The 288,358-nt window shown below is 40.0% G+C and overlaps 12 protein-coding genes and 1 non-coding gene across 21 annotated transcripts in view; 4 read left to right on the top strand and 9 right to left on the bottom strand.

Moving 5' to 3' along the window:
- Nucleotides 1-8,936: 8,936 nt before the first annotated feature.
- Nucleotides 8,937-30,622, bottom strand: epas1a (endothelial PAS domain protein 1a). Of its 2 annotated transcripts, none has more exons than XM_047376945.1 (9): nt 30,419-30,622; nt 29,230-29,396; nt 28,546-28,775; nt 28,383-28,467; nt 27,081-27,178; nt 26,838-27,001; nt 10,643-10,749; nt 10,002-10,170; nt 8,937-9,180 (listed from the first exon to the last, which is right to left on the bottom strand). In XM_047376945.1, the coding sequence occupies exons 1-9, from the start codon at nt 30,442-30,444 to the stop codon at nt 9,117-9,119; spliced, it is 1,110 nt and encodes a 369-aa protein (XP_047232901.1). In that variant the 5' UTR covers nt 30,445-30,622; the 3' UTR covers nt 8,937-9,116. The 2 variants fall into 2 exon arrangements, with proteins under 2 accessions (XP_047232901.1, XP_047232900.1); XM_047376944.1 differs by having other exon boundaries at nt 28,546-28,781; nt 30,419-30,621.
- A 135-nt stretch (nt 30,623-30,757) lies between these two features.
- prkcea (protein kinase C, epsilon a) lies at nt 30,758-88,524 on the bottom strand. 2 transcript variants are annotated; one of them, XM_047376942.1, is made up of 15 exons: nt 87,481-88,523; nt 57,552-57,615; nt 46,432-46,597; nt 46,289-46,323; nt 44,354-44,442; nt 43,215-43,344; nt 41,348-41,490; nt 39,471-39,573; nt 38,363-38,556; nt 37,147-37,320; nt 36,909-37,063; nt 36,497-36,635; nt 35,317-35,505; nt 35,000-35,146; nt 30,758-33,326 (listed from the first exon to the last, which is right to left on the bottom strand). In XM_047376942.1, the coding sequence occupies exons 1-15, from the start codon at nt 87,823-87,825 to the stop codon at nt 33,177-33,179; spliced, it is 2,223 nt and encodes a 740-aa protein (XP_047232898.1). In that variant the 5' UTR covers nt 87,826-88,523; the 3' UTR covers nt 30,758-33,176. The 2 variants fall into 2 exon arrangements, with proteins under 2 accessions (XP_047232898.1, XP_047232899.1); XM_047376943.1 differs by lacking the exons at nt 30,758-33,326; nt 35,000-35,146 and having other exon boundaries at nt 35,460-36,163; nt 87,481-88,524.
- A 4,838-nt stretch (nt 88,525-93,362) lies between these two features.
- six3b (SIX homeobox 3b) lies at nt 93,363-95,734 on the bottom strand. Its single transcript, XM_047377645.1, has 2 exons — nt 94,360-95,734; nt 93,363-93,987 (listed from the first exon to the last, which is right to left on the bottom strand). Exons 1-2 carry the CDS (start codon nt 95,052-95,054, stop codon nt 93,849-93,851), a joined length of 834 nt encoding a protein of 277 aa, XP_047233601.1. The 5' UTR covers nt 95,055-95,734; the 3' UTR covers nt 93,363-93,848.
- A 12,282-nt stretch (nt 95,735-108,016) lies between these two features.
- On the bottom strand, nt 108,017-137,994 carry ppm1bb (protein phosphatase, Mg2+/Mn2+ dependent, 1Bb). 2 transcript variants are annotated; one of them, XM_047376988.1, is made up of 6 exons: nt 137,589-137,991; nt 120,486-121,331; nt 117,820-117,937; nt 117,480-117,591; nt 116,214-116,271; nt 108,017-109,205 (listed from the first exon to the last, which is right to left on the bottom strand). In XM_047376988.1, exons 2-6 carry the CDS (start codon nt 121,317-121,319, stop codon nt 109,176-109,178), a joined length of 1,152 nt encoding a protein of 383 aa, XP_047232944.1. In that variant the 5' UTR covers nt 121,320-121,331; nt 137,589-137,991; the 3' UTR covers nt 108,017-109,175. The 2 variants fall into 2 exon arrangements, with proteins under 2 accessions (XP_047232944.1, XP_047232943.1); XM_047376987.1 differs by lacking the exon at nt 108,017-109,205 and adding an exon at nt 110,572-112,583 and having other exon boundaries at nt 137,589-137,994.
- Nucleotides 137,995-143,749: 5,755 nt separating this feature from the next.
- On the bottom strand, nt 143,750-143,843 carry trnai-uau. Its single transcript has 2 exons — nt 143,806-143,843; nt 143,750-143,785 (listed from the first exon to the last, which is right to left on the bottom strand). It is a non-coding gene; the product is annotated as a tRNA-Ile (tRNA).
- Nucleotides 143,844-145,698: 1,855 nt separating this feature from the next.
- On the bottom strand, nt 145,699-178,326 carry mta3 (metastasis associated 1 family, member 3). 5 transcript variants are annotated; one of them, XM_047376830.1, is made up of 20 exons: nt 178,025-178,324; nt 175,311-175,378; nt 173,639-173,732; nt 171,887-172,013; nt 171,649-171,712; nt 167,373-167,490; nt 167,127-167,229; nt 166,662-166,761; nt 166,038-166,226; nt 165,440-165,514; nt 164,163-164,221; nt 163,932-164,050; nt 161,704-161,861; nt 160,213-160,435; nt 157,830-157,922; nt 157,553-157,711; nt 157,055-157,086; nt 156,869-156,984; nt 148,670-148,687; nt 147,992-148,192 (listed from the first exon to the last, which is right to left on the bottom strand). In XM_047376830.1, the coding sequence occupies exons 1-19, from the start codon at nt 178,050-178,052 to the stop codon at nt 148,684-148,686; spliced, it is 1,929 nt and encodes a 642-aa protein (XP_047232786.1). In that variant the 5' UTR covers nt 178,053-178,324; the 3' UTR covers nt 147,992-148,192; nt 148,670-148,683. The 5 variants fall into 5 exon arrangements, with proteins under 5 accessions (XP_047232784.1, XP_047232786.1, XP_047232787.1 ...); XM_047376831.1 differs by having other exon boundaries at nt 156,859-156,984; XM_047376828.1 differs by lacking the exon at nt 148,670-148,687 and having other exon boundaries at nt 145,699-148,192; nt 178,025-178,326.
- A 5,753-nt stretch (nt 178,327-184,079) lies between these two features.
- Nucleotides 184,080-191,888, top strand: kcng3 (potassium voltage-gated channel, subfamily G, member 3). Its single transcript, XM_047376165.1, has 2 exons — nt 184,080-184,894; nt 190,491-191,888. The coding sequence occupies exons 1-2, from the start codon at nt 184,275-184,277 to the stop codon at nt 191,134-191,136; spliced, it is 1,266 nt and encodes a 421-aa protein (XP_047232121.1). The 5' UTR covers nt 184,080-184,274; the 3' UTR covers nt 191,137-191,888.
- Nucleotides 191,889-200,390: 8,502 nt separating this feature from the next.
- LOC124875321 (cytochrome c oxidase subunit 7A-related protein, mitochondrial) lies at nt 200,391-207,841 on the top strand. The gene is made up of 3 exons (XM_047377412.1): nt 200,391-200,550; nt 205,994-206,128; nt 207,246-207,841. The coding sequence occupies exons 1-3, from the start codon at nt 200,479-200,481 to the stop codon at nt 207,381-207,383; spliced, it is 345 nt and encodes a 114-aa protein (XP_047233368.1). The 5' UTR covers nt 200,391-200,478; the 3' UTR covers nt 207,384-207,841.
- A 19,070-nt stretch (nt 207,842-226,911) lies between these two features.
- Nucleotides 226,912-230,790, bottom strand: pigf (phosphatidylinositol glycan anchor biosynthesis, class F). The gene is made up of 5 exons (XM_047377929.1): nt 230,218-230,790; nt 229,130-229,221; nt 228,731-228,847; nt 228,530-228,638; nt 226,912-227,208 (listed from the first exon to the last, which is right to left on the bottom strand). Exons 1-5 carry the CDS (start codon nt 230,443-230,445, stop codon nt 227,095-227,097), a joined length of 660 nt encoding a protein of 219 aa, XP_047233885.1. The 5' UTR covers nt 230,446-230,790; the 3' UTR covers nt 226,912-227,094.
- A 149-nt stretch (nt 230,791-230,939) lies between these two features.
- On the top strand, nt 230,940-241,951 carry cript (cysteine-rich PDZ-binding protein). The gene is made up of 5 exons (XM_047377930.1): nt 230,940-231,086; nt 231,265-231,330; nt 232,934-232,988; nt 233,093-233,196; nt 241,615-241,951. The coding sequence occupies exons 1-5, from the start codon at nt 231,071-231,073 to the stop codon at nt 241,677-241,679; spliced, it is 306 nt and encodes a 101-aa protein (XP_047233886.1). The 5' UTR covers nt 230,940-231,070; the 3' UTR covers nt 241,680-241,951.
- Nucleotides 241,952-245,751: 3,800 nt separating this feature from the next.
- Nucleotides 245,752-249,358, bottom strand: gch2 (GTP cyclohydrolase 2). Its single transcript, XM_047376082.1, has 6 exons — nt 248,970-249,358; nt 247,859-247,968; nt 247,705-247,760; nt 247,183-247,214; nt 246,658-246,742; nt 245,752-246,422 (listed from the first exon to the last, which is right to left on the bottom strand). The coding sequence occupies exons 1-6, from the start codon at nt 249,265-249,267 to the stop codon at nt 246,293-246,295; spliced, it is 711 nt and encodes a 236-aa protein (XP_047232038.1). The 5' UTR covers nt 249,268-249,358; the 3' UTR covers nt 245,752-246,292.
- Nucleotides 249,359-254,365: 5,007 nt separating this feature from the next.
- On the top strand, nt 254,366-277,724 carry msh2 (mutS homolog 2 (E. coli)). The gene is made up of 16 exons (XM_047375993.1): nt 254,366-254,622; nt 255,459-255,607; nt 265,602-265,886; nt 266,159-266,305; nt 267,689-267,838; nt 270,002-270,135; nt 271,080-271,279; nt 271,357-271,466; nt 271,559-271,682; nt 272,676-272,826; nt 272,925-273,022; nt 273,345-273,590; nt 274,290-274,494; nt 274,575-274,822; nt 276,120-276,295; nt 277,421-277,724. The coding sequence occupies exons 1-16, from the start codon at nt 254,409-254,411 to the stop codon at nt 277,595-277,597; spliced, it is 2,814 nt and encodes a 937-aa protein (XP_047231949.1). The 5' UTR covers nt 254,366-254,408; the 3' UTR covers nt 277,598-277,724.
- A 7,371-nt stretch (nt 277,725-285,095) lies between these two features.
- fbxo11b (F-box protein 11b) overlaps nt 285,096-288,358 on the bottom strand; it is a 21,216-nt gene continuing 17,953 nt past the window's right edge. For both annotated transcript variants that reach the window (XM_047377743.1, XM_047377742.1), the window contains exons 16-22: nt 288,291-288,358; nt 288,073-288,216; nt 287,789-287,899; nt 287,594-287,701; nt 287,398-287,506; nt 287,213-287,311; nt 285,096-286,433 (exon numbers count right to left, since the gene is read on the bottom strand). The exon at nt 288,291-288,358 is cut by the window's right edge and continues 9 nt beyond it. In XM_047377743.1, coding sequence (XP_047233699.1) covers nt 286,304-286,433; nt 287,213-287,311; nt 287,398-287,506; nt 287,594-287,701; nt 287,789-287,899; nt 288,073-288,216; nt 288,291-288,358 — 769 coding nt within the window. In that variant the 3' untranslated portion in view covers nt 285,096-286,303. The remainder of the gene's footprint in view (nt 286,434-287,212; nt 287,312-287,397; nt 287,507-287,593; nt 287,702-287,788; nt 287,900-288,072; nt 288,217-288,290) is intronic.

A 288,358-nucleotide genomic window follows, 5' to 3' on the forward strand; every position in this document is an offset into this window, starting at 1 on the left:
GTTTAGTAGCAGGGCCTCGGCCACGGCCGGTGTTGAATGGAGAAGATGTCAGAGCCATTTGGGTCCCGATTTTAAGAGCTCCTTTCATGTCATCAGAATGCAGTAAAGCAAAAAGCTTTACTGGATTGGGTGTGTCCTCGTGCTTTGGGACTTTGGATGTCTGTGGCTTGGATCTCCTTCATGTTTGTCTCAGGTCATAGGGGGTGCAGGTCTGTGGCTATTGAATAATTTTATGGAGAAACCTTATATACATCAGCTCTCACACATAAACCCACCCAGGTGTTTAGATTAAGGTGTTAACAGATACACAGATGTACTCTAAATTGAGCTGCAGTTGTCACTGAATACATCTTGCATTCATTAGTACCATGTACTTTCCAGTAACGTTGTTGCATATGCGTCTTTTAGGGTGTTATCGTGTATTCTCTTTATCTTTCTTTCTCTCCTCTATTATTTTCTCCTCTCTTTTACCTTTTTGCCCCAACTCTCTCTCTCTTGCTTCTTTTTTTCCTGTTTTGTTTCTGTCTCTTTGTCTATTGTATTTGAAATAATCCCAAAGCAGTTTCTAATAACTTTATATATATATATCAAGTGAAGCATTATAGTATTACCTGTAATGCTCCACTTGTTAAAGTAAATCTGTTGGGCTTCTTCTTCATTTCTGAGTGCTACTCTACCAGACAGGACATGTGAAAAAAAAAAACAACCACTCCATCTTCAACTCAAGGTTTTGTGTCAAAATTTACAGATTTTTGGAACAATTCATAATTCCACCCTTAGGTGGAAGAAACCTAAAACTCTTAGCTTGTAAGAACCCCCAGTTACCTCAAACTTAATCTTTCATTGTAGGTGGATTTGTTATGTCTTTCTTGGGATAAATTCTTTCTGGATAGGGGGAAGCTGAGACAACAGTCACAACAGTCCACAGCATAAAACGTTAAAATGTCCAACAAATAGCATGTTGTGATTATGAATATGAATATATTATTTAATATTAATACTTTAATATTTTATTAAATAACATTTTGGTCTGTTAAGGGTTGTCCTGTGAATACCAGCCCAATGAGGCAATGGTATTAGGACAAAATTGAAAGGGATGAGCCAAGCTCTGGCATTATTGAACAGCAAAACTCTGTACACAAAAATGAATTCACAGAATTTCTTAAAAACAACAAGAATTTATTAACAAAAATAAGTCAACTCAAAGTCAGACATATTATAATCAACAAACATTTACTATGCTATTTACTATTACTAAAACAACCCAACTAAACTACCAAGCAAAATGAAAGAATAAGGAAGACTTATGGGCTATGTACAATATAAACAAGTGAATCAAAGATGGTTAATAACCATGACCAAAAGAGTGATGCAACATTACCATGCAATGTTTATGTTTGAGAACCAAGGATTATCTTGAAGAATCTGGAAATTAAGTTAAGTTAGTCTTGGAACCAACTTAGGCAATAATTGGTATACCTTCAAACAACCATTCACAATGCAAGATCAAATAAAACATTATTTTAATAAAATAACATTTTAAAGATTGTTTTGCTGAATAAATCCAACCTTCTGGATGATTAATTCTCAGCTGTGTTTAATTAGCTGCCGTTATTTATTAAAATAAGATTTAAAGAAATATTATTAAGGAAATATTAAAATGATATTTAAAGAGATATTATTTTGAATAAGAACCAAATCTTTCTGGATACATGGGTCTTAATGGTGTTTAATTAGTTATCACCTTTAGTAAAATAATATTTAAGAAAATATTTCTTCCTAGATTGGAAACTAACAACCTTTCTGGGTAAATGATCTTCAGCTGACTCAAAGTGGGCAAGCACGTGTTCTCAGCTGTTAGCGGTTGGAGCTAACAAAGGAAGCTTACATCGTGTTACCAGAATCAAACACATACCTTTAAAATACCACTAGTGAAAGGGTTGAAATGCATAACCGTGGACGCCGCATTATGGCTGATCTTCTGTGTTCAAAAACCACCCTTTAAATAAAGTTTGTCTTAACTTTAAAAACACAACACAGAACACATCTTTAGCTGAGTGCTAGTCTGTTAGCACTTACTGTAGCTGAGTTTCTAAGCACAAACAAACGTAATTAAACGAACATTATTTAGATTATTTAACTCTAAACTAATCTTCTATGTCCAAACACTACTTCTTACGTGAACCATGCTGAGAAGAAGTTGTCCTGGGCGTTGAGGGAAACAAGGGTTAGCTTGCAGCCTCTGTAGTTGTGGAGAAGGTTCTTTAGCTAGCCCAGCCAAACGACAAAGGCACATTCAGCTCCTTGAGTGACCGCAATGCGGCAGGGTAGCTCTCGCTACCTGGACGTGGACGCAGGTAGAGGTGCGATGCAGTCCCGGCCTCCTTTTCCAGGCTGTGGGGGAAATCCGCTTCAATTAGGGCTGCTTCTGGAGGCCTCAGAAGAAAAGTCAAGTCACGCTTGTCTCATTACACCCTTTACATGAATGAATGCCGGATACTCGAACAGCAAACCGTTACTTAAAATTGTTGCATGTGACCGTATGAGACTCCTAGATCCAGTTTGAAGAGTTATGTCTGCTTGCCAGCAAGAGATATATGTGCTGTTTGGTGCATCTCCTGTCCGGTTCACGTCTGGAATCTGCATGGAAATAGACCTGTTTGTTAGAACGCGGGGTTTTTATTCAAACAGTGACATCGACGGGGGAATATGCTCTCCTTCTGTTCCTGGCTGTGCTGGAAGTTTGTTACTGTGATTTATTTTGAAAATTCCAAAAAAGATCAAACTGGCCTTTAAATGTTGTAACCCATGGCTGGACCCAACAAGCATAATTAGCATGGAGGAAAAAGAACATTTAAAAATGTACAAACATTTGTCACAACATCAGGATCCAATCATGTTCACATACATTCTTCTGAATCACAACCCTTCTTGCTCAGTTATTCATCCACTGATCCTCAGGGCTTCCTGTAGTACAACTTATCTCTCTTTCTTAAATATTTATTGAGGTAAACAGACAAAATGCTAAATTAATTTTTATGTCAGAATCAGCTTTATTGCCAAGTTCGTACATTCAAACAAGGAATTTGACTCCGGTACACTTTGCTCTTTTGTTCTGTTTTTGCATTGCAGAATATACAAATTTACAATGTACAATATACACATATATAATAAAAAGGTGCATTTGCAACATCTGTATGCTGTTCTTTTGTACTCTATTAAATGTTCAACAGAGAAACAGCCTGGGGGAAGAAACTGTCTCTGTGGCGGCTGGTTTTAGTAAACAGTGCTCTGTAGCGGCGGCCTGAAGGTAAAGCTCTGAACAGTTTATGTGCAGGGTGTGTGGGGTCTGCAGAGATTTTAGCAGCTCTTTTCCTGACCCTAGACCTGTGTAAGTCCTGGATGGAGGGAAGGTCAGCTCTGATTATTCTCTCTGCAGTCCTGATTATTCGTTGCAGTCTGGACCTGTCCTGTTTTGTGGATGAGCCAAACCACACTGAGATGGATGAAGATAGGACAGACTGAATGATGGCAGTGTAGAAGATGACCAGCAGCTCCTGTGGAAGGTTGTACTTCTTGAGTTGCCTCAGGAAGTACAGTCTCTGCTGGGCCTTCTTTCGAACATTGTCTATGTGTGAAGACCATCTCAGGTCCTCAGAGATGGTGGTTCCTAAGAACCTGAAGTGGTCCACGGCCGATACGGTGTTGTTGAGGATGGTGAGGGGGGTGAATGGGGGTGGTGTTCTCTGAAAGTCCACCGCCATTTCCACAGTCTTGAGTGGGTTCAGTTCAAGGTAGTTCTGACCGCACCAGTGTACCAGCCGATCCACCTGCTGTCTGTATGCAGACTCATCACCGTCCTGGATCAGTCCAATGACAGTGGTGTCATCTGCAAACTTAAGGAGTTTCACGACGAGTCTGCTGAGGTGCAGTCATTTGTGTACAGGGAGAAGAGGAGTGGGGATAGAACCCTGGGGGCACCAGTACTTATTGATCTGGATTGGGAGAAGATGCTCCCCAGACTCACCTGCTGCTGTCGGTCCGTCAGGAAGCTGTATCTTATATCGTTATGTTTGCAGAGTGGAACCCTGTAACGTCTACCAGATGTTAATAAAACATATTCAGGGTTTAAAACGTGTGTGGTATCCAACATCATGTTATCTGCTTGCCAATGATTTTACCTGTGGTCTTAACCAGTCTTGACATGAGATTTGGTATTAACTGTTAAATTTGCAAACCAGCTGTTTCTATCATCAAACAATGGATTCTATTGTTGCTTTGTAAAAAATTTCCTTGATGTCTTTAGAGACCCTTAACAACGCCTGATGTAATGAAGGCACTGATGAATCTGCACACAAACATTTGCAAAATTTATTTTCCAACTTAAGTTACTGTCCATGTGAACACCTAAATATTTGAATGAAACGACCCGTTTAATGTTTTGATCATGTATCATTGTATCATTACACAGACTCCCACAAGGATCTGAAAGATTTTAGCCAGGCCTGGCTATTTCCTTGGAAAGACAAACGTCTGTCTAGCAACCCTACTACTCATTCTAGACATATGGAAAATACAAGGGGACTGTTGTACCATCTAATGTCCTCTTGGCAGCTTCTGCAGCTACTTTCAATCTTGCCTTTACAAGGACTGTGGAAAAATGTCTGGTTGTAGTGTCACGTTTGTCCAACATTTTCTCCAGTTATTGATGACTGTTCATTATGCCATGGCCCATCTGCACACTGGCTTTAGCAAAGGTGAAAAAGTGTGTAAGTAGAACATCTAAAATTATTTATGCTCATGGAGATTTAATATAACTGATGGTAAGTATGAACTCAGAAAGACTCTGATTGCTGAAAATGAACTAAAGGTGCTTAAGCAAACAGGTTAAGGATTTGCACAAATATGCAACTGATGCAACCAGGTTTTTTGACCTTTTTAATATTTTACAAGGTGCTCCTGCAATGTAAAAAAAGAAATCCTAGTAAAATAATTTCAACCAGTCAGAACACCAATCTCCACAGCAGCACACTCCTTGGTTGTACTAGTTTTAATCTTATCAGTCTCTTCCTCTCTCTGTTTTTCTCACACTGACACTTTGATTTATCAGGGTTCAAATTAAAGAGTGAATACAGTCCTCTCATTGGCTGACAAGTTGACAACCCACTGTCACGCTCCTCTGATTGGATGGTGGGAATCAGCTTCAAACAGGTGATGGGTTATGTGAACGATAAAGCAACTGCCTGCTCAGCTGAAAACCATTAATGTTTAAAGTGGAACAGAAAGTGTCTTCTGTTTGCTTAATGGTGGCATTTGTGTCAGAATCTGCTCACATTAGCACTTTATTCTTTCAGTTTTACATCCTAAAGCGGTCACAGTAACCACTGTTTCCTTTAAAAATGTACCTTCCCTGTCTGTTATACACACTTTAATTGTGCTCATCAAGCCTTATCACGCACAAAACCTTCACTAGTCAGTATAGATTTTTAGTAACTTAATAAAAAGCCAACTGAGTTTTGAGAAGATCATTTAAAAGCACAGAAATAATTCAACTGCAGAATAAAATGTAGATCAGATTAAACTCCTATAGGTTCTTCCTAACAAGTAACACCAAGTCCTAAATGATGCTTTACCACAATTTTAGTGCAAAGCCTTTAAAGAATTCAAGGACTCAACTGTTGACTATAAACTTCTTGTAGGACCCAGTAATTCATACTCACCACATTTATTTCAGATTTCTTTAAAAAGTAGGCCACATGTTTAATTTTATGCCTTTAAGTTGTATTATTACCCGCTAAGGGACAGATGCCAAAGGGCAGTAAGATTACCATCACACATCTCTTTATTAATGTGCGATAGTATTCTGTCAATAATTATGTAGATGATAAATCATTTATGTCTACAAAAAACATACAAAAAAACTGCTAAATTTAGCTAAAAACACTAATATTTATACAGGTTCACCTCAATAAATTCAGTTATCATCAATCATTGAAAGGTTATTTTACTCCAGTGATTAAATTCAAAAACTCATATCACATAGATTTATGTGTAATTATTACAAACATAGTTATACATGTTGTTACAAGATTTATTTCTGTTAAGTTTGATGAGTATAGCTTACAGCTCAAGAAAACATAAAACTCCAGACCAATGAAACCAAGGGTTGTGATGGTATGGCCACATTATTGCCTACACAACTGTGGTGAAGGCGGGGAAAACTGCTTACTTGACTGTAGTCCTGCAGACAGTCACTGACACCATCCACGAAGAAAGTAAGCCATAAAAGGTCATTGCTAAAGAAGCCGGATGTTTAATGAGTATTGTATCCAAGCGTGTTAATGGAAGGTTGAGTGGAAGGAAAAAGTGTTTGGAAAAAGTTGCACAAGCAATATATAGAATTAAATAATTAAAAATAATTGTTGATTCATTATTCTTTTGAACCTCTCTGTGGGTCATAAAAAACCTCTTCATAAATGCTTGACAATGCTGAATCTTACACAGATTGCTGTTTTCAGTAGCTCCAGCTAACCACTAGGTGGAGCTAGATCATTACAGTGCTGATGCCTAACAAACTGAATGTAGGGAGAAAAACTTTGATTCCAGTGATGCACTTCAGTGGTTATACTACAATATGCTACCAAACTGAAGCAAAATTATATATTTATATGGATTTTTTTATAAAGCAGCAATTCAAGACAACGTCATCTAAAGGCACTTTACAACACAATTGTATTGAATAATCAGTAATATCGAATCCAATTAAGTTAAATATTTTTTAAAGAAGCCTGGCTGATTGCATCAAATTAATAACTGCTAGTCCCATTGCAAAGAGTGAGTATTCCTGTAGGAAATTCAGTTTCAATTATTAAAGCACTAATCTGGCTCATTGAAAGATGTTATCAGTTTATATTACAATTTGTTGTAACTCCTTGAACACCCCTGAAGAGGGAGCTGTTTGTAAATCCCAGTAAAGATTTTTCCAAGGCATCTGATCATCATTTAACGTGTTCCTATTTTGCACATGTAAAACACAGACCGCCCCTTTGCCATTAAAGGCTAACATCCCTGCTTAGCCCTCTAGCACCCTCTTCTGGGGATTCCTAGCTTCCACCCCCAATGACTATTATGAGATGAAACTGCACTCATACATGAACAGAAATAATACGACAATAGTATTTGCTTTGATCTAAATTATTCAGTTGTGTTTGTGGATGTTTTGGGTCGTTGTCTTGCTGCAAGGTGAACCTCCACCTCAGTTTTTCTTCCAGGATTGCTCTCCATCCATCTTCGCATCAATTCTGAATTCTTGGTGTTACTTTTCTGCCAAACATAGAGTTTTGCATGTAAGCTAGAACATTTCATTTCAGTCTGATGTGAATAGAGCCCCCTCTGTGTTCCCTACATGTATAATAGAAAACCACAGGAGACATCTGACTGTTTTGGCCTTTTTCAACAATACTCCTGTCAACAGATTCTCCCTCTTGAGCTGTGGATCTCTGCAGCTCCTCCTGAGTTACCATGGGCTTCTTGGCAGAAAGGCCATGTCTTGGTAGACTTGGAGCTGTGGCATATTGTTTCCGTTTTCAGATGATTGATTGAAAAAACTCCCCCTGACCTGTCTGCTGTGTTCCCGGGTCTTCATGATGCTGTTTGTTCACTAATGTTCTCCAACAAATCTCTGGGGCCTTCAAAGAACAGCTGGATTTATGCTGAACTTAAATTAAACAGACTCACTTTGCTTATGAATTAGGTGCACAGGAGTTTATTTAAGGGTATCAGTGTAAAAGGGGGAACACTTCAGATTAATATTTGGCAACATTTTAAAAACATTTTCTTTTCCTTTCACACCAGATTTACCATTTTGTGATTATTACATGAAAAGCATAGTAAAATACATGGAGGCAGGTTGTAACATGACAAAAATTGAAAAAGTTCAAGAGTCTTAATAGTTTTTGCTAATGTATTGCTAAGACTGTTAAGTCATCCCTGCTTTAATGTAAAGCACTGCTTAAGATTTCAAATGATAAGCATATTCATTTATAAATTAAATCTGTAAAACAAAGCTAAAATAAAATAAATAAATGAAGTTAAATAAATTGGAAATCTTAAGGATTTCTGATTTCTTTCTGCTTTACAGCATAGTCACAGAAACATTTAACAGACTCTTTAACCTTATTTACATAAGAGACTTTTGTCTTTCAACCACTTTTGGCTCAGTTACATTTTACCTTGATCTAAAAATACCTGCTGATCAGAATGTCTGTGTTTACTGAAGAGCTGTTGGCGAGGCTCAGTGAGGTGGTGAGGAGAAAATATATGTTTATACTGAAGTCACCTGAACAAACTCATATCAGTCGAGATGACATAATTTTATTTTATTGATAAATATCTTAATGCATTTGTTTCTAATTCTATTTCCTCCCGTTTTTTTTACATTTCAGGTCTCACCACTGCAGCCGGTTACACTGAAACTCAGCGTGTGCACATGTGTGCATTCAGAGGTCGTGAGGTAAAAAGTTCACAAAGTTCCCATGAGAACTTTCCTGTCGACTGTCTCTATTCAGGAAGCTGTGGCTTTGACTTGCATCTACTCACATCTCCTCATCAGCAGAGTGCGTATCTGCCTGTACGCGCCCTGCATGCACCCCACGTGTCAGGTGGCCCAGAAGTCAACCCCACAGGAAGCATGGTCAGACCCAGGGAGGTCAAGGAGAAGTCAAACGGCCTGTTTTTGTCAACACCTTTTAACTGCTAACTCCGCCCCGCAAACTGCCTGACAACCACAGTCTGCACTGAGAAGCTTCCAGTTTTCTCTTAGAAAGACAGAAGTCATGCGGCATTGACAATTATGAAACTACAAGACAAAAGTGAGAAGTTGAAGGGTTATCTGCCTGAACTGAACTTCGTATTACAAGAAGTTTCTGGAGGCAATATGCGTCATAAATTTGCATCTTTATCATAATATAGTGAGGAGACGCAGAAGAACAAAGCACATATCTTTTTGAAAGTTAAAGTTCTAATTTATTCAATATAAGATTAAGGGAAAAAAATATAAATTTTCAGAAAAGCAATTAGAGTTTCGGTCCCCGTAGATTTTTCTTGAAACTCTGATTTCATCTCAAATATCTCTGGAAAGTCTGGTCCAAAGAGAGCTGCAGAGACGGCTCCTCCACTCCACTGTGACACACACACACAGAACATTAATAAAGGCTCATTTCAGTTTTTCAAAATAAAAGTGCTTCTCAGTACCTGGGAATATCATTGAAAAAGTTTTTTTTTTTATCTTCACAATCATAAGAAACACTGCTGACTTCAATTCACAAATGGACTCTAAGCCACAAAAGGTCATTGCAAACCAAGTTAATAGAAAGTTGAGTGGAAGGAAAAAAATGCAGCAACCAACCAACAGGTAGATTGGAGCAAAGTCATATTTTAAGATAAAAGTTAACTTTGCATTTCATTTGGAAATCAAAGGTCCCACAGTCTGGAGAAAGAGCGGAGGGACATCGAATCCATGTTGCTTCAGGTCCAGTGTGACTTTTCCAAAGTCAGTGATGATTTGGGGAGCCTTGTCATATGCTGGTGTTTGCTTCCATTAAGCCCCAGCAGAGGTACAGGCTGTTCTCTTGCATGGCCTACTGCACTGATGCAGGAATGCAAAGGGAGTCCCGGCCAAGTACTGAGTGTATCAGAGAACAATACATGTTTCACATTGTCCACAGCCCAAGATTTCAGTTTCATTGTCCAACCCCTGTACTTTATATTGCATGGACATACTTTCACGTTGCCTGTATACCTTTTTCCACCACACCTTTATTTTCCACTCAACTTACGGTAATTCAAATCACTGTATTAAATAAACTTTCTACTTATAGTAAATTTATTCGGATGCGCGTAAAATTCTAGCGCAGAAGGGTATGTATCACACCAGTGTTTGTGACAGAAATCCCAGCATCAGATATCAAATTTGATCAGTTTTATGTTTTACATACACACACCTGAGGACGTAGGTGACACTAAGGATGCAGAGCGGCTGACTGGGGTTGGGTCTGGATCTGGACGGCTGGATGCCTGGGATGACGGCACTGTGACTCTCCACCCAGACATAACCTCCGCTTCTCACCAGCATCCTGTACTGACCGCTGACGGACTGACTCTTCAGACACACTGCAGGAACAGATGAGATCTTCACAAGGGTTTAACTGAGTGTTTGTGTGTGTGTGTGTGTGTGTGTGTGTGTGTTCCTGTCTTGGCATCACAGTGAAAACCATTTTCCCGATTTCACCATCAAATTGAGGACCGTTTGTACCAAAGTGAGGACATTTTGCTGGTCCTCACGACCTATTTTGCTAACGGTTAGGTTTAGGACTAAGATGTGAATTGAGTTTAGGTTAAGGTTAGGGTTAGGCATGCACTGGTAATGGTTAGGTTTAGGGTTATTGTCAGGGTTAGGGCATAGAAAGGGTTGAAAATGACTAAAAATCAATGGAAGTCAATGGGAGTCAACACATGGTCCTCACTACATATAGCAAAACAAGAGTGTGTGTGTGTGTGTGTGTGTGTGTGTGTGTGTGTGTGTGTGTGTGTGTGTGTGTGTGTGTGTGTGTGTGTGTGTGTGTGTGTGGGCGTCAACGCTTACAGTTTAGGTGGTTTTTATTCAGGCAGTTTGTGTCCATCGTGTGACAAAGATCGTAGATGGATCGTCCCAGTAGTTCTTCTGGCCTGTAGCCCAGAAGAGAAGTCACTCTGCAAAAACACAAACACACAACATGAATTTATTTAGCAAAACAGCAACTTTCAGAAATGCATATATCACATTTAGCTTTTTAAAGAGAACTTTAGAATGAGATGTCACAACCTAAGCAGCTGAGTTGCTTTTTCCAAATCTTCATTTCAAACATCAGTCAGTCAGTCATTTTCTACCACTTATTCCAGAGTGGGTCACAGGGGAGCTGGTGCCTATCTCCAGCAGTCTATGGGCAAGAGGCAGGGTACATCCTGGACAGGTCGCCAGTCCATCACAGGGCAACACACAAACAACCATGCACACACTCATTCATACACCTAAGGGCAATTTAGAGTTACCAATTAACCTAGCAGGCATGTCTTTGGACTGTGGGAGGAAGCCAGAGTACCCAGTGAGAACCCACACATGCACAGGGAGAACATGCAAACTCCATGCAGAAAGACCCCAGGCCAGGAATCGAACCCAGGACCTTCTTGCTGCAAGGCAACAGTGCTACCAACTGCACCACCGTGCAGCCTACCATTTCAAACATATAAAGCTCAAATGTTTTAGAAATCTTGCAAATTCAAAAATAATCTCCATTTTTGTTGAATAAAACTGGAAACCCTGCTTGTATTTGCAAAACTAAAACTAATACTACTACTTTGCATTACAACATGAGCAGATTCAGCTTCTAAAAGCTATATTAACCTTTTCAACAGATCTCTTAAGTTTGGCTTGAAACTTCTAACATCTGCAACAACTTGACTGATTTGATCCAGTAAGAAACAACTAAGATAACATGGGCATATATGAAATAATTTTACTTCCTTTTTTAAACAATTTCATGAACAGCACTGAGTAATAAGTGATGTTCTGTTTAATTACACAAGAATAATGACAGGCAAATCTACCATCTCTCTGCAAAGATAAAATGATCGAGTGGTTATAACTGAATTTTTATCTGTCTCCAAAACAAAATGTTTATTCAGACTACTTCCAAGTTGCTACATTTTCTTTAAGTGTTTTGCATAAAGGCTACCTCAATGTATATTTATTTAATTTATTTGTATATACTAATAATTACAGAACCTTGTTAATTTTGTAACATTTTTAACAGATTCCAATGTTAAAAACACAAACCTTTCAGTATTTTATGACAGACCAGCATAAATAAGTGCATACGTAAGATAGAGACAAATGATGCATGGCTTTCATGCATTTGTTTTAACAAATAAAAACTGAGTGTTAGCGACTGTCAAACAAAGTCGCTGAGCAGCTGAATAGGGGAATCCTTGTTGACGCGCCAGCTTATCAAAACGCAATAAAATATGCATTTAAGATGATTTTATTTTGTCGACATTGTCAATATCCAAGGTAGAACAGTACCCAAAGCTGCATAAAAATGGATCCGTAGGATTAAACGGTGATTAAGGAAAAAAAACATATTAGCTTAAGGTGGTCAGCAAAAAAGGTAGACCTCCCCCATCACCCACTCACTAAAATCACCCAAGCTGCAACAGGTGATTTACAATCACTAATAGCACCACGTGATCCCACGCTACGCCTATCCACAACATTCCCGCCCCTAATTATTACATCATTACACAGTAATAATTACTCATACAACACCACCACCCAAGATATACACTACATTGAAACACACATTGAGACAACATATTCAAATAGTCCATGAAGGTAATTTTCAAAAAGTCAAACAGTCATTATCTCCCTTTTTTCCCTTCTGACACAGGTTATGAAGGATTCTTTTAGCTACGAAAATGACAGGAGCTAAGAATCCCAAGGGGTCATAGAAGGTGTTAACAGTGGAAAGGATCCCTCTTCGGGTCAATGGTCTGTTTGGGATGGATATGCAGAACTTAAACGCATCTGACTGTACACACCACCATACTCCCAATGCTTGTTCAACAGGCAAGATGTCACGATCCAGATCTAGGGTTTTGACCTCTTTAGCTCTTTCCTCCTCAGGTATTACTGCCAAGACACTGTGGCTATTACTTATCCACTTTGTTAAGTGGAAGCCGCCTTTCGCGCAGATGAGTCTGAGGTGTGAGTAAAGAGATATGGCTTCCTCTTCAGTGCCTATTGAGGCAAAACAATCATCCACATAGAAACCATATAGAATGGTATCAATCACCTGCTGGCTGAAATCTGCTTTGTTGTCTTCTGCACATTTCCGCAGGGCATAGTTAGCATAACTCGGAGATGATGTTGCTCCAAATAGATGGACGCCCATGCGGTACTCCTGCATGCCCTGATTGAAGTCACCATCAGGCCACCAGAAAAATCTCAATATGTCAGCATCTTCCTCTGGCACATGCACCTGATGGAACATGGCTTCCGTCAGACATCAAAACAACAGGCTCTTTTCTGAACCTAGTCAAAGGCTATTTGTTAAATCAGGACCACTCAGGAGTTGTGCATTGAGAGAAATGCCCTGGAATGATGCAGCACAGTCGAAGACGACCCGAATCTTTCCCTTGATAGGATGGTACACCCCATGGTGAGGGATATACCAAACCTTTCCATCACTGCGCTCCAAATCTGTGGTTGGCACTCTTTTTGCATAACCTTTGGATAGAAGATCTTTCATGAAGGCAATGTAGTCTTTGTGGAAGTCTTTATCTCTGATAAACCTTTTCTTTAAACTTAAAGCACGTTGTTCAGCAATTGTGCGGTTATCAGGCATTCTTATGTCTCGATCTCTCAAAGGCAAGGCAATGTTGTAGTGTCCATTACGCAAGGTTACTGTCTTACTGGCCAACTCTAGAAACTTGGAGTCTTCCTTTGACAGCCCCATCTGCTCATTGTGGCTGCTCCTGCCAATCAAAAGCTCCACCTGCGCCTTGATCTCTGGCAAATGAACGCACTTCAAGTGTGGCCAGATATCCAGGTCTTGGTGCTTTGGGATATTACTCAGGTCCACAGGCATTTTGTGCTGAGTAAAGAGGTCAGGCATGTCATAATACATGTCGCTGTCCAATCCAGCAATTTCAAGTTCAGGTACAATGAAGCTGTCCACAACTTTCTCTTGTCCCATGGTGCGCAAGAGAATCTTTGTTTTTCTCCCAGTGAGATTCAGCTTATCCAAAAGACCCACTATACAAAAGGATGCTGAACTCCCTTGGTCCAAAAAGGCATAAGTTTCCAGTGTCCATTGACCTTTCTTTGCTTTCACCTTAACTGGCACAATGGCAAGCTTGCAGTCCTGTGCACCGGCCCCAGTAAGACCACTAGTCTGAACTGTGTCAGGAGAGTTCACTGCTTCAGCATCAAGTTGAACTTCATTCTTCTTCTTGTTGTGAATATGGAGTATGCTTGCATGTCTGAAACCACAGATTTTACATGAAAGGCGTTTTCTGCATTTTTTGCTGATATGCCCTGTACACAAGCAACCAAAACAGATGCCATTTCTCCTAAGAAATGAAATCTTCTCATTATGAGGTTTCTTTTCAAGAAAAGAGCATAACTCCAGTTTGTGTCCACCCTTGCAAAGCAAACAAATCTTCACATCAGTCTGATGGTCTTGAGACGGATTATTTCTCTAAACAGCAGAGGTAGTGATGCCAAAGCTATTTCCTGTGGTTCTTAAAAAACGTTTCCCTCCATCTGTGCTCCTGGCTGATGAATTTATTAATGGAACATCACTTACGTTTCCAAAGACAGGATCTGTAGTAATTTTGACTTGACGCTCAATAAAGAAAACAATGTCAATAAATGTTGCTCTTCGACGCTGCTTCTCCTGGATGTCACATGCTACAGTTCGCCATTTATCTTTTAATTTATATGGCAATCTTTTAATCACAGCAAGCATATTAGCAGGTGTGTTTAATTCAGAAAGATCATAAACGTCCTCCATCACATTACAACACCCACGTAAAAACAAACAGTATGCCAGAAGGGCTTTTCCATCTTCTAATTTAATCAATGGCCATGAATAAACTTTATTCAGGTAAGCAGATGCAATAACATGTCCATTTCCAAAATGCTCATACAGCATAGTCTTTGCTTTCGCATATCCACCACCATCAGACATATGTTGACAGCTTTTGACAAGTTCATTGGGCTGCCCCTGGTGTACGGTACAAGGTAATGCAGGCAATCATCAGGCTCACCAGTCTTTGATTCAATGACCTGTTCAAATGAGCGCATAAAGGCCAGAAAATGAAGCGGATCGCCATCAAAAGGTTGAATTTCTCTTTTGGGTAGCGAAGAGAGACTTTGTTGACGAACCAACATGCAAGTTAATTCATTTTGTTTCTCCATAATGGATAACAGATTTTTGTTGGTTGCTGATTGAGCAGCTTGTTGCCGAGGCATATTTGATATTGTTCTGCTTATAGGATGAGAAGGTCCAAGAAGAGAAGGTGCAAACCTTTCCTTTGTCACCTTTTGTTGCACTGTTTTTATTTGAAGCTCTGCCTTTTCATTAACTATATTTCTCTTTGTCTATGGGACAAAAGTATTAGCATTAAGAGTTTCAACAGTATTTCCTTTTGTTTTAAAATAGGATTCCATACCATTGGATTTCCATGAAGCTGAGCTTTGCACTGCAGATCCAGTTTTCAGCACATTTACTTTTGCAGCAATTGCAGCTATTTCTGCTTGAAGTTGAAGCTGTTCTTTCCTTTTCCTTAGTTGCTCCTCCTGTTCTTCAATAGCATGTTTTTCTTTGAGCATATTTTGACGTGTTAGCAAGGCAGCCATTTCAGCTTCTAACCTGAGACGTACAGATGAAGTTGATGATACTTTGGAGTTTGACTTGCTTCCTTGATTTGAAAAACTGTCAGATGGCAACACATCATCTTGAATGTCATGCTGGAGATTGGCAGATAACTGAGGCTCCATTTGTTCTTGAACCTCCACTTCTTCTCCTAGTGGAGTTAACTGTGACCGTAACATGTCAGAGGATGGTCTGCTTGAGCATTTATTTGTTCCAGAAAGCCATATTTCAACATCCTCAATAAACCCTTTGTTGTATTTAATGATACTTGAAAAGCATGTATTTTGTTTATCTTCCTCATCCAGCAAAATTACAAGGCAGCAAAGATTCATGCAATACAATGGCATCTTTAAACAGGTGTGTTAACTCGTCCAGCGCAGTGATTTTACTTGTGAATAATTTTTATCATCTTGCAATAGCTCTTTAAAAGACAATATTACACTTTTCATTTTCTTTACACACTTTTTCCGCTCTGTTTGGATAGTTTCAATTTTATTTAGGAGAGCTGCTTTCTCATTGAGAACAATTGTTCTTTTATCCTTTTCAGGTTTCTCAACAACAGATACAGCAGATGATCCACTGATTTTAATCCAAAATAAACTAAACTTCCAGGCAACAACTCCTTAAACTTTATCGAACGCACGCAGAGCCACAACACACACTGGCACACCAAAAATCCCGCAACCGCAGTCCCATGGCAAAACGTAGCGGGGGGGCGTGTCACAACAACAGCTTCGCGTGGCAGAATCAAACTGCGATTAAAAGAGCAGCACAAAAACATTCAAGTTACATACCACTGTCGTCTTCTACGTCTCTGTCAAGCGATCCTCTTTTATAGTTGTAGTGGCGGTAGTGTGTGGGCTTGCGTTGGCGTTCCAGCTGTGTGAAAAACTCCGTTGTCGTTCTTTTTTTTGCTGACAAATGTTAGCGACTGTCAAACAAAGTCGCTGAGCAGCTGAATAGGGGAATCCTTGTTGACGCGCCAGCTTATCAAAACACAATCCAAGATGCAGTTAAGATGATTTTATTTTGTCGACATTGTCAATATCCAAGGTAGAACAGTACCCAAAGTTGCATAAAAATGGATCCGTAGGATTAAACGGTGATTAAGGACAAAAAACATATTAGCTTAAGGCGTCAGCAAAAAAGGTAGACCTCCCCCATCACCCACTCACTAAAATCACCCAAGCTGCAACAGGTGATTTACAATCACTAATAGCACCACGTGATTCCACGCTACGCCTATCCACAACACTGAGGTATTGTTGATTTCATTCAACAGTGGCTTTTGTGGACTATTAAGTCGTCCTGTTAACATATTCTCCCACTTGAGCTGTGGATCTCTGCAGCGTCCTCAGAGAAACCATGGATCTAACTGCCGGTGGGGCAGCCATTTCTTGGTAGGTTCTCTATGAGATGTTCAAAGCTTGGGATATTGTTTTAAAGCCTAACTCTGCTTTAAACTTCTCCATATCTTTCTTCCTGACCTATCTGCCGTGCATCATGAAGACCATGAAACACAGAAAAGGAAGCAGCAGCCTCTGAGGCCTTCATAGATCAGCAACTGGTTGCACTGGATTTTATGTAGGGGTATCATATTAAAATGGTTTGAACACATATGCACATCACAATTTGTTAAAACATTACAATAATTTGTCAGAGTCTGGTTGTCTCCATGGCTGCTGCTTCCTTTTTCCACCTCTAGGGGCCGCGGAGCTGGAGGACCGAAGGTTTGACAGGTGTTCTTCATTGACTCATCAGTTCAGAGGACTATATGAGGGCGGCTCACCTGCACTTCTGCACCTGAGTGTTTTTGCTCTTTGTGGTAGTACTCCCTGGCCATATACCTTGTATCTTGTGATTGTTTTATGAGGATTTTTACTAACAGTGTGTTTACCTTGTCTTAGGCACCTCAGCGGGCTGCCCTGGATACCTCTCTGTCTGGTTAAGCGAACCCTGTCCACCCTCCTACGGTTCCTACTGGATCATCAAGAAGCCCCAATGGAATCAGCACTACCTCACTGTCCCAGACTCGCAACCATCTCCCCCCTGGTGGATCGCCCCACCCGAATAGTAAATCTAACCACAGAATTAGCAAGTCTGTATCTCGATCTGAACTCACCTTTTTGTTTTCCCTTCCAGTCAAACGGCCTTCCTGGAAACTTTGCTCCTTGTACATTTCACAAATTGTTAATAAATTCTTTAAACGTTTCTCTTTGAGTGTTCTCTGCATGTGGGTCAAATCGGCCTTAAAAACGATGACAGAACACTCAGGCGCCAGCCGTACCCAGCAGAGGCCCTCCGGAGAACCGTTTCCGAACACAACCATTTAATCCAAGCTCATGGTTGGACCCTCCGCTCCCTCCTGGATCAACAGAGACAGGTCAGTCAACAGCTAGAGCAGAAGACAGCCTTAATGAAGCACTCTCTCATTGTAGTCCCGCCACACCTCCAGGTGGCGCTACCGGTCCTCCAGTAACACAGCAAATCCCTCATAGTCGTGATGTAACTTCCCCCAGCCCTGAGAAGTTCTCTGGAGAGGTTGGGAGTTGTCGAGGTTTTTTATTACAGTGCACCCTGGGGTTCAATAGGTCCCCTCAATCTTTTCCCCACGATGACGTCAAGATTTCCTATGTGTTAGGTTTACTGACCGGTAGAGCACTTCGATGGGCGGAGGCAAAGTTTGCTGATTTAAACCAGTTTGGCTGTACCTATGCAGACTTCATTTAAGACTTTAAACTAATATTTGACATTGATATGGATCAGTTAAGCGTAGCTCGGCGTCTGCGGGCGCTCAAACAACATAACCGACCCTTAAGAGAGTTTATCATAGATTTTCACACTTTGGCCGTAGCTTCAGGCTGGAACTCCAGCGCATTGAAATCAGTATTTTTTCAAACTTTAGATGAGACTTTAAAGGATGAGCTCACTTTATTAGATGAACCTGAGGATTTAGACGAGTACATTGCCCTGGTTGTCAGGTTAGACATCAGGATGAGGGAGAGGAGACGTATCCGCTCAGAGCGTACCGTTACTACAGTACACCTCGCCTCCTCTTCCCACCCGCAGGCTCAGCTGTCTCCGAGTCAAGCCGAACCCATGCAGCTGGGAAGGGCGCGGCTTAGGGAGGATGAGCAACAGCGACGCAGAGAGGCCGGCTAGTGTTTTTATTGTGGTTCTCCTGAACATTTAGTAACCGGATGCCCGGTTCGGCCAAAAGGGCGGGTCCGCCGGTTATAGTGGGGCATCCGGTGGACCAAAAGCCCGGTTTGCTCCCACGTTTTACGCTGCCAGCCACACTAGTAGAAAACCAACACACAATCTCTTTAACTGCTCTTTTAGATTCTGGGTGTGAGTTGAGTCTAATAGACCAGGATCTTGTGAAACAAAATCAGATTAAGACCGAATTACTGCCCATGCCACGTCAGGTTCTGGCTCTAGATGGTATAACACTTCATTGCATATCCCTCAGAACCGTGCCGTTAGAATTAGTTCTGTCAGGTAATCACAGAGAACACATTTCACTTTTTGTTTTTCCTCATTTCCCAGACTTCGCTGGTTATGGGTTTTCCCTGGTTACAGGCTCATAACTCCCATTTAAACTGGTGAGAATTAAGAATTGAATCCTGGTCTACACGGTGCTTGTCGTCCTGTTTGTAGTCAGCTGTATCACCTAGAACCCTTAAGAAGGGAGAGGAGGTCGAACCACCTGATCTTACCCAAGTGCCAGATGAGCCAGATGAATACCATGACTTGGGTTCAGTATTTAGTAAATCACGGGCCCTCTCTCTCCCTGCACACCGTCCATATGACTGCACCATTGACCTGTTACCGGGGGCTTCGTTACCTACTAGCTGGTTATATAAGATCTCACGGCCAGAAAGAGAGACAATGGAGAATTATATAGCCGAATCACTTGCAGCAGGCATTATCCAGCCATCCTCGTCTCCCCTCGGGGCGGGGTTTTTCTTTGTTGGCAAAAAGGACGGTTCCCTACATCCTTGTATAGATTACAGGGGGCTAAATGCTATCACTGTTAAAAACAAGTACCCTTTACTGCTACTTTCATCTGCTTTTGAACCAGTACATGGTGCCACTATGTTCTCAAAACTAGACCTTAGAAATGCCTATCATTTAGTTCGGATCCGCCAGAGGGATGAGTGGAAGACGGCATTCAAGACCCTGCTGGGACATTTTGAGTATCTTGTCATGCCTTTTGGACTACGCAATGCTCCTGCCGTTTTTCAGGCCCTCGTCAATGATGTTTTACGGGACTTCCTGAATTGATTTGTTTTTTGTTTATTTAGATGACATCCTGATCTATTCTAAGACTCTTGCAGAACACTGCTGACATGTCCATCTGGTCTTGCAACGCCTGTTGGAGAACCAACTATATGTCAAAGCTGAGAAGTGCAAGTTTCATCGGTCATCCATCAGCTTCTTGAGCTACATCCTCGAGGGTGGACAGGTTCGTGCTAATCCAGACAAGGTCGGGGCTGTGGAAGACTGGCTTACACCTACCACTCGGAAACAACAAGGAGGTTTATTCAGGACTACAGCCGCACAGCCAGCCCTCTGACCGCCCTGACGTCCACAAAGGTTCCCTTCACCTGGACCCCGGAGGCTGAGGCCGCCTTCTCCACTTTAAAGAGCAGGTTCACCTGGGCTCCTGTACTCTTCCACCCGGATTCAGCCAAGTATTTCATTTTGGAGATCAACGCATCAGACTCTGGAGTAGGTGCGGTACTGTCTCAGCGCCATGGCTGTGATAAGAAGCTTCACCCCTGCGCATTTTTCTCACGCTGTCTGTCGGCGGTGGAGAGGAATTATGATGTCAGAGACAGGGAGTTGTTGGCCATCAAGCTGGCTTTGGAGGAGTGGCGGCACTGGCTGGAGGGTGCCGAGCAGCCGGTGTTAGTTTGGACAGACCACAAGAACCTGTCTTACATCCAAGCCGTTAAGCGGTTAAATCCCCGTCAGTCACGTTGGTCACTTTTCTGTTCCCGCTTTAATCTTTTGATCTCTTATAGACCTGGAACCAAGAATACCAAGCCTGATGCCCTGTCCCGACAATTCAATCCAGATGATTCAGAGAAGCTGGCTGCACCCATACTGCCACCCTGCTGCACCATAGGGGTCGTGACCTGGGAGATTGAGGACTGTGTGCGACATGCTATCCTCGCTGACCCGGGTCCTGGAACGGGGCCACCTAACCGCATGTTCGTCCCTGCGCAGTACGGTCCCGACTTATAACCTGGTTTCACACTTCAAAGTTTGCCGTCCATCCAGGAGCCAGTCAGACCATCGCCTCGATTACCACACGCTTCTGGTGGCCCACGCTGCACAAGGATGTTAAGGACTACGTCTCTGCTTGTTCAGTCTGTGCCCGAAATAAGACTTCTAATTGTCCGCCTGTGGGTCTCCTACAACCACTCAGTATTCCTCACCGACCTTGGTCCCACATCGCTGTGGATTTCGTCACTAGCCTCCCTACCTCGCAGGGTATGACTATTATAGACAGGTTTTGTAAAGCATGCCATCTTGTTCCTCTCAAGAAGTTGCCCTTCAGACTGCCAAGCTCCTGGTTAAGCATGTGTTCCGGCTCCATGGTATTCCCCAAGATGTTCTATCCGACCGCGGCCCCCAATTCACCGCCCGAGTCTGGAAGGAGTTCTGCACAGCCCTGGGAGCTAAGGTTTCGCTGACGTCCGGTCACCACCCACAGACCAGTGGTCAGGTAGAGAGGCTCAACCAGGAGCTAGAGGTTGCTCTCCGCTGTGAGACCTCATCCAGTCCCACCGAATGGAGCACCTACTGTACCTCCCTTGGGTCGAATAGTCACACAACTCTCACGTGTCGGCTGCTACTGGTTTCTCTCCATTCAAGGTCTCGCTGGGGTATCAGCCACACCTTTTCCCGTCCGATGAGAAGACCGCAGCAACGTCAGTCCAGCAGCACATCCAGAGAAGTAAGCGCATCTGGTCCGCTGCCTCCAGGGCTCTCCATCAGACCGCAGCCCAGAACAAACGCTATGCGGACAGACGACGCATCCCCACTCCAGCCTACTGCCCGGGTCAGCAGGTTTGTTTGTCCACACAGGACGTTCCACTCAAGTCCCTATCCAAAAAACTGTCTCCCAGGTTCATCGGCCCGTACACTATTCAGTCTCTCATCAACCCTGCCTCTGTTCGCCTTCGTTTGCCTGCCAGTCTCCATATCCACCCTGTTTTTCATGTCTCTCAATTTAAACCCGTCCAATCTAGCATGCTCTGCCCTCTGGCCGAGCCCCCTCCTCCCGCCCGGGATGTCCAACGCCATCCCGCCTTCTCGGTTCGCCGGATCGTGGCCTCCCGTCGGAGAGGCAGGGGATGGCAGTACCTTATCGATTGGGCAGGTTACGGCCCGGAATAGCATTCCTGTTTCATTCAGTCTGGACCCCACTCTCATCCAAGACTTCTGGGTGGCGGCAGTTGAGGGGGAGGTAGTGTCAGAGTCTGGTTGTCTCCATGCCTGCTACTTCCCTTTTCCACCTCTAGGGGCCGCGGAGCTGGAGGACCGAAGGTATGACAGGTGTTCTTCATTGACTCATCAGTTCAGAGGACTATATGAGGGCGGCTCACCTGCACTTCTGCACCTGAGTGTTTTTGCCCTTCGTGGTAGTACTCCCTGGCCATATACCTTGTTGGAGATCTCAAGAAAACCTCTGATCACAGTCTGGACTCATTCGATGCAGCGGGCCGCCCTGGATACCTCTCTGTCTGGTTAAGCAAACCCTGTCCACCCTCCTACGGTTCCTCCTGGATCATCAAGAAGCCCCAATGGAATCAGCACTACCTCACTGTCCCAGACACGCAACCATCTCCCCCCTGGTGGATCGCCCCACCCGAATAGTAAGCCTAACCACAGAATTAGCAAGTCTGTATCCCGATCTGAACTCGCCTTGTTGTTTTCCCTTCCAGTCAGATGGCCTTCCTGGAAACTTTGCTCCTTGAACATTTCACAAATTGTTAATAAATTCTTTAAACATTTCTCTGTCAGAGTGTTCTCTGCATGTGGGTCAAATCTGCCTTAAAAACGATGACATAATTGTCCTTCCATTTCCCAATTAGGCCCCACTTTTTGTTTGTCTATCATATAAAAACCCCATAAAACACACTGAATTTTGTTGTGGTAATGTGACAAATATTTCTGCAGGTTACACTACGTCAAAACATCAAATTTCTATTTATACTGTTATTGACTGGTTAAGAATTTCAGTGTTTTGCACATGCTCACTTTGCTTTGTGGCCTAGGAATGACAACAAAAGCTCTGGTGTTTTTTTTTTTTTTAGGTTTTATTCTAAATCATCTAATTTTCTGCTTACTTTGTTGCTCACTAACTCTGATCATGTGCTGCAAAGACCAGTTTGTGGTTTCTTTACCGGAGTTTCAAGACAAAGATTATAATAAAAACATTATTAAAAGTTTCTGTTTCAACTTAAAGTATCTGGAGTGACTGGAGTTTTCTGTATGGTTGCACCATGTTTAGTATATGTCACATAAAGTAATGCTTCAGTCTCCTACCTGTTGCTGCTTGCTGGAGGGAAATTGTTCTTAATTTACTTCCTTTTCTAACAGAAACACAAAACTGGATGTCTGGGAAAATGTTTTCGTTACTCTGGTGATTCATTGCGCTCTGTAAAATGTTTCCCCAGTTATGCATTTCAAAAGCAGTTGATTTGTGCTATTCAGTCAAACTCTACTTCCACATTTTGATAAGCTGAAAAGGAAAGCGACAGTGTCAAAAAGTGATACTCATTACCCAAAACTGATACCGATTACCCCCAGAGTGATATATTTCAAGAATTTTTTTATGTTAATTTTGAGAATTATAGCTTATAGCTAATCAAAACCCACAATTTTGTAACTCAAAGAAATTGAATATCATATAGGAAAAATAAAAAGGGATTTTTATGGCCTACACAATTATCGGATAGACTGCTGATCAGACAGTTGTGCAGCTCACAGTCACTGTCACCCTACACCAGACGTCTGTAATCTTTTAAATCCAAAGAGCCTTTTTGCCTTCAGTCCAGCTAAATAAAACTTGTTTAGAGCCGTTACATGACCTTTTGGAGTGTTGATTTGTGGAAATTCATGTAAAAAACCATAATTTTAAACTTAATGATAGCAAAAATGTATTTAAATAAATATTGCTGGTACTTTTAGTTTCATTCTGTTGTGGAAATTCAATTTAATTATTCCATGAAAAACTGAAAATCTCCTTAAATCTGCATTTGTTATTATATCCATATTTACAATTATTAGTATTTTTCTGCACGGTGCGGGGCTGCAGGGTGGCGCAGTTGGTAGAAAGAAGGTCCTGGGTTCAACTCCCGGCCAGGGGTCTTTCTTACATGTTCTCCCTGTGCATGTGTGGGTTCTCTTTCTCCCACAGCCAAAAATATGACTGTTAGGTTAAGTGGTTTCTCTAAATTGCCCTTAGGTGTGAATGAGTTTGTGCGTAGTTGTTTGTCCTGTGTGCGTTTGTGTTCCCTGCAACTCACTATGGAAGAAGCATGTTAAGTTGAGTTAAACTCCATCACTGCAGACAAAGTGTCTGCATAGCGCAGCATGAGATTAAGTGACGTTATTATCAGGTGATCGTTGCAACATTTCCGTTGGATTCTGTTAATGCAGAAAAAAGGTTTCAAACAAAGGAAAGGTATAATTAATTCAATCAATTATGAAGACTAGTTTAACAGGGAGTCTTGGTTTTTTAAAAAGAAGCTATAATATGGTTGCAGACTGTTGTAGGACCCAGAAGCAGCCTGACAAGTTTTGGTGACGTTAGGACCTATCATCCTATTTAAAGAAAGTTTTAGAAAAACAGAAGTATTAAAATATAGCGATACAAAACTAAATGGGTAAATGTGGAAGTAATTACCATTATAAATATGGACATAAAAAGTGTAAATACAGAAATAGACAGAGACAGCATAGAAGAGATAGAACTCACTACTAAAATATGAGCTATATGCAGTGTGGCCTCCTCCTTTAAAACCTCAAGTTCAGCATTTGGGCAGTTTACCTTCCTAACCACTTTGAAACCAGATGTTACCACGAAGAGGTGGGTCTGACTCAGAAACACAAAAAAAGCTAAATGCATTCCCAAAGGGCAAACTCTATCACAACCACCCCTTGCAACAATGTATTTGATTTATTTAAATCTTAAAGGCACAAATGAGGCCGTATTTCGGAGAATGTAAAACCTGTGCAGTAACAAATTTAAAATAAGTCACTTTTTAAATAATCCAGGGTACAATGATCAAATGGTAAATGGACTGAAATTATATAGCACTTTTCTAGTCTTACCGACCACTCAAAGCACTTCACACTAGAGCCAATCACACACATTCATACGCGATAGACACATTGGTAGGTTGAGGTTAAGTGCCTTGCCCAGAGGAACATAGACATGTGGCAGGAGGAAGCTGGAATTAATCCCACAACTTTCGGATATCATAACCATCCGAAACCAAAGACGCAACAAAAATTGTTTTAAATACACAAAAACTCAAATGCCAATTTTGTGTGGCTGTTAGATTCATACTACTTTCTGTAAAACTCTCCTTCTGCTGTGATTTCCTGTTTTCTGTGGGCAATATTTTCTCAGTAGTGACACCTGCTGTCTAAGAGTGAAATAAAGGGAGCGGGGTGAGGTATAAACAACCGCTCCACCACAGCGATGCCGTCAAAACGGAATATATTCTGCCGTCAATCTGTCTATTTTACAGACGGTTAAAATCATCTCGAACTGCCTTTTATAATACAACCGATACAAATGACTAGCGCTAGGACTTGGAAACATTATTTTTAAGGATTAATTACAAATAAACAAGGTGTTAAAAATAATGCATTTAGCAGGAACTTTCCCAATTTCTTTCAGACTGGTAACACTGATGCAGACACTCAAGTCCAGTAGATGGTAAATGGACTGACTGAACTTATATAGCGCTTTTCCAGTCATACAGACCACTCAAAGCGCTTTACACTAGAGCCACATTCACCCAATGGCACTCACTAACGCTCACACATTCATACACCGATATGCAGATCGGTAGGCAACTTGAGGTTAAGTGCCTTGCCCAGGGGCACATTGACCTATGGCAGGAAGAAGCTGGAATCGAACCCACAACCTTCTGATTGCAAGACGACTACTCTTCCTACTGAGCCCTAGATGGCAGTATTGGACCTGAAGTGTGTTTAACAACCTGCACTTTAAGCAACAAAGATGTTGCTGCAAGCAAGAACACCAGAGCTAATGCTAACTAAAATAGTGATACTAGAGTTTCAGAGCAGGACAGATGATTTAAGTTCACTTATTTGTCTATTTAGTAATTCAGCTGTCAACCAAAATTTAACTGAACACAAAAACTTTACGTAGTGTCAAATATTGTGTTTTGTTAGAAATGCGATTATTTGAGATTAATTTCAGAACCTGACATTTATTACAATAATTCCTTTAATCGTGTCGTACCACTACAAACTTTGTGAAACAGGCAAAAATCACAAAAATCCTATGTTGCCTGCAACCATTACCTTCACAATCTATCATTAAAGCACACGTTTGTACGGAGAAGAGGAGAAAACTGATCTCTGTATTTGACAATAAACATAAAAAGATCAGTTATCAGAGGAGGTGAAACACACCACACAAGAACAAGCAGAAGCAGAGCTGACTGAATATTGTAGAGAGGCTGTTCTACAGGTGCGCCCCACCTATAAAAATGTTGTAGTGATCCCGGATCATAACGGTGTTGTTACAAACTTTTTTGTTAAAGTTTTCATCAATTTATTAGTCAATCCATTCACATTTCATACCAATGGAATATTAATTATCCAGTGAACCTTTATTCTAAGGATTTAAAGTAAAACGATATTAGAAACTATTAAAATGTCTAAGAATTCCCTTATGCATTAATAATACAATGTCACAAGTTTGTCTGGGCAGATTGTAAAACAGTACATCACATCATTTGGAAAGTCTTGAGGGTGTGAAAAATGGATGCAGTCCATATCTAATGCCTCACTTCCTCTTTTTTTCTTTTAAATAAAACACCATTTTCTCTGCTTTAATTTTGAATCCTCTGTTTTAATTATTTTGTTTTATTGTTTTTAGGGGGGCGAGGGGGGTTAAATTTCAGGGTGTCTGAGAATTTATAAGAAATGATGTTGTGATTTTCTGTAAAACTTGAAACATGGGCCTCAATGTAATTGTCTCACATCTAGGCTTTTAGGCTTGACCTTTAAATATTACTCAAACTTGCAGAAACCTTGTCAAGACTTGAAATACAAGATGTCAAACAGGCTGAGTTTATGCACCTTTGGTCGCAGTAGGTGAACCTCATGTCCATGCCATGCTGGCTGGTGAAGGTATGCTTGCTGAGGAGTGTGTGAGAGAGCGGCAGAGGTCTGCAGGTCAGCAGCAGGCAGGACACTGATGAAGAGGCCGCGCACAGCTTCACTCTGCCCTGACAGTGGAGCACCTAAAGTCACAGAGAGCAGAATTATAACAGTGTCAGAAACCGACGTTCAAGGTCTGAAGTTTTACTGTTTCCCACCAACCTTCCAGGTGGTCGACTTGAGGTTGCCGATTCTCCCTCTGTGAGTCAGAGCGCTTTTTATTCTCATAACAAAGTCCCTCTTCTGACTCCAACCAAGTTCTTCAGAGAAACAAATACAGGTAGGTCTCAGTCAAGTGTCAGCAACTCAAGTTAAAAAGTGAAACTCGTATATTATACAGATTCTTTGCACACAGAAGGATATATTTCAAGCATTTATTTATGGCAGTGTTGATGATTATAGTTTACAGCTTATGAAAATTGATTTGGAAAAGTTAGAATATCCTGCAAGACCAAACAAAACATTTAATTATGAAATGTTTAATTATGGCCTAAGCAATCATTGAAAGACTGCTAAACAGTTGTTCTGCATAAAGTCACCAACAGCTGTTAGAGTGTGCATAGAGTGTGATACTTAAGCATATTAATGGAAAGTTTAGTGTAAGGAAAAAACTGCAATAGAAAGAGGTCCACAAGTAACACCTCATCAGTGAAACATACCTCTCGCCTTTACGATAAGTTTGGTGGTCAATCGATCGCAGTGACACCGTGGTCAATAAATTGGCATTTTTGGCAGTGTGGGCAGGTGCCACACTGCCAAAAGTGATTTCAATTTCCTGCTGGAAAATGAAATCACCCTCTCCATAAAGCCTGTCAGCAAACAGAAGCATGAAGTGCTTCAAATGTCTTGGTAGATGACTGTATTGACTGAGGACTTCTGAGTGGACCAACAGATGACATGGCACCCCAAATCATTACTCACTGTGTAAACCTAACATAGGACCTGAAACAACTTGGATTCTGTGCCCTTCCACTCTCCCTGAAAACTCTGAGACGGCAACAACCCACTGACCTAACACCAGAGAATGCTACAAGTTGCAACCCATGTCATGGATACGTGTGTGTGGCTGTAGAAGCTCTGACTACAGATGCAGTTAAGGCTGCAGTGTGCCTTTTTCTACTGCATTTGTTTCTTTCACTAAACTTTCCATTAACTCTGTGAAAGGCCAGTTTCTTTGTGGAGGGGGCCAGTGAATGTTAGTTGTCATGGCAACAGTCTTTTACATAATTGTGTAGGTCATAACACAGAATTTCTGTATTAAAATCCTTTTTATCAGCTTTGTTTTAAATCTTTTTGTAGAAACTGGATTTTGGGTTTTCATTAGATTTAAGCCATAATCATGCAATTTCATTTACACTTGAGATCAGTGACTGAAATAAACTTTGAACAATATTTTTATTTATTGAGGTGCACCTGTAATTTATTAGGTGTCAATAACAAATCACTAAAATCGTACACACCAACCTGCAGTCAGACGTAGATTATGTCTGATTTCCTCATGATCACACGGGTGAGTATACTCAAAGATGTTGTGACCCATCAGCTCAGTCTGCCAGGAAACAAAGAGCTATTTAACCCTTACACCCCAATGCATCGATGCTGTAAAACATCTCATCTGTAGATTCACCTGGCTCAAGCCCATGTACTTGCTGACGTTGTCCGATAAGAAGATCATGTCTCCCGTGGTGGACAGGACCATGAGAAATCCCTCCAGGATCTTCAGGTACATGTTGGTTTCATCCAAAGGAGTGAATTCTTCCATCTCTTTCACTAACTCAAAGTGACCTCCCACTCCCACTTCTACTCCATGGTGATGTCTCACGGTGTATTCGAGCTCTGCGTTTGGTCCAGTAGTTTCTGTTTCTAACACAGAATCAGAAATTCTTTTGTGGGTTTTTTAGAAAGCTGTGTTTGTGTGAACTAAGCAAAAACAGCTGAACAAAGGATGTTGTGTATTTTTGTAATGTTCACATAACAACTGTTCCAGGTGTGAAATAGAACTTCCTCTGTCTGACACCTAAGAGATTTTCTTTATCGCTTTTTCTAGTGGAAAGATTACAGAAGCGCACAGATAGTTACACAGGATATATCCTGTGTTTGTATTTGTGTGGTCAGAGGCTCATTCGAAGTAAACAGTATTTTGAACAAAAGTTTTGCACGAGTTGATTGTCAAAGAATATTTGCTCCTTCTTTTTTAAAATAAATAAAGAGTTGAGTATTTGTGTATGCATATGTTTCCTCCAATACTGATGCACATAGTACGCTACATGATGCTAGATGGGGGTCAAAGAAGGGCAATGACTGTTTTCACCTTTGAGAAGTGCCTGCATGCGTATGTAGCTCAGGGTGAGGCGGATGATGGAGGGTTTGTCCAGGTGGGCTCTGATGGAGGGCTGAAGCGGCAGGAGGCGGGATAGATCCCCAAACACGTCGGACTCCACTCGCCGCCTCCGTCGGGCCGCCTCACGGCTGATCGCTCTGCAGATGGCCGTGATCAGGGGGAGAAAACAGGATGAATGAGTACTTAAATCAAAAAAATCTGGAAGATTTACTTAATCAGATTTCATACTGTCATTAAGAAATCATTATTATTGTTAGTATTGTTATTGTTAATAATAATAGTGATAATAATATGGTAGGGGATTTCAGGTAGACGTGAAAAGCTATGAAAAGTAAAATTACTAGATGCATAAAATTTGAATTAAAGCTACAACTGCATAAAATAATTCCAAATATCTAAATAAAAATAAGAAAAACAATAACTTGAGCAAATTCTAATTAAAAAAAGAAAAAAATATTTTAAACAAATTCATAATCAAAATAATAATAAATGACTTAATTAATTAAATATAAATTCATAAAATAGTTTTAAACACAATTTTACAAAAACATGAAAAAAGAGAAATTAGGAAAACAGAGTGATAGGAAAGGGCAATAATACTAAACAAATCAATGAAAACTTTTAAAATACATAAAAAAATAATAACTAAAAATCGATTAAAAAGACTCATAAAAAAAAGTTTAAAACTAATTGTAATAATATACGTGAACTATATTTTACATGACTGAAACTGAGGTCATGTAATAGTATAATAGTAAAGACGATACACTTTGGACACAAACACTCTTATGTTAATGCTCAGTGTTTGTATAATGTCAAATTTGCCTCTTTCTGCAGATTAAACACATAATTAAACCACAACGCTAAGCAAAAACACTAGAAATGCCTGATTAAAAAATAAAAGATATTTGAGCTTGATGACACTGTGGCTTTTTGACCTAATCTGAAAAACAATTGCAAAGGATTTCTCAATATGTGAGGAAGCAAATAACACTTCTCTTTTATCCAATTTCAGGCTATTCTCTTATTTTTGCTCACCTATCCTTGCTTTGACTTACTTTACATATTTTTTTTTTTTATAATTTTCTGTGATATTTACAATATTGTGGCTGCCAAATTAACCTCAATTAAAAAAACAGCCACAAAATGAAAGGTTTACCTTCTCTTCTCCTTGTCGGCCGTCATTGCGTCCTGTGGAGCTCTCTAACTGGCGGCATCGTGGGAGGTTATTGATAATGATGCCGTCAGAGGTTCCTCTGCAGCACAGATGAATTGGACTGACGCCAGTGAGTGTAACCTCTCCCCTTCTGCATGCAAATAATCATGCAGTCCTCCAAATACTGAGAGATGTGATAGGCCAGCTGGCCAGGAAAAGCATCATGTTATTCCCTCCTTCCGCTCCTCCCTTTTTGATCTTCAACCAACCTTTTCAGCATCCCACAGTTTTGTCTCCAAAGTGCAATGACACAAAGAAAAAAAAAGACAGAGGCGTCTGGGATGGATGTAGACAGCTCAGTGTTTTATTGGAATCAGACCAGACGGGGACTAGCCCGGCTGTTGCACTACATTTTTGGCACAGAGTAAAAGATAAGAGTGACCAGGAACAGCCGTACCCCTGGGTGCACAAAGCGTCACTACACACTGACTCTACTGCACAGACAAGCAAACCGGCCCGTCTTCAGATCACTGTACAAGACATGAGACAAACCGTCCCTCTTTATGTGTGCATGTGTGGTTCAGAGAAAGAGAGAGATACAGCAAAGGGAGGGGGGGCAAAGGAGAGAGTCAGTGAGTAAGTGAGAGGTAATTTAGCTGCTGGTTCACCAAGTTTCCTTACAACCGGCTGAAACAGACCTATAATGGAATAGTTATAGTTTTACACATAAAGGTTCTTATCTTCCAGATACACTTTACAATAATAATAATAATAATAATTAATGTAACAATAAAAAAGAGAGAGCAATAAGAAAGAAGAGCCATTTTGAAAAAATAAAGCAAGAGTGAGAGCAGTTTTTTGGCTCAGAGGGACAGAGAAGCAAGGAAAAGAGGAATTGCTGAAAAGTAAGGTGGGTGAAACATTGGTGGTTGCTATAGATACAGGAATGCAGAAAACAAAAAGTTGCACACAACATGGAGGAGACTAAAGTTCTCACATTCATGCGCACAAACATGTACATTCACAATACTTGGAAAAAAACCAAAAAAAGAAATGGGCCAACCCATTCACACCGGCCGGCAGACAGATGAAACAGCTGGACACCGGAGTTTTTCACTGCTACACGGGCCGCCTGTAACTCTCTGCTCCACATAATTAGTTCAATAGCCTGTAACATTCACTGTACATACAGAGCCTTGAAAAAGCATTCATGCCCATTTTGATTCCACATCTTGTCATATCTTCACAACAGCAATTTTCAAAGTATTTCAAAGGGATTTTATGTGATGGATCAACACAAAGTAGAATCACTGTGAAGTGGAAGGAAATTATTTATCATTCTCAAAATAAAAGTTTGCAAATTAGTAATTCGAGTCCACCTATGTGAACTTTAACCTCACTGTTCAATGCCCCACAAATCTGGTCTTTGTGGCAGAGTGGCAAGACAGCATCTCCATCATGAAACATGGTGTTGGTAGCTGCCGGTTTGCTTTCCTTTAGCAGGGACAAAAATCAGTTCAAAACTGAAATGTTTTTTCGCTATTTGTGGCGAAAGACTTATACTCTAAGTCACCCTAAACACACCATCCCCACAGTGAAACTTGATAATGGCAACATCATGCTTCGTGGATGAAAAACAGTGTTATCCTGGAAGAAAACTGTTTTGAGGCTGCAAAAGAATTTACACAGGGGTGGGGGTTCTCTTCCAGCAGCAAGAAGACCCTAAAAATACAGCCTGAGCTATAATGAGATTGTTTAAATCAAATCTTATTCATGTCTTCAAATGGCCCAGTTAAAGTACAAACCTAAAACCAATTGAGAATCTATTGTAAGACTTAAAAATTAAGGTTCATTCCAATATGACTGAGCTTGAGTTGTTTTGCAAAGAAGAATGGGCAAAATTGTCAGCCTCTCGTGCAAAACAGATAGAGACACACCCCAAGTTACCTGCAGCTGTAAATGCATAGAAAGGTGCTATCGACTTAGGGATGCTGAATGCAAACGCACAAAGAAATTGGATGAAAATCATTTATCAATTTCCTTCCACTTACCAAAGAAGCGCTTACTACGTATTGGTCTATCACACAAAATCCCCAATAAACTACATCAAAGTTTGTGGTTGTCACCTAAAAACTGTGAATACTTTTGCAAGGCACTGTACAGAGGACGAGAGGACAGAGAGTGTGATAGTCAACGCAATTTCACCCAAAATCTAACAGAACAATACATTTTTAAAGAAAAAAACAAACAAACAATAAAATATTTAGATAGTCATGGTATTGCACAAAAGGGTGTTTGGCCCTAAATGGTCCACGATAAGGACAGTAATAACACAGGAAGGGTGCTTGTCCATGCGCAACGACGCCCCCTTTACTAGCAGACGATACTGACACGATACAGCCACTCGACACAGGCTATGTACAAGCCTTCGCACCGCCGCTCCGTGTGTGTGTGTGTGCATGTGTGTGTGATTCGGTGCTGGTTAGAGAAGCGGTGTGAGTGTATCCATCTGTCTAAACAGTGAGCAAAGTGACAACGTGTATTTGTGTGAGAGCGGTGTGTGTGTGTGTTCATATTTATTTTCATAGTCATATTCATAATAAAACCCAGGCAACAAGAACGACACAATGCAAGGAAATAATGCTCCAAACGTAACAACCAAGAGCTTCAAAAGGAAAAGATTGACCGAGAGAGTGTGTGTTCTGGTTCTGCTGAGTGTAAGCATGCCAGGTGTTAGTGTTGTCTGATAGGTGTGTGTGTGTTAGGTCTGCGTCTCCTCGGGGGCGCAGTAGGAGAACTCCTTGAACTCCTCCTGGTTGATCTGTCGGATGATGGCCTCATCGGTGGGCGTCAGCACAGGTTCCTCCTTAGTGAAGTCCTGGTCAAAGTTATTCACATCTCTCTTGGTTTTCTGCACACACACACACACACAAACACACAGAAACAAGTGAGTCACTTTGACTCTTAACAACATTCAAAGCAAGAAACTTTACTATAATTTGATAATTAACAAATTACATCACACCAACACCTTCAGATCAAAAAGGCTACCTCCACTTTCTAAGTCACTGCTCCTGTACAGATAATTCCTAATTTGTAACTTATTGTAAGTTAAAACCAGTACCTCTCTGATTACTCTGATCTGTTCTAATTAATAGTAGTAGGAGAACACAGCACCCTGCACAATTATTGGTATAGATGTGTGAAAAACAAAACAAAACCTGGTTGATATGGAGACTTGCAGTCTTGGTATTTCAATCAGTTAATAATGGTCTGCATTGTAATAAGGTTCCCCCAAGGCACCTTTAGATGAGAAACAGGCCCACAGCACCACAGATCCTCCACCATATCTAACAGTGGGAATGAGGTGCTTTATTCACAAATACATCCCACTGTTTGATGCGAAACCCGCCTTGAATGATTGTGCTGAAAAGAAAAATCTTATTCTTATTTTTATCTGATCAAATCACACATTTACAACTTTACAGCTTTTGGTAAATATGATTTATAGTTGCGACAGAAAGAGTTTTTCCTGAAATCGCTCTCCAACTGTTATTTTGGTGTCGCCATTTTCTGACTTGCCACACATCTGCCCTATTTGAATTGCATGTTCTCTTGTCTTTCTGATTTTGAAGAGTGGCTAAGAGGAATATGGTACCAAAGCATTAAGCTTATAACATTAGCACTGGCAGGAGATAATTGCTGATTGTTCTTGCTCCTGTACCTGTATTGTGATACATTTGAATTTTTTCTGTGTGTTTGTCGCCCCCTCCTGGGCCTTCGTTGGTTGGGAGCTGGTGGGGTTTGGTTATTCTTTTAAATTGTTTTATATATTGTCTGATAGCATTTACTAAGCACATTATTTTACCTTGTTATGCAATTGGAAGGTATAATTTAATGCTTCCAAAGCTCAAACTTTTCGAATTTTTACCTTTAAACCATATTAGGGAATTTGAGTACAACAGTAAGCATTTACCTAAGGGGGTTTTATTAAATGTATATTCCAACAATCATAAAACAATATAGTCCTGAAGTTGGCTTCTGATTATGCCGTGAGGTAAAGGGAAAATTCAAGCCTTATTTTAGACCTGGACCAAGTTTTAAGAGGTCTACACTACAGGCCAAAGGAGAAACGAAAATGACATTTTCTGATTTCTTAAGATTTCTGAAAGTTCTCTTCCAAAAAAGTTTCATCAAAATATACATACACATGTCAGAGGTACTTCATTTTTCATCAATTCAAGTTTTTATGTTTTAGATATTGCGCAAGAATAACAGTCTGAAAACTAATCCATACTCAGGTTTCTGTTTTTCTATATTTATCCAGACCTGGAAAATCAAGAATGTTTCAGAACCCTTTTTTCAGGATTTTTTTTAGAGCCACAAAGTTAACATTCAACCCAAATGCCATGGTGACTGTATTTGAGAGACTGTTTCTGCAGTTTTTTTCTCCACAGACTGTTTACCAGCAGGTACAACTGATCAACACTATTGTTACGTCAGTCCTGTTTTAATTTAAGTCAAAAACCTGTGAGATTACAAAGTTAAAATGAATTTGTTTTTTTTAGGGTGTGAGTTTCTTACAATCCGGGGCTTGAACGGCGGTTTCACTTTTCTCTGCTCCAGCAGAACCCAGTCGATTTCCCTGAAGAAGGGGTGGGTCTTGATGGCATCCTCGCAGCCCTGGGTCACCACACAGCCCAGACGCTTGGCTGGGTTTTTTGTCATGAACTAAAAACAAAGCAGGATGATGACCAACAGATAAGATTGACATGTTCAACACACGGTCGTCCACATAAGCTTGGTGGATGGATGGATGATGGATAGATGGATGGATGATGGATGGATTGATGATGGATGGATGGATGGATGGACGATCATAAGAGTTGGATGAAATGTACCGCTCGAAGAATGGACACTGCCTCCTTGCTGAGCCACACGGGATAGAGGACGTCATCATGGAGAATTGACTCAAACAAGTCGTCTTCATTATCGGCCTCGAACGGCGGCTGCCCGGCCATCATCTCGTACATCAGCACCCCCAAAGCCCACCAGTCCACGGAGGCTCCGTACTCAAGCTCCTGCAGTATCTGAAAGCAACAGAACGACACATTTCAACAAGAAGGACAGATACCCAGAGCATAAATTGCTCATCTGACCTCCTGTAGCACTAGTCTACTGGTGGAAAAGTCATAAGTTAGAAACAATTTCTAAATATTAATATTACTAAATACACAGAACTTTAATATTACCATGTTTGAAAGATTTAAACATCTATTCAAGTTATGCTTTAATTTTTGTTTTTACTTTAAGTTTTTCTATCATTTTAGAAAGATTTTGCATTTCCAGCTTTTCTAGAAATTAGGCGGACAGCAAACAAAAGTTAGGAACATCTACAACATTTATATAAATGACAATTAACTGCATTTTAAAAAGGCCAAGCCAACAATAGAGAAAAACAATCTAAACATGGCCACAAAGAGGGACTCCTTAGTCTCAAATCTTTTGCTGCCTCTAACAAATTTTGTTCCAGGAATGCCCTATATTTAGATCCATCGATCTTCACATGAACAACTCTTACCTGCTTCCTCGTCCCTGCCTGAGAACACCTTGTTTATCATTGCGGATGGGGATCCACCTGAGCTGTGGATCCTTGCAGCTCCTCCAGAGTAACATGGGCCTCTTGTAACATGGACTATTCTCCTGGCCTGTCAGCTTAGGTCGAACTGATTCCATTTTCAGATAATACTGAACAGCACACAGTGAGATGTGTAAAACTTGGGATTCGGTTTATAATTCGGAGGAAAACGTTTTTCTTTAGTTGCCAACATAGATTTTCTGATTTGTTTTTGGTGAAAACGATGCCTCACTTTTATTCAATTAAATCGAAATTCAATTAAAATACTTTATTAATACCAAAGAAAAACTAAATAATAATAATAATTATTATTATTATTAATAGGAACCCATGGAGGATTGTTGCTGTTGTTTTGAAGCAAAAGGCTTTTTATTTTATGCTAAGTTCTCTGAACAACTTTGACTATTTAAGTCGGAGACTCTTGCTGACAGACGTTGGCTCACCTCAGGGGCAATGTAGTCAGGTGTACCGCAGAAGGTGGTGGTGGTCACTCCGTTCATGATGCCCTCCTTGCACATACCGAAGTCTGCCAGCTTACAGTGTCCCTCCGCATCTAAGAGGATGTTATCCAACTTCAGGTCCCTGTGAGAGCAGGGTGCAGATAGAGGGGGGAGGGTCAGTGCCATCTGCTTCCCCCAGTGGTTTAAATCAGTCAGGGAAGTCATTGAACAAATAACCTTAGCAAGCACCATGTAGTGGGAATGTCTGCTAAAATCACTTTTAAAATATGTTTTGCTCAAAATTCTAAAAGTTTAGGTTAAGTTTGCCTATAATACTATTGGATGATCAGTTAGCTCTAAGGTACAGACAAAGTCTTGCTTGGCTGAAAACAAAAAAGGCTTCAGAGGTATTTACCTGTAGATGACTCCATTCCGATGCAAAAACATTAAAGCCGATGTGACTTCGGCAGCATAAAAACGGGAGCGAGGCTCATCAAACTTCCTGGATCTCTGAATCTGGAACATCAGGTCTCCTCCGTTCACATACTCCATCACAAAGAATAAACGGTCCTGGACGAGACAGAGAGGCAGAAGCATGAGACAAAGACAAGCTGATGAATCATCAAAGCTTCGTGCTTTCGTTGTGCTCCTACCCGTGTCTGGAAGCAGCAGTAGAGCTGGGTGAGGTAGGGGTGGCGGCGGGCGAGGGCCAGGATGCGCTTCTCTGTCATGGTGCAGTCCACGTCGTCATCCTGAAGAATTACGTCTTTCTTCAAAACTTTGACGGCATAAACCTCGTCTGTCCCCTTCAGCTCCGCCAACATCACCTGGTTACAGCATAAAAAAAAAATCATGGTTTAAAAAAACCCAAAGCTGCTGCCACAAATATAATTTGTCAAAAAAATGACATTACATCCCATCAGGAAATATTTGGGTTAAAGTAAGAAACAAATAATTTTACTAAAAAACGAAGTTTTCTAACACAAACTTTCCTAACAAGTATGACTTGTTTGGAAGAGTTTCCAGGAGAAAGCCTTTCCTCTCTAAAAAAAACAATGACAGCATGACTTCCAAATGAACCAATGACACCAAAGTGGAGACATACTAAACAGCTCTGTGTTTGGGAGCAAAGCAGACACAGCATATCAACACCAACTCCCCATGCCAACCATAAAGCATGGTGGTGGAGGGGAGATGATTTGGGCTTGTTTTGCAGCCACTGCACCTGGGCATCTTGTAGTCAATGAATCAACCATGAAGTCCTCTGTACACAAAGGTACTCTAGAGTCAAATGTAATGTCATGGTTATTTGGACACACACGGGCGCCTTCCGGCTTTCTATACTACTTTGTATATGTATTTACAGGCGGGGACTGTGCGGATCAACCACCACATGCAGCTGCAGCCAATTTTCTGCCAATGTGTGAAGGTAGCATGTGCGGTGACATGTCTGCATACTGTTCTGTACATCTGAATTGTTTTTTGCGCTGCAAGCTTCAGGATTTCTCCGTTCTCCAGGTTTTAGAATGAAAGCTGCACACTATTTTTAAGGCCCTGGTTTTAGGGCTGGTGCTGGTCATTTTTTTACCCTAGCACCTACATAATCTCAAAACACATTTGCAGGCTAGGTGGCTAACACACTGAGCTAACAGATTGCTAAAACCTCAGAACCAAAGGGGAATGCCAATATCCGATGGATTAGATACTACATGCAACCACAGTCAGACCTCATGATTTACAGTGCAGAGTTTAAAGGATACCTAAAGAAAAGATTCAGCTGCTGTTATCAATTCAAAAATATGTTTTATTAAAGCATAATGAGCGGTAAACAAACAAGCAACCCCCTCAAACACCTCCACACTGTCGTACCTTGCCAAAGCTGCCTTTGCCGAGGACTTTGATAAAGTTAAAGTCCTTCAGGGTCCTCCTCTGGCCCTGTCCGTTCTCCCTGGCCGCCGAGGAAGAGGACGAGGAGGAGTTGGTGGAGGAGGAGGAAGATGAGTATTGGGGTCCCTGCTGGTCGGGCGACAGCGCGTCCTGCAGGCGTTCTAGCTCTGCCAAGCCTGTGTGTGTCACCGGAAAAACAGATCAGACATAAGTAATAAAAAGAAACACCTTACTTTCTTATTTAAGTTAAATGCTATTTATCATTTTTTGGAGTTCACAGAATGTAAAAATTAATGACAAACATCCCAATATAACGTGACAATCTGATAGTGGTACAAAAACGGATACCCTCAAATTTAAGTGCAAGAGTATATATATAAAAAAATAATATATATATATATATATATGCTGTTATTTTTCTTTTTGAATCACTTCATGCTTTCCTCCATAAACAATAACTAATAATACCTACTATGAGAAAAATAGTTATAATGATAATAATATATATAATAATGTAATAATGCCAGGATTATTATTATCAATAGTAATAATTATGACTGCCATTCCCATTATCATTATTATTGTGGTTATTACTAATATTATTAATATTAGTAGTAGTTTTGTTAATATTATTATTATTAATAATAATAATAATGTAATTCTTATTTTCACAGTTATTATTATTACTGGAGGAAAGGATATAAGGGGTTAAAGGGAGAAAAACGTTAACTTTTTGGCTCATGAATAAAAAAATTAAATTAAGAAAACAAGACTAAGAGAAACAAAGAGAAAGTTAACTTTCGACTTCTCAGCTTGCAAAGTGTGATAATGACTAACTGTGACAACCAAATGGTGGTGGGCGGTACGAGATAACTTACGTCTAGGCTCTGAATCTACAGAAACGCATCTTTCTTCTTATTTCTTAACAGGAGCCACAATATTTTTACTGGAATCAGATGAGTACCTCTTACTGGTTTAATTAGCGAGTTAAAAACTGTGTTTTGTTAACACAGCCTATCCTAAAACGGTTTTATTACGTCGGCTTGCTTGTATTTCTCAACAGTTTGTGTGTGTGTGTACAAAGTGTTACCCTGCTGTGAGGGGGAGGTGGGGACAGCTGGCTGGCTGAAGCTGTTCTCCTCCGTCTGAGAGAGCTCAGGAGGAGACTGCGGAGGGTCCTGCCCTGGAGTCAACTGGAAACACAGAGAGACAACATGGTCACCCCTTTTGACCATCGCTTTCTGTATATTTTTCTAAATCATGAGTCGCAATTGTTGCCTTATCAACACAACCACATGACGAAGAAAAAAAACAGTCCGTACTTCTTTATTTAAACTATCCCATATCCCTTTCTGCTTCTCTCTATAACAGTCTCAATCAGGTCTGGCATCGTACGTCACCTCAGACAGACTGGAGGTAGAACAGATGGGAACATACATTTTCAAGACAAGTCTTACCAAAGTCTCTCAACTGGACTGGGAACATTTTTAAAAACGCTATATAATTTTCTCACAACTCCGCAATCATTGACTACTTTGTTTTGGTTTATCACATAAAATCTTAGGAAAATACATATGGATGGGATCTGACATATTTAGAAAGAAATCAAGGAGTATGAATACTTTTGGGAGAAACTGTAAATGGGAGGTTTCTGTGTTTCAACAATCAGTGGGATCCATATTTTATACATCTTAGAGTTTAAACATATTAAATGTTAAAACATTAAATGTTTCATACTATCAACCAAACCTTAATATCTGACAGCAGTTTTGAAATAATGATTTTATTTATTAAGAGAATAAAGCTACCTTAACCAACCAGGTAGTATGTAACAAAGAAATTGGCAAAGGGAGCAAATATTTGTTTATCCCATCAGTTTTATGTTTTTTAAACTTCAATATATAACTGTGTATCGTGGTAGTACTTCCTGCTGTAAAAACTGACTGGGGACTAAATAAAGTGCCTTTTATCTTATTTGGGGTCAGATTAGATACTAGACTAGAATACCATTGTCTTGCTGCATAACCAAAATGTGCTTGAGCTTAAGGTCACAAACTGATGGCTGGACATTTTCCTTCACGATTTTCTGGTAAAGAGCAAAATTTGTGGCTCCATCAATTACAGCAAGTCGATCAGGTCCTGAAGAAGCAAAGCAGCCGCAGATAATCACACTACTACCACAAAGTATGACTGTAGGTGTGCTGTTCTTTCACATAACTTCCAAAAAGTTACATTTTTGTCTTATCAGTCAACATGATGTTTTCCCAAATGTCTTGGGAACCATGAAGATGTTTTTTTGGGAAATATGAGACAGGCCTTTGTGTTCTTTTTTGTAATTTCTGAGTTCTTGAACCTGTCCATGGATGCTAAATTTGCTGCAGTCTCTCAATTATTGTTAAATCAAGAACACTGACTTTGTACTTCAGTGAATTAGATGTTGTTTTGGGTACTTTCCAGACTGGTAGATCTAAATTAATTCTTACCTATCCTTGGATTTCTTGAGATTGGGGCATGATGTGTTTTGTTTTGAGCTCTTTTTCTCTACTTCATGTTGTCTATTCAAGGGACTGTATGTGTCAACAGGTCCTCCAGTAATCAGGTCTGTGTGAGGCTAAGGAAACTGAACTCAGGAATCCAAAAATGTGGTTGATCACTTTGAATTTATGACTTAAAAATAGTTTTTTCACATAGGGCCAGGTTGGGCTAGATACATAAAATCATTCTTTGAAAACCACATTTTGCATTTACTGGAATTAAAATTTGTTTGATGATATGAAACATTTAACTGTGGTAAAAAGCAAAAGCAGAACTGGAAATAGGAAAAACATTCATATTGTTTTTTAAGGACAGCCAACTGGTTTAAACAATGACCTTGGTAGGTAGTTGATCTGCTTTTAGAAAATGGTTTTAGGTGGTGGATCATTTCTACGTGTGATGGGCTCCTTGCGACACACTGAGTCTGGTTACCTTCCTCCTGCGCTGTGCTGTGTTGGAGATTTTGTCAGGTGTGACTCCCAGGTCAGACAGCACCTTGGCGATTCCTCGGGCGTCCACGCCACAATTAGGAGCTACATTGGTCTCACAGCGCCTGTGCACATTCATCTTACACACTGCGAAAACAACAGGGGGAGATGAAAGGAATCAGGCTTGGCCTATTGGACAAAAGGCTTCGTGGCTCAAATAATGGACTTGTGCCGACTGTGTGGTACGAACGGAGCTCAGAGGTGGGACAGACAGACAGACAAAAGCAGGTGCCCATCAGGATGCCACGGACAGTAAAACACTGTATGTGCATGTAAAATATTGTACTTTTATAAACTGAAAAACATCTTTAAATGTTAATTCATTATAATCACAAAACCTACAGATTTAGGAACTAATATTTTCAGAGCGCATCACAAAATACACAAAGAAAACACACAGATAACATGTAGACATGACTCAGTGATGTTATTAGTATGGCTAAGAGGTATATCTGAAATCGCCAACTCAAACAGCAGGTAGTCTTTTTAGAAATGTCCATTAGCTCTGCAACAAGCATCAACATCATGTCCCACCAAATGTGTGACGTGAACAGATGTAAGACTTTTCTCATACATTTTAGAGTGACAGCATCACAAAACGATTATTGACACTCAGACAATAAAACTCTCAGCAAATATTGTGTCATATCTTATTTTAATCGCATGCTCGCCAAAAATAAATATTTACCTGTCACATTTTAGAGGTGCTAGATGAGGTCCTTCCTCCATTCATCACACAACAGAATAAATGAAACCCATCTGTCCAGCACAGTATTGCGCAATTAATTTCCTTAATTCCCACTGAAAGTTACTGGTCTCCATAAACCTCAGTGTGGAGAGCACCTGTAGAGTTATTTCTTTGCAGCATCACATTTTCTCCTTTAAATGCAATCCTGGACTTTGGTATAACTGAGTCATGTCACAAAGGACAAAATCGACTTAATAGGCAGGTACCTTATAACAAAAACAGTTTGATCCAGGAAATTCTCACCTCTGGTGCACAATTACACACATAGAGACCTGTAGCCACAAACTGGTCTTGATCTTGTGGTATTTAATGTGGTATTTAATTTCTACTTGGATGGTCAACAATTAATCGCACACGCAGTCCAGAAGAAATTCTGAGCTCAGTCACTGCTGTCTCAAAATGTTTCCCATTCCAGAAATTCAAATATTTTTTTTAGTTTCCTCTATCTTATCCAAGAAGTATGCAAATATACAAATTTGTTAATATCTCCTTTAGACTCCCTTGATATTTAGGGTACTGCATCTTCAGAAGTTTACATAGTCTGTGATACATTTCTGCAATCAGCTTCTCTAATCTTCAAAGTAAATTGTTGAAGAAAATCATTAATTAAAAATAACCCACCAAAAACATACCAGCTGAAATCCTGCGCCGCTAAACAGAATTCAGTGCAAGTGTGGACTATCAGTTCACTGAAACTCCTTGAATTTCTCTGCTGCACAACAAGACTGAAGTACAAGATCTGAGACTAGACATGGGATTTGAGTATGTTCTATGCACACATCTAAAATGATGCATCCTGAAATCAGCAAAATATGACCCAACGGTGGTTTACTGCTGTACGTGTATTTGATAAATCAGGACCATTGTGTTAAAGAAGAAATCTCATACTACAAACGAATTTCTCAAATAATTTATCATTCATTTGAAATGTAAAATGTACTTACTGCAAAATCTGGAATAAAAATGTTGATTTGATCTTCGCTTTTGTTCTAAAACATTTATTTAGACTTTTATTGAGAGGTGCTGCCTTGGACTGTAAATTCCCAGCTGAACCCAAACTCACCTTTACACTGAAGGCCCTGCCTCATGAGGCCCCACAGCAGAGAGCCACAGTGGTCGCAGAAGGTAGGCACCTTGTAGTTGTGGATACTGAACTTGTGGGGCATGTTAACACTGAACCGCTGTGAACCCACCTGCAGAGGGAGACACACCCACACGAAACCACAAGACAAGGATTAGACTGAGGAAGGGCGCACATGTTTGAGGTTGTTTTTTATGTCAAGTAACAAACTCTGAGTGCATATTTTCTTCAGACCGCATGGAGCAGAAACAGGGAAATGATGTTGCTGTTGATTAGGACAAAACTGATCTTTACACAAACACATCTATCAGCACAAATACAGTTGAAACCAGATATTTAGAAACACTGAATAGAAAAATATAAACCTTTTTCACCCTGTTGGCATTAAATCTGCTAAATGTTTTTTGTTAGGATCACAAAAATAATTTCTATTTGTTAAATCCTAGAATAATGAGACAGAGAAAGATCTCTATTACTTTCTTCATGTCTTGGATTTGTAAGCTTCCGGTTGGTTATTTCACAACATTTTAGTCAAATGGAGGCACAACTGTGGATGTATTTTAAGGCATGCCAGCAAAAACATTTTGTGTGTGACATTGTGGCATTTAGGAAGGAGACGGGTTCTGTGTCGCAGAAATAAACATGTTTTGGTTGGAAAAATTGTGAAATTAAGTCCAGACAAAAAACAAGTCCTATACTGACTTGGGCAGAAAGGAAAAAGCCATTACTTCATAGCAGTATATAAAAAAATTATAATTTGAAAATGTGCTCAGTTTTTTGGAGACACGTCCATTGCTTTAATGAAAGTAACTTGAAGTGTTTGGCCAAAAAGGGGAATCTTGCAACATTGAGAACAACATCCCAGCTGTGAAGTACCTGAGTGGCAATAAATAGCATCACAATTAAACAAAGTCAAGTCATACAGTGATTCTGCTAAATACTACAGAAATTATAGAGCTGTGGTATAAATAATTGTGGTGATCCTAAGAGATCTGAAACAGTAAAAGTTTAGTCTGAAAAATGTCAGACAGTCAGGAAGAAAATATGTTTACTGTGCTTGTAGGTCTCTGGTTTTAACTCCATATGTGTGTGTGTGTGTGTGTGTGTGTGCACCTATTTACCTCCTCAGCTGTGTCTTCCTGCTTCTTCATCCCAGCACACTTGGTGATGATAAGCTCATGGCAGCGCTTGTGGACAACGCAGGTACACACTGAAAGCACCAATGCATTGAAATCACACCTGTGCTGTTACAAATAAAGCTTGGCAGCTCCTGCTTCATTAGAAAATAGAAAAGAGTTTAAAGAACGCATATCTCTATTATTATTAATGGTAAATGCTGTGCTAACTAGCTCCAATCTAAATTGAACAGCTGGGTAAGGATGGCTGATTTTGAATTGAAATGACAAAACAAATATGTCTTAAAGATCTAAATTCTTCAAAATAATGTGGGTTTATGGCCATATCCTGAAGTATGGCAAAGTTACAGCTTTTTGTACCGGAAAATAAAGTTTGACTGAAGATAGAACTGAGTGAAGAAAAGGAGACTGACTTATGCTTGCTTATTTTCTACCCTAATTCATTAGAATCCTATTTTTTGGACCACAAACATCCTGAACACCTTCATGTATGTACAATTAAATCACTTCACATGTTTGAGATTTAGAGCTATTTTGAAAACTCAAAATATCATTAAAAATCCGACAAGGACCGATCATTACTGAAACTCATCCCATTCCTTCTGTTTAAAATGTTTTCTATTTTTATTAGATGCTATAGAAAGTGCCGGAGTGACCGCAGTTTTCTCTGGCTCTATATAAATGTGTAGCGCTGCAGCAGTCCTACTTGTTCAGATGCACTGCCGGTCAGCTGGCTGAAAGAAATTTGGGAGTTTGGAAATATTTCCAGTTGTAAAAAACATGGATAGTTAGTCTATTAAAACTAAAGAAGCACCACCCAACACTCTCACTAACGTAATGCTTTTTTACAAGGTGCAAGCTACAAGCAGCCTGTCTGTTAAGCACCCAACTGTAGGCTCGACCCAAGAAAATGGTTAACTAGTTATAACATTTCATATGATTCACAAAAATCAGACCTAAATACAAGGTACATATCTGTGATTTAACACACAATTACCAACACTGGTAATATATTTTTATTATATAGTTTTCTTATTATAATTGATATTATTATTATTATTATTAAGCATCTGTATACACAGTTTGTTTATCAGCCACATCAAAAAGAGATATGCCAACAAACTGTCTAGTTTTCTGCCAACGCTTGTATATATCTATTTTATCTATTGTAATTTAGCTAACATATCCAATTTTAAAGAATAATTCCCTGTTTTTGGATAATTTTTCTCATATACTTAGTGGAATGGAGCAGTTCCAAACACTGACCTTCCCTGCAGAGGCAAACCAACTGATTTGCAGAAAGGGCTTTATAGAGCTAATGGGGGCTGGTTTGTTAAGATAATCAAGATTCCACCAGGCTGCTCAGATACCAAAACCAGACTTTATTTGTTTAACTTGTAAAAAGTACTTTAATTAAAACATAGTAAGCAGTCTAAGAAGAAAGTCATTTACGTTATCAGTGAGTAGATGTGCCATCCATGAAGCCCAGATTGAATTACTGATGAGGGCATTTAAACCTCATTGAATGCTAAATTACCTCAGTGCTGGGGTTTCTAATTCCCACATAATTCTTGGGGGATTTGGTGACTCTGGTGTGTCAGGTTCAACTCTTCACTGGTACGAATTTCCACTAACAAACTATTACATTTTCTGGTTGCACACTGGGTGTTTCACCATCTTCATGTGCACTAAAAACCTCCATTAAATGTACAAGCTGTTTTGCAGAATAGTCCTGCTCTGCATTTTTTAAAGTATTAAATCTTGTTCTGAATGATGGTAATACTGATAATGAGTGGCTCTGCATGTTGGCAAATCACATTCATCACTCAGCAACATGTCTCTCATGTTCTCCAGCTTCAATAATAAATTAAGTGCTTTGTTACATGAGAAATTTGGACAGGGCTGCAGAAAGGTACTCACCCTGACACTGGTATCCCTGCTTTCCCAGCACACCCCTATCAGATCACACACAAGAGGAGTCAGTATTACCAGCCAGGCTGGTTTAATGAAACTCAACTTCTCATGCAAATGAGGTGGAACAGGTGTGTTTATGTGTTGCCTACCAGATAAAATCTCTGCAATGTGAGCAGTAGGTCGGCTGTCTCAGGTAGGTAGCCATAAATTTGTGTCCGTTGACTTGGTGGACACGTCTTCGGACGGCTCCTTGCCTCCGGCGAGGACCGATCCTCTCGCGGAACACCCTCTCCTCATTCTCGTTGGTTCCCGAGGCTGTTGATCAAAACATACAAATCTGCATTTAAAATATTTTGTCATCAACTCCAAACAGTAAACGTGTTACAAGGCAGATAATAAATTGCAAAATAGAAAGTAAGATGTAAACTACAGGTCCAACTCAAGTCTTGAGTCTGTTCTTCTTGTGACGTAAGTACGACTTGAGTCTAAAATATGATATACAGGGGTTGGACAATGAAACTGAAACACCTGTCATTTTAGTGTGGGAGGTTTCATGGCTAAATTGGACCAGCCTGGTAGCCAGTCTTCATTGATTGCACATTGCACCAGTAAGAGCAGAGTGTGAAGGTTCAATTAGCAGGGAAAGAGCACAGTTTTGCTCAAAATATTGAAATGCACACAACATTATGGGTGACATACCAGAGTTCAAAAGAGGACAAATTGTTGGTGCATGTCTTGCTGGCGCATCTGTGACCAAGACAGCAAGTCTTTGTGATGTATCAAGAGCCACGGTATCCAGGGTAATGTCAGCATACCACCAAGAAGGACGAACCACATCCAACAGGATTAACTGTGGACGCAAGAGGAAGCTGTCTGAAAGGGATGTTCGGGTGCTAACCTGGATTGTATCCAAAAAACATAAAACCACGGCTGCCCAAATCACGGCAGAATTAAATGTGCACCTCAACTCTCCTGTTTCCACCAGAACTGTCCGTCAGGAGCTCCACAGGGTCAATATACACGGCCGGGCTGCTATAGCCAAACCTTTGGTCACTCATGCCAATGCCAAACGTCGGTTTCAATGGTGCAAGGAGCACAAATCTTGGGCTGTGGACAATGTGAAACATGTATTGTTCTCTGATGAGTCCACCTTTACCCTTTTCCCCACATCCGGGAGAGTTACGGTGTGGAAAAGCCCCAAAGAAACATACCACCCAGACTGTTGCATGCCCAGAGTGAAGCATGGGGGTGGATCAGTGATGGTTTGGGCTGCCATATCATGGCATTCCCTTGGCCCAATATTTGTGCTAGATGGACACGTCACTGTGTTAATCCTTTGTTTGGTTCGTATTACATGTTCATCCGCTAGGGGCACTGTGGGGGGTTGTGGGGAGGGTGTGAAGGTGGAGCTACTGGAGGTAGCGGTGTCGGAGTTGTTCTGGAGGAATGCTCATGGCGGAATAAAGTTACGAAAGGATAAACAAGTTGTTTTCTTTGACTAACATTGGTAGCAGAGGATGGTTAGTAACTACAGAGTTCCGCCAACATTTGAAGAAGGAAAGCCTTACGAAAGCTGGAAGAATGAACATTTGGACGAGAGTTACGGATTTGGAAAAAAAAGAAACAAGCGCTGGCAGTCGCCCTGGCGCTGTCTGGAAGAGCGCGGGACACGGCGATGGAAATTCCGGTAGACGACCTAAATAAAGACACTGGAATGATTATATTGTTCGCCAAACTAGATGACTTGTTCCTGAAAGAGGAAAAGGACAGGATCTACGAGGCGTACTCGGATTTTGATCGAATCATAAAAGAAGTTATCATGTCGATGGCGGACTATATTATTGATTTCGAGCAGCGTTACTCGCACATGAAAAAATACAACATGGAGCTACCTGACGGAGTTTTGGCTTTTAAGCTTTTGGACACTGCATGTTTGGACATGATGGACAGACAGCTGGCTTTAACGGCATGCTCAGATGTAACATTTGCTTCTATAAAGTCCGCTTTGAAGAGAATATTTGGCAAAAAAAGAGAGCAGAGAGCGGCAGCAGAAGGCATTAGACAGGAGTCCGTGTTTGCAACGGAGCAATGGCGGCAAAAAGGCAAGTACTGGCGGCAAAGTCCCCATCAGAAAACTCCACAGCCCAACACACCGCAGCCCGGTACAAACCCGCTGGATAAGTACGGACGACGGTCGAAATGTGCAGTGTGCCAAAGTACTTTTCACTGGGTTAAAAACTGTCCGCACAAAGCTGATAGTGTTAAAATTGCTGATGATACAAAAGACGTGGAAGAGTGCAATTTAACTCTGTACACCAAAGAATCACCAACAGATGCCGAAATATTCATGACAGAATGTTTTGGCTCGGCAATAATTGACACTGCTTGCACTAGGACAGTTTGTGGACAAGAGTGGCTGGACAACTACAGTACTGTATTACAAAAGAAAAGTGTGAAGAGTATGAAAGAGACAGAAATACAGAGTCACAGGCCCTTCAAGTTTGGAGATGGAAAAATCGTCTACTCCATAAAAAAGGTAAAGATACCTGCTAAAATTGGCAACACAAAGTGTAATATAGAAACTGAAGTAGTACCATCTGACATCCCGCTGCTTCTGAGTAAAACCTCATTAAAAAGGGCAGGGACCGTTTTGGACATGGAAAGGGACAGTGCAGTGATGTTCAACCAGCCTGTCAAACTGGACTTTACTAGCTCAGGTCATTACTGCGTGAACATTGTGGACAGTGAAAATAGAAATGTTATTCACTCTGATAAGCTATTAGAAGCTACTGAGGAGGAAATACTGACTATAACAGACAAGATGAACACAAATAAAAAGATGAAAGTTCTGGAGAAACTTCATAAACAGTTTGGACACGCCTCTGCTGATAAAATACAGAGACTTTTGACTGGTTCTGGTAACAAGGACACAGAATACAACAGCCTACTGAAAAAGGTTGTGAACCAGTGTGATGTGTGTCAAAGATATTGTAAGACCAAACCAAAACCTGCTGTCGGCTTACCATTGGCATCTACATACAATGAAACAGTTGCTGTAGATCTGCACGAACTTGAACCTGGGGTTTGGTACCTACACATTATTGACCAGTTCACCCGTTTCAGTGCTGGTAGTGTCTTAACCACAAAGAAGTCTTCAGAAATAGTCAAATGTTTTATCCATGATTGGATCAGTGTACATGGCCCACCACAAAAGTTGTTCAGTGACAATGGTGGTGAATTTAATAACGAGGAAGTGAGAGACATGGCCGAGAACTTTAATATTGAAGTTAAGACAACACCTGCTTACAGTCCGTGGAGCAATGGACTGTTAGAGCGCCATAATCAAACTCTGACAGAGATCCTACTGAAAGTCAAAGCAAGTACTGGATGTGACTGGAGCATTGCCATGGACTGGGCCCTTATGGCAAAGAACTCTATGCAGAGTGTCCATGGATACAGCCCACATCAGCTGGTGTTTGGGCAGAATCCCAATCTACCCTCTGTATTAATAGACAAAGCTCCAGCTCTAGAGGGCACCACCAAGAGCGAATGGATTGCCAAGCATATTTCAGCCCTGCATGCTGCAAGAAAGGCTTTTACAGAAGCGGAATGTTCAGAAAGGATACGCAGAGCACTAAAGAAGCAGCTGCGACCCATAGACGAGCGATATGAAACTGGAGACAAAGTATTTTACAAAGGAGTGGATTGTCCAGAATGGAAAGGACCAGGAGTGGTGATTGGTCAAGATGGTGCAGTCGTTTTTGTAAGACACGGAGGCACCTGTGTCAGAGTGCATCAACTCAGATTGAGAAAAGTTACTCACGAGAATGAAGAACCTTAAATTGCCTGCAATGAGGAGAACATTCAAGGACAACATACAGTGGACATCATTCAAGAGAATGTAGGAGAAGAGACTATTGCAGTAAATCCTGAGAATCATCCTTTGCCTGCTCCTGTAAATGCAGAGGCAGAGAGATAGCACACTGGGAACACCATCATAAAGACAGGTCAAATTGTGACATTCAGAAATGCAGAGGGTGTCTCACGAAAAGCTAAAGTGTTGGGGCGTGCCGGCAAAGCAACTGGGAAATACAAGAACTGGTTTAACTTGGAGCTGTTGGAGCCAGCAGAAGTGGCTAGCAACAGTGAATCAGCTGATATGTCACAGTTGGAGGATTTTCAAGTCCAGGCAGATGCTGAGGATATGGATACACACGAGGATGTTTTTGTGAGTAACGACATGTCGTTTGATGAAGCAAAGAAAAATGAAATAATAAGCTGGAAACAACACCAAGTGTTTGAAGAAATTGAGGACAAAGGACAAAAGTGTGTCTCCACTTGTTGGGTGTGCACTCTGAAAGAAACTGAAAATGGTATAATACCTAAAGCAAGACTTGTTGCACGAGGATTTGAGGAGCTACAAGTTTCTGACATACAAAAGGACTCTCCAACCTGTGCCTCAGAGTCACTGAGACTCCTAGTGGCAGTTATATGTCAAAAACATTGGGAACTTCACTCTATGGACATTAAATCTGCCTTTTTACAAGGAATGCAACTGTCCAGAGACATTTTTATCAAACCTCCTCCAGAGGCCAAGAGCACAGGTGTGCTTTGGAAACTAAAAAAATGTGTGTATGGTTTAGCTGATGCTTCACTGTATTGGTATAACAGGGTAAAAAGCATCATGATTGAAGCAGGAGGCATTATGTCTAAGGTTGATCCTGCAGTTTTCTATTGGCTGGATGAGCTAAAAAATGTAACTGGTGTACTTGCTTGTCATGTTGATGATTTTATATGGGGTGGATCACACATGTTTTCAGAGTCAGTCATACCTCACCTGAGGTCAAAGTTTAATGTCGGTCGTGAAGCACATAATAGCTTTTCCTATGTGGGGGTAGATCTTGTCACTGAAGGTAAGAAGGTACAAATACACCAAGAAACATACATTCAGCACTTGGAGTCCATACACCTCTCACCCTCACGAGCAGCAGAGTCAGCTTCACCTCTCACCGAAAAGGAGACAGAGCAGCTCAGATCTAAGATAGGCCAACTTCTGTGGGTGGCGAGACAGAGCAGGCCTGATGTCATGTTTGATGCTAGTAATTTAGCATCCCGTCTCAAACATGCTACAGTACAGACCATTAATGAAGCAAACAGAGTTGTGTGTAAGCTCAAGGCCAAGTCAGTTGAATTGAATTTTCAACATATTGGGGAAGACAGTAACTTAAAGATGGTTACATTTACTGGTGCATCTTTTGGAAATCTTTCAGATGGGGGCACTCAAGGCGGGCACTTCATTGTTTTGATGGGTGACAATGGGCAGTTCTCTCCCATTTCATGGCAGTCAAAGAGAATTAAGAGAATTGTCAGAAGCACTCTGGCAGGTGAAACACTTGCTATGTCTGAGGGGATTGATAATGCCATTTTTCTTTCCACACTCTTTTCTGAACTCAGTACTGGTAGTACTGCATGTCCTCCACCTATAATCTGTGTGACTGATAATTTCTCTCTTGTTGATGCACTTAAGTCAACTAAGTCTGTTGCAGAGAAAAGGTTACGGCTGGAAATCAGTTCAATTAAAGAGCTGATTCAAACTAAGAGAGTTCATCAAGTGTTGTGGTCTCAAACAAAAGACCAACTTGCAGACTGCTTAACAAAGAAGGGAGCATCCACAACCTCACTTCTTAAGGCTCTTTATGAAGGCCTTTGGAAAATTCCACAAATTTCACATTCTATCAGGTTGAAACTGTTCTAACAAAGATCTTTAACGGCTGTGTTTTCTCATGAGTCTTAAAAATGTATGTATCTTTGTTTTTGTTTTTTTTTTGTTTTTTTAGAAAAGGTGGGAGATTGTTAATCCTTTGTTTGGTTCGTATTACTTGTTCATCCGCTAGGGGCACTGTGGGGGGTTGTGGGGAGGGTGTGAAGGTGGAGCTACTGGAGGTAGCGGTGTCGGAGTTGTTCTGGAGGAATGCTCATGGCGGAATAAAGTTACGAAAGGATAAACAAGTTGTTTTCTTTGACTAACAACTGCCAAGGACTACTGAACCATTCTTGAGGACCATGTGCATCCAGTGGTTCAAACATTGTATCCTGAAGGCGGTGCCGTGTATCAGGATGACAATGCACCAATACACACATCAAGACTGGTGAAAGATTGGTTTGATGAACATGAAAGTGAAGTTGAACATCTCCCATGGCCTGCACAGTCACCAGATCTAAATATTATTGAGCCACTTTGGGGTGTTTTGGAGGAGCGAGTCAGGAAACGTTTTCCTCCACCAGTATCACGTAGTGACCTGGCCACTATCCTGCAAGAAGAATGGCTTAAAATCCCTCTGACCACCGTGCAGGACTTGTATATGTCATTCCCAAGACAAATTAACGCTAATATTGGCTGCAAAAGGAGGCCCTACACCATACTAATAAATTATTGTGGTCTAAAACCAGGTGTTTCAGTTTCATGGTCCAACCCCTGTAGCTTAGTTGCAAAAACAAAGAGTTGAGACATTATTAAGTTGAGTCTGAAGTCTTTTTTTTTTGCAATATAAGTGCGACTCAAACTCTCAATCTTGAGTCCCAATCTCTGATTCAGCCAGAAACTTTCTTCCATCCGTTCTTTTTATTCTTAGTACAACAGTTTGTACAAATAGGGATTCTGCATTATGTTCCTCAGGACCTTTAATCGCTCAACGGCTTCTCATCCTCCTCAACCCTTCCTCCCCCTACCAAAAAACACCCCACACCTACCGGAGGCCTATGCATATATACGTGTGCAAAGCTATTTATACTGCCGTGTGTGGGCACAAAAACGAAGGACAGCATTTTAAAATACTCCTCCTCGATGAACACCATCCAACCAGTCCTCTTTATTTCCTCTCTGCATCCCCCCAAAAGATAAATGCTTTTCAAGAGTAACCTTAAGACAAGAGAACCACCTCCATTCTAACTCCCACACACACTGCTTCCCTCGGCGCTCCTGTCCTAGTTAGCCTTTCTTTCACTCCCCTAGCATCTCTCTCCAGGGTGTGCTGTAGATGTGGTTACTGCTGAACTTCTTCAGAGTTTGATTACAGACAGGATGTCTAGGGACTTTGTGCATGTGGATTTGTGTGTGTAAAAATGTTTTCAAGTATCTGTATGTGATGCATATTGGCTGGAGGGGAACAGCAGCTAAATAGACTTACGGAAATCATTTTGCTTTACATAATACATCATCCATCTGTCTTGGACACACACACACAGAGTAGTAAAGGAGAAGAGGCCTAACAACTGCTAAGAGTTATTGTCTTGGAGACAGACCCGAAGAACGACCATCTGGGTGATGGCCGCCAAATAAACAGACACACGCATGTTCAAATATAACAAAAACATGCAAGTAGCTGACAGCAAAATCAAAGCAGTGGCTTGATAGAAACAAAATGGATTTTCAAAGGACAATGAAGTTTCAGTAAAGCCTGTGATGCGATTGTCCAATATTATCTGTATTCCCTGAGTACCGCATAAACCTCATTACATGAAAAGAAAATATGTGCCACAAGACCTAATAATACGGCACAATATTTCCCCTCCTTAAGTGAAATTCATCTCAGAAAGCATGTAACCTCAAGAGGGCAACTTGAGGTTAAGTGCCTTGCCCCTGTGGCAGGAGGAAGCTTGAATCAAACCCACAACCTTCGGATTGCAAGGCGACTACTCTCCCCACTGAGCCACAGTCGCCTCACCTGGCCTCTAAGATTGAGACTCTGGTTTTGAAGAAAGAAAGGGAATTTTTCTGGCTTTGCCAAGTTATATTGATGTTGTCCTGAAAAACTGCTCGTCAGGCTTGATGACAATCAGTCAATCTTATTTGATGGCGAGCTTTTCATACACAAAGTGTGACAATTCTTCGACTCACTAACTGTTGGGTGCTAAAATTGTAGCTGCTTGGTAGCATCCCAGATGATTTAGGATGATCAAACCTGAACTGATAAATCTACAACCAGAGATCATGTAAAACTCAACTTCACAGTACTGGCACTTTTTTTTATTTTAGAAAAGTCAAAAGTGAACATTTTCAATGCTTTTTTGGCATTACGACCAGCTTAGATATTGGCACACACACATATATATTGTGCACTGATTACAGATTCAGTCAAACACAATTTGTGAATTATGAAATCTGTACTCTATACATGCAAACATAAAAGTGGGGATTCTTCAGTATTGTGTATTCTATTGTTACATCCCTGCTCTATAAGCAGCCAAACAATAGCATCCAATGTAATGCAGTGCCATAAAATGTTTCAAAAGACAGCTTTCAGATTGAGAATTTAATTATATCAACACAGATCTTTAAAGACAATGGATTCTTCTATTTAGAATATAAATAACTACACTATAAACCTTAGCAGGCAGAAAGATGGCCACCTAATCTACACACAAACCTGATTAAACAAAAGAATTGAAGGTTTCTGTAGTACAGAAGTACTACCTTGTAATACACTACCCAAAAGGATTTTTCTATCCTTTTGAGTCCAGGTATATTGTGTTTGTTCCATTTCTACAATGGTTTACTAACCATCCCAGGCAATTAGTGTTTTCCTGTCAAATTCAAATAATTAACTGTAGCATTTGCAGAAGTAATCTCTCTGAATATACTCAATTTAGGTGATATAATAAGTGTGTGCATCTTGGGAACAACAGATGTAGAAAGATGGAGAGAAGAGGGGAGGAAAAAGAAGAAAGAAGTAGAGAAACATGTCCATCCAGTTTCTAAAGCTGTAGAGAACAGATTGCACCAGGGGAAAAAAATAAATCTGCTAAAAATACCACCTCTTCCTCTACTTCTCACCGTCCGTTTCTGCAACCATTACTCCTTTCCATCCTTTCCACCGGAACACACACACTCAGACACACACACCATTTGTTTTTATCAGCATGCATTAACATGACGAGCTCCTAAGCCAGCTGAACTGAAGAGAGAAAGTTCAGGAGTGGGCGGAGAGTGGGTTGTGAGGTCACCGCAGAGTGGCCAATCATCCACGAGGAGGCCAAGACATGGACGCCAGTGTCTGCTGCTGCTCCTGCTGTGTGTGTGTGTGAGTGTGCTAATGCCTGGTTCAATATCACCTACTATTTTAAGAATATGCTCGCTTTCTCGTCCCCTCTCTTTGTCTGTTTTTGAACAGATATATTCTGTGCAGCAATTTACCAGGCCTCTCTGCTGCACTCTCCTCTGCTCAGGTTATCCAAGCACCATCACAAAAAACTCACAGACGCTTAGTGCAAGGCAGAGAACTGTTTCTATTTATAACCAGGTGCAAGGATGCACGTGTGAGGGCCAAAACTGCTCTTATCGGGTGGCATGTGACCAAGGGAATTTGTGTGGACCGAGAGAGGCCTTCTGGATGTTTACATGTTTATTTACTGCAAACATGAGATGGAAAAAGAAGGAATAATAAGGATGGATTAGGGAATGTTGGAGCTCTTTAGGAGTGCAGGCCATTATTAAAGGACGCCCTGCAACAAGCTGAAAAGTATCCTCATTGAGGATGTTTGTTAAGTTTGTATTATCCAACCACTTGGTGGCAGCCAAAACAAGCCATGGACATGAAAGCGACCTTGCCTCACTACCCAATTCGGAGTTAAAGTACAACCTGTATTAATTTTGAGTTTCTCTTTGCCACTCTTCAAAATAGGAAAGACAAAAGATTATGGCATTGAAATGAGGCAGATGTGTGCTGATCATCGCAAGCAGATAAATAAATACTTGAAATTGCTTGCCCATATCGACAGTCAGAGCAACAGTACCAAAGTTTAAACCTACTGGAACTGTGACAAACAATGCTGGAGGCGGACGTTTGTCTTGGTGCAAACACAGTGGGGAGGATGGTAAAAGAGGTAAAAAAATCTCTAAAGCATCTTGGTATCACCAAGTCTCCTTAACAACTATTATGCTCTATTTATTATTGTTTAAGGAGTATAAAAGAAAAAAACTATTTTCTGTCCTACAAACATAAACATTCCAATACACCACAGGGATTTTAACCAGGATATGTGTGCCCTTGTCAAATAAGGCTAAGATGACGTTTTCAAAAGGCAGTTGATGAAAATATAGTAACTGCAGTTGCAGATGCCAATGACTGTGGCACTGGTGATTTTAATGAAAACATTATTGTAAGATTTTTTCCACTATGTATAAAATAAAGGCTGGATTTTTATGAGATTACGCCATAATAAAGATTAGTGTATTTTATGGCTTTTTTACATATCTTCACCAGATATATCAAAAAGCAATTGATGAGCAGACAAAACCAGCGCTAGAAGTAATTCAAACTAATTTAAAACTAATTATTAACTTTATATGATTCAGTACTAACTGACAGCTTTATTATCTATACAGTAGACAAGTTACCACATAAGGGTAGATTTCAGCACAGCTATATGTTATCTTTGTCTAAATATTTATAGCATATCCACATGCATAAAATTTACACCTAGCATCATTCATTCTTACGTAAAAAAAATATACGGTGTAAATAAAAATACTTTTTTTAGAATAATTGATCACATGGGACAAATTTTGTTTGCTATGCTGATAATACTGATGATACTACAGACTGCAGTGGATCAAAGAGTTTAAAACTCTTTTTCTAACATATTTAGCTTTGAATGAGCAAGCACCATCTAATCTTTATGAACTAATAGTAATGTACATTCCCAAGAGAGCACCTGTCTAGGAATCTTGAGGGAAAAATAAGGGAATGGATTTGGGCTCCCAGCTGGAGCTTGGCTGGCTTCACAATGTCCTGGTAAACTAAGGGAAGTTTTTAGGCTACAATTAGATTTCTGTATGTGTGTAATATGTTTATTGTGTTTGAGAGGGAAAAAAGGCAGTAGTAAGGGCTTCCAGCTGGGGAGAAGCACACACACATCCAAATTGCACAGATGCTTTGCTGTGCAACTTATTAGGGGACTGAGGGACGTTTTAGATTTTTTAGGCTGAGTTGATATTTTACATATAAGCACATTGTTTTTATTCTGCTTGGGGGGAAATGAGGCACTGAATTAAAATGACATGTCAAAGAATCCAGATTTTTTTAAGACTAAATAACCACAATAACATGCAAAATGATAACAGAAGTAAAACACATGCAGCCTATCCTTTTCCAATTAATTCCACACTGCTGGTATAACTCCTATCAAGAAACACAGCTTTGAGAATACATGACTTTCTGGTATTATTGTTTGTTTGCAACAGTAAAATGTCGCATTGCTATGATCTTACCCTCAGTGGTGGATCCAGACAGATCAATGACCACGTAGACCTTCCCCTCTGGCTCCAAGTCGATCTGCAGAAAGACAAAGACGGGGAGAAAGCAAAAGTAAGTCAGAGGGAGAAAAATGCCACTGAACAGCGAGTGCAGCAGAAGGGGCTGGCCTCCAGCACAAACAAACACACCAACCCACACATAAGAGGTCATTATCTTCTCTAGAATTACACTTCTCACCAGCACTAGTATCATTATCACCATTAGCAACATTGTCTTTATAACTGTTATTCCAGCATCATTATGGACCTCATTTACCGCTGCTATTGAATGCAAATCTGTATGTGATATGCTAACTAGATTCTGTGAACTTTTTATTCACACCTTGTGTTTAAAAGCTCTCCCATTAACTCCACTCTGCCCTTTGGTAAAAAGAGCTGTCAAGTTCCAAAGCAGACATGATGTAGTTGAATTAACTGAGCCATTCCCACACCTAATCTGCAGCAGTTAGTCAGATAAAGCGGCTGATCATCTGAATATACAGGGGTTGGACAATGAAACTGAAACACCTGGTTTTAGACCACAATAATTTATTAGTATGGTGTAGGTCTTCCTTTTGCGGCCAATACAACGTCCATTCGTCTTGGGAATGACATATACAAGTCCTGCACAGTGGTCAGAGGGATTTTAAGCCATTCTTCTTGCGGATAGTGGCCAGGTCACTACATGATACTGGTGGAGGAAAACGTTTCCTGACTCGCTCTTCCAAAACACCCCAAAGTGGCTCAATAATATTTAGATCTGGTGACTGTGCAGGCCATGGGAGATGTTCAACTTCACTTTCATGTTCATCAAACCAATCTTTCACCAGTCTTGCAGTGTGTATTGGTGCGTTGTCATCCTGATACACGGCACCGCCTTCAGGATACAATGTTTGAACCATTGGATGCACATGGTCATCAAGAATGGTTCGGTAGTCCTTGGCAGTGACGCGCCCATCTAGCACAAGTATTGGGCCAAGGGAATGCCATGATATGGCAGCCCAAACCATCACTGATCCAACCCCTGCTTCACTCTGGGCATCCAACAGTCTGGGTGGTACGCTTCTTTGGGGCTTCTCCACACCGTAACTCTCCCGGATGTGGGGAAAACAGTAAAGGTGGACTCATCAGAGAACAATACATGTTTCACATTGTCCACAGCCCAAGATTTGCGCTCCTTGCACCATTGAAACCGACGTTTGGCATTGGCATGAGTGACCAAAGGTTTGGCTATAGCAGCCCGGCCGTGTATATTGACCCTGTGGAGCTCCCGACGGACAGTTCTGGTGGAAACAGGAGAGTTGAGATGCACATTTAATTCTGTCGTGATTTGGACAGTCGTGGTTTTATGTTTTTTGGATACAATCCGGGTTAGCACCCGAACATCACTTTCAGACAGCTTCCTCTTGCGTCCACAGTTAATCCTGTTGGATGTGGTTCGTCCTTCTTGGTGGTATGCTGACATTACCCTGGATACCGTGGCTCTTGATACATCACAAAGACTTGCTGTCTTGGTCACAGATGCGCCAGCAAGACGTGCACCAACAATTTGTCCTCTTTTGAACTCTGGTATGTCACCCATAATGTTGTGTGCATTTCAATATTTTGAGCAAAACTGTGCTCTTTCCCTGCTAATTGAACCTTCACACTCTGCTCTTACTGGTGCAATGTGCAATCAATGAAGACTGGCTACCAGGCTGGTCCAATTTAGCCATGAAACCTCCCACACTAAAATGACAGGTGTTTCAGTTTCATTGTCCAACCCCTGTACATAGAAATACATAAAGCGTTTACTAATTCCCTGTAACAACACACAGCATTTCAACCTTTCTGTGCATCTCCCTTAGTGGAGGCATAACAGCGGTGGGTTAACTTTATTCATATGATGTCTTAGTCGTTGCAAAAATTACACAAAGGCAGGAAGAAGGTGTTTAACTCAAGTGCTTTGTGAGAAGCGGTTATAGTCTCGATATCAATGAAAGTATAGTAAACTTCACTTCAAAATAAATTATTTAAGAAAGAGCAACCACTTATCAACACTTTTTGTTTCACAACAGTTGTGTAGACAAAGGATGTGACAACAAAGATATTAGTTATATAAAAGTTAATTACCTGTATTAAAACAATGTAAATGTATTCATTCACATTGCGAAATTGGCCTAAAGGAGTAGCGGTTGGTCGGACACTCAAATATCGATCTCTGTTCTGTCAGTGAACACACTACACTACATGGCTGCTTGAATAAAACTCATCAGAGAGGAAGGTGTAACTAAGGGAGGAAGGACTAAGTTTTTTTCCTGAGTGTTAAACAGTGTTGAGACCCCAGCCATGAAGTGAAACATGGATTAACATGGACTCTGAAACGTTACACAAATTCCTGTATAAACCTCTGCACCTTTCCACATCATATTAACCTATTCCTAACACAGCCCAGGAAGACGAGGAGTCAGAGCTGGAATCTCTGACCCAAAAGCACGTTCCCCCTCTCTGCTCGGTCTCGTTCCAGGCTGCGGACAGCGGCTAATGGAGGTAGCAGACCACGGGTCAGCTGAAGGCCTTAAAAGAATCTTTGGATCCAAAAGTGACTACAATCACACCGATCGTAGGCAATAAAGTTAAGTATCGATTTGCTGTTCGACTACCTGGCATTCACTCATAAAAAGAGAGTAAAAAGACAAGCGTGGCTTGACCTTTCTTCTGAGGCCTCCAGAAGCAGCCCTAATTGAAGCGGATATTCTCCCATGGCCTGGAGAAGAAGGCATCGGGACCACAGCATTGCACGCCTTCCATGTTCCAAGTTCAGTCCACATGTGGATGACCAGGACGGACAACTTCTTCAGCATGGTTCACATAAGAGGGGGTGTTTGGGCAGAGAAGATTAGTTTAGAATGAAATTATCTAAATAATGTTTGTTTAATGACGTTTGGGTTTTGTTTGTGTTGAGAAAACTCAGCTAAGTGCCAGCAGACTAGCTGTTCAGCTAATTATGTATTCTGTGTTGGGTTTTTAAAGTTAAGACAATTTTATTTAAAGGGTGGTTTTTAAACACAGATTGGCCATAAAGCACCATCAGTGCTTATGCCTCTTGATCCCTTAATTGATACTATTTTAAAGGTATATGTGTGACTTTAAAGGACAGGTAGCAAGCTATAGGTTTCCTATTAGCTCCAATCACTAACAGTTATGGTAACACGTGACTCGCCGCCATCTTATGAGCCCATAGGCTTTGTCAACACCAAATTAAGGATCATTTATCCAGAAAGGATGTTAGTCTCCAATATAGGAAAATAATATTTCCCTAAAAGTTAAGTTTTGTTCAACTTAATATTTCCTTAAATATTATTTTAATATTTCCTAAATAATATTTCCTTAAATATTATTTATTTAAATAAAGGCAGCTAATTAAACACCATTGAGAATTAGTCACCCAGAAGGTTGGTTTCATTGACCAAATCATTCTTTAAAATATTATTTTATTAAAATAATGTTTTATGTGATCTTGCATTGTGAATGGTGGTTTGAAGGTATGCCAATTATTGCCCAAGTTAGTTCGAGGACTAACTTCACTTCATTTCCAGATTCTTCAAGATAATCCTTGGGTCTCAAACATGAATAACATTGCATGGTAATGTTGCATCACTTTATTAGTCATGGTTTTCAACCATCTTTGATTAAATTGTTCACATTGTATATAGTTCGTCTTCTTTATTCTTTCATTTTGCTTGGTAGTTTAGTTGGATTGTTCTAGTATAGTAAAGAGTTTGTTGATTGATATATGTTTGACTTTGAGTTGACTTATTTTTGTTAATAAATTCTTGTATTTTAAGAAATTGTGTGAATTTATTCCATGTGTGTGAGTTTTGCTGTTCAGTAATGCCAGAGCTCGTTTCACCCTTTTCATTATTGCCCTTAATACCACCACCTTATTGGGCTGGTATTCACAGGACAACACTTAACAGACTAAATCATTAAGTCTACCATTAAACATGCTGGATTTGGAAATGATGGCAACATTTCAGAAATATCTGAGTTAAAGTGATAGTTCTATTTTTTATGAAGTTCTTATCAAAAGCTAACCAATGTAGACAGACGTCATATTGGAGTTGGGTTTTAGAACTGTGAAGAAGTCCTTAGAGCGGTGAAAGGCTAATATCAAGTTTGATGCCGTTTGTTTCAATACACAAAGATACATTGGCGGAGGCTGCCGGATGTATAAGCCCACATGATCAGCTGACGGTAAATTCGACGGGATAATTTACAAACAAATACAAGACCTGGAAAAGCACAGGAATCTATCATCTCTAATGCCTCTGCACAGCTGATAGCCTGATACAAAATGCAAAAAATTACTCCAATCTTGGTGGAATTAGAGCAAACTGATAAATCAGCAGCCTCATTGAAGGTAACTGCCTTGTAACACAGACAGCTGAGTAATCTGCAAGTTAATGGTGTTTTTTGAAATTAGAAACTTTTAATATCTGCAAATATATTGTTGTATTTCATGGATAAGAACATTTTCAGTTTGATTTGTTTTAAATTGCTAAGATCAGCTAAAACTGCAGAACAAGCATAATAGTTGTTATCCTCCCACCTCTCTGAGGATTTCTTTACTTTTCTACAAACTCATTAAGATATGGCATCTGTTTACTACACCTAGGGGAACTATTACTGATAATAAATTCCCAGAAAAATTGCTTCAAATAACCAGAAATATCCCTTAAAGGCAAAGGACTAAATTCTCTGCAGAATATATAAAGATTGCACCGATAGTGCTAATCGCTAATATAAGATGCTCATAACAGTTTTAACTGGAAACGCCATACATATTTTTTCTTTGTTTCAAACTAATAGCAAAACTCTGCTTTACATTGACTTTACAGTGAATCACTGCAAATAAATCCAAAAAAATTAAATGTTAAATAGACAATCTGCAAACACACATGGAACATACACTGCAGTTACACAAGCCACATGCAATGTACATGCAATTACAGAGATTAGCGAGTGTAACAGAGCGCTAAAGGGGCAGACGACTCAGGAAGGAGAGAGCACAGGAGAGAGTGAGAAAGAGAGGCTTAAATCCTTCGTTAAGCTCTGGGACAGCATGCAGATCCTCTTATGCAACAGTGAGACTGACACACACATAGGCAGCAACACACACATTCACTTCCATCAGGCAGTACAGAACATGAGAAACAAAGAACACAAACAAATGCTAAATAAACTTTTATACCCCTTTCTTAATACAGGCATATTACCTGCAACTTATTCAGGAAATATGCACTATCAAATGCCAATTTACAAAATATACAAAATATTAATAAAATTTAAAAACATCATGTGCTTTTATGTGAAATGTCTTCAAACTGTATTTTATGTAAAGGAATGGCTCTCAAACTCAAACTAAATATACGGCTTGTCCTTACAAATGATGTAAGGACCAGCATTCAAAAATCCTTTGTTGTAAGTATAACACAGGACAGCATGGGATTTGTGACCTATAAATGCCTCTGGATTCTTGATGTCTACCCTTGAAAATGATGTGCTAATCCCCAAATGTAACCCCTTGCATAACAGCGCATCTCAGCGGGGATTTTAGCAGAAAGATGGACTCAGACTGATTTTGAACAGAGTGCAGCAAATGGACAGCACCATTATCGATTTAGTGCTCGGCTCCCCGAGGGAGCACGGCAGCCGAAAGCTGCCCATCATCAGTGCGAGGCCCACTTGAGTCATGTGTTGCCTTGAAGAGTGTTTTCTTCCATAACAGGAGGTTTATTGTGATGTTTTCCTGATAGAAACGTTTTATATATTATTTCTCTATTTGAAAAAGAAATTTACCAACCTCTTCAAAAGAATTAAATCTTAATTAAAGTTTGTTATTACTAAAATGGTGTCAGTTGTTCTAAATCTGAATCCAGGCAGGTCTTCCATCATACTTATTTTCCTATAAGTACTTGAACTGGATGCAAGTTAATGCCTAGACTTCAATCAGTTCTTAAGAGTTTGGACTGCCAAAGAACCAGGACCCAACCCAAAAACAGTTTAAATCAGGGATTAAATTACTGGGAACTCCAAAAGACTGGAATCTTGTAGCTGGAATGGAAGTTTAAAAATAGAGAAGGTATTAAAACGCCTAGTGTTCAATATTTTCTATTTTTCTTTTTAATAAAACAGAGAATCACCATCTATCTATCTATCTATCTATCTATCTATCTATCTATCTATCTATCTATCTATCTATCTATCTATCTATCTATCTATCTATCTATCTATCTATCTATCTATCTATCTATCTATCTATCTATCTATCTATCTATCTATCTATCTATCTATCTATCTATCTATCTATCTATCTATCTAACTATCTATCTTTTGCACTAAAACACAAAAGGTGTGTAGAAATCGTGTCAGTGTAGTCGAGTTATTGAAGCTAAAGGCAATGAGGCCATACTAATGTAAAGACTGACACAATGCCAAAAAGGACATTGCAAATATTGCCTGTAAATATTGCCCAGAGTGCTTCTAATAGAGATGCATTCACAGACTTTGTCAGAAGGAACATTTGTAAATGTGTTTTTTTTTACTTGCTGTTGTTTTGGAAAAAAATAAAAATGAATGTGCTGGTTTATAAACTGAACGTGGCAACAGTATAATTACAGCAACATTTGAATATTGTGGCTGCTAATACTCTAGCTACAAGCAAAAGAATACAGGTCCTTCTCAAAATATTAGCATATTGTGATAAAGTTCATTATTTTCCATAATGTCATGATGGAAATTTAACATTCATATATTTTAGATTCATTGCACACTAACTGAAATATTTCAGGTCTTTTATTGTGTTAATACGGATGATTTTGGCATACAGCTCATGAAAACCCAAAATTCCTATCTCACAAAATTAGCATGTCATTAAAAGGGTCTCTAAACGAGCTATGAACCTAATCATCTGAATCAACGAGTTAACTCTAAACACCTGCAAAAGATTCCTGAGGCCTTTAAAACTCCCAACCTGGTTCATTACTCAAAACCCCAATCATGGGTAAGACTGCCGACCTGACTGCTGTCCAGAAGGCCACTATTGACACCCTCAAGCAAGAGGGTAAGACACAGAAAGAAATTTCTGAACGAATAGGCTGTTCCCAGAGTGCTGTATCAAGCCACCTCAGTGGGAAGTCTGTGGGAAGGAAAAAGTGTGGCAGAAAACGCTGCACAACGAGAAGAGGTGACCGGACCCTGAGGAAGATTGTGGAGAAGGACCGATTCCAGACCTTGGGAGACCTGCGGAAGCAGTGGACTGAGTCTGGAGTAGAAACATCCAGAGCCACCGTGCACAGGCGTGTGCAGGAAATGGGCTACAGGTGCCGCATTCCCCAGGTCAAGCCACTTTTGAACCAGAAACAGCGGCAGAAGCGCCTGACCTGGGCTACAGAGAAGCAGCACTGGACTGTTGCTCAGTGGTCCAAAGTACTTTTTTCGGATGAAAGCAAATTCTGCATGTCATTCGGAAATCAAGGAGTCTGGAGGAAGACTGGGGAGAAGGAAATGCCAGAAGTCCAGTGTCAAGTACCCACAATCAGTGATGGTCTGGGGTGCCGTGTCAGCTGCTGGTGTTGGTCCACTGTGTTTTATCAAGGGCAGGGTCAATGCAGCTTGCTATCAGGAGATTTTGGAGCACTTCATGCTTCCATCTGCTGAAAAGCTTTATGGAGATGAAGATTTCATTTTTCAGCACGACCTGGCACCTGCTCACAGCGCCAAAACCACTGGTAAATGGTTTACTGACCATGGTATCACTGTGCTCAATTGGCCCGTCAACTCTCCTGACCTGAACCCCATAGAGAATCTGTGGGATTTTGTGAAGAGAACGTTGAGAGACTCAAGACCCAACACTCTGGATGAGCTAAAGGCCGCTATCGAAGCATCCTGGGCCTCCATAAGACCTCAGCAGTGCCACAGGCTGATTGCCTCCATGCCACGCCGCATTGAAGCAGTCATTTCTGCAAAAGGATTCCCGACCAAGTATTGAGTGTATAACTGTACATGATTATTTGAAGGTTGACGTTTTTTGTATTAAAAACACTTTTCTTTTTTTGGTCGGATGAAATATGCTAATTTTGTGAGATAGGAATTTTGGGTTTTCATGAGCTGTATGCCACAATCATCCGTATTAAGACAATAAAAGACCTGAAATATTTCAGTTAGTGTGCAATGAATCTAAAATATATGAGTGTTAAATTTTCATCATGACATTATGGAAAATAATGAACTTTATTACAATATGCTAATATTTTGAGAAGGACCAGTAAATCCTGGAAAACACTCAGGCTCCTTTATTACACAAATCCATATACACTGGGCTTCCAACAAAAACAGGGCTCTCAGCTGGGGAGCAGTGCACACACACCCAAATTATACCAAAGCTCATCTTTGCTGCTTGCTGAGAGACCAAAGGAAGCTGTGATGTTTTTCAGGGTGCAGTTTTAATGCAAACGGGACATTTGTCAATAAAAGCCCAACTAAAAAAGAGTTAATGTATATAATTATAAAGCAGACTGTGCTTCACCGAATCACAAAATAACTGAATAACAAAATCAGGATTTTAATATTGTGCAAACACGCTTCATGGCATGCACAGTTGGGTACAGCACACACAATTCAACCTTCTACTCCTTTATTTCTGGGATTGCTCAGCTCACCTTTTTCTGGTTGGGGTGTCATAAACCAAGTCATGCTAAAATGTCCCCGAAGCAGTTTACTGCGGATAAAGCAAACACAAAGCATGTGCAGTGTTTTCAATCATTGCTTAAGCAGGTAACAGTAACTAGGACACCTGAGCCTTAATTGCAGGAACAATAAGTTGGAACCGAAGCACATACCACATAACGCCTGTAATGAGTGATTCATCTAGAGGATTTACCAGGGCGTATAGCAATTAAGAAATAAAACAGATGAAAAAAAAAAATCAAGATGTGATTTTATGTCGTTTAGGCAAGTTCTTTATTCTCCGGCTTACTGCTAAGCAGTCACTAGGACAACCACCAGGACTAAAGATGCTCTGATCAGTTATTTTGCTGACTTGCGACCCACATTTTTTGTAAAGCTTAATATTTTTTTAGCTTTTCCGTTGTGAGCGTTCATTTTATGTACTATGAGCAAAAGTGACATCACATTGTGCGTAAGAGAACAATCACTGTAAACGGGATCTGGCATTGATTAAAAACATAATCAAGATAATTACATGGTTGAAATTTTAAAACCTGCATGATGCGGTAATATTGGTGAATGTTGCAATAACAATATGACATCTAGTGTTTAGGCCTTAAAACACCTTGCCACCTCTATACGTTCTAAAACAATTTTAATGGTGCATTAAACAACAAGTGTTACCACATATAGTACAACACAGAGAGCCTTAATGGATGGTATTTAAATAATTAGCCTACATTTATGGCAATTCAAACAGTTCTTTGCGATATGCATACTGTGTACAGTGATACTGTGTTGATAAATTAGTGACATATTGTGCAGACCTAATCCAGAGGTGAGCACCGAAACCTGACCTGACTCAACTTTAAGAAAAGCGACACTATTAAAGAAAACTGAACACATTCTGAAATGCATAAAATCAAAAGCTGCAACCCAAACTTCAAAAGTCATAGACCATGTGTCACTGCATCTTCTTCAACTCAATTATTGCACCAGGAACAAAACTACTTTGTACTGCTGTGTTTGAATTCATTTAAATTCAATTCAATTCAGTTTTATTTATATAGCGCCAATTCACAACTCGTGTCGTCTCAAGGCACTTCACAAAGGGCTTGGAAAGGTGCAGGGTTGTTGGGGAGGTCAGATTAAACTACTGAGTGTAAGAGTTTGGCCATTTTAGAATGGGCTATGTGTAGGGGCACTAAGTAAAATAATAAACTGATAAAGTTTGTCCATCTAGAGCTCACTAGTGACCATTGTTATACTAAAAACCACAAGGATGTGGTTACCTCTCTCTGTCAGACTGATTATAACCATTGGAAAAGAGAAGGGGTCGCAGAAGTAGCAGAAATGGAGGGTGTGTTTGCACCTCAACCATAACTGAGCCGGTTTAGGCTAAACCTGACTCGCCCAGCAGGGAGGGAGGAAGTAAAAAATAATTGGAGAGTGTTGTTTCCTGTTGCATTGTGTGAAAGGTTTAAAATGGGCTAAGTCAATTCAAACGAATCATACAGATTTCAAGTCAGGTACATACATTCCGATTAATCCTAATCATTGAACAGTACAGTCAGATTCAGTTATTTATTCAGATTGGATAAAAGGTCTTCCTAATCAAGGAAACCCAGCAGATTGCATCCAGTCAGTGACTTGTAGCATTCACTCCTCCTGAATGAGCATGTAGAGACAGTGGATAGTCACTGGAGTTGACTTTGCAGCAATCCCTCATACTGAGCATCCATGTAGCGACAGTGGAGAAGAAACCTCCAGCAGAACCAGGCTCAGTGTGAGAGGCCATCTGCCACAACTGATTGGGGGTTTGAGAGAACAGAGCAGAGACGCAAAAAGAACACAGAAGCACTGATCCAGGAGTCCTTTCTATGGGAAGGAAAAGTAAATGTTAATGGATGTAGCTCCTTTAGTGGTTTCATCTAAGAAGAAAAAACAGATAAACTTTGAGCCAGTTTTCAAATTTAGAATATGAGAGAGAGCACATATAGTTAGTCACAGCAAAAGCTCAGTCAGTAGCTATGTCTAGGAGAAAATAGGGTGAAACACTGAAGGCCAGGGCCAAGTGTATCATCGGTTAAATATATGTGATATTAGCAAAAATTCTAATATCACTGAATAAGGAAGAGAGGTGAGAGTGATGTTTTCTATTTTCTGTTAATTACAAAAGTCTAGATTAGAAACTTTAAATATATGGTTTAACGAGTTTTTTTTTCTTCACACAAACTCAACGTAGCTGTCATGGGTTCGACTATCGACCCAGGTGACCTTTGCTGCATGTCATCACCCTCTCTCCACCCTTTCTTGTCTGTTTACTGTCAAAACAACTGAGGAAAATAAAGGCCTCTAGTACTACAAAAAAAAAAAGGAATTCCACCCATGGTGTGTAAGAGCTAAAGAAGAGCTAACCATGACATTTATTAAGGTAATGCTGTTTTAAAACAACAGTTGGGAAGCTATGTTGTTGCCGACTGCAGATTTGAAATGTGTGTCAATGCCATGTAAAAATTGGCTATTTTTACTGAATCGTCAGACTCTCCATTCCTAGAGTAGTAATGTAATTTTCTACATTTATAATTAACTTGCCTTAAACATTCCATTTAGGCTGTATTCATTTGGATTGGAGAATAAACTAATTTTTGCTGAAGAGAATCTTTTTTTATTTTCTTAGTTGACCAAACTAGAGAAAACTTGAGTTATTCATTAGTTTTCAGTAACTGATTAACCATTTTAGCACCAATAAAATTCCAGGCACCATGGTGGAAGATGGCATCCACCTCAGCGCCATGTTAAATGGATTGTAGCGTGACTTAGATTTAACCGGCTGTGTGTGTTCAGACACATGCATTCAGTGAGGTTCCCCGCCCTGACAACAAAAAGATGGGAGGAGGGAGAGCAGAAGAATCTAGTTCACCTCATTAATCTTGTTAGACCAATTAGGACACTGATACGAGCAGGGAGATTTCACAAACTCTTAAACACACACAGAGAGAAGGATGTGTGTGAGATCTTTTAATGTTCTAGGCTTCCTACGCATTTTACATGTCAAAATCCGATATTCTTCTAAACTTACATTTCCAGTTCTTAGCCCTTTAATATTTTTGTAGTAAAAAAAAACTGAGTATCACTGTACTCGCCCAGTGCAGATCTGCTCCTGTGCTGTGCTTAAATTTCCTTTTTATTTTTTTTTAAACATGTCCTAACGCAGCATTTCAGGCATACCATTTGGAGCAGATGGTGTCCTACATGTGCCAGGGCAGTTTTGCTCTACAAAAAGGATACCTCAAGACAGTATCCTAATTGGGTGAATAACTTTATTCATTGCGGATTCAATTTAGCATCAGAGTAGGCAGGCCACATTGATGTTATCATAACTTGTGCTTGTAGGACCTTCAACCATTTTAAGTAATTGTGTTGGTACGTGGGTGTGAGTATGTACGTGTGTTTGTGTTGAGTGGATGTGTGTGAGTGCGCGTTTGTCATATGGAAGTGTACATTTGTGAGTGTAGCAGGAACGATAGAGGGACTGCAATTCACAGCACCTAAGAGCAGCAGGTAGACCCGGCTCTGTAAGGCCGCAGACATAAAGCATCAGCCCAGGGCAGCCATACACCCAGCACAGAAGTAGGTCGCCAGCTAGGCAAAGGAGTAGCAGGGCACCGAGTCCCCCAACCCAGCCACACCGCCACCCCCAGTCACGCAGGCCTAGCCCGGGAACTGGTCCCCCTGGCAGCAAAACCGCCCGGCACCAAGCAGGAGAGAACCCCCAGGGCCCCCAACACATTGGGCAGGCACCAGTTTACCGCAGCAGTCGTAATCCGGATCCAGAGGGACCAAGGTAGGAGGCGTACATTATGTTTCACCCTAGGGGCCAGGTCCCGAGAGGTCTAGAGGGAGGGATACCCACCAGAGCCCAGCGCAGCACTTAACCAGCCCAACACACCTCCAGCGGGCCATTGGCCACCAGACAGGGGCCCACCAGTCCGGGACGTGGCCTGAGCACCCACATAAACAACATACCACCAAGGCTGACGGCCCCCTGCTGGACCCCCCATGACGCTGTCAGAGACCCGCAGGCCACCCCCACACCCCCAATCCCCTCCGAACCGGCACAGGCTCCATGCTACAGCACGGTGGGGTAGTTCTTAGCACTGCTGCTTTGAATCCAGCCAGGGGTCTTTATGCATGGAGTTTGCATGTTCTCCCTGTGCATGCGGGGGTTCTCTCCGGGTACTCCGACCTCCTCCCACAGTCCAAAAACTTGACGGTTAGGTTAATTGCTCTATCTAAATTGTCCTTAGGTATGAGTGTGTGCATGGTTGTTTGTCCTGTATGTCTGTGTTGCCCTGTGATGGACTGGCAACCTGTCCATGGTATACCCTGCTTCTTGCCACTAGAGATGGGAACCAGCCAGCCCGTGACACTGCAATGGCAAGCGGATGTAGACAATGGCTGGATGGATAAAGTGTGGAAATATAAATACTTTTCAAAACTTATCCATCCCTAGAAAATACTTCAATCAAATCCCATACTACTTCAAATTTTTCTAAACTGTCTACAAACACTTGTTTCCAGCTAATTTAAAAAAGACTTCAGAGCGAGGTTAACACATACAAGCCAAACTCTGTTCTGTTCATTCAATCTGCTTGCTCTCACATATGACTGAGATAATAAAAACACACAGAAGCCATATGCAGCAGTACAAAGAAGCACTAAAGCAGGCAGACAGGGCACTCAAAGCTTGTATTATATCAATACTGTGTGGCTAACCCCCACCCACTCTCAGTCCACCAAGCTCACTATCACCGTCCAACCAGACAGCACTCTCTGTCTCTCTCAGGAGCATTTAGTCTCTGTGGCAACCTCCCACATCCATCTGTCAAATGACAAATTTGGGCTTTGAGAGATCTCCGGCACTTTCACACGACCGACGTGTGTGCGTTTGTCCTTCTTTCTGTCGGGCAGCAACTCAAACGCACACAGGAGGCTCATGCTGAGTGAGACTGTGTGACAGTCATGCATCTTTAATGTAACACCACAGACAGCTAATAAAGTAAGAAGAGCTGGAGCTTTGTGCTGGTGGGGGGGACAAAGGGCGAGGATAAAGCTTGTCACCTGTCACAAGACATGGCTTCAACACCGATGTGAAGTTGAACACCTGGCACTAAATTTATACCACAAACAGCCAATAACTGTTAAATGGAAGGAAAAGCATACATGATTTTAAACACCAGTACCCTGGTTCAAATCCCAAAGCCTGCCACTCTGGGTCCCTGACCAAGTCCCTTAGCTCCAAATGCTCCTCGGGCGCCACACAAAGGCAGCCCACTGCTTCCTAAGGGATGGGTTAAATGCAGAGGACAATTTCTCCATTGTGAGATCAATAAAGTCTAATTAAAATTTTTACTTTTTACAAATAAAAATTTGAAAAGCGTCATGTAAATATGTATTCAGACACCTTTACTTTGTTACTAACACGGCTTATCACCCTACTCACACCATTCTCACAGTGAAACATGGTGGCGACAGCATCCTGCTGTGGGGATGCCTTTCATCTGCAGGGACAGGGAAGCTGGTCGGAGTTCATGGGAAGATGGATGGAGTTAAATGCAGGGTTATCCTGTGGGTAAATCTGTTAGAGGCTGCAAAGAACTTGAGGCTGGGGTGGAGGTCCAACTTCCAGCAGGACAACCCAAACATACAACCGAAGTAGAGGTCATGAATCAAAAACTTTACTTGAGATCCTGTTCATTCATTAATTCATTCATTATGCACAAATATTTTAAAAAGATTTTTAAAAATATTCCCATAAATACATAAAAATAATACATGATGTATTCTTAAATGACTTTGTAGTATTCTCGACCAATAAGTAAAGTCACAAACATCTTCCACTGTCTTTTTTTGGGTCAGAAAGTTTGAGAAGTACTGGGATGGCTCAACCACAGTCCAGACCTAAATCCAATGTACAATCTGTGGCAACATTTGGAGATAATCTAGTCTGTTGTAAAGAGTGTGAGCTATTTTGCCATCATCTACTTGGGGAGCAGCATCAGAGGCAGGTATCTGCTCTTAAATCTCTGGAGATGATTGTCCAGAGAAGGATTTTTTACAACATGAAGAACCTGACAGACAACCCTGAGCATCCTGTTCCTAAGTCTGTAGTACAACAGCATGTCTTCAGTCACAGGCTTCTTCAGATCCACTTCAAGAGATCCTTCCTGTAGACAGTCATCACTATCTATGACTCTTTAAACAAACTTGGATAATATGAGTTACAACATTTTAAGTTCCCCTTGGCGTTAATTAAGCATTTATTAATTGAACTGAATTGAAACCTAATGTTCACAGAAGCTCTGAATGAGCTTGAGCTATTTTGCAAAGTTGGACAGAAATCTTGGTGTCTAGATGTGCAGAACTGGTGAGACATACTTTAAAGGTTGGCAGCTGTTATTGCAGGCAAAGATAGTTATACAAAGCATCAATTCAGGGAGGGGGCTAAATACAAATGCACGCGACACTTCTCAGATTTTTCTTTGGAAAACCATTAATTGCACAATACTTTGTTTGGGTTTCTCAGATAAAATCCCAATCAAATTTAAGTTTGCCGTCGTAACGTAATAAATTGTGAAAAGGTATGTTGCAAGACATCGTAGATTAAAAAAAATGGCTTTTCCAATTACATCATTAAAGCCTGTTAAGTAGTCTTAAGATCACAAACAGTGCAAATGAGCGTGTGATATCCAGATGGACTGGCAGACGGTCTGATGAGCAGCCTCTGAAGATCCGACAGTCACTGCCATCAAATGAACACAGCCTTCATAAGGATTCAAGTTGCATAACGGAGCCTTGGCTGGGTCAGCGTAATCGGTGGAAATGATCTAATCTGATAATAGATATAATTCTGTAAATTATTTCCTAGTATTTTTAAACAAAGTGTACCCCTTTATTTTCAGTCCACACTCAATCCAGCATGTGTCTACCATGACGGTCTGATCATCTTGTGTGATGAAAACATCGAACAAAGAGGCAACTGTTTGGTGCCGAGGTCTTTAAAACCAGCACCATAGATATCAGCTGGGTGAACTTTCAACTGGTACGATTTCTCGACCTCAAATTTCCAATAGAATATGAGATGTGCAATAAAATGTTCATTTTGAAATATTGTAAGATGGGACACAACAAGCAGCAAATCCATGATGTATTTGTTTCTAACTTCCGGCTTACTGAGTTAAAGAAGTGACTGATGTGCCCATTTACTTTCTATTGTTTTCTATTAAAAACGGTGGCTATTAAAAAGAAAGGTTTGTAACATTACAACAGTTTAGCATTTCAATTATATTTTTATTCAACTTTGAGATAAACTAATTTAAGCAGTGTTAGGGTGTGGCCTTTGTAGAAAGCATATGACAATATTACTCCTGTAAGATAGGAATTTTAAAGGAGACTGTTATTGAGATGCACCGATCAGGCTTTTACTTGTCGATACCAATTTCTGATTTTCTTTGAGGTCTGATCAAATTATTCTAATTTTCTTTCTGGGAACAATAACACATTTAAACTCATAAACCAAAAAGAATGAATTGCAAGATTATGATACCTATCTCACAAAATTAGCATATTTCATCCGACCAATAAAAGAAAAGTGTTTTTAATACAAAACACGTCAACCTTCAAATAATCATGTACAGTTATGCACTCAATACTTGGTTGGGAATCCTTTTGCAGAAATGACTGCTTCAATGCGGCATGGCATGGAGGCAATCAGCCTGTGGCACTGCTGAGGTCTTATGGAGGCCCAGGATGCTTCGATAGCGGCCTTTAGCTCATCCAGAGTGTTGGGTCTTGAGTCTCTCAATGTTCTCTTCACAATATCCCACAGATTCTCTATGGGGTTCAGGTCAGGAGAGTTGGCAGGCCAATTGAGCACAGTGATACCATGGTCAGTAAACCATTTACCAGTGGTTTTGGCACTGTGAGCAGGTGCCAGGTCGTGCTGAAAAATGAAATCTTCATCTCCATAAACCTTTTCAGCAGATGGAAGCATGAAGTGCTCCAAAATCTCCTGATAGCTAGCTGCATTGACCCTGCCCTTGATAAAACACAGTGGACCAACACCAGCAGCTGACACGGCACCCCAGACCATCACTGACTGTGGGTACTTGACACTGGACTTCTGGCATTTTGGCATTTCCTTCTCCCCAGTCTTCCTCCAGACTCCTTGATTTCCGAATGACATGCAGAATTTGCTTTCATCCGAAAAAAGTACTTTGGACCACTGAGCAACAGTCCAGTGCTGCTTCTCTGTAGCCCAGGTCAGGCACTTCTGCCGCTGTTTCTGGTTCAAAAGTGGCTTGACCTGGGGAATGCGGCACCTGTAGCCCATTTCCTGCACACGCCTGTGCACGGTGGCTCTGGATGTTTCTACTCCAGACTCAGTCCACTGCTTCCGCAGGTCTCCTAAGGTCTGGAATCGGCCCTTCTCCACAATCTTCCTCAGGGTCCGGTCACCTCTTCTCGTTGTGCAGCGTTTTCTGCCACACTTTTTCCTTCCCACAGACGTCCCACTGAGGTGCCTTGATACAGCACTCTGGGAACAGCCTATTCGTTCAGAAATTTCTTTCTGTGTCTTACCCTCTTGCTTGAGGGTGTCAATAGTGGCCTTCTGGACAGCAGTCAGGTCGGCAGTCTTACCCATGATTGGGGTTTTGAGTGATGAACCAGGCTGGGAGTTTTAAAGGCCTCAGGAATCTTTTGCAGGTGTTTAGAGTTAACTCGTTGATTCAGATGATTAGGTTCATAGCTCGTTTAGAGACCCTTTTAATGATATGCTAATTTTGTGAGATAGGAATTTTGGGTTTTCATGAGCTGTATGCCAAAATCATCCGTATTAACACAATAAAATACTTGAAATATTTCAGTTAGTGTGCAATGAATCTAAAATATATGAATGTTAAATTTTCATCATGACATTATGGAAAATAATGAACTTTATCACAATTTGCTAATATTTTGAGAAGGACCTGTACAGCCCTTTCAGCTTTATCAGATTTTTATTAAACTAAAAACAAAAGGCATTCTTATGTTTCTTGATAAGTTCACAGACTAGAGTTTTTAGTTTTGATGCATCTGTATCTTCCAGTATTTGACTTCATGATCACTGGTCTGAGCTGATCAAGAGATTTCCATCACCTGACCGGTGCAGTACTAGTTTCAACTGTATGTTTATAGCCCAGATACAACACCTGGAGTTCTCCTATTTTAGTATTTTTATGGATTTTACAAAGTAATCTAAAGTGATTAATAGGTTTTGCATGTGATTTTCTAATGACCTTAAGAATGGCCTTCCTGAAAGAAATAATTTTTTTCTACAATGCAACAAAATAACTATAGAGATTTGTTTATCTGAAGTCTTGTGGCCTAGACTTAAGCACGGGGATCTATCCTAGTCCAGGAGGAAAGGGGACCAAAGGTATTGCTTTCACCTGCTGACCCCGGGCTCTCATATTTCATCCGATTCCTTACCTTTCACTGAGACCACGCATTAAACACCCTGCAGCGTGCATACACATGGGCACTGAGTGATGACCTGCTTTGGTATCAGTGAACAGAGCAGTGTGCTTGATTTTTGTGTGCATGTGTGAGTCCATTGTGAGCGGGACAACAGTACATCTTAAACCCAGCCTGTCCTACTTAACCAGTAGGTCAACAATCGGCGTGGCTTATGACGTCACTGTCCGGCAACATGCCATGTCGAGGGAATGGAGTCTTTGGGTCAGGAATGAAACTGAGTTAGGATGAAAAGACATCTGGTGTGCAAGTAAAAACAATGAGAACAAGAAGAGGTAACAAGGACATCATGCTGTCCCCTATACACAAGTATTCTGTTGTTACTAATTTGTCATTTTAATTCTACCTTAACCAACACAGGATTTAGCAAGATGTTAGTATGAATTTCGCAAATGTTTTTAATGAAATTCTCTCCTTGTAGTACTTCACGATTTGGGAGAGGAATGTTCATGTTGCAAAGCAGCTAAAACTTTAGGTTCCTCTATTTTTGCCTCAGGCTGTATTATATATTGTGTATACAAAATAGCCACCAGTGTTCTTACAGTAATTTTTTTTATCATTTAGAGTAATGTTTGTCACAAGAAGGCACCAATCAGAATTTTATAGGCAACTTCCAATCTCCGACCTTTGTGGTTTGTTGATACCGATGTTTTTTTTCAGATTGTAGTTATAAGATATAAAAACATCATAAAAAATAGATTTTTACCATCATTTTGAAACAACGACCAAATAATTACAGTGTTATCGTTTTAAACCGTCTTTTATTAGCAACTAGAATGGCTAAAGTGGCTAACATTACTACAACAGAAGTCTCTGTGTGTATTCCCCCAAGAATCCTTACTTTAACCTTGAGATTTGTAAAAAGCTGACAAGATCTCCAAATCCAGTATATTTCACGACCGTTTTGAAGGTTAAAAGGATAATACAGAGAACCTTAGCTGTAGTCCGTTCATCTCCCTGCTATGCACTGAGGTCTTGCTCTCTCTCATTCTCTTGCTGCCTGAACGAGCTATAGACATGTCTCAAAATGTCATCAAAAATGTTGTTTACTGGGCACAGTGATGGCGCAGGGGTAAAGCATGCGACCCATGTATGGAGGCTGCAGTCTTCGACGCAGCCGTCCCGTGTTCGAGTACCAGCCTGTTGACCTTTGCTGCATATCTTCCCCACTCTCTCCACCCCATTTCCTGTTGTTCAACTTACAACATAAAGGCCCCTAGAGCCACAAAAAAACGTTGTTTACTTTGAAATAGGTTCATAAATCTCAGGGTTTTCTCTGACTTTATTCTAAACACCTCACTGATAGTGAAGATATCTAACTTTCAGTCCTCTTCATACAGTAACAAATTCCACACCAATGAGGGTTGTTACCGCAACCTGGTTGCACCAATTGGTCACCGGTTAGTACCGGTCAAGCTAAAAAAAAATCTGTCAATTCTAGTCACAAGCCGCATTTATGGTGCATCTTAATGCAAGACAGTTATTATGGTGCACACAACATGGTTACTATTAATAATAGCTAACTCGACTCAAACTTCACTATAATTATGTAGGTTTAAGGTTTTTTTTTCCATTCAGTAACAGCATCCACAACGAAGAGTGTTGTTTAGGCACAACATAGTAGTATGGTGCATTCACTGATTGTCCAGTTACTGGTCAGGGGAAGTCCAATCGGATAACCAGCCAATTCTGGTCACCAGCTGATTTCTCTGTGCATCTCTACTTAAAACTAATACATTTAATTAAAAAATTATAAAAATCCAATGTACTATTGGTCAAAAATGATTAAAAAAGTGCAGAATTTTATAAGAAATTCTGTCAATAAAGAAAGGTATTAAATAGACATAACCATTCAAGGATTATGCACTAATCTAAAAGGGTATAATTTCATTTAATGTAATGTAAACTAAGCAGCAGCACGTTTTAAGCAGGTAACAGTACAGACAAAACGTAATTTTGTTTAATAGGTTTTCATTCATAAACATGGAAATTAACTTGGCTAGGGCATTTAAAGTATGGTCACTGGTTTTCTAACTTTTGTTGATGAGCATGTGACATGTGCTAGTGAAAAATATCAAACTACAACTGGCTAAAGTTGGACCTAGCCCTGCAAGGTAGTGTTCCATAGACTGGTCATCCTGTCTCAAAACCCTATAAGCTTTTAGCAGCCTTTACATGTAAACAGAGCCTTATTCAACACCTCATCTCCAGCTTCATTTACTTCATCACTGCCTTTCCTTTGTGGTCCCAGTTTAATCCATCTTCCTTTCATCATCGTTCTCTTCCTCTAGATCCCTTTCCTACTTCTTTTAACACTACGTAGAACTGTTTTAATGACATGATTTAAATTGGTAAGACATTTACAATCCCAATCAGTAAAGAAAGTCTTAAAGGTTAGTACAAGTAAAACACATAAAATAGAGAAAATATGCTGCTGGTTGTTTGATGGAGGTAGTAGTTTTGAATCCAACTGATTATGAAGTAATTACAAGATTATTGTCATTTATGAAGGAAAACATTTCCCAAGAATTCTTCTAAATTTCATTAAACTCAAAAAAGTGCATTACGTTGTTGGTTTATAGACCAAAAACCTAGGTAGTTCTTAGATGTGATGCATTTAATGAATAAGGGGCAACAAATCTGATTTTTAAGTATATGACCTGCGAACTACTGTTCTGGCCGACTGATTGGTGCACCCCTCTCAATAAGGATGTAACTGCTGATAATACATTGTAAACAAAATAGAATATAGAATAAAACTTTTAAAACTTTGTCTAACACAAAATTCTAGAAAATTATATGTAAACGTACTCTGCTGCAAAAGAAAATCCTTAAAAAATCCTAGCATGATTTCAGTATGGACCCCATCCGACCATTTTCAGACTACAATGTTAAAAATAATAGGCTAGGTTATGATTTTAGAGAGTTCATGAAAATTCCCTTTCAGTTCTGAGCATGCCAAGAAAATCTGAGATCATGGTGGTTTACTAAAGTCGTGTTGGGTATGGTGTGAAAGTGCAAGGTAGAAGCAGTGATAGCTTATCCTTGTGATAGCTTTCCATGGCACTGTGAAAAAGGCAGAAACACCCTCAAATATTCTCAGTTAGAGTGAGGAGCGGCTTATATGGAGTCATAAATTCAACAACCTGCTCTGTAATCCCTTTTGCCTAACCCCTCTCTACTAAAATGGATTGTTTTCAAAATCTGTTTTTGCACAGCATGTTGACATGTTACCCAGTTATGCCTCAACTCGACAACAACTCGGCATTTATCATGACTCTACATGCATTACTGGCTTTAGACCAGGGCAGCCATACTAAAATAACAGGCAAAAAAGTCCATAGAGGACATTTGAAGTTACAGTGGTGTAAATACCCAGATAAAACATATCTGAATCTGTCTGCTTCCAATTATGCAAGATTGTAGACAGCATAGTTTAGATGTATTTAGATGTGTACCCCATTTGCATCTTGCAGGTTACCGAAGGAAAATTTCCTTAAGGTGTAGCCATGAGGGTTGGAGAAACCCTTAAAAAGTGTTTCTAACTTTTATTCTGACGCCTTAAAGAACCATAACCAGTTCTACCTTTTGCCATCTGTCCTGAAACTCCCACCAACTGTCACCCAACCATCCCCTCTCTTTGGTGTGTCGGTGGGTGAGAGCCTGTTACCATGGTGATGGCCTGTTGCTGTCGCCATGGGTACGGGCTCCACCGAGCATCTCAATTACTGAGTGGGACAATTAATAAGCATCAAAGCCTGGTTAATAATTCACCAGCGACTCAAAGCAGGTCCATGGGAGACGGAGAAGTAGCGGGAGACAAAAGAGAACAAGAAGAGACAGGAGAGACTGGAGGGAGATGACAAGACAAGGCAGAAAGTGAGAAAAAAACAAATCAGTGGGGTTTGAGCTTGGGCTTCAGTAGTCATGTGAAGAGCAGGAAACAAACCATGTAATGGGACACTGGACATCGATAGACTATTTTTTTTGTCTGTTAGAGGTTGGCCAGACTTTGTCTTTATTTAGCCCATAAAAACATGTTGAAATTTTTAAGCTTACAGGTCCCATCCACATTTAACCTGAACAAGTACGTTTAAAGTCCAGCTTCAATAGCCCGATTGACCAGTTCTAACTGCCTTTCGACTACTTTATGTAGACATCTCTTCACCTTTTACTTTTCAGTCACATATTCTTGTTTACACAGAAGGCAGTGTCCCCTTTTTCATGCTTACTCAATGAAAATGTCCTCGGGAGGGGATAGGGTAAAATTCTAAATCATTAGTTTCACTGTTTACTAGTGATGTCTGACTCTTGAGTGAGAATTTACAGAAATAGACTGGAAGCACCTTTATAGGTTGACCTTTTTAGTGTTAAGTAGATCCCCTTATTGCCTAAGGAACTGGAGAACAGTGAACTCACTGTCATGTTGAAGAAACCAGCTCATGATGATTTGTGCTTTGTGACATCTTGCAATATCCTGCTGGGAGAATGCATCAAAAGATGGGGGCACTATGGTTATAAAGGTAGACTGTTGGGTTTAAAAGAAAACATTAGGTACTAAGGGGCCCAAAAAGTACCAAGAAAATATGGCCCATTCCATTACACTAACACCACCAGCCCCTACCATTAAAACAAGGTAGAATGGATGCATGTTCTCATGTTGTTCAAGCCAAGATCTGATCCTACCATATGAATACCAGAGCTGCAATCAAGACTCATCGGACCAGGCAATGTTTTTCCAATCTGCGATTGTCAGACTTTGGTAAACCTGCGTGAAGTTCCTGTTCTTAGCTGATACAAGTGGTACCCAGGGTGGTCTGTTGATGCTGTAGCTAAAACTACTTCGAGGTTCCACATTTTGAATCTTCAAAAATGGTATTCGGCACAAACTGATTGTAACCTGATTATTGGAGTTGCCTTTGTTATCTTAAACCAGATTGTGCCTTGTTCTTTGACAACAACCCATTACTTCCAGCTGCAGTTCACCAATCAATCACCAATAATCACGCCCCATTTAAAGTCAATGGAATTTCCTTTCTTCCTCAATATGATGTCCTCTTCACCACATTAAGATGCCTTAAAGCAATGAATTACACCTGTGCAATTGGCAGATTCCCCATTTGTGTTAAACTGGTGTACCTAACATAAAAACATAAAAATTAGGTAAAAACAACCCAAAACAGTGCCTCGGTCCAGCTATTCTAGTGCAGTGATTTTCTATCTATTTAAAGGGTCAACTGTAGTGCAAGTGCTTTTGATTTTTTTGAGTGAATGCGAAAGCACTATATATACGCGTCACCGCCTGCCTGATACTCAACCAGACTCCAAACTACCATTTGCTCAGCCGTGACATTATTTGCTGACTGTACTCCAGTGTTGTGAGCATATACATAAAGTGATGACCCAACCCAAGGTGATATCAGCTAATATATTCCGACCCAACTGACGTATCAGTCAGTCTATTTACAACTGAACAAGGAAATTAAAATGCATTCTCAGTTGGAGGAGACACTAAGTGATGAGTCTGCAGTTTGCAGTACTGTTTTCAGTTACTATTTAATAGTAGAGATCTGTGCAGCAAAATCGGCTAATTTTCAGCTTGTTCGGCAACATCTGCTGAGTAGAAATACAATCTTTTAGTGTTCTCTGTACATTTAGAGTTTATTTCTGTTTGTCCTGTTATTTTTTATTTATTTATTTTTTAACCATGTCCTGTGCAGCAGAGTAGCGCTCAGAATTGTTGTCTGAGTGCCAAGAAGACGCCCAGATTTACTTTCACAAGTGGAGCATTACAACTAACGCTTTAAAGCTCTGCTTAATATTTATAAACAAAACTTTATTAGAAACTGCTTTGGGATTATTTGAGTAATTACGGGCACGGAGACAGAAACAAAAAGGAAAAAAAAAAAAGAAGCACGAAAGAGAGAGAAGTGGGGCAAAAAGGAAAAGGGGAGAGAGGGAGAAAAGAATGGAGGAGAGAAAGAAGGATGAAGAGAATACAAGATAACACCCTGTTGTTCTATTAGACATTTTCCCTAGGTTTTCTTGTTCAGCTCCATTCAGGTTTATTAGACCCCCCTCCCAGCCACAGTCCATTTGCAATCAACTAGATTCTACTCACCTGCGCTACCTCGTTCTCTCCATTGCCTGAATCTGTTCCACCTTCTTCATAAGCTCTCTGTTTGTCATCACAGGATTCTCTGTACTGTTCCATAACCATGTCAATGTCTGATTTTATCCATGCTCCATGCCTCATTCTTCTGACATCTGCCTTGTAAGTTTTTGTCATTTTTTATTACACTTTTCAACTCACCGTGCTGCTCCTGCCTGCCTGTCTGCGTGTGACTCCAACTCCAAGAACCTCAACTTGACTGGAGAAATATTTCTGGATGCAAAGAACACGGAGGGTCATGGAGTGGAAACTAAAGCAGCTGCACTCATTAACTGACTCTTATTAGGGGAACACTGGTTTAAAATCACAGTTGGCATGCTATGAGAAGCATGTCTGTTAAACAGCAGAGTGCAGGCTAGCCGAGCAGACAGTTAGACAACTAGTTAACCAACTAATGTCAGCTTCGTAAGCTCCCAGTGTTACTCTATAAAGACTAGAACGACAAAAAGGTTCAGCAGGTGTTTATTGTAATTTTTCTTAAATTATCTTTAAGTTATCTTTTCTTGTACAAATAAATGAAAGTTTCAAATATTATAGACTAGTCAATTAGAACTGTAATAACTGTTCACATTGTAGCAGCAATATGGATAATAGCTGCTTTTTGGTTTTAAATAAAAGCCATTAGATCACCTTGTTTTAAAATGATCATTTACCATTTTAAAATTATGTATAAATAACTGAAAGCATGGCACTTGTAATCAATGTCATCATACCATGAGTATCTCATATGGGTACATGCCTAAAAAGTACAGGATCGAGTAGATGCAACCTTTCAGAGCCATTGCAGAGCCAGAGAATCCTTCAGTCCTTAAATGATTTAATTTTGCAATAATTTAATTACAGAAAAGGCTGCTCTGTTTTTGGCACCAATGTTTGAACATTTAAAAAGAAACGCTTGACTGAACTGACTCAGACAGACTATTAAACATCTCCATCATGTTCCTCATTGAGACCTTCCCATCCCCACTTGGAGAGTGAAGAGTGAAAGAAGGTAAGAGCATTAGGAGGAAGTAGATAAAAGAGGATTCGCAGGCACACAAAAGTGGCAGGAAGGAGGAAGATGGTGGTTAGAAGAGGAGAGGAGATAAGTGTAAGATGAGAAGGAATATTTCCTGTTGGGGGGGTAAGGATGACAGAGGAACGATAGGCACGAGTGGTGAGTAATGGAGTAATGCAGGAAGGAGGAGGGAAAGGAGGTTGGTGCGACTGCGTCGCTCTGAGGCAGATGTATTGAAGCGCTGGCTGGCAGATCAATAAGATGTGCTCAATCAACAGAGTGATCTATCCGCTCTGACCTAACTTTAGATGGCTGGGAGTTGAGATGCGTGAGTATGAGTGCACCTATTTATATATATGCTTACGTATGCTGATATAATAACCGGTTACTTAATTTTTCCTAACGAACTGTCCCATTCAGGTGGGCATGCTGCCTCTAGAAGCATTAAACAGAAATGACAAGAACGATTTAATATTACCGCGTTATAAAAAAGGCTTACTAAAGACACATTTCATGATTGTCATAGTTAATCTGTCTGAAAGCAGTATCCATCTGTATAAAACTCTGACATTTAGTCTTATCCTTCCACAAAAATTGCATTCTAGATAAAATAACTCATTATTTATTGGTAAAGCTAAAATAAATAGGCAGCATTTGTTATCCAAGAGCAGATTTTACTACCTCTGCAATACGACAGGCTGCATAGTGGTGCCTTGCGCCAAGAAAAGTCCTGGGTTTGAATCCCTGTTCAAGCCCCCTGTGGATATTTTCCCTGTGCGTGCATGGGTTCTCCAGCTTGACAGTCCAAAAACATGACTGTTAGATAAATTGATCTCTCAAAACTGCTTGTATGAGTGTGTGTATGTGTTGCCTTGCCTTGCATGGGCTAGCAACACATCCATAGTGTAACATGCCACTCGCATAATGACCGCTTGAGATAGACAGAAGCAGGCCTGCACGGACGACCGGGAATAAAAAAGAAAAACAGCTGGAAGATTCATGAGTAGAAAACAACTTACACATTATAAGAACTTGCTTATCACATACTGACACTTGCTAGAGCTACTAGCGTACTAGAGCCATACCTGGCACAGTTACAACTGCTGGTCTCCGCACGGTTTATCCGGACCCTGGAGTGGTACGCTTGCAGTGTGAATAGGTGGCGGGGCAGCGTACCAAAAGCAGGAAAAGAGAATGTAACGTAAGAGCAGCGCATTTAAGTAGAATAAGAAGTAGAGGAAAGACAAAGTAAGAGTGCAAATCTGAAGACAAACGTTTGAAAATGTTTCGTGGGGCTACATGGAGTAGTGAAGTGGTGCAGGCGCACAACTACATTTGAAACCCAAGAGACTGACTTTCTTCTTCATGCTTTTTTTCTTGTTGATCAGCGCAATACTGCCCCCAAAACAATCTGTTGCAATGGCTTGACTTTGTTTGGTTCGGTTTAAAAAATCTCTATGTGAAACCAAACCAGACCAACTTAAGGTGTAAATTCCTGGACCGGACCAGCAGTGTGAATGGGCCCTTAATGTTTGTGTTGGATCATTGTATTGTTGGAACATCCAACTCTATCAAAGTTTAAGCTGCTTCCCCAAATTATCACCTCACATGAAAGAGAATGTGTTATGTTGTTCAAGAACACCCCAAGAACCAAAGCTGAAGCCTATTATGAATTGGTGGTGGCAGCATCATGCTGAGGGTTTGTTTTGCTGCCTTTTCAGCCTGAACATATAAATATGTTGTAGTCACCTACAATTACATTGACTACTAAAAGTTTTTACCTTATTTTCCTTAGACTCTTGCTCCATTCTGCACTACAATCGTATGCTCATTTCTTCAGGAGCAGATTAGAAAGCTGGTGGTTACATGTGGCGTTGGTGCTTCTAAATGTGCAATGTATTTTTGTTGCTCATGTTGGCCAACTGGGAGAACAGTAGGGGTAGGGTGGTGGTGCAAGTGTTTTTTGACTGGTTTTGTCTTTTTGAGCCAACTAAGCCAACTAAGCAACATCTGAAGAACACTATACAGTTGGTTCAAATAACAGCAGTCCAACTATAGACTAACCAGATCAGTCAGTGTTTTTGGCAGAAATCATATTACCACATGGCAAATAATTTATTGGTAGGTGTAGTAGAGTTATAGAAAACCAACTGGAGCAACATTCATTATATTCATGCTCCTGAATATGTGTAGCTGAATAATTGATTGAAAGAGGTGTGTTCAAAATAATAGCAGTGTGGAGTTCAATTACTGGGGTCATTGAAGTATGTGACCTGTGAAGGTCACGTTCTTCAGTCAGGTGGCCCTCATTTAAGGATGATGCCAGCACATATTGTAGATGCATTTCTCTCTGAGAACCAGGCAAAAATGGGTCGTCCCAGGCATTGTTTAGAAGAAGATTGATATGAGAGGGGAAATCATATAAAGAAGTGCAGAAAAGGATAGCCTGCTTGGCTAAAATAATCCCTAAAGCTCTATAATGGAAAGCAAAACCACAGAGACGTGGAAGAAAACGAAAGACTACCATTTAAATGGATGGAAGAAAATCCAGAATGGCACAGGCTCAGCCAATGATCAGCTCCAGGGAGATAAGAGAAGGTTAGAAGTTAACGATGAGTACTGTGACAATTAGAACACGTCTGTGTGAAACTAATCTATCAGCAAGAAACACCTACGAAGTCCACCGTTCAAGAAAGTGGTGCTGAAGAGGATACAATTTGCCAAAGAACACATCTATAGGCCTAAAGAGAAATGGAGAAAAATTTTGGGGACTGATGAAACTAAGATTGGTCTTTTGGGTCCATGGAGCGCAGAACGTTTGTCAGATGACCCCCAAAGACTGAAATGAAGCCATAGTACATTGTGAAGACAGTAAAGCATGGTGGTTCAGGCATTTTGAGATTGGGATGTTTTTCTTACTATGGTCTCTGGCCTACTTATCGCATACAAGGGCTCATGGATAAGTTTGCATCAAAATACTACGTCATGTTGCCTTATGCCGAAGAGGAAATGCCCTAGAAATGGGTGTTTCAACAAGACAATGACCTCAAACACACCAGTGAGTCATGGAGTGGCCAGCCCAAACCCTGGACCTTCATCCAATTAAAAACTTGTAGGGTGACATCAAAAATGCCGTTTCCAAAGCAAAACGATAGGAATTGTAGAATATTGTCAGACCATTCTAGGCTGGGATACCTGTTCACAGATACCAGAAGTTGGTCGACTCCATGCAACACTTCGGTTAGTATGAAACTAAATATTAGCTACGTGGCTCACAAGGATAGTCTAAAGATTTTTCAGGTTATACAGTAAATATTTGAGTTTGAAAAGACAATTGCAGACACTGCTATTTTGTTCAACAGTCCAATGTCAATTTTTCTCCGTGATTTGAGTGAGTTTTACTCAAGTTTTTAAACACACGCCTATTATTTTGAACACAACTGTGTACCGTGTTAAACAGAAGGTCAAGTGAAAGAAAGATGTTTAACAGTGTGATGATAGAGAACGTGGGCCTTAAAGAAATAGATAGACAAGTACTTTACCAAGAATTTTCACGGCACAACCACAAACTTTTATTATTAAGCATCATTTCTGGACTTTATGTGACAGGCCAACACAAAGCAGTGCACAATGACGAAGTAAAAGGGAAATGATACATGGGTTAAAAAAAACTTTTACAAATTAAAATCCAAAATGTGTGGCCTGAGCTTGAATACGGCCTCCCAAGTACATATTTTCTGAATAACTTTTGGAGCAATTTTCTGTAGCTCCCATAGGGTTACCACGAGGCCTTTAGGTTGCTTTTCTGATTAATGCTCTCCTTGCATGCCTAGGCAGTTACGGTGGGCCTTGGTACGTTTGCAGTTGTGCCATAATGTTTACATTTTCAGATGATGGATTGAACTATTTTCTGCGAGATGTTCAAAGTTTGGGATATTGTTTTATACCCTAATCCTGCTAAGTATATATTATACACAAATAGACTCTGAATACAAAAGCACGTCAGAGATTTTAGATCATTTGTGAAAATTGAAATTTAAAAATCTCTATCATTTTTTTAATATAATCCTCTTACTCGGTTTTATAAAGTGTATTAACAACAATGGATGGATGGAAGGAAAACCATCACAGCTGGTGGGTGTGATCTTTTAGTCAAAGGGAAAATAAACAGTTGCCCTATGCATTGTGACCCAAAGCATGCATTTATTGAAAAATAGGTGCAGTTGAAGGTATTTTCCACTTCTTGACACAATGCATCAAAACACTATGCAAATAATGCAGGTGCTGTTGTAGTTTGTTTTGTTGCAAACCATGATGTTCGTTTTTGGGTTATTTTTTTGTTAAATCTCCTGCACAGGGTGATCCTCCTCATGCAAATCTATGGCATTCATGCCACACACACACACACACACACACACACACACACACACACATGCATCTGCACATACCCAGTCTTCATAGTGCCGAGTCCCGTTCTGCAGCAGGTCCTCCAGCTGGATGGTACAGTTGGCCACGAAGTCATCATACCCAATGGGTGCATCGTGGAACACCGACAGCTCCAGGCTGCGTCCCTCTCGGACCTCGGTGCAGAACTCCTGGTGCCAGGCCGGACTGTTGGTCTTGGTTCTGGTGGCGGTCTGGCCCAGTCGGGTCTGGTCCAGGTTCAAGGCCAGGTATGGATCCAACAGGAAGGAGCCACTCTTCCCCACGGCGTGACGCAATGCCCACGGGGTGGGTTTCAGGTCCACTGCTTCACACACCCGAACCTTCAGCAGGCCGTTGAAGACGGGCATGGTTGCAGAAAGGATGAGGGTGTGTGTGCTTGTGTGTGTTTAGGTCTGGCTCTTCCCGCTCCTGTACACTGAATGTTTCCTTTCAATGAGCGGGATCACTGCACAGTCCTGCTACATCCCATAATGCCGCTGGATCCTTCAGTCTAACACAGCCATGTCAGAACACCGTGATACCCGCAATAACGGAGCACCAACAGGCTGTAAACACGCAGTTATTACCGCACACTCACTTCTCTTCGAGTCTGATCACTCTCTCACCAGAGTGGCTGTTTGTTTATGCTCGATCCCAAAATTCCCGTTTCCGCGGAAACAGGCCGGGGTATGAACGCCAGTGAGCGGAGGAAACGCGGTGTAACTGTCCTCACACGGAGCTCCGCGGCAGTCCTGTGAGTCTCCGCCGGGTCAGGGTGGGAGAGTGCGAGGGCAGCCGCGCCTAGCCATCCGGGATTGGTGCTCCGCTTCCAGCCCCGCCGCGGCAAGCTCGCTCGGTCCTTCTCTGAGGTAATCTCCTGGCTTCAGTCTCTCTCCACCGCGGGTATTTGCGTGTACTCTGTGAAGAAGAGTGTCTTTTAATCCTCTCTATGCGGTGGTTTTTTGGGTTCGGGAGCACCTCAGACACATCACGGAGCTCCGCTCCCGATCCGTTTTTTTTCCTCCTTTCAGTCCCTGCGCGCGACCCTTGCTTCCCGTCCCCCTCTCTCTCCCAATCCGTGAGCGTGTATGGCAAGCTGACTTGTCATTTAATATAAAATAAGGTGGAAAAAACACGTAGATTCGGAAAGAACAAAAACTACTCTTTTAAGTCCGTATTTTAGGATGCCTGGGCATCTCAATAATTTTTTATGTTTTAGAAAAGTTAATTTATTTCATCAATTAAAAAAATATAAAAACACATTTACAGAGCTGCAAAAAAGTATTTGGCTCCTTTAAGATTTCTTGTTTTTGTTTTTTTGATGCACTTAAATGAGTCAGATCATCAAACAAATGGAAATATCAGTCAAGGATAATCTGAGTTAATGCAAAAATAAATGTAACAATATATTAATGCAATTGAATCAATAATTTCTAGTGATTAACTCAATATTTGGAAAGCTGAGTTCAATTTCACTAGCCACAGCGAGGCTTGATCATTACCAGGCCTGTTTAATAAAGACATCTGTTAAATAGTACCTATCTAACAACACAATGTTAAAAGACACATGTTAAAATAGTTTGCTTATCTTGATCAAGCCCATGGTGACAGTAGTGAGGAACAACCCAGGTTAAACGGCAAAGAAACCAGGTTTAATATGAGTGGCCATGTGCTGCAATTAGAATGGGGAGAGAGAGGAAGAAAGCACTCAGTTAAATAATATAAAGTGACATGAAATATTCAAGAAAATCAATAAACTAAGGAATCTGGATGAAAACACAGTGTCCATAGTTGGATCTGAATTCTATACAAATGTTCTATTTCATGCTTGTATTGAGCCATGGACAGATTTTGATGTTACTGAGCAGTTTGGATATTAATGTGATATTTATGCATATACTGAGAAGGAACTTAAACTGCATAGGTATGTACAGGAGGAAGCATGAGTCATTAATCACCTGGATGGGCATGGGAAGCTCTATATGAATGCAAACTACACCACCTGAACTGCAATTGAAACGGAACCCATACAGTGTTGAGCAAAGACAAAATTGGCCTAAAATTAGCCCAAGTTAATTTGGCAGGTCGACAAACTAAAGCGATTTGGAATATGTATAAATGTAGCAATTAATGGTTTTTTAGAGCGTGAAATGTTTTATGTTCCATCAATAAGAACAAAACATTTTGTTCTAACAATGTCTTTTTGACGTTTGCACAATAAATTATCATGTTACAATACAATATAAACACTATTGTAGTAATGTAAAATACTTGTGATATAACTTTATACATAATTGTAATAACATGATAGTATATTGTAGAAACATGAAAAATATATTATCACAATAAAGTTTTCATATTATTATGTAATCTAGCTCTTCTTTTGGTTGGGTCTCTACAGTCATGTATTATTTGACAATATGATTGCATTGTACTGAAATAAACTGGACTGATCTGAATAGAATCTGGACAAAATTGGATTGCATTCAGTCATTTTCAACCGCTTATTCCATAGTGGGTCGCGGGGAAGCTGGTGCCTATCTCCAGCAGTCTATGGGCGAGAGGCGGGGTACACCCTGGACAGTCCGTCGCAGGGCAACACACAAACAACCATGCACACATTCATTCATACACCTAAGGGCAATTTAGAGAGACCAATTAACCTAACAGGCATGTCTTTGGACTGTGGGAGGAAGCCGGAGTACCCGACGAGAACCCACGCATGCACGGGGAGAACATGCAAACTCCATGCAGAAAGACCCCTGCCCAGGAATCGAACCCAGGACCTTCTTTCTGCAAGGCAACAGTGCTACCAACTGCACCACCGTGCAGCCCTGGATTGCATTTCATTAAACATAAATCGGACCTGTTTGTCTTTTAAAGTGTCTTGAGGTGACCATTGCTCCATAAAAGGATAGACAGGAAGCCACTCTGGACATGTGAAATATTCTCTTTTAATCAAAATAAACTCGATTACAGTATTTCTGACATGTTTTATTAGTAGGGATTTAATTTTAGGTATACGTATAAGATTGTCCAATTTTGAATAAATCCTAACATTTTGTCCAGGAAGAATGCTGGTTTTAGTTTCTGAAAAGGAACTCGGAGGCGAGAACGTAGTTTGAATAAATGTTCCCACAGCTTGCCATAAATGAACTGCAGGAAATGCGCAAAACGCGTCACACGCGCTTACGGACTCGCGTGTGTGCGCTTGCGCGCCCGTGTATGTATTCATTTGGAAGAGGCGTTCAGAGGGGATGGAATTCACCCTCAGGCGTCGAGCGTGTGTGCGCATCCGCGTGTGTGCGCATCCGCGTGTGTGCGCATCCGCGTGTGTGTTTGTGTGAGCGCGCGTGCCATTGCCAGACAGCCGACAGAGCCAGTCAATCAGTCCGTCCTTATGCATGGTCACAGACAGCCTCACACACACACACACACAGAGAGAGAGAGAGAAAACGCGTCACGCAACACCCACAAGTCTATCTATCTATCTGGAAGTAGGATTTGGTCGCTAATAAAGATAACCTGAGTAAATACAAACTCCAGTTTTCAATTGGTGATTGAAATAAAACTGGACATTTTTGTATTTATCAAATAAATACATGTGCTATAATTATTTAAATCTGTCATTAATAAAGTACCCGGTAAGAAAATTATGCCTGAAATTCTTAAATTTGAATTTTAAGTTATCAACTGTTAAAACCATGTATTTACTTATTTCCTGGTTCCTGTTCTGTGTGGCACAGTCAAATAATCTGATCTGTCCCTGAATTAACTACACTCTAACATCTGATTGGTTGACTTATACAGTTAGTCCACTTCAGACCAGGTATACCAGTACTAGATCTGCCCTTTTACTCTCATGGGTAGGGCTCACTGAAAAAGATACCCTGTGCGTTGTAGCATGTGACCATGAAATATTACATTAATACTGAAACTGTTACATATAGCTTTAGTGAATGAAATACATATATTTATAACAGACTAAACATAAACACATGTGATAAAATGTCCTCATATTCATCTGAAACTTCAACTAATTAATGGCACATTTAAAAACTCATGAAAGAATTCTTTCGTAAATTGAATTGTGGAATACAACTTTGGAAAAGGTGGAGGCACATTTACGACTTAAGAAACATTTATAAATAAGTTTATGCGTAAATTAGTAAAAACAAAGCAAATTTGAAAAACTTCATCTTACCAATTTCTCCCTAAACTGTATAAAAAGAGTATCTATAACAGGAAAATACGCCATTCTTTATATTCTTAGCATAATTTTAAATTTCCTGTTAATTTTTTTTAACTACGTTAATATTTTTGATAATCATTTAATCAGCATAGAATTTGAGACTGTGGGTCCAATCACCATGTCTTCCCTCAAAACAGCAGCACTAGGCCTAACCCAGGCCTAGTCTGCTACGCCACCTGGTGGCTAGCAGGTCGTATCGCGGGAATGATGACGCAAGCAATCTGTGACATCACTGAATATTGTGTTCAGGTGCTCCTCGGACATCAGAGAGAAATCCACACGCTCTTCTGCAAAACTTTAGTATCTTTTCTGAGTATGGATTTAAGAGAGGTTAGAACGAGGTTACATTTTTTTTTATTCATTTATTTGCGTATTTACTTATTTCTGTTTATGTTGTTTTTTTGTCCTTCTCAGAGCACCACCTCTGAATGTCTGTAAGCCATTACTGACTCCATATTATAATTCCTGATATTGTCTTCTGGATTTGGTGTACCATAGCAAAAACAAAAAACCTTCCATATTAGTTTGATAGAAAAACTATATCTGGTTGTTATTATAGTAAGTATTTTTTCACTTACCACTGGGTGGCGCTGCCTTGTATCCTTACAGGATTTGGGATTTTTTAAAGCAGATTGGAAATCTAGAAACAAATCAACTCTTAATCACCAGAACTGTTTAGTTCAATCATTTTATTTGGTATGTCATATAAATATATATAAAATAAATATGCATATGGGCCTTTTTTTATTTATTGGTTTGATGGATTTTCAGACTTTCATTAATTATCTCAATAGTTTGTATGCTGGAAATTACAGAATCGGAAATGATGAAATATCAATTTGCTGGTAATTTACAAGAAAAGCTGAGAGAAAGCAGGAAGCAATATCTAAAAAATTTTTTAAGAACTGATTTATTTAATCAACCACAAAAGTAGCTAAGAATAGTTCTGAGATATTTCCCAATTTCAACTACAATTAACTAACAAGTGAAATTTAGAAAATCCACAATTTAATCAATTTCCAGTGTGCTACTATCAACAATTTTATAAAATTATATGAACTATAATGGTGTTTTGCATCATCTATGTGTTGCTGTGTTGAAAAAATATATATTTTTGCACTCATACAGTCGTCAGAAAACCTTTTTTTTAACATAATATTTTGACAAGCTTTAAAAGGCGTTGAATTAACTGAAGGATTCACTTTCTAACTTTTGATTGTTTTATGCTGTTTCATATATGATGGATTTTAGGTCGTCTCTTATATGTTTGTACTCCTTGTGTTTTCTTGTAGTTTTTTTACTTGGAAAAAAACCCCCAAAACTAAAAGCTGAACCCTAAAAAAATGAACAGGTGCTCATTTAAAAATGATCGTTGCTTTTCAAAAAATAAACCACAGCTTTAATTTAAAAGAAAAAGTTAGCCGAAATTTGTTAGCTTTCAGTTAAGGAGGATAATTTCTCTTACTTTGTTGTAGGTATCTGCAAATAAAATGAGATTTCTAACTTGGCCTCCATCGAGTTTTAAACTTCATTCCAGGATGTAGAACCAACCAATTTCTGCAGTTATTTGACTCATATATAACAATATTTAAGTGTAAAATGTCTTTAGTAATTATATTTTAAAAACACATAACAAATGAAGTCAAATGACCATTTTAAATTAAATAATTTTATTTATATAAAATATCAAAAACATTTTGTCAGCATCAAATTGAACATGGAGTAGGCTCTGGCAGAACTTCACACAAACTACACTGAGCACCTTAAATAGAGCTGAGCTAAAGGCAAAGAGGAAAACCAAGTTTATGAACAAAGTACAAACAAGCAGACAAGGAGGTAGGATTTTGTTATTGATGGTTGATTGCCTACAGCAGTCCATTCAGTGTGGTCCAGTCTGTCTCTAAAAACTAGTTTCATTCAGGAAATGACACAAAATGAGAGATTGGCTCCCCAGCAGGTTTCAGCCCAAAAAGATCCAGCTCCAAATGGGGTCCAGCAGGGGTTTTCTGCACATTGCTGCTTTAATTTGAATTGTCAGATGATCAATCATTATCACTGGATGTGGTTGGAAAAAACAACAAGGTGGTCAAAAGTCATAAGCTATTTTCCTTGGAAAGAACAATCAATCAGAAAACAGTGTCAGACATCCAGGTCTGAGTCACTGTCCGTCACTGAGAGGAAAGTTTCTCCATCTGCCCGCTCTGCACTCCCGTCTAGACTGCAGTGTGCTCTGCTCAGTGGACGTGAACCATCTGTGCAGACGCGGTGGTGCTGCAACCTGACGAAAAGACACAGTCATGAGATAATGAGAGGGATTCATGAGAAAATAAAATTATATAAAAATTCACAGTTTCAATACCTTAACCTTAAAAATAAGACAGCAACACAAGGGTAACAAATAACTTGTCTAATCTCTTTTTGTGTCTCATTTTTCCAGCAATTCATGCAGGTTCAAGTAGAATAGCTGTGCGCTATTACGCACGAATGGCACCTTTACGCACCACTTTGGACAGTTTGAATAACTGCTTAAATTGGAAAAAAGTGAACTTCAGAGCTGCAGTGATTTCTAAATGATTTGTAGATATTTGCAGGATGCTGAGCAAGGCTCATCTGGTCTTAATGGTTGGCTTATCTCAACTAAGCCACCAACCTGTTTTTAGCCGCCGCCGCACGATCCCTCTGTCTCCTATTTTTGAACCAGTTCCCAACCTGGGTCGGTGTCAGCCCAGTGGCATGCGCCAGCTCACGTTTCTTCCCCGGGTTAGGGTAGGGGTCTTGCAGGTACCACTCTCTCAGCAGCCCCCGGGTGCGCTCCTTAAAGCAATGCGTCTTCTGCTCTCCGTCCCAGATGGTTCTCGGTAACGGGAACTTCTTCCTGACACGGTACTTGTCCACGGGTCCCAGCGGCCTCCCCCGGAGCTTCTCCGCCTCTCGATAATGAGCCTCCAGCCACATGGCCTGCAGCTTCCCGTGCGAGGTGCGCGTAAAACGGTGCGTCTCCAGAATGCGGTACAGCTCGCGGAAGCTCCCCGTGTGGAAGGCCACCACGGCGCGTGCTCGCCGCACGGACTCGTGCTCCGAGATGGAGTCCCGGCCGTCAGCGGTGACCGGCAGTGACCAGAGGAAGCGGGCCAGCCGCTCGATATCCCCGGTCTCTTCCAATGTTTCGCACACGCTGGCGATCTGCGAGGCGGAGAAGCAGAGTCCCGGGAGAGTTAATGGAGGGGCGGCCGCCGGGGGGTCCTCTGGGGACCGAGAGAGAGGTAGGTGAAGGGGCCCATCGGCAAAGTGGGGCAGGAGGAGGCGGGAGGCTGATAAAAAATCAAGCGGAGATCTGAAAACCATCTGGATTTTAAAGTGACTCAAATAAAAATAAAAAAATAAATAAAAAAACTCTGGGAGGATTTCAGAAACAGACTGACAGAAATCTGCTGAAGTGTGACTATTTAGCTCACCTAGGAGTCAGGGAGGGACCCTGGATCTGATTTCTGATTGGACGCAATAAGCTGATGGGGGATTGTCATGACACTGCTATCAGTGAAACGCAGAGGATTTACCTCGCTCGTTATGCAAAGGCTGGGCACATGAAGGCTCATTGAGGATAAATATTTATCTTTTTCTTTTTAAAAATCTAACAATTTTCCCTTAAATATCTAAAGATTCTTTCCTGCACAATAAAAGCACAGAAAGATAAACTACCACCCAAGATAGAGATCAAACCAACTGTATACATAAAACACACACAGGCTCGTGTATTTGCTAATGTTTTTTAGATTTTATGCATGTAGCTTACAGCAAATGAGGATCCAAAATTAATTTTTCTCTGAAAATTAAGACATTACAAAAGACCAATAAAAAAGGCTTCCTAATTTGTAAATGTTGGCCTATGTTCATGTAGTGTACAGCAAATGCATTCCTTTTATTACTGGCATCAATGCAGCATGCCAAGGAGACGGTCAGCCTGTAGCCTTACAGAGGTGCTTTAATACCTAAGGTTATCTCTGCTTGTGCATCTTTGCCTACTTTTTTTCTTCCACTCAACTTTCAGTTTATATGAATGCAGCACTTTGTGACCAACCAGCTTCTTTAACAATGACATTTTGTGACCCCATATTTTGTAAAATTTGTCACTCTATTTCTGAGTGACATTTTTTCAAGACGAAGAAGACTTGATGTTGTTTTTCTGTGGGAATGCATATGCAAACACGAAGCAAAGAACTGCCACTTCAGCTCCTTTACTTTGGCAAAGTTCAGTTTTGAATGAAACCTATGAGGAGAAAAGCTCCAGATAGCATTAATTATTTTAAGCAAACTTCAGATGACAAGATTTAGAGACCAAAAAGTAAATTTATTACACAGTTGCCCTTAATTCTATTTAAGGGGTGTCAAGACAACTAAAATCATGGCAGAATTTTCAGATATTTGTGTCAGTAAAACATTTTTCTCAATGAGAAAATGGCCAAAATAACATCTTAGAGACTTCAAAAATGGATGATTAACACAAAGTAAAAGGTTATTTAACAAAAAAACTGAACTGATGTGAATTACGACTGCTCCTATCAACCAAATCTCATCACCTTTCTAGGCCTTCCAGTAAGCTGCTTGCATCATTAATATGGTGGCTGGCACCGGTGTGATCAGGAATCTCATCCAGGCCTGAAAGCGTATGTTTCTCTAAGAGTTCTGCCATCACTCTAATCACTTTCTAATCACTTTCCTATTCTCTAATATCCATAAATTTGGGGGATTCAAGGATTAGTATCGGGGATATGCAGCCTGGTAACACCAGTGTAATATAACGTAGCACATTCAATCGACATTAACATTTTGTTGCTTTGGAGTGCGGCGCCCAACACACTGTTCAAATCAGGACATGCTTTATACATAGACAAAAAGTTACATATCGGGTTAATGCAGCATTTCACAATGTGAATTGAAAAAAATCACCTGAATGAAAGAAAATCAACTGTCTGTGTGTGTAATTTAAATGAGTTCATCAAGCATAATACAGCAAAAACCCTCTTTTAAAAACCCAATCTGATCCACTGCTGTCACACACACACACACATGCACACACACTCATATTCAATGTCAAAAAGGGGGTCACCCCAGGGGTTAATGCCAATTTTTCCCCCCAGACAGATGTGCCTCTTTAGTGGATTGAGCTGGCGTGTGCCATTTTTTCCACCCTGGATTAATTAGAACAAGTGACATTTACAACAATAAAAACAATACTCGGACAAAACAAGATCTGCACAGTGGTGCAGTTGGTAGCACTGTTGCCTTGCAGCAAGAAATTTTGGGTTTGCATTTAGATGTTTCTGCATTGGGTTAGCCTGCTATCCCGGTGCTTGTGTGGGTTCTCACTGGGAACTCCATCTTCCTCCCACAATCCAAAATTATGACTGTTAGGTTAATTGTTACTCTAAATTTCACTTAAATATTAGTGGGCATGGTTGTTTTTCCTGTGCTTCCCTGTGATGGACTGAACTGTCCAGGTGTAGTATGGATGTTAATTACTCTCCAAAAATTACTTTTTCTTTGTACATTGTAAGTTTCTGTATCCTATATCTCTCCCTTGTCTTGTGTCATGATGTATGTTTGGATGGGTTGTACTGGAATTCTAATTTCCCCTCGGGGATCAATAAAGTATCTTTGAATTGAATTGATATAACTAATAAGCTAGAAGACAGCTGAACTAATGAGGCAGCCCCATCCATTGACTATAACACATACGATTTGGTCTTTCTTGGGTTTTAAAAGGATTCAAGTCTAATCTTGAGTATGACTTGCCTGAGCCAGTGCTGGCCACTTGGTCACCAATGGCATTGAAAAATCCCCGCCAGCCAGTGTCCTGAGTCTCCATGGTAACCAATTGTTGTGCTAGCTGATGAGTGGCAGTGGTTCGCACTAATTCTACGACTTAGTTCACATATACACCACAGATCCAGGATTTATGTTTCGTAGCAAAACCACATGATTCTATGACCATGATTATTGCTTGACTGCTAATAAACTGTATTAAAAGGTGCTTTATTAGATGAGCATTTATTGACCTTGATTCTTATGAGTTCACTGAATGGATTATTCCATATCTGAAGAGTTCACTCAATAGAAACAGTTTTACACATGGTAAGATTCAAAGTCATCAAGTTTAACATTAAACAAGTTCGTATGCGGAAAAAAAGTGAATAAAGGTTTTTAATGATTGCTGTTGAATCACCATATTGAATATAAGTAAACCATTTTACAGTGGACCAGAGTCTCTTTCTTCTTTGACCTCTTGAGGTAAGCAAGACCTGCAGTGTTTTAGATATTGTTCTTGGTTGTATGTGATCTCCTTGTTGGGGTGTTGATGTCCCATTGGAGTAATTTTGGTAGGCCAGCCACTTCTGTGAAGGTTTATAACAGTTTCTTTATGTGTGATAACTATGGTTGTTCATTGGAGTCCCAGACTAATAGCTGTCAGTTATTTTGTTTCTATTTTTATTTTTCTAAACTTCAGCAAGATTTTTTTTTTTCTAGATCTTTTAGCCGACTTTATGCTGTCTGACAGGTTCTGCTGTAGTTAAATGTTTGCTAATTTCTGGAGGTGAAGCGGTAATCAGGGCTGGGTGTGGCTAGTGAAATTGATCTATAAAGGGGCAAATACTTTCTCACAATGCTGTAAATCCTGAGAAATGTAGAGAAATCTACTTTACATTTTTTGCTAAATGCTATGCTATGTTAGTTTAACATAGCATAGCACCACTACAACTACTTATTTGCATCTTTCCTGTACAGGCCATAAATTAAAAGAAACTGGCTGGATTTTGTTTCTACAGACGTTTGATGGATTAGTTCTCTTTGCTTTTCTCTGCAGTGGTATGCACATTGCGTCACTCAGTCTGCACTACTCAAAGAAAAATAAAAGCATGTATCTCTGACTATTGTAGCCTAAAAATTGGGAAAACTCACACTGCTCAGTGATCCTCCAGGCTGAAAAGACATTCATGTAATGAAAGGAGAATGGACATACCAAACATACTTGAGGAAAGTGTGCATGTTGTGGTGACTATAGAGGTGTTTTAATGGCTATCGTTAATTCAGACACTTCTTTATTTAGCACTGAGGTAGAGGAGGGAACACGGGTGAGTGACACTTCCAGAACGACTGGATGAGAGACAACGTGAATCTCCTTATCCTTTGTAAACAAAAGCCCAGGTCCTAATTAACCTCACCGCTGACCCCCACAACTTAATACTAACCTCTTAAGCCCTGAAACTTTAACCCCTTTACCAGTCTCTTGGAAAAGACCATCCACCACCATCCCACACACTAACTCCCTTCTGAAAGCCTCCTTCTCGTTAAGCCCCTAATCACTTCCTGAGTCTTTGTTGTGCTTCTGTGTTCTTGTAGGGTTGCCAGTGAATTTGGTGGATAATGACACCCAAATAAAGGAGAGACAAGGTTAAAATTAGGGGCTGAAATTAAAGATGGAAGGATGGACCAAACTAATACTAAGAACTCAAGTTTTGCAGAAAAGCCCGCTGAGGGATGCTCTACACCATCACCTAGTGTGTGGTCAATGTATGACCGCGTCCTGACCTTTTTCAAAGAGAGCCCAGGATGACAGGTACTCAAGTAACTGTACCTGAGTGACTAATCCCACCGTCTGATTGGTTTGTAACCCAATACACCAACCCAAGATAATCCTGCTGTTTTACCGCTATAGTTCACGTTTATGAGTGCTGGCACATCTTGAGAGGTCACAAAGATCTTGTTAGGTTTGTGAAACACAAACACACACAGATGCTCACGAATATGTAACCAGATGGGTGGCACAAAACACAATAATGCCATAATTTGACTAATAATCACTCAGACGTGTGACTGATTTAAGAATATAGAGCAGCAGTGGCAGATGTAAAGGCTCTAATAACATAATTATGGTGTGTTTTGTTAGTGTCACCTCTCCACTCAAAAAGGGTCTTTTAATGAATAGCCTGGGTGAGATAAACAGGGTAGCCAGCTGATAAATAAACAGCAAAAATAAACAGCTGGAGCTTCAGCAAACAGCTGTCTGTCAGGTTTTTCTGAGGGGGCGATGCGTGGTCCTGCAGATTTAATAAGTGGACCCACAGCTAATACATTAACACCCTGCGGTTGGACATGTCCGGCTCTATGGGTGAAGGAATGAAGCCACAGTGGAGGAGATGAAGAGGGAAAAGATTCAAACTCTATTTTTTTCTAAATCTGGATATATCGCTGTTAGAAATTTTGATGTAAGCTGAAATTTCAAAGTTGTCACAAAGATAGAGGTTCTGGTTCTCCTCTTAATTTGACCTCTTTAATTTTTTTTTCTTCCTACCATTAAAGAGATCTAGCAACCTTTACAGAGTTAAATCAGCTCATTAAGGATTGTGTAAATCATATAAATGCAAAAGTTAGTTCTCTGGTAATAGGTTAAGAAGAAAAGCCTTCTCAAACCACCAATAAAGAAAATCAGCGAGTTAAAACATTATTTTAAACTGCAAAATATTCACAAGCAATGAGGTTCCCTCAATACTCTCATAATAAAGTGAAAAAAGTAAATGGCATTTTTTAAAGCAACATTTTTCTTTTCATCAGTGAAGCAGCTTGAAATGTTAAAGGGGGCATTGTCACACTCATCAGGTGTTGCATTAATCAGAAAACAGCAGTGAACTGGGTTTTTTCCACCACTGGATGCTTTAATTATGAAAAGGAATAGTAGAAGGTAGAATTTGTTTCACCATTTGAAGGAATGCAGTGCTAAATGAAGAGAAGGGTCACTTACCTTAGTCCGGCCATAAACAGTACCTTTAAATTATTAAACCTTTCTTTATACTGGTAGTCTCACTGAGACATGAGTTGTCATTTAAAAGAGAGACCTGTTAACGAAAAAAATCTAAAAAATGTGTCATGCATTTGTATTAAACCCCCAAGTCAAACCTTTTTGTATAATTACAACCTGCAAGTCTTCTGGGGCATCTCTCTACCAGATTTGAACAACTACAGACTGATTTTTGTGCCCGTTGTTTTTTGTAAAACGCTCAAGTTCAGTCAGATTGGATAGACGGTGCCTGTGAAGATCACTTTTTAAGTCTTTCCACAGATTGTCAATAACATCTAGATCTAGACTTTGACTGGGCCATTCTGATACATAAACCGGCTTTGATCTAAACCACAGCATTATAACTCTGGCTCTATGTTCACTGTCTCCTCCTGGAAGATAAATCTCCACCAACTCTCTCACAGCCTCAAATAGCCCCTAATTGAGGTACTGTACAGTATTTAGCTCCATCCATCTTCATGTTGACTTTCACCAGCTTCCCTGTAGCTTCTGAAGAAACGCATCTGCACGGCATCTTACCCCCACCAATATTTGGATTTTATTTAATGCACAAATGGATGCCACACTTTTTGTGGCATGCATGCATACAGTATATAGACTAACTTTGTCTAACACATAAAATCCTAATAAAAAAAAAAAACCAAACATTGTGGTTGTATTGTGACAAAATGTGAAAAAATTCAAAAGCTAAGAATACTTTTGCTTGTAGGTATGGGTGCAGGTTTAGGGTGTACCATGATACCATGATTTTTACCTTTAAACTTAATTTGCTTTGAATAACTAGAATGAAACGCTTATATTGGTTAGTCTGTGACACCTATTTGGAACAAATGCACCACAATGTTTAATGTTTTTGCATGTTAAGCAGTTTGAAACCATCGGGTATGAGTGTTATGAATTCACTAAATATGCAAACATAAACAAACAGTGGTATGGAAACTCAGATTGCAACATATTCATAGTCACAAAAATGGAGAAATACTGTCATGTCTTAACAATGTAAAGTACAAAACTGGCATGAGCTCAGGTGACAAAAGCCTTCGAAAAATAAGAACTTGATGTCAGCAAACATTGAAAAGTTGTCTTCATTTAAACTGTGGTAAACGGATGTTTTTACAAATAAATGCTTTTCTTTCTATTTCTATTTCTAACATTAGAAAAAAGGAAAAGTGTCAAACAGTTAAGGGTGGATGAAAGAAAATGAATCTGTGGAGAGAGAGTTTTAAAGGACAAGTATAGTAAAGAAGAGTTTGGGGAAGGGACATAGACAAGGCCGGGGGAGGGGGCAACTCCTGCCGTGTGTGGTGTGGTTAGGGGTAATCTGCTCTAATCTCCTGGATGTTAACCTATTTGAGCAGCAAGAGCCAGATTATCCCTCTAACAATGGCCGATCGCTCATCTGCTAAATTACTCCACTCAAAAATCATATGTTCGGACACACAAACATGACTGGGACTCACACACGAACAGACACAGATTTCAGAGTGTCTCACAGAATTAGATTTCACAAAGTGCTCTACTTTAACATCTCATTTGGTAAATTATGTTCTAAATTCACAAAACATGATACCTTTGCAGAATTACACATTCCCAGTTCCTCTCACGCAAGGTTAAAGCCACCAGTGCAAAAGGTTTTGCAGTGAAAAGACTTGAGTGGGCGGGAGTGGACAAGCGAAGGGAAAAGAGATAAAGAGAAAGAACGAGGAGATAGAAAAACACCATTTGCATCTTTTTGCCTGTTCATAAAGCGATTCGGGTTACTCGGCTGGCACAAGTTGCTCAGCTTGTCAGGGTCAACTGGGTCAGGAGATATTGAAATGAAAAACCAATTGGACTGAATATCTTTAGTGGAAAGTGGGCTGTAAACACAATAGTTATACAAAAGTAGAAAATAAATATATAAAAGCCAAAAGTCGGGAATATAAATCACGTTCTAGGTAAATATGTTTGGTAAACTCACAATCTGAGGTGGCTGCAACTTAATAAATGGTGCAGGTGAAAGGTTTTGGACGAATTACTTTCTAAAAGCTTAGGTGAAACAAAATACAGCAAGAAAAGTATACCATAAAAAAAATTGTGTGCATTTTCTATGTACATGTTGCTGTTTTATTCATTTCCTCTTATATAACACTTAAAAATATTTAATATTAGTATTCTAAATATGCAGTGCTTCTATTTTATTTTTACCAATATTTAGCTGTGTCCTGTCCAAAGCATTAGTGTAAAAAGTGCTAAAGGAAGCTAAAATAACTATGCATAAGCTGCAGTATAAATTATGATGCAAGAAAAAAAAATACAGAAATGACAGAAAAGAATAACAATGTGACCATATTTCTGCTGACATAAGCTAGTGTTAGGACTGTAGCACAGCTAGCTGCAACATGAAGTCAGAAAAGTGGCATTTTAAATCTTCAGTGAATCATTGTTTCACAGACTTTTTTATTATCAATTTCTTAAAGAGTAACATTTTAAATCTTTCATGAGTGGCTGCTTCGCAATTTATGAGATCGTTATCCATGTATGCATTTTTGATATGTAGAAAAAATTAAGCAGATAAAAATTGGATAAGTAAAAACACCACAGTTACATAAATGTAATCCTTAGCACTGCTGTCTAGCTAGCTTTTTTTACAGGTTAGAAAAGGTGTTTTAAAAAGGTTCCATTTTTCATTTAGTTTTGATTTACAGATTTTTGTGTGGTACCACTTTTGGCAAGACGATCTTGGAGAAATAAAAATAAAATAGCTAAATAAAATCTACTAGCATAATGCTGCAGCACAGCCAAATGCTAAAGGAATTAGAAAAGCATTAAAAATATAAATTTTTACCATCTGGTAGTCAGTTACGCAAATGGGTTTTGCAGAAATTAAAATATCATGGCTACATAAAAACTAGCATTAACAAGGAAGTAAAGTAACAGTTAAACATTTATAGAACTATTCATGGATTTAAACATTTACCATTTCTCCAATGCAATAAGACTATGAACCTATAGCACTCAACATGTTTAGAGAAAGTACTCAAGAAGAAATGGGTATAACTCTCATGTCTTCACCTGAATTACTGTTTTCTACCAAACTCCAGACAAGATGTATTCTAAGATAACTTTAGAACAGGAATTTGTTCTAAATATATATGTTTATCCTCAGTTTTATCAGTTTACCTATTTGATCAATAAAAAAACATTGATGTCTAAACAACCTTAAAGGCTTCACTCAGGGGGATAATTTAATAATCACGAAAACAGATTCTGTATTAAGTCATGACAGTTGTCAGCATAAGTCCTTGCAGTGATAATTTACTGTAAAATGTCTAGTTTTCAATTCAGTGCCTCCAAATGGTTCAAGGATAAAGAGTTTTAATTATAGTTTTCCCCCAGCCACCATGTGTATAGATTTCTTTTTGTTAATTTTTGAATCTTTTAATGAGATTATGTAACTTAGATGATGAGAACTGAATCCCGAGTCCCCTCCACTATTTACTTGTTTAAAAAAAAATGTTTCTTTCCAGATCTAAATTACTGATCTGGAATCATTTTGTGTTTCTTTTGTCAGCTATAAGTGGACATTTATACATGAAACATGAAGATTTCTTAGGTTAACATTTAAACTACTAAATTTGAGGTAAATAAGTGGGTAAGTGTTTAATTTCAGTACTTCATTGTTATTATTCGCTTGTCTTAAAATTATGTTTAACTTCTCACATATTAAGTAATCATCTGTGTCTCTGTAAACAAAAAGCCTAAAATATATTCATATTTAGGCCAAATCAAGACGGAGCTGCGTAACACAACTTAGTAAGTCATTCAGGTGAGACTTTTTTTTATTATTGTTGCACAACACATTTGTGTTTATAGGCACCAGCTTCTTGTTACATCTGATAAAATCTATTTTGTATTTTAATTCTGCAGCACAAACCATGCTAAATCTTTCTGTACTATTGTGTAGCACTAGTTGAACATTTATTTGATAAAAAGGCACAGGTAGATGGTAATAGAAGTAGAATATACTGTATATTCTAATCATAGCAACTCATCTCATGTCTGTTGTGGTGGAATTAGATCGTCATCCATGCTGGCATGTCTACAGGAAATACTGTCATCTGTTAAGGGAGAGTAGATCTGTGCCTCTTAAATACATCTTGTTTTCCCATGTAGTTCTGTTGGAAAACAAATTAAAGTGAAAGAGATTAAAGATGAACAAAACCTAAACACACTTTTACCAGGTCAGGGCCAGTGTATTGTTTTGTTACAAGCGGGGGCTTAAAGGCGGCTCAGCAGGCACACTTTGTGCCCCCATCCACTATCACACTATCATCAAATTAAATTTACCCGTCATAATATATTTGGATTGCTCATTCTCACTTTAACACACACACACTGCATAATCCAACACCAGATTGAGAACACCTTTAAGATACGATGTGATTATGACTAGGGATTAGGATCAAATTATGACAGAGTGACAGATTAGACATAATATGTGTTTATGTGTGGGTGGAGCCACACACAGAAGTCGGAGCTTAAGTTTTCTGATCAGAGCAAAATCACCTGTAAAGTTCTTTGTCCCAAAGATGTCTCAGTAAACAGTATTTTAGTCATGTTTATGACAGAAACAATAAATTATGTCTGGCTGACAATCTGAAACAAAATTGTGAAATAAACTGCATGAAAAATAGCAAAGAGGCACATAAAAAGTATAAAGTACTTTTGAAAATGTTAAAGCAGCTAGTTTTCAGTGATTTTAAGTCTTCTGTCCTGAAGCTTGGATGTCTGCCCTGTATGTTTCACTTTTACAACAGTCCTACTTTGGATCAAAAACAAATTTTAGGAGCAGCTTGTGTTAAATTACCTTCTTGAAGGAGAATCCTTAACATCGATTCAACTCACAGCTCTCTTGTTGGTTCCAGCTTTTTTTTTTTCTTCACACAGATATTACAAGAATACAAATTATTCCTACAGTGCCATGAAAATGTATTACAGATTTATTACCATTTTTGCTCTGAAATTCCTCTGTAGGAATTTTGGCTCACTTTGAGAATTATTTTAACTCGACCTCATCCAACAGTTTTCCAGCAAGGACAGTTTGTTTAAGTTTATGCCGCAGCATCTCAATCAGATGTGAGTTTAAACTTTGACTAGGTCACCTAAAGCTTTCATTTAGTGTTGTTTTAGGCATTCGGATATGGATTTACTGTTTTTTGGATCACTCTTCTGCTCCAAAAAGAGGCTCATCACTGCTACATTTTTGTCCGTCCCATGTTATGGTGTTGTGACACATGCTACTACCTGCTCTGGATCCCATTTATCATATAGCTATACGTTTTAAAACACTCACGCTATGGCCTGTTATTTGCTTCTGTTGGATGGCCTGATTTGTGTACTCTCAGATTGAAGTGACGGTTAAATTTTTATCTACAAGACTATTGTGGACCATGTACCTTCATATCGCCAGACCAACATTCATTAGAAACATATCAGATGGTTACAGTCTTCATTTGCCTGATGTCCTCTTATTGTCAAGTACTTTAAGTACATGAGAAATTTGGAAAAAAGGCATTTGAATACAAAGCGCCAAATGCCCGGAAGTGTTTACAAAAGACCTGAAAATTGGGGTCTCTTTAAACATCTTCAAAAAGCTGGAAATTCAGATTTTAGATGTTTTATATATTTTGATTTTAATCAAAATGTTGACTAGTATGTGTACTCTGATTATAGTTTTATTTCTACTTCTCTTTCTGCTGGCAACACCTCTCATGGAAATTTGATTTTTAATGTCAATAAGCTTTTTCCTGGTTAATGCTAAATAAAAAAAAATAAAATATAAAATTCCTTTGAGGTCCCGAGCTGATAACCAAATATTTCTTCTCACAATTTTCTACTGTGGAGCAGAATTAATGGCTTCATCAATTTGAGCAACTCATCCAGGTGAAGCAGCAGGGTAGCCCCAGACTACTAGAATAATTCACCAAAAGTGGTGGGGATTATCCAGATATTTTTATTTGGCAAATGTAAGATGAGCTTTTATGTTTTTTTAGGGTTCGTATTGGTTTTAGCCTCGGAAAACTGTCATGGATCACATTCTTGGCCAGTCTTTTTCTTTACCTCAGACAAATAATGCCATCAAAACTTTTGATGTCAATCTGAGATTCTTTTTTACCTCCTGGATGAATTATCAATGTACTCCAAATGATTTAGCTATATAGAAGCTAGCATTAGCATATCAGCATAGCAAGTATTTATTCATACTTTCACCTGACAGCTTATTTGAACTGCATTGCCAGAAAATAAACCATTTAGGCCAGTAAGTAGCACTGCAGCACAGCTACCTGCTACAGTATGTTAGAAAAGTAAGTTTTAAACTTCCTGAAGTCATTACTTCATATGTTGTTGAACTTAAAATGACCCATTTTTTGATTTTAGCCATTTGGTAACTATTTAGGAAGATAAATGTTTAAATAAACAGACAGTTGCATAAAAGCTAGAATTAGCATGCCTGCAGGGCCAACTTGAAGGAGTTTTATAATCCCTCCAGATGTTCACACTGCCAGCTCACCTGCTGCGGCTACATTTCCAATCAACCAACTGTTTTGGCAGATAATTATTGTAAAAATTAAAATAACAGTTGCATAAAAGCTGATGGTAGCAGTGCAGCATAACTACTCCAAACACGAAGTTCAAAAAGTAGGTTTAAGGTATGCAAGAGTTAGCATTTTAAAATAATCAGTTTACATATTTTGCAGAAAAGCCAACTTGGAGTTTTATAATCCTTTCTATTGTTTAAAGTGACAGATCTGTTGGGAACATGTTTCCTGTAAATGAAACCGCTTCAACATCTGTAAAAGCTCTGGAAGCCGTCTTAACAGCAGACTCTTTTGCATAATCTGACACATGTTTAATTAGAAATGCATTAAATGAAGTACCAACACCTGCTTTCATGACCAAGGTTTCACTGTGCTTGATTGGTCTGACCTCAACCCCACAGAGAACCTATGGAGTATGAAATCAAGAGAAAGATGTAGATGAAATGAAGGTCAAGCAACCTGGGCTTCCTTAACACCTCAGCAATGCCACAAGTTTATTGCCTTCATGCCACGCAGCAATGATATGGTAATTAATGCAAAGGTATCCCTAACCATTAGTATTGAGTGTAAATATTGTACATTACAAGGCAATATATCTCCTCTAACTTGTTTTTCAAAACACTTTTTCCTTCCACTAAGTTTCTCAGAATACAGAATAACAATTCTGTATTAAAATTTAGTTTTGTCAAATGTTCTTATATAATATTCTAATATTACAAGAAACTGAATTTTGGGTTTTCATTGGCTGTGATCAACATTAACAGAAATAAAGGCTTGACATGTATGCAAAAAATCCACATATAGGTTCATATTCAGATTCACTTGTACATTCACCAAACCTTCTTGCATTCAAATACACAATAACCGCTGCGTTCTTGGCAGGTATTTTATTTCATATATAGACGCTTTTCTGTAATCAAATGTGAGTGCAATCAAACAACAGCAATACAAACATTACCAATGCAGTCTGAGAACCAAGAACAGGGTTAAAACTGGAAGTTCACTCACTCTACACAGCGAGCAACTAGTAACCTCATGGGCAACATTTAAAAAAAGAAAGCCTTTTCCTCTGTCAGGACAGTCTGCTGCGCCTCAGACGATGTCGAGGAAGTCCCACCAGTGTTACAACAACCGCCCTTTTTCTCCCCCGCCATCATCGCAAAGACGTGGGTCCAACTTCCACTCGGGCCTTTCAGCAACCCCCATTTCCTACTCCCCTCACCCATCATGATTATCGTCAACTTGTCCTAATTGGATCAACAAAAATAAAATCCGAATCATTTCTCACGCAGCCAATTAGAGTCCAGAGCGCTTCCAGGTTCAGTCAGCCTTTTACCACTGGCTGTTCGCTGAGGATGATTAGAAAACCACATAGCTGTACATGTAGAACCCAAGTCCTCATGCAGTGCCCTGCGATTGTGGCACGTCATTTATACTTGCACAAGTAGAAGTGAGCGGGTGGGTGTATGGTTGGTGTGTGTAAGAGAGAGAGAGTGTGTTTGTTTTTAATAGAGGGAAGAAGCAAGGGTGTTAAGAGCACAAAAAAATCTTTATCCGTCATGTGTGTCCTCTTGGCCCTCAGTTAAACACTTTCACATACCCTCTCTGTCAAACACACGCTCACAGAAAACATGCGCACAATAGGTCCTCATACCATTGTGTTCAACATTCAAGAAAAGAAAACAAAAAAAATTCCAACGGTAAAAATCAGTTTCTACCGTCAAAACGCTTCAGCTTGTAAAATCTATACAATTTTTTTTTTTTTTTTTTTTGAAGAGTGATTCGGCTTTTCCTCCAGGGGTTTCAAGCAGTTATGCGTGTGTTCAGGTGTAGTCTTTGTCCCGCTTCTGCGAAAAAACACACACACACACACACACACACAAATGCACGACCAACACATACACACTCACACATTCCAGCACACTGCATGTCCTCTTTTTAGTGGAGAAAGACACGGCGCAATGGAGAGACGACCCTCCTCCTGGTGGATGCTCGGATCACCGGGAAGAGCCGGGGAAGGTGCTGACGCGGCTAAAAGGGGTCGTCAAGGTCAACGCCGCTCTGGGTTTGGACCAAAAAGAGAAAAGACACATGGAGAAAGATGAGTGTTAGGTTTGTTACTGCAGTAATGAGTTATTATTCCACGAGTCTAAACTCAACTGATTTTTTTCTACTTCATATTTGGTGTTTAACCCCAAACCCAGCCTGTACACAACTACTAGAACCTCAGATGACTCACCTCGCTGAGAATCAGAACTGTCAGACTGGGGGGAAAAAAAGGGTGGGACCGGAGAAAACTGAAATTTGGAGTAATAGTGAGGCAGTACCTGCAAGTTTTACGCTCAAGATACTAGCCACGGATCGGCTACCATCATCAGGCTACAGCAAAGTATAAAAAAGTTACGGTTTAAAGTCTTTTAAACGACATACCAGAGAAAGCACCAAAATGAGCAGAGTTTCCTCCGGGTATATGGATCAGATTAACACAAAGCTGCCCCTCTTCCATCTATCGCTGCACACTGCAGGCCAGTAGGCTGAAAGAGGGCTACTACATTTTTAAAGACAAAATGGCTTTGTTGGTAATATTTTCATATGCGGAAAACACAGAGACCTGCTTAAAATCCTTTTACTTAATAGGATGCTAGAGAAAGCGTCTAAGTGACCAGAGTTTCCAATGGTTGTAAGGAGCATAGATTAATGCAGCATTGCCAGTTTTCTGTTGATGGGCTCAGACTGAAGAAAGGGAATTTTTAATTCCAGTTTACTATATGCATAAAAACTAAGATCTCCCACCACTTTTGCCCCCAAATGCATCAACCAACAGCATGTATTTTGATGGGTTCAAATGAAGGTTGGAGACATGAGCTTTGATGCTTAAATGGGGACAACCTTATTAATGCTAAATGTGTTGAATTAAAAGCTACGACCCTCATCGATAAAAAATAAAATCAAAATTCATCAAAATCAGTAGATCAGACCTCAAAGAACACCAGAAATCAGTTCATCTCAATGGAGAACATTATTAGAAACAGAACTAGTTAGAGAATTAGATCAGTTTTAAAGCATTAGGAATAATTCTTGCTTTTCTGTTGTAAAAAAAAAAGCGATTACACCAATTCATTCTTTTGTTATACAATGAGAATCTCCTACTGGCCCGTACCAACTAGAAACACACACACAACATACATTCAAAACCCATTACACTGCACAAGGAATCTTAAAAACACAACTAAAATAGTGAAGAAAAGGCCCTGTATTAAACACCATGTTATTTCCATCATATTTCTGTGACTTAGTTAAATCCAAATAGCTGAATTAGTCATCATTCAGCATAAGGTGACTGGTCTGACACTGGGCCACACAACAAAACAGATACAATCATCCTATTGATACAAACACCCCTTTAAAATTAAATAATATAGAACACTGCATTTTGGATCTTTTTATTTGATATTTTTGTCACTCTTGCAGGACTCATTTGGTCCTACATACAAACAACTGATTTATATACACACACATACAGACAGTTTTAGCATAGATCTTGCCTCAGATTGCTAAGTGCTTTTGATGTTGAGCGGATAATTGCAGTGTGTGCATTACCAAACAAACAATACTATCTCACCAGCTGCATTTAAAGAAGAGTAAACAGTGTAGATGAAGCGTCCCGTGCTGAAGAGTTATACTAGTGAAAGGCGTGAAATGAAATATGCCTGTTTAAAGAGTTATAAGGTACTGCATGCTTGTCATTATCCTGCAGGGACTGAAGAGTGCCTTCATAGCTATCTTTTACGTGAATATGTTTACATGTCAACATAATAAACCACATCAGCAGAGGGGGATTATATACATTTGATGTTAAAGATATGCACAACTGCATGTTTAATGTTAGCATAGACTAGAACATTAAGTGGATGCAGTCCTGACCAGATTCATTAACCCGCCTTGGCAAAGATGTGTAAAAAACCCATAAAAGTTAAAGCAGCAAAATCTCACACTGAAAAATCAAACAAAAACTCAAATGAGAGTATATATATTCATTTGCGTGTTATTTTCTTTTTCTTTTTACACTTGATCAGAGTACCTAGGGACTTCTTAAAAATAATGCATGACTTTCTGTTCCACTAGGGTATAAATATGACGTAACACATTCTAGTTTCTATTAACAATTTATTCATTCATTTATCTGGTCTTTCATCAGAATAATGATCCAAATCAAAACAGACATAGCTCAACAGATACAAAACCTACAAGACCTATATGTCTTCCCACACCGAATAAATGTTAATTCAAAGATTGTACTTTTCAAAAATATTTTTAATGAGATTGTGCTACTGCAATAAAATATGAACTTTTAACATCTTTACCAGGGGTGCCAATAAACACGGAGGGTGTTGCATGTTTAACAAGAAACCATTCAGAACATGTTTAGTGAGTTGCGAACCATGTAGTTTGGAATAAGTGCTCTGAAGCTTCACTGTGCTTTGATTGGAAGGCTGATGAAGGCAGCTCAGGGACTTAACGCGACTGATAGCGTTCTCAATCTACAAACAGGTGAAACATCTGCACAAAGATGTTTTATTTTCTACAAAAGACTTGTTCCAACGCTCTGAACTATCTTTATCTCACTTATTCATTTTTATTTTCTGGTGGGCAGAGACAAACTACGTGTTCTGAGTCAATACATGGTGTAAGGGCAGGAGACAGTGCAGCATTCTGCACAGCTGCACTTCAGTTCATCCAATATAGGCAGGTGATGGGTGAGGTTACAGGGTGGGAGGAGGAGGGAGGAAGGAATGGGAGGAAGATAATAAGCCCGAAACACATATTAGGAAGTTTCACCAACCATTTCTGCAAGATACCAACACACAACTGGTTTCTACTGGAAACATATGTTCTCAAAAGAAATCCAAGCCAAGGTGGGGGAACAAAAAAGGAAATGAAAAGTCTTCTTTAAATAGAAACAGATTTTGAATACACAGAAAGGCTACTTTTATTTTATTATGATCATTAACAAATAATTTAATTATTAAGAAAATTAACAAAATCAATGGCCAATCTGCATAGTCAAGTTCTGTGACTGGGGAAAGAGGAGTGAGGTCATCCCTGGAGGAGGGTGGATGATAGGCTGCGCGCTCAGTCAGAGGAGACATCAGACTTTGGGGCATCTTGGCTGGCCTCCATGTCCACAGCGGCAGGCGAGGGCGGGGGTGAGGCGGTCTGCTCCTCTTCGTCATCATCAGAGGTCCTCCTGATCTCCCCGGCAAACTCGACAGTGCCCTCCCCTTGCAGATGGTAGGTGGCCAGAGACTCCTCCAGCACTGAGCGATACTGCCCCCGGTGGTGCAGACGGAACTGCCGCAGAGCCTCCATCAGATGAGCTGCAGTGCCGACACCTCCCTCCTCACTCTCCTCCTCATCCTCCTCCTCCTCTCCTACCCCCTGAGGTGACACGCCAGGGTCAGACACTGCAGACAGCCTCCATGTTCAAACACATCAGAGCATACATCCAACAAGCAGGCACACAATTTCTGGATCACTAACGCACAAAGATTTATCGCACCGAGGTGTTAAACTTTAATAGACATTCTTGGACAGGCCCTGTCACAACAACACCAAGTGATTTGCTCTGTGTTGCGTAATAGATTAGAGGAAAAGTAAAAGCTATAACTGAACTGGTGCTGATTTAACAGTCAGAAGTGAGCAGTTTGTACATGTACTTTTCAGAATGAAGACGAGCCATTGCTGTAGTGAATTTCTGAGCAATGACTGAAACGTTGCATCTAAATATAATTAAAAAGTTCATTTATTTTAGTAATTCATTTAAAAAAGTAAAATAAAAAATTGTATATAAATTTGTGACACACAAAGTGATTTATCGCAAGTGTTCATTAAGAAGCTGTCTGTTCACAGAGCGCTGTAATGGAGGATTTTACCAGAAGGTTCAGAGGAAGGAAAAACTGTGGTAGAAAAATGTGCACAAGCAACAGGATTGTGAAGTATTCGAGTCTAGAGGAAGAGTGGAGAGACACAGAAGATGTTTGAAGTCCAGTATAACGTTTTCACAGCTGGTGAGGATTTGGGGAGCCATGTCATCCGCTGCTGTTGGTCTGCTGTGTTTCATCAAAGCCCAAACGTCAGTGCAGGCATCTACCGGGAAACTTTAGAGAAGTTGATTCTTCTCTCTGCTGACAAGCTTAATAAAGATTCGGATTTTGTTCTCTAGCAGGGTTCCAACAGGCCCACACCGTCAAAAATACCAATACCCGCTTTAATGACTATGGTACCATTGTGCTTGATTGGCCTGCAAACATGTCTAAACTCCACAGATAATCTATGGGGCAAAAGAAAGACGAGACATTCGTGCAGTGAATTATGCAAAATGAGCCAAGACCAAACACTGACCCCGTATACTGTACCGTTCTAAAACATACTTGAAGCTTGTGCATCTTTTCCCAAAACACTTTATCCTCCACTAAACTTTCCATTAATATAGAGGCATTGAAAAAGCTATTGCTGGGCCAGTACCACAGAAAGTATTATTGGACCCGTGCTTGTGTGTTTTTTCTTCTGTTTCGGTCTTGCCCCTTCAACCCCTAGTCAATCCCTGCAAATGGCCGCTCATACCGAGCCTGGTTCTATTGGAGATTTCTTCCAGTTAGAATGGAGTGTTTCTTTTCTACTGTTACCAAATGATTGCTCACAATGAGGGATTGCTGCAAAGAAAATGACTCAACACTATTGGCCAGGCTTCCTAAGACAGATAGATTTTTACCAACATTTGATTTGAATTTGGATGCAAATTGAAATATCTGACTTATATTTTTGTACTAAATTAGAATGAATATGATTGATATGAATTAAATTTGAACCAAAGTGCATTCCATATAATTGGATACAAATTATTATCAAACATTGTTTTTAAACCAAAGCTAATAAAAAAAACAACAACTGAATTCTACAAAACTATTTTCAACATGGTGGTAAAAAAAAAGAAATCATAAATGTGAGTTACTCGGGGAATATGCTTTCAACACAGCCCACCGATGAGTGATATTTAATTTTTGAGAAGTGCATTGCTGCTCTGGAACCCCAAACTAACATCAAAAACCAGCTGAGAGGAAACACTGTGCCAATATGACAACTAGTGGCCTACTAGGGTGTGCAATCTACACAACATAGTAGGAAATTTTCCATCACCTCAAGAAGTTGGTTATTTTCACCAGACAAATTAACAGTGTATGCTGATAAATACATAAATAAAACTAACTGAATGAAGTATGGTTATTACCAATACATTTTTTTAAATATCAAACATATTTTCAGCTGTGTTGGGTGGGTTTCTAAATGTGCCCAGATTACTGGAAACTAGCGGTGTAATGGTACACTGGTTTGGTACGTACTTCGTCTTTAAAGTCATGGTGTTTCGGTTCACTTCAATCAGGAGAAAAAAATAAAAAAGTGGCCACTATAAAATAGGGGTCCACCGATAGATCAACCTGCCAATCAATCGCCGCCGATTTCCTTAATTTTGGGAGATCGGTGATCGGCCGATAATTACATGTGTAACCGATCATTTCCACGGATCTCAACTAACCTCTTATGCAAGTTTTGTTCCTTTTTAAAATATGAAAAATGAAAGACTAAAGGAACTGCAATATTCTAAACATTTCATTTATATGTGAGAGCACTGCCTGAATGTGAAGAAGTTTGTATTGTTTCAGGGGTATTGTCCAATGTTTTTCAGTAAAATAAGATTGGAACTTTGAAGGTGTATTGTGACAGTGTCAGTTATCAAAAAATTGGTATCGGCCAAAATCGGAATCGGCAGCTCAGGCTTTTTAAAGATCGTAATTGGCCAAAAAACTGCAATCGGTGCACCCCCGCTATAAAACTGACTGGAGATTTGGTACCATTTTGTTTTATTAATTGGATGAACTATACAACAATAAAACCACTTAAAAATATTAAAGTTGCTGTTTTTAATAAGACTGTACAGACAGAGAATTAAAAAAAGGTATAAATGAATTTGGAGTTGTTTTGATATTTAAACAGTCCAGTATAGGGAATGTCTTTGAATGCACCATAGAAGCGCAGCAGTTGGGAAATCCCAGCTAGTCAGAGAGACAGTCAGGACAGTACCAGCATGTTGTTGCATCTCATATGCTGTGCAGCGTTTTGGACTGGTTGAATGCTCCAGGCAGATGGATTTGTACTTTGGCTGATTTTTCTCTAGTACTGGTGAGGTTTACATTCAGCTTGATGTTGTTTCAGGTGAGTAATTCATTTAGTTGAAGAGTGAACTACTTGTACCTTCTTACTGTTGAAAGAGACTGAAAGTTTTAGTTTGGTCCACCTTGTTTTACTTCACTGTAGCTGCATGAAAAAAATGAACGTTTCCAAATAGTCTGATGATAGCTGGGAGTCTTCTCTGTTTTGTTTTGGTGTCACTTTTTAAAGTTGCCCTACATAACATTGCATTTCTCCACATAAACATTCTGCATGTGTTTGGCTATAAAACAAGGCTGTCTATGTTGGGTACATGTTGCCACCGAACCGACAGGACTGTACCTCTATTTTCGGTTGGAATACAAGTACCGTTACACCCCTAATAGAAGCAGTTTCAGTTTAAAATACTATGAATGTTTTGTGCTTGGGTTTGTGGATCAAAAACACAAAAAGGAAAAGTTAGAGTTCTTTACGACACTGATCAGCTTATAGCTAACTGTAAATAAAAAAAGCATCGTGTTTTACCAGATTTAGTCAGCTGATTAAACTCTGCTGCTTTTACAAAACCAGGATCACAAACATGAAACTCTCTGAGATGTGAAGTTTAAAGGATATGCATTCACTGCTGGGACGAGTGGTTAACAAATAACTTGGTGCACGTCTCGTTTCAATGTTCAACATAAAAACGAGACAGGTAATTTGATTTCATTCATCCTCATTCATATGACCTCACAAACATACAGTACATACTCAGACATAAATAACTGCTTTTGTTTGTATGTGTATGAGATCATGTTTGGAGGGTGTGGAGCTGGGAGGTAATTTAGAGAACATTAAACTCACCCCTTCTTCTTCTCTGTGAGGGTTCAGCTTGTTATACACAGCCTCGATAACACTGCGTCTGAAAACAAGTACACACACATTGGTCCTTGGGAAGAACATCTCCCAACATAATGCAGTCTCTGTTCATTTGTCACTAATGTGTATTGATTCAGAGTTTAATGGAAGTAAAACTCTTAGTTGATAATGCACGCATAAAGACATTGCAGCATCTTTTTTGGCCCATGTTCTGATGATTATCTGGCTGTCAGTTGGTTCTGATTAGAATATGAAACACCGTTTTATCTGTAAATCTGCTCTTCACTTTATAGGTAAATCATCTTCTGAAAACAGTGAAATGTGTCAAAGAAACGTGGAACAATAAATTGTTAAGTGGACGATAAAGAATACACAGTCTTGGAAAAAATGTTTTTTTAACCATCCACCTAAAATAGGGAGGTGGGGCAAGAAGATTATTGAATCAGAAAAAAACAGCCAGGAGGGCCATAGAGGAGTTGCAGAGATCCAAAGCTCAGGTGGGAAAATCCATTTAAAACATTTGAAAGAAGATACTCTAAAACATTTAGTGTGGAAGACAACAAACACCCCGCAAACACCATACTCATGGAATTACATTATACCTCTTCAAGTTTCTGCACTACCTAGTACTGTACTATCATAAAAAATCCTAGGAAAACATGAAAGGTTTGTGTATGCGTTTGTGTGTAATATACACTACACTGGATTACACCACCAATCAATGAATCTCAGTCAATCACTTCTATGGCTGCAGGTGTATCAAGTTTTTCTGTAACTGTAAAGTTTGTCACAAAATAGTTCATATTTACAGATATGTCAATCAGAAATCAATCATTTCAAATGCTGAAAAGTACCAATTTTGATTAAGTGCAAATTAATTTAATAGATTTCTTTAAAAAAACACTTTTCTCTAATTGTTGATTGCTTGCTGCCTCTTTGGTTAGCATCGAACAGAAAACTAAACTAGTAAAATGGGTGTCATGCAAATCAATGGGCTGTGGAGAAGTATCATAGTGGTTATTTCTATAAATGTCTATAAGATATATTCATAGTTGAATATTAGCACAAGTATATTGATATTTGTTAACTGGTATTTTGAAAAAACATCAAAAAAATGTATTGTTTATTCATTAGGATGTCATCAATTAGAAGACAAGTTTCTAACTAACCAAAGCATAAAACAAGGACAGTCAAGGTTGCTTCTGTTGCTATGTTGCATGTGTCTAAAAGATGCAGTTTAGTTATACTTACTTGCTGGCCAGGCCTCCACCAGGCGGAAGGTTAGGGATGTTTTCTGAGGCAATAACCCTTAGGACAGACACCAGGTCAGGGACTCCTTCCTCCCCATAGTTTTCCAGAAGCTCTACAAGCAACAGAAACAGAGTGGACACGGTAAGGCTTTGTGTTGTGGCAATATTACTGGGGTCATGTTGCACAGTGATTTTGCCCCCAACATTTCTCTATGAAGACTCAATCAAAAAAACAGGAAGGGTGCTTGCTGTTGTGTCAGCAACAATTAGCAAGCAGGTTTGTAATGTATAATAATGTGTGTATCTGCGGATGTGTGTTTGAGCCTGTTCAAAATGCTGACCCTCGACACGCGTTTCTAGATATTTATCCAATTCCTCTTCTTTTTTCATTGCCTCTTCTGAGATCTTGGGAGCTCCGGGCAAACACACCAACACCACGCTCATGTTGTCTCTGCTTCCCTGTAGAAACAAGGTACAGACAGAGAGAAGACATCTCAGCTTCAAGAAAATAACCCAGAACCCATGAATGTTTGGCAGCTAACATGAGACAAAAATTTATCGACGATTCCTCGCTACTCAGTTTAAGATACCAGTTAATCCAGTTTGCAATTATGGTTTGGATTTTTTCACAGGTTATAAAAGCAACATGAAAGATATGCTTTTCAATGAGCTGTTTTGCAATGTTACTCTTGTTTTATCTTGCCTTACAAACCCAACATAGCGTTCTTCTTAACAGTGGCATGCAGTGGCTACCCCTCCCTAAAAGCCTATATTTAATCCGTGCCAGGCTGTGGCATGTTTTGAGTGCTACAACTAAAATTACATGCAAAATAAAGTTGGCTATTCAGCTGTTTGCAAGCGCTATGATTTACTGTAATAAGCATTATGAATGACCACAGTTGCATCATATTTTTTAAGGATTGGGTACGTTTATTTTAATATTGAGCGAAACAATCAAGATTTGTCTACGTGAACATGCTGCAGATGGTTATACATCACATCCATTGACCTAATGTAACACACTGCAATGGCAGGAGGAACACGACCCTTAGCAAGCAAACAAGAGAGGCGCCGATCCATCGCCTACTGCTCAAGACTGATTTCTGGTTTTCTTTAAGGTCTGACCTTTACATTTCCCTAGGACCTTAACAGATAAACATTATTTGTGCAAACTTTGTTTTAATTAAGCAATAAAGGGTACTAGCTTTGAATCCAACAGAAAACAAAGGGGCTAAATGAATATTCCCATTTTTGCAGATGAGTTTAGAGAATAAAGAAAAGTGGGAATTTTTATAAAGGTCTATTAAAGCACTTTTTACCAATCTTTAAAAAGCCTGACCAGCTGATTCCAATTTTGGCCGATACCAATTTGTTTTTGTAACTGACACTGTCAGGTGTTAAAAGGTCAAACTACACCTTAAAGTTCCAATCTTATTTTATTAAAAAACACTGAACAATACCCATAAAGCAATGCAAACCTGTTTTAACTGCAGATGAGGTAGTGCTCTCAAATATAAAAGTTTAGAGCGTTGCAACCAAACTAAACTTGCACAATAGGTTATACAAATCGATAAGATTGGCGGATAAGATTGGTTTCACATGTAAGTATCTGCCAATCACCAATCTTTCCGATGTTAAGGAAATCAGGGCCGATTAATCTGTGCAACCCTATTTATTACCATCCCTGTTTATTCTTATTTGGATGTTTTTGTTTCCCATCTTCTAGGGAGTTTTTATTTAATTTTTCTGTGAAAAGGAGACTAGAAAAATTATTTTCTTTTAAATGCTGCTCTTATGTCTTTATATTACAGTTCTTGAAGATAAACAAGAATCGAAATGTCAAAACTTTACAAAAACTAGAGATCGGATACCCTTAACAACGTTACAAAGAAATAGTATATACATTTTGATATTTTGTTTGGATGTGGACCATTTATTTATTTTTTCCCTTTAAATGTCCATTGTTTTAAAAAGAGAAGTTCTAAATCTATAATTCTTAAAAACCAATTAAGCAAATCAAGATAACTAATACACATTTACATGTTTTTAGCTGCTAACAAGCTAACTGTTCAGTCTCTGGATGCTGAATGAAATTGGACATCTTTTTTAAGGCACACAGTGACAGAAGATGGAGCCCGATGCTTTAAAAAAACAATAAAGAGTAAACTTCTCGCCGCACTGAAGGACTCCGTGTGGTCACAGTCTGTAGGTGTCCAGTTTCACATACCTGACAAAAGGTAGCAACAGCAGAGCAGATTTATGCCTGTGTGGCTGTTACTTGAGATAACCCATCCACTAAGGTAAAAATAACTCGTCTGCTGTACACTTGCTGGTTCTTTGAGGGCCCAGGACACAAACCAAAAGACATGTGGACAACCAAAGTCCAAGATGTGGACGGGTGAATAGCTTCACAGGGATATAAGAGTTATGACCGGAGGTACCAGTGGACATAGATATTTTAAGCACTAATGCGGGTGATTTCAAGAAGAATATAACGAAGTATTACATTCCCATCTTTGAACAATAACTCCAATCCCTTAGGAGGTAAGCTTATATGGAAACTTGTAAAAACCTTTTTCTTAATAAAAATTTTCATTTTCAGACACTGTGACTTGGAAAATTATATATTCCTTTTGATCTTTTTCACATTGCAGCCCCAAACTTTCATGTATTTTATTGGATTTAATATGCAAGACCAACAGAGAGCAGTGTGTAGTGGAGTGGAAGGAAAATGATGAATAGTTTTCAGTTTTTCGAAAATCTGTACCACAGTCAACACTATGTAGATCTGCCTTTCGCTGCAGTTAATAGCGCAAGTCTTTGGGTATGTCTCTACTAGCTTTTCTCTGCATCTTTGTGTTGGTCTATCACATAAAATCTCAAGAAAATACATTGTAGTGTGGTTGTGATGTGAAAAAATGTTCAACATGGAATGAATACCTTTACAGAGCACTGCATACAAAATAAACATATACTAAGATTAATGGAAGTGTTAAATACAGCTTACCTTATGAAGACAGGTGTCCACCACTGAGTTACAGATCTTTTCCAGATCTTCACAAACCAATAGTCGTGATCGTACAAACTCACACAGCTCTTCATTGGACATGACATCCCAGATTCCATCACACGCCAGAACCACAAACTCGTCTCCTTCAGCCGCCCGCTCTAGCACACAGACCTCAGGCTCTGGGCTCACCAACTGCTCTGTGGGGCCCTTACCATCCACACATTTGTAGTCGTAGTCCCCGAGAGCTCGCGACACAGCCAGGGAGCCATTTACCCTCTGAATCATGACTGAACCACCAGCATTCTGGATGCGCTCCTTTTCACGGGGGTTGCAGGGCTTGTGGTCCTGAGTCGAGAAGCCCACCTTTTCGTCTCGACACAGCACGGCCCGCGAGTCGCCGCAGTTAATGAAATAGAGGTGAGTGGGGCTAAGCAACACGCACACGGCTGTCGACCCACTGCGGTCCAGGCCCTGCCGCAGGTCGGAGAAGTTGCGCATGTACTCGTCAATGTTCAGAAAGCCCGAGCGGATTCCGTCCTTCACGCCCTCCACAGAGCCCGGCCCCGAACCAAACTCAGCACCTCCTCCTGACAAGATGTGTTCAAGCAGGTGCCCAGAACAGTAGTTGGCGACCCGTGACCCAGCGTGACCATCATAGACAGCAAAGAAAGACCAGTCGGTGAGTCCATGGGGAAGGCCCACCACCGCCGTGTGGGCGTCCTCCATTTCAACCCGCCAGCCCTGCATGGAGCTCAGGCCGTAGCGTAGCCCATTTCCATGGCCGTGGGCGCTGTGTTTCTCTGTCTTCGGCTTGTCCAGGAACGCTCCCATCTCTGCCTACAACTGGAGATCAAACAAAAAGCAGAAAAAAGGTGACCAAAACGTTTATACAATCAAAAACAAAGAAATTATTTCTTAAAATCGAAGTCATGCACAGAGAAAGAGTGAATGGTTTAGTGGATAGAACAAAAACAAATAGAATACAATATAAGTTTATTGTCCCTCAGTGGTGAAATTCAGGTACTTCTGTCAATAAGAGTTTATTGCATTTTAAAGCCAAATTTTACTCCTAACTGCAAAGTTCACGAAATGACAAACAGTAGCTAAGCATATAATATAGCCAAAATATCACTTCTACTTCACTGTAAGCTCACGCAACCTTTCATACTGCATGTGCATATGGTTTGTTTTCATAAGAGATGAATCAGTCCTGTCTACACACAATGAATACCTAATTCCTAATACAGTAAATAAGTCAAAATTCACACTAAAGATGCTTGGTCCCAAAACCAGGAAACACAAGCAAACTTTTGGCCTGGATTTCCTATGGGACCATGATTGGAATATTTACCTATTAGTCATTTATTGGTGGTTAAATAGGAAGAATATGGGCTAATCACTTCAACTACAAGCCATCTAGGTTTTACTTTGCATAATTGTGTTCAGTTGTGATTGGAAATATTTCTATTCTAAGATACATTTAATCACTTAATGATTTCCCAACATATACAAAGTTAGAGCATAGAATTAGGCATGGCCTGTTTACCACAATCGAGGTATACCACGATTTTAAATGTTCTAAATTCAAAACCTCTCAAATGTTCCATCCTGTTTTTCCTGTGTTTTAAAGTCCATTTAATGCCAGAGAAAGCTCTGGAGTGAATAGAGATCATTCGGCTGTTTATAGCAGTGTTGCTATGTGCTCATCCTTTTCTTACACTGCAGTCACTTCTTGTCTAAGAACAAAAAGTGGGCTGTTTAAAAGTCATACCCATGGAAACAAAATGAGCATCATCTCTTGTTGTTAAGGCTTTTTTCTTTAAAGTATTTTCAGCTGACATGCTAGGTGACTGTTCAGCAGCAGAGTGCAGGCTAGCCAGCCCATCCAACAGTCCAGCTAACCACCTAAAGCCAGCTTGTTAGACTCCTAGTTTTACTCTATAAAAAGCATAAAGACAAGAAGTGAAAATCCTCTGAACACTCGTTGTTTTTGTTTTGAAAGGACAGCAAGATGGTCGATACCGCCAACAACAATACATATTTCTGTATAGATTTTACTACACAATGATTGGCCTAACTATAATTACGAGTTAAAATAGCAATAGTATTCAAAATTTAAAGAACAAAATACAACCATAAGGAATATAGCTATCCTCTAAATGCAGCAGATCTATGTCAGGGTACGATGCAAGTTTTCTTTATACAGCTGAAATTTTTGAATAAAAGTGGACAACATCATCAAGTAGATCTGTGCTTTACTGATTTTTGTGGATCATTCATATCCCCCATACTGCTGCCTTCACATTAATAAATGATGTCACATAAACATGTAGAAATCTTTCTGCACTAAACCTTTAAACTTACAAAATGCTTAAAATGATGCATACTTCAGGCATTTTTGCCCTTTAAAGTATGCCTGGTAAGGAAATTATTTCTGCATTAATTAAAATATTGTTTAGAAGTGGCTTTCCCAGCTTATTGAAGAACATACCAAAGTTCATTTTGGATCCTGACAACCTTGTGTCCTGTTTTCTGTCAAAATGATTGCACTTCTGCTTTTACAGGGTGGATTTCTGGACTCGGGGGGGAAAGCAGATTCATGACTGGAAATGTTTCCGTTGTGTGTTATACTGTCAGGTATGTGTTTTATATCATCATCTCGATGAGGAAAAAAAAAAAAGGACTTTCAACATACTTTTTGAGCCTTTACCTGAGACTACATGAGGGGTTTTAGAGGGGTAAAGAGTGGCTCAAGACTTTTGCACAGTAGTGTACAAAAACATGAACAAACAATTACCATATTGCACTGTTAATTAACCGCTAATGAGTTTTGTGATCATTTTTTAAGTTAACAACATAAAATGAGTGCCTGTAGTGAACTGGTGCACTTTAATAGACCTTTATAAACCTGGTGAGTGTTTGAGGCCAGCATGAAAACAAAGTCTTGTGGTGTATGTGTTTAGGAGGCATTCAGACCAAACTGAGGAAATGAGGATTCACTACTTTGATAACCCTGTTGCTTCAAGGCTTCATTAAACAAAGAGAGCACCTCAGACTTTAGAAAAATCTCTATTTAAATCCTGTCAGACTTCTGGTAGTTTTAGGTCATTGCCTCTGCATGAACAGGAAGTAAAGCTAAATCTAACAAGTTCAGACTGAATAACACATTTAAGCATCTGAAGATTAATAAGGGTACAAAAAATTTGCTCTACAAACAATCTGAAGGAAGGTGCATTTGTTTTTAATCTGTGGATTCAAACCTTTGCTTAAGAACACTGCAGTATGAAAAACGTTATTCAAGGTCCAACTTCATGCAGGACAACTGAGCACAGAAAACCAAGGCTGACTCAATGCACATTTTTTCCAATACTGATTCTTAACCTAAAGCCCATACTTTCCTTATTTTTAAACAGTACAGCATTTCAAATAGCTCTGCAGTAACCAAACAGTAACCAAAGCATCTTTCTATATTACTGCCATACTGAAACTGCACCCCGAGTCTACTCGAGTAAAAAGACGACAGTTAAATGGATTTACACAAAAATGTAAACTAGAAAAGAAGGAGGTGGAGGAACCATCATAGGAAGAAACCCCCCTCCATGGGATGTACCACTGATAGCTGAAGTGGCTAAAATGACCAGATCCGACCAATGGCTAGAGAGGGCATTTCTGAAGGACAGCAAAGAAGAACTGATCATGGCAGCGCAGGAATGGGCCTTGAGCACCAGAGAAACAAAGACCCAGATCTACCACACCAGGGAAGATCCCAGTTACAGGCTGTGCAACGAGGCCCCAGACACAACCCAGCGACTCACAGCAGGGTTTAAGATACTGGCAGGAAAGGAATACATGGAACGCCATGACCAAGTAGCTGGTATAGTGTACAGAAACATCTGTGCGGAAGTTGGACTGAAACTCCGGAAATCAAAGTGGGAATCACCTCCCAAGGTGGTGAAAAATAACAGAGCAAAGATCCTGTGGAACTTCTAGATACAAACGATCAAAAAGGTAATGGCCAAGCAGCCGGACATTGTGATCATTGATAAGCAGCAGAGGACAGCCGTTGTGATTAATGTGGCCATCCCGAACGTCAGGAAACAGGAACACGAGAAGCTGGAGAAATACAAAGGGCTCGGAGAAGAACTAGAAAGGGCATGGCAGAAGCTGGCAACAGTATTGCCCGTGGTCATTGGAGCACTCGGGACAATGACCCCCACACTAGGGAGTGGCTCGACATGCACCAATCTATCCAGAAATAATGACAAGTCTGTCAGTTCATCAACCAAAAGCCTCCAATCTGATTTACTTCTTTTGAGCACAATAAAATCCTGATAAAAGGTTGAGGCCATTATGCTTCCATGCATGAATGAGGATAACCTTCTAATTCCCTTTTTATCTGTTTGATTCAAAACTTCTTCCGCTATTAAAGAAGCTGCAGTACATTTTTTACCCTCCATGAATTTGGAAATTGCCTCAGTCTGTACAGACACTTTAATGAACAATGCTGTTGAGGCTGTCTTAAAACAGACAGAGGTGTACACAGAACCACGAAAAACACCTTTATCTGAAACCAGCCTGAGATCAGATTGAGCCATTTATAATATAAAACCACGAGTACGAGTAAAACACAAGGCAAAGAGGTTTTCAAAACCCTTTGAAGTGGAATTTACTGGGGAATTTAGAGGGATCAAAATAACCAATGACCCGATGGCCTGAGGCCAATAAAAAAGCCTGCTGGTCAAGTTGTTGGGCCAGCTGCAGGTCTGTTAGGGGTTCAAAGTAGAAGAAGTGGTGAATGTACTCAGGGCAACTACCTTGATATTAAATGGCTGCATATAGAATTAGCAATGATGACGAACCAGTTAAAGGTCATAATTTATCGCATTGAAAATCGTCAGATTCTGTTCATCAGCCAGTTGCTCTGTGAATCTTTAATTTTGTTATTTGGTGAGGTTTACAAGGACCTGTAACAAGTTGGCACTAGAATCCGTCCTAGAGCACATTCGGTGGTGTTCTGGGAACCTGCATTCTGCGTTACTTTAAAAGTCTGAATGCAAAGCTTTTTGGGGTTCACTCAAGAACCTGCGGACCTGATAGGACTCTCCACAAGCACCATAGTTACCTGGACGTTTCAAAGAAAAAAAATAATTAAATCTGATTTTTGTCCTGCCTATAACTAATAAAAGTTAATCGAGAAAAAATTTACAGATTCCGATTTGTGGCAAACTGACTGGAGCATCTCTAAATGATCCAATACAATTTTAAAATTAATGCATGATTAGGTTTTTAAAATAATCAAATAGGAAATTATGTTTTGGGTACTTCATAGAAGAAGTTAAAATTCTTAGATTGCTTGCTTGGAAATACTAAGACCAGGAAACATACAAAAAAGCTATAATAATGAAACCGCCATGATGAGACACTGATTTTTCACAGAGCTTCACTTCCCACATTAGCATGAACGCGCCATGACAAGCAAGTGCCCAAAAAAGGCCGTTATATGCAGGGAGTGACTCCGGCTGCTTTCTAAGGAAGGTGTTTGTGTGTGTTTTGTCTCTGCGCATGTGTGCACCGTCATGGTGTGCAAGAAAAAGATGCTCTATAAATACGCCAGGTCGGTTTAGATTTCGTGACCAGCGTGAGAAAGCAGGGATGGGCCATGCATACTTCTTCCGTCTTCCTGCCACACCATTATGCCAGAAAAGTAATCTCAGGCTCGTCGCTTGATTTTGCCCCATGTTTCTAGCGTCATTTAATTTAATGTGGCGCAGTGTTCACGTGCGTTTATGAGAGAAAGACAATTCTGTAACATTGACCAGCTGTGATTCTCTCTAAAAATAAAACAAACACACTGCAACTGCCTAGCAACCGCTCACCCTACAGTGCAAACATCCAGTCTGAGCTTCATTCAGCAACACCCCCTCCCCACCCCTCTTTCTCCCAAAGTCTCTCTCTCTCACACAGTCTTAAAAAGAGGCACACACACTCAGCTGCTGGTTAGCTAGAGGAACGGGTAGTTACATCATCCATCCATCAAAGCAGTTGCAGCAGCCAGAAACAGAAAGGTGTCAGGTCAGGCAGACGGCTGAAGGCATAGAGATACTGTGAGATTTTTACTGGCTGCCTATATTACAGTACACTGAGGGGAAATCATGTACGAAAACATATTCAAAACAAAAACCCCAGAAACCACCCCATCAGAACACCATAGAAAAAACGAGGAAGGCTCAGTAACTGCTGTCCCCAGTGTTGTAACCGCAGGCCGAAACCAACACCAACGAGCAAAACTCGTCTGCCAAAAAAAATAAGAAAAAAAAGGCTGCATTTCAAGAGGGAAGCGGAACGTCAGAGATTACATAATACGGCAGGGAGTCCAAATGCTGCTCAGAAAACCCAGCAGTCGCACAAACCTAGCTAAAGAGATCCTGAAAGAGAAGGCTGAACTACAGTCATCTACACATTGACAGAGTACAGTCAGTAATCTGATATTTAAAGCAAACTAATGCCAAATAATAACAATGCAATCACAATTAACTTGTTACTTTACGTTTTCCAACAGTTTGGGTTATTGGGTAACTTTTTATACAACGGGCTAATGACAAAAAACAAGGTCATAAGATAGATTTGTTGGGCAATTTATAGGCAGACTTTAAAAAGTCCATCTATAAAAGACCGTGGAAGTTTCATATTCTTATTTTTATTCAAAATGAAGACCAATGGTAATTTAAAATAAAACTTAAAGGCCTGCTTCCATTTGCAGGAATCTGGGCTAAAATCCACTGGTAACCAATATTACGACAAAAGCAAAAAAGAAAACGTCAATGGAGTTTTGTGGTCGATTACTGATCTCTGTTTTTTGTACAGCTTTTACCCACCAGTACTAGAACTATACTACAAGAAGGTAAAAGAACAGCATTTAGTATGTTTTTTCTAGCCTTCCTGTCTTGTTTTTAGGCTGTAATGTAAGGCATTAGCACAGTCAACGTGGCTAGCATTAATAAAAAAGCTGTTTCTTTTTGTATTCCTCGAAAGATTTAGGTCCTGATACAGATTGTCTAAGCGCTGCAAACTTTTCCAAGTCTGACATGCTTCACGACAGGCAAAAATGGAAGGCTTAAATGGATAAAACTGAACATTAAAGTCTTGTTCGCGCTCATAGCATGAATGAACTGCAGAAAAATACAGTTTCCTTTTAAAAGCTTTAAAGAACCACAATGATCCCAAACAAAGTCACATTTTAGTCTTTACTCATTAACAGCTATCACATTGAAGAGTGTGAGGGCAACTGCTACCAGCTTGACCTGGTAGCAGGGGGCAGAAAGAAAAAGCTGGTCGCTGGAGGACCAAAGAAAGTAGTGAATGTGTTTTTCAGGCCACAGCTTGAATAGATAATTTATTGTTCTGACATTCAGCAATGAGCCCCGGCATTACATCTACTGATGAGGAGGAGCAGGAGGAAGAGCAAGAAGAAGCAATGAGGTTGTGGGTTCAGAAAAGCCGCAGTTGGGACAGTTTTAGATACTTGAAAAATAACTTCTTCCCTGTTGACCTTTGAGTAGCCAGTGAGTAAGAGAGTAATAAAAAAACAACCTTAAGCTCCAGAGTTTCAGGAAGATCAGCCCACAGACATTTAGGATTTTGAGTGGTTAATTCTACCTGTCTGGGTCGTCACAGATTGCTGCTCCAAAGTAAAAAACCTTGTCAACCTGGAAAGACTGACAGGCTCTGTGCCACTCTGTGTGAAGCACAGCTCAGCATGTTTCAGGCCAGATATGGCATCAAAAAACAAATGCATGAAAGGGAGTTTGGACCTCGAAGGCCATAATGTTTGTGCACCAAAACACAAAAAGTGTTTTTTGAAGCAGCTGAGCACTTTGTTTAACTGCTTGACTTACTTGATTTTCAGCATTTCTGAACCCAGATCCTCACAACACACTGCTCTGCATGCTTTGGGGGTTTCTCTGCTTTTCGCACACCTGAGGTAAAATGATGGGTGCTTCTGCAGAGTAGTTGTACTGTCTACAAATATCTCCTGGGTTTTCCTCTTAATTTTATTTAGGGGTATCAGAGAAACAAAAGCTGAAGGAGCACCCTTTTCAAATTTTTTTATGTAAAAACAGTCTTAGCGCAACTTTGTGTTAATTTACTACATAATAACCCAGAAAAGTGCATTAACGTTTGTGGTTGCAATGTGACAAATTGGATTGTAAATACTGGAGGAGGCACATATCTGACACATGCAGGGCCAGGGTGGGAAAACAAAGCATCAAAGAAATGTTCTTACCAGTAAAGTAGATTAAACTCAATGTTTTATACATACACATCTTTCAACATGCACCCATTAACAACTCTAGCCATTTCCTTTTAGCAAAATACTAAAATTACTTTATTTATTTTTCTCTCTTCTTGTCCAGTACACATGACAGGCTATATAGCATGATAAATGTGGCATTTAGGCTTTACATACAACATTTTGACTAAAATATCTTAATAAAAATGCAAGATAAATTCAACATACTCATGTGGTATTCCTATATGTTTACCTAGTGAAAATGACCCATGTGAAGGCAGCATTAAACTAACAACCCTTGAGAAGCTTGTGGGATGTTGAGAGGGAGCAACAGAGGATCCTCAGAGTCACATTTCATCACAGCGTCCGAAGCCGCCCCATGAACACAACATCTCGTTATGATGTTCTGTTTGGTTGTGACATACTGAGAGCTGACTGTACTTTGAAGCAGGAAATGTTGTGTGACTGGTCCTTCGTTTTACAGCCACACATTTCTCTTACATATATTGAAACACCAGAATGTACTTTCACATGTTGGACTCTGCCTATTTTTTTTCAACCTTGTTCGACATTACAAACAAAGGATCCTGTTGGACTAAGTCCTCAATTTTGGATGTTACAAACAAAAACATTCAGTGTTGATTTTTACAAATACAAAACCATACCTTTATCTCCCAGTATGAGACAGAGGTAGGGGCAAGTGGATGCTTTGAACCTTGCAGGATTTATTATCTTTAATATAATCTTAAAGATCACAGTAATCCAACTGTTACCCGCCATAAATTCTATTTTTACGAGCCAAACACTGAAATATACAGAAAAAAACAACTTTAATTAGTTAATATGTAAACTCACCTATAAAAATATATTTATATGAAAGAAGGTTACATTAGTTACTTGATATAATTCAGACAGGCATACCAACCTAATCTCGAATAATAGTATCTTTTTTCTATAATAAAAAAAAAAGACTATGGCCATCAGCGTTCATAACAACTAAATAATGTCGTACAACTGAATTTGTGTAAGTGTAGGACCCTTCTTTTAGCCAGTTGACCAGCAATGCACAGTAACAGGTAGGAAAGTTGTATGGGTGTGCCAAAAAAAAACAACAAATCGATTTACATAACAATCGCGATTCCCATTTACTACGATTCAAAATCGATATAAAATATCCTAAAACCGATTTTAAAAAATTTTAAAAATCCGCTGGCTGTTGGCCTCCATTTTGTAATTACGCGGGACGTCCTGATGAAACCACACAGTCGGTTCTGGAACGTATACAGGTCCTTCTCAAAATATTAGCATATTGTGATAAAGTTAATTATTTTCCATAATGTCATGATGACAATTTAACATTCATATATTTTAGATTCATTGCACACTAACTGAAATATTTCAGGTCTTTTATTGTCTTAATACGGATGATTTTGGCATACAGCTCATGAAAACCCAAAATTCCTATCTCACAAAATTAGCATATCATTAAAAGGGTCTCTAAACGAGCTATGAACCTAATCATCTGAATCAACGAGTTAACTCTAAACACCTGCAAAAGATTCCTGAGGCCTTTAAAACTCCCAGCCTGGTTCATCACTCAAAACCCCAATCATGGGTAAGACTGCCGACCTGACTGCTGTCCAGAAGGCCACTATTGACACCCTCAAGCAAGAGGGTAAGACACAGAAAGACATTTCTGAACGAATAGGCTGTTCCCAGAGTGCTGTATCAAGGCACCTCAGTGGGAAGTCTGTGGGAAGGAAAAAGTGTGGCAGAAAACCCTGCACAATGAGAAGAGGTGACCGGACCCTGAGGAAGATTGTGGAGAAGGGCCAATTCCAGACCTTGAGGGACTTGCAGAAGCAGTGGACTGAGTCTGGAGTAGAAACATCCAGAGCCACCGTGCACAGGCGTTTGCAGGAAATGGGCTACAGGTGCCTCATTCCCCAGGTCAAGCCACTTTTGAACCAGAAACAGCGGCAGAAGCGCCTGACCTGGTCTACAGAGAAGCAGCACTGGACTGTTGCTCAGTGGTCCAAAGTACTTTTTTCGGATGAAAGCAAATTCTGCATGTCATTCGGAAATCAAGGTGCCAGAGTCTGGAGGAAGACTGGGGAGAAGGAAATGCCACAATGCCAGAAGTCCAGTGTCAAGTACCCACAGTCAGTGATGGTCCGGGGTGCCGTGTCAGCTGCTGGTGTTGGTCCACTGTGCTCAATTGGCCTGCCAACTCTCCTGACCTAAACCCCATAGAGAATCTGTGGGATATTGTGAAGAGAACGTTGAGAGACTCAAGACCCAACACTCTGGATGAGCTAAAGGCCGCTATCGAAGCATCCTGGGCCTCCATAAGACCTCAGCAGTGCCACAGGCTGATTGCCTCCATGCCACGCCGCATTGAAGCAGTCATTTCTGCAAAAGGATTCCCGACCAAGTATTGAGTGCATAACTGTACATGATTATTTGAAAGTTGACATTTTTTGTATTAAAAACACTTTTCTTTTATTGGTCGAATGAAATATGCTAATTTTGTGAGATAGGAATTTTGGGTTTTCATGAGCTGTATGCCAAAATCATCTGTATTAAGACAATAAAAGACCTGAAATATTTCAGTTAGTGTGCAATGAATCTAAAATATATGAATGTTAAATTTTCATCATGACATTATGGAAAATAATGAACTTTATCACAATATGCTAATATTTTGAGAAGGACCTGTACATGCGTGGAAAGCACCAAAACAAAGAGGAAAGTACAAAAATGGAGGACAGAGAGATTCAACCTGCCCGTCTTCATTGAAGCCAAAAATTTGTAATCATTTTGGTTTCAACCCAAATGCCCGGGAAGATGTCTTAACAAAACTTCATGGTTTGCAAGGTTTGCAAAATGAAGATTGAGCACTTCAGATACACCACAAATGAGCAATCTCACAATACCAGGTATCACCCAGAGTAAGAGGATACGGAGCAGAGTCAGCCACCAACAGTAGACCAACGCACACAGCAGTGTTTCACCAAACTTTGTCAAATATGAGCTGGCAAAAAAACTCCCAAAAAAAACAGGTCTATCGCTTGCTTCAGCACCAAAGACTTACAGCCTTACAGTGTGGTGGAACACGAGGGGTTCATCTGTCTGCTGCAGACAGTGGAGCCAAGGTGGTCTTTAGCTAACTACTTAGAGTAGCAGTTGTGGTCCACACACTGTTTTTGGAAAAAGCAATTTCCTTAGAATTTAAAAGGCAGCATATATTATATTATCACAATAGATGCCAGAACATAAAATAAAAACAATCAAGCTACATTAGTCCACACTAAACTTTTGCTTGCAAATAAATAAAAAAAATTGATCTCTTTCCCATAGGTGAACATATCATATCAAGTGCAAACAGATTACTAAAACCTCTGTACTCTTCAATGTGGAAGTTGTTACTGTTTTTTTTGTATCAGTGAACTACTTAAAAAATGAAAATGAAGCACAGATGTCAAAAGGTATTATGAAGCTATAAGGAAACTGCCTTTTCTATGGCCTGGAGACACATCTGCAGATCATTCAGACCGCAAGTGTGACCAATAGAGAGCAAAACTTTCAGCAAATAACCGGAAGCCATTCTCAAATTGTTTCATTTTCAGAGAAAACATGCACCACTGTCATGTAAACGACCAACAGAAACGCAACTAAATTCTCAGTTTCCACCAGAAATCATTGTTGTCTAAATAGGGTCCTAGAAATGGGTTTCAAAGGAGAGAAAAAGGAGACAGCCATAAAAGAGCTGATGTCGGGGAAAAAATGGACAAGAATCAGACATCAACCATAACAGCAGTCACTCTGTACGACTGTCTTTGGTTGGGTGAGAGGTGAATCAGTGGTCGCTGCATCTGTCACACTGAATGACCACAGACTACCTACCGATTTAAGATTACAACCAGTGATTTTCTTTTTATGACCAACAGTGTCAACCAGGCTTTAGTAACGCACTAACCGCTAACATACGATGCTAAAAACAGTTCAGCTCCATAGTCATTGGGTTTTAAAGTAGTAAAGCCCTGTTTTACAGAAACTCCTCTCACATCAAGTATCAGGCAACCTCTGATCTTTTTATAACAAACCAATGACTGCTCATGGTAGGAGGGCAAGAGCAAATACTTAGAATACTTTTCTAATATCTTCTTTTGTTATGGTTCTTCAACAGAAATCAGCAGCTCGAAGCTCTACAAAAACTGGACATCAGATCCAAAATTCTGATCGGTGCATCTCTACCAAAAGTACAATCTGTAAAGACTTGTTAAAACTTAAATGAGCCACATTTGACTTCAATAAGCCTTAATGATCGATGAACACCACAGACTCTATTCGGAACCAGTAACTAATCTTATCTGAATGTAAAATCACCCCGCTGTGGAAAATCCCAGAAGAAATGTAAGATTTGATTATGGGTGATGACATAATGGTAGCAGTAATAAATAGATATGGATCAAGAAAAATACTCAGCAAAAAAAAGATTCCCTTTTAAAAATGACACAACAGTGTGCTATGTGAGCAAACTAACCCTAAAGAACAGGCAGAAGTACTTTGGAACCAAAACAAGGAATCTAAATGACATTTATAAAGTAAAGATACCATGAGATGGAAAAAAAAAAAAAACAATAAATATTTGGAAACATAAAAGAAAACATCCCTGCATGACAATGCAAACCCATTTGCACCCTTGACAGAAACCAGTTAAAACGGTGACAGGGCCATGCTGTTGTCAGCCTTGCATACAATGAAGCACTGAAATCCTGCAACGGTGCCTTTACTTAATTACATTACATAGGTAATGTAATTATTGAGGCAGGATGGAAGTTTGAACCATTTGACATTTAGGTGACATTTCAGAGGGATGTCAGTTTAGTTGCGCGAGTAAAAACAAGCCGATATATTTTATTAAAAGTTTTACAAGTAGCGGGAACCATAACAGAGCTTCAACAATACCTGATGTAGCAGTTTACACATATTTTATTCACTTGGCTTAAACTCAACACTTTCTACGGAGCATAAACAAGACAAATTGTACTCCAAATATGAATCAATTCAGCCTAATTCAGTTGAATGGCCAAAAAGTCAATGTACTTAAATACTTCTCAAAATAATCTTTTCAAGCATTATTAAAAAGCTACAAACAAACCTGAACTAACACAGAAAGGCTTGTCATATTAGCTTTTTTTAAGTTAATAAGATCATGAGCTATCTACTTATATCTGATAACCAGGACACAGGTCCGACACAAAGTGATGTCATGCACCTGTTCACCTTAACAGCAACTTGATATATTAGAGAAGGTGAGCAGGGTGGCTGCATTTCAGCACCTCACAATACAAAATTGATGATGACATACGTCATTGACCTTAGCCTTGATGATCCACTGCTGCAATTTAGACTGGTGATATGAAATAGCTTACAGATCCAAGATCAGTTGAGGGAAACAAAAGAAGACAACAAAACAGTCCTTTGCAAACTTGGCACTCTAAAAATTCTATTTTTCAGTAAAGTTTTCATTTGTCAGTGAATTAGCAGACGCTGATGAAAGGTTGACATTTATTTTTAAACTCAGAATTGCATTAAGTGTCTGAACATTTCTGTTACATCAGAAATATTTTCAACTTGTCTAAGCATACTCTGAATAACTCATAAAATCCTTTGGGATCCCTCACACATTCTTTTCTATGAATCAGAGAAGTTAAGTTTAAGACGATGATACAGAAGGTACAGGTATAAAGCCAATTGGTTCAAGCTTTAATTTTTTCCCCCAACTTCACTTTAAAAAGTCAACCTTTAGACTGAAAATATATACTACAATATTTTATTTTCCGTTATAGTTTAATTTTATACTCTTGTTAAAGGAAAACTAGAGAAGGGACAAAGCATGAACGCATAAAATGAGGTGTGCTTTGAGGCATCAGAGCCATTAACTTGGAACAGCTTAGATGTTACCTGCAGAAAATGCTTCTTTCTACCATTCAGAAGAAGCATTATTCACAAATGCAAGTATACATGCAGCATTTCAACCACAAATCAGAGGCTGCTACAGTTTTGTTGGCCTGAAACCAGCTAGCAGTGCTTAAAGCTAGCATACCTCTGCCCAGACAATAAAGCAGAAGATCTTTTGCCAAACCTATAACCTGATGCTGTGGTGAATGTTTGATTTAAAACCCCATGCAGTATTGGGCTTAGTGATGACTACCACCACCCATCAGCCAGAACAAGTTAGTTACCATGGAGACTGAATACAGGCTGCAGAGGAGACATTGCTAACCAAGAAGTCAGAATGATTTCTTACCCTACACCCCTGCTAACTGTGGCCTTATGAGATGTGACAGATGCAGTATGATCTTCTAAAATTTGAAAGAATACTCTACTTCATTGACATCATCCAGACAACAGCTACTTGATTTGACTGATTTGAATATGGATAATCCCCATGTTATAAATAATATCAACTAGGAGATCCATGTAAGACTTTAAGACTGTATGTCTGCACCTAACTTGGGTTATAACAAGAAATGAACTCAACAGCTTATTCAGTCTTCATGACGCCTAGGCAAAGTCAGAAATGCTTAAGTAGCTATTTCTTTATTTCACGTAGAGCTATGTTAATCATATTACATTAGACAGTATTACTATGTATGTCTGCAGCTGCTGTTTATGTTTCAAGCACTTTTCTGGTAATTTCACTACGGACTGCACCATCGCCTTAAAAAACAAACTTCGGATATTGAAGGTTGCAGTTTTGAGAATTTCTGATCAAGTAAAAGTAAATATATCCAAAATATTATTCTTTACTCTATCCATTTAGTGACATAGCCAAGAATTACTGATAAAGTTTTGGTCCAACAAAACTGTGTCTGACCTTAAAACAAGTGGGTTTTTATAAACCAGATAGTCTGTAAGGTAATGTCATCAAGAACCTATTTGTTAAAAATCAACCGAACCTATATATGAGCACATGCCTCAGCCCGAGCAAGGTCTAGATTCAATCAAAAAGGGGAAATAGTTTTATCTCAAATTAAGAATTTAACTATAATTGTTCACTTGAAAAGGGATTTAACCTGAATGTCTTTGGTTTAAAGGCAAAATATTCTGTTACTGAAACTCTTAAAATGGTGGAAATCTCATATTTTACAGTGACAAATGTGAAAAAGCTGAAAAAAAAGTGTTAGATGTTAATTAACTGATACCTATAATAATTTATTCAACTTTAAGGCAGAACACTAATCAAAAATATTTTTTGCACATCTGTTACATGGCACATTTTAAAAAAAATGTTTCTAAAAGGCAATGTTTTGTGATCTTGGATCCCCGTTTTTTTAAAGGTTTCAGAGTAAACATGAAAGACATTAATTACCCCAGACTAGTCTTAATTTGTAACCTACACACATGAAAGGTCATTTTAAAACTTCAGATTAAATAATTAGTTTTGAAATTTTTGCAAAATTCATACCATTATGTATATCACTACTCATTGCTGCACTGCCTTTTGATTAAACTTCTATTTGATAAAGCTTCTTATTTGCTACTGTGAGTTTTAGTTCTACAACTTCTGCTCTAATTATAACATAAAGTACATAGTATACCATTCATTATCTGTTTTTTTAATACCTGTTAGCAACAGTCGAGACTTATTATTGCAGTTTTGGTCGTAGAAAACCTTCTTTGATTTACCTGAACATAAAAACAAATTTTAATTCAACAAAATACATCAGTTCGTTAGGTGAACACATGCTTAATTAGCCAGAGCAAGGTCTCAATTCCATCAAATATGGGAAAAAAATTTATTTTATGTATCATTTAAAAACAAATGCAAGGTAAAGGCATTTTATTTGGATGCAGAATTTTGTTCGTTGCTTTTTTTAAATGGTTGGAAATTCATATTGTACAGTAACAAATATGACCTTTGGCAGAATAAAGCAACTATTACAAGTTCATTAGGTGATATTTGTTCTTCACACTAAACATTCAAATATTGTTTCTCGAATGTTTCAGAGCAATATTGAAACAATTGGAAAACAAGAAGTTTTTTGGGTGAGAATTTTTTTAAAGTTTCAATGTAAATTGATTGACTTAAATAACTGCAGAGTTTAAATTACTAATGTTGCAACTGATCTTGGTCGTTTTATCGTTTCAAGGTTGTTTCGACATACAACTCCTGAACATTTTGCAAACGTACCAAGGAGGTGCAATATGTTATCAAAGCTATACTAAATTAGATAAACGACATATCTTCGTTGCCATCTCTGCAGAACATATACAACAATACAAAATGGGAATATTTTTATAAGGAGTTTGCAAAATGATGTACGGCAACAAATAACATTAGACTGCAAAGCAAACGTCACATGCCCATAATGAGACACTCAAATGAGTCCGCTAACTTGTCATTAGCTTGTTACAACCAGATTAGTTCAACTGGGACCAGACTAAATACTTACTTTGTTTCACTTTGTTGTGAATGGCTCAATATTCTTGCCAGGTTTATTAACAATAGCCAAGTCACTCTGAAGGGAAGCTGTTTAGTCAGGTTTTATTTAGGAAGTAGTGTACATGTAAGCTAACATTTATGCAAAACACGGTTTATTTAGCAATACCCAAATAGATAAAAGAATTTGGCGTTTCTGTGCTAAATATCAATCCGCTGAACTCCCCTCTACTCCACGCTGCTCCCTTTGCTCACAGGCCTACTTTGCTGGTGTGTTAATGTGAGCTAACGTTAGCTAGCATGCTAATGTTAGCTTCTCTTTGGGTTGTCAAACTCGAGCTAATGACATGCTACTTACCTTTTTTCCTGCCGCTGTGCGATTGAAGTTCCAATGCCGACTACCTGGCTCCGCTTCTAGGTGAAGATATGTCGTTAGCCAAGCTACCCGTAGAGGCGATGTTAGCCAGCTAGCTGAATTAACGTTTCCTTATTTAACAAAAATAAATCGAGATTGGCCTCAGTTGAGCGGCGGTAATTCGTTTCTCGGCGGTTCCCTGCTTGGACAGCGTTGATTTTTACGCATGTTGGACGTCAGCTCCTGTCTCTCATAACAAGTAAAGACAAAACGCGATTATCCCAAAACAAAATGTGGAACCTCAGAGTTAGTCTTAATATTATACAACACTAACAGATCTAGCACTTTCTTCCATTGAAAGGCCAGAGCTATCCTTCGACTTTGGGTGCTGAACAAGAGGAGGTGCTATTTTTGGCATCTCCCCTGTGGTTGGTTGAAACTACTGGGCAAAACAAAATTTGATTGGTTGAATCTTATGTCAATTAGTTCTGCCCCTAGTCATTACGCATTTTCATTGGTCTATTACAAACTTCTTATATACTATAGAAACGCGAGATGCGCTCGTAACATTTTCTGGCGTATGCCGGTGTATCATTAAACAGGCGGAGTAATAGTAGCTTTCTACACGGAGGCCGAAGTCGATTAACCTCATCCAGTTTGCCACAATAAAAGCGTGTATGTAACGCACGATAGGAGCTTTTAGAACAAAATTCGATTGTTTTTGTGTTTGAAAGCTGTTACAGAGAAAGCTGATACGTCCTGAAATAGATAACGAACGTCCCATCACTTATAGGCAGCATGTATTGTATAGGGGGTTTCAAAGGGAGTGTTCAACAGGACAAATCTTTACCCAACGCCCAGTGGTAATGGTATTTCAATGGTTTGAGAAATCATAAACTGTGTTTTTAAGAGTGTGTTGTAAGTCCTGAATTATCGTATCCACGTTTACCCACAATGCATAATGGGCTTTTCATGCTTGTCTGTGTCTAAGATGGTCATAAAAAAAAAAAAAAAAAAAAACACCTGAAAATGTTCTGTTTGTGCTTTATTTAAAAACAATAAATTAGGGCTTCTCAAACCTTGTGCTCTTACAGGAGAAATAAGTGACACTTTATGCCTGGAATTGTTTCTTTTGACTTCATGCAGCTCTGTTTTTAAAAAGCATAATTAGCACTTTGATGTTACAAGAAATTTGAACTTAAACTTAATTTAAGTTTGTTAATGTCAAAGCTTAAAACATATATGTGTTTTTCAGATACACAAATAAACAGAATTCAAAGTGTCACAAAACACAAAACAAGTGAAGAAAAGCTTACAGACACCTATAGACTGTTATAATACAGAATATTATAGTATAAAAATACCTGGCTGGCTTCAATGACCTGCCTAAAACTTGGAACCTATGGAAATATATATTTTTTTCAAATATTTGTTTTTCTGAATTTCACATTTTACAAATAAACATATTTCTTTACCTTTAAAAAATAGAAAATGTTGCTCAAAATTATTGGAATTTTTAAAAGCTTAAATGTCAGTTATCCATAAGCATTTTTGAAATAAATAAATGTAAAAAAAAATCTTTAATGAAATAAAACTTTATATAAATAAAACAAATGGTCTGCAATAATACTGCAATTTTGATCTACTTAAATCACTTACCAGCTACTGATGTTTTCTCCCCTGAAGTTTCTGGGCAGTCTTTTCTACTCCAACAAATTAACTGGGGTTTAGAAAGCTGATGAAACGCTTTACCTAAAAAAGGGTATATTTATCTTTTATTTCTAGAGTGCCTTACTTTACACATAAAGCTACAAAACTTCTTCAATAAACACTCATCTCATTTCTCCTAAGGATCTTTGAGGAAAAAGTGGCTAATGGTAGCTTGGTTAATCTTAGTTTTGATAAGACTCATTGACAATTTATTTATATGTTTTTGTTGTGGTTCCAATTAATCATTTTCAACAAAACCTACAGAAACAGTTGCTCTCCTGCTTTATAAATTAAGTTCTTTGCTTAGAACATCTTAATTATTAATGACTGGTGTTTGTAAAATTAAAATGCAATATTGCAATATTTTATCAATGTACAAGATGCAAGGCATATAATATAATCAACAAAAATGCTTATCAAGACCATGCAATGAAATCCTTGCTTTGCTTGTTTCTCTTTAAACAAACTAAATTCACTAAACCGCAGTGCAAACTTAAATATGACCGTACATGTACAAAATGAGGTGGTTTGGGAGGTATCATGTGCTTCTGTACCTTCTAATTACGCATTGGTAAAGGACATACAGGATGAAGGAAATGTTTTATAGTTAAGAAGTATTTAAAGAAAATGTAATTAAGGTTGGTTTCTGGTCTTCAACTCCTAACTCCTAACTGCTTTGAGCAGCGTACTTTTCAAGCATGAGATTGTCTCAGGTAAGAAGAAGTAAGCCACCATTGTGATGGTGAAAATCACAAACCAAACCTGAAGTTACTTTGATAAGTCACTGATCCTGCTTTGAGTAACTGATAACTAGGAATTTAACAAAATAAGGACAAAGTTCATGGTGGGTTACAAGCAAGACTGTATAAAGCAAAGCGTTTATTCTAAATATGACTTTAATACATATAATGATCAATAACATACGTTTTCTCACATCCATGGCTGTGTAAAAGATTTCTTCTGTTTTTGCTGTTTTGTGTCAGTTAAATGTTTCAGATTATCAAGCTAATTTTAACATCAGACCAAGACAACCTGAGTAAATACAAATAACAGTTTACAAATATCAATTTAATGTATTAAGTGAAAAATGTATCGAAAACAAGCTGGCCCTATGTAAAAAAGTAACTGCCCCCTAAATGTGATAACTCTTTATGCCACCCTTGATGCCAAAAACCACTAACTGGAATGAGTTTTTTGTATGTCTGTGGAGAAATATTTTTGCCTACTTTTCTTTGCAGAATTGTTTTAATTAAGCCACATTGGAGGGCTTTCAAGAATGAACACCTTATTTGAAGTCATGCAAGAGCAACTGAATTGGATTTAGCTCCAGACTTTGAGTAAGCCACAGCAAAATCTGTCTTCTGGCTTTATTTAGCCATTCAGAGGTGAACTTACATTCTCCTTCCGGATTTTATGCTGGAGAGCAAAACTAATGGCTTCATCAACAGCAAGTCGTCCAGGTTATGAAGAAGCACAGCAGCCTCAGACCATTTTTAAATTACAACTTTACTGTAGATGTAACAGGAAGGTCAATTTTTGTCTCAACAGTCTGCAGAATATTTCCCCAAACATTTTGGAACCATTAAGATGTTTATTTCTGCTTGCTGAATCTTGAACACTGATGGGTTTGGGTGTGGCTCCCGCAAGAAATGCAAAACATCAAAATAAATAAAGTTTTTTTTTGTGGTATAATCATGGCACAGTGGAAAAAAAGAACAGTTGAAATATATAATTTGTTTCATTATATCACTGAAATAAAGAGTATGAAGCTGATTTTAAGTTTTCTAAAATATTCTGCGCTTTCAGATCAGATATTATAAGCAGATCTGATCAAATGAACTCATGCCTTTCGCCTCCAGTGAGGTGGCCTTTATCACTGACAGTTTCCAGAATTTAAAGATCACATATATTTCATTAGTGTGAGCGACTTGCAGAAATACAGGCTGGGCTGAATAAAACTGGGTTGTGGAGATTAAACTATAATATGAGTGCATGTATAAAAATGTTTTGTAATAGCGCCTCAGTGAAACCGTGTTGTGTGGCCAAAGCGGGGCTTATCCGTTGTCATTTTGTGCTTCTCCCTCAGGATTAGACTTGTGTCTTATTAATGAAAAACTCATCAGATATCAGAACAGCTCCCTGGGGAACCAGCCGGGGTTATGAGACACATGTTAGATAAAGTCTTTGAGCAGGTTTGTGTGTGTATAAGCAGAGGAGAGTGGTATTTAATTTTCCAAGATGAAGGATTATCACCGGCAGAATTTGATCACTCTGGCTCTGATCTCAGGATGTTCAATCGCAGCTTATCCCAAATATTAAACTCTCCATCTTTTGTCCCCTTTTCAATTCCAGACACACAAACATATTTCCGCAGATGCTTACGCTGCTCCAATTACTGAGCTTCTCATTGAGTAAAGTGGCCCGTTGAGCCTAACGTCAGGATATGTGTTGTGTGATTGTTCAGCCACCTGGTGACCTCTCAGGATCTGGTTGGGGCAAAGGGGGGAGGGTGTTTTACAGAGGCGGCTAAGAAGAGTAAGTTAAAAAAAAAAAACAACACAGTTAACTCTAATCCAGAACACCAACAAGTGGCACACACACATAAAATCGGATGCTTACATGGATCTGGGTGAGCTTAAACACACCAAAACACACCCAACCTGCTGCTAAATGGTCTGTGATTGTGTCTCAAACCAGAAGGAGAGGGACGTACCAGGCCCTGATCTGCACTCTCATTTTCTGCACCCAGGACAACTGGGTCACATCATTACGGCAATCTTCTGCTTGTTCATTCCCAGCTTTAGGGGGGCTTAAGGGTGCACACAGACACACAGACCAGACCCTGATGTGTGCTTAGCAACTGACAGCCGTGAGTAGTTCAATGAAAGACCATCTTTAAGGAAGATTAAGATGATTGGTAGTGTCTTTGGTGAGCCAGATTTAGAGGATGTGGTGAAAGAAATGAGCAGTCCTCAAAGATTTGGGATGCTTTGGAGAAGCTTTGTGAAATATTGAACAAAACACCATCTGGATTAACAAAAGTAACTCAGATTAAATGGGTGTGCGGAAACTTATGTAGGTTGGATTGTAAGTGTTGATTTTAGCCATGTACTTAGGTTTTCAGATTTTGGTTTCTTTAAAAGCAGAAAAGCATTCCATGGAGTTATACCGTTCTCTAGTGGTTGTTTCATGTCACTGGTGTCATTTCTGAGTAGCAGTTCCGACTGAGAATCAACAGGGGGCGCTACTAAGTCGTTACATCAAATAGATAGAGGAAGAAAGGCTGTAAAGTTGTTTTTGGTCATTTCCAAACAAAAATACAAAATGATGTAGACTTGAGTCATTATCAACTTGACAGTATTTGCCAATATAAATTTTAATACACAATGAACCAACTGCAGTTGCATTTAGTTGTTATTTCATTACAATACACCCACCTTGTTGCTAAGTGCTCCCTGATTGTCTCACGCCGGAAAGAGTAGGAAGTACCAGGTCCTCATCTGCACTCTCAGTACAGTCTTTTGGAGTATGTCTCTAGAGAATGAATTTTAATTGGATTTAGGTCTGAACTTTGACTGGGCCTTTCTAACATACAGCTCTGGCTGTATGCGTAGGGCTTTTGTCCTGTTGGAAGGTGGACCTCCACCCCAGTCTTAAGTTTTTTTGGCCTCTAACAGGTTTTCTTGCAGGACTACCCAGTATTTAGCTTCATCTATTTTCCCTTCAACTCTGATCAACTTCCTCGACTCTGCAGAAGAAAAAGCACCATCATTTTTGATGGTGGGAATGGTGTGGACAGGGTGAGGTGCAGTGTTAGTTTTCTGCCAAACATAGCCACAAGCATTTAGGCCAAAAAGTTTAATCATCAGACTAATCAGACAAGAATGTCCTTTTCCAACAGTTTTGCTGCATCTGCAAATTTATGACTTGCTTTCAACAATGCCTTTCTACTTGCCACACCTCCATAAAGGCCAGATTTAAAGAGTGCACGACTAATATTTCTCCTATTAAGAAGTTCTACTATCTTCTATGGATTTACAGCTCCTCCAGAGTTACCACGAGTCTCTTGGGTTTCAATAAAACGTGGAAAAATTCGCAAGGTGTCGTGAGGTCTGCTCAGGACTGTTTTGTATGTCAATAGCTCTAGTTTAAAATTAAACCAAATCTAACTTTAAGAAGAACTGTGACTTCTACTCTCCGTTTTGCTTGCCAGTGAGGGCAGAAATTAAAATGTTTGGAAAGGATCCTGTATTGATTTTGTTTATTTGTTTGCTCATATCTGTGTTTAATTATGTATAAATTATATTAATATTACTTACTACCTCTTTATTTCGTTTTTGCTCAATAAAACTAAACAGGAGTACCCTGAGGGAGCACATATTTTGTGAGTGTCAGATACTATTATTTCCTCCTGATGTATTTATGTAACATGGAAGAGTTAAGGTTAAAAACTCTGCTCCAGGTGAGGCTCGAACTCACAACCTCGGCATTGCTCAGCTGCATACTGTCATATAAGTACCGCGCGCTAACCGTTTGCGCCACTGGAGCTTCAGCCATTTATGACCGGAAATTGGCTTTAAGAAATATCCATGACGACATAACTGTACATCCGATACAGCTTTACATAGTTTTCCCATCAGTTGGCTCGGGTTGGTAACTCAGACTATGTAAGGTTGGGGTTCCTGGGGGTCACACAGAGTTCAGCGGGGTATCCTCACAGTTGACCCTGCTGCTGCCTTCGGGGACCGCCTAAAAAGGTCCTCGAATTTAACTAACACAAGAGAAAGGGCGTTTATGTCTGCCAGGCTTTACCGGAAATGGAGTTCTGCTGCTTTGCGCAGTATTTCAGCGATACGTAATAACTGCTTAAACGATTCCAGCCATTTTGTCTTGCTAATCTTTTTTAGTCTTTTGGTACAAAGAAAAATAAATACAGATGGTTGGTTTCTAACTGAAACGAGAAAGGCTTCTCTTTCGGAAAAACTTAATAATAATAAAAAAAAAATGAATACTGTCCTCATTCACATTTCTTAAAAAATAGCAATTATTTATACACTTTTCAATAATCAGTGGAAAACTCTTTGGTCCATATTGGCATGACAGAATCAGACAGTTGCTGCAGATTTTTTTAGCTACATCATACAGAGGTCTATTTCTTTTAGCTCCTGGCCACTAGCCTGGACGAGGACCCACATTTATCTCATCATCTAAGTGAGAAAGATGCAGGGATGTAAAAAAAAAAAAAACAAAGAGTGACATCTCAGGATCACCAAGTCACCATAAGAAATGATTAAGCAGCTAATTAATGGTTGTTTGCTTCACGCTACTGGGATTTTAACTGGAACCGTGCAATTGTCAGATTGGACAGAGATTGAGGTTTTATTTAAGAAACACTCCAGAGGGGGTTGGAGTGAAACAAATGATATATATAATGACTTACAAATATATTCATACCCCTTGGAGCTTTTCACAATGTCCATCCCTTCATAACTAAGAGGTACCCATCCTCTAAAGGTTCCTTCTAGCGAGTATAAAACACCACGACACAGAGCTAAAATCATCTCAAACTGGTATCTTGAATATGACACGGTCACTGCACTCTTGTGGCCTACAGATCTCAGTCTGGAGAGCATATAGAGAATGGTGAAACGGGACATTTGTAAAAACAGGAAGTTATAGATTAGTAACTAGAAGTCCCCATACACTCTGATCAACATAAAAATGTTTACCTAAATAAAGTCTTTAATAACATTCATTTCAAAATGATTGTTCTGAGTACCAATAATTTTGCCACTGGTGATTTTGCTTACATGTATGGGATTTTCCCCCTTCGATGTATCCAAACTAAAGTTTGTAATTTTAAATTATCTCACTCTCATAAAAGAATACATTTTAAGGCTTTTAACACACCCTTACCCTCCTTTAAGTGTGGAGGGTGCTGCATTAAAAAATGTCTTTTGTTTTTACAGAGCATATAGTAGAAAGATTGCTGCATGTACTCCTTCTGTGTTTCAACATGTATAAATACAACACCTAAGGTATAAAGCTGCAAATAAACCCAAAACAGCGTCACAGAAAGTGTGCAGACACTTTGTATGCATGTCCAGAACCATGCAGAGACTGAGGCAGCTCCAGGCAAGCTGTAAGCAAGAATTATTTGTATTCTGCAAATACTCAGCCTTCCTCATCGCTGTGTCAAATTGCCATATTTTGTGGGGGCATTTTTACAATGTCCTCTCACACACAGACAAGCCACAGTGTACATCAAGCCCCCCAACCCTGATCTGTCACACTTCCCCTGGAGAGCAGCAATGAATACAGCCTACAGAGATGTAGAGTAGGTGGCTGGCAAACAGGGAAAGATGTCACAGTGATTCAGAAAATGGACACCAAAACCTGGCAATGTTGTGTTTTTTCCGTTTTATTATTCTCAGCATATTCATAATTCAACACATGACAGACAGGAAACACTAACAGAAACATTCTGAATGAAGAGAAGAAATTATGCGACCCATCGGTCGAAGTCATGCCAGTTTTAAAACTCAGAATAGACACACCTGAAGGCTGAACAGGTGGACCGACAACTTTACGAGGCAATGTTGCAACATAGTAAAACCTGACTGTTTGCTTGTAGGAAAGAAAAAACCAGAGCAGAGAAGAGCTCCTGATAAAGCAGCAAATGTTTTTTTTTTTGCCTCTAAAAGTTGCAGGTACAGTGTATTTCAAAAGTATTCCTCTTCAACGTTTTCACATTGCCTCGCCACTACAACAAACTTTATTGCATTTTATGTGCATTTTTTATGATTGACCAACAAAAAGTAGTGCAGAATTGTAAAGTGGAAGGAAAATTACCCAGGGTTTTCTAATTTTTTAGCAAATAAAAATCTGAAAAATGTGGCATGCATATGAATTCAGACCCTTTTAAATCTGATACCCCTAAATAAAATCCAGTGCAACCAATTGCCTTCAGAAGAAATGGCCAACCGAAACCAACTTGCCTGGCAAGAACAGTGGCCAGTACCAACAGTGGCCTGTGGTATCTCTGGAGGAGCTTCAGAGATCCACAGCTCAAGTCAGACAAGCAAACATGTGGAAGAGCGTCAGATGAGACAAAAACTAACACTGCATCCACACAGGGACACATGGTGGTGGCATAATCATGCTGTGGGGCCACATTTCTTCAGCAAGGGCAGGGAAACAAATTGAGAGAGTTAAATACAGGGGTGAATTTTACTCTGTGGAAACCTTTTAAGAATCACTTTCTTTCCGATTTACAATTATGTACTTTGTGTTGGTCTATCACAGAAATTCCAAATGAAATACATTGAAGTTTCTGATTTTAACATGACAAAGTGAGAGGAGGTTCAAGGGCTTTGATTACTTTTGCAAGGCACTGCAAGTTATAGCCTTGAGGGCAATTGTGGGAAGTCTGTGCCCTTTTTGATGCAAATGAGGTGCTTCAGTATCCATGTTAGGGATAGCCACCCATAGAAATCGGATGAGAAGAATTTACAGTTTTGTAATGAGATATACAATTTACTATACACTGGTTTCTGTGAGAGGCTGGTCCCAACACTGCTATTGTTTTATTGGATTTACTTTGATCGTTCTACAACACCGCTCCCGGTTTATTTAAACTTCAAGGTGAGCATAAGCAACTGAACCCAATTTGAAGCAGCCAGTTCTTAAAAAGCTGCTTTAAACTCAGCGTGGTCCAGTTTCATTATTTTGTTTAATGTCATCTCTGAACATTGGTCTCTTTTTAAAAGACTCCTTGTGAGGACAATCCCCAGGAAATCCCTTCCCAAGCACATCTTTATCCGCCCATCCCTCTCCCAAAATAACTTTATACAAGATGATGAAACTTCACAAGAATTCACCATGAAAACAAAAGATCACACGGAGTCGTGTCATTATGTCCAGCCATTAAAAATAGGAACAGCACACAGATCCCCTTATATTACTGGGATAAACACACTCTCAAGTCACACACTCACATGCACTCATATACAGCACACAGGTGCATCTCAATAAAACAGAATATTATAAAAGGTAATTGATTTCAATGAATCAACTCCAAAAGTAAGTAATATCAAATAGATCAATTACACAAAGAGACATATTTCCAGCAGTTCTTTCTGTTAATTTTAATGACTATGACTTTCAGCTTTCTCATTGTTTTCCTCCACTCAACCTTCCATTAATATGATTGGTTATAGCACTTACACTTTCTTTTTTGCAAAACTCACATTTAATGAGAAAATTAACATTTCGCCACTATCATCAAAATTAACAGCAGTTCACAGAATGATGTCAGCAAGCATATTATCTGAAAGTTGAGTGGAAGGAAAAGGGCTGATAGCTGTAAGCCATTTTCCTGAAAATGAACAGAAAAAATGCTTTAAATATATCACTGTGTGTAATGAATCTATCAAATATATTCACTTTTTGAATTGAATTATTGTAATTCTAACTTATTGAGTTGCACCTGTATAAACATATAGGAACAAATTCCTAATGGGGTCAAAGACAGGAAGCAGTTTGTAGTCAGGTTTGTTTCTCTATTGCATCAAGGCTCATGAACACATCCCTCTGTTGCCAAACAGTGTGTTTAATCATTGTGAGGAGTTATAACAGCGTTTAAAGTCTCCGAAGAACTGAGGATGTATTTAAAGAACAGGTATGCAGGTGCAGTGTGGAGGTCAGAGAGTCCGAGTTTTATTGATTAGTCGTGGATGACGATGGGACCCCGCATCCTCAAGCTGGGGTGGGGGTGCGGAGGAGCCAGAACCAGCCCCTGCGGGGGGCAATGGGAGACTCTACGTAGGGTGATTTGCTCGCAGGGCTGTCGACAGGCATGCCTTAACTGGGAGCGGGACAGCAGCCGTCGGGCCCTCCTGGAAGGAAGGAAAAGAGAGGACGTGTGAGTTGGGTGGGCAAGTTAAAAAAAAAAAAAATACTGTTAAAATATCTGAATGATCAGGTTTATTTATTTTCATTTTTTTTATTTTACTACATTTATCTAAAAGTAGTTATGCATTTTGAAGCAAATTAGGGTTAATGTACAGTCATGCAGCCATATTCAGTAAATTCTAATATGTTCGGATGAAGTTCATTTGTCAGATTAAAAGTACAACTTTTAGGCCAATTTTAAAAATACTTTTTATTAAGCCCAGATTTCTGTATTTAAAATGGTTTTTATTGGTTTGATGTAATATTTTAATCTCATATGCTGATGTGTTCACTTAGTGAAGTGGGTTACTGAATTAAATGAACTTTTCAACAATATTCAAATATAAAACAACAATATATATATATATATCAAATGTATTAAACATGATTGTATAAATAAAGTATCAAATTAGAGGCGGGACCTTATTGATCCAAATCATCTGCAGCAATATTGAGAAAAAATACAATTAAATATGAGGATAAATAAACCCCTGTTTAAATTCTATTTATTTACACAAAATTCAAGTTCTCTAAAGAGAAGTCTGTGTGTGGTGGGGGGGATGGATGGATGGATGGATGGATAACAGAGGGACTGATGACTAGATGGATGGATGGATAACAGAGGGACTGTTGACTAGATGGATGGATGGATAACAGAGGGACTGATGACTAGATGGATGGATGGATAACAGAGGGACTGATGACTAGATGGATGGATGGATGGATGGATAACAGAGGGACTGATGGACAGATGACTAGATGGATGGATGGATGGATAACAGAGGGACTGATGGACAGATGACTAGATGGATGGATGGATGGATAACAGAGGGACTGATGGACAGATGACTAGATGGATGGATGGATGGATAACAGAGGGACTGATGACTAGATGGATGGATGGATGGATGGATAACAGAGGGACAGATGACTAGATGGATGGATGGATGGATAACAGAGGGACAGATGACTAGATGGATGGATGGATAACAGAGGGACAGATGACTAGATGGATGGATGGATGGATAACAGAGGGACTGATGACTAGATGGATGGATGGATAACAGAGGGACAGATGACTAGATGGATGGATGGATAACAGAGGGACTGATGACTAGATGGATGGATGGATGGATGGATAACAGAGGGACAGATGACTAGATGGATGGATGGATGGATAACAGAGGGACTGATGACTAGATGGATGGATGGATAACAGAGGGACTGATGACTAGATGGATGGATGGATAACAGAGGGACAGATGACTAGATGGATGGATGGATGGATAACAGAGGGACTGATGACTAGATGGATGGATGGATAACAGAGGGACTGATGACTAGATGGATGGATGGATAACAGAGGGACAGATGACTAGATGGATGGATGGATGGATAACAGAGGGACAGATGACTAGATGGATGGATGGATAACAGGGACAGATGACTAGATGGATGGATGGACGGATGACTAGATGGATGGATGGACGGATGACTAGATGGATGGATGACTAGATGGATGGATGACTAGATGGATGGATGGATGGATAACAGAGGGACTGATGACTAGATGGATGGATGGATAACAGAGGGACTGATGGACAGATGACTAGATGGATAGATGGACGGATGACTAGATGGATGGATGGACGGATGACTAGATGGATGGATGACTAGATGGATGGATGACTAGATGGATGGATGGATGGATAACAGAGGGACTGATGGACAGATGACTAGATGGATGGATGGATGGATGACTAGATGGATGGATGACTAGATGGATGGATGGACAGATGACTAGATTGATGGATGGATGGATGACTAGATGGATGGGTGGATGGATGACTAGATGGATGGATGGACAGATGACTAGATGGATGGATGGATGGATGGATGACTAGATGGATGGGTGGATGGATGACTAGATGGATGGATGGACAGATGACTAGATGGATGGATGGATGGATGACTAGATGGATGGATGGATGGATGACTAGATGGATGGATGGACAGATGACTAGATGGATGGATGGATGGATGACTAGATGGATGGGTGGACTAAAATAGGACTCATTTAACTGTGCTCACACATATTTTAAACATTTCTCATATTTCCAGGCGCAGTCATTGTTCACATGTAGCTTCAATAAATCAATAACTTCTCTAACAACACAAGTGATGCTTTCTTCAATCCATCACACCCCATGAGAAGAATTTCTGCAGATTCTTCTGCTTTTTAAAGAGCCATTTTCTCCTGTATGTGGATTTGTATTTTTATCTTGTGGTTCACAGATGGAGACAAAACATATTTCTAAGGATAAGGCAACATTTTCAAGTTTTATTGTATAAATCCTTTTATTGAAAAGGTCATTTTGATGGCTTAAAACTGCAGCTCTCATGTAGGACACAAGGAGGATTAACGTGAGCTGAGCATGAAGAACAGAAACAGAAAAATACAAAATAAGTGAGAGGAACTTCTCAGCAGGATTTTCAGGCTTGTAAAGGAACACTGATGTAATTTCCAGCCTGCTGTAGCCTTCATGCTGTGATACCAAGAAGCTCTTAGCAGCCCACAGCGACCCACTGCACAAAACCCAAGAAGATCAAGGGGCACGCTGCAGGCCGCAGTGCTAATGGGGTTCGATTGGAGACAAATGCAAGGTACATGACCACAATGTACAGGTGATAATTCATGGCTTCCTGCAGGTCGTTTAGGATTTAAAGCTCTTTAAATCCTCTTATTTCTTCCCTCGATAGATGCAGCCTCCCACAGCATCACTGTGAGTAGGAAACAGGGTCCTGCTGCTGATAAAATGAGCACATTACATTATGAGGAAGCATTTACAAGAGGAGCTAGCATGCGTCTGAATATGCATGCAACAACCATGCATCTCCACACAGATCCTTCAAGTGCACTACTCTCGCAAATTAATGATTGTGGTTCTTTCTTTGCATTTTAATAACACACGGCTACTGAGGGGTTGTGTTGTATTTTAGTGTTGCAGCCCGTTGAAAAGAAGCAAGGATTTTGTGTTTTGTTGATTTTCAGCCATTAAGGGGGACTCCAAAGGTAAAGGAGATAAATTAAAAGGATAATCACAGCAGTAAATCTGATACACACTGACCTGAAACTATTTATTTTTTTTACTAATCATTGAACATTTCACATGCTATATATTTTTATATCCTCCCAGCTTAGTCACATTCATTCTCAGTGAAGTATGATGTGTAATGACATTAAGCTTATCCCAGCTCAGAAATAAGTAGTACAAAAGGCTCAGTTTAGTTTGAAATATGACTCAACATACATTTTAAATTAAGATTTTGCATTGATAAAAATGTCCTCTGTGACCCCACAGGCCAGCAAAAGTATTCATACCATTTAAACCTTTTTATATTGTATCACATTCCAACTAAAAACATCAATGTATTTTATTGGGATTTTATACACTAGACCAACAAAAAGTAGCGCATAATTAGAAAGCGGAACAAAAATGATACATTATTTTCTAATTATTTTACAAAGAAGATCTAAAAAGTGTTTCATGGATTTATATTAAGCCCCCTCGAGTCACTACTTTGTAGAACTACTTTTTGCTGCAATAACAGTTGCAGATCTTTTGGGGTATATCCCTTTCAACTTTAATAACGGGTGACTGAATATTTTACCCATTCTTCTTTGCAAAATAGCTCAACCTCAGTCGATTGGATGAAGAGCGTCTGTGAACATTTATTTTCAAGTCTTGTCACAGATTTAGGTCAGGACTTTGACTAGGCTACTGTACATCTCAAGTCTTTAGCAGCCCCAAACAGATCTTCTTCCAGTATTGTCATGTTTAAAGCTCTATCCATCTTCCCAGGTGCCTTGTTACTGCTGAGGCAAATGCTACGTTCTATTAACTGCAGATCGATGGGATGTTGGCGTTTACATCATCTACAAGTTCTAGCGTTCCGGTTTCCTGCTTGTTTTCGTTGGTATTGCTAGCAACTGTAACAGCAGTCTTACAACAATAACAATAAACACTGTTCTACGCGGTTTTTTGTACATATAAACAGTGTTGAAACATTTTGTCTTATAAACATTGTAAAGTAGCTTGTGTACGACTGACTAAATGTTACATAAATAATAAAGAACTGCTAAAAAGAAAGTAAAGTTTTACTATTATTGATGTGAGTGGCAGCCATCTTGAATGCGGAAGTCGGGTATTGGTGTGTTGCCCCGACTTTCCGACTTGTAATTCCAACGTTCGGGGGCATTTCAGTTGTAGTTTCCTAGTCGGAGGTCAGAAATTCCGATTTTCGAGTACAAATGGAACGCAGCAAAAGCATCCCCCAGCATGACGCTGCCACCACCATAGGGGCACTATAGGGGCAGTGAGTTCACATAGCGTTTTACGTCTAGGCCATAATTACAATCTCTCCACAACTTTCTCCCTAAACCTGCCTGCTTTGTTCCTCAGTCTGCTTGATGCTGTGTGTTCACCAATGTTGTCTAACAAACCTCTGAAGCCTTCAAAGAACTGCTGGATTCCTACTGGGATTAAATTACAAACAGGCTGACGTCTGAAGGCAGTTGGTTCCACTAGATTTTATTTAGGAGTTTTAGAGTAAAGGGGGTAAATACATATGCATTTTATTTGTAAAACAAATGTTGAAAATCATGCATCCTTTCCATCCACTTGACAATTATACACTACTTTGTGTTGGTCTGCCACATAAAGTCTCAATAAAATACATTTAGGTTTGTGGTTTTAACAGGACAAAATGTGGAAAATGTTTGCATGGCGCTGAATCTCACATATTTCCAACATGAATCAATAAATATAAAATAGATTTTTATCTGTGTTAACTAAACTTTGAGTGAGCTCCTACTACGTGTATCCTTGCATAACACTGTCTAACTCTTATACTTTTGATTTAATAGGAGAACCAGGCTATAAAGAGGAAATCAACTGTATTTTATGGTCAAATGTAAACTATGTGTCATAAAATGTCTGTGTTCTTATCTTTTATGCTTCTTTTTCTTCATTACTGATGAAATAACTTTCATGCTCTTAAATGGTTTGAATTGTTTTACAGTCTCTCACACAGCTCAGTTTCTGTATGCACATCGTCTTCCCCTTCACTGAATAAATGGGAGAAATCGGCAATCATTTTCTCTCTGCCCCACGACACAGTGTGTGCTTCATCATGCTGAGAGAGGAGGGAAAAAGAGCTATGGGTGTAGAGAGAAAGCAGCTTCCAATCATCCTTCATCAGCATCAGAGCAGATCTTTTATTCAGGAAGGCATTAATTGTTACACTGGGAGGCTGAATGACAGGGTAATATAACGAGCTTTACAGGCTCTGAGATTGATGCTGTCTCTGTCACACATCAGCACGCAGTGAGTGAGTGATCCATGCGAGTGCAGCAACGGTTAATGCGGTAATGATATTTCCACGCAGGGCCCCGGCCGGTGCCTGGCTCCATCTGCACCCAGTTAGCTGCTCTAATTTTAGGCGAGGCGGTTTGAAAGTGGGCGGCTGTGGGAGCCGGGTGCCGTGGCTCATTTAGGCACAGGCCTAATGGGGCAACATCTTTCTTTGGCACATACAGGAGCCAAAAACTGATTAGTTGCAGGCACACACACAAGGACAAATCATGTGCTTGAAGAGAATAGAAATGCATGTTTCCTCGACGTCAGATTCAATCCTGTTTATATCAAAAAGGGTTCTGAGGTCCAAAGTTTGCAAAGAAAAATAAAGAAAAAAAGAGACTCTAGGTTAGGCACCAGTCAAACAACCCTCCTATAATCAGTAAATTCTGATTATTCTTATTATGGATGATAATAATAATGTTGTAATCATTTTTCAGATTTTTTTCTTTTACCTTAGGATGTTTTCCTTTACATCGCAACAGTTGAAAAAAAACATAGAAAATTAATAAATTAATACATAAAAACAGAAAATGACACAGAAAAATTTAAATATATAAAACGAGTTATATTTTTTCAAATGTTTTTTTCTTTTTTTTTTTACACAGTCTTAACATCCAATAATAACAAAGGAAAAAAAAAAGTATAAAATAATAAAAGAGCAAATTATATTAAAAACAGGATGTTAAAAAGGAAAAGTCAACAGATATAGATAATTGTATTTATTTATTTATTCATTTTCTATCCATTTTCTCTAAGGTTCTTTCACAATGTGATGTCAATGGATTTACCATAATAAATAAATAAATAAATAAATAAATAAATAAATCCCACTGGATAGTGTGTTCATCATTTGTATAGCCACTTCCTGTTTTCACAATGGGCCATTTATTTTACTTAACGCCCACACATGACCTGGAGAAGCCAGGATACCCAAAAAGAGCACCAAAGTGAGACAATAACAAGCACTCTGCAGCACTTACAAATGTCTTGCCTTTTAAAGAAAAATAGACTCTTCCTCCAACCTCCACTTTCTTTCTTGCTTGGTCGCCTTTTTAAATAAACATAATCTGAGATTAAAGCTCAAACATATTGCTGGTTTACCAGGATTTAATTCAGTTTGACAAATTTAAAAACACCCCTCATGCCCTGCAGGAGGATCTTTTACACTGCACTGAAACGCATCGCGCTGCTCTGGACTAAAAGCTAATGTCACACCCTCACAATGACATGCGGCCGCTCAGCAGCTGCAGTGATGTTGATGCTGATGTTGTGCTAATGGCCTGAAATGGTGCTCATTTTCCTTCTCCTAAGTGGTTGAAGTGGACATTTTGAGGGCAGAAGAAAATGGAAAGTGATGCGTATTGAATGAAATCAGTGGCAGACATCTACTGGCTCACAAGTAAACATTTCCATTGTTCGCCGATATCACGTGAAAGGGAGAAGCTGAGATGTTGAGGAGATCATGGGATTAAAAATATCTGCCTTGTGTTCTAGACTTAGAAAAGGCACTTAGTTGCCTAAACAGGATCTAAAGTGTCCAAAATAGTTCCAAGAAGAGTTTTTGTACATTAGCAGGATGGAATACCAAAAAACATGTTCAGATGTGATATCTGACTTTGCTGAAAATAAAACGATGTGACTCAGTAGCTGTTTCTGCAAACTTGCATGGCTGACCAGCATCTCCCCAGATATAATGTCCCGCAAATCCCAGGATATGTAATTCTGAAAGAAACATCTAAATTTTCAAGGTAAAAATGTTTCCTGCAGGTGTTTTTTTTCCTCCTAAGGTTAGCATGATGACCTTTATGACCCCTACTGGTGACACCTAGCAGTCAAGTTTATATGCTTCAAACCAGTGAAAGCAAAGGTTTCAAGTTTGGACTTTTGTTTCAGATTGTTCAGATTGTTTTTTAATGGGTTTGTTGTAAAGATTGACTGGGGGAAAGTTTTAATTCTTTTTTAATTCAACAAAGTGTCAAATGTTTGCCATCTTAACGTTTGCTTACACAAGATGTCAGAACCTCCATCCAAATATGTCAGGAATCATCCGCCATTTTAAACGTTAATACAGTCCCCACAAGTAAAGGGTCCAGTGCCTTGGAAACATATTCATATCCATTAGACTTTTCACATTTTGTCACATTAAAACCGCAAACTTTATTAATTGTGTGTGATAGAGCAACACAAAGTAGAGGAATGGACTATGATGTAGGGCTGCAAGACAGAAAATCCAAAACTTTGTAGGAGAATAGGAATGAAAATACCTGATGAAACCAAACTTTAATTTTTGAGCCAAAAACAGCCAAGTGTGGCAGAAAAAACAACTCTGAGTATCATCAAAAGAACACCATCCTCATGGTAAAACATGGTGGTGGCAGCATCATGGTCTGGGACCAGATTTCTTCACAAAACCGAGATTCAGGTCAAACGCCAGTCAGTTTTGACCAAAACCCTCCAGATAAAGAAGGGTTTCTTCATCACAGTGAGCCCAAGTATTCATTTAAATCAACATGAAAAGAATAATAAATATGTACATTTTGGAGTCCAGAACTAAACTCAACAGAACATCTGTGAGGTCACCTGAAAAGGGCTTTGGACAAGAGATGTCCTCAGCATAGGACAGAAGAACTTTTCAAGGTACAGTGGGCAAATATTACCAAGTCAAGATGTGGGATCCTGAATAGGAGTTGTTCATTGAAGTAGATCATCTGTTATTTTTAAATAAACAGGTGCTTCATCATATAAGTATTGGTTTGTAGGTGTGCACAGTTATGCATTTAGGTTATTGCAGCGTTTTAGGTTTGATATTTTTTCCTCAAATATGCGAGTGATTCTGTTGAATTCTGTGTCACAAATAAAGGTAGAAAAATGTTGAAAATATAAAAGTTTGTTCACTCTTTAGAGCCACTTTGTGTCGGTCAAAAACATAAAACCCCAGTTTGTGGCTGAAACAAAATCACAAACATACAGGGGTATGAATACTTTTGCGAGGCTCTACAATCCAGTAGGACATTTTCTCTTAGAGTCTTATTTCACCCTCTGAAAAATCACAGACTCGATCCTTTTCTGACGAAACGTATCTGTTTCTATTCTGCTCTGTCCTTCTTTCCCTTCACACACACACACACACACACACACACACACACACACACACACAGAATAAAGTCAATCATGTGTCAATAAAGGGTCACCTTTGCTTACCTGGTCTCCCGGGTGACAAGGAAGAAGCTGTCGTCAGGGGCATCGATCCAGTTGGGGCGTCTCTTGCGAATCATTACTCCTCCTCTGGTGTTTCCGCTGCTGCTGCGGCCGTTGTGCTGCACAAGAGATGGGTTCATAGTTTTATTACAAGCAGGGATGAGGATATAGAAAAAGTTGTTCACTTACCATGAGAGGTCCTCCTGTTGAGCCAGGGTTTTCTGCAAATAAACAAGAAATAATAGCTGCGATCACAGTTATACATACATTCATCACGGGCATAAATCACGTTAGTCTTGGCTTTGTGTGAATTTATTCTTTTTCCCATGCTGGAATACAACAGATGCCGTTAGTGATATTTGAAGAACTGCAGATTTACAGAAGTGAAAAGCTTTTTTTAGACTAATGTTTCCTTTTTCCAAGTCTTGTAGGACATAATCTTTTTAATATTAGGGAAAAACAAGCCTTTAACTTTAATAAAGTGAACCAAATGGCTGATTGGTTTTCTTCAAAATTAGCTGAGATGATGGAGCATGAATGAAAATAGGGGTTTCAGGCTCTGCTTTGATCAAGAGAAAAATACTATTTGGTAGCAAAAGTTAAATTGTTCTATAAAGCATAAAGAAAGGGATTTCCCCCTCATTTTCTGAGCTCAGACATCTTGAAGAAAACCATCCTCCAATGTACCTGAGCGCCTCTCCGGGTCAGCCCTGCTGTGGTGGTAGCTGCGTTTTCCCAGCATGCCGTGGGGGCCGTGGGGGAGAGAGGAGAGGAGGCGGCGAGGCGGAGGTGTCTGCAGGCCCGGGGTGCGGTGGGAGCGAGGGGCGTGAGCCATGGGACGGGATTCTGGAAGAGACACCACACACTGGAGCTGCATAAACTGGCTCGTTCAGACCATCTAAATAATTGATGCTCAGACGCAGAATTCAGGTCGGAATATAATCTGATTTTTCTGTGCATTTACCTAGAAACTGCAGAACACTGGTCAGAGTGCTCCTCTGGGCCGCTCTGGTTTTGGGTAGCCGGGTCCCCTGCCCTTCTGACACCCTTAACATGTCTAAACCAAACACACAGATATGTATATATACACACAGATCTTTGTACAAGTTATTCTCTCTTCTCCTGTTTACTGAGATCTGTCCCTTAATTTCACCAGTGTTTATGAAAATGGCCTCTTCCGATGTAAGTGATCACAGGATGCAGGGGTTGAAGTATTTATGACTCTTAGGGACACATGATTAAAAAAAAACAAAATGGACATCTGGATCCATGCATGTACATGCACTCAACAAAAATACGTCTTTTACGACATGTACATCGAAAGGCGAGGGAATCACAAGGGAAAAAGGCTCTGAATATTGAGTGCATGCTAGGGGAGGATGGTTGGTGTGTGTTCCTCTAACTGTGGTGGAGCTGATGGACACATAACAGACACATGAAGCACAAGGACTCAGAAGAAATGCTTTCAAGACTGACTTTATTGGAGATGTATCCTCACATTCACACAATAATGAAAAGGGGGGGGGGGGGGGGGGATCAAGAGGTAGAAAATGAGCTGAGAATATTGCAACAGTTGTTAGAAAATGAAGGATGAGGAGGAAGAAAAGAACGAGCCTGAATGTTTCCAGGATTCACAAGACGGAGGAGGCTTCAGATGAATATTGCATGATCTGAATACAGGAAATGAGCCGAGTGAAGGGGAACGGTGAGGGTCCGTCCTACAGCGGGGGACCTGGCCAGGGTGAGATGGGTGATGCAGCAGAAGTACATGTACCACACCCTGCAGAAGTATTCATACCCCTTTAAACTGTCCTGCTACATTACAAAAACAGATTTGAATGAATTTTATGTCATAGATTAACAGATAGTAGCACTTATCTGTAAAGTGGAAGGAAAATAAACCATGCTTTAAAAAAAATAAAGAAATCATGGCTTGCATTTATGTTTGGCACCCTTTTAATTTGATACCCATACATAAAATATTGAAAAGTCACCTTATGAGTAAACAGAGGCCACTTCTGTGTGATTTAACCTCAGTATAATACCAGGACAACTATCAGATTTAACCTTTATGAAAGAAAACCATTGTTGAAAGGCACAAGCCATGTAGGGGACAATGCATACATGTAGAAGAATGTACTCTGGTCAGATGAGACAAACATTTAACTTATTAGCAAAAATTCAGAACATCTGTGGTGAAAACACACCACCTCCCCATAGGGAAACATGGGGGTGGCAGCATCATGCTGTGGGGACGCTTTTCCCCAGCAGGAAAAAGAAAGCTGGTCAAACTTGAAGGGGACTTCATAGAGCTGAATACAGGGAAGTCAGGAAAGAAACCCGTGTGAGGCTGCAAAAGACATCACCTTCTATCAGGACATCAAACCCTAAACATACAGCTAGAGCTACAATGGGATGAACATGATGCTCAGGTCAGAAATCAGTGTATTCTGGCCCACATGCAACCATAAACAAACTATTCCCATAGTGAACATGGTAGAGGCAGCATCATGCTTTGAGGGATGTTTTCTTCAACAGGCAAAGGGAAGCTGGTTAAAGTTGATAAGGAGATGGATGGAGCGAAACACTGGGCAATCCTGCACGAAGAGTCCAGAAGTCATAAATCCTTTCAGATAAAATCTCAAAACAAAGCACTAATTGTGCTTGTATGCTAATAAAAATGTGAAACAGCACAAGAGGTATGAATACTTTTCTGTATTATTTGTAGTCCGTTGTCCCAAGATGGAGATGCATGAGCAAATAAAATAAAATGGTGGAGCTGAGGTTCAGTATTTACAGCCAACATGTACGTTTGAGTCATAGCAGCGCAGACGGTGCCATGCAAAATAGAGCTTCTTACTAAAATACATTTTCTCTACATGTAACTCCTGCAAATATACGGCTCAGACAATAATACAACCCCCGATGGAAGTTATTATAACATGGTTGTTGCCTACATGAGGAATTTCTGTTTTTGTGTACATAATTTGCAGGTGTGGGCGTGTAAAATGCACATTTTAACCACTAAATCTGTGTGCAACTCCATTAAAAATTAAAGCAACAGGAAATAAAGAAAAGAAAAATACGAATTAAAATATGATCAAAACTCAGTTATGAGGACAGGCAGTCTTTATTGGAAACGAGGGGTGGGAGAATACAAAAACAAAATAATAATAACAATAATAATAAAAACAGAATGAGACAAACGAGGGCAGCAATGGGGGTGGATGGTGGGGAGGTTGGGGTGAGGAGAGAAGAGGAAGGGTGGTGTGTGTGTGCGTGTAGATGAGTGTGTATTTGTGGGTGGGCATGTGGCAGAAGTTAGGAGGAATTGAAAGAGCTCTTACACTCTGCCTTTATGGCCCCACAGTTAATGGGGACAAAGGGCCGGCGCGCAGCACGGCGCAGCCTGATGATGTCCCGGCACATGTGCCGGGCCAGTTTGGTGAGGCGGGTGGCCTGCAGCAGAAAAGCCTGCTTGGTCTTCATGGAGGACTTGGGGCTGCCGCTGTTCCTCATCGGTACCATGTGGTTGGACTGGCGGGGAACGTGACTCCTGGAGCGAGACTCCTGGATTTGAAAGACAGGACAGGCAAAGAGGAAAGAAACGGTCAAACTTCTAATGGAACATATTGTTATTTTCTGGGGTCACTTGTTTCAAAACTCCTGTAAGTTGGTCAAAAGGCTTAAAAAGTAGAGGAATATACATTTACACAAATTTTAAAAAGACAGACTGGAATTGAAATAAATTAAGACTGCTTTGTCAATTTCTTTTAGAAACACTAATTCCAGGGTTCCTACACACCCTCCAAGACAACAGTCCATACTTTTCCCAGACTCAGATTTCCAAGTACAAGTGGATGAATGGAGAAGAGGATGAAAACATTTCTATGTGGATCTTTTATTTTAAAACCAGCATTAAAACAACATTGTTTTAGAATTGCAGCTGTTTATCATTTAATGCGACTGGGAATAAATACTCTAATAGCTGTTTCCGTACTTATTCAGAACTGGGAAATAGTTACATTTTATTTCAATTCAATTCAGTTTTATTTATACAGCTCCAATTCACAACACATGACGTCTCAAGGCACTTTACAAACTCAATTCAATCAAATCCCACAGATTTCAAGTCAGGTAAATCCTTTCCAATTAATGCAAACTATCAAACAGTGGAGTCTGATTTAGTTTTATTATTCAAATTGGTAAAAGTTTTTCTATCTAATCTACATTTCACAATGTTCAAACTTCTGTGTAGGAACCCCGAGATTCTGTTGATCACTGTGGAAGCAGCGAACTGCGCTGGTCTTCAGTCATAGTATCAGAATCGACCATCATGTTGTTTCATCAGCCTAGAACTGTAACATCCATGAAGGGCGGGTTACACCATGGGTTCTGTATGAGACCGTATGCTATAGGTGCACAAGAGCAGGTCTAACTAGTGACATTAGATTTCTTACATTATGTCGACCTTCATTTGCTTTTCATTTACTTCATGCTGCTAAAGCTACAGTCATAGTGGCTGATTGTCCTGTTAGGCTCTTTTCTTTCTTTTATGTTACAAACGACCAGCTTCCACCATTGTAAAAGGCCTAGAGAAACTGCGTGAACCTATGAGCAGCCAATATTTGAAGTGCGGTATGCTGTTAGCTCACTGAATAATTGATGTCAACTGAAGATATCACAGACATACTGTGCATTTCACACAATTGAATGATTTCTGCTTTTTCTAAATGAGTTTGGTTAAACCATTTTGCTTTGCTTCAATTCTTCATGTAAGTCATGTTCTTCTAACCAACCAGGCTTTATTAAACTCATTTCATTCGTCTTAAGCTCACATTGCTTGCAGGACTCGGGGAGGTCCTCTCCTCTGGGGCCTCGGCTCTGCTCGGCATCTTCAGACCGCCGTACTTCTTCCAGTACATCCAGCAGGAAACACACAGGCGGCACTGCATATTGGGAGGTCCCCACGAGTACCACTGGGCCGACTGCATGGCTGGTAAGGCACAGAATGCAGTAACTTTTGTTAGAGGAGCCAACGGGTCTCAAGACACTCAGAAAAATCAACCTCTTTTCCAGCTCTGTCCACAGTGCCCTAATTCAGTCAATATTTATTATCCAGGGGGACTCGTGCAGCTCAACTGTAATCGTCTACACACACGTAAACAAACATCTGAAACTGTTCCCACAGCTGTCAGAACAAAAGATTTGAGGAGGCAACAGGGTTTGGTATTGTTTAGTTTTAGCTGGTTTTAGGTAAGACTGCATCTAATACCATAAGCAGCAGCTTTTCTGTCCAGTTCTAATCACTCCTGTGTCCATTCATTTTACTATAATATAGCAGTTTGATCTAAATAAATCAGAGCATCATCATCTAAAAGTTAATTTGTGTCAATTGAGTTTTAAAACTTTATTTAGATTCATCACACAGATTGATATTTCAAGCATTTATTTGTTTCTTTTGATAATTATGGCTCACAGCTACCAGACTTTATCCTTCCTGTCAACTTTCCATTAATATGTTTGAATACAGCACTACATGAACAGCTGTCAATTGTAATGATTAAGGCTTGCACTTAATAAAAACCCCAAATTCTGTTTCAGATATTACGTAAAACAAAACAAAAATAATAATATAGAAATGCTATGACCATGTAATGACCTACACAATCACGAGCAAGGCTGCTGACTTTTCCACCAGAAAGTCATTGACACCAACCCCACAAGGAGGACGAGACACAAAAGGTCTTAGCTACAGGAGCTGGATATTCAAAGAGTGCTGTGTCTAAACATATTAACAAAAAGTTAGGTGGAGGGAAAAAAGCATAGTAGAAGAAGGTGCAGAGGATTGTCTATTTAAGAGTTTATTAATGAGAAATAGGAAAAAGATTTTTTTTCCCTTTAAGCTGGTGGGAATTTTATCAAGCTATAATAAAAAGTCAAGAGTAGATGTTCTAAAAGTTGAACACATGTTAAAACAAAGACAATTAAAGGTTTTGACCCAGATGGGCTTATCCAGCAGCACCTGGACCTAAGGTGAGATGGACAACGATCTTAAAATATTTAACTAGGTGCAGAACTCAGGACGTGTTCAGATGTGGCACCGCTAACCTTCTTGGACCATCTAATTGCATGTAGACTGCAAAACGCACAGACGTAAACACAGGAATGGAAACATATTCAGTCCTCACCATGCAGGCCACATCTAGAAGGGGGTCTTGGATGCTCTGATCAGCATTTATTTAAAAGTAGGATCTAAACAGATCTTGCCACATTAAAACAATGTCACTTCTCAAAGATGCCTGCATTGTCACGCGCTGCAGTTTGGGACTTCGTCTAGTTAAGAATCATGGGTCAAAGATATCAAGACGAGTGTTTTTATGTTTGAGGCTCTTATTTTGAAATAGGAAAGGAAGTATCATTTAAATCGCCCTGTCAGCAGACAATGACAATGAAATCCTCATCTGTTTCTTAGCTCCCTATTAGCACTACATTAAAGGGCTATTTCAACTTTTTATTTTTTTTTAAGAATCTGGACCAAACCAAAACCTAATAAATTGACACAAAACGGAGATTATTTAAAACCAAGTTTGAGACTTTTACCTTTATACTATTGGTGAAAAGATCAAAATGTAGCATTTCCAATACTTCCTTGTATTAGGACCACCTTAGAATTAGAGAAGAATAAAGTACAATATATAGACTAGTCCAGTCTGGACAGAACTATTCTTTATTCACTACAGTTTCTTGACTAAATAGTCAAGAAACTTAAGAAACCTTTAATCTTTATATAAAAATGAAAAATCTTAATTTTCCCCAAAATGTTGCTAAAATCTTGTCTCATTCTCATGAACCCAATATTGTATAAAGCCTTGACTTGTGAGCTGGATCGCTCATTACATTTCTATTAAGCGGTGTTTCCATTTCTTTTTAATGCTAGACCCTCCATCAGTGATTCCATCATACAGCAGAAAAATGATTCACCATAAACATGCTTGCTTGCCGTTTTCTTTTCAATCTGGTTTCCTCACAGTGCTACGAAGTGGCTTGCACAAACTAAACTTACTGTAGCAGCTCTCGCAGGCTCTGCCTCCTCCCGCTGCATGGAAAGCCCCGGGGCCCGCTCCGTTCACAGTCGCCATCTTGCCGTTGGTCATCGAGATCTGGTTGGGGTTGGGTTTGTTGCTGTCGGGATAAATAGTGATGTAAAAAAAAAGCTGTACTTTAAGGAACATAAAAAATATCAACGTTATTTAATTTTACATTTGAATTCGTGGTATAAAGCAAGGAAACTCACTATGTGGGGATATAAACCTGCTTCAGCTTGCTTTCTGCCTCAGCTGCCTTCAGTCTCTTCTGCTCATGGAGAAATAAAGTGAATTTATTCAACAGCCGATTAAAACATCAATTCATTCTATTAGACACTTTCAACAGAAACCTATACATTTATTTTAAATTCGGCAGGTAGATCTTATACGAATATCATACATCTGTTTCTTAGTCCCTTCGAGATGCTTAACGTTAATAAATCTCAGATGTGTGTTTCAGGGCTGGCGTCATTATTTCCAAAACATCAGAAAATGTACATAAAAAGCAGGAGCTTAGTAGGACTGTAAATTTTATGAAAAATCAAAAATGAAGTCAATAAATACGAATATATACCAATAAACAAATATCCACAAAATAAAGGATGTTTTGTGTCTTTTAAAAAACAGAAAAAAAAAAAAAAAAAAACAAACAAGTAAGGTAAATATTTTCCCAGACTTTTCAGGCCTTTCAAGGTTGTGTTGGAACCCTGTCTAATTTAACATGGTGTAGAGTGCAAAACAGCAAGATTTTAATCTGTGGGTTCTGGTTCAGTGCCTCAAAACCCAAAATCTGTGGAAAATTTAAATTAATTTAAATTTAAACTGTGTTTTTGAAAAGTTATTTTATAAAAAAACAAGACAAATCTTGGACAATAAAACATAACATAAAACATTCAGATTTTTCAGGACTGCATAGAACCTCGGGTTTTATATCCATAGTGTCTTCCCAGTGGCTGTCTGAAGCCTTAATATGCTGGGCATAAACAGTCTGTCTGCCCTACAGACTTTCAAATCCGATTTTACAGGCTTGTGACGTTAAATAAAAGTCAGAATTTAGTTTGAAAAGTTAGAACTGAACTTTTCAAAGTTCAACTCCGATCAATAATCCCTCACTGGAGGTGCTAAACTACATTTGGGGACTTACAGTGAGAGGTTTGGCTCACTGAGGTAAAGTAAAGTAGAAAAGACAGCAAGTATTCATGTTAAGACCTTCAGATGGCACTAACAGTTTGGCTGCAGGAAGAAGTTCTGTTTTGAATTCATTATAAGTTGCTTTAAAAGGTTCCGTGTGGAGCTTTTATTCATTTGCAGTTGTCTTGATTGTGTTTGGTCTTGCATGAAATATTTTAATAAAATATTTCATTGGCAAACAGTAAATATAAACTGTGATTTCACGCTGAGCCAATTAACATCGCGAGGCTGCCAACAGCAGCAAAAATCTCCAGGCATTCTTTTATTTGCCCCTAAATCACTGCAGTGAGCTCACCTGTTGCACATATCTGTCTGTGGTCTTCCACATGTAGTAGTACTCTATGATGCTGGTCAGGGACTTCCATGGCAGCTTTACAAAGCAGGAGGCAGAGTGAAGGTTGGAGAGGGTAGCGGAGACAGAGAGCAAATTAATGATATTAATATCTCATGTTCTTGTCATCTGGGTGCGAAGGTTTCATGTATATTCATGAGCGTGAGACGTGGCCACAAAGGCTGAGAGCAGCTGACTTCGCCCGCTTCTTGCCACAGACACACACACACACACACACACGCAGTGTTTCGCATATTTAATATGTATTCATGAGCACCTGCTGCAGCCGCCTCATTCAACCGTATTCTGGCTATATTGTAAAAATACAGCTAGGTTCCAGGAAAGAGATCAAAAAGTGAAAGTCATCTAGATAAGGTTTTAAAGGTGAGGGTTAAAAATACAATAGTTGTCCTTTCATGAAAGAGCAGCTGAGGCCTGCTTGAAATCATTGAATAATAAGTGCAGAAATGAATGTTTTGGCATTTCTAGCAACAGAACATCAAATATGCACATAAATGACAACTAAGTGTCAATCCAACAAGAAACAAGTAAAAAGACCTACAAAGTCTTGTCGGATGTCGTTGAAGTCTTTTCCGTATTTTTCCAATGCCTCTTCAAACATGGCCGCTTCCGAGGCGCTCCACTCCTCCATCTCATCCCTGCAGAGCACCGGGCCGCCCGCCGGGACCAGCACGCTCAGAGCACTGGACAGGTCGTAATTATGGCGATGCAGCGTGTCCATTGCGTGGAACTGCAAGAGAACGAGGGTTATGATCCATCATTTGAATCCGGCGGCAGCAGCAGCGTGAAAGAAACCATCTGATTTTTCCTGACTGATCCTGATTCATGGTTTTCTTTGAGGTCTGACTTGCCGAAGAACTAGAACACCTAAAAGGAAAAACATGTTCTGCTGGTTCCTAGATAGAGGTACTACTTTTGAACCCTACAGAAGATGAAGAAATTATAACATTATCAGCATTTATGCTTCAACAATGTATCCTAAAAAACTTAATTTGATTGAACTCAAAGTGACTCAAAGTTGCAGCCTCTTGACTGATGCATTTATAGACTGAAAATAGTGTGAATTCTTAGTTTTGTTGCATCTAATGAATAGGGAAAACCTGCCAATTCTCATCTCTGGCAGACTGACAAGTGTATCTCCAGGAAGAAAGCGTGCCCGACTCACCAGTGTGATGTCCCGGGAGGCTGCAGCCGCACTCATGTGCAAGCTTGGCTGTCGAACTGAACTGCTGCAGTCCAGCGCTCGGGCAAAGGTCCCAACCGCCCTGACAAATGCAACAACAAACGCATTCATAAACAGGATATCCATAAAACATGAACACATTATAGCATGACCACAAATGAGGTCCAGTGGAGTTGTTCCCCACTATTACAAGAAATACAAAAACACTTTTCACACCCAAAATTATACTATATGTAAAAAATATAGAAAAATGCAAGCAAAATTGAAACTTTATTATTATAAAATGTTTGATAAATAGAACAGCATTTATTCTATAAATGTATGCATTGATTAAAAGCGAGTTGAACCTTTTGGCTCAGTGAGATTGTATGATCTTTCTGACACCAGGTGGGGTTTATTTAATCTCAAGGCTGTCTGTGCAGAAATCCAAGCGGAAAGGTGACCTACCGCGCCACCACTAGGAACTGATCTATCTGTTTGTCGGTCAGAGGGCACTCTGGATCCCAGAGCTTCTCTTCCAGTTTGGACTGGTCCCTGTCATCTGCCTCTCCTGCGACACACAAAGGAAATGTCTTACAGAAGCAACTGGAACACGATTACTTCATGAAGACCAACACCAGAATAATCTGCAAACTTTATACCAAAGGAAATTATAAAAATATCAGATTTAATTTCAAACAAAATGTGACGCACCCTCTTGCAACATTTCAGGTACGTCTGCCTGAAAGCGCGGTCCCACTCGGATCTCTCCCTTATCGGCCAGCAGGGTCTTCTGAGTCGGGTCGTACACCAGTGAGTAAAAGAAAGTGTCCTGAAGAAGAGCAGAAAGACGCCACACTTCTGATGCAGATTTTGACTCTATTGGCTGGTTCTCCTTCTGATGACTGATCTCTTCTTCTCTGCAACTTTGAAATCTATGAAGCTAAACAATTAATACTGCACCGGATGATTTGAAAAACCCCTTAACAAATTTCTGCAACAAAGTGGTGCCTAAATTTAAGACCAAATAAACAATAGCGAGGAAATAAAAGGCAAGCGTGTTTATATTGATCTGCTCATTTGGCCAATTTTTAGCACAAGTTCAAAACTATGGAGCTAAATTGGGACCATAAAGGTTTGTTCAAACGAAAAAAATTTGAACCTGAAAAATTATTTTGAACCTCCCCCCCAAAAAATGTGAAAACTGGAAAAAAAAGTTTTGTAACTGAAAAAAAAAAACTTCTGTGAAACTGGAAAAAAACTACTTTTCAGATTCAAGTTTTTTAGTGGAACTTGCAGATTTTTATTTCGGTTTCAAACTTTTGGCCTTATTTTGGCGTGGGGGGCGGGGCCTCAGATCACGGGGTGCAGAATCATGGCTGACAGCTCAACACAGCGGCTGAACAACATATTCCCAGCCGTTGCATTCAGGGACTGTGGGAACTGGGATTATCTGTAATCCATCATCGATATTCTATATATATATATGTGATTGGTTTTGAAAGATAACATGCTTCACCGATAAAAGCAGCTTACGTGAATACACGACGCGCATCTCAGAGGAGAAAATATGATCTTGACAGATTTGCACAGCATTTTAAGTTCGTGTTGGAGATTTCCCATGCTCACAACATAAAGCAAACGAATCGCTAAGCGGTGGTATGAAACCAGATGCCAAACGAGTCGGTATTTTCACAGCCAGGGGCAAACTGGAATACGGGTCAACCGGGGAAATCTCCGGTGGACCGCTGGCTTAGTGGGACGGTGGTTCACTTCACCACCGTTTTATATAGTCAGTCATTTTCTACCGCTTATTCCATAGTGGGTCGCGGGGGAGCCGGTGCCTATCTCCAGCAGTCTATGGGCGAGAGGCGGGGTACACCCTGGACAAGTTGCCAGTCCATCGCAGGGCAACACACAAACAACCACACACACTCATTCATACCCGTAAGGGCAATTTAGAGTGACCAATTAACCTAACAGGCATGTCTTTGGACTGTGGGAGGAAGCCAGAGTACCCGGTGAGAACCCACGCATGCATGGGGAGAACATGCAAACTCCATGCAGAAAGACCCCCGGTCGGGAATCGAACCCAGGACCTTCTTCCTGCAAGGCGACAGTGCTACCAACTGCGCCACCGTGCAGCCGTTTTATATATATATAAATCTCCGATTGTGTCTGGCATCCAGCGGAGAGGTCCGCAGTGCATCTCTCTGCTATATTTATATATATATCTGTGTGTGTATATATATATATATATATATATATTTATATATATATGTGTGTGTGTGTGTGTGTGTGTGTGTAGGAACAAGGGTTAGTTTTTAATGGGCCGGTGGTTCACTTCGGCCCGTGGACCACCGGCCCATGAGCTGAATCACAGGGCGAGCGCAACATCAAGTACGGAAGAGGCAACAGTTTCTGGGGCGCTGATATTTTGCTGGACCATTGTGCCCTAAACTATGCCATATCAACCTATTAAGGATAACCTTTATTTATATGACTCATAGCTGTTTTTCCCACTTACACCATAATGATATAAAGCATAAATTCTAATGTTTCCTTTTTGTAAGAAAAGAATACTCATCGACACACATTACAAAGATAAATGGCCCAAGGTTTGTCATGAATGACCTGTGGCTGGGGCACTGGGTTTGATGGTGGAGCAGGCTGTAACTGGTTTGATTAGAATGCAGCACACTTAGATTAAGTATGGACACCCGCTACTACACAACCTACCAGACAGACACCACAATGGTGACACAGTCTACTGATAATCACTGAGGGAGGGCACATCCATTGCATCGGAGTGCCAGATATAAAACTACACGTGACCTTCTATCGGGACTCTTCCTCATTCTTTTACAAACTGAGACGGTCTGAGACGGGAGCCTCGGTGCTGATCTCTGTAATCATTCCTCTGCCTAATTTAGATTAAAGGAGCTGAAAGTTAGAAACTGTTTGAGAGTCGTTCCTTTAAGAGTCAGTGTTAGATAGAGTCTGATTGCTTCTGGGGACCAAGGATCGGAGAAACTCCGAGAGGTCTGACCGCCAACAGGGTGCGGTAGCTCGGACAAAACTCTCCTCTGCTCCAGTCAGGCAGTTCAGCTCTGCTGCGCGCTGGCGAACAGCTGATCTGTAACACATGAACATGCGCTGCAGGGCGGCCAGCTGAGCTGACAATGAAGAGCGGAGATCAGAAAAAAAACCCAGGCTTAATTATGCAAGGGTATTCGGAAAATACCGGCTCGTTTGGCATCTGGTTTCATACCACCGCTTAGCGATTCGTTTGCTTTATGTTGAGAGCAAATTTTTTTCTTTTGAACAAACTTTATGACCCCAATTTAGCTCCATACTAAACTATGTCTGGTTTTTACTTTTGTCTTGACCGTACCATTTGTTTATGCTGAACAGAACCTGATTAAGAACTAACGCAACCTTTTCTAGAAATCACGGGCCATTTTTTTCCCTTTTAGCACGGTCGTTGCTAGTACAGGAAACCAGAACGAATAAGTCAGGAAAAAGCTCCTATTACCTCTGTTCCATTCACAGTCCTGGCACAACAAAGCTTCGCTCCAGTTGACCTCACTCCACTCCTTCCACTGACTCACCGACGGCTGGAGGTGAGGCTTGAAAACCCACCTCCAGCCGTCGGCGTCGTGCTGTATAAACTAAAATAAACACTCACCATCGCACATTATGTCCTCTTAAAAAGGACACTTTTTTAAGCCTTTAAATATGTTTTGTTGTGTACTTGGAGTCTGTAGGAGTGCACAAAAGTTGAATTTAGTCTCTCCAGGTGTTGTGTCATATTTTTCTGTCTGTCCAGTTTTCTCTATCCTCTTTTACGTTTTTCACCAAAACAAGTTGCTCTCAGGCACACCTCAGAACTGGGGTAAAAGAGGGGCCTGTGGAGCTACAATAACAAGGAGTTCAGACCAAACCATTGCGGTTCCACTTTATATAGACCACAACTGAAAGATGTAAGTGTGAAAAGAAAGGATTTATGTCCCCTTTAAAACAGTGAGGTTGCCGTGTCTAGACCGCCCTCGTGTCCACAACTTGAAGGAACGATGGTCATAAATGGGGTCCATGATTTCGAATTACCGCCACTGCTTACGGTCTGACCTGCTCTGCTCATTGTGGTCCTTCATATTTTTGAAGTTGCTCTTGAGATTCTCGAGCTTTCCCCAGCACTGCCATGATTTACATGGCATTCACTATTGCAGTCAGACTCATACGCCCGACCACACCGATGGCCAATCAGTGAACAGTTTTCTGTTCACATCAAATTTCGCCACTGCTCAGCCTCGATGGGATATGCTGGCAAATAGGTACCAAAGGAAGCCAGTACCAGGCCGGAAAAACCGGTAATGGAAACTAGTCACAAAACGAGATGACTGGACTGGAACCGGCCAAAGTAGAGCCCACGGCAAAGAGGCATAACACCAGCCTCTTTTAGTCATTTAATTTAAGCTCTCAGTTCACATTTTCTATTAACTTCAAATTTTACTACAGGATTTGTCAGTAGATATTTTCACAAACATGCACTGATACCTTGTGATTAATGTTGAATGTCAGTGTTTAAATTCAAATGCATCCGCCCCCCTACCACTGCCGCCCTGGGCAACTGCCCATTTGGCTCATATCACAAACCACCTCTGCACTGGATTATAACCTCAAGTCCCAGTCTTTGTTTTTGCAAATTAAGACCAACTCGGGCAGGTGCCAACCTCGAGTCCCCGACTCTAACAAAATGTGATCAAACTCTTTTAGGTTTCCCAATGAAAAATATATTTCTGTTTTTAATTTTTATTTTGTGAAGCTAAACATAGTTAGAAGATGAATAAATCACTTTTAAAAGAATCTAAACTTAAATGTCCATGACAAATAAAAAAAAACCATACCAAATATGGCTGGTTATTTTATGGTGCACTGCTAAAAGAACAAACACCAGTAGCAGATGTCATCTTTCTCCCCTAAGGCTTACCTCTTTGTCTAGGTATGAAAGAACGGCTTCAGTCTCGTTCAATAATGCGACACTGCACTTCCCCCTGATGGAGAGGGAAAAAGGGAAGCACGCACCATGTAAAACACATACAAAGAAAGTGGCCTGTGCCTGTAATGCGTTTGTTGGCTGAATGACTTATTTACGTGCACTGCCTGCAGATCAAGAGCCGTGCAGTAAAGAAAACAATCTGCATGTGTGCGAGCTTGTGTTTTAGTACCTGATGTGTGTCGCAGGTAGACTCTCATACTGTCGGGAGAGGAAGAGCTCTCTGTGGCGGAGCTGGTGTTTCTGTTTGTCTGTGAGATCTGTCTCTGTTGGGTTCTCCTTCTCTTCTTCCAACTCCTCTGCAAAAGGCACACAGAGAAGAGATCAAATCAGAATAAACACCAAAGGACGTACTGAGGGGAGATAAACAAGTAGAAAGAGGGCAAACCAAATTCAACCCTGAGATACAGTCTGAAAAATGTCTTTGTAGTAAGTTTGTAGCAGCTCTCAAAGCACAATGACAGCCTGCAGATCAGATCAACATTAAACAGATTGAAACAAACTACAATATCATCACTGCAAATAATCCTAGCAAAACAGTACATCCTCAGAGTTCCTGCACAATTTAAGCGTTCCATCCTTCTCCAAGTCCAGATTTTTAAGAGTTCTCATTCCTTTTTTGTAAAACCCCCAAAAAATCACTATGAGAAAGGAAGGAGGAATAGATGGAGGTATGATTGAAAGCTGATGAATGACAAGATGACTAATTAATGGATGGATGGAAAAACGGATGTATAGATGGACAGAGAGAAGGACAAATGGATGGTTGGATAGATGAATTTAGTAAACAATGAGTGACAGAAAAAAAAGCCTCCAAAAACTATTTCATTTTTCCATATATAACCAGATCTGGTTATACTTGGATCAAATTCCATACTTTTCCAGACTGTGTAGGAACTCTGTCAGAGGGTCGAACAAATGAACAGATGGATAGGTTGGTCGACAGCTGGATCGCGGGCGACAGTTGGACAGTCGAGAGGCCAGAAAGGACAAAAGTGTGGCTCAAAGGGACAGACCAGTAGAACCACTGCTGTACGGATCAATGGAAGGTTGAACAGATTTTTGGACGGACCAATGGTTTGACAGTGAGACGGACAGATGCCCATCTTTTAAGTAAAGACATTAAAAGTATCCTCCCTGGAGCATTATCTTTTCAGAAATTCAGATATTTAGCATGTAGAAAATACAAGAGGAATATACATATTTCAAAATTTTCTCTCAATGCTTTACCAAATATAGAAAATACCTATAATTCGCTCTAAACTTGAAGTAGCATTTTTTTTATTTTAATAAAAACACATTACAATGTCCTGTCTGCTCATAAAAACGGTTTAAATGCTGGGTGCATTGTGTTTTCAGGTTTTCAGGCTGTAATTTATCCCTGCGGGTATCATTTAAACAGAAGACATTTTTATGGTATGTTGTGAGAGAAAAAAAAAAAAAAAAACTCTGAGAAATATTACACTTCCTTTTTAAATGCATGGACAAAAGATGACAAAAGTATTAGAGCTCCTAAAGAGAAAAACCTGAATCAGGTTAAAAATCGGTATTGACAGGTCAAAGCTTTACCAAATTGGAGACTGGTGCAAAATCTCCGATAGGTACATCTTTAGTCTGTACCATGATGGGACGATATCAATATATGTACCTTCAGAACCCTCTAAAATAAACATTACACTGAACACAATTTAAAATCAACATCTCAACAAGCTGCAACTGCTTGTTGGACCAGGAGAGCAAAGATACTTTGTTTACAACATCCTAAAACAGAAAACAACTTAATATACAATGTTTGGTTGTTCCTCTTAAGTTTATATCCATGAAGCTACTCTCGACACAAATTTCAGCCTGTGAGAAAGCTGTAACTCTCATTCATTAATATTTTATCATTTCATTGTCTGAAAAGGGACAGCTTATTACTCACTTGCGTGTTTATCTGCGAGCTGGATGAGGCTGTGAGAGATGTCTCTCCTCCTGTAGAAACAAACCACCTTAGCCTCGACATTCCCACTGGCGGTCTGAAACAGAATAAAGATCAAGGTTGGCATAAATAAAAAAATAAAAAAATGCAGCAAACAGGACGCCAATTTCCTGAGAGAGCCCTCTGCTGTGTGTATCCGTCAAAATAAGACAAGCTAGAAAGAACAGTAACAGTTTTTGAGAAAAGATGATTGATTTCTTGTCATGCTGTATAATTAGTTTAACGGGTGGACAGACAAGTATTAAATGGCACAACTGATGCTGAGTGATTAAATGTGGGGGTGCAGGTGCATTCACTGAATCAATTTAATAATTGGGGCTTGCATATAGATTCACATATAGGTTAAATGATTGAACCCATGACAACATGCATTCAGCATTGTAGCCTCTGGGTTTGGTGCGTCTGCTCTAACTCCTTGTGTTACGTCAGTCCTGAACCACCGAGAATGTCAGACATGCTATACCTGAGATAAGTCTGAATGAAGAACGGAAAGACACAGAACCCAAACTGCTTGAGGTCCAGGAACTTTCCACAGTCATTGATGATTATCTGATGGTGTTGGTCCACTGTATTTTATACAGTCCAACGTCAGGACACCCATCTACCAGGACATTTGAGAGAACTTCATGTGCTGACAAGCTTTATGGAGATGCGGATCTCATTTTCCTGCAAGATTTGTCAGCTGTATTGAGTTTTTATAATGTGCAGCATATGACCATACTTTTCTGTACTGTTTGCTGTAAAGACAATCATCAAAATGAACAGCAATAAATGTTGATGTAGTTTTTGGTCATTTTATTTTAATGAGCTGCATGTTTGACTACCAGTCTGCAGCTTTTTTGGAAGAAAACAGCAGGTCAGACCAGGTGTATTTTTGACTAGAACAAAAGAGGAGACACAGAGCAATGCAATACGACAACAAAAGTCAGATGTTACTCATTCCTCAAGAGCAACTTTTTTTTTCTGCAAGCCCGAATATTAAACTAAACGTGTTCATTGAGAACAAAGTGGAACCGAAGTCAAATTCCTTGTTTGTGTTGACGAAGTTGGTGAAAAAAGCTGATTCTGATTAAGCAAATTCCCTTTTTTCCCCAGTTCTATTAATAAAAACTGTCTTTAATAGTAATAAAAACCTTTTGTCACATTCTCTCCATTTGTCACTGTGTTACCTTAAAAGCAGGAAGTTTTCAAATCTATGCAAGCAAATTAAGAACTACCGACAGAAAAATGCTTGAGTCGGCTCTCTGCTGGTCTTAACATCTAAGATATACATCAAATGAGGAACCTCTACATGTGATCAAACATTAGCGAGAACAGCATCAGATCATGTTGCAGTTTCATGCCAGTTAAAAGCTAGTGTCGAATTCTAGCCAACTGTGCATGTTAAACACAAACGCATGACCTTTTGAAGGGTTTATTACAGCAACATGCACACACGCCCATACAGGTGTGTCCAGTGACAGCTAGGAGACAAAGGGACACCTGTCAATTTCAGTCAAACAATTAAGACTTAAAACACCAGTATTCACGTAGACACAGGGGCGATGGGTGGGGATTGGAGGCAGGAATCCAAGTTATTCACCCTAAGGCCCAAAAATGACAAACAATGCAGTACCTTGTTGAGTTCTTCTATCCGACGGATCAGGTAAGGGTTGCTGGAGGAGTTTTCAAAGAAGACATAATCTGCAACAGCAAACAAGAGGGTATCAGAAGATCATAGCTGGATACTGCAGGACACAACCAAAAAAAATAAATAACCAACTGGCAACACACATTTACTACTAAACATCGTGTCCATGTCTGACTGAAGGAACATTTTTTACTTGTGAACACATAAATAAAATGCCTCCCACTCAATTACAACCAAAATAACATGTTCAGTTTTAAAGTTCAAAGGTGAATTCATATAATACTGTAATGCACTATTTGCATCTGTGATGCAGATATAAGAACAGTGGGATTATGGGTGCAGACACTGGCGTCTTTTTTGCATGGTTTTCAAAACAGTCAATTTCATATCATTATCCTTCCTCTTTCCCATTCACTATTATCCATGTAAGAATTATTAGTCTAATTAATAATCCACATTTTCCAAAAGCATCTATTGGAACCACTGGACTATGATCCTAAGCATACAATCAGAACTACAATTGAATAGCTTGGATCAAACCATAGCCATGTATTACAATGACCTAGTCAAAGTCCAGACCTAAATGAAACTGATCTGCGGCAGGACTCTCCATTCAATCTGACTGAGCTTGAGTTAGTCTGCAAATAAGAAAGGGCTAGAAAGTCTGTCTAGATGTGCAAAGCTGGTAGAGGTATATCACAAAGACTTGCAGCTGTAATTGGAGCATAAGGTGGTTCTATGAACCATTTACTCATATGGCTGCATACAAAGCCTGACTTTCACATTTATATTTATAGAAAAACATTGTATGCATCTCATGTATTGTCCCCCTGTGGTGAAATTCAGGTACACCAGCTGCAAAGATAAAGGCAAAAGGAGGCATGCAGATACACACAGAGGTAAAAAACAAAAACACAAAAGAGACAACATAAGGAAAACCCTACTGTACTGTAATTAGAGTTGAACCCTTAAGATGCTCAACAATTTTCTTTTTGCAGTAGGTGTTTCACATGTGATACTGTTATAAACCTACTGCAGCTTTTATTGTAAACAAACTGATGTTTAGGTGAAAACTTCAATGGAAACATGACAACTGTTTAAAGATTCCCTTTAAAAAACAAAAAGGTGCTGTGACCTTTTTGAGACTAAAGTTGGTTTAAAAATGGCAGAAATCAGCTTCTTGTCCACACTCTGACTAGCTAGTATATTTGTTTCAGCAATTCCATTCAAAAAGTGAAACTCATGTAGATTTATAACACATACAGTGACATATTTTAAGTGTTTATTTCTCTTAATTATGAGGATTATGGGGCAACTTAGGTTATGTGTAGCTCCACTCTTCCTCAAAATTGTTGCCTCTGGTTCAAGGGTGGCTTAACGCAAGGAACAGTCCTAGGAAATATGTCCTGGATATGTTTGAAGGCTCTTCATGCACCAAATCCAGCAACAGTCCATCTTAAATGGGTTTTGCTTGTGCCTCCCCCCCTTCTTCCCACACACACTTTAGCCTTCCACTGAACTTTCCATTAATACAATGGTGGAGGATTTTTATTCATTCAAATTTTCCAAGAACATTTTTTAATTTTTTTGCTGTAACCCATAATCCTCAAAAATGAACAGAATTAAACACTTAAACTATAATCACCCTGTGTGTGACGTATTTATATAATAAATGAGTTTCCCTTTTTTAAATTAATTACTCAAATTAACCTTTTGGTCATGTGATACTTTAGTGAGATGCACCTGTACTGTATAATATGCAGGAAAAGTAACGTTTACAGAGCTGGAGTTTTTAAAAAAAAAAGGAGCACCTGAAGGCATCATAACTGAAAAAAAAAAAAAAAAAACACATTGTGATGTACTACGAGTTACCAAAAAACGCAAAATATAAAGTTAATGCTGCAACAATCAAGAGATGCATGAATGCATTTGGCTCAAGTCCCATCTTGAAGTAGAGTTAAAGGTCGAGTATGAGCGAATGAAGGTGTAAGGTTCAATCCTAGCAGACGCACCGACGCCATGAAGACAATAATTTGATGTTGAATTCCAGCAGTGCTAACGAGCTAGCTGGCCGTCGATTTGATAACTCGCCACACTTTAAGTCAATGGGCGTGCAACACTATTAGAGAAAGTCGGTTGTAACGTCTCCATACGGGTTATTGAATTACATTGCAGGAATAATAAAGAGGGAAGAGAACGGTGATCAGGGAAGCTGCCGCTTGTGCTAACGTTAGCTAAATAAGGACTCGTAGACTAATGGCTGCATGCCAGAAGAGGCAGATACAAAGGCAGCCTCACACTGACCGTGGTGAAATTTCAACAGCCGTTTAAAAACATGTCCTGCCGTGAGCTAACATTGTATGGCTTGTCCTTGCCCAGTGTGAAAGGATATAAAAAACTGCTGTAGCAGCCAACAGTGCCGACAGCTGAAAAAAATATGTTTACATTACCAGGTAGCCAGTTAGCGAGCTGGCGGCTAGCTGCTCAGGCCTGACCCATTTTGGATCCCAAATATTAAGAAATGCTCACCTTCCGGCCCCAACCTCACTCACATCTATCAATGTAGCACAACTGCATCTCACAATTACACACACAATCTCTAAAACATCACCAAATAACACCAACGAGATCCAAACTTAGGGGTATCTGCTTGATAAAAAAAAAAAAAAAAAAAAAAGGATCCACACTGACATACATACCTCCGACCCGGTACATGTTGGCCGCCATTTCTGCCCTCCCAGCTTGTTAACGTAAAGCATAAACTAAGCGAAATGACATAAATTAATCTTAAAATATATACATCTAAAACTGTGTCCTAAAAGATACAACGTGCTTTTAAATTACGATCGTCGGGACTCCGGATGTGTTCACTACCAGGGGAGAAATTTGGCTACCCAGACCCCCCCCCCATTCCTCCTCCTCCTCTAACGATTCACAGCAGCAGCTTTTTACAATACAGAAAACTCAGGGCGGCCGATAGAAGTCGGAGAAACCCGAAAAACCACTCACTGCTAGGAGGCGACGGAGGGGTCTGCGCATGCGCAAAAACACCGGCACATTGAAACGACACACTTCAATGTGATGGATTTAATGAGATAGATCAACACAAACTAGTGCATAATTGTGAAGTGGGTGTAAAATGATCAATTATTAAAAACGTTTTTACAGATAAAAACTCTAAAAGGTGTTTTCCCCCTTTGCATATATTTTCTGTATTTGCATTGTGGCATACTTAAATGTTAAAGATCCTTAAACACGTTTTATCTTCAGAGAAATATAACCTGAATGAACAGAAAACGTTTTCAGATAATGACTTCGTTCATTAAGGGAAAAGACTATCCAAACCTGTGTGAAAAGGTGTTGTGGGTTCGATTCCAGGTTCCTCCTGTGACATATCAATCTGCCCCTGGGCAAGGAACTTAACCCCAAGTTGCCTACCAATCCATGTCGGCATATGAATGTGTGCCCATTAGTGAGCGTGATTGGGTCAATGTGGTTCTAGTGTAAAGCACTTTGAGTTGTCAGTGTGACCAGAAAAGCACTACATAAATTCAATCCATTTACCCAGGTTCACTGATTGCCAGACCTGTAGAATCAAGAAATACCTAAAAAAGGAACCTGTCCAACAAGTATGCTGAAAGATCTCAAAACACAACGCATAATAAAGAAATTCAGGTACAGATGAGAAACAGTCATTGACATTTATCAGTCTAGAACATGTTACCAAGCCATTTCCAAGACTGTGGGGCTCCAGTGAACCACTGTGAGTGTCATCTACTAATGGAGAAAACATGTAACGATGGGGAACCTTCCCAGGAGTGGCCAACGACTTCAAGACGCATCAACGACTCACCCAGAAGGTCACAAAAGGAAATAGAGCAACCTCTAAAGCAATGTAGGCCTAGGATAAGGTGAGTGTTCAAGATTCAACAGTAAGAAAAACCCTGGGTTAAAAATAACATCCACTAGAAAGTTCAATGGTGAAAACCACTGCTAACTAAATAAAACACAAAGGTCTGTCACATTTGTAAAACAACACCTTGTCTCTTCAAGACTTTTGGGTAAATATTCTGGGGACTGACAAGACAAACGTGGAACTTTGTGGAAGGTGCGCATCTCAATACAAAAGGCAGAAACGGAAATCTCAGAAAAGAACATCATAGTCAGACATGGTGGTGGTAGTGTGATGGTCTGGGGCTACCTTGCTACTTCAGGAGCTGGATGACTAGCTATAATTAATGAAACTATGAATTCTGCTCTGTCCCAGAAAGTCCTGAAGCAAACTGTCCAGCCAATCAGTTCCCGACTACCATTCAAGTCATGACTAGTTGTGCTATGCAGCAGGACAATGATCTGATGCACATCAGCTAGCCCACCAAATGCCAAAAAACAACAAGCTAACAAATAAAATTAGGGTTTTGTAGTGGTCAATGCTGCCCATAGAGGTGGGATAGCTAGTAAGATTGGTTCATTATAAGACTGTTTGGTTGGATATTATTTATGGTGATCCAACACCTCTGCAGGAGGTTTCACAGTTAGGATCTGAAAATCATCTTAATGAAACACCTCAAGCATGCCACAAGCTTTAAAAAAAACTTGGCCTGAAACAATCTCTGAATATCAAAATGTGGCCTGCTCTGTTCTTCACAAACCGCTACCTTGTGTTTTCTTGTTGGTAAATTGTCCTAAAATCCATACACTCTTCTCAAATTCAGTTCAAAGTTCTCGCTCCAGTTGCACAGAATGAAAGTAATCACCTTTGAATGAGGAGTGTATAAACAAAAATCATGCAAATAAAGAGGACTATCATCAAACTAGACATTGCCTTGAATGTAAAGAAATATAAGTTTCTTTAAATACCTTTCGAAATTCAGATCAGTCGTAGCCTATCAACAAAAAACATTTAATTTTAACCTTCCCACTGAGTTTTAATAAATTGCAGTTAAAGAAAGATTTCTTTCAATTTGACTTTTTATTGAAAGAATAAACAGATTTTCTAAAAGTTTATGAAATATCATAAGGATGATCATATCTAGCAAGTAATACTTGCTCACGTACTAAATTAACCCTAAAGTATATATTAATCAATCACAGATCATTTATTTAATGCTTTTCATGTAGCTATCAGCACAAAGTGGTCAATAAACAAGCAAGTCTAGACAAATAAGAAATAAGGGAATTTTTATAATTCTAAGCTAGACAATTATTTAATGAAATGTGCACTCTTTGCTGACCGAAAGATAGAATCAAATGAGAGCTAATTTATCTAGAATTAAGCTGATTAAAATCCTAAAAATGATAAAGAGTCCCTTTAACTCTCAAATGTTCAGAGGCAGATTAATTTGGATGTTCTAATTAGGACTATGGATAGTTCATAGTGAATGAGCCATCCATAATTTAAGGAGAAATTGAAAGCCAAAAATGGAGCCAGACTCCAAATGTCCCCATATCCACCATGATGTATATGGACAGAGCTCCTCAGAAGGTCAGACATAGACCTTTGAGACTTTAGCTGGACCTCACTAGATTTCTGCTTTAAACCAGTTTGAGGTCTCTCAGCCTTCTGAGCTCATGAATCCACTTGCCAAAGGTAACTGTTAATACAGGTCCTTCTCAAAATATTAGCATATTGTGATAAAGTTAATTATTTTCCATAATGTAATGATAAAAATTTAACATTCATATATTTTAGATTCATTGCACACTAACTGAAATATTTCAGGTCTTTTATTGTCTTAATACGGATGATTTTGGCATACAGCTCATGAAAACCCAAAATTCCTATCTCACAAAATTAGCATATCATTAAAAGGGTCTCTAAACGAGCTATGAACCTAATCATCTGAATCAACGAGTTAACTCTAAACACCTGCAAAAGATTCCTGAGGCCTTTAAAACTCCCAGCCTGGTTCATCACTCAAAACCCCAATCATGGGTAAGACTGCCGACCTGACTGCTGTCCAGAAGGCCACTATTGACACCCTCAAGCAAGAGGGTAAGACACAGAAAGACATTTCTGAACGAATAGGCTGTTCCCAGAGTGCTGTATCAAGGCACCTCAGTGGAAAGTCTGTGGGAAGGAAAAAGTGTGGCAGAAAACGCTGCACAACGAGAAGAGGTGACCGGATCCTGAGGAAGATTGTGGAGAAGGGCCGATTCCAGACTTTGGGGGACCTGCGGAAGCAGTGGACTGAGTCTGGAGTAGAAACATCCAGAGCCACCGTGCACAGGCGTGTGCAGGAAATGGGCTACAGGTGCCGCATTCCCCAGGTCAAGCCACTTTTGAACCAGAAACAGCGGCAGAAGCGCCTGACCTGGGCTACAGAGAAGCAGCACTGGACTGTTGCTCAGTGGTCCAAAGTACTTTTTTCGGATGAAAGGAAATTCTGCATGTCATTCGGAAATCAAGGTGCCAGAGTCTGGAGGAAGACTGGGGAGAAGGAAATGCCAAAATGCCAGAAGTCCAGTGTCAAGTACCCACAGTCAGTGATGGTCTGGGGTGCCGTGTCAGCTGCTGGTGTTGGTCCACTGTGTTTTATCAAGGGCAGGGTCAATGCAGCTAGCTATCAGGAGATTTTGGAGCACTTCATGCTTCCATCTGCTGAAAAGCTTTATGGAGATGAAGATTTCATTTTTCAGCACGACCTGGCACCTGCTCACAGTGCCAAAACCACTGGTAAATGGTTTACTGACCATGGTATCACTGTGCTCAATTGGCCTGCCAACTCTCCTGACCTGAACCCCATAGAGAATCTGTGGGATATTGTGAAGAGAACGTTGAGAGACTCAAGACCCAACACTCTGGATGAGCTAAAGGCTGCTATCGAAGCATCCTGGGCCTCCATAAGACCTCAGCAGTGCCACAGGCTGATTGCCTCCATGCCACGCCGCATTGAAGCAGTCATTTCTGCAAAAGGATTCCCGACCAAGTATTGAGTGCATAACTGTACATGATTATTTGAAGGTTGACGTTTTTTGTATTAAAAACACTTTTCTTTTATTGGTCGGATGAAATATGGTAATTTTGTGAGATAGGAATTTTGGATTTTCATGAGCTGTATGCCAAAATCATCCGTATTAAGACAAAAAAAGACCTGAAATATTTCAGTTAGTGTGCAATGAATCTAAAATATAGGAATGTTAAATTTTCATCATTACATTATGGAAAATAATGAACTTTATCACAATATGCTAATATTTTGAGAAGGACCTGTATGCATGTTCTGTCTGACAAAGTCTTCTGCATATGAGACAGGTGTTGTGTTCTGGAGGTTCTGGGGTAGGGGTCTCAACCCCTGTCGTCAAGACCTTGTGCCTTGAAACTTTTACTGTAGATGCATCCCTGGTCTACTGCACCTAAATGAAATAGCCAAATTATCGCCTCTGCATGCAATCAAACTCAGCAGAGTCCTGCTAATATACATGTTAGCATATTTCAATCAGATGTGTTGAATTGGAGTCACAAAAAGTCTAAAAGCTGCAGGACATAGAAAGACTGGTTTATGAAACTTCTTTTCTGTGGGGTGGGTCTCTCTGAACCAGCTCTTATGACAGCTAAATAAGCTGTCATAGCAGGAGCCTAAAAACATACAGAGAGAAAATGAGGTCACTATAAAAGCGATGGCATTTCAAAAACCATTTAATTAAAAAAACAAGCAAATATAGCATGCCAGACAACTAAACATGCCATTTATCATAACAGCTCCAAAATAACTGGGCAGGTTCTGGACCAGTAGTCCCCTTTTTCTCCAATTATTGATGACTGTGTAGGGTGTGCCAGGGAAAATATATAATGGTTGTTTTCCAGGAAGTCCCACAGGGAGGAGACTCCAGGGCTGACCCAGAATTTGTAGGAAGGATGATTTATCCATTGGCCAGGCAACGTGTTTGGATCTCTCAGAATGAGCAGTAGAGGGTTGTTAAAGAGAGGAATGTCTGGGTTTCCTTCCTACACCTGGTACCTTTACCGCCCATTATTGAATAAATGGAATACAATGGATGGTTTTTTATTTTTATTTGTTTGTTTTGACTGATACCTTTGTAGACGTAAATACTATGAATCTTTTGTAACCTTTTTGCAAACTGCAGCTTTCATTAATTGATGCAGACAAGAATTGTCAGAAAAGTCTTACTCGGTCAGCTTATTTTTATATGTCCAGATTTACAATTGATGGCAGGTGTAAAGTCAAATAAGTTGAAACAGAATCAAAAGATCAAACGGTGCTTCCTGAAAGTAAAAACCTTTTGTTTGTTTTATATTTCTCCTCTAAAAGATGCATTGGTTTACAGTAGAATTGAACCAAATTTTTGAAATAATCCATCATAATTTATTTTTGTAGATTATAAAACTTTATTTTTTTATGGGTGTGCACAGGATTAAACAGAATAATATTTATTTGAGTAAATAAACAATATTTGGGGCAAATTAATTTAAAAAAACTAACTTTGTAGTCAGTAGATTCAAAAATAGCCACAAAAAAAAATTACCAAATAATTAAAATGTTATTTTTCATTTAACATAATTTCTACTCAGAATTATTAATTAAAATCTTGTAAAAGGTTTAAATTGTTCCACTGGTGTCATTGGTTAAATTCTAACAGTGTTTTACGAGTGTGGAAACAAAACAATAAGCAGTAATGTTTCTGTCGGGGGTTTATTTTCTCGCTGCGTGGGCGCATATGACATCACGGATGGGACTGGCTCGCCCTGAGTGGGGTGGAGAGTGTTTTATCCATACTACAGAGGCAGAAGAAGCTGACAGTGGGAGAGACAGCAGGGGTTGTAGTTTCCTCAACACACCTACCAAACCTAGAGGACCGCTTCCAGTCAAGGCGAGCCACGCCCCGGGGGGCAGGAGAGACTGTCCGCTCCCCCAGGTGCCCTGACTCCTGTGATGGAAGGAAGAATGGACTGTGAAGAAGAGTTTTAGTCGGGTACTTGTCGCCAAGATGAAGTTCGGGAAGAGCATTTGTGTGCTGAATGTAGGGGGGACCCGTTACGCGTTCACCCGTGAGGTGATCAAGGACTTCCCACTCCGACGCGTCAGCCGCTTGCATGCCTGCGCGACCGAGAAAGAGGTTCTGGAACTGTGCGACGACTACGACCGGGACCGGAACGAGTTCTTCTTTGACCGACACGCGCAGGCTTTCGTGTTCATCATGCTGTACGTGCGCTCCGGCAAACTCCGGTTCGTCCCCGGAGTCTGCGAGCTGTCCTTCTACACCGAGATGCTCTACTGGGGGCTGGAGAGCGCGCACCTGGACTTCTGCTGCCAGAAGCGCCTGGACGAGAGGATGTCCGACATAGGGATGGACAGTCTGTCAGAGGGGGACGTGTCCGGGGATGAGTGCCAGAGTCCAGAAGAGACGGTGCATCGGACTGCGCTAACCGGTCGCGCCAAATGGCTGGAGAGGATGCGCAAAATGTTCGAGGACCCTAACTCTTCTCTGGCGGCGCAGCTCCTAGCTGCGGTGTCCGTGATTTTCGTGATTATTTCTATGGTTATGCTGTGTGCCAGCACTCTCCCAGACTGGGATACAGCTAAGAGGAATACTACGGAGGAGCACAGGTAGGCGATGTTGTGGGATCAAACGGCAATCCTTAAGAGGTTTCCCTCAAGAAAATGCGGTCAGACATTGAGCCGATGGTGCTCTTAAGTTCTGTGCGTAAAAGGGAGATCCACAGGCTAAACAGATACTTCATGAATAAATGAACACTCTTTCAAACACTGCAAAATCCCCCAAACACATTTTAGATATAGTTTGTCTCCTATAGAGAAACATGTCAGGTCAGTGCTTCTATTTGTTTTGCTGTTTTCTGGTAGATCGTTATTTAATCAAGGTAAAATCTACCCTCCCAATAATAGGCTTCCACACCACACCCCTCTCATGACATCACATAAGGCATAAGGTAACATTTGGGGCTAATATGAGTATTTTTCCCAGCTAATTCTGCAGTGTTTCCAAATAGTTTTGCAAGGTAATAAAATCTAGTATTTTTCTGTTAGACGTACAAATAAATGGCACCTTTCAGTTAATTAAAATATGCACAGCAGCTATATTGGATACAATATTTCCCAGTCGAAATTATGACTTCAGGGTGGCTCCATTGTTGTTTTTCAAATGGAGATCTCACAAAATCTGACTTGAGATTACAAAGAGCATGTTTAGTTTCATTAAGTTACGTCTCAACTCTGAACACATTTGTTTCTTCTAACTGCCTTATTATGCTGTTAAAAGCAGGGCAGCAAAAACAGACCTGTCAGTAGACATTTAATGCCAAAAATAATTTTTGCTTCTGAAGACAGAGAAGGAGACTTACATTTTACACCCATAAAGTAAATACTTTGTCTTGACTTAGACTTGTGGTCTGAGACTTGATTGTTCAATTGTTGGCTAAAACGTGTCATCATTTACTGTAATTAAGATTGCTGTATACTTTGTGAAAGATACTGAAGTTAGGTAACCTGGCTATAAAAGTAATGGACCCAGACAAAGTTATATTTAATTTACAAAAATCAGTTAAGGATAAGTTATTAAGCTATTAATATTATGTTATGTTATTTTATGCCATTCATGTGTGTCTTAAACTAGCTGAAACTCTGCTCCAATTGATATGACTATTTTTAATCAAATTCCTTTTTCAAATGTATTTCCTCATGTACATCTGCAGCAACATCTTTGAGTAGCATAGACTTTAGGAACATTTGCATGCACCCACTCTAAAGCCTGTACCAAAGCCATCATTCCAGTGGACACCGGAGGAAATAAATAAGAAAAAATCCCATCACTCAGCACCCAAAAAGAAAGATGTTGTTTGAGTGAGGCAAAGCAGAACAAGAGCAGGCTGCATGAGAGCAGGCTGCCATTTTACGAGGGACAAACCTTCACACAAACGAATCTAATGAAAAACCTCGATCAGGATTATAAACAGATTTGTACCAATTATACAGGTCCTTCTCAAAATATTAGCATATTGTGATAAAGTTAATTATTTTCCATAATGTAATGATGAAAATTTAACATTCATATATTTTAGATTCATTGCACACTAACTGAAATATTTCAGGTCTTTTATTGTCTTAATACAGATGATTTTGGCATACAGCTCATGAAAACCCAAAATTCCTATCTCACAAAATTAGCATATTTCATCCGACCAAAAAAAAAAAAGTGTTTTTAATACAAAAAACGTCAACCTTCAAATAATCATGTACAGTTATGCACTCAATACTTGGTCGGAAATCCTTTTGCAGAAATGACTGCTTCAATGCGGCGTGGCATGGAGGCAATCAGCCTGTGGCACTGCTGAGGTCTTATGGAGGCCCAGGATGCTTCGATAGCGGCCTTTAGCTCATCCAGAGTGTTGCGTCTTGAGTCTCTCAACGTTCTCTTCACAATATCCCACAGATTCTCTATGGGGTTCAGGTCAGGAGAGTTGGCAGGCCAATTGAGCACAGTGATACCATGGTCAGTAAACCATTTACCAGTGGTTTTGGCACTGTGAGCAGGTGCCAGGTCGTGCTGAAAAATGAAATCTTCATCTCCATAAAGCTTTTCAGCAGATGGAAGCATGAAGTGCTCCAAAATCTCCTGATAGCTAGCTGCATTGACCCTGCCCTTGATAAAACACAGTGGACCAACACCAGCAGCTGACACGGCACCCCAGACCATCACTGACTGTGGGTACTTGACACTGGACTTCTGGCATTTTGGCATTTCCTTCTCCCCAGTCTTCCTCCAGACTCTGGCACCTTGATTTCCGAATGACATGCAGAATTTGCTTTCATCCGAAAAAAGTACTTTGGACCACTGAGCAACAGTCCAGTGCTGCTTCTCTGTAGCCCAGGTCAGGCGCTTCTGCCGCTGTTTCTGGTTCAAAAGTGGCTTGACCTGGGGAATGCGGCACCTGTAGCCCATTTCCTGCACACGCCTGTGCACGATGGCTCTGGATGTTTCTACTCCAGACTCAGTCCACTGCTTCCGCAGGTCCCCCAAGGTCTGGAATCGGCCCTTCTCCACAATCTTCCTCAGGGTCCGGTCACCTCTTCTCGTTGTGCAGCGTTTTCTGCCACACTTTTTCCTTCCCACAGACTTCCCACTGAGGTGCCTTGATACAGCACTCTGGGAACAGCCTATTCGTTCAGAAATGTCTTTCTGTGTCTTACCCTCTTGCTTGAGGGTGTCAATAGTGGCCTTCTGGACAGCAGTCAGGTCGGCAGTCTTACCCATGATTGGGGTTTTGAGTGATGAACCAGGCTGGGAGTTTTAAAGGCCTCAGGAATCTTTTGCAGGTGTTTAGAGTTAACTCGTTGATTCAGATGATTAGGTTCATAGCTCGTTTAGAGACCCTTTTAATGATATGCTAATTTTGTGAGATAGGAATTTTAGGTTTTCATGAGCTGTATGCCAAAATCATCCGTATTAAGACAATAAAAGACCTGAAATATTTCAGTTAGTGTGCAATGAATCTAAAATATATGAATGTTAAATTTTCATCATTACATTACGGAAAATAATGAACTTTATCACAATATGCTAATATTTCGAGAAGGACCTCTATATCAAATGATCATTGTCATTCTAACATTTTGCTTCAGCTTGGCCATCTCGCACTTTATCTGGGGGTCACTGGACTCAAACTTTGGCATAAACAGGTAAATGTTAACCTTTTGCAGCTTAAATCCAACTCCAATCTTTCAGAGTCTGACAAAGGTAGCTGATTCAATTACTCATGCCAGCTGATCAGCCCAATTCATGTGTCTTTTGTGATGTCATCCATCCAAAATCACACAAAGCAGAATCAGGCTGTTTCTTCAGTGTCCTTATTAAAAATGCAGATAGTTTATAAAAAGCTGCTATGGGAATCTATGCCATATATATTGTATCATATAAGCAGTGTTTATATGTTTATTGTCATTTAGACCCGTTTTATGATTGACTATATGTGTCCCATGCAGTCAAACTAACTGCATATATTAAACCCAATAAAGTTGAATAATTAAATCAATCCTTATTATGAGACTATTGCTAAACACATAAGCTAATGTTAAACAAGACATATTTTAGTTACAGACAATGATTTCTGTTCATAGATGGATTCTGCATTAAAACTATTGGATTAAAAAAAGGCAACACTGTGATATGTTGTCATATGTAACACCTTACTATTAACAAACAATTGAATTTGATAATAAAATTCACATTCAATATACTATGATTCAAAATTTATCATATTCCTGCTCTTATTGAATTTTGGGTTTAACTCTTAAGCTGGATCAATGGATGACTAAACCAGTACAGCTGATAGTAAAGATAAAACACTGTTGCAAGAGTTAAAGTGAAAAAAAAAAAATGCTTATTAGTTCCAGGTCTCTAAACCTTGAATTATACAATTTTTGACCACTTTGTTCTTGTGAAATATGACAGATTATGACCCCTGATTAAACCAAAATATCTCCGGGCAACTTGTTGTTGGTAGATGTCATTTATCAATGTCAAATTACCAAATTTCCTTACAGCTGATTAAGAGCAGATCAAAGAAAAAATTACAAAAAGCCATCAGTTGCTGTAGCAATTACAACACGTCCACAAGCCTGGTATGAATTCATGCATAGTTGGCATGAAACGTCCCATGGTGGCTCCAGTTCACATCTAAAAATGTTGTATATGACATAACCTCAACTTTATGACCCCTTGTTTGGTGAAAATGTGAATGTGGAACGTAGTTTGAGGTCCTACTTGTTAACAAGTTAAAGACAAATGCTAAAGGCAATGTTAGCTCAACAAACTCACACCCAGTTTGAACTAACGTCATTAACACAGTTTACTGGTATTTACATAATTAAACAGCGTAAATAAGGATGTTATTGTAATTTGATCTGGTGGAAGAGGGATTGGGAAGTCTGATCAGATTTTTATATTGTTCAAAAATGGCTGTGAAGAACAATGAGGCTCCTTCTATCTGATCTCTTGTCATTTTTGACCCAATGTTTGGTTTAAAACTACCCAACCTCTTTCCTGACAGCATAAACCCAGCATTCGTGTTTAAAAAATAACACAGTAGTTTTTAGTGTATAGGTGGAAACATGGTGATTATGTCCTTGTGCTTTGTAGTTTGGCACCTGAGGTCATTATGCTCATTGATGAGTTCCAGACCACCATATTAATCATTAGCATCCTCACATGGCTGTCACACAAGCCCCCTAAGAGGAAAATCAATAATGGATCAATATTATCTACAAAACTGAAGAGTTAATAATAGAGGAAGCTCCCTTGTGATACATTCCTCTTACGTTTCCCTGTTGTGATCTTTAATCAGAAGCCTTTTATTGGTTTGGTAGTTAACATTACACAGTGCACATTAAGGATAAACAAACTGGATACTTCTGGGTTCATAATATTCATGAAGGTAATAGGTTTCTGAATTGTGTCAACAAATACACATAAATAACCCAGTTACCAGAAGGCAATTTTCTGTCTAAGTGATGCTTCTGGTCAGAAGACGAAAACCTGCTTTTCTTTTTCTGCATTATTTTTGTTTTTGCTACAGCCTGTCCTCTGAAGGAAGTCCCAAGGACTCCATTTTCTATATAAGGTTAGGTTTTGTTCTCTCAGGCTGGACATAGCTTTGAGTTTGGAGCTGATCCAGGGGGTTAGGTAATCAACTAAAAGTGTAGCTCATACTTGGGCCAAAGGGATCCAGTTTCATGCCAGTAGATGATGCAATGTTCTCAGCTGCTTCATAATTTGGTTTGATTCAATTGTGGTAATCGTTGCCATGTTGGAACATGTGGTCTTTGCTTCCTTGAATCCTTTTTATGTCAAACACCACTGGGATGGCTTTTTAATTCAGTTTTATTGCCATTGCTGTGTTAATCAGGGAGTTAATTGTGTAGCAGATTTTCTCACAATCACTCTTCAAGGCCTTTTTTCTCTCCCTTTGTGCAGTTTTAGTTTAATCTTATTTCCAGCTTTTTTTCACTTGTATTTCCAAATTGTATCAAATGTGCTCTTATTTCCAATGATTTATATCAACTCGCTTGGCTAATTTCAGCCTCACTCTGAGAGATTAAGTCAAGCAGTATCTCACATCAAACATAATGGTCTGCCATTTCCTGTATATTGAGGAACTCATTTTTTACTTCTTTCTTCTTCCTTCTTTAGGATAGTGGAGGCTGTGTGCATCGGCTGGTTTACAGCTGAGTGCATAGTGCGCTTTCTGTTGGCCAGAGACAAGTGCAGCTTCATCCGCCATCCGCTGAACATCATCGACGTGATTGCCATTACCCCCTACTATGTCACCATGGCGATGGCCAGAGCTGGGATGCCGGGTGCTGGGCTTGGGGTCGCTGGAGTGATACTCCGCGTGCTGAGGATGATGAGAGTGTTCTGGCTCATGAAGCTGGCCAGACATTTCCTGGGCCTGCAGACTCTGGGACTGACGCTCAGGCGCTGCTACAGGGAGATGGTCATGCTCATGGTGTTTGTTTGTGTGGCCATGGCAATATACAGTGCTCTGGCACAGCTGCTGGAGCACGGCTTGGACTTGGGCTCGCAGAACCAGGACTACGCCAGCATCCCGGCTGCCGCCTGGTGGGTCATCATCTCTATGACTACAGTTGGGTACGGGGACGTGTATCCAGTGACGATTGGGGGACGTGTTCTCGGGGGCATGTGTGTAGTGAGTGGGATTGTTCTCCTGGCTCTGCCCATCACATTCATCTACCACAGCTTTGTTCAGTGCTACCATGAACTAAAACTCCGCTCTGCTAGATATGCACGAAATGTGTCTTCAGAGATGCTGGAATGAACTAGGATGAACACTAAAATAGACAGAAACATAGCAAACTAGTAGATCTCATTGTGACATAACCAACTGTGTGAGATGCTCTGACTCTTGGCTTTGGCAGCATTTGATATTGTTGCTCTGTATAGTCCCTGCCTCTCGTAGAACAGATGATCCCTGACCATTGTCTAACCAGCAAACAGTGTGACTTAAAGGGGATGTTCGAATTACTCAGAAGACCCGGCAGTAATCAGTAACTTACCTGTAGTAGACAGCAGAGAAGTTCATAAGACATATTTTCAAAGTAAAGGCTCAAGTCTCTAATTACTGGAGATAACATTGTCCCATTGCATATCATCTACATTGATGTGAAAAAGAGATCTCTTAGTAATTTCTTTTGTTCTTGTTTCTTCTCACACCTAATTGACTCAGATCATAAAATAAATTTGAATATCAAACATAGATAACCTGCATACAGAAAACACGGTTTTAAAAAATGCTAATCTAATTTATTGTGGGAGAAAAGCTATCCAAACCAACCTGACCAATGTGACAAAGTGATCATCCCTTAAACCTAATAACCGGTTGTGCCACCCTTGGCGGCAAAAACTGCCATCAGGTGTTTGGAGTAACTGGCAATGAGTCTCTTTATATTAGTTTTGGCTCACTCTTCTTTGCAGATTTTTTTTATTCAACTACATTTTGGAGCATGAACGGCCTGTTTATTCTCACACCACAGCATTTCAATTAAATTTAAGTCTAAACTTGGATTAAGCCACTACATAGCCTTCGTTGTGTTTTTGTTAGCAGTCAGAGGTGTGCCTTATATCACTGTTCTGCTGCAGAAAGAACTGATGGCCTGATATTCTCCTTCAGGATATTCTGTTTAAGGGCAAAATTTATGGTTGCATCAATAATGGCAAACCATCACCTAAACAGCAGCCACAGACCATCACTAAATCACATCATACAACCACCAAGTTTGACTGTTACCATGACATTCTTTTTCTGAAATTATGTGTTAAATTTACACCAGGTATAATACGATGTACACCTCACAAAAAAAACACCTTGATCTTCTCAGTCTATGGATTATTTTTCCAAAAGTTTTGGAGTTTCGTTTTTTTTGGCAAATGTGAGACGGACCTTTTTGTTCATTTGTGATTTTGCCATGCAACTCTCATATGGAGGTCATTTTTACCCAGTTTCTTTCTTATTGTTGAATCATAAACATTTACCCTAACTGAGGCAGGTGAAGCATCCAGTGCTGAAGATGTTCTGATGCACTTTTGGTAGGTCAACCACTCCCAGGAAGGCTCATCAATGTCGTAGATAATTTCTCTTGTTGTGGCTCACTTAAGTCCCAAAGCCTTAGAAATGACTCTCTAACCCTTTCCAGACTAATATCTACCAATGACGTTTCTTGAATTTATTTAGGGTAGAGAATGATAAGTTACTTTTGAAGCATACTTCAACTTCTTTGACCTAATTGATGTGTTAATCCTACAGGTCTGTCAGGCCTGAGGACAGTGAAATTTAATTTAGATTTTGAAGAAATTTAGAGATTTAACATGGATGCAATTACGTTTTCCACACATATTCAGGTTTGTTTGGATAGCCTATTTCCTCTAATAAATGTATTATTCATTTGAAAACTACATTTTGTATTTTAGTCAGTTTTCTTAGTCTGAAATTAAAAGTTGTTTGATGATTTAAAACAATTCCAAGTTGAGTATCGAGTCTTTACAGCACAAGTTGATGACAAGTTAAGTCAGAAGTCTATGTTTTTCCAACTTCAGTGTATTTCGAGTCCAAAAACACTCAGACTTAAGTCACCATCTCTGGTGAGACAGGAATAACAGTCTTTGGAGAAACATGGAGACATTCTTATATAGGAGTAAACCTCATGGTCAGTCAGACTGGGCTCCTTTATAGAGCCGAAATCAGCCATTCAAAACAACTCAGACTTAAAAAGGTCAAAGTGATACAAAAATACTATACTAATGGATTGTTAACCTCTACATTTTAGCACTATTAATTAACAGTGTTTAACCTTTCCTCTCAGTCACAAATATTCTGAACTGCTATTTGGAAGTTGAATGAAAACAGAGTCAAGAAAAAGTGAAACAGGTGTAAAACAAACAGAAAAATAGCTCTGCTACTGTTTGTTTTTTTCTAGCACAGAAATTAGTAGAGGCCGTGTGCAAAACAATAACCTCTACATGATCTTTTTAAAAATATAATCATTTATGGATATGCGATACAAATGTCTTCACCACAATAAAGTTTGTTTTTTGAAATGCAGCTTTAGAAAATGATGTTAAAAATCTCCATTTTAGAGAAAAAGATGAGGTGTAATCCTAAGAAATGAAATCATTTTTACTGTCCTAAAGTTTTTTTTAAAAACAAAATTAGCAGAATGACAAGACATAGCAGAGGATTCAGGCATGTGGATATAATATGCAGCATTAATATATGTAAAAAAATGTCATTGCCGCAGCATAAGCTTACACTGTATAATTTAGAAAAGAAAACTTTCAAGTTTATTTGTTCAGTGGGTCAAAAATATCTTCTTTTCGGTAATAAATGTTTTTAACAAATTCACTGGTTGTGCAATCATTGGTAGACCTAATATCTAGTAACTCCTACTTAGCTATTCCTCACTTTCTGTTTCCGTGGGATTTAAATATGACGTAAAACGAAGGCCAGTTACTTTGAGCTCCAGGCCACTCGGCTGGACAAGACCCCACCAAACACCATTAGGATCTTGTAGTCACCAAGCCTTAAAAACAACCATTAGAAGCCAAATGCCTATTTAGAAGGCATGCCAGATAAAAACTGCATTGCTACTAAATTGTACCTAAGCTGGAACAAACTCTAGTGGGGACTGATGTGAAACAAAGTATGAATATATGGAAAAACACCTCATGCCCACTGTTAGGTAATGCGGACGATCTGTCATGCTGTGGGTGTGTTTCTTTTTTCCAAAGGCCTATTGTGTTGGTTGAGTGCATGGCATCATGAACTCTATGAAATACCTCAAAATTTTAAATAAGAATCTGGTAGATTCTTGTCATTGAAAAGTGTTCATCGTTTTGGTCAAAAGAACAATGATCCAAAATATACAGCCAAATCTACACAGAAATTCTTCACCAGACACAACATCTAACTGCATTCATGGCCATAATAGTCACAAGATATAAATCCTATGGATAACCTGTGAGTTAAGCTGGTGAGAATATGGGACCCAGGATGATCTCTGAGCCCTGGATGATCTGGATCAAGCCTTATTAAGGCTTGTAGGAGAAGACTAAGTGCTCTCCTGTGTGCAAAAGAGGGATCATACAAAGTATTAACAACAGGGGTGCCAATAATTGTGCCACCAGGGATTTTGTTATAGCAATTATTTCTTACATGGATTTACTTTTTCCTTACTGAAAGAAATTTGTAAAACTAAAGGCTGGATATTGGTGCCTCCAACGGTCATTGGACGAGAGGCAGGGTACACCCTGGACAGGTCGTCAGTCCATCACAGTGCCAGAGACAAAACTAGGACTAAATAGAGAAAAATTATTTCTCACCAGGGATCGATCTCAGTCTGCTCTAAAGAAGAGTATCCTTTCTTTTTGATATATAAGGAGCTGTATCTGGACCAAGACTATATCAATCTTTAAAAAATGCAAGACACAGGCAAAGGCAGTCTCATTTCTCTGTGGTTGCTGTTTACATTGTTTCCTCATGGTTACAGATCAGGCTGAGTTGGCTGCATTGGTTGAGGCGTGTGTGTGTGTGTGTGTGTGTGTGTGTGTTTGTTTGTCTGGCGGCCGGCTGCTCACTGTTTCAGAGATTCAAACCCAGATGGAGCAAGTTACACAAGAATGATGTGTGACCTAGAAGCATTCTGTGAAACCAGTGTGAAACAAGGAGACAGGCGCGAAGAAATGCGAGGGGTTACAAGAGGACTTGGAGTGTTAGATGAGATTTAAGCCAAGAATAATGAAAAATTGGCTCGGGTCAGGAGGGACCATAAAGTGGTAGACAAAAAAACAGAGACAGATACGACAGGGCAGATGGAGGATGAAAAAATATTGCAAAACAAAAAAAAAGACAAAGCCTGAGCACAAAGAATGAAAAGCTGCTTCTTTATTTGTGAGTTAATGTGAGGCATTTTGTGTTTCTCTGTCTCCAAGGCGACTTCATCCTCCAACATGCCAATCATTATGGTGGTTGATTTCTGTGCACACAAATAGACTGCATCCACGCACACCTCCTGCCTGGTGCACAAGCTATTACTCCAGGGATTTTTGTGGAGAATCACAACACAAACTGGGTTAAAACTGAGTGTAAAAAAAGAGCATCCAAGGCTGTCTTGATGGTTCTGACATCCATAACTCACGTGTTTATGGCGTTCTTTGCCAAGATGATATGATTTGTTGAACAGACACATGATCCAAACAAACAAGTCAACACCTCTCCCACACAACAGTCTTTCTTCACATCTCCTGTCCTTTTCCTCCTGTTACCATTCTGTTTATTACACACACACATCAATTTCTGACTCTTTTTTTGCAAATTACATTAAATGTTTAAGTCCATCTATGTGTTTGGAGCTCAGTTTGAGCAGCCCTGTATTAACTTAGAGTATGTTAGGTACATTGAATATTCCTATTGATCCTTGTGTGCTTTTAAAGCTCAGCAGCTGTCCTAAAATTAAACTGAATATTTCATTAGCTTAGTTCTGATACATAAATCATGTAGCGTGTTTGCAGGCAAGAACATTTTGATTGAAACCATTAATCAGGACTTTTTCATCATTACTCATGATTAATGTGATCTGTGTTTGTGCTTTTCTAATAAAACCTGTTATATGTAAGTCCATTGTGTCCAATGTCTTATTTCAAATTTTATCATAAGATAATTTTACATTGCCCTTTGAACATTTCCATATTTTATCACTTTACAACCACAAACTTGTATTTTATTTGAGTTTTTATAAGAAAGACCAGTGTAATGACCAGTGTATGGTCTTTCATATACCTGTTGCTGACAGGTCTTTTGGGGTATGTATCTTCCATGTTTGTGCTTCTACAGATTGAAGTTTTTGCCCATTCTTGTTTGGAAAATAGTGCAGGCTCAGTCAGATTGGATGGAAAGCATTTCTGAACATCAGATTCCACATCTTGCCACACATTCTCATTTGGATTTAGGTATAGGCATTGACTTATATACTTTGATCCAAACCATTCTCTCTGGCTCATGTGTAGCAGTGTTGTCCTTCTGGAAGGTAAACCTGTACACCAGTCTCCAGTCTTCTGCAGCATCCAACAGGGTTTCTTCCAAGTTACCCAGTATTTCTTTTTATCCACCTTCCCATCAAGGTGGATACAAATAAATCCCCTCTGATCTGCTTCACTGTTCCTGGTGAAGAAAAAGCACTCCCACAGCATGAAGCTACGACCATGGGCAAACTGTCGGGATGTTGTGTTAATTTTTGTTCTGATTCAAACAGAGCATCTTCATCCCCATGTTTGCTGCATCCCCTGCATGATTTGTGGCAAACTACAAACAGGCTTCTTATGACTTTCATTTAACAATGGCTTTCCTCTTGAAACTCTTCCATAAAGGCCAGAATTTGTGAAACTCACAACTAATAGCTGTCCTGTCAATATATTCTCCCACCTGAGCTTTGGGTCTCTGAAGCTCCTCCAGAGATACAATAAGCATCTCATCTGCTTCTCTAATTAATGTTCTCCTTGCCCAGCCTGTCATTGTAGCTGGATGGTCATATCTTGGGGTTAGGTTGGCAGTTGTATCACAGGTCCTTCCATTTTTATATGATGGATTGAACTGAGCTCTCTAAGATGCTCAGCTCTTCTTCACAACTTCACCCCTGAACTGTCTGATTTGGCCCTTGTTGTTTTAATGAAGTTTTTTATTCACTAATGTCCTCTAACAAACTTATTAGGCCAACATAGAACAGCCAGAGATCAAATTACACACAATTATGTTCTTCTTACTAATTAAGAGACTGATTAAGTGATTAAGCAATAGGCTGAACTGGATTTTTCTTTGGAGTATCTGAGTAAAAGAGTTGGATACAAATGGACATTACATTTTTCACTTTTTTTTTGAGTTTGTGTTTTTATTCCAAAACCACATAACATTTTCCTCTACTTCACAGTTATATAATACCTTGTCTCACATAAAATCTCAATAAAACAAAATTGAAGCTTGTGGTTGTAATGTGAAAAGATTAACTGGATATTAATACTTTTACAAGCCACTTTATGTTTCAAGAGTTCATAATCTGGTTGGCCCAACCATATTCATCTTCATTAAATGAAGTGTCAAATCTAATTACTGTCAGTCTTTAGAGCCAGAAGACTTGAAAACCGGGAGAGACGAATTTCTTTGGGTCGCTAGTGCTCCCTAATTTTAAAGTAATGATGTAACTGTAAATCCTTAGATAGAAAAACATTTTATACAATTTGAATAAATAACTGAATCTGACTGCACTGTTCAATGGTAAGGATTAATTGAAATGTATGAACCTGACTTTTGTGAAGTGCCTTGAGACGACATGTGTTGTGAATTGGCGCTATATAAATAAACTGAATTGAATTAAATGACCCATATTACTGCTTCATGTAGGCACTAAATCTTAACATTCAGAATGATGAACACCTGAGCCCGCCAGTGCTCTCCTCGGTGTCACATATGAGGTGAACGCTGCAACACTGCCTGTTTCATAAAGCGATGTGAAAAATTTGGAAATGACTGAAGCAGAGGTATGGCTCCCAGAGTTCAAACTTTTTAAAAACCTATTTTATGTTTGATAGTCAGCTTTTTGAAGACTTGATTTTGCTTCACTTCTCACTTTGATTGGTATCCGATGAAGAAGAATTCAATGTTTAAGGCAAGTTTCCCTGTGGTGGATTGTTCCAGATAGTTTCAGCAGAAGCTCAGTGAATGTAAGTTAGGAAATCAAGCCATCCTTTATTACAGTAGAATAATCTCACACTGAAAAATGTGCTGCAGTTCTCTTAAGCTGAACATGGAGATTTTTTATTTATCTCCCTTACCGTCCTCTCCACTCTGTGGTGGCAGGATAACCTTAGATCTCCATCCTGCGTTTCATGTCACAGCTCCAGCTGTCTTCAATGTTAACTTGTGGTCTAACTGTAGATATGGGTATTTGCAGGTAAGCAGTAGTGAGACTCTTATGAACTTGAAGGAGTAAAATATAAATTCCCAAAAAATGCGTAACTTACATCATTTTATAAGGATTGTTAGGGATGCAAATACAAACAGGGAAAGAAAAGCGTTAATCACAGAAGTAGCCAAGAGGCTGTGGTAACCCAGGGGAAGCTGCAGAGACCCATAACTCAAGTGGGAGATTCTGTTGACAGGAAAACTATATATCTATGACTTTTACAGAAGCTAAACTTTTCTACCTAGTGTGGCAGAAGACTAACTCTGCATATCACCCTGTATACACAATTCACGGGGTAACACATGGTGGGGGCAGCATCATCCAATGGGGATGCCTTTCTTCAGCAGTGACAGGGCAACTGGTCCGATGCTAAGCATTCAATTCAACAGCCAGAGCCACAATGAAAATGTTTAGATCAAGGCATATTCTTATTTGATGATGTTCCAGTGAAAGTCTAAACCTAAATCCAACTGGGAATCGGCAGCAAGGCTTAAAAGTAGGTTTATTGCTGCTTTCTTACCAGTCTAACTGATCTTGAGCTATTTTGCAAAGTAATTCTAGGCGTAACTTACAACGTAACTAGAGGTGCCAAGCTGGTTGAGACAAAAAAAGTTGACGCTGCAATTGCTGATAAAGGTGTAAAAAAAAGGGGCTGCACGTTATAAGGAAAACATGCAATGTGTAATAATATTAGTGAATGTTGCATTAACGATTTGACTTGTGCTAAATAAACCTCTTATTATAACGTGGTAATATCGTTCTCCTTTGGGTTCATTGCAAGCATAGTCTATGCAACTACTGGGGAAATAATTCTAATCCAATATTTCTATTTCAGTAGCAAGGTTTAATTTGAAACGTTTCTTCAGGTCACCGTCTACTTTTTTGCCACAGAAACAACTTAGTTGTAGTTTCTTAATGACATTACTACATTGCCACCTCTTTACCCTTTAAAACTTTTTCTAAACATCGAGCGTCACCAAATACTTCGCAGTCATAAATAGCCTGAATGCATAATACTTAGATAATCAGCTGACATCTATAGCAGTCAAGGCATTTCTTTGTGATATGCATATTGTGTGTGTTATATCGCAAAAACGCTAAATTTGCTATATATTGTGCAGAGCTATTCAAATAGTATTGACTCGGGGAGGCTAAATGCACATCCATGCCACACTTTCAGAATTTTAATTGTGAAAAGTATGAAAACTATGTGACACCTTATACTTTTCGATAATGTGTGACTTTGTGTTGGTCTATCACATAAAATACCAGTAGAAGACATTGAAGTTTGTAGTTGTAACATGAAAAAATGTGAAACTTTTTACTGTAAGCACTGGTGACCTTTAAAAAGCTCTTATTGCCATCTTACTGTATTTCCATCTGAACAATTCAGTGTGAGATTACTTTACTGCAATGGAAAATATAAACATTTAATTAACATTTTTACATCACTAATTTTTACAAGGGTACCAATATAGGGCTGGGATACATTTTTCTTTCACAATAATCTACATTTAAAAAGTATTCAAATTAAATAAAATAATAATAATAACTTCTAAGTGGCCGTTTTATCTTCCAAGCAATAGTCATAAAAACTAGTAATGTTCCTAAAAGAGCCACATGTGAGAATATGTATTTATACATATTCTCATATTCTCTTTTATTTATAAACAAAAATGAATTCAATAATTTTCAGAACATTTAACAAAAACAACTACATATTTGTTTTAAATAGTAACCTAAGATGTATTTTTTTTTCTCAAATCTTAAAAAATAATCGAAATCGTACAAGATCAGACATATGTATTTCTTTCGATATTTGGCAGTTCCTGCTTTCCGTACTTTAGTAAGTACTGGAGTAAGATTGTGCAACTCGTGATGCCACATTACTTTATTATTTTTGATTTATTGTATAAATACATTATTTACTATTTAAATGTTTTCTTTTGATTTACACATCCAATCAAAACGTAAAAATTACTCAACTGTAGTCTTAGCGCCTTGTGCCTCTTTCACCGTGTTTATTTTTAAGCAGGCAGTATTTTGGCCAGCTCACAGCGTTTCCTTCCTCTGACGGTCGCTGAAGACTGAAAGGTCTTCAACCGGTCTTTTAGTTGTGGCAGCAGCACCTTCCTCTGTCCTTCAGCAGGAAAATGTACTACAAGTTCAGCGGTTTCACCCAGAAATTGACGGGCGCTGCTCCCACGGCGGCCTACTGCCCTCAGGTGAGAGCTTGAAGCGGTGTGTGAGTGACAAACCGAGTCTTTAATGGCTCTGCTGACCTTGGCGTGGGTTTGTTAGATAACGGAAGCGGCTGCGGCTAAGCTTTTAAACTCACCACCGGGGTTGAAAAATATAAAGGAATTCTATACAATTCGCATATATGTCATGTTTGTGGTATTCAATTTTCTCTGTTTAACATAATTGGAAATGGGCAATTGCCTAATGTATATGTTCAGGTTTCTGCATTACGATACAAAACAGAATAACGTGTGTTTTCTTCTGTTTGATGTAAACTAACATTTGTTTACCCTTCAGATCGTCTGAAGAGTTTGTTGCCTTTTTTTCTTTTTACAAGGCAGTACCTTTTGCACCTCTAAATCGTTCTCAGTCTTTCATCTTTGTCCTTAAAAGGACATTTAAAATGTTTGAATCTGGGCTTTATTTGAAGTAGGTGCAATAAAAAAAAAAAAACATTCTTTTAAAAGATATGATTTCCCCTTTTCTAAAGATGCATTTCCACTTCAGAAAAACCACATACGTTCTCTGTTACAGCACCTCAACTATGGATATTTATCACTGTAGCTTTATTACTTAAGATTTGTGATATGCTTAGTTTATTTTGTGTGTGTGTGTGTGTGTTACTAATTGTGTTCTGAGTCAGACTAAGAGTCTTAATCTAATATTTTCACTTTTGGCTGAATGGAGCATAGAATAAAAAATTGCAGCCCCACCTTCACCTGTTGCTGGGCATTTCCTGTCAGCTGGATGAAAGAAGGCCTCTACTCTTTTCTGCTTGCTTGCCAGAAAGACAGACTTTTCGTCTATATTTTTCCAGTCGCCAAAAGCATAGGCAGTCCTAGTTTGGAGGCTGAAGGAGTGCCAAGGCCATCTAATCTTTTGTATTAGGACCCCTGATCGAATCAAAATAACTAATTGAACTCCTGATGGTAGAAACGGTATCATTGAGGTCATAGATCCACATTTTCTTACTGTACACTTTGACTTGATTATCAATAACTATTTAATTAAAACTGTCGTTTGTGAAAGGTTTTCCATAGGAAATGTCGAGTACCTTTTTAGAAGAACTATATTCATTAGCTTTTGTGCTTCTTTTTAACCATATTCTATTCAATTATATTCAATATTTGTATTAATGAGTTAAACTTTTTTTTGTAAAATTGTAAGACTAAACGAACCCTCTGAAGGAAAATTTACATCTTTGACACGTTCATCGATGCCCTCGGTGCTTTTTGGTCCGTATTTTTTTTCACCATAAAATCAAACGCTTTCCCTGGGAAGGAGGTCATTCTTTAGACCCCTTCTTGCCCATTACCTGTCTGGGTAATGGGGGGGGGGGGGCTGTTCCTTTAAAACTTGTTCACGTCTGGATCAAGAGTCAGAGTCTTCTTGGCGCTCTGTAACCTTCCCCCTAACTATCGTTAGGAGAGCCCAGCTCAGCCACGATCAGTCATGGAGGGGTCTTCTTCAGTGAATTGCGTCTCACTGTGGACAGCGAGGTGATACTTTCTACTGGGGATGCATTAACCTTTATCCCCAGTAGAAACGTTTACCGATATGTTTTAGTTAACAGTTTACAAAAGCGACTCTAAACAAATGATTGTTTTAACCTTGATTTAAAAAAACTCAGGGATTCCACATTTTGGCAGTTTCCTGGACGTTTGTTCCAGATTAGTGGAGCATAAGAACTGAATGCTGCCTTTTCATGTTTGGTTCTGGTTCTGGGGATGGAGAGTAGACTTCAACTGGAAAACTAGAGTGGTCTGGAAGGTTGATACAGCATTAGCAGTAGGTCTACTACTACCATAGAGACCCAGAAAACATAGGAGGCCACTGCTTCATTCTGAAGTGGAAAACCTACACCACTCACTTAAAATATGTGTTTTCCTTTTCTAAGTTTTAGGAATAATTTAAACTTTTCTTCTCTGAAGAAATGTCCTGTCTAAACAGGTGAAAATATTACATATTATGCATTGTACCTCTCTGTCTCATACAGCAGTGTACACAGTGTAAGAACAACTGGGTGGAAACCTGGTTAAAGACGGTGCAGGCGTCATTCAAGCTGTATAGCGCTCATTCTCCACCTGTAATGAAACACCAGCAGATGGCCAGGATAATGTGATAAACATTGATTTAATATTTTTACAGCTCGTGGGCAAACCCACCCTGGTAGATTTTCCATTTTATTACAGCCACAACTCGTGTGATTGTGTGTGTTCTTTATAATGCTGTCCAACCAGTCATAACACACACTCACAAATCCAATTTGTTCTACTGGTTTAACAATCTTCTGTCAAATGTTATCCCCTCATAACAGACTGGTGTTTCTGCTATTATTTTGTGCAACTAGCACATAAAAAGAGCTGCAACACAGACTCCATTCTCTAAAATCACTTTACAGTTGAAATTACTGAACATAAACTACAGGGCAGCTGTGCCAGACTGCACTGTGCTTTTGTAGGTTATAACAATAAGTACATTTAGTTTTCCAGTAATGAAACCTGTGCTGCAGAGCTGTTGGCTTTTCTGCCACCTGGGTCGACCTTAAAATAGCCTTTTATATGTTTATACATCCATAAAGATATCCTGGAAATTATTGTTTTATTGGGATAACAGGCAAGGCTAAAATGTATTTATCTTGTCATATTTGTAATAAGGCACACATTTCTGTTTCTTCCATTTTTAAACTGGTAATTAATGATTTAACCTAAAAGTTATGTTTGCCATTCTGTTATTTTTTGTGAATAAATTCGGCCACTTTCATTATTTCAGACTGAAATTTGTCACAAAAATCTTAATTTTATTTGAGAACATTTATGTTGTTCAGTAACAAATACTTTTTACAAAATTGCTGCTGTTACACTTATTTTCATCCCCCAACAATTCCTATAAAATAATTGTTACTGAAGTATCTTTATATTTACGTTTTTTATTTGATTAGATTATCCAGTAACATTTAATTAGAAATCCATGACTTCCTGTCCTCCCAGGACACACAGGCTCAATTTTTCCTTAGCCGTTCTTCAAAATTGGAAAGACAAGAATCCAGGCCATTCAAGAAAGGCAGATGTGTGTTCATCTTCAGAAGTCGGAAAATGGGGACAGGTTTTTAAAACAAACCTGTTAAGTTTAAAATGTCAGAAACTTACAACGAATGGGCCAAATATGGTGAATCTGAAGTTTTGCCTTTTGCTGCTGACGTAACATATTTATTTTCTGTAAATTATTATTATTACAACTCAAGGCTCATCTTTATTCCCCACAGCAATCAGTGCACGATCAACAGTATCTAATGTCCCTTTTTAAAATAAGACAAATTTAATAAAGTTTAAATAGAATCATGTGTTTTGAACAGACCAGATTTTTGATGGCCGTGATTCCTAACAATAGTAAAATTTGATCCAGAAGACGACACATAATACCATCCAACTGTTTATAATTTGCTTTAAATTGTATTGAATCTTAACTGTGGCTCAGTTAAAGCTTATGTGTATTTCGTAAAATGCAGATTTTTCTTTTTACTTTACTAAATCTTATTCTTAATTTTAAAAACTTTTATGATGCTCCTGCAAAGAAAATAATATATTTGACCATGGCTTTTGACATTTCAATAATGTCAAAAGCCATGGTCAAAAGGAGAATAATAAAAAGGAGATAATATGTTTATATATCTCGATGCAGTCTTCCAAGATACAATCTTAAATTGGAAGTTTAAATAATCTGTTTCCTCGCTTTTTTATGTGTCCGTTTTGATTTTCACCCACCTACACATCTGCCTCCACACGCTTTAACAAGGTAGCGACCGTCCCAGAAACTTTTACATAAATAAAATGACGCTGACACCCAGGAGACCTCGGCTTTATTTACCAGCATTGCACTGCGCAAAGCAGAAAAATAGAGCGGCGCAAAGGTTATGAAGGAAAATTGCAGGGAAAGTTGTAAAACGGTGAATGGTTTGACAATGTTGCTCATCAGCCTGTTGGGATAAACTTTATTTGTGTTTTACACAGTTATCTATCCTCCTTTACAAGAAGTAGTCTCAAACTTGCTGCATTTTGTTTAAAGCTGACATGCTGCTTATAGAGCCCTCCAACCTGATTGGCAACCCTGGAAATAAATTGTAAAAAGCCTAAAAATACATTTAGATTTTATCGCGAAATCATAATCTCACTCTGATTTTATTTTTTGAAGAAAAAAAAAATCCATCAATTAGAGTTCCTTTTTAAAAAAATTATATAAAAAAATAGTGTGAAGAAAGTTTCAGTTTGTTTTTATTTTTTATTATAATTTCATGTTTACTGTTATTTCAAATAATTTACTTAGAAACATCATAAAAAAGGTCTTCCCTGGGATATTTTCTACATTGTTATGTTTGTGGGTCTGTTCTTTTTTTCCAAAGGCTCTAAGAACCTTGTTGACTAATAACTGTGGCCCATAAGATTGACATGAAAATAGGATTTTTTTCCCCCCCAAATTAAAGATTAGATTTTCCTGTATAAGATTATGTGGCTGAAATAAAAGTTTCATTTATTTTAAAGCCTTTCTTATGGCACCAGGGATGCCAATAACTGTTGAGGCTGCTGTGGATTTTACACCTCAACGACCTAACAAATTTAACTCAAGTCAAGTCATGACTCTGAATCAATAAAGCACTCATGTAATCAAGGGTCTTACTCAGCCTACAAAATGTCTATTGACTCCTTTTTTACCTTAATTTACAGAAGATCAATATGAAGAGACTTCTTGTTCAAGTCTTCATGGTAAAATAAAAATCAGCATTTTAGCTCAGACCCCGTACTTAGCCAGTCCTTCAACATCTGCTCACAACTCTGTACTCGATAAACCTCACTTTTCTGTTTCTTTATGGGAAAAAATATTTTCTGATCAGCAGTATGAAAACATACAGCAACCTGCTCACCGATCTCAAGCAAATATGTTAGACGTTTTAAAGGTTTTTCAACTTGATGGCATGTAAGGAGTAGTCTTTTTGTTCTCAAATAAAAGACTCATCCTTGAACTTCAAACATTGAAACTATGAAACACGAACATGAATTGAGCTGGAGAAAACGAACTTAGAAATCCTAGTTTCTCTCAATAACTCCTTGACTTTGTTGCCTGAAGATGTTGGCTGATTGCCTCACATGTTCTCTTTTGTTTCTCTCGTTTTTAGTTTATTTTATTTTAATCAGTGCTTTTTGTGCTTATTGAGGTCTTTGTTAAGGTCTCATACCCACAGGGTTTGTGGGCGGGGAAGAAGAGCGGCTTATATAAGTGGAGAACGTTTAAAAAAAAAAAACCCATGGTAAAATTTTTCCATGAATGTACGTTTGGTAAACGGAAACAATTTAAAGGAAAGTAATAAATAATGTTGTAGTTAAAAAAAAAAACGTATATATAATGCTTATTTATTTTTTTTTTTGGATTCAGGGACTGAAGCAAGGTTTGCCTGCAGAGTCTCCGACCATGATCTTCGCCACACCCACCAAGATGGTGTCAGAAGCAGGGTCCACAGTGGAGTATTTGGGAGCAAACAAAGTTCCTGACCTCCAGAAGTTTTTCCAGGTAATAAAAATAAATAAAGATGTTTTATGTAATGAAAAGAAAAGTTATCCTGATCAAGATTTGTTTTTGTTCCTCATTCTTCGAAGTTCTTTTAGAATTAGCCAATAATGAGTGCCAATCTAATACTTCATTAGAATCAATGCAATACGCGGGTATGTAGTAAAAATAAAATCATGCTACCTCAGTATTACATGTAATACTGATGAAATGTACGTGTGTATTGTGATTGTGTTGCATTCATTTCACCCAAAAGTGATGTTCACCAAGGTGCAGTAGGGCTGCATGATATCAGGACATATTACTGTGATGCTATTGATTAAGCCACATTTTCAAACTTTTTTTCTTCATCACAATCACCCCACATCCCTTTTGGCTCTGGCATCACAACCACTCAACATAAAATATAATATCTCATTTGCATAATCCTTCTGATATTGTGCATCCCTACTGTGAATATCGTTGTAAAGGGTGAAAAACGCTTGGATTGTTGGGGAAAACAGGTTGGTCAGATCAACAAATGATGTGCATGACAGTAAATCGACAGCTGGTATCGGGAGTTGAGTTTTCTCAGGGAAGACACTGACAACTTTTAGATGTAAGTTTGGAGATTTTACCGTCCTTTTCATTTGAAGATAGGACGAGAACTCGTTCAAAGCTCTTTTATCATCAAGGTCAAATGGAAACGGCACGTTGTGTCCTTATATATGAGTTTTCTAAGCACCGAAGAGATTTTAGGTAATGACTAATATTTGTTTCACTCTCTGGTCTGAATGTCCTTGAGCCACCTCCGCCACGCAGCCCACCAATGCTCACCACTTCAGAGGCTGCAACAGAGAGAGAAAAAACACCAGCAGTCAAATGAAAACAGCAGCATCAACTGCTGCAGTTTAATAGATTGATTTGTAGTTGCATTTGCTTAGTTGTGCTGGGGGAAAAACATTAAAACCAAGAGTAATAGTTCTATTGTAGAAAGAAATTTGTTTGAAAATTGTTTGAGTTTTAAAAAACTATTGAAATCCGAACAACTTTCTGTGATTTATCTACTAAATTCCCCCCTTTTTCTCCTTCCATTGTCCCCACCTTCCTGCACTTTGCTTCCACTTTCCTCCCTCTTCAGACATCGGACGGCCCAGTCCATCTAAAGCGAGGATATCCTGACCGACTACTGTACCGCACCACCATGGCTCTCACAGTCGGAGGCGTCATCTATTGCCTGGTGGCTCTCTACATCGCAGCTCAGCCCAACAAGAAGTGACAGACACAAACTCGGGACCTTCTTGTGTAACACCACTTACTTGTTGCTGCTGCCATCATCCAGACATTCACAGCCCTGGTCTCACCAGACCACCTCTTTGGGACCCCTTTTAAATGAGAAATTTCCCCTCTGCACAGTGGTTCTTGAAGGACAGGAAGAGCTTTATGACCTTCAGGTGTAACTGCCATCAAGCTAAATAAAATCAAATGAATATGGCTTCAGCATTAATAAATACATTTGCAGACCTTTTTTTTTCTATAAAATTCAGCTTCAAAGTCTGTATAAATTGCCTGCCCTATTGCTGCTGGCAATAAATAAAGAAAAGGTGGAGTGAATGTGTTTTAGCTCAGAAAAGCTTGAGAGTCTCAGTACTATCAAGATACAAAGCCAATGAAAACCAGTGTGATGTCTGTGTTCTTTGAGAAAGATGTCTAAGTTAATAAATTCTAGAAAGAAAATGGTTTAGTTTAATTTTGTTGTCGCATAAATGACTTCACCGTGCTGCGATGAAAGCATCTACAGGGTATGTCCGCTCTGTCTTCATCAGTAATCATGATGGAAATACCTCCCCTGCCCCTCGTCTTTACTGTAGCTGCTGCTGACTTGACTAACTAATAGGTTCATACATACGCCGTGGCCCTGGTGTGGTGTCAGATGTTTCTCTTCATCAGATTACACGATGCTTTTCTCTCTTCCAGGTTCATCTGAAATTAGAATAATCACCCATCCATCATCTATACCCACTTGTCCTTGCAGGTAGGTGCCTGTCTCCAGCGGTCATTGTACGAGAGAACATGCAAACTCCATGTAGACACACAGCAGGCCAGGATTTGAACCCAGGGCCTTGCTGCAATGTAGCAGCATATTATTGTAGAGGTTATGAGAGGAAATGTCCTCTAGGAAGGTGGAGTGCATCAAGGCTACACAGTGATAAGATCAATATCAACTGCAGTTTGTTTTGCAGCCAGCCACAAATGCTAAGAAAAATACAATGGACAAAAATAACCTTAACCTTCATAATATAAACATAAACAGTATTGGTAAATCCCCCAGTGGGCCCACCACCTGCAGGGGGAACCGTGAGGGACCGGTGCAAAGAGGATTGGGTGGCGGACGAAGGTGGAGACCTCAACGGCCCGATCCCCGGATGCTTAGGCTGGCTCTAGGGACGTGGAATGTCACCTCGCTGGGGGGGAAGGAGCCTGAGCTTGTGCGGGAGGTCGAGAGATATCGACTAGAAATAGTCGGGCTCGCCTCCACGCACAGCGTGGGCTCTGGAACCCATCTCCTTGAGAGGGGTTGGACTCTCTTCTACTCTGGAGTGGCCCACGGGGAGAGGCGGCGGGCTGGTGTGGGTTTGCTTGTTGCCCCCCAGCTCAGCCGTCTCGTGTTGGGGTTTACCCCAGTGGATGAGAGGGTTGTATCCCTGCGCCTTCGGGTTGGGGAGAGGTCTCTGACTATCATTTCAGCCTACGGGCCGAGTGGTAGTGCAGAGTACCCTGCCTTCTTGGCGTCCCTGTCGGGGGTGCTGGAAAGTGCCCCTCCCGGGGACTCCATTATTCTGCTGGGGGACTTCAACGCCCACGTGGGGAACGACAGTGACACCTGGAGAGGCGTGATCGGGAGGAATGGCCTCCCCGATCTGAATCCGAGTGGTGTTTTGTTATTGGACTTCTGTGCTAGTCACGGATTGTCCATAACGAACACCATGTTCAAACATAAGGGTGTCCATCAGTGCACTTGGCACCAGGACACCCTAGGCAGGAGGTCGATGATCGACTTTGTTGTCGTATCATCAGACCTTCGGCCGCATATTTTGGACACTCGGGTGAAGAGAGGGGCTGAGCTGTCCACTGATCACCACCTGGTGGTGAGTTGGATCCGCTGGAGGAGGAGAAAGCTGGACAGACTCGGCAGGCCCAAGCGCATAGTGAGGGTCTGCTGGGAACGCCTGGCGGAGCCCTCGGCCAGGGATGTATTCAACTCCCACCTCCGGGAGAGCTTCGACCAGATCCCGGGGGATGTTGGAGACATAGAGTATGAGTGGACCATGTTCTCTGCATCTATTGTCGATGCTGCTGCCCATAGCTGCGGCCGTAAGGTCTGCGGTGCCTGTCGTGGCGGCAATCCCAGAACCCGGTGGTGGACACCGGCAGTAAGGGATGCTGTTAAGCTGAAGAAGGAGTCCTATCGGCTGTGGTTGGCTTGTGGGACTCCTGAGGCGGCTGACGGGTACCGTGAGGCCAAGCGTGCTGCGGCCCGGGCTGTGGCAGAGGCAAAAACTCGGGCCTGGGAAGAGTTCGGTGAGGCCATGGAGAAGGACTACCAGTTGGCCTCGAAGCGATTCTGGCAAACCGTCCGGCGCCTCAGGAGGGGGAAGCAGTGCTTTGCCAACACTGTTTATAGTGGGGGCGGGAGACTGCTGACCTCGACTGAGGACATTATCGGGCGGTGGAAGGAGTACTTCGAGGATCTCCTCAATCCTGCCATCACGCATTCCGTGGTGGAAACAGAGGCTGGGGACTCGGGGTTGGACTCTTTCATCACCCAGGCTGAAGTCACCGAGGTGGTTAAAAAGCTCCGCGGTGGCAAGGCTTCGGGGGTGGATGAGATCCGCCCTGAGTACCTCAAGTGTCTGGATGTTGTAGGGCTGTCATGGTTGACACGCCTCTTCAACATTGCGTGGCGGTCGGGGACAGTGCCTCTGGACTGGCAGACTGGGGTGGTGGTCCCCCTTTATAAGAAGGGGGACCGGGGGGTGTGTTCCAACTACAGGGGGATCACACTCCTCAGCCTCCCTGGTAAGGCCTACGCCAGGGTATTGGAGAGGAGAGTCCGACCGATAGTTGAACCTCGGCTTCAGGAGGAACAGTGTGGTTTTCGTCCCAGCCGTGGAACACTGGACCAGCTCTATACCCTCTACAGGGTGCTCGAGGGTTCATGGGAGTTTGCCCAACCGGTTCACATGTGTTTTGTGGACCTGGAGAAGGCATTCGACTGTGTCCCTCGTGATGCCCTGTGGGGGGTGCTCCAGGAGTATGGAATCGGGGGCCCTTTATTAGGGGCCATCCGGTCCCTGTACGAGCGGAGCAGGAGTTTGGTCCGCATTGCCGGCACTAAGTCGGACCTGTTCCCAGTGCATGTTGGACTCCGGCAGGGCTGCCCTTTGTCGCCGGTCCTGTTCATAACTTTTATGGACAGGATTTCTAGACGCAGCCAAGGGCCGGAGGGGGTCTGGTTTGGGGACCAGTGGATTTCGTCTCTTCTTTTTGCGGATGACGTGGTCCTGCTGGCCCCCTCTAGCCAAGACCTACAGCATGCGCTGTGGCGGTTCGCAGCCGAGTGTGAAGCGGCTGGGATGAGGATCAGCTCCTCCAAGTCCGAGGCCATGGTTCTCGACCGGAAAAGGGTGGCTTGTCCTCTTCAGGTTGGAGGGGAGTTCCTGCCTCAAGTGGAGGAGTTTAAGTATCTCGGGGTCTTGTTCACGAGTGAGGGAAGAATGGAGCGGGAGATCGACAGACGGATCGGTGCAGGTGCCACAGTAATGGGGGCACTGTGCCGGTCCATTGTGGTGAAGAGAGAGCTGAGCCGAAAAGCAAAGCTCTCAATTTACTGGTCGGTCTACGTTCCTACCCTCACCTATGGCCATGAACTTTGGGTCATGACCGAAAGAACGAGATCACGGATACAAGCGGCTGAAATGAGCTTCCTCCGTAGGGTGGCCGGGCACTCCCTTAGAGATAGGGTGAGGAGCTCGGCCATCCGGGAGGAGCTCGGAGTAGAGCCGCTGCTCCTCCACATTGAGAGGAGCCAGTTGAGGTGGCTCGGGCATCTATACCGGATGCCTCCTGGACGCCTTCCTCGGGAGGTGTTCCAGGCACGTCCCACCGGGAGGAGGCCCAGGGGACGGCCCAGGACACGCTGGAGGGACTATGTCTCTCGGCTGGCCTGGGAACGCCTTGGGCTCCCCCTGGAGGAGCTGGAGCAGGTGTCTGGAGAGAGGGACGTCTGGGCGTCTCTGCTGAGTCTGCTGCCCCCGCGACCCGGTCCTGGATAAGCGGAAGACGACGAACGAACGAGTATTGGTAAATGGCCTGCATTTGTATAGCACTTTAGTCCTGAGGACCCCAAAGTTTTTGCACTATAATCAGTCACTGATGGTGGTAGGTTACACTGTAGCTACATGATAGAAGCAGGGCTGCCATACAATCGGTGCCACCAGGCCCTTTTTCCACCGTTGGCAGGCAAGGCGAGTGAAATGTCCTGCCCAGGGACTGAGACGGAGTGGACATTTGAACTGGGGAAGCTCTACAAATCTTACCCCAGTAATTTGGCTGCACATCTTTAAAATACTCTTAAGTCTGTGCTTATATGTAAGACAATGTGTTGTTTCAAAATAAACAGTCAGGTTTTCTATTGTTTTCTGCAATTTGCCACTTAAATACCTTTTTGTTCTTACTGTTGTCCAGTTGGCTTAATATTTCCCAATTAGCTAACTCCCATTAGCTAAGCAAATGTCTAAAAAATAATTTAGAAGGAGCTGACAAATGGTTAACTCTAACTTAAAAAGAAGTTGGTTATAACTTTAGTTAAAGTGGAGAGAAGGAAGCTCTGAAGATACATGTTGAGCAGCAAAAGATCATTATGGCTTTATCCTGCCTGCCAGGAACAGAAATTTGTAAGGGTTCAGTCTGCACAGGCTGACTAAAGCTGCTCGGCTGAAGGACGGGCACATTTGGCCTGGTCTGAGAAATCTGCGTTTATATAGAGAGACACAGATGGTAGGGTGAAATATTAATTCATCCATAGCGTGACTCCACAGACCCAATCTGCTTTGTGTCAACAGCCTGGGCAATGATGACGACTCTGGGCCTGTATGCGCCATTCAATTCACAACTGAATACTCCAACCTCCCTTTACGACAACAAGTTACCTGCTTCTGTGGGCACCTGCTGCCCATCATAATGCACTATGTCGCAAAGCAGCAATCTCATAAGGATTTCATAAAAAATGCCACTGATTTCAAGAGACAGGTCCACTCCAGTTGAGTGCCTCTGGCATGAAATAAAACATTTACAGCATACAACTGACAAACCGTTCATGTGGAAATTGAACGAGATCTCAAAGGTTCACCGCCCTATCTTGTGGATCTCATGAAAACAGGAAGGAAGGGTCAGATGAGAGAAAAGAGGACATTGCAGTCATGTCTCTGATTAAGTGCTCAGTTATCGTACCAGTGACCATGAAATGATAAAAGCAGCTGTGGAGGAAGAGACAGAGTAGAACATCACTAACTTTGATTCTTTTTCAATAAATGTTCTTCCTGACTTGAGTGTATATGAGATTTCTTTTCCCAGAGTGATGGAGAGATTTTTAACAGATTCAAGACTGTTCTCATCCGCTAGCTGCAATAAGCTGCAATATCGCCATGTCTTTAGTGCCTTTTGTATCGACTGTGCAATGATGAGAGGATCCCATCCTGCTCTGCTGCTAGTGGTCTTTTCATCTATTTTTAGGCCATTCTAAGGAAAGAAAATTGCTTTTAAGGCCAGTTCAGAAGCTAGACAATCCCAAACACAGACAGCAAAATGAGTGAAACAATCTGGCCAGAATGATTTCTATTTTTCTCAAAACAAGTTTTTCATTTATAAAGGCCAGACTGAAGCAACAGAAGTAATTTTTATAAACATGTGACATATTGTCACGGTAAATGCCAATTTTATCCAAATGTATTCCTGATAAAGATGTGTAGAAAGCAAGAAAATAAATGCATCTTTAATTGCAGTAGCAAGATCTCACTCTAACTGAACACGTTCATTTAGTAGAGAAAAAAACACATTCTAAGAAGTAACTGTTTTTAACAAAAGAACTCGCACTGCAATCATTGCAACTCATGATAACTCTAGAGGAGGTGTACAGTTCAACAGCTGTTAACTATTAGTATCACATTCCTTGAATTTTACATCTTTATGTTAGTCTAGTGCTTAAAGAAACAGGGTGCTTTAATTTCCTCTGGTCAGATGAGATCAAGATGTATCTTGAATTTAAACACACTCTCCCCCTGGTTACACATGGTGGTGGCAGAACTTGTGTAGCAGGAGGAAAAAAAATGCACACTTAACACAACATCCCCATAGTGATGCATGGTGTTGGCAGCATCATGCTGTGGGCATACTTTTTTTTAGCAGGGACAGGGCATTGATCAGAGTTCATGTGAAGATGGATGGAGCCAGATACAGGTCAAGGTTCAGGTTAGTGGCTGCAAAAGGCTTGGGACCGTGGCAGAGATTCACTTTGAAACAGGACAACAGCCCTAAACATACACACAGAGCTGCAATGGAGGGTTAGGTTGAAATCAATGCATCTTCATGTTACAATGGCCCAGTCAAAGTCCAAACCAAATAGTAAATGAGAATCTTTGGCAGGACATGAAAACTGCAGAAGCTCTCCACCCAGCCTGCCTGTGCTTGTGCTATTTTGCAAAGAAGATTTATCAAACATTTTTGTTTCTACATCTGCTAAGCTGATATAGACACACCACCAAGGTCTTTCAGCTGCAATTGCAATGAAAGGTGATTCTAGATTGACTCAGCTGAATATAAATGCATGCTGCACTTTTCAAAAAGTATAAAGGGAACTTTTCATTCAAATAAGGCAGATGTGTGTTGATCTATGATGGTCAGAAAATTACTGTCTGAAAATAGTTGCTTGCCTAAACATCAGCATATCTACAGTGAGAGCAATATTTACAGAGTTTGAAAGAACTGGAGTTGATACAAACACAGCTAGATGAGGGCCCAGAATGCTCTTGCTACTGCACTTCTCTTGTTCTTCTTAATAAAGAAATTGTAAAAGTTTTAATTTGATTTTGTTACAGAGGTTAAGTCAGTGGAATTAATCTTCTGATTAACATGAATGTGTACCCAGAAAATTAGAAGCTTTGAATTTTAATTTTATTAAAATGCAGAAAATGTGTTTTGCTTTTTCAATGGGAGAATCCTTTGGGAGCTCCATCATGTTGTCTGTCACATCCAGCCTTTGCGTCATCGCAGCCCACTTGAGCATCCTGCAGCGACGATGGATCCTATTGTGGCTCTTCTCCCAGAGACATGAAACCCTCATGCAACATGTTTACAACACACCACTCTGACTGCGAATTGAAGCACGCGGGTGTGAACACAGGAAATGTAAGGTAGAAGGAGAGTAAATTCACAGGAAGCAGGTGGGATGTGAGGAAGAGGGAGAGTTGGGGTGAGAAGATGGCTGTCAAAGGGAGAATGGGTTTAAGTTATCAGGAGAAAATTGAAAAGGAATCGCTCTTCAATGTTCCTGTGAGAAAGATGTTTTTATCATGAGCCATGTTTTGTTATGCTGCTCTCTAGCTTTATTATGTGGAACATTTCTGCTGGTTTCAAAAATTCTAAACTCTAGATTTACAGACTACCCTAAATGACTAACATACTTACAGATGCATCTCAATAAATGTAAATATCACACAAGTTAATTTATTTCTTTAATTCAATTTTAAAAGTGAAACTTATACCTTAAATATAATATTTACAGGGGTTGGACAATGAAACTGAAACACCTGTCATTTTAGTGTGGGAGGTTTCATGGCTAAATTGGACCAGCCTGGTAGCCAGTCTTCATTGATTGCACATTGCACCAGTAAGAGCAGAGTGTGAAGGTTCAATTAGCAGGGAAAGAGCACATTTTTGCTCAAAATATTTAAATGCACACAACATTATGGGTGACATACCAGAGTTCAAAAGTGGACAAATTGTTGGTGCACGTCTTGCTGGTGCATCTGTGACCAAGACAGCAAGTCTTTGTGATGTATCAAGAGCCACGGTATCCAGGGTAATGTCAGCATACCACCAAGAAGGATGAACCACATCCAACAGGATTAACTGTGGACACAAGAGGAAGCTGTCTGAAAGGGTGCTAACCCGGATTGTATCCAAAAAACATAAAACCACGGCTGCCCAAATCACGGCAGAATTAAATGTGCACCTCAACTCTCCTGTTTCCACCAGAACTGTCCGTCGGGAGCTCCACAGGGTCAATATACACGGCCGGGCTGCTATAGCCAAACCTTTGGTCTCTCATGCCAATGCCAAACGTCGGTTTCAATGGTGCAAGGAGCGCAAATCTTGGGCTGTGGACAATGTGAAACATGTATTGTTCTCTGATGAGTCCTCCTTTACTGTTTTCCCCACATCCGGGAGAGTTACGGTGTGGAGAAGCCCCAAAGAAGTATACCACCCAGACTGTTGCATGCCCAGAGTGAAGCCTGGGGGTGGATCAGTGATGGTTTGGGCTGCCATATCATGGCATTCCCTTGGCCCAATACTTGTGCTAGATGGGCGCGTCACTGCCAAGGACTACCGAACCATTCTTGAGGACCATGTGCATCCAATGGTTCAAACATTGTATCCTGAAGGCGGTGCCGTGTATCAGGATGACAATGCACCAATACACACAGCAAGACTGGTGAAAGATTGGTTTGATGAACATGAAAGTGAAGTTGAACATCTCCCATGGCCTGCACAGTTACCAGATCTAAATATTATTGAACCACTTTGGGGTGTTTTGGAGGAGCGAGTCAGGAAACGTTTTCCTCCACCAGTATCACGTAGTGACCTGGCCGCTATCCTGCAAGAAGAATGGTTTAAAATCCCTCTGACCACCGTGCAGGATTTGTATATGTCATTCCCAAGACGATTTGATGCTGTATTGGCCGCGAAAGGAGGCCCTACACCATACTAATAAATTATTGTGGTCTAAAACCAGGTGTTTCAGTTTCATTGTCCAACCCCTGTACATGCAGAGTGATTTGACGATAGATGATTATGACTTTATGGTGTTAAAGACCTATAATTCTGGTGCCGTAACATTTAAATATATTACGGCCATGTTATCCAGCAAGGAGGGAAAACCACCAAAAGAAGCTGGTAGTTCACAGAGTGCTGTATCCAAGCATATCAATGGAATGTTTAATGGAAGGACAAACGCGGCAGGCAAAAGGTGAGCAAGCAACACGGACAATCGCAGCCTTGATAGCATTGTGAAGCAAATGAAAGTAATAAACAGTATGGTGTACATTTATAATCTAAAGGGAATCTCTATAATGTGTTTCTTTATTCTTCATGTGTTTCATTTCTTGAGAAATTTGACTTTTGTTTTAAGAAGGTATTGATGAGGCAGAGATTCCTTTCATCTCAGAAACAGAAATTTACCCATGCAGTGTCAGTCCAAAGCCTATGCAAACCAAGCTGCTGTCAGAAAAGATAAATTAGGCATCATGTAATGCTGTTTCATTTACTGAACATGGACCATCTACTGGAGCATTAATCAAATTATGATATGCACTTTACTAGATTATAGCCATCAGTGCTAATTTCCATCTGCATTGTCCTTGAACTAATAATTACTGATTCATGATCACTATTAAAAAGAACCAGTTTATCTTGGCCCCAACATTTCCCAACCTTCCAACCAGAACTATGGGCCAGGTTATTGAAATGCTGTACACCGGAGGACACCACTACCAAACTAAAATAATAAATCAGACAAACCACCACAACGCTTTGAGTGCCTTGTTGCTGAAAAGCGCTATATAAATAAACTTGACTTGACTTGACCATTCATCACAGTTTATGTACACGTACCACTTTCTAGTTAGCAACATGTGGTGCCCAATGCACCTCGTGTAAATTATAAGGCATGGAGGGATTTTACTGGGTAACCCTCAAGTATTTCACAAAATTTGATAAGAAATTATATATTTTGACGTTTTTTGTTATTCTGGCTACTTTATGTCTTCAATGAAGCTTTGTGCTTTGAGAAAAAATATTTTATACTTGCAAAAAGGAAAAAAAAAATAGGTGGCTCCTTAGGTAATCATAGGGAGACTATGGATTTGGTAAAGACCTTTTCCATGTTTTTCTCTTATATAAATAGCAGGTATGTTTAAGGTAATTTCTTGTGCTTTTCCAACCTATTCATTGGCTTTATGAAGAAATAATTAAATGAAATAGATCTAATTGTGTACATTTTGGAAACAGAATGATAAACTTTACTTACTATCAAGGCAAGTAAAGGTCAGCTTTGTAACCTGATTAGAAAAACCAACCTTAAGAGTATTTGCATCAGATAGTTGGTGGTATAGTATATCTGCACATAATTCACCAGTTTTGTTTCCCATTTGGTATTAAAGAGGTGATCTAACCAGGAGATTGCATCACATCTCCTGATCATTTAAATAACATGGCTACAAGTAGCTTAAAGCAAGTATTTAAAGGAGATGCCCCATGCACCCATTAAGAATAGGTCAAGCTCAGCAAGACTGGATCTAGAGTCTCTCATAACTCTCATAGGTCTTTAGGTCTTGCCACAGATTCTCAATTAAATTTAGGTTTGGACTCTGACTGGGCCATTCCAACGTATGACTGTGGTTTGATCTAAACCATCCATTGTAGCTCTGGCTTAAAGTTTAGGGTCGTTCCCCTGCTAAAAGACAAAGCTCTGCTCCAGTCTCAAGTCTTTTTGCAGCTTCTAGCTGTTTTTGTTTTCGAGATTGAGCTGTTTTACTGTAGCTCCACCCATTGACACATCGCCATCACCAACCCGTCTATACTGAAGAAAAGCATCCCCACAGCGTGATGATGCCCCCACCATGTTTCACCATGGAGATGTGCAGTGGTAGATTGCCTCCAAAGGTTTTGCATGTAGGCCAAAAGTTTAATTTCTGTGTCATATGACCATAGCAACTCCTTCCCTCACGTTAAACTTCCCCACACCTCTATCCCGCAACAGGTCAACATTTTTATTCCTAAAACATCTTAGTGGTGTAGCAACACAGGATCTGACCTCATAGCCCATATATCCAGTAAACACATTTGAAGGTTTGTCAGGCATCATAATAACAGATTATTATCACTACTTTCTCCATTTTTTCTTTTTCTCACTTCAGATATTCTTTTATTTGAGTTTTGCATCTACTACTTGATTTAACAATATTCCAGATTCTGTCGCCACTATTATCATTTTCTTCCATCCCGTGTCCTGATCCATCACTTCCTTCTACCATGCCACTTGTGCCAACACTTCTTTTCTGCAGCTGCATTATACTAAGGTTAATTTAGGCTCAGGTGAACTCTGTTTACTAAATGGATGGTGTCTGATGCCAAAGAGATGAACTGGATTTTACTTAGTGGAATCAGATTGCAGGAGTCCAAATAGAAAACAACACTTTTCCAAATCATACAGTACATTAGTTTGGCTTGTAATGCTCCTTTAATACGAAGCTGTATTGATTGTGTTTGCTAGTTGCCACAAACATTTTAAATTAAATAAGCAGGAAGCAGAGTTAACTTTTATTTAGTGTCAGGTTGCTGATCTGATAAAGAAAAATCCAATATTCTTTTACTGTGTCTGAGATTTACACTATTTCCCTGAGCTACTGAGAAAAAGTCTATTTCATTGCTATGACTTTCTTCAGTTGTGTGAGCTTGCAGTTTGTTCAATTTGGACCTTTATATTCTTGCCAAATCCAGCCGCCGGCAGCAGCTGAACACAATTCCTAGGAAACGTGAGACTGAACATTAAACATAAAGTTTGTGAGACCAACATGCTTGGAGATTTTCAAACGGATTATGATTTCATTTGTTTTGTCAGCAACAAACATTTTATTGCCAAACATATTTGCTCAGCCCTCCAAATCAGTGACTCAGTTCCACTCACTTCCTATCACTTCCTTCACTGCATATGACCAATACATATACCAAATCCAGCACTAGCAGACTGGTTCTACAAAGTTTTATAAAAGAACAGGTTACATTCAGGAGCTCTGTTAATTCCAGATTGGTGCTGTGATAGGATGCCATCTGTGAAAAAATGTCCTCACTACTAAATGTAACCTAGTCAACTGTTAGTAGTATTAAGTGATTGGGAATGATAGCAACTCAGCCATGAAATGGCAGGCCACATAAAATCACAGAGCAGGATCAGCGAAAGCTGAGATTCCTTACTTTCTGCAGAGACAATAGCTACAGACTTCCAATCTTCATCTGGCCTTCACATTAGTTTAGGAACAGTGTGCAGGAAACTTCGTGGAATAGGTTTCTATGGTCGAGCAACTGTAACTATGTCTTGCATCACCTAGTTCAATACAAAGTGATAAATGCAGTGGCATAAAGCCCTCTGTCACTAAAGTCTAGGGCAGACATATGCTCTCTGGTGTGATGAATCTTTACCCTTCGGCACTGGAAGAGTCTGGGTCTGGTAGTGTTGAGGAGAGGAGAGCAGCACTTGCCTCACTACTTGGTTTCTAGCGTACAATAAAGTTTGGTGGCAGGGGGATTATAGTGCAGGGCATTTTTTCAGGATTTGAGCAAAGCCCCTTGGGTCCAGTGAAAGGAACTCTTAACGTTGCAGGAAACAAAGACATTTTGGAAATGTTCATGGTCAGATAGACCCTTTCTGCTCCAAGATGACTGCACATTAGTACACAAAGTAAGGTGCATAAAAGTGATGGATGAGCCAGTTTGCTTGGCCTGACGTCAAACCAATCACCTTTGTGATGAATTAGAGTGGAGACTATGTCCTTTACATACAACTTCAGTGCCTGACCTCATAAATGTGCTTCTGGAAGAATGATCAAAATTCCATAAAGACATTCGCAAAACCTTGTAGTCAGCTTCCCAAGAAGAGCTGGAGCTGTTGCAAAGGATGGACCGATATCAGATTAAACCATAAGGATTAAGAATGGGATGCCACTCAAGTTCATGTGTGTGTGAAGGCAGATGAGTGAATATTCTTGGCAAAGGTTTACATATATCTGTGACAGAGGAAGGAGACTGATGATAATTCTGTTTCTCTCCTCTGCAGAAGACATGAATGCAACGACTGCCTTGGAGAAAGGGCTGTGGAGAGGGGAAGGGTAGGAATTGACAAATCGACTTCCATCACAAAGCCCCTGCCACAATGGCATACCCAGAGAACAAATAATGAATAAATAAAGTTCCCTGAAATTGAAAGAGGAGAGCAATTTGTGAGGCAGCAGCTTTTCTTTCACTCTTTCTGAATGTGCGTGTGTGTGTGTGTGTGTGTGTGTGTGTGTGTGTGTGTGTGCTTCTCTGGAAAACAACCACAAGTGGAACTGAGTGCGCAAACAAAGCAACCGCAGACAGTTTTCTAAAAGACAAAGAACACCGATTTCATGCAAGAGACTACTGACAAACGTCGAGAGTGACAAGTGTGACAAGCGTGACGAGTGTGACTCATCTTTGATCTCCCTATAAATATACATTCATGCTGCTGCCCTGCTGGAGGTGAGGATCAAGGTGGGATCTGGCTCAGGCCAGCAAGAGTCACACTTTGGCGGCTCGTCTCCCCTCCAGAGGTGACGATGTACCAGAGCTGAGGTGGAAAATATAAAGGAAGGCCAGGCTTATGGAGTCAGCAGCATGAGGTCAAATTGAATTTAATGACACATAAGGGAGAGACTGAAGGTGTTGATTGGTGTTGCAAGTATATGTAGGCTTCTTAACATATTACAATGCTTTCTTTCCCCCTTTGGGTTAGTTTTCCCAGGCAACAATCTTACATAAGAGTTCAAACACAGGGCAAATTGAGAGTTGTCCCCCCTAGCTCTGCATTAACTTTATCCACCAATCACAATAACAACTGAGTAATGGATTTTAAAAATAATGCACTTTATTGTTTTCCTTCTCCATAGATATAATCACTTAAGCTGTCATATCTGCATAAGTCTAGACTTTCTGCAAGCAACATCCTTCATTTACTTTACAACCTGAGACTGAAGCACAGAAAATGTAAGCCCCTTTCTGGCTGGTGGCTGCAAGGGAGAACAAGAGTTGTGGGCGGCTTGAAAGGAGGAAAATTAATGCCCCCCCAATGACTTTCGTTGAATCAATGCGTTACAGCCTGGGGGTGTGAAAAGGTGGAATGAGAATGTGAGTTGTGGCGGGAGGAGGGGGAATGCTGGGATGGAGTTTGAGCAAGATTCATGACTGTTTAAAAAGGAACCCTATTCATCAGTCATCAGCTTCAGGTGAAGGGTGGCATCACGGGGCTTAAGAGAGCTGAGGGGCACTTTAAATAAAGTTTGTGTTTTATTTTAGACTTTTTCCCATTAATTTTTTAATAGCCACATGTCAGTATAGATATATTACTGCAGTTGCATAATCACACTTTGAAGAATCCAACAATTAATTTTAGTTACTTAATTCAGAGGAGAAAAAAATCCCATCTGGAGTTTTTTCTCTGTAAATTTTGCTTTCTTTTTTTCAGTTGATCAGAGTTTACAGGAACTTTCAATTATTATTCCATTACCTCCTTTCCAAAATACAAATATGTCTTTTAGCCACTGGCCACTAGATAAAGGTGCAAACTTTTCTTGTCACCACCCATTGTGAGTTTTATCGTAAGGCTTCAAAAAAAGAAATAAAATTCAACAGGTCACTGTTAGAAATATGGAGCAAAGAGTGGCTCCTCGGGGGTCACCAAGTCTCCAGAACTACCATGAGAAACTATCTACATACCAGAAAAAAAGCCTTTTCTTTCCTACCATCATAAATATAAACATGTGAAGTAAAAAAGAAAAGAAAAAAAACCTTGGAATTGACCGGAACAATCTGCTTCAGTCAGATTGGACTAAAAATGGGGGCTTTTTATTTCTAAAACAACTTGAGAGCCTTAGAGTTCATCTCAGCATGGGGTCTTAGAAATACTAGATTATAAATACAAATTTGGTGAACTCAATCAATAAAATTAAAAAATAATAATAATAAAAAAGAAGCCCTGTCCTATAAGGACAGGATATTGGGAAACCAATTATTGTGCCACCAGAGAAAAAACATATATTTCTCCACTAAATACATTTTGCTAAATTATAGGACAGGTTTTTCTAAATTTTTCACAATGAAATAATGACAGATTTACCAGTAGTGCCAATAAATGTGTCCAACACGGTGAATGGACAGGCAAGAGGTGATCCAACAGCACCACCTGCAGTCATACTCTAGTTTTTGTGGTGAAATTTCATATTGCTTTCAGATTATTGTGCAGAAAGATCATTCATCGTTCATCTTATTTTTATAGTATTTTAGATGTGGCAAAACAAAAAATGAGCTAACCTCATTTCAATGAAGTCATAATATGGTGAAATTGTGAAAGAGACCAGCTGAAATGACCATCTTCATGCTCAAACATTCAAGAATGAACAATTTTCCAGATCATTCAGAGATTCCAGGTGAGAGGTTATTTGATTCAGGAGTGGCTTGAGACAACAAATATGACAGTTGAAGCACATGCCCTGGTTATGGGTGTGTGTGCCGGTTCTTCAGGCACTGACTAAAGCAGCAGTCCATTCCTTTTGAATCTCCCCTAAACGATTAAATTGGCTTTGCTTCATTTTCATCTGATGGCTACTCTCTCCTTCCACAAAACTTTCCACCAGGGGCGTTTTTAGGGTCTCAAAACATTGGGCCCTTTAGCCCAAATCAAAAATACTTAAGATTTCAATAAGACAATTTATAGGTAATTTAAAATTAAAATAATATAGGACATATTGTACCAGTTCTCTGTCTCGGCTGGTTTTAGACTGAATGTAAATTATTGTGAATCAAACAAAAAAGGTTTGCAATAATTTTACTTTTTATTTTTGTTAGAAGCTGAATGAAGGATAAGAAGAAACAGAGTTTAGACCAGATGAAAAACAATTTTGCTGAAGCAAATAATGACACATGTTGAGGTATTTAGAAAAGAACTTAATCTGAATTTTTCCTGACAAAAGTTTTTCTTAAACTCAGAGATGTTTACTTTGGGCCAGTTAAATGTGCTTCTTTTGTCATCTCCATAAATTACCTTTTTAAAAGTGACATTCTCATCAAAGTGTTCCACTCCTGAGGCTCCATTGTCTTTATTCTTATATTTCAAAAAAGGAAAGTGGTATAAAGTTGATTTTCCTAAATCTTAGTCAAATGGTAAAATCCTAAAACACATATATTTTATCATGCCAAGAGCTTTCGAAATATTTTATTAAAATTGTTCCTTCTTTTATGAACCTGTTCTCTTTTATCTCCATCTTTTCAATCCTTCATTCCACTTCTGAAGAAATTTGGCCTGCCAAAAATAATAAATGAAACATTTTACCACCCAGTCTTTTGTTCTGCATGTGAGACATTAGTGCAGTTCTTACTATTAAACACTTTGCTCTCAAGTTGTGGTGTTTAAAATATAGCATCCTGGACCTTATCAGTACTAATATTACAGTTATTAATAACTGTATACATATGGTATGTATGTCTCACCTTCAGTAAAACTGTATCCTTGTTTAATTAGTTTAGTTTGTATGATATTACATGTGTAATTCAGAAAAATAAAATAGTTAACTAATCAATGGTCCACCTGTGATTAATTGCTATGATTTATTTCTTAATTATACTGCATCTTTAAAGCCAGAGCTTTATGTTTAGAATCAGCACAGAAGATATGAAAGAGAAGAGGGAGGCTTACTTTTACACTTTCTACTATGTCTTACTGGAACCAGGAGATATTTTCCTGATTTATTGAGCAACATGTTTTCTGTGTAAATGTAGAACTGGACCATAGAACCGGCTGCAGCCATGAGATGCAATGTGATGATCTAAAGGACCTTTTAATGTGATCAGCTACGTTAGGATTAAATGCTTTTATTTTGACTGAAGGACCAGATATTTTCACATTATGATGCAAATCCCGCTAGAAGCTCACAGAGAAGGTTGCTACTGTTTTCTATCACAGACACATCATTTAACTTCACCAGTAGCTCAGGTGAAAGTCCCTCATTATGACCCTGAAGATGCTCATTACAGTGAACCTCCACCTCATGTCTTGCTGGGTGAATCAGTGATTAACTGTAACTTACAATTAACCCATTTCGAGTCAGCATTCAGGTTTTACCGCTATCTTCTCCTGGGTTATACCGCACTGCTTCCACCTGTTCCTGAACCCCCATCCACCAGCCTCCCACTCTCCGGTTGCTCTGAAACGAGTCCTGTTTGAGCCGCTCAGTGTAACTTTTCATGTAATGAAGGAGGCAGGTCGACCTGGAATAAACTGCTGTTCTGGACTTCTCCAGAATGGAGTCCGTCTCTGGCTGTGCGCATAGTTGCGCATTAGCGATGCCGCGAGTGCGCAAATAGCAATTTTTTTTGTCTCCTTTTAACTCATTGTCAAGTTAGGTGGAGCGGGAGGTGATTATATGGAACACAATTTTAAAAATCTGATTGTTTTTAAATAAAAATGTGAAGTCCAATACCATTTTGTGACTGCATCTTTTTAATACTTATAAATGTATTCTATCAAGAAGTCCGGGGCTATTCAGAAAACATCCGGGGCTTCCGCCCAGGTCTAACTACGCGCCTGCTTTCCACTAATGTGTTTTGGATACAGCACAGTCTGTGGCTTACTCTTATTGTGGATGGTTTCACAACCCCACGCCACACTGAATTGATGCAGGAATTCATCCAAAAGGAGCTCCAAACAAGTATTAAGCACATACTCTGTATAGTACGAGTGTACTTTTACGTAGGCCAACATACCTTTATTACAAATGTTTCAAATGGTGTTATGTAATATTTAAATGTTCAGAATTAGGTTATCATTAGCTGGAAAATTAACAGATCAAAACACTTAAAATATATCTTTCTGGAAGTAATGGATCTATATGATTTAGACTTTTTTAACTTAATTACTTAGTGCCTTGCGAAAGTATTCGGCCCCCTTGAACTTTTCAACCTCTTGCCACATTTGAGGCTTCAAATATAAAGATATAAAATTCTAATTTTTTGTGAAGAATCAACAACAAGTGGGACACAATCGTGAAATGAAATTTATTGGATGTGTCAAACTTTTTTAACAAATAAAAAACTGAAAAGTGGGGCGTGCAATATTATTTGGCCCCTTTACTTTCATTGCAGCAAACTCACTCCAGAAGTTCAGTGAGGATCTCTGAATGATCCAATGTTGTCCCAAATGACTGATGATGATAAACAGAATCCACCTGTGTGTAATCAAGTCTCCGTATAAATGCACCTGCTCTGTGATACGTTCTGTTCAAAGCGTAGAGAGCATCATGGAGACCAAGGAACACACCAGGCAGGTCCGAGATACTGTTGTGGAGAAGTTTAAAGCCGAATTTGGATACAAAAAGATTTCCCAAGCTTTAAACATATCAAGGATTATTGTGCAAGCAATCATATTGAAATGGAAGGAGTATCAGACCATTGCAAATCTACCAAGACCCAGCCGTCCCTCTCAACTCTCATCTGGAACAAGGAGAAGACTGATCAGAGATGCAGCCAAGAGGCCCATGATCACTCTGGATGAACTGCAGAGATCTACAGCTGAGGTGGGAGAGTCTGTCCATAGGACAACAATCAGTCATACACTGCACAAATCTGGCCTTTATGGAAGAGTGGCAAGAAGAAAGCCATTTCTCAAAGATATCCATAAAAAGTCTCGTTTAAAGTTTGCCACAAGCCACCTGGGAGACACACCAAATATGTGGAAGAAGGTGCTCTGGTCAGATGAAACCAAAATCAAACTGTTTGGCCACAATGCAAAATGATATGTTTGGCGTAAAAGCAACACAGCTCATCACCTTGAACACACCATCCCCACTATCAAACATGGTGGTGGCAGCATCATGGTTTGGGCCTGCTTTTCGTCAGCAGGGACAGGGAAGATGGTCAAAATTGAGGGGAAGATGGATGGGGCCAAATACAGGACCATTCTGGAAGAAAACCTGTTGGAGTCTTCAAGAGACCTGAGACTGGGACGGAGATTTATCTTCCAACAAGACAATGATCCAAAACATAAAGCCAAATCTACAATGGAATGGTTCACAAATAAACGTATCCAGGTGTTGGAATGGCCAAGTCAAAGTCCAGACCTGAATCCAATCAAGAATCTGTGCAAAGAGCTGAAGACTGCTGTTCACAAACGCTCTCCATCCAACCTCACTGAGCTCGAGCTGTTTTGCAAGGAAGAATGGGCAAGAATTTCAGTCTCTCGATGTGCAAAACTGATAGAGACAAACCCCAAGTGACTTGTAGCTGTAATTGCAGCAAAGGGTGGCGCCACAAAGTATTAACGCAAGGGGGCCGAATAATATTGCACGCCTCACTTTTCAGTTTTTTATTTGTAAAAAAAGTTTGACACATCCAATGAATTTCATTCCACTTCACGATTGTGTCCCACTTGTTGTTGATTCTTCACAAAAAATTTGAATTTTATATCTTTATGTTTGAAGCCTGAAATGTGGCAAGAGGTTGAAAAGTTCAAGGGGGCCGAATACTTTTGCAGGGCACTGTAAATCAATTAATTTTTGTAATTTTTGTACAATTCATCAAGAATTACTTGTAGAAATCAGTAGAACACATGAGTACATGATAAGGCATTAAATAAGAACGTTTTTGAGCATCAAAACTGTCCTATCTACAATAAATAGGTACATACAGTAAAGCAATTCTTTATTCATTCAAAAATCATCAGGCTCATCTTGAACATGTACAAAATAATTTGTTGTTACAAAATCATGAACAGGCGGCCAATGGTGCAAACGCTCTCAATAAATAACCAGTAAGTAGCGAACAAACACCAAACAGACATTAGCCCAGGCAGACAGCCACAGGTCTTTCCATCACTTGCACTTGTATGTGAGCTGTTTGCGATGGTAGTGGATCCACGCGGGAGCAACAACAAGTCCAGTCAGGTAGCCAATCATAGCGCCCAGACTGCAGGAAACAGGCCAAACCTGCAAAAGAAAGGACAGAAAACTGTTCACTATCATAAAACACCCTGATGTTTCTCTGAGAAGCAAGTCGAAACAAAACTATATCTCAAAGTGTAATCTTTACGTTATTTTTCCCTGTGTATGCAGTTTAGTAGTTTCCTTTCTATAAAAAAAAATGAAAAACATATTTAAAAAGAAACTATGACAGAAGACGTGGTAAAAACATTCTAACATGGTGAACAAAAACGTGTTTTCACAACACCATATTAGAAATGTGATCCACGACCGGTGAGGACCTCCTACAGTTCATTTCATTAATAAAATACCACTTAAACTGTATACAATTATATTACACATTTCTGTGTTCCTAATAAGTGTTATTGTTTTCTATATCCATTATACTATAGTATTTACAGCCCCCACGCTAATGTATTCACACCCTTTAAAAATTTCCAAATATCATAGTGTAACTATTGTATTTTTTTAGGGTTTTATGTGACAGACCTTCCACTTTCATCCCCTTTCCCGTTAACTCTGACCAGCGTCCCTCTTCCAACCTATTTCACCAGAAGGGTGGTGCTTTCACATAGCATTTTGTTTGTAGGCCAAAAAGTACAGTTTTAGTTTCACCTGACCAAAGCACCTTCCTACACCTATATTAACAACTATCTCCCTGACCTGTCTGCAGTGTTCCTTAGTCATTTACTATGTGTCTGTAACAGTTTCCCACACAGTTATTAAGTAGTTAAGACCCATTCTTCTTTACAAGTTTGCTACAATGCTAAAAAGAAAAACACGGCGTTTGGGCCACACTTCAGCTGAGACACAGATGATCTCAGGTTTGACTCTAGAATACTATGGCATACAGTTCATGGCTACCTCAATGTGTGCATAACAAGCCCACATCATCACCCTTCCACCACCGTGCTTTATTGTTGGTAAGAGGCGTTTGTGATGGTGTTCTGTATTTGGTGCTACGCTTCAAATTTCTCTACCTCAGTCTTCTATGCTCAAAAGACATTGTTTATGAAGTTGTGTGATTCATTAACATACGACCTAAGTAACTACAATCTTATGTCAGACATTTTTCTAAGAGAAGAGGGTTTTTCCTGGCCAGCCTTCCAAAATGGCTGTGCTTGTTTACTCTTTTATTAATTGTTTTCTGCATCATATGGACCTACACTATTTGGTGTTGGTTATAAAAAGGCTGGGCACTTAGAAGACTCAGATGGGTCATTTTGTATTACTAGTAAACATCAGAAAAAACGTGAAGGGTTCACAATGAGAATGTAAAATCTGCACAGTTTGGATTAAATGAAGTTTTTCTGTGTAAGCTACTGACCTGCCATGGCCTGTCCCAGTCCAGCGGTATCGGGAAGGCTCCCACCCAGGCTCCAATTAGGGTGCAGGCCACTGTAATCTGCAAACAGGTGTCCCAAACAGACATAGCTCTGAAGAGAGACACAGAGCAGAAGAAAATGGTGTTATACGGATATATAAAAGAAAGTCCGACAGAAGAGGGAAGAAAGGTTTGAGAGCCCACCCGTGTCGACTGAACACTCGTATCCAGGCCTGGACGTTGGGGCCGAGAACACAGAGACACCTCAGTGTGGTCAGTGAGGTTAGCAGGACAGCAAGTGAGAATGTCTCTAAAGCAGAGCTGGAAAAAAACGAGTCCAAGCAGATGAACAATGTGGCAGTTAACATATAGAGACAATGTTATACAAAACATTAGTAGGAAATTAAAAACCAATTTTTATTGGTACGCTGGTTTGTGTTCCTCATTCCTTCCCATCATTATGTTAGCTGCATCAGCCAGTGTTGAACAGATTGACTCTCAGCGTTCACAACACACAGCAACAATCCTCCTCCACTGCCCCATTTTACTGTCACTTTCTCTTTCATTTATGTGTTCAGTAGCAGAGCAACACCAGCAACTCACTCAATCAGTGGAGCTCCGTAGAGAATGACGACCGTGTGGAAGAACAGGCAAGACAGGAAGAAGTAAAGACATGAACGAAACAGCCTCGACAGCTGAGGAAAGAAATGGACAAAGATCAGATATGCATGGCAAAAACCTTTTTCAACTTTTTCACATTTTAAGCACTGCTCCCTCCATCATCTAAAAATGGAGAGTATGGCAAAACAGCAAACCTACCCAAGACATGGTAACCACCTAAACTGACAAGTTGAGCAAGTAGAATACTCTGGAGGAGCTGCAAAAATCCAACACTCGGGTAGGAGAATCTGTTGACAGGCCTTTATCGAATCGTTGCAGGATAAAAATCTTTGTTTTAAGAAAGCCATTGCAGATTGCCACAAGCTATATAGTGGACCCAGCATACATGTTCAAAGAAGATGTGATTTTCATGCAGTCTACATGCTATTTGTGGGGGAAACAAACACTGTACATCATCATCTCCATAGTGAAACATAGTGATGGGGATTTCTTCAGTAGGGACAGGAGGACTGGTTGAGTTAAAAACACATACTGGAGGGAAACCTGTGAGCGGCTACGAAATGCTGCATTAAACAAGCTTTGCCAAATAATTACTGAATGGAGAGTACTCAAATAATTAGCTAACAATACTTATTGCAGTGCATGCAAATATTTGCCATATGCATAGTGTGTACAAGTGATATGGTGAAAACGATAAATATGCAATTTACTGTGCGAATCTATTCTACATCGACTCAGGGCGGCGATATACATATGCCCACCACACTTTTCAGATGTTTCCGTTGTAAAAAGGGTTTCTTCCCTTCCATTTCACAATTATGTACCCCTGTGTGTTTGTTCAATTCATTGAAATACGTTTGCAGTTCACTTACTATATACTTTTTAAGAATGTGAAGAAAATTTTTTGGCGTACACATAGGTTTTGCAAATGATCTATATTTTGCTAGATTAAAAAGAAATAAACTAAACATCCTGGATGAACTCATGCTTGTCATATCTTTTTCCACTTCACCTGACGCCAAATTTTAGAGCAATTACCAATCGCGCGTCAGACAGTCATAGTAAGCTACCTTGTATCCCAGCGTGTGCTTCTTAGTGGGCGGTGAGATGCCCAGCAGCCAGAAAACGGAGACACTGACCGCAGCCACCGCAGCGGACACAGAGTACAGCCACAGCAGGTGGGTTCCGTACACTGAGAAGCCGGGGACCAGCACCGCGGGGAGGACAGTGGCCATGAACACCGAGGCGGCGATGATGGCGTGAGTGGACGCCATGGCTCTGATTTCATGGTCCCACATGATGGCGGCTTTTAACTATCTACTGCAGGAGGGCGATACAAATAGAGGGAATCAAATAAAACAGCTTAAATGTTAACGAAACATCGGTTGAGGACAGTGGGGGTGAATCCATCTACGGATTTCTCCACCGCGTTTCCGTAAACATGGAGAGATGGTGATTTCCGCTTAACATTCAAAATAAAAGTCTACTGGGACGAATCTTCCGTTTCCTTTAAGAGTCAGAACCCTGGTAGATGGATGATGATACACCAGAGCTTAGATATGTCAGTCAGTTTATTTCTGACTAACATGGTCTTTGAGCATATCTACTAGCAATATGTATTTTATAATCACAACTGTCCCACGGAGCTTCTTGTTTGCTGCTTGTCTCGAAAAAATACCACTCACAATATGGTGGCAATGTTGACGTATGATTTCAAGACTGAAGTCCTCTGTACGCAAATAAATTGCCTCATCTAACCAATCACAGTATCTTATTTGGATCTTTTGCTGACGTCACTTGGGTAGACGAATGAAATTCATGTTTTAAAAGGTCACAATTGACCGGAAGTTTACATTAGCAGAGGAAGCTAAAGCTATCCAGCGTTTTCCTTCTGTTTGGACCCTAAATAAACACATCGAAAACATGGTTTGTGAAAAATGTAGGTATGACATTTCTCCCCGATGTTTAATCTTATTACGTATTTTTAAAACCAATGGAGGGTTTTTTTTTGCGTCAACGAAGGCCGAGGAACGTTGTGTTAAGCTAACAATCGGTTTTATTATTTGACGTGTTTTAGACTTCATTTCCTTACATTAAATATATGTTGGTTGTTTCAGGTGAGAAGAAGCTCGGCACAGTAATCACTCCAGACACCTGGAAGGATGGAGCTCGGAACACAACAGGTGAACCGTGAACATAGCTTCTAAAAAACATTTTTTTCCTAAAAACAGAAGAAACTCACTGTTTCGGTAGCGGTACAAGTTATTATATATTAATGACCATATAGTAGGTAGATTCTGATAATAAAACATGTTGGTTACAGCAGCATGTTGTGGGAATGCTTTTTGTACAGGAAAGCTCGTTAAAGTTGAGAGGAAGATACAGGGGTTGGACAATGAAAGTGAAACACCTGTCATTTTAATGTGGGAGGTTTCATGGCTAAATTGGACCAGCCTGGTAGCCAGTCTTCATTGATTGCACATTGCACCAGTAAGAGCAGAGTGTGAAGGTTCAATTAGCAGGGTAAGAGCACAGTTTTGCTCAAAATATTGAAATGCACACAACATTATGGGTGACATACCAGAGTTCAAAAGTGGACAAATTGTTGGTGCACGTCTTGCTGGCGCATCTGTGACCAAGACAGCAAGTCTTTGTGATGTATCAAGAGCCACGGTATCCAGGGTAATGTCAGCATACCACCAAGAAGGACGAACCACATCCAACAGGATTAACTGTGGACGCATGAGGAAGCTGTCTGAAAGGGTGCTAACCCGGATTGTATCCAAAAAACATAAAACCACGGCTGCCCAAATCACAGCAGAATTAAATGTGCACCTCAACTCTCCTGTTTCCACCAGAACTGTCCGTCAGGAGCTCCACAGGGTCAATATACAAGGCCGGGCTGCTATAGCCAAACCTTTGGTTACTCATGCCAATGCCAAACGTTGGTTTCAATGGTGCAAGGAGCGCAAATCTTGGGCTGTGGACAATGTGAAACATGTATTGTTCTCTGATGAGTCCACCTTTACTGTTTTCCCCACATCCAGGAGAGTTACGGTGTGGAGAAGCCCCAAAGAAGCGTACCACCCAGACTGTTGCATGCCCAGAGTGAAGCTTGGAGGTGGATCAGTGATGGTTTGGGCTGCCATATCATGGCATTCCCTTGGCCCAGTACTTGTGCTAGATGGGCGCGTCACTGCCAAGGACTACCAAACCATTCTTGAGGACCATGTGCATCCAATGGTTCAAACATTATATCCTGAAGGCGGTGCCGTGTATCAGGATGACAATGCACCAATACACACAGCAAGACTGGTGAAAGATTGGTTTGATGAACATGAAAGTGAAGTTGAACATCTCCCATGGCCTGCACAGTCACCAGATCTAAATATTATTGAGCCACTTTGGGGTGTTTTGGAGGAGCGAGACAGGAAACGTTTTCCTCCACCAGTATCACGTAGTGACCTGGCCACTATCCTGCAAGAAGAATGGCTTAAAATCCCTCTGACCACTGTGCAGGACTTGTTTATGTCATTCCCAAGACGAATTGATGCTGTATTGGCCGCAAAAGGAGGCCCTACACCATACTAATAAATTATTGTGGTCTAAAACCAGGTGTTTCAGTTTCATTGTCCAACCCCTGTAGATGGAGCAGCGTAAATGTAAACAATACATTTAAAATTGCAGCTCTTTGTTAGAATCATCTGCTGTGTTTACTCTGACTTATCACTTGGCACCATCAGGCATTAGTGGTGAAACGGCTTCTCTTTCTTGTGTATAATTTAGAAAGTGGAGGGCGGAAGTTAAATGAGAACAAGATGCTAACATCTAAAAAAGCCAGGTAGGTGTTCTCATAAGAGAAATAATACTAAAAAATATTATCAACAGCTTCTGAACTCTACTGCATTTTGAGTTATGATTGCTTAATTGTTTTATTTTTCTCAGGTTTGACCCTTACAGCAAGACAGGCTTTGCTGTCTGCAGGATCTGCAAGAGCTCAGTTCATCAGGCCGGATCTCACTACTGCCAGGGCTGCGCTTACAAGAAAGGTCAGTGAGTCAGTCATTTTCTACCGCTTCTTCCATAGTGGGTCACCGGGACGCTGGTGTCTATCTCCAGCAGTCTATGGGCGGGAGGCGGGGTACGCCCTGGACAGATCGCCAGTCCATCGCAGTCCTTTCTAATTCATTGTGCGGTAATTCAAACAAGTTTCATGTTTCACTAAAACAGAAATTTTTACCTTGCTAGATAGCAATTAGATGCATTTCTTACCCTTCAGCTTGCAAGCTGCCCAAATATTTTTTTTCTCTTTTTGTATGTTTTTTTGTTTGGTTCTTAACAAAAGAAGCAAAAACTCAGTTTTTAAATCCAATTTGTGCAAAAAACATACACACCACATTTAATGTGCTCTAATTATTATGACATCTGTGACATCTCTGGTTCACGAGTGGCGTAACACAACCATTGCAATAGTTGTAGCCAATGTCCTTACAGGGTCAAGTCCTGTACTGTATATAAACAAAGGATGCTCAGACTGACTCCAGGGTTGCTCTGATTGATCTGTTTGAATGTGGCGTGTTTGCTGCTGCCAGCTCTGTACAGTATTTGAAGTGAATGATGAAATGCAAACAACGGTGCATCTCAAAATGAGGCCAAATAAAGCTGCAGTTTCCACATACAACAAACATTGTATACAAATGAACAGTAGGTCTAAGTACATCATTAACAGGCCACGTTTTTAGAGCGTCCATGAAAACATGGCTGACTTTGGTCCCTATTTTGTGACATAACACTTTTTTACAAATGTTTTTTCATAGTTTCTTTTTCTCTCAAAAAAGCCACGTTTTGTGTTTTTTATCCTCATTTGGACTGATTTGAACTTAAATTGGCAAAGTATCAAATCCACTGTGCAGTAAAAATACCAAACAATAATGAAAAGACTTTTATCAAGCACCAGTTCCAAACACTCTAAGCTTGTGTTTTAAAAAATATTCATGCCCCTGCAGCTCAAGCAAGTTAAGAAAGTACAGTAAGATGCAGAAGCAATCCTAATATTTTTATTTTATCTGCCAGACCAACACAGAGTAGTGCATTATTAAGTGGAAGGAAAAGAATAGATGGGTTTCAAAGTGTTTGACAAATAAAAATCTGAGAAATGTGTCTTGCATTTGTATTCAGCCCCCTGAGTCATTACTTTGTTGAAAAACCTCTTGGCCCATTCCTCTTTTTAAAATAGCTCAAGCTGTCTTACTGCAGCTCCTACAGAGTTACCATGGGTCTATTTGCTGCTTTTTTGATTAATGATGTCCTGGCCTAGCCTGTCACTACAGGTGGATGGCTGTATCATGGTGAGTTTGCAGTTGTGCCATACTCAGATGATGGACAGTTCTCTGTGAGATGTTCAAAGCTTGGGATGTTGTATTATAATCAAACTCTGCTTTAAACTTGAACATCTTCTCCCTGACATGTATGCTGTGTTCCCTGGTCTTCATTTAGCTGTTTGTTTACTAGTGTTCTCCATTAAACATCTGAGGCCTTCACATAACAGCTAGATTTATACTCAGGTTATATTAGAGCCATATGGCCTCTGTGTATGAATCAGGTGTCTTTGGATGGAAATGGGTTATACTGTTAACCTCCTCTGGGAGGGAAGGTGTTATTGTGAGTCTCTGAGAGTTGGAGTTTTTGGTTTTTATGGTTGAGCTGGAAGACGGTGGTTTGGTGAAAATAAACCTGGCAAAATTATAAACGTGGTGTTTATGAATTTTCATGGTAGCAGAGGATGGTTACCAATTACAGAGTACCGCCGAAGTTTGACGAGGCCAGGCCATACGAGTGCTGGAAAAATGAACTTAGTATTTGGAAGCTTGTTACGGACTTGGATCCGAAAAAAACAGGCTTTAGCAGTGGCGCTGGGGCTCGAAGGGAGAGCCAGAGAGACTGCTTTGGAAATATCCGCTGAAGATCTGAACAAAGATAACGGTATGGAAACCTTGCTTACTAAATTGGACGCGGTATTCCTAAGAGAAGAAAAAGACCGCGCTTATGAAGCATACTCCTATTTTGACTCGATATCCAAAGACAACACAATGTCAATGGCGGACTACATAATAGACTTTGAACAACGATACCAATGTATGAAGAAGTACAATATGACACTGCCTGACGCTGTGCTGGCGTTTAAACTCCTGGACACGGCTTGTCTCGAGGAGAAGAATAGGCAGCTTGCTCTCACAGCATGCACAGATTTGACTTTTGCTTCTATGAAGTCTGGATTAAATTGGATTTTCAGAGGAAAAACCAGCGCACCAAGCAACGGCAGCGAGACACAAGATGCCATTTTATTTACAGAGCAAAGACCACCAGGAAGATTCAGACGGAGCAGCTGCCCATCACAGAGCGGACAGCGGCAGCCACAGCGAGGTACAAATCCACTTGATAAATATGGTAAACTAACACAATGCGCCATTTGTCAGAGCACGTACCATTGGGCTAAAAACTGTCCTCATCGGAGAAAAGAAGTGAAGCTGACAGAAGATGTAGAGGAATGCAACATTACGTTGTTTACTAAAGTAATGACAGACTCTGAGATCTTTCTGACTAAACCACTTGGATCAGCTATCATTGACACTGCCTGCACACGTACTGTTTGTGGTGAAAAGTGGCTGGATAGTTGCATAAAAGACCTGAGTCAAAGCCAAATCAATAAACTGCTGCAAACAGAATATCCAAGCACTAGACCTTTCAGATTTGGACATGGTCAGGTGGTACACTCCAACAGAAAAGGGAAACTTTGTGCCAAGATCGGACAAACAAAGTGTCATATTGAGACAGAAGTTGTTTCTGTAGATATTCCATTATTTCTGAGCAAAATGTCTCTAAAGAGAGCTGGAACTGTTTTAGAAGTGGAGAATGACAGAGTTGTCATGTTCAAACAAAATATTCCTCTTGAGTTCACTAGTTTAGGACACTATTGTGTGGACATTAGAGATTAAACTATAAAAATGAGTAGCAATGAAAGTGAAGCCCTTGTCGTCATAGCAGGGATGTCTATAAAAGAGAAGCAAAAAGTTCTCCTGAAGCTGCACAAGCAGTTTGGCCACGCCTCGGCAGATCGTCTGCAGAGGCTCATTCACAGCTCTGGAAATACTGACAAAGACTGTTCGGTCGTTTTACAGAAGATTATTCAGGACTGTGAGATATGTCAGAGATACAGCAGGACCAAGCCCAGGCCTGCTGTTGGTTTGCCCTTAGTCTCAGAATACAATGAGACGGTGGCAATGGATTTACATGAGATGGAACCAGGCGTATGGTATCTGCACATCATTGATTATTTCACACGCTTCAGCGCTGGAAACATTGTGAGGACCAAGAAACCCTCTGAGATTGTCAACTCGTTCATCCACTCATGGATAATTGTACACGATGCTCCCAAACAGATATACACAGACAACGGTGGAGAGTTCAACAATGAGGAAATTAGAGACATGGCAGAAAACTTTAACATTGAGACAAAGACTACAGCGGGATACAGTCCCTGGAGCAATGGACTGCTTGAGAGACACAACATGACACTGACTGAGATCCTCCTGAAGGTGAAAAGGGAAAATGGGCGTGGTTGGCAAACTGCTCTAGACTGGGCTCTTATGGCCAAAAACAGTATGATCAATGTGCATGGTTATAGCCCACATCAGCTTGTGTTTGGTCACAGTCCTAATCTCCTTTCTGTTTTGACTGATAAACTACGTGCTCTAGAGGGTACTTCTATGAGTACTAGTGTAGGACAGCACTTAGCAGCACTGCATCCTCCCAGGAGAGCCTTCACAGAGGTGGAATGCTCAGAAAGAATAAGAAGAGCATCGCGCAAAGTTAAGGCCTACAGATGAAAAGTATGAGACAGCTGTAGTGTTCATAAGACATGGTGGGATTCTTGTCCGAGTAAACCAGTCCAGGCTAAATAAAGTGAACGTATAAAGGGAGGAAAAACCACTACTGCTTAGTGTTAATGAAAATGATGGAGAAAATGAAGACATGGTTCATACTGATGTGTCAGAGAGCTCAGATGATGAAATGAGTGTTAATAGAGAAGAACAAAACACTGAGAACACAGAGCAAGATGAAAGAAATGTCAGTCAGACAAACACTGAAACAGAGGGTGATGTAACTAATATTCAAGATTCTACTTACATTAAACTGAGAACAGGTCAGACAGTCGTATTTACTAACAGAGATGATGGTACTCAGCACACTGCCAGAGTCTTAGGTAGAGCAGGGAAACCTACTGGCTGTGCATCACACAAGGCTGAAAACTAAGGGTGATAGAGCTTTTGCAACAGTAGCTCCCCGACTCTGGAACTCTATCCCCTTGTGTATAAGGACTGCGGATTCGGTGGTGTCTTTTAAAAAACAGCTAAAAACTCATCTTTTTAGGCTTGCGTTTGGTTAGTTTATTTTTGATTTTATCTTATCTTCTTCTATTTTACATATATAAATATATTATTCCAACTGTACTTTGTATTAGTGTTGTGAAGCACTTTGTGATCTGTGTCTTGAGAGGTGCTATATAAATAAAATTTTACTTACTTACTTATTTACTTACCCAAGGGGCAATACAAAAACTGGTACAATGTACAGCATCTTGACCCAGATGGCAGTGAGGGACAAAAACAAGCATTAGACATGTCACAGGTTGATAACCTTCACACTGAATGTGGAAATACAGATGCCAAAGACATCTCTTTTGATGTTGCTAAACAGCAAGAGATTGAAAACTGGAAAAATAACAATGTCTATGAGAAGATCACAGACAAAGGTCAAAAATGTGTTTCAACTAGATGGGTCTGTACGTTGAAAGAAACTTCAAAGGGTATCATTCCCAAAGCCCGACTTGTGGCGAGAGGTTTTGGAGAAGTCAATATTCAAGAGTTGCAGAAAGATTCTCCCACATGTGCATCGTAGTCAGTCAGGCTGCTGATGGCTGTGAAAACAACTGGAAAGTTCATTCTATGGATATTAAGTCTGCCTTTTTGCAGGGTATGAAACTCTCGAGAGACATTTACATTCATCCTCCTCTTGAAGCAGGCGTGGATAATGCTTTGTGGAAACTAAAGAAATGTGTGTATGGACTTGCGGATGCTTCCCTCTACTGGTACAACAAGGTCAAAGAACTTATGCTGAACACTGGTGGTTAAATGTCAAAAGTTGATCCTGCAGTGTTTTATTGGTAGAATGAGCAGTCTAAAGTGACAGGAGTACTGGCATGCCATGTGGATGATTTTCTTTGGGCAGGTACAGACCACTTTGTAACTATTGTTTTCCCTGTGCTCAAGTCTGCTTTTCATGTGGGACGTGAAGAGCATGAGAGTTTTTCTTACATGGGGATGCACATTGCTACTTTGGGCGATGTGGTGCAGGTGCATTAGCATAGTTACATTGACAACCTGCAAACAGTTCATTCACAGGCATCACGAGCTGTACAGCAAGATAACCCCCTGAATGACACAGAGAGAGAACATCTAAGGTCCAAAATAGGACAGATCTTATGGGTTGCAAAACAGACTAGACCAGATGTTATGTTGGACACATGTAGCCTGGCATCCAACATTAAGAATGCTACTGTTGGGACCCACAGACATGAATTTCAACATTAAACTCCGGTACATACTTTTCTGGAACTTTCAAAATAAATTACATTTAACAGACTTTCAGCACAACTTCAGAAGGGGGAAGGGGGGGTAACAGAGGACTTCCCATGATGCCACTGCCTGCATAAAACCCCCACCTTCCCACAAGTCTTTCTCTTCCACACGGCCTTCAAAAGGGACTGGATCGGGGCGACAAGCGCGCTGATGTCTCTTTGCTGGCAAACAGACATAAACTCTTCAACTGGATCCAAGGATGCCATACGATCATCGATCATATGCAAAGTTAAGTACGAATGAAATACTGTCTGTGTATCCGGTATTTTCATTCTTGAACGGGGGTAATTAAGGTACAAGCATTGCTTGACTTTCTCTCCGAGCCCTGCAGAAGCAAACGGTGTTCGAGAGAAGCCCCTGCAAAGACGCGGTCTCCGTGTTAACCCGTGTGATCAGCGGACAGGACGGGCCGCCCAGCTGCAGCTCCGGAGCTAACCCTTTGTTCACTGTGGATACCTTCTTCAAACTTCATCGTCTTTTGGACAACATTCCTTACCACAGTTCATGAGGTTAGGTTTAGGCAGATTAACAGTTAGGATGAAATGATCTGAATGTTTTCATTGTATGAAGTTGGTTTTGTTTGTGTGAAACTCAGCTATCTTAGTGCTAACAGGCTATCTGCAGCACACGTGCCCTGTTTGTGTACTGTGTTTGTGTGTTTTTAAGTAAAGTCAAACTTTACTTGAAGGGTGATTTTAAACACAGAAGATTGATCATAACTCGTCGTCCGTGCTTATGCATTTTAACCCTTTTATTAACAGTATTTTTAAAGGTGTGTGTTTGATTCTGGTGCTAAATAATATTTACCCAGAAAGGTTTAGTCTTCAATCCAGTAAATAATAGTCCCTAAACATAATTTACTAGATTTGATAACTAAGTAAACACCATTAAGCCCATTTCTCCAGAAAGATTTGGCTCGTTTCCAAAATACTCCCTTAATAATATTTCTTTAAATATTATTTGAATAAATAAAGGCAGCTAATTAGACACCATTGAGAATTGGTCATCCAGAAGGTTGGTTTTATTCAGCAGATCATTCTTTAAAACATTATTTTAAATAATATTTTATCTGATCTTGCATTGTGAATGGTTGTCTAAACGTTTGCTGATTATTGCCTAAGTTGGTTCCAAGACTAACTTAACTTCACTTCAAGATAATCCTTGGTTCTCAAACATAAACATTGCATGGTAATGTTGCATCACTCTTTTGGGCTTGGTTTTCAATCATCTTGGATCAACTTGTTTATATTGTACATAGCCCATTAGACTTCATTATTCTTTAATTTTGCTTGGTAGTTTAGTTGGATTGTTTTAGCATAGTAAAGAGTTTGTTGATTGAAATATTTTTGATTTTGAGTTGACTTATTTTTGTTAATAAATTCTTGTATTTTAAGAAATTGTGTGAATTCATTCCATGTATGTGCAGAGTTTATGCTGTTCAATAATGTCAGAGCTCGTCTCACACCTTTCTATTTGGTCCTAATACCATTGCCTTACTGGGCTGGTATTCACAGGACAACCCTTAACAGACCGAAATATTATTTGATAAAATATTAAAATATTAATATTAAATATTAAATAATATTTTCAGATTAATAATCACAAAACTACTGTTCAGTCCATACATGATGTGAACAAAGTGATTCACAAACTCAAGTCGGAGACAGTCACACTTAAGTTTCAACATTTGGGCAAGAGTAATAACTTGGGTTTAGTTATCTTCAGTGATGCTTCACTGGGCAATCTTGCAGACGGAGGGGCTTTAATTGTCCTAATGGAAAAAAACACAGGAAAATTCTCCCCTCTGTTTTGGCAATCTAAGAAAATCAGACGTGTGGTAAGAAGCACATTGGCTGGAGAAACCCTTGCCATGTCAGATGGTATTGACAATGCAATGTTCTTAGCTATGCTCTACTCTGACCTCACTACTGGTACAGTAGATCTTAACTCTCTTCCCCTCACTTGTGTTACTGATAACCATTCCCTGTTTGACGCACTTAAGTCGACAAAACAAGTCACAGAAAAGAGACTAAGATTAGAAATAAGCAGTATTAAAGAACTCATGCAAGAAAACAAAATCAAAGAGGTGTGTTGGTCAGAAGCAAAGTCACAACTTGCTGATTGTTTGACTAAGAAAGGTGCTTCCCCCCTTATGCTCCTTAAGGCACTGGGTGAGGGTGTATGGACACATTTGGTTGTAGCTTTTAAAATGCTACTATGTTCTGATGATAACATTTTTTTTTTGTGACTGTTTTTTTTAGCCAAGGTAAACCTCTTATCTATTGTTAATTTTTATTTATAGAGAAAGAGGGAGATTGTTAACCTCCTCTGGGAGGGAAGGTGTTATCGCGAGAGTCTGTGAGAGTTGGAGTTTTTGGTTTTTACGGTTGAGCTGGAAGACGGCGGTTTGGTGAAAATAAACTTGGCAAAATTATAAACGTGGTGTTTATGAATTTTCAATACTGGACTTTGTTTAGGGCTGTCATTAAAAGGGGCTGAATACAAATGCATGCCACACTTTTTTTACTTTTTAACTTGTACAAAATGTTTCAAAGCATGTATCATTTTCCTTCCAATTCACAGTTAGTTGTGAATTCGAGTTGATCTATCACATAATAATAATAAATAATAAATTGCACTGATTTTTGTGGCTATAATGTGACAAAATGTAAAAATGTCCCAGAACTATGAATATGTTTTTTAAGGCAATCCATGGCAAAGAAAGTTTCCCTGATGCTTTGCTCCTCTTCTGTCTATCTTTCTCTACAGGAATCTGTGCGATGTGTGGAAAGAAGGTTCTGGACACCAAGAACTACAAGCAGACGTCTGTGTAATGTAGCATTGGTCAGAGAACATCTGCACGAGTTATAAACATAGACTGGAAAAGAGGCGTCAGAAGTAGTTTTGTCTTCTTTATCTTAGGTAATTTTATCACACCACTGGATCTGTTCCATTCACAAGCAAACAGCACCTTCTCCAAATTTATTGCCCTTCCCTAAAGTGACTGGTTCCAGAGGTTTTGTCAACTTTGTTTTGAACTTTATGTTCATGTAATATAGTCTGTGTTGAAATTGAGTGAATTAAAGCTGCCAGTTTGGCCAAATGACTTATATGCCTACAGCCATAACTGACTATAATAGCCTCTTATGCATAGGATAGACTTAATTCGTCTTTGTGTTGTAATAATTGGTTTAGTCTGATATAATCATATTTGGAAACTGCCTGCCTCACTGTCAGCTGTGCCCCCCCCTTCCCTCTTTGATATTTAAAGGGCCTGCTCTGCCTCAGGCCTATGAATACGTGTGCACAGTCATGTTTCAGTGGTTCTAAGGTTTGTCCTGTTCTATAAAAAGACAAAGGCAGGATCAAGGGTCCAATTCAGACAGGTAATATAATGTGCTGTGCAGGAGGATTAATGTAACTTCAACAGCTTAGTTTATTTGCAATAAAGACCAAACCACTGACTAAGACCCCATGGTGGGTAAAGTTTATAACAAATGTCTCATCTTAACACCATCTTTTGTTTTTCCACTGATGTGGTGTACTTTACTAGGAGTTGATTTTACATGTCCTACAGTTATCTCAACTGCTATTGCAAGGAATACGTTATCTGATTAAAACAAATTCAGTAGAGGCTATTAATGCATCCAAAAGCTACTGCAAACACCAAGTACATACTTCAGAGTGATGATATGTCTAAACGTTGGATGTTTCTCATAAAGCACTAAGAGAGAAGAAGAAAATTAACTTTATTTAACCGGGTGCTCTGCTCAGATGATGCCAAGAATGATTTTTTTGCCAACATGCAAAGCACTTTTAGGTGGAAAAACTAACACTGCACAACACCCTGAACACACCATCACCTCACTAAAGCATGGTGGTGGCAGCATCATGCTGTGGGAATAATTTCTTCAGCAGTGACTGATGGATGGAGGTAAAATAGGAACATTCTGATAGAAAACCTGTTACAATCTGTTAAAGACTTGAGATAATAGAGGTTTACCTTCCAGCACCACAACTTCCAGAGCTACAATGGTTTAAATACTTATGCATTTGTCTTGAATACTTATATGTGTGCTCCCTATTAGTCTTTTGTATATTTCTATTGTTGAATAATAAGCATGTTTAGCACATTCCTCCCAGAGATTTGACTCCAGGACACAGGTTGCTCCTCCAGTGGATCAAACTGATATTGCACCCTGATAGTTTTATAGTGTTTTATAAAACTAATCAGATACTCTTCAGGTTAGAGGTTTACAAACACTCATTATGTGTATCAATTTAAGTCTGGGCTTTGAATGATGCACTTGCAGAGCCCTTTTTCCAGGGTGAAAAGATTATATAGGAAACCACTTCATTTCTGTGGTGCGCAAGCCAAAATCTATTGTGACATTTCTCTAATTCACATACAGGGGTTGGACAATGAAACTGAAACACCTGGTTTTAGACCACAAAAATTTATTAGTATGGTGTAGGGCCTCCTTTTGTGGCCAATACAGCGTCAATTTGTCTTGGGAATGACATAAACAAGTCCTGCACAGTGGTCAGAGGGATTTTAAGCTATTCTTCTTGCAGGATAGTGGCCAGGTCACTACGTGATACTGGTGGAGGAAAACGTTCCCTGACTCGCTCCTCCAAAACACCTCAAAGTGGCTCAATAATATTTAGATCTGGTGACTGTGCAGGCCATGGGAGATGTTCAACTTCACTTTCATGTTCATCAAACCAATCTTTCACCAGTCTTGCTGTGTGTATTGGTGCATTGTCATCCTGATACACGGCATCGCCTTCAGGATACAATGTTTGAACCATTGGATGCACATGGTCCTCAAGAATGGTTCGGTAGTCCTTGGCAGTGACGCGCCCATCTAGCACAAGTACTGGGCCAGGGCAATGCCATGATATGGCAGCCCAAACCATCACTGATCCACCCCCATGCTTCACTCTGGGCATGCAACAGTCTGGGTGGTACGCTTCTTTGGGGCTTCTCCACACCGTAACTCTCCTGGATGTGGGGAAAACAGTAAAGGTGGACTCATCAGAGAACAATACATGTTTCACATTGTCCACATCCCAAGATTTGCGCTCCTTGCACCATTGAAACCGACGTTTGGCATTGGCATGAGTGACCAAAGGTTTGGCTACAGCAGCCCGGCCTTGTATATTGACCCTGTGGAGCTCCCGACGGACAGTTCTGGTGGAAACAGGAAAGTTGAGGTGCACATTTAATTCTGCTGTGATTTGGGCAGCCGTGGTTTTATGTTTTTTGGATACAATCCAGGTTAGCACCCAAACATCTCTTTCAGACAGCTTCCTCTTGCGTCCACAGTTAATCCTGTTGGATGTGGTTCGTCCTTCTTGGTGGTATGCTGACATTACCCTGGATACCGTGGCTCTTGATACATCACAAAGACTTGCTGTCTTGGTCACAGATGCGCCAGCAAGACGTGCACCAACAATTTGTCCACTTTTGAACTCTGGTATGTCACCCATAATGTTGTGTGCATTTCAATATTTTGAGCAAAACTGTGCTCTTTCCCTGCTAATTGAACCTTCACACTCTGCTCTTACTGGTGCAATGTGCAATCAATGAAGACTGGCTACCAGGCTGGTCCAATTTAGCCATGAAACCTCCCACACTAAAATGACAGGTGTTTCAGTTTCATTGTCCAACCCTTGTATGTTCACAATTGTACATACATTTCCACTACCATTTGACTAATTGTTCTTTGTCAAGTTGTTCTATGGCCAACTGTATTTGGTATCAATAAGTAAGCCTTTTTTGTGGATTTTTGACCAGACATCTTGACAGAGTTAATTTAAATTGGTCAGTTTTCTGGGTCCAGTCCATAAGCTTGATGTTGGCATGTTATATCCACTCTAAAACGAGTTCTGATGTTTGTTTGATGATCAGTGCTTTGTAGTGTTTACGTTCAACCATCTGACACAAACTGATAGTCCTATAGAAGGAGGTCCTATGGTTTGGATGTTCAACCAATTTCCTTTCCAATTCCAGGAGCCACCATTGTCCACAGTGAAGTGTGCTTTGCATCTAGTTCAGTGGTGGTTCTAGACCAAACATACAAGGTGTCAGGGTGGTGCCAGTGTTTTTCCATGGGGGCACAGAGCAAAAAAAAGATGAAAGAAACAAACAGGGCAATATTTAATCATTTAATATATTAAGTGAGCCACGAAGCCAAATAACCACTTGCAGCTCTGGAGCTGTTCCAGACCCCTGACAGCAGATGAAAACTGTCTCAATGCAACGCCTTCATTTTTAAGTTACTGTTAAACTGCAAAGGTCAACAATAAAATTGATCCCAGGGACCAATAAGTTACAGTTTCTGTGCCTGTGCATCTTACCATAAGAAAAAGATTTAGTATTATGTCTTCAGTACAGGGGCCAGGACCAGATCTACAGGGGCACTGGCCCCTGTTGGCCTCTGTCTAGAACCGCCCATGAGATGGTTGAACCTTGGGCACAATCAAGTGTTTTAACAGGACGATGACCCTAAACACACATCAGAACCTATTTTGAAGTGAATAAGGGAGGCTTTCTCAAAGCTCCAATCTCAATAATTTTGATCAATTTACTGCAAAGCGAGTCTGTTCCAGAAAACCTACCAAGTTAAATTAATTACTGTTTCTGATTGAACACTCAAATATTCAGGAACAATTCTGCTTGACTTTTAAAATAAAGCATGCAACAATTAGATCTCTTTGCTGCACAGACTCAAACCACTTTCATTTCTAGGTCAAATGACCCAGATCCTTTAGCAAATAATGAACTTTTGACACATTAAGTCTGTGAATTTAAGGGATTGCATTCTTTTCTAATGATGCCTCAAAATCTATTTATTCATGAAACAGACCAAATATTAAGCACAATAAAAAGGCCAACACTTCTTGATGTTAATGTTTTATTCAAGACTTCAGAATACACAATATCATCATCTTTGATCACAGATTTACATTAATTGGCTTTATTCTTTGGACTTAAGGTATCATTTGTTTGGTGTTGCAAAATGTCACTAAAATGCAATGATTTTAAAAATGTATTTGTGTTAAATGGACAAGTGAATGCTGAACACAATATTAAGGTACGGAAAAAACACTTTGGAAAAGCACCAGTGAAATTCCCATTGGAAAAATAAACAAAACAGAAATATGACTGCGATGTATTCTAAGTTGCCATGTTACAGTATTGCACTCAGCTTAAATATTTCATAACAACAATATTGCAGTGTAAAATTGAATAATATGTATTAAAGGCACCAAGAATGTATTTGTTGCGTTCACAGTGATTTCCACTGAAATCTTGCAGGCTTCGGTCTCTTGAGGTTAACTCAACAGGCTTTCCAAGCAGTGTCACACGCAGAACCTACAGTGACTCCGTGGGTTTCTGTCCGGTGCAGTGGCTCGGGAATGAAGAGCGTTTTCAGGTCTTTTAGTTGTGCATCGCCAGAGCCAGGAACTCCTCCCGAGTCTTGGGGTCCTCTAGGTAAATTCCCAGCATGGTGCTTGTCACTGTGCGGCTGTTCATCTTCTGGACACCGCGCATCACCATGCACATGTGCCTGCAAACACAAACAGAGAGAGAGAGACTTACAGTTGCAGAATCAAAAAAAAACATCAAGCCTGAGGGTAATGTAGTTAAAGATGGACACCGCAGACTTTTCCACTCCTACTGCAGAGAGGATTTTTGCAAGCAGTGGTGTTCTATTGCCTCTGACAATAACCTATTGGTTTTACTGTTGAGGATTTTTTATCTGTGCCGGATAGCAGTGGTTTTGTATGTGTATGCATACTTACGCTGCTTCTACAACTACAGCTACACCTTTTGGCTGCAGAGCTTCAGATATTCCCATGGCAATTTGCTTGGTCAGACGCTCTTGAACTGAAAGAAAATGAGTCGAAGCATAATTTATTTTCAAGTATTTATTATAATGCTGTCAGAATTTCAACAAAAATATTGTCTTCACTCATTGGCTACAAGAAAATCCCAAATCATGATGAAACCTCCACTGTGCTTAGAGTCTGAAAGATCCATCAGTCCATTTTCTATATCTGCTTAATTTGTGCAGTGTGGGGGATGGGTGGCTATCTCCAAGTGGGGTACACCTTGAACAATTCACCAGTGTACACTCACTCATGTATAAGGACAATTTAGAATGGCCAGTTGACCAGTCATGCAGGCTTTTGGATGAAATACTTTGAGGGAGCACATGCATGCACTGTGAAAACATACAAACTTTCTACAGACAGACTCTTGCTAGGATTTAAAGGAAAAAATCTTCTGGCTGCAGGAAAATGTTGCAAACACAGCATTCTATCTACCTTGAAGCCGCCGGCTGAAGATCTCCACAATCCTACAGAAAGCAAAGCACAAACAAAGCAGGGCTGATTACAGATCAAGTGTTATAATGATTAATTTTTTAGATAAACACAGACTGGCATCGATCCTTGACCAGCGGGGCCTCCGAACTGTATAGATCCTTTATCTGTGAATAATTCACCATACGGAGTTCTCAGAATGAATGGAGCACAAGCTCTGTTTCTAGTTATCCTGGGTTTGTGGGTTCAGATCTACTCAGATTTTTAAGGGGGAAGAAGGAAACAAAAGAGGCTGTGATAATAACTACGATTCCCATAGGTCTGAAAGGATTTTCTCATGGTTCAAAGCGGATAGCTTCAGACTTGTGCCTCTCATTCTGCTTGATGGAGAGACTAGATGATGGCCAGCCGGCTCAGGCTCTAAGCCTCCAGGTCAAAGCGCTATGACAACAGAAGAATGCAGTCACCCGGCACTAACAGCAGACGCATACAGTGACAGAAAGCGGTTATGATGAGTGCTGTTACCTTGCCAGCTTGCTGAGTCCCACCACTTTTTTGTTTGGAATGTACCCAATATGAACCTGCAGAAAGAGAAGAAGAGCAGGAGTTACCAAAGGACCTATCAGAACTCTGACGGGTGTTTGATTTGTATCCGCCCAATAACAAATAAAGATGTTACCTTTCCAAAAAATGGCACCAAATGATGTTCGCACAGGGAAAACACATCTATGTCTTTCACAATCACCATCTCATCATGGTCCTCGTCAAATATGGCATTGTTTAGGATGTCTGCAGAGTAAAAAAGCATGTACTCTTAAGGAAATAGGGATAAAACTAGATAAAACCCATAAATCTTGACTTGATACACTTTATGGGATCATATAAGCAGTCACTGTCAATTCTTTGAATTAGCACCCAGTGGTGGTTTTTGATATGGGTGATGTGGCTCTCTGTCCAGGGAGCCATTTCAACATGGGGTGTCACAAGAGCTTAAAAAGATGAAAGATTTCTAATAATTGCTCCCCCCCCAAGTTTTCTATAGCTGAGTCTGGCAGTAAACTAAAGGATGATTTCAGTGTTTTTCAAGGTATATGTAATATTTGATCAACTCATACTTAAAATATGTAAAGTACTGTAGCTGATCAAACCTGAACTGGAATATTCTGGAAAAGAGTTATTTAAAACCCAGTTAGAATTTTGTGACTGCTTAATTATATTTATGGAAACACAGAAAGAGCCCTTTTGATGCCTTTTCAGCATTAGATTGAGAAAAGTATAGGTACATTCAGCCATTATTTTGTTTTGTTTTGTACTGAAAACAGTGAAACCCTTACAAGAACTGAAACGTTTTGTTCTTTCAACACTAGATGTACAACATTCTGTCACTTTAAAAAGGAAAACACATTCTGGTACTTTCCCTGGTAACTCAAAGGTGCACTTTCAAGAAAAGCAGCATTTCAATGCCACACCATGCAAAATAAGGTTAAAGTACAATAACCTACAAAAAGAAGGCTTGAAACTGCACTGGATTAAATCAACCTGTAAATTCCAGTAAATATTTGGGTTAACCTTGTAATCCTAGTCTCAATCTCTATCAATGGCAAAATGTGCCACAGCACAAAAGATTAAAAAGCTTGTTGAATAAATATATGTATTAAGTAAAAAATCACGATAGATAGATAGATAGATAGATAGATAGATAGATAGATAGATAGATAGATAGATAGATAGATAGATAGATAGATAGATAGATAGATAGATAGATAGATAGGTCACAGAGGTCAACCCACCATCGATGGTCTCATGGTAGCCCTTGGTCAGGAACTGGATGGCCTTGGCGGCGCGCAGCGGCGTGCGCAACAGCCCCTCCCTGTCCGTGTCCTCTCCCAGGTGCCGCAGGATGCTGGTGTAGGCGGCCTCCAGCGCGGGTAAGTGGGACTCGTCCTCGGCTTCCTTGCGGGACGTCTCATGCTTGCGGTGGGCCACGGCGGACTTCTTGGTGTCGATGATGAGGTCGGCGAACCCGTTGTTGCAGTTGAACTCCTCAACTGCGGCTTCTCCTACTTTCACGTTGCAGTGAGAGTTCATGTTGGCTTTGGGTTTTTTGGAAAAAGAAAAAAGAAGAACAGTAGAAGCTGAGGTGACCCGGCTGGGCTGCTTGGCTGGGAGTACTCTCGGTGCGCTCTGCTTTTATAAAGCCTGCGGAGAGCGCACACAGTCCCTCATTCGCCAGGTTTGCAGCGTCTACGTCAAAACCAACATCAGGCTCATCGAAAATCCCCCCACCCAATCCTCCCTTCCCCGCCCTCCATAAGCATGAAGGAGATTTTCCGCATTGGGCATCACTTGACACAAAATGCATTAGGCGTATCTCCAATTGATTTGTTCTGGTTATATTTCGAGACTTTACAACACTCGTTCCTTTACAAAATCTCTCCTTGCTCATAATACATTTCTTCTTTTTTTTTTTTGAAAGTTGAGATTATGACACAGTGGTAGGCACTCCTGACCAAAATCTCTCTTCTCCGAATTATTAAGAAATGGTAGGTGAACTGATTTCCTCCAAAGGCCTAAACGTTTCAACCATCCTTTTAACATGTAAAGATTTACAAGCTTCTCGTTTTAAAATCAAATTATAAATTAAAGCGCTAAACCAATTCTCTGAAGATGTAACCTTAAAGGGCGCCTTGTCCAAGTTTTTTACTCCTTGAACTTTTCCACAATTTTGTAATATATTTTACTGGGATTATTGACCAACACAAAGTAAGTAGAAAATTGTGAACAGTTAAGAAAATTATGGCATGCATTTGTGTTCAGCCCCCTGCAGTTTGTTACCCCAAATTTCAGTATAAATCCCGCTGTTCTGTGAAGGTATCAGAGGATCTGTTGGAGAATATAAGTGGAAACACAACAATAGGAAGACCAGGCTACACAGTAGATAAGTCAGGGATAAAGCTGTGGAGACATTTAATTTAGGATTATGTTTTAAAGCAATATCTCACATCTTTGGAAATCTCATAGAGCACTGTGAACATCCATTATCTGAAATTGTAAAGATTCTGGCTTAACTACAAATCTGCTAAGACATATCTACCAAGAACCAGCAAAGTGATCAAGAGTGGGAAGAAGAAAGTCCGGGGGGCTGGTTGCCCCTCTGGGGTATCCATACATTAACATGGGAGTTTAGAGTATGTATGGGGAGTACGAGTGAATGTACGGTGTCCATTGTTGTGTGTCCTCATGTTGCGTGCATGGGTGTGAGTGTTTTTATGTGTACACACGTAGGTGGGAACGTGTGATTGTTCCTGTGTGCACTGTTTTTGTGTCTTTTTTTGTGTTTTTGTGTCAGGTTGGGTCTAGGGCTGCTCCCTCTCCTGGATCATCTTGGGACACCCATCAAATGTGGGGCCTATTTCCTCCCCAACACACTTTCTGCCGGTGGCTGGTGTTTCTGCCTGCTGGTGTATTGGTAGTTCTCGGTGTCCTGGGCTGGGTGCTTGGGTGTATGCAGGCTCACTCCCGGTGGCTGCTTGACGGAACCTGGGCCCCCTGGCTCCGTCGGGCCTCTGCTGGGGGAAATGTGCCTCAGGGGCTCTGGTCTCTGGGTCCATGTCTGAATCTGCTTCGCCATAGGCGGCTGCCCGCGGGGTCTGCGGGCTCTTGTTGCAGCTCCCTGGGGCTTCGCGCTGTGGCTGCTGGGTGGTTCCTCTGGGGCTTTGGATGCCTGTGGCTCAGATCTCCTCCGTGTCTGTCTCAGGTCGTGGGGGGCAGGTCTGTGGTAATTGCATATTTTTATGGAGAAACCTTATATACATAAGCACGTTCACACTTACACCCACAAGTGTTTGGATTCAGGTGTTAACAGATACATAGATATACTCTATACTGAGTTGCGATTGCCACTGAATACATCTTGCATTTATTAGTACCGTGTACTTTTCGGTAACATTGTTATATATGTGTTTTAGCAGGTTGTGGTATATTGTCGCCAAAGTGGCTGAAGAAGGGCAGCAGACTGATGTTCTCCAGTGTAGCAGATGGTTTATTTACAAAAAGAACAACCACAAATATGTACAAAAATGACTTAAACTTGAAAGTGACAAAATAAACATAACTATACTCAAACCAACCAAAATTAACGTCACGTGCACACAGCTACACTGACCTGGTCCTCCCTCCTTAACTTCTTTCCTGATCTGCTTCAATACCTTCATGCCCTTCCAAACACAATTAACTGAAATGGAATCTTCCATCTTACAGGTATATTCCAACATGAGAAATAATGTCAAATCACTGAAGCTACTTCTATCTAGCAACAACCCTGTGTTTACGGTTTAACAATTATATCCTAACTCTAACACTTCAAAACTAATAAACAAAACCCCAAAGTTTACTTAACACTTTAACAGTTTCTTCTCCCCTCTTCACCTGGTACCTCCTGTGACATCACTTCCCTGAAACCTCCAAATACAGGAGGTTAGGCCGCACCTCCTCCTTTAGTTCCTTGAACACAGGTAAGTGGTAAAATCACTAGCTGGAACTAGGCAAATGGAGTTCATCCATTTTACCACACAGGTGTAGAAGCAGTCTTCTAGTTTTATTTTGTATTCTCTTCATCCTTCTTTCTCTCTATTCTTTTCTCCTTCTCTCCCTTTCACCTTTTTGCCCCACCTCTCACTCTGTCGTGCTTCTTTTTATTTTCCCTTTTGTTTGTCTCTGTGTCCATTGCATTTGAATTAATGCCAAAGCAGTTTCTAAGGTTTTTTTTATGTATGTCAAGCAAAGCATTATAGCTTTTAGCTGTAATGCTCCACTTGTGAAAGTAAATCTGTTGGGCTTCTTCTTGGCATTCAGAAAATTGAGTGCTACTCTGCCACACAGGACATATTTCTAAAAAAAATCAGAAAGAAGAAAGTCATAAGAAGTCCTGTTAAGAGATTGCAGCAAGCCGTGAAGGCCCAAACAGGTGGAAAAAGGAGCACTGGTCAAATGAGACCAAAACTGAACTTCTCATCCAACATAAAGTTATTTTTCTAGCATTATGGCTCTGGAACATGGCTGTTACAGTGGTCTATAAACGTTTTTGGTAAAGTTTTCGTAATGAATGAATAATATATAGATAAATATTGACATTAGCTCAAGACCTAATACCACTCTGAGGGCCCACAGTTTAAAAGTATTCCGGTTTGTGGATTATGTCACTTCTGGTTAGCAGGTGGACAGAGAGGAAATCTCTCTTTTTTTTTATTCAACATATTGCACATTAGTACGACTGAAATTCGTTTACAAAAAATTTGTAACTAACATGTAAGAAAAAAAATGAATGTCTCCTACATTTTATCAGCCACTTACAATATACAAAACAAGGAGTTTCACAGAAGCCACAGTTTTAACATAAAATTTAAATATTTCTCTTATGATCTTCCTTGAGGATTATATATTATTCATTGTTTTAAAATGTAGTTCTTTATATTTAAGAGGAATTGGGAATTTAAAATATTTTGTCCCAATTTTAGATATTGTAGATTTGTCAAACTTTTGTAAGATAAGTGTGGTTTTTTGTTCTTGGGTGCATATTGTGTAGTAAATATAGATTTAAAAATGTATGATCACCTTTTATTTCTAAAACGTCCACATAATCAATTTGAATGTTGTATGAACTTGGTGTTGTGATGTTAGATAAATTGTTTTTAACTGACTGAATCAGGACATTAGGGATGTTTTGTATTACTGTCTTGTAGTTTGCCTTCGAGCAATCAGTTCTATACTTGTTTTTAAATTCCTTCTATTTAAGGATGATACCCTTTTCATCCAATAAGTGCATAAATGACCAGATTTGTGTTTTTTTTTTTACCACTCTTCCATAAATATAGATTTTCTTCCACTCAGAATAACTCTGTTATTCTATAATGGAAGGTTGTCAGGGCTAAAGTTGTGTTTGAACATCATTTTCCACTGCAACTAAACCTATTGATGAAAGGAAGATAGTTTAGGAGGTAGTTTAGATAATTCAAAATCACATTTTAGTAACAACTCAATTCTACTGTGTGAAATACAAATGTTGGCATTACAAACCAAGTAAGAACACCATTCTTTAAAAGGGACTGGAGCCATATAATTTTCAATGTTCCATTCATGTCTTCAAAATCAATTGCCTTGATGCCACCTTAATCAACGGTTTTTAACAAATCTCTTTTACTAATGTTGTGATGTTTGTTGTAAATAGGGAACCAGGTTGCTGGAGTAAATTGAACATTCAGAGTAGTTATGAATGCTCATAATTTAACATTTATTTAAATTTAACTGCAGACCCAAGGATTGAGAAAATAGTTCTATTTCTTTTAAAGCCAACGGTATTTGTTCGTTGTTCTTTACGAAGAGTGTTGTATCGTTTGCAAATTGACTTGTAATTATTTTCTGGTTGTTTATTTCCAACCATTCAGTGTTTGAGTTTTTATGTAGTAATTGCCAGTAGTGCTGTGACTAAAATAAATAAAAGAGTCAAGATACTGCAACCCTGTTAAATTCTTCTTTTTACTTTGAATATAGGACATTGCCGTTTGACAGAGACACATCTGTTGACATTGGTATTTACCATGGTAATCATATCAAGAAATCTTTTTCCAAATCCAAAACTTCTCAATGTATTGACAGTAAATATATGTTCCACAGAATCAAATGCTTTATGAAAATCTTGAAACAAAATAAAACCATCATCCTTTATTAGATGACTATAATCAATACGGTCCTGAACCAGGCGAATATTGTTATGGATGGATCTTCCTTTTAGAATATGTCTAACTTCTCTTTGCTAACACACCAAGTGTAATTTCAGTTCAATCCAATTCACTAATACTTTATTAATGTCAAAGGGAAATTAAATGTTGTGGTGTCTTCTAAGAGCCGCCAGCGTAGATGCTGATGGCAGGAAGGAGGTCCTGTAGCGTTGACTTATCTATGTAGTTTGTGACTAAAGTTGGGGTTAGACTTCGATGTTGGGGTTTAAGAGTAAAAGTAAAGAATTGACCAACTGGAAATGGCCTGAAAACACTGACTGTAGCTGGAAACTTTTCCAAGTACAGCGGTTCTATAGCCTGAAGGCGGCAGTAGAGCGACTCAACGACCTTCTCCTGTATCTTTACGTAAGAGGAGAGCCGTCTCCATGGAAACGCACCCTAACGGACGACGTAGCTTCCTGTTTGGCTCCTTTGGTGGCGGGAGATCGCAGCATGGCAGTGCAGCCGAAGCAGAACCAGAACCTGTCAATGGACAGCGCGGCCGAACATGGCTTTCTGAACTTTATTTTCTCCATGCCGGAGAAACCGGACACCACCTTCAGGATATTCGACCGGAACGACTACTACACCGTCCACGGGAAGGACGCGCTATTTGCTGCCAAGGAGGTTTTCAAGACTAACGGAGTCATCAAATATCTGGGTTCAGGTAACAGGGATTAATTGCGGCTTTTCTTTGCACCGAGAACATTAAGCTGCTCGAAGCGTGCATTCAGTTTCTAGCTTGTTCATTTTGTTGTGTCATGATGCAGTAAGATATAGCTGCAAGTGGCTAATACATTAGCAGCATCCGGTGAAGGTTAAAGTTGGTTTACGATTATTCAGGACTACAAATGCATCTCAGTAAATGGAATATTATTGAAAATGTAACTTATTGCAGCAGCTGATTTAAGAAAGTGATTCATGTAGATTGATTAAACACACACACAGTGAAATATATTTCTGTTAATTTAGATGATTATGGCTTACAGCTAATGAAAAACCAAATTTAGGTTATCAGAAAATTTGAATATTACTTAAGACCCACTAAGGGTTAAATTAAAGAACTGAATTATTAAATATTATTATTATCAAATAATGAAATGTTAAGTTATGGCTTACACAATCAGTCAGTCCAGACTGTTCACAGATTTCTGCATCCAAGCATAATAATGTAAAGTTTAGTGGAAGGAAAAAGTGTTGAGAGGATTGTAAAGCAAAGCACATTTATGAGTTTGGGGGAAATAGAAGTGTGGACCGCAGGAATCATTCCTTCCTCCCTCCCTCTGTTGTGTTCCATCCTTTCTTGTGTCCCATCTTCTTCCTTCCTTCCAATCTCTTTTTTTTTCCTGGTTCCCTATTTGAATTCTGCCCACTATACAAATTGAAATTATTATTATTTGGGATTGGGAAAGTTGTGTCTGAAAAAGTCGGAGGAGGAACCATGTATTTATTTAGCTCTGAGGTTGCTTGTGTTCCATAAAATGTTTGCTTGTGGGACAATAGGGAGCCGTAAGCTGGAGAGCGTGATCCTACGCAAGCTCAACTTTGAGGCCTTTGTGAAGGAGCTGTTGCTGGTGAAGCAGTATAGAGTGGAGGTGTACAGGAACCACAGCAAGAGCAGCAAGGAGCATGACTGGAGGATCGAGTATAAGGTACAAAAAATTTGTCATACAACTATCAAAATTAGCTTGGAGCATAAAGTACAGAAAATTTTTCTATGGTTTTGTAATTCCAGTTTTATTTTTGCCTTGCTGCATTAATTCAATTCAATTCAGTTTATTTATATAGCGCCAATTCACAACACATGTTGTCTCAAGGCACTTCACAAAGCCAGGTACGTACATTCCGATTAATCCTAACCATTGAACAGTGCAGTCAGATTCAGTTATTTATTCAAATTGGATAAAACGTTTTTCTATCTAAGGAAACCCAGCAGATTGCATCGAGTCAGTGACTTGCAGCATTCACTCCTCCTGGATGAGCATGAAGAAACAGTGGACAGTCACTGGCGTTGACTTTGCAGCAATCCCTCATACTGAGTATGCATGTAGCGACAGTGGAGAGGAAAAACTCCATTTTAACAGGAAGAAACCTCCAGCAGAACCAGACTCAGTGTGAGCAGCCATCTGCCACGACCGACTGGGGGTTTGAGAGAACAGAGACAGAAAAAACACAGAAGCACTGATCCAGAAGTACTTTCTATGGGAAGGAAAAGTAAATGTTAATGGATGTAGCTCCTTTAGTCGTTTCACCTAGAAAGAAAGAACAGATAAACTCTGAGCCAGTTTTCAAGGTTAGAGTCTGAAAGAGAGCACATATAATTAGTTACAGTAAAAGCTCAGTCAATCGCCATGTCTAGGGGAGAGAAAGGGTTAAACACTGAAAGACAGGGCCAAGTGGATCATCTGTAGAAGGTGAGTATTAAGTTGTTGCCAGCAGAAGCTTGGACGATGCCCCCCTCCAGAAAGGTGTCACAGGTAGATACAGAGTTAGGCCAGGTGTAGCTTCTAGGAAGAGAAAAGAGAGAGAACATAAAGTTAAAAGCTGAAACAACAGCAAATAATGCAAAATTGGAGAGTAGTATGAGAATGTAGCAAAGAGAGTGAAAGTAGTCATTATGTCCTCCAGCAGCCTAAGCCTATAGCAGCATAACTACAGAGATAGCTCAGGATAACCTAAGCCACTCTAACTATAAGCTTTATCAAAAAGGAAAGTTTTAAGCCTAGCCTTAAAAGTACTCAGGGTGTCTGCCTCACGGACTAAAACTGGGAGCTGGTTCCACAGGAGAGGAGCCTGATAACTAAAGGATTTGCCTCCCATTCTACTTCTAGAGACTCTAGGAACCACCAGTAAACCTGCAGTCTGAGAACGAAGTGCTCTGTTAGGAACATATGGAACAATCAGATCTCTGATGTATGATGGAGCTAGATCATTGAGGGCTTTATATGTGAGGAGGAGAATTTTAAATTCTATTCTGGATTTAACAGGGAGCCAATGAAGGGAAGCTAAAGTAGGAGAAATATGATCTCTCTTTTTAATTTTCATCAGAACTCTTGCTGCAGCATTCTGAATCAGCTGAAGGCTTTTAACTGCATTTTATGGACATCCTGATAGTAAAGAATTACAATAGTCCAGCCTTGAAGTAACAAATGCATGGACTAGTTTTTCAGCGTCACTCCTGGATAGGATATTTCTAATTTTGCCTAATTAATTAATTATGCTTTTGTAACCCTAAAAGCCTGTAAAATTCTTTACGATTTGTAAATGTCAATTTTGTTGTTGTCACTCCATGATTTGGTTTAATAGCCCCAAATAAAATTTGTAATGGGAGAGAAGATGCTGATTGAGTTAGCAATGATTCTGAACTATCAGACATCTCTTTGATTCTCTTACCTACATAAAAAAACATCAGTAACCGTTAATAAAGTATGAAAGAAGAAATATCTGCAATGTTTTGTGAAATCTCATTATAATCTGTAAAATCTCACTGTGAAAATATAAAACACAAAACCAACTTTGTGCATCTATTCAGTGAGCAAAATCCCACCTTTAAAATGTAAATATTACAGGAAACCTCAAATATCCTCTTTAAAATAAATAATACTGAAGTAAGTGGTTATAAGTGTATTTAATATTATACAATAACAAAGAGGACAAACATAAAATGGTGGGGGGAAAAAATCAACGAATCACGGAACAACAGATCAGATTGTAGCGACTTCAGGAGACAAACTGCAAGCCGCTGAGTGGCTGAAGTTGGGCCGTTCCTTATCCGACGTGCTCGTAAAAAAAGGGTCCACTCAGGTCGAAAAAATGCCTTTTAATTACTTTATTAAGGAAAAATAAGCAACTAAGAATAACGTGTCCAAAGAATACGACTTAACGAACACAAATCACAAATAATCTCGACTGATAGCGGTCAACAAAAAATACAGCGGCCAACACACCCACTCTCCTCTCTCCCTTGACTCTCCGACAGGTGGGTTAATATGTCCAATCACCAAAACTCCGCCCCTATCTAGTTGACCCACATTGACATTGACAAACAGCAACAAAAAACAACAAATCCAAACAATCAAACATACAACTAACCACCCCAATTACATTTATGGCTCCTACACACCAGCCCCTAATTATGAAGTTACCACATAATAATTAAACTTTTAAAATCAGTAGGAGACATTTAGATTAAACCTGTTAAGACTTAAGTCCATACAAAATCTTTATTACACATAATATCTTCTTTTTCCTTTATTTTCTTCTTATTTTTTTTTTCTAAAAAGTGAAAAGGTTTAGTCTGGCCAGGATTCAATAAAAGTCAATAAAAGGATTCAATAAAAGTCCGTCCTTTGCTTCTTTAAGCAGGCAGAGTTTGGTTATTGGAAGATCCAACATGCTGTTCTTTGTTTTGATGTGCACCTGACGTACAAATCCTCTTATATCTGGAAACGTTTCCAGAAGTCTTTCAATTAGCCAAGAATTGCAAGGTGCTGTCCCATCCATAATAAGCACAATGTCACCGGGGACAAGATTGCGCTTAGCTCCAAGCCATCTCTGACGTTCCTGTAGCTGAGGTAAGTATTTTTCAACCCACCTTTTCCAGAACAAGTCAGACATATACTGAACTTGTCGCCATCGTCTTCATGCATACACATCTGCCTGTTGGAAATTTCCAGGTGGTAATGATGGTTGAGTCTTTAAGAGTAGCAGATGATTCGGTGTCAAGGCTTCAAGGTCGTTCAAGGCTTTATTAATTGGACGGCTATTAAGTATAGCTTCCACTTCACAGAAAACCGTCTGAAGGCACTCTTTATCTAGATGTTGCACATTTAAGGTGGAGTTCAGGACCTTCCGTATTGACCTGATCAGCCGCTCCCAGGATCCTTTAGGATTTGAACCAGCAGGAGGATTAAATGTCCATTTTATTCCCTTCAGCAGAAGGACACTGCTGATTTGTGACGGATTCCATTGTTGGATAGACATTCTTAACTCCCGCTCTGCTGCAATAAAGTTTGTCCCATTATCTGACCGAAACTCTTGGACTTGACCACGCCTTGCTATGAAACGCTTGAGATCGTTTATGAAGGAGTTTGTGTCCAGTTAAGCTGCAACCTCAATATGTATAGCTCTTATCGCCAGACAGGTAAAAATAACACAATACCTCTTCACAATATTTCTTCCGCTTCTCACTTCAAAGGGTCTGAAGGTAAATCAGACATTTGCTGGAAAGTTGGCTTAGCATTTATTCTTCGACAAATAATGCACTTTGACAAAATCCTTCTGATTGCTGAACTAGCACCGGTAATCCAGTATTTCTCTCGCAACTTGGACAGCATGTGATTACGCCCACCATGTCCTAGTTGTTGGTGGATGTCCCTTAGAAGAAGATCTGAAATGTGGAGATCTTGCTCTAATATTATGGAATGTTTAGATTTTACAGGCATAGATGATCTCCTTAGCTGGCCACCAACTCTCAGAATACCATCTTCCACCACCAGACAGAGTTTATAAATGTGACTAGCAGGTTTCACGTCTTTGCCTTCCTTAAGCCTTGAGATCTCCTCATCAAATGTCATTTTTTGACAGAACTTTATTATTTCTAGCTCAACTTTCTCTTATTTCCTTCACTGAAAGAAACCCATGGTCCGTTTTCTTTTTGACCACGTCCATTTTATCCTTCAGCAACTGCCTTTGTTGCTCAATGTTCAAATTCATCTCGACAAGATCCATAGTTATTTGTTTTCTGTTCTGACAACAGGACTGAAGCCAGTTCCTCAATCTCAAGATCCAAGTAACAGACCGTTTCAGATGAATCCTAGAGGAAAAATCATGAAACATCCAAGTCACTGGATTAAGATCTTCCCTCATCTGTAACAGATTGACTCCACAACTTTCTTGATCTCAGGATCCTCGATAGAAACTTCATGCACCTCATGTGAGGTAACAGGCCACTTACTTTCAGGTTCAAGCAGAAAGGCAGGCCCTAACATCTACAATGTGTTTGTGAGGAACGCATCCACTTTTGAACCTCTGGAGGCCACATCAGCAGGATTGCTTGAACTTTTAACATATTTCCACTGAGAGGGATGGGAAGTTTTCAGAATCGCATAAAATCTGTTCGCAACAAACACTTTAAATCTTGATGTCTCGTTTTTGATGTATTTTAACACGGATGCACCTTCTGTCTTTCAAATGCATATGCAGTTCTCTTTTCCATAACGCATCAATGCGACTTGCCATTTTGGCAGCAACGAGTTCCATGCGAGGAATTGTCACAGATTTCATAGGAGCCACTCTTTTCCCATGAGGAAAGCACTGTATACTTGGGAGTTTGCATTTTGTGATATCAAGTAGGTTACAGTCCCATATCCATGCTCACTTGCATGGTCCAACTGTGCACTGACCACTTCTCCAAAATCTGTTGGTTTCAAACACTTCTTGGGACTGAAATTTTCAACAAATTGGAGTTCTTGCAACCAGTTTGTCCATTCTTTGGCAGCGAATTTAGGTATAATGTCATCCCATTCACATGCCTTCTTGCTGAGGTCATCCAAATTTTTCTTGGCCAGTAAATCAATAGGGCTTAATATTCCTAAAGGATCATAGATGGAAAGAACGATGGACAGAATTCCTCTTCTGGTCAATGGTCTGTCTTTGATTATGATCTTAAATTAGAATGCATCTGACTGAATACACCATTCAACTCCGAGCACTCTCTCCACAGGCATAGTATCTTTGTTCATGTCCATCCTCTGAACATCCTTGGCTCGATGACTTTCAGGAATTTCAGCCAAAACAGATCGTCTGTTACTTATCCACTTTCTCAATTGGAAGCCACCTTTAGCACAAATGGAGACAAGCTCGTGATAAATTGACACTGCTTACTCTTCTGAGGTGACAGACACCAAGCAGTCATCCACGTAGAAAGAGTGGAACAAGTTATCCACAGCTTCTTTACTGAACCCATCCATATTGTCTTCTGCACATTTCCTTAAAGCACAATTGGCGCAACTTGGAGACGATGTCGCTCCAAAAAGGTGAACAGTCATTCTGAACTCTGCCAGATCTTTAGTTAGATCCCCTTCTGGCCATCATAGGTACCTCAATAAATCTGCATCTTCTGCTGGAACTTTGACTTGATGAAACATTGACTCAATATCAGCCATGATCACCACTGGTTCCTTTCTGAAACGAGTCACCACCCCAATCAATGAATTGGTCAAATCTGGACCGTATAGTAAATGTGCATTGAGTGATGTGCCTTGGAAACTGGCACCACAATCAAAGACGACTCTTATCTTGTGTTTCATGGGATGATAAATCCCATGAAGTGGACTCTTCCATTGCTTCTTTGCAGTTCATCGTTAGATACCCTTTCAGCAAAGCCTTTGATAACAATGTCATCCATGAAGGCAACAGAGTCTGCATGAAAGGAAGAATCCTTTTGAAGTCTCTTCTTCAGCTGTAAAGCCCCTGCTCCATAATCTTCTTGTTGTTTGGCATTAGAAGATCCTTCTCCCTCAATGGTAATCTGATCTGATAATGACCATTGTGTTGCTTTACAGAGCTTGTAACCGATTCCATAAACTTATGATCCTCTCTGAATAATCCTTGATGCTCTTTTGTGTTACACTCAGGAAAATCTGTCTTGAATTGCTGCTGGCAGAGTTCCTCCAACTTCACAATTGACAGTCTGTTTACTGTTAACTCTGGCAGCTCCTCATACGCTGCGTATCCACTTTCTCCTGTAAGTGGTCCATTAACAGTCCAACCAAGCAGTGTTCTGATTGCATAAGGACCGTCACCAACACTACATATGACTTCCAGAGGCGTTTAAAGCTTTAGGAACATTTATTCCGATCAACAACTCGATGTCAGCGTTTATCTCAGGAAGAGAAACATGTTTCAGGTGAGGCCAGCCTTGTATAGCCTGTTGTGTAGGAATATTTCCGCTTTGTAGAGGCATGCACCCCTGGGTATATATTTTAGGCAACTCACAAAAGTTCTCCTCTCTCAGCCCGGCCATATCCAAACCCGTAACAAGATGGCTACTCACAATCTTTTCTTGTCCCATCGTCCTTAAAAGTATGTGAGTTTTTCTTCCAGTGAGTCCTAGCTTGTGCATCAAGTTCTCTGTACAGAAGACTGCTGTACTACCCTGATCCAAATGTATAATACAGTAGGATGTTTAAGCCCACATTTTTCACAAGGTATCCATTTCCTGCAATCTTTACTGATATGTCCAATACACAAACAGCCAAAACAGATGCCTTTCTCCATAAAGAAGCCAATCTTCTCTTTGTGGGTCTTTTGTTCCAATCGTGCACATGATGCCAGAGCATGTCCTCTTCTACAATAAAAACACTTTCTCTGTGCTGTCAGAATATGTTCATTTACTTTCATATGTTGTTCTTTTTCCAGTGGAACATCATCTGTAACAAAACTACTCCCTTTTACCTTAACATGAGGATGTGATCCTTGTTTGTTCACACATTTATTCATTGTTGATAATGGAGCATCACTGATGTTTCCAAATACAGGGTCACGTAAGGTTTTCACTTGTCTCTCAATAAAGTTGACAATATCAGTAAAGTTAGCTCTCTGGTTGCATCTCTCTTGTAATTCACAGGCTGTAGTCCTCCATTTATCCCGCAGTTTGTACGGCAACTTTTTTATGACCAATATCATATTGACTGGGATGTCCAACTCATCCAGGTACTGTACTTCCTCCATTGCATTAGAACATCCTCTAAGGAAAAGACTGTATTCCTGAAGTAATGTTACATCATCAGTTTTTATTGGAGGCCATGAGAAAACCCGTTCCATGTAAGCATGTAAAATTTTCTGCTCATTCCCAAATTGCTCTCTCAATAAGGTTTTTGCTTTAATGTATCCGCTTTCAGGATTGAGTTGCTGGCAACTTCGCACAAGCTCCATTGGATGACCAGCAGTGTATTGTTCCAGAAAATATAGGCGATCACTGTACCTCTCTGTGTTGCTTTCAACTCCATTCTCGAAAGCTTTCAGAAATGCATGATACTTCAGTGGATCTCCATTGAAAACTGGAATTTCTCTTTTTGGTAAAGATGAAAGAGATTGTTGTTGGATCAATAATGTTGTTATTTCATTTTGTTTCCTCATTATGTCCAGCATATTGTTATGATCGTCCTCTCCTGAGCTATGATTCATATTTGGATTCCTCTGATGTTGAAATTGTGTTCTTTCTTGGTCAATAAACTGAGGTGCATTACTTTTATTAGACACAGGCATGCTATGCAACTGTTGTGATCCAGGATGTTCCTTAGGTCTTATTGCTGGATCGGAACATTCTTTTCTGTAGTTTTCACTTTTAGTTGTGAGACAAAGGATCTTGCATCAGCTGATAGAGAACAGGCCTTAATTGTTCCCTTTTTCACGTGAGTTCATTCCATCTGAAAGCTTCTTTGTTATGGACTTTTTTCCTCTTAATATGGAGGTTTGAGATTTTAATACACTCACTTTTGCCACATGAGCAGCAATCTCCTCATCCAGTTTGAGTTGTTCCTTCCGTTTTCTTAAAATTTGTTCTTCTTGATGTCTTTCTTTTAACAGTTTTTGTCTCACCATTAAAGCTGCCAAATCAGCTTCAGCTTTGAGACGAACATAAGTTGTTGAAGAAACAGATGATTTTCCTCCCGAAGCTGATTTACAGGTCCTTCTCAAAATATTAGCATATTGTGATAAAGTTCATTATTTTCCATAATGTCATGATAAAAATTTAACATTCATATATTTTAGATTCATTGCACACTAACTGAAATATTTCAGGTCTTTTATTGTCTTAATACAGATGATTTTGGCATACAGCTCATGAAAACCTAAAATTCCTATCTCACAAAATTAGCATATCATTAAAAGGGTCTCTAAACGAGCTATGAACCTAATCATCTGAATCAACGAGTTAACTCTAAACACCTGCAAAAGATTCCTGAGGCCTTTAAAACTCCCAGCCTGGTTCATCACTCAAAACCCCAATCATGGGTAAGACTGCCGACCTGACTGCTGTCCAGAAGGCCACTATTGACACCCTCAAGCAAGAGACACAGAAAGAAATTTCTGAACGAATAGGCTGTTCCCAGAGTGCTGTATCAAGGCACCTCAGTGGGAAGTCTGTGGGAAGGAAAAAGTGTGGCAGAAAACGCTGCACAACGAGAAGAGGTGACCGGACCCTGAGGAAGATTGTGGAGAAGGGCCGATTCCAGACCTTGGGGGACCTGCGGAAGCAGTGGACTGAGTCTGGAGTAGAAACATCCAGAGCCACCGTGCACAGGCGTGTGCAGGAAATGGGCTACAGGTGCCGCATTCCCCAGGTCAAGCCACTTTTGAACCAGAAACAGCGGCAGAAGCGCCTGACCTGGGCTACAGAGAAGCAGCACTGGACTGTTGCTCAGTGGTCCAAAGTACTTTTTTCAAATGAAAACAAATTCTGCATGTCATTCGGAAATCAAGGTGCCAGAGTCTGGAGGAAGACTGGGGAGAAGGAAATGCCAGAAGTCCAGTGTCAAGTACCCACAGTCAGTGATGGTCTGGGGTGCCGTGTCAGCTGCTGGTGTTGGTCCACTGTGTTTTATCAAGGGCAGGGTCAATGCAGCTAGCTATCAGGAGATTTTGGAGCACTTCATGCTTCCATCTGCTGAAAAGCTTTATGGAGATGAAGATTTCATTTTTCAGCACGACCTGGCACCTGCTCACAGTGCCAAAACCACTGGTAAATGGTTTACTGACCATGGTATCACTGTGCTCAATTGGCCTGCCAACTCTCCTGACCTGAACCCCATAGAGAATCTGTGGGATATTGTGAAGAGAACGTTGAGAGACTCAAGACCCAACACTCTGGATGAGCTAAAGGCCGCTATCGAAGCATCCTGGGCCTCCATAAGACCTCAGCAGTGCCACAGGCTGATTGCCTCCATGCCACGCCGCATTGAAGCAGTCATTTCTGCCAAAGGATTCCCGACCAAGTATTGAGTGCATAACTGTACATGATTATTTGAAGGTTGACGTTTTTTGTATTAAAAACACTTTTCTTTTATTGGTCGGATGAAATATGCTAATTTTGTGAGATAGGAATTTTGGGTTTTCATGAGCTGTATGCCAAAATCATCCGTATTAAGACAATAAAAGACCTGAAATATTTCAGTTAGTGTGCAATGAATCTAAAATATATGAATGTTAAATTTTCATCATGACATTATGGAAAATAATGAACTTTTATCACAATATGCTAATATTTTGAGAAGGACCTGTATGTGATGCACTTGCTCTGCTTTCCACGTTTGACACACTGTCACTTGGGTTTATATTGCTTTGCAGAACCTCTATTTTCTCTGAGGACACAGCTAACTTTGGCACTTGAAATTCATCATTCATTTCATCAGCAACAACAAAATTAGGTTCTTGAGGGTTTTCATTCTGAAGTAACTCATCAGGTTCATTCAGCCATTGTTCAACATTACCTTTAAATCTATTGCAGTATTCCATTATACTGCTAAACAATTCCAAATCCAAACAATCAAACATCCAACAAACCACCCCAGTTTCATTTATGGCTCCTACACAGATGTCCAGCTGTGTTTATTGTTTTGTGTTCCTTGCTTTTTAATACAGGCCTCTCCAGGAAACTTGACCCAGTTCGAGGACATTCTGTTTGGTGGTGGAACCGGAGGCGAAGGCTGCGCGGGGGTGGTCGCCGTACGGTTAAGCACAGGAGCCGACGGGCAGCGAGTGGTCGGGGTCGGCTACGTGGATGCGGCCCAGAGGATCATGGGGGTGTGTGAGTTTCCGGACAACGAGATCTTCTCCAACCTGGAGTCCCTGCTCGTCCAGATCAGTCCCAAAGAGTGTCTTTTGGCTCAGGGTGAATGCAGCGCGGATGGGAACAAGCTGCGGGAGGTGTGTTTGTGTTTAGCTCTTCTCGGAAAAACATAAACATCAGGGGCTTGTACAAGTAAGAAGAATCGGTGTTTTAGTGAGGTAACCTTGGATTCAGTTTTAAGGTTTTTATGAAAACTCTGACTTAGATGCAGCTTCTTCTGTTATTTGCTATCATTACGCTGATTTCTTGATAAGAGATCACACATAAAATGGCAAATGTTAGTGCATAGGCGGAGTTGAGGTGCGATTGTTGAGTGATGACACTGGTTGGTTTTACTGTGTCTGTGCAGGTGGTACAACGTGGCGGTGTGCTGGTCTCTGACAGAAAGAGAGCAGAGTTCAGCAGCAAGGACATCGTCCAGGATCTCAACAGGCTACTGAGATCTAAGAGAGGAGAGACTGTGGCGAGCAATACGCTGCCCGAACTGGACAAGCAGGTGACGACGAAAGAAAATATATTTTTGTGCTTAGTTTTTTTTTCCCTATTAGGGAAATTAATATTGATAGGCTATTCGGCTTTTTTTTTTCTTGTTTAGCTTTGGCTCAAGTGATAAAATCGGTCTTGTTTGCAGTTTTGGAGCTTTTGTCACTTAAAACAAAAGTATACTGTACAGTTAAAGTAAAACGTGCCAAATCATATGAAACATTTGTACTTTACTGAGTTTTTTTATTTTTTTATTTTGTGGCACTAGTGGCCTTTATTTTGTAAGTTGACCGACAGGAAAGTGGGTGCTGTCTGTCTATGTCCGACCGTTCTATTTAAATTAATTTACAAGTTTTTCTCACAGTTGTCTTTTTTCATGCCAAGGCTGATGTTGGGGACATAGAAATCTTTTTGAAAAATGTGCAGTGGCGCCAGTCAGCTTGCCTCCACTCTTCTCGGTTTGTTATGGTTAATTTTGATCTTTTCTTTGTTCAAGTCTCTGAAGTATTTTCTCCAGTATGTCACCAAAAGTCTCTAAATTCGGTGCATTCCTACCAAACTACCATTAAAAGACAGAAAGTTGAACAGAGAACTGTTCCTGTTCCTACTGATGATTTTTTACTTAATCTTCAGGAGTGCTTCGATTGCACTGACAAGGATGTGTTTAAATACTCTGGTTTGAACTTGGACTATTTATCTGGATTCCTTTCTTTTTGTTATAAATTGCTGGAGGCTTTACCTAAACAAAGTGATACAGATAAAACATACATATTTTGTTTTGCCTCATATTATAATTGTCTCCTTCATATAAGCCAAAATATGACTTGTGCACAAACGACTGCATCTCAGGAGACCCATCTGTGAAACTTCCAAAGTTTGCAGATACCACTGTTGTTGGTCTGATCCAGGACTGATGAGTCTGCATACAGACATGAGGTGGATCGGCTGGTTTACTGGTGCGATCAGAACCACCTGGAACTTAACCTGCTCAAAACAGTGGAGATGATGGTGGACTTCTCGAAAACCCCCACTGCTTCCCCTCACCGTCCTCAGTAACACTGTGTCGACTTTGGATCACTTCTGGTTCCTCTGCAGACCCCACACACTGTGGACACAAATTGTTTAGACTTTTACCTTCAGGTCGGCGCTACAGAGCGGTCTTGTAACCAGCTGCCACAAAGTTTCTTTCCCCAGGCTGTCTCTCTGATAAACACCAGATCAATACCATGAATATTTGCTCTAATTCTTTCTCTTTTGTAAAAACACGATATATAAATATTTACAAAAATATTTTATTTAGGTGGAACCAAAGCCAAATTCTGTGTTTGTGGACAGGAAGATGGCGAATAAAGCTGATTCTGATTCTGAAATGGAATCTGTGTGGGTTTTTTCTCAGGTCGCCATGTCATGTTTGGCTGCGGTGGTGCGATTCCTCGAGCTTCTGTCCGATGAGTCCCACTTCAACTCTTTTAGCCTCACCACATTGGAGCTGGGTCAGTACATGAGGCTGGACAACGCTGCCGTCAGAGCTCTCAACCTCTTCCAGGTCAGTGACCATAACCAGAGTTGTGGGATTTAATAGTTTTAGCCAGTGGTCAGAATCTTGTGGAAGAGTGAAATGGAACAGAATCCAAGCAGCTTGAGGTCCAGTGTGAAGTTTTCATCAGTCAATGATGATTTGGGGTTCCATGTCATCTGTTTCTCTTGGGTTTCTGAAATCCACAATCAATGGAGCCATCTATTGTGAAGTTTTAGAGCACTTCACCTTTACTTCTTTTCCATTTCTGGGACACAAAATTTTGGGCTTTCAGTTGCTGTGAGCCACGATCATCAAACTAAACAAAAAAATATACACTGCTCAAAAAAAATAAAGGGAACACTTAAACAACACAATATAAATCCAAGTAAATCAAACTTCTGTGAAAACAAACTGTCCACTTAGGAAGTAACACTGATTGACAATCAATTTCACATGTTGTTCAAATGGAAAAGACAACAGGGGGACATCTTTGGCGATTAGCAAGACACTCAATAAAGGAGTGGTTCTGCAGGTGGGGACCACAGACCACTTCTCAGTACCTATGCTTTCTGGCTGATGTTTTGGTCACTTTTGAATGTTGGTGGCTCAGGTAGTGCAGCTCATACAGGATCAATGCTAGCTGTGGCAAGAAGGTTTGCTGTGTCTGTCAGCGTAGTGTCCAGAGCCTGGAGGCAATACCAGACAGGCCAGTACACCAGGAGACGTGGAGGAGGCCGTAGGAGGGCAACAACCCAGCAGCAGGACCGCTACCTCCGCCTTTGTGCAAGGAGGAACAGGAGGAGCACCGCCAGAGCCCTGCAAAATGACCTCCAGCGGGCCACAAATGTGCATGTGTCTGCACAAACGGTTAGAAACCGACTCCATGAGAATGGTATGAGGGCCTGACGTCCACAAATGGGTGTGGAGGACTCTTGGAATTTGCCAGAGAACACCAGGATTGGCAAATTTGCCACTGGCGCCCTGTGCTCTTCACTGATGAAAGCAGGTTCACACTGAGCACATATGACAGACGTGACAGAGTCTGGAGACACCGTGGAGAGCCATCTGCTGCCTGCAACATCCTTCAGCATGACCGGTTTGGCAGTGGGTCAGTAATGGTGTGAGGTGGCATTTCTTTGGAGATCCTCAGACCCCTTGTGAGACCATATGCTGGTGCGGTTGGCCCTGGGTTCCTCCTAATGCAGGACAATGCTAGACCTCATGTGGCTGGAGTGTGTCAGCAGTTCCTGCAAGATGAAGACATTGAAGCTATGGACTGGCCCGCCTGTTCCCCAGACCTGAATCCGATTGAGCACATCTGGGACATCATGTCTCGCTCCATCCACCAACGTCACGTTGCACCACAGACTGTCCAGGAGTTGGCAGATGCTTTAGTCCAGGTCTGGGAGGAGATCCCTCAGGAGACCATCCACCGTCTCATCAGGAGCATGTCCAGGCGTTGTAGGGAGGTCATACAGACACGTGGAGGCCACACACAATACTAAGCCTCATTTTGACTTGTTTTAAGGACATTACATCAAAGTTGGATCAACCTGTATCGTGTTTTTCCACTTTAATTTTGTGTGTGACTCCAAATCCAGGCCTCTATTGGTTAATAAATTTGATTTCAAAGTATTAAATGAGTATTTCATTCATTCAGATCTAGGATGTGTTATTTGAGTGTTCCCTTTATGTTTTTGAGCAGTGTAGCTTGAAATATATGAGTTTGTTGGTAATATATCTAAGTAATGAGTTTCACTTTTTGAATTGAATTACAATTACCTCAACTAGTCGTTGCAGCTCTACCGCTGGCTGAACCAGTTGGATCTTTATTATCCAGTTTTCTGTTTATGCTGTGGGAATTCACAACTAGTCATTTAGGAAAGTGATTACCAGCATTTGTGTCAGAAACCCATGGCTGGTCAAGAAGCACCAAGTTGGAGGTCTGTTTAACCAGGTGAAAGAAGATGGTTCAGGCAGTTTGTGTTCTCATTATTCCCTCTTTTGATTGGCTTTTAAAAATTGTGGGTATCCTTAAAATCAGCACACAACTGAGGTATGTAATTTTTGGCTACCATTTCAGGTCAAGTTCAGTTATATTAATAAATATTACCTCAAATTCAGTTCCCGTCCTGGATGTTTGCTCTGGAGATCGATTCATTTTTGACGTGTTCACACTGTTCCCTTCAGGGTTCGCCTGACGACACCAGTGGAGCTCATTCATTGGCTGGTTTGTTGAACAAGTGCCGTACTCCACAGGGTCAGCGGTTGGTCAACCAGTGGATCAAACAGCCACTTATGGACAAAACCAAAATAGAGGAAAGGTACAAAAGGCAGCATCTTTCAAATCTTTATCTCACTTTGAACACTGATGTTGGATTTTTAGATGATGACTGTAAAGCTGTAGTAGTAACTGACAAATAAATGCTTTAAAATTATGGCAGACTTGGAGAGCGCCGGTCCGTTGTGGTAAAGCGAGAGCTTAGCCTTTCAAGTTGCCGATTGGTGTAGGTTTCTTCCCTCACCTATGGTCATGAACTTTGGGTCATGATCCCGGATACAAGCCTGGCCACCCTCCGTGGGGTGGCCAGGCACTCCCTTAGAGATAGGGTGAGGAGCTCGGCCATCCAGGACGAGCACTGAGAAGAGCTGCTGCTCCTCCACATTGAAAGGTGTCAGCTGAGGCGGCTCGAGCAGCTGTTTCAGATGACCCCTGGACACCTTCTTCGGGGGGTGTTCCAGATATGTCCCACCGGGAGGAGGCCCTGGACATGCTGGAGGGACTATGTCTCTGCTGGCCTGGGAACGCCTTGGGAGCTAGACAAGGTGTCTAGGGAGAGGAAGGACCGGGCGTCTCTGCTGAGATCGCTGCCCCCGTGACTCCTCCCTGGATAAGCAGAAGACAAAGACTTGAATTTAGACCTGGTTATGGGTAATTGACAGTATGCTGAGATAGTCATCCAAGCTTTATAAGTCAAATAAAATCTATCGCTGTGTTTAAGAAGCGTTGTCAAGATTATTGTAAATTCATCCATTACAAGTTATTTGCAGAAAATCCAAGCCAGGGTAATTTTCTGCTGCAAGTATTCAGCTCCCCCTCTTTCTACTGCATCTACCAGGGTACAAAAAAAACCAGATCGCCTTGCTAATAATTGACACCAAATAGTGTGGTTTTTGCTTTACCCTGAACCTTTGGGGTGAAGCTATAAGTGCATTGTCCTGTAGGAATCTTTAAAGCAACCAGGGTGGCTTGTGTTTGTGTGATTAGACTAGACCTTGTGGAGAGTTTTGTGTGCGATTCCGAGCTGAGACAGACTTGTCAGGAGGATCTGCTGCGACGCTTTCCAGACCTTCACCGCCTGGCCAAAAAGTTTCACCGTCACACAGCGACGCTGCAGGACTGCTACCGCGTCTACCAGGCCGTTAGCCACATCCCCACTCTCATCATGGCTCTGGAGAGAGACTCAGGTATGCACTGGGTTTTGGACCAGCAGGCCTCTGCAGATCTGGGACTATGAAACTCGTCGATTTATTTGTGTTTAAAGGCAGCTACAAGGTGTTGCTGGACGCGGTGTTCATCTCGCCTCTCGCAGACCTACAAACGGATTTCATCAAGTACCAGGAGATGATTGAAACCACTCTGGACATGAATCAGGTGTGGTTCATTGTGAAGATCCAATATGTTGTTCTGTGTTGAACTCCATCTTCAAGATTTATTTCTCCTTTTGTATTTGGCAACACATGTAGATCGACCACCACGAGTTCCTGGTGAAGGCATCGTTCGATCCCGTTTTGAGTGAGCTGAGAGAGAGGATGGATGCGCTGGAGAAAAGCATGCAGACTGTGCTGAACAGTGCAGCCAGAGAATTAGGTGATCACAACATGTAGAAGCACACAACTGAAAACATACTATTCCACAGAAGACAGGAATTTAGTATTAAAATTAAAGAGGGTTAGTTGTCTAAAGAGACTCTCTTAGGTTTGCTGTGAAAGAAAGATTTTGCAAATCCTTTTCAGCACATGATTGCCATGTGCTGTAATTTATTAAAGCTATTAATTGGGCTCCCGACCTTCTCAGGTGCCTGTGGAGCTGTTCTGTGGTCTTATTCAGATGACTACACTAATATTCCTTGTCTTACTGATACTTCAGTGATGTTAAAATGGTGTTGGAGGTGTGTCCAATAGAGGGACGGTTCTACCAATTGACTAGTGGAAGAATTTTAAGAGCAAACAAGAAAGAAATCTGTTAGTTATTTAAATGCTGCAGTGAAAACCTTCGTGCTTCTTGTCTAATTTGAAGTCTTCTTTATGTTCTAGAGAGTGGTTTAGCCCAGATGGACAGTAATATGTGGTATAATGTTAAAAACAACAGGGGCACAGTGTAAAAAACTGAGTACACCCCACAATTCATTAGCTTTATGAACCAGATGGAGCACCAACAACTTGAAGTAACAAGTTGTAAATGTCTTCTGTGTGTCCTTATGCAGTCTGGAGAAAAGTATCCATGCGTCCATCCTTTCATCCATCTGCTTTTCCATCTTTCGATCTGTCCCATCAGTCTGTCCAACCATCCATCTATTTCCATTAGTCTATCCTTTCACCGCTCTGTCCATCCATCTGTCTCTTCATCCATTTGTTTTCCATTTTGTGTGCACTCTGATTTTATTTTTTTGCAGGCTCCATCATTATTGACCTACCACTTCTAAATTCACAGTCAGGTTTAGTATTAGTACTTTAAAATGGGCTGAGAACTTGAAAAATTGAGCCTGTATAAGTATGAAGTTTTCAAGTGAAATAAAATGCAAGAGATATTTTTTATTTGGATCACTTTTTGAAGACATTTATACAAACTTTTGTGTTGCAGGTCTAGAAGCTGGTAAAACTGTGAAGCTGGAGTCCAACGCCATGTTGGGCTTCTACCTGAGAGTCACTTGCAAGGAGGAGAAAAGTCTGAGGAACAACAAGAAGTTCACCACGCTGGATGTTCAGAAGAACGGAGTCCGCTTCACAAACAGGTCCATGCTCACACGTCTATATGTGTCAGCCCTCTCCGCACCCCACCCAGGGGTGCTAATGCGCTGACCCCTGAAATCTCTCCATCACGTATCTGCAGCAAGCTGAGCTCTTTGAACGAGGAGTACACCAGGAACAGAGAGGAGTACGAGGAGGCCCAGAACGCCATCGTCAAAGAGATCATCATCATCGCCTCAGGTACGGATTTTCATCACATGCTGTGCGTGGTGTCATGACAGCATGGCATTGATTTAACCAGCAGAAGGATCTGTGGTGTACGTGCAAATGATGAATGCTTGTAAACCGCTTTAGGCACTTTTCACTAAATGATTTCACCCACATTCTTCGAAAGATTACTAAATTATACAGTCCTTTTAAGGCCTAATTATTGTTCCTTTGGGTGAGGTTTTGGTCAGCTAGCATTTTTGTATCAAATGGATCTCATTTGGTAGGCGGCACATACTCCAGTCTTTCATCTGTGACCGTTAGTTCACTGTTTTTGTTGCTTGTGTGCCACCAGGTTACGTGGATCCCCTTCAGACGCTGAGCGACGTCATCGCACAGCTCGACGCGGTGGCGAGCTTTGCCGTGGCCTCCGTGTCCGCTCCAGTACCGTACGTCCGGCCCCAACTCCTGGATGATGGCCGCAGGCGTCTGGAGCTGCTGCAGGCCAGACATCCTTGCATGGAGACGGATGCAGACACCGCCTTCATACCCAACGACATCACCTTCGTCCAGGGGGAGAGGAGCTTCTATATTATAACAGGTGGACATGCTGCAGCAGAGGATGTGACCATTTTTTCCTAACTGTCTGACCAAAATTATTTCTGTTTGCTAAATGCCAGAATAATTAGAAAATGTATTTGTGACAAGAACTAAGATTGCTATGGCGGCAAACAATTTTAAAAAGCCCAGATGATGATGTTATGGCTTTATATGCTTCAAATAGGTTCATTCAAAACATTTGAGTTAAACGAAGGCACATCTGTGAATGCATTTTAAGGCAACACCTCAAACACACTACCTGTAAGACATCATGGGAAAAAAATCAAAAGAAATGACCTCAGCTGTGGTGGTGGCTGCATCACGATTTAGTTGAAGACATCAGACAGGAATTTAGAGCTTTGACACAAATGCATCTTCCAAATGGACAGTGACCCCAAGTATACCACCAAATTAGTTACAATTAAGGACAACACTGTCAGTGATTCCATTACAAAGCCATAATCAGTTCCATAGAAAATGTATGAAAGTGTGTGAGAACAAGCGGCCTACAAACCTGGCTTAGTAAATTCCAGCAACTATTGTGAGAGCTTGTAGAAGGATATTTAAAACCTTTGGCCCAAGTCATACAGTTTAAAAGGCAATTCTACCAAATACTAAGAGAATGTATGTAAATGTCTGATGTGTTTTTATAGTAAGTGTAAATATATGGTTTCATCTGTATATTGTTTTGTGTTTACAGGACCGAATATGGGTGGAAAGTCCACGTTTATCCGGCAGGTGGGTTTGATCGCGCTGATGGCTCAGATCGGCTGCTTCGTGCCATGCGAGAAGGCGGAGCTCAGTGTGATTGACAGCGTCCTGGCCCGAGTGGGAGCAGGAGACAGCCAGGTGAAGGGAGTGTCCACCTTCATGTCTGAGATGTTGGAAACTGCTGCCATCCTGCGGTGAGAACAAACACACCTCCTCAGAACCCCCATGATGGAAACACAAGCATCTCTTCTTAACCTCTACTTCGTGCCTGCAGCTCGGCCACGGAAAACTCCCTCATCGTCATCGACGAGCTCGGCAGGGGAACCTCTACGTACGACGGCTTCGGGCTCGCCTGGGCCATCAGTGAACACATTGCTTCCAAAATCAACTGCTTCTGCCTCTTCGCCACGCACTTCCACGAGCTGACATGCCTAGCGACGCAACAGCCGTCCGTCTACAACCTGCATGTCACCGCCCTGACGTCATACAACACGCTTACGATGCTGTACAGAGTCAAACCAGGTCAGCACTGGAGAGAGGGATGGGTGGATGGAGAGATGGATAGAAATAAATTGGGAGGGCTTAAACTACACCCTGAACACACCATCCCCACTGTAAAACAGCATCATGCTGTTCGGATGCTGTGAATTGATCTTAAATATTGCTGGTATTGGCAGCTTGTAGTTTAATCAAAAATCTCATAACTGTGCTGAGCAATGAAAGAGGCAGCAGACATAACTCTGTAGGAAAACCGATTCTTTTCAGGAGCGATTGACATCTGTTGCGCTTAATTTGTAAATACCAATATTTCAGAATGCTTCCTTTCATTCGCTCTTCTATACTGAGTTAAAACCCCCACAGTGAAAACGTACTGTTGCTAATGCAGATGATCAGATTTCCCTTAATGCATTTAACTGCCAGAGAAGTCATAACCTTTAACTGCGTCGGTAGGGTGCATTCATGGACTGGAAAAAATGGGATTTTTGAGCCAGACCAGCTGAAAAGTGTCTGGCTCCATTCTTAATCATTGTCCTGTTGATGACCTGTCCCATCTTCATCTGTCAAATAGATGGTATCAAATTTAACTCTTTAGCATAAGAGGTAGGACTTTATGATCGACTAAATTATCACAGTGTGCATGAGATGGGCCACCAGTCTTTACATCCAATAGGCTGTTTTTGTGCTCACTTCCCCTGAATAAGATTTATCTGAGCTGCAAATCCTGGTTGAACTTAACTAAACATATAACCTATGAAAACTGGGTTTTACTTTTCCAATTTTGGGATTTTAGAGCAAAGAGAAATAATACAATGAGACACAAAACAAAGTGTCTTCAGTAAAGCAAACCAAGTTGTCCTTCCATTAAAATGTACAAAAACAATTGATAACCCCTGTGAAAACAAAAATCATCTTTGTGCCATTTAGTTGTAAAAGCTCTGTGCAGGTGAAGAAAAGCATGTAGAGAAAGGGTCGTTGGAGACCCCAGTATAACTGCTGATTTCTGTTAACACTCACCTGTATGTTACAGCCTAGCAAACTATACAAAGTCATGCTTTCATAGAGATGTGACCAAGGTGATCACTTAATGAAGTGCATTTGATAAGCAGCATCTGAATCTCACTTAAGTACTATATTAAAGTAAGGCTGTATTTAGTTTTTCCAATGACTGCATCCTTACTATCTCATAAAGCAATAGAATAACAATTTACTTCTCTGGGGTTAACCTCTTTATACACTTCAGATATTTTTGATTTTGATAAAAAGAAGAACTGCAATTTCTCAACTAAATAAACTCAAACAGCTGAATTGTCTTTCCCAGGTGTTTGTGACCAGAGTTTTGGGATCCACGTTGCTGAGCTGGCTTGCTTCCCTCCGTCAGTCCTGGCGGTGGCGAGGGACAAGGCAGAGGAACTGGAGGAGTTCCAGGAACCTGCGGGGGATGATTCAAAGCAGGAGGAAGAGCTAGAGGTCAAGAGACGGCGGACTGATAAGCAAGTAAGACTCGATTTTTTTTATTTTGTCTCCCCACAATTTTTCGGTATGGCATGTAGCACTCACCAAACAGCAAGAGCAGCAAGGTAGATTCTGAGAGCATGTTTGTTTTTACAAGCATATACACAAGGGGAATAAATATTCCATGTTTGTTGGACTTGTAAAAACAGCTTACCGTAACACAAGGTCAAACTTTGAAGTTAGAGTTGTAGTAGGAATGCAATTCCTTCGAGACAGCCGCTGTGTGAATGTATAACCGTTGCTTCAGGTGGGAGGATCTATCTAGAGGATAACTATTAGTTGTGCACTCCACATATCTGGACTTTATTGAAGAGTGGCACGAGAAAAGCCTTTGTTGAAATGAAGCAACAAGAAGTCCCGTTGGCATTCGCGCAGGGGATACAGGAAACATTTGGCAGAAGATGCTCTGGTCAGATAAGACTACAATAAAACTCTTTGAACTATATGCAAACACCCTATGTTTGATGGAAAACTAACACTGCTCATCACCCTAAATGCAACATCCCCATTGTTAAACATAGTGGTGGCAGCATCATGCCGTGGGTGGGCTGGTTAAAGTTAATAGGAAGATGGTTGGATGGGAAGCTGCAGGTTCACTTTCCGGCAGAGCTATGACCCCAAACACACAGCACGAGCTACAATGGAATGGTTTAGATCAAAGAATATCAATGTGTTAGAATGGCCTAGTCAAAGTCCAGATCTAAATCCAATTGACAATCTATGACAAGATTCAATAATTGATGCTCACGGACAGTTTTCATGCAGTCTGACTGAGCTTGAGGCATTGATGAATCAGGATGGCCAAAAACTTCAGTCTCCAGATGTGTAAAGCGGTTAGTTGTACCCAAAAAACCTGTAGCTGAAATCACAGCGAAAGGTGGTTCTATAACGTATTGTATCAGGTTGGCTAAAACTAATATACACCACACTTTTCAGATTTTAATTTCTAAAAAACGTTCACTTCACAATAATACACTTACTCAATCATGCTGTGTGTGGAGAGAACAAAAGCTGCATGTTGGTCTTTTATGGCTCTTTATTATTTTTTGCTTTTCCCACGATTCTTACAATTTATACCTAATAATCTTTGTCTCACCTCTTTTTCAGGTGGGAGAAAACTTGATCCAGGACTTTCTGCAGAAGGTGAAGGCACTTCCTGTTGCCACCATGACTGAGGAGGAGGTAAAAGTGGACCTCAGGAGAATGAAGCAGGATTTGGTCGCCAAAAACAACACGTACATCAGCGAGATACTTGCTCGCTGCGCTCCTGTAAAAATGGCCTGATTATTTTTTATTCTCTTTTTTTCATTCTCATGTTCTGTTCCCTGCTACATTTAAAGCTCATGTTTACTGTATGGAACAACACTAGTGCGCCTATAATGTAAAGTTTTTCAATAAAGAATTTCTTTAACTCCTTTTGTGTACTTTTTGATGGAAAACAGTTGATCTGCAGCTGTTTGAATATTAACTTGATTTTTGGTTCAAAGAATTCAAATAAAATCAGAGCTTGCTAGGGTTAAGATGTTGCAATGCCCTGACCTTGATTGTTGCTGTATCAACACATCTTCATCTGATCTTGGTTTCCAAGAACCCGAGCGTCATATAGGGTCGTTAAGTAATTAATAGGCATGTCTGAAGGCTCGCCACCGTTATCTGGTGGCTGTGAACATTGTTCACATATAGCTCGCTGGTGTCAATGTTTCCTCTGTTGATCACATTGAATTCAACTGTAGCATGTGTTTTATGCATGCATAATCGAGATTACCCCCTAAAGAGCTCTGATTTCATGCAGAGAAGAGAGATAGTTTAGTTCCTTCTATATATCGCAACTGGAAAAGATTTGGCAAACCAATTTATCATATAATTCATGTTTCTAGTCAGGAACCATGTAAACGTTTCATTTTGGGTAACCCATTTACACGCATGGACTAAAAAATATGGGATAGTCTAGGTTGTTAATTGGTCCGCGTGCAGACCAACAATGCATGTGCAGTGTTGGTTACATTTATTGGATTTATTGATATAAAGACATGTTCCGAATTCAATATTCTAATCTGACACACGACATTGTATGACAATCTAATCTCTAATACATTTACTAAGAGCTGGAAACAAAATCCAACAAGAAATAATTGCTTTTAACATAGGATCCGAGAGCTGAGATGAAATATGGTTGATTTTGTCATCTTTTGAATCTTCCTGCTAAAAGACCCATTTTCACAAGAAGAAAGTCTACCACTTCTGCTAGACGGCTGGTTCATCATTACCATGAAGGACCACTGTGTAGATGCATGGTGGCAGAGGAGAGGACCAACCCTGCGAATATTCCAGGCTTCATGGGATCAGATCACCTCTAGGCATGATTAAAGAGACCCTTAAATGCTGTGAGCATCTTGGTCTTCGACTACTTGTCAGGCTTGTTTTAGTTGCTCGGACGTGAGTGATTTACAGAGGATTGCGAAAGTCTTCAAACCCCTTCTTGAGTTTGTTTTATTTGGATCTTATTACTCTGATACCCCTAAATAAAAGCCAGTGTCCCCAACTGTCTTTAGATGTTTGAATCAAATCTCAGATTCAAATTAGGGAGCCACAATATTTTTTTTGTTTTCCAGCCATAGCATGATTGACAAAGACCTAAACCCCGGCGTGGACCAGGTCTCTGTGTCAAAACAAGCAGGTTCAGCTGATCAACGCTTCCAAGAAGCACGTCAATAATCAGCTCCGCCTTGGAACAGGCGTATCTGCAGGGTAGCCATCGCTGTCTGGTCCCATCACTTCATCCCTGTCACGCTTTCTGGTGTCAAACTTGTGTTCTGTCTTGTTTCCACTGTTAGTTACGTTTCATAAAATTACAACATGAGTTTTAGTGTGGGTAATTGAGGTTATACTCTGAAGACCTGTGACTCGATGCCCAGAACAGTGGAGGTTTTAGTTTTATCAGTATAGCACATTAAGAAAGCAAACCAGCAAAGTTTTGACCTTATTCGGGCATTATTCTGTGCTTCTCATGATTTCCTTTGTATCAATGTATGTAAAATACATATGTCTGAGAGACATTTAATATAAAATAGATAAAATAAAATATAATATTATTGAAAAGCTCATTTTTTTCAGTAACTCAGTTTGTTAAATGAAACATATTTTATAGATTAATTACACAGAACCTGATGTTTTCAAGAATTTATTTTTGTTTTGCGATTTGACCTTTGCAATTATGTTGATTTTCTGCTTAAAGCAAATGAAAACACATTTAAGATTAACATCAGACCAATAAAAAACATTTTAACACCAAAATGCAGGCTTAATAAAATGTATGATTAATACCTGCTTAAAGGTTTTTATTTTCAAGTTTCTTTTAATCTGACAAACAAGCCTCTTTGGAACATATATTCTAATTTATAAATATGACTTTATACTACAGAGGTTGGACAATAAAACTGAAACACCTGGTTTCAGACCACAATAATTTATTAGTATGTTGTAGGTCTTCCTTTTGCGGCCAATACAGCGTCAATTTGTCTTGGGAATGACATATACAAGTCCTGCACAGTGGTCAGAGGTATTTTAAGCCATTCTTCTTGCAGGATAGTGGCCAGGTCACTACGTGATACTGGTGGAGGAAAACGTTTCCTGACTCGCTCCTCCAAAACACCCCAAAGTGGCTCAATAATATTTAGATCTGGTGACTGTGCAGGCCATGGGAGATGTTCAACTTCACTTTCATGTTCATCAAACCAATCTTTCACCAGTCTTGCTGTGTGTATTGGTACATTGTCATCCTGATACACGGCACTGCCTTCAGGATACAATGTTTGAACCATTGGATGCACATGGTCCTCAAGAATGGTTCGGTAGTCCTTGGCAGTGACGCGCCCATCTAGCACAAATATTGGGCCAAGGGAATGCCATGATATGGCAGCCCAAACCATCACTGATCCACCCCCATGCTTCACTCTGGGCATGCAACAGTCTGGGTGGTACGCTTCTTTGGGGCTTCTCCACACCGTAACTCTCCTGGATGTGGGGAAAACAGTAAAGGTGGACTCATCAGAGAACAATACATGTTTCACATTGTCCACAGCCCAAGATTTGCGCTCCTTGCACCATTGAAACCGACGTTTGGCATTGGCATGAGTGACCAAAGGTTTGGCTATAGCAGCCCGGCCGTGTATATTGACCCTGTGGAGCTCCCGACGGACAGTTCTGGTGGAAACAGGAGAGTTGAGGTGCACATTTAATTCTGTGATTTGGGCAGCCGTGGTTTTATGTTTTTTTAATACAATCCGGGTTAGCACCCGAACATCCCTTTCAGACAGCTTCCTCTTGCGTCCACAGTTAATCCTGTTGGATGTGGTTCGTCCTTCTTGGTGGTATGCTGACATTACCCTGGATACCGTGGCTCTTGATACATCACAAGACCAAGACTTGCTGTCTTGGTCACAGATGCGCCAGCAAGACGTGCACCAACAATTTGTCCACTTTTGAACTCTGGTATGTCACCCATAATGTTGTGTGCATTTCAATATTTTGAGCAAAACTGTGCTCTTACCCTGCTAATTGAACCTTCACACTCTGCTCTTACTGGTGCAATGTGCAATCAATGAAGACTGGCTACCAGGCTGGTCCAATTTAGCCATGAAACCTCCCACACTAAAATGACAGGTGTTTCAGTTTCATTGTCCAACCCTTGTATATTGTCACTTTTACTTGATTTTGTATCAAACAAATGTTAAAAAATAAATCTCCTAATCCTATTTTAATCATTTTTACATGTCATTTATTTTAGATATCTAAGAATTCAGCTTTGAAGAGTATGAAATTAACTTTAACTTATATTTAGATTTCATGAATTAGAAAATCATTAATTATTAACAAGCTGCCAAAGGGAAAACGTTTATTTCAGCACCTTTAAAAACATAATTATTTGTCCCACTGTAAAGAGCACCATGTACTCAGTAGAGTGTACTGTAAACAAGCACATTGTTCTGAGTTCAGGGCAAGGAATGGAGTCTATTTCAGAAAACGTTGCTGAGTTTTTGTGGTACTTCTATGAAATTAAAATAAAAGCAGAAACAAAACAAACCAGCGTTGCTGCCACTCTTAATTTTATACCATTCTTGAGTTACAGTCGGGGACTGAACCTAAATCATTTAGAGGGCCACAAATGGCCCTCTAAATGATTTAGGCCCCTGCTGTATATGTTGCAGTTGTGGCTTGATATGCCTCAGAGTTTAATGTGAACGTTGTGTTCTTGTTGGTTTCCCTGCTTATGTTGTCTTGTGGTTAATCCAGTTGATTCATGTTCAGATATTACTTCCCTGGACTCCTTGGTGTTGGGTGTTTTCACTATTTGTCTTTTTGATTAATAAAGTATTTTTGAATAGACTTTTAGTTTGAATGTCTTTGTAGATCTGTTTTATTCCTCTTCTCTATTTGTAGTTACAAAATGGAAGGGTTTAGATCAGTGTTTAACCCTGGATATACTATAAAATGCAACAAAGAGTCAGTGGAAACCTCTTTTTAACATACAGGTCCTTCTCAAAATATTAGCATATTGTGATAAAGTTCATTATTTTCCATAATGTCATGATGAAAATTTAACATTCATATATTTTAGATTCATTGCACACTAACTGAAATATTTCAGGTCTTTTATTGTCTTAATACGGATGATTTTGGCATACAGCTCATGAAAACCCAAAATTCCTATCTCACAAAATTAGCATATCATTAAAAGGGTCTCTAAACGAGCTATGAACCTAATCATCTGAATCAACGAGTTAACTCTAAACACCTGCAAAAGATTCCTGAGGCCTTTAAAACTCCCAGCCTGGTTCATCACTCAAAACCCCAATCATGGGTAAGACTGCCGACCTGACTGCTGTCCAGAACGCCACTATTGACACCCTCAAGCAAGAGGGTAAGACACAGAAAGAAATTTCTGAACGAATAGGCTGTTCCCAGAGTGCTGTATCAAGGCACCTCAGTGGGAAGTCTGTGGGAAGGAAAAAGTGTGGCAGAAAACGCTGCACAATGAGAAGAGGTGACCGGACCCTGAGGAAGATTGTGGAGAAGGGCCGATTCCAGACCTTGGGGGACCTGCGGAAGCAGTGGACTGAGTCTGGAGTAGAAACATCCAGAGCCACCGTGCACAGGCGTGTGCAGGAAATGGGCTACAGGTTCCGCATTCCCCAGGTCAAGCCACTTTTGAACCAGAAACAGCGGCAGAAGCGCCTGACCTGGGCTACAGAGAAGCAGCACTGGACTGTTGCTCAGTGGTCCAAAGTACTTTTTTAAGATGAAAGCAAATTCTGCATGTCATTCGGAAATCAAGGTGCCAGAGTCTGGAGGAAGACTGGGGAGAAGGAAATGCCAAAATGCCAGAAGTCCAGTGTCAAGTACTCACAGTCAGTGATGGTCTGGGGTGCCGTGTCAGCTGCTGGTGTTGGTCCACTGTGTTTTATCAAGGCCAGGGTCGATGCAGCTAGCTATCAGGAGATTTTGGAGGACTTTATGCTTCCATCTGCTGAAAAGCTTTATGGAGATGAAGATTTCATTTTTCAGCACGACCTGGCACCTGCTCACAGTGCCAAAACCACTGGTAAATGGTTTACTGACCATGGTATCACTGTGCTCAATTGGCCTGCCAACTCTCCTGACCTGAACCCCATAGAGAATCTGTGGGATATTGTGAAGAGAACGTTGAGAGACTCAAGACCCAACACTCTGGATGAGCTAAAGGCTGCTATTGAAGCATCCTGGGCCTCCATAAGACCTCAGCAGTGCCACAGGCTGATTGCCTCCATGCCACGCCGCATTGAAGCAGTCATTTCTGCAAAAGGATTCCCGACCAAGTATTGAGTGCATAACTGTACATGATTATTTGAAGGTTGACGTTTTTTGTATAAAAACACTTTTCTTTTATTGGTCGGATGAAATATGCTAATTTTGTGAGATAGGAATTTTGGGTTTTCATGAGCTGTATGCCAAAATCATCCGTATTAAGACAATAAAAGACCTGAAATATTTCATTTAGTGTGCAATGAATCTAAAATATATGAATGTTAAATTTTCATCATGACATTATGGAAAATAATGAACTTTATCACAATATGCTAATATTTTGAGAAGGACCTGTACACCTATGGTGCAGCTCAGACACATCTTCAGTGATGTATTTTGTAATAATATAGTGTTTAGGGTCTTACATTATTATACACACTCCCCCAGGTAACCCAGCCAAGGTTGATCAGGCGCTGGCTTGTGTCTGAGTAGCTTGTGTGGAACCCCCCGCTTGATCTGTGGTTCTGTGATGCTTTTAGTGGCTTTCTGGGAATCGCTGCAGTCTACCTAGGTGGACTTTCAGCTTGATTTGGGGGCAATGTTCTACCTTGCTGGTTGCTGTTGTCCACTGCAAAAAATATAAATACATGCAAACTATGAAAAGCGGGCTCTAGCAGGTTTACATCCATCTCTGCCAGTGAATCAAAATTTATAGATTTATCTAAATTATATTTTTTCATGGTTTGGGATCAGATTGACGTCCTAATATTTACTCAGGTTATGGATAATATTCTTTGTTTTGATGTAAGAAATGTAGGCCAGAATTAAGCACTCAGGACTATGTATTCAAAAGATCTCCGCGATCCAGGCATGCCTTCTACATTTTAGGCTTTTACATTCAGCAAAATTGAATCCAGTTCCAATTTATTTTATACGCTAAAGATGATCTATTTAACGTAGGTCTATGATCTCAAACTTCTTTAAGCATAAAAATAATTAAGGCACCAAACAGAATAGAAGGTAGTTCTCCATCTTCATTATTCCAATGTATCAGTACCCCTAGCCGTGAACAGCGCCACAGCATGATGCCACCACTGCCGTGCTCGACAATATTACTTGACAATGAGTCCCAATAACTCAAATATTGCTTTGTCTGAAAAAAAAACGTTTTCTCCATAAGGCTGTAATTATTCCAGCATGGAAAAAGAAAAGCTCAAATAAATAATTAAAAGCTTAAAACTAACAACACTACTGTCTATGAGTGTGTGTAAATCTAAGGGCGACTAAATATGAAGCTTAATTCTTGGCTTTCAGCAACACTTTCAGAAAAATAGCTGGCACTTGGTTTGTTATACTAATAAGTGGGTAGATGAACCTTGAAGTAATCAGGCCTTCCAGCCAGTGGCTTTAGGAAATGAGTAGTCTTTAACTGCTCAGTAGTGCCCCCTGTTGATCAGTTTGACTTACACTTTTGAGGCTTAAGACAAGGGTATCCAGAGTCTGGCCCAAGGGCCATTTCTGACCCTCATATGGATTTTCTTTCAAATGACCCTTAACGTTTCAAGAATGGTACAAATTTGGCTCACCAAGACAGGCAGCTGATGCTTGAGGACGTTTTCAAAAACAAAGTATTAAGATAAAGGTTTAAGTGAATCGAGGCATCTTAATGAGGAACCTGTTAACTACAACACAATTGACCTTTAACCAAGCTTTTTGATTTCAATTTTACTTGAAGATGCGGTATAAACAGGACTAGAAACATCTGGTCCAATAGATCCATCTATGTAATCTTGTAAAACAACAATACAGATGATCTTTCTTTAAACCACCAACTGATTGCCTCATTTCCTGCAGTAATTCATTCAAAACGAACCATATGTAACATATAGTGTGTTACTTTAATTGAATTCCCGAAGAAAAACCTTTTTGGTGATAACAGGCTGAGATTAAACTCCACAGAAGAACATTTTAATCACAAGTGAATGAAAACACCGACATGTTTGATCTAATAAAGTTTTATTTTCTTAGAAATGGCAAGTTTTCAGTTTTCTTTTGTCTTTCTAAGAAAGTATACCCCTTTCTGAATTTCAACTAGCATCTACTAATGGTTATTGAATACTTCACAATATATTAAGTCTAGATGTTATGGTACATGCATACGATTCAGGCTGCATGAGGAGCCAAAGTCACCACGATACACTGGGAGGGAAGATACGGGGGGAGGGAGGAGGAAACAGAGGGGCTGCAGAATGACTTCAGTTCCAGTTAAAAAGGAGGTGCGGCGCCTCCTGCCGAAACCCTCTCCACGAAACACTGACTGCATCAACATATAAACGCACACACACACAAACTTTGCACTGTACACAACACACATTTATACACACCTCTTTATACAAGTGTGGAGTCCCTCCACCTGCCATTTAAACCAACTCACAGGAGAGGGTTTATAGTGTTTAACAAGGTTCTCTTTCATAGAAAGAAATTCACTACTGGAATCTTTCAGTTTCTGCAGTTTGACGTGGTGGGAGGTAGGGAGAGGAAGGGACGCTAACCAAAGAAAAATAATTATTATAATATATAATAAAATAAGAGACATTCAAATACAGTCAGCTTTTTGCTTGAAAATACAAAACTACATGAGAAAGCATTGAAATAAAATTCATTCATCAGAACATATATATATATTTGTTTTAAAAAAAAGCCCAAGTGCTCCATCTCACACACACACACACTTTTCCTTTTTTTTTTTTATCCAATGGGGATGGCAGCTGTGAGGAAGCAGGAAGTCTTTTTAACAGCTGTTCTTGAGAAGAGGGCCAGAAGCCGAGGGTTAGCTGTGTGGAGATCTTTATGCTATAAGTGCCACCAGGTGGACCTCAAAAGCCCCTCAGAAGGACCCTTCCATCCCAGTACTTTGTTTACAGACTGCAGTGAGGAATCTCTTCAGGCTGTTCTGCAAGTCCATCGACAGCTCCACAGCTCCCTCTAGTGATCTGCTGCAGCGAGTGGGGCTGCGGCCAGATGAAGCTGCTTCCTCTGCAGCCTCTTCCACTTTGATCCCGTCTGAGAGCGCTGCGCTCAGAGTCTCTCTGGGTCCTTATAGCTGCAGGCGGATGCACGTATAAAACTGTGTGTATGTGTGTATGGCTGTGTGTAATGCAATGTGTTTGTTTGCTTATCTGAGGGTGTCAACTCGAGCAGCCGCCTTCAGTTATGTTGTAGCGTGTTGGACTCGATGGGCGGTGCCGAGTCATACAGAGTGTCCGTGTCGTGTGTGGGCTCTCCGGCCAGCGTGCACGGGTTGGACAACGTTCCTGCTCCGCAGTCACAGAAAAACCTGGAAGAGAGCGAGTGTAGATATATGATTATGAACATTCAAATCAATTAAATCAACAGCTATATTTCTCTGAGTATAAACAGAATGTGATCATTTTAGTCCTGTGAACAAAACTGCGATCTTTGATGTTTGTCTCTACGACAAATTGGGCAAAAACCACCAACAGCGCACAGGAAAAAGTCTCACACCACCTCAAATTTCTTGATTTTCTGCCTCACATGAGCAACAAATTTAGGGTCACCTTGAGCTTTTGTTCTCCAGACTTTATCTAAACTCTGAAGATTTTCTTTAATGAAACTGCTACATTTTCACTCATCTTTAATCCATTCTTGCCCCTAAAAAGAAAAATTTCACTAACGTGTAGTCTGAGCCAATATTTGGACTTTGATCTTTCACATAGAGTTTTTTTTTAACCTTTTTATAAGAAAGAGTTTTTTTCAGTGTGGGTATACAGCCTTTAGTATTAAACTCGTGTTTTATTGAAGTATGGTTTTCTTTTTCTTAAAAGGTTTTGATTTTACTTGGTGAAACAAATTATTTTTAGGATCTCCGTATTAATATATTGCTCTCCTGTATTCATCACATTAAGACACTTCGAAGCCCTGATTTTAAATTGGTCAGAAAACACATTTTCTTCTTCTCTTAAGCAGAGTATATAAAACATGTAGAAACTTAGGCAACTTGGAAGCACTTACAAAGACAAACATGAAGCATTCGATTTTTTTAAACTAAAATATGACAAACGAAATATAAAAGTAAAGGCCGAAAATGAACCTTACCGATCGTGTCGTATAAACTCTACGTCGTGTCCTTGGTGACACTTTTTGATGCAGTTAACACAGATGGCGTTCCTATCTGTTGTATTACAGGTGTGACACCTAGAAAAATAAAAATTTTAAATAACTTACAATTTTAGTAAAAGGGGTCAACCAAATAAAGCATTAAATAGTTTCTTTGTTTGTACCTGTAGAAGTCATGCATGGGGTAACTGGTGTAGCTGGAGATCTTGTACAGACACTGTCCTCTGCTCACCGCCTTCTCAATGGCATCCTGATTATTCTGAATTTTGTTATCTGACAGTGGGTACATTGAATGATCGTTAATAAGCAGATATAATGTGACCAGATCGATATCAGCTTTGATATAAAGCAGCCTTCTACCTTTCATGGTGACATTAACTCCTGAGGCCAGAAAAAGCCCCCCGAAGCGATTGTTGAAGATCTGGTTGCCCTCCAATGTTGCTGTTGCGTGGTTAGTGATTTCAATCCCTGGTGGAGTGAATGAAAAGTTGACTGTAAGCCAAAAGGAAACAAACTGGGATCTCTGTGTGTTCTGGAAGAGTCTGTAAAGCCAACCTGCAGCAAAGCCATCAAAAATGCGGTTCTTGCGGAGCGTGGGGTGGCTGTTTGTGCTGATGAGCACGCCAGCCTGTGCGTTCCTGAAGATGTCGTTCTCTTCTAGCAGACCTTCAGGGAAGATATTTTTTCATAAGGTTTACATGCTCGAGTCACAGGTTGTGCACATCTAAGTTAAATAAATGACATCCTGAATTAAATAGAAGGTAAGCTGCATACATTTAAGAGTTAACTGGATCTTGTGACAGTTGGCGTTTCTGGTGATATACGGTGTGTTTCTGTACCTCTGCCTCCATTGAAGATGCAGATGCCCCCATCCCTGCCGTCATGGATCTTGTTCCTCCGCAGCGTGGGATTGCTGTCTGTCTTGATCCACACTCCGGCCATGGCATTGTCAAAGATTTCATTGTCCTCTATGAAGCCCAACCCTGCAACATAACAGCAGCTTTAGATAAAGCTTTGATGCCTCATTGATCGTCTGACTGCTGCCGTAAATAAGAACCTGAGTTGTAGACCAAAATCCCTCCATTCTGCCCTCCCCAGATCTTGTTGCGCCTTATCTTTGGGTTG

This window comes from Girardinichthys multiradiatus, chromosome 10 (assembly GCF_021462225.1).
Source record: "Girardinichthys multiradiatus isolate DD_20200921_A chromosome 10, DD_fGirMul_XY1, whole genome shotgun sequence".
NCBI classification, from domain to species: Eukaryota; Metazoa; Chordata; class Actinopteri; order Cyprinodontiformes; family Goodeidae; genus Girardinichthys; species Girardinichthys multiradiatus.

What these genes read in the sequence shown, in the direction of transcription:
- epas1a (XM_047376944.1), bottom strand. Translation starts at nt 30,444, where the DNA reads ATGACGGCCGACAAGGAGAAGAGAAG. An exon ending in CATGCAGGCACTTCTCAAAG is followed by an intron (nt 28,782 to 29,229) that starts GTGAAAACAGTC and finishes ATTCTGTGTTAG; the next exon opens with AAACAGAAACTACTGGACCA. An exon ending in AGTGTCACCTACGTCCTCAG is followed by an intron (nt 9,181 to 10,001) that starts GTGTGTGTATGT and finishes TGTGTGTCACAG; the next exon opens with TGGAGTGGAGGAGCCGTCTC.
- prkcea (XM_047376942.1), bottom strand. Translation starts at nt 87,825, where the DNA reads ATGCCCGTCTTCAACGGCCTGCTGAAGGTTCGGGTGTGTGAAGCAGTG. An exon ending in GTCTGGATCCACCACTGAGG is followed by an intron (nt 46,598 to 57,551) that starts GTAAGATCATAG and finishes TTTGATCAACAG; the next exon opens with CCTCGGGAACCAACGAGAAT. An exon ending in GCAAAGGCAGCTTTGGCAAG is followed by an intron (nt 37,321 to 38,362) that starts GTACGACAGTGT and finishes TGCTGTAACCAG; the next exon opens with GTGATGTTGGCGGAGCTGAA.
- six3b (XM_047377645.1), bottom strand. Translation starts at nt 95,054, where the DNA reads ATGGTTTTCAGATCTCCGCTTGATTTTTTATCAGCCTCCCGCCTCCTC. An exon ending in GCGGCGGCGGCTAAAAACAG is followed by an intron (nt 93,988 to 94,359) that starts GTTGGTGGCTTA and finishes TCTTTTCGTCAG; the next exon opens with GTTGCAGCACCACCGCGTCT.
- ppm1bb (XM_047376987.1), bottom strand. Translation starts at nt 121,319, where the DNA reads ATGGGAGCGTTCCTGGACAAGCCGAAGACAGAGAAACACAGCGCCCAC. An exon ending in TGGACACCTGTCTTCATAAG is followed by an intron (nt 117,938 to 120,485) that starts GTAAGCTGTATT and finishes TTGTTTCTACAG; the next exon opens with GGAAGCAGAGACAACATGAG. An exon ending in TCTAGAAACGCGTGTCGAGG is followed by an intron (nt 117,592 to 117,819) that starts GTCAGCATTTTG and finishes TGTTGCTTGTAG; the next exon opens with AGCTTCTGGAAAACTATGGG.
- mta3 (XM_047376828.1), bottom strand. Translation starts at nt 178,052, where the DNA reads ATGGCGGCCAACATGTACCGGGTCGGAG. An exon ending in ACCTGAAATGTTGCAAGAGG is followed by an intron (nt 167,230 to 167,372) that starts GTGCGTCACATT and finishes TGTGTGTCGCAG; the next exon opens with GAGAGGCAGATGACAGGGAC. An exon ending in CAGACAGATATGTGCAACAG is followed by an intron (nt 164,222 to 165,439) that starts GTGAGCTCACTG and finishes CTCCATGAGCAG; the next exon opens with AAGAGACTGAAGGCAGCTGA.
- kcng3 (XM_047376165.1), top strand. Translation starts at nt 184,275, where the DNA reads ATGAAGTTCGGGAAGAGCATTTGTGTGCTGAATGTAGGGGGGACCCGT. An exon ending in AATACTACGGAGGAGCACAG is followed by an intron (nt 184,895 to 190,490) that starts GTAGGCGATGTT and finishes TTCCTTCTTTAG; the next exon opens with GATAGTGGAGGCTGTGTGCA.
- LOC124875321 (XM_047377412.1), top strand. Translation starts at nt 200,479, where the DNA reads ATGTACTACAAGTTCAGCGGTTTCACCCAGAAATTGACGGGCGCTGCT. An exon ending in CGGCGGCCTACTGCCCTCAG is followed by an intron (nt 200,551 to 205,993) that starts GTGAGAGCTTGA and finishes TTTTGGATTCAG; the next exon opens with GGACTGAAGCAAGGTTTGCC. An exon ending in ACCTCCAGAAGTTTTTCCAG is followed by an intron (nt 206,129 to 207,245) that starts GTAATAAAAATA and finishes CTCCCTCTTCAG; the next exon opens with ACATCGGACGGCCCAGTCCA.
- pigf (XM_047377929.1), bottom strand. Translation starts at nt 230,445, where the DNA reads ATGTGGGACCATGAAATCAGAGCCATGGCGTCCACTCACGCCATCATC. An exon ending in CGAGTGTTCAGTCGACACGG is followed by an intron (nt 228,639 to 228,730) that starts GTGGGCTCTCAA and finishes GTCTCTCTTCAG; the next exon opens with AGCTATGTCTGTTTGGGACA. An exon ending in ACTGGGACAGGCCATGGCAG is followed by an intron (nt 227,209 to 228,529) that starts GTCAGTAGCTTA and finishes TTTCTTTTGCAG; the next exon opens with GTTTGGCCTGTTTCCTGCAG.
- cript (XM_047377930.1), top strand. An exon ending in CTAACATCTAAAAAAGCCAG is followed by an intron (nt 232,989 to 233,092) that starts GTAGGTGTTCTC and finishes TATTTTTCTCAG; the next exon opens with GTTTGACCCTTACAGCAAGA. An exon ending in GGGCTGCGCTTACAAGAAAG is followed by an intron (nt 233,197 to 241,614) that starts GTCAGTGAGTCA and finishes CTTTCTCTACAG; the next exon opens with GAATCTGTGCGATGTGTGGA.
- gch2 (XM_047376082.1), bottom strand. Translation starts at nt 249,267, where the DNA reads ATGAACTCTCACTGCAACGTGAAAGTAGGAGAAGCCGCAGTTGAGGAG. An exon ending in TGGTGCCATTTTTTGGAAAG is followed by an intron (nt 247,761 to 247,858) that starts GTAACATCTTTA and finishes CTCTTTCTGCAG; the next exon opens with GTTCATATTGGGTACATTCC. An exon ending in GGACTCAGCAAGCTGGCAAG is followed by an intron (nt 247,215 to 247,704) that starts GTAACAGCACTC and finishes TGCTTTCTGTAG; the next exon opens with GATTGTGGAGATCTTCAGCC.
- msh2 (XM_047375993.1), top strand. Translation starts at nt 254,409, where the DNA reads ATGGCAGTGCAGCCGAAGCAGAACCAGAACCTGTCAATGGACAGCGCG. An exon ending in GAGCTCTCAACCTCTTCCAG is followed by an intron (nt 267,839 to 270,001) that starts GTCAGTGACCAT and finishes TGTTCCCTTCAG; the next exon opens with GGTTCGCCTGACGACACCAG. An exon ending in AAAACCAAAATAGAGGAAAG is followed by an intron (nt 270,136 to 271,079) that starts GTACAAAAGGCA and finishes TTGTGTGATTAG; the next exon opens with ACTAGACCTTGTGGAGAGTT.